Below are 274,749 nucleotides of genomic sequence, written 5' to 3' on the forward strand. Positions count from 1 at the left end.
GCATTTTTTTAGTTAATGAAGAAGGTAATGCGACAATAATGGGCAGAGGTAGTAGAGAGACCAAGCTTCACACATGATAGCTGACAAGCCTGGAGTCTCATCTGCCAATTGGGAGGCGGGCATCCACAAAAATACTAGCCAATGATGGTTACATCAGATGCTATTGTCACCCAACGGCTTCAAAGTACTAAAAAGATGCCTGCAGTCCTCTAGATAAGGCCTCTCCATTCACAATAGAAGCAGTAGATGCTGCCTTAGCCATCAAAGTCGGACCCAGCATGCGATAATAGACATCCTGCCTCACCACCATTAATGTCACAGGAAAAACACCGCAACTCTGGCTACAAGCAAAAGTTGTTGCCAATATCAAACCTGGTAAGCCAGAAAATTAATTTAAATACTAACAGCCAAAACATTACCAGGCAAAGCACGACCAGGAAAATCCCTTTCCCTTGCACTTCCTGCAAATTGGTCCATCTCGCCAATATAATTTGCACCTCCGACTATCACGGTTGGCTACATACAGTGTGAAAGAAGTTCAACATACATATAGCTTCCAGCCCCATTCACATTTTGCCGTACTCGCCCTTTTCTCCCTACGCCTCGCCCTTTTCTCCCTACCCCACACCCCCCCCTCTCTCTTCCCTGGCTCCTCCCCCCTCTCTTACCGATATAACCTCTTGTTACAGCTGCTCTTTTGCCCACTTCAGCAATTGTTTCCTGCTGTGGTTGTCCCATCTGATGACGGATGCTTGTATTGTGCCTGCAACCTCCTAATTTAATTTATTTTATACCTACATGACTTTACCGAAAGAACCAAAGAGTACTTTCCAGCTTCCATGCAGAAGGCTCGGGCCACTGAGTGAATCGCAGAGCCACCCTAATAAAAATTAAACTCCACCCACTCTTGTAAACATATGCAACTACTGGACTGTAGAGGCGATCACGTGTATTTAAGATTAACCAGAATACATTTGTTTGGTTTAAGCACGTGACTTGTAATGAACATTTACAAGAATAGCAATGTAAAACTTTTTTACATTATTAACTTGGGCTGAATGGAAAATCCATGAGTTGTTAATTTATGTCATATTAATACATCCGCAAATTTGATCAACCGCACGTGGATAATCGAGAGTGTACTGTATAGCCACAACAAGGGATGTGTGTTGTGACCCCCAGCAAAGGGCAGCTGGGGTGCACGCACGGGGAAAACTGGCGACGTGTTCGCACGTTGGCCGCCATTTTGAGGGCGCGCGAGAAATTGCAGGGATGCGCTTGGCAAAGGGTGCCGCCATTTTGAGCGCGCGGGAAAAACCTCGGTGGGGCAAATTTTTCATCAGTATATGCCTGCCATTGTTGAGTGGGTGATGCACGAGTTGTGGTCACATCGGCCTATGGCTGATGGCTGACCTGACAGCCCGGAGGCAAGACACTCCGTGGTATGTCTCGAATTAATGGGCCGTGTACTCATATGGCTCGGGGAGTCGTGGTTCAGTTGTGCGGTGGCAGACTGAACCTGGTGTGCCGGGGGCTCACGGGATTCAGGAGTAGAGGTTCCGTTACGTGGCAGCGAACGGGGTGGCCTGGTTAGCATCGAGCGGGGATTCTCTTTGCGGGTCCTCCAGTGGGAAGGGCCGCGGACTTTTTCCGCTCTGGGTTAGGGCGTTATTGAATCTATAAGAGAACATTGCTCCGTGGGGGGGGGGGGGGGGGGGGGGGGGGGTCGATGGGGTCTGGCATTGCCGGGGGGTGAACCTTCCCTGCCCTATAAAGCGTCAGACTATAAGATGCTGGTGTGTGTCCATCGCTGATGGGATAGTAAGGGAGGAGCATGGCTGAGTTGTTGCTCATTCCCGAAATTGCACTAGCCGAGTATATGGTCACTGGATGTTGCTGTGGTTGGACGACCATGGTGAGGGTGAAGACGGGTTAAAGGTTACCGCTCGGGAGCGTGGCTCTCTCCACGCGAGGGTGTGCGGCTGGGGGCTTTGTTGAGAGTGACAATGGGTACATGCTTTGTACGTGAGATGTCTGTGCTGGTCCTCAAGGGAGGAATGCTGGTGGGCAAGAGCAGCAATTTTTTTTTGTGTTGTTGTTGTTGTCACGTGTAAATAATATTGTTGTTAAAATGTAAATACTGGGGCATCCATCGCGTCTATTTTGGGTATTTATTGGGGTTTTTCTTAAGCGGGCCGGATTTACATCATCTCCACTACCCTGGGGCTGGGTGTCTGTCGTGTTCGACATGCGGATGTGCGTTTTGTTGTGTTGTGCCTCAGGGGGTTGGATTCTCCTTCTCGTCACAGATCTTCGGCGCCTGCCACACTGGGTGTTACCGGGTATCCTAACCGGATGTGGACTTGAAGGGGAAATTGAGCGCCCGTTCGTCACTCCTGCTCTACCAGTTGCTCTTTGACGTTGGACTTGAGCCGAGCGGATGGAACACGGACACGCTTTAAGACACCGCATTCCTGGGTTATGCGCGTCAGCTGTTCTTGTGTGTCGGTTGCCGTTGTTGTGCATTGTTCCATTCTTAATTCTTGTTGCTTGTTGCGCGGAGGACGGGCCGGTGTTCTGTTCCGGATCCTGATCCCTCCCCTTTCGTTACTTGTGTTGTTGTTGTTATAATCTCCGTTGTGTCTGGGGTGATTCCTGATTGTGATGCCTTCGCTCGCATTATTTTGTCCTGTTTGAGCTGAGGACGGCTGGATTTTTTCTTTAGGGGGGTTTGGTCATGTAATGCGAGTGTAAATGGGCAGGCCGGATGTGACGATCCGAGAGGGAGGAGTCAGGGTCACGTGGGAGAGGGAGGAGTCAGGGTCACGTGGGAGAGAGGTTATAGGAAGGAGACCGGAAGACATCTGGGGGAGTCGAGGGAGTGAAGAGGGAGACCACGTTGGGTGGCCGACGTGCCCTCAGCCGCGAGGCTGATAGGGCTCGCCAGACAGCGCCAGCCAGCGGGGTGCGGAGAGAGCGGAGTGCGTGGGGTGCACAGGGCGTACGAGGTTGCATGGGGCTAGCAGAGTGGCTAGCGGGACCGTGCGGGTTGCACGGGGCTAGCGGAGGGCTAGCAGAGGGTGCGAGGTTGCACAGGCAGCAGAGTAGCTGCAGGGCTAGCGGAGGGCTAGCAGAGGGTGCGAGGTTGCACAGGCAGCAGAGTAGCTGCAGGGCTAGCGGAGGGCTAGCAGAGGGTGCGAGGTTGCACAGGCAGCAGAGTAGCTGCAGGGCTAGTGGAGGGCTAGCAGAAGGTGCGAGGTTGCACAGGCAGCAGGGTAGCTGCAGAGTGCGCGGGGCGCAAGGAGAGACGACGCTGGGCCGAGGAGGAGGCCAGCGGGGTGAGGAGGAGAAGAACATCAATAAAGGACCAACGGAGACCAACATCGTGTGAAGGAGTCCTTTATTACACGTTAATGACAGCATTTTAAACTATCTTATGTACTGTTGACCATAGCCATACTCACAAACGATTCTTGCTCATAATCTAAGCTTTGTTGCAATGTTACTCTGAATCCTGAAATGTAAATATTAAATCAGTCATACTTTAACAAAAAACTTACGGATGCCATTTTGCTTTCAGTATGTTCACACCCGTTAACTTACTCTTTGGTTCTTTTGGTTAAGTCACGTAGGTATCAAATTAAATAAATCACGACGTTTCGGGCGCAACACAAGCGTCCATCATCACGTGGAAAAGCATGGTCTGCTGCTGAGGCAGACTGTTTTAAAAGGTTTGAAATTGGTGTAGCCCAAGGGTCATAAAGAAGTGGCCGGGGCTAGTGATGTTAATGTGAGAAATTAGCATGTAACTGTAAGATAGGAGAGCGGCCTCCTCGACGAGGGCACGGAAGTGGCTATGTTAATGTGAGGGATTAGCATGTAACTGTAGAAAAGGAGAAGAGTAGCCTCCTCGACGAGGGAGTGCAACCCAACAGGTGCAATCCAAAGGGTATGTGAGTATGAGAGTGCAATCCAAAGGACATGTGACCATAAGAGTGCAATCCAAAGGCATGAGAGTGCAATGCAAAAGACATGTGAGCACGAGAGATCGAAGAAAGAGGCATAGAGAGAGACAGAGTCGAAAGTAACAGCTGAGATAGGCAAGTAGGATGGAAACATCACAGTCAGTTAAGACTTTACCTGGTTAATTAAATCCTTCCAATGATTGCTCAGTTTGTATCTATCCTCTCGGTTGAAGTTGTGTCTGTGTTTATATATCTGGATTGCTTCATGAACAAGAATACCTCCGTTTTGGAAAAATCTATTTCGTGTGATCCAACAGCATTAAAACAATGATAGGCAACGGCAGAGGTATTGGTCATACCGTGTTTCAGATCTGCCTTGTGTTCACGGACGCGGTCCGAGACATGTCACTTCGTTTCCCCAATGTAACTGCTGCCACAACCACAACTTAGTTTGTAGACACCAGGGTATTGCATGTCAGGAATCACGTCTTCTTGGTTCTTTCAGTAAAGTCACGTAGAAAGGAAATAATAAAATAATAAAAATAAACATAAAGAACCAAGAAGATGAATCCCTGCAGTCACGAAAGCTTTAAATCGAAAGGAATCGCATCCTTTACAGATGAGATTAAATCACAAATTTTGTGTACTGTGTTGAAAGGAACATAGATCTTGTATTTGTTTAAGATTTTGGAAATCTTCTGGTAACCCCTGCAGTCACGAAAGCTTCAAATCAAGATTGACCCGTTAACTTGTCGCAAATAACTCCGATAATAACAGATTGCAACATTGTTGTTAGGGCCGCTGGCCCCCGGGTCCCCTCTCAACGAGGGGCCGGCCAGAGAGGGCCCGCCATCCCCGGACCCCTCACTTGCGTGAGAGCTGCCGCTGCGCAGGTCCTCACTGGCGGAAGAAGGGCTGCCGCTCGCCGGCTCTCCTCCCTGAGCCGCACCCCCGCGCACCAATCACACGCGCTAAACGGGGGATCAGGGGTCGGAGAGCAACTGACGTCACTCGCGCACGCGTTGCTGCCGGGGTGTGTAATAGAGATCGTTTAAAGGGCTGTAGATGGGCGGAGGTTCGCGAGGGGTGTTAGCCTGCATGCAGCACGGGGTCCGCAGCCGCAGGACGAAGCGTGTACCCACGGAGCACCGACCACACCACTACGTGCTTCCCACACACTCGTAGGAACCACACGAGGCTGTTATTGATCGCTAACGTTTTATTCCTGGCGTGTCCACTAGTCACAATTCCCTGAATCAGTCGGAATCGGCAAGGCAGGGCTAATTTATCTCCCGATGGTCTGACCCACGATTTACCCGGTCTGTTTAGCCTTACTCTCCCTAGACTCTTAAGTTAAATCCCAACTCCCTCTCTCTCTCTCGTACTTATGGTTCGGCTCGTACGGCGCTCTGGTGGGCCCCTCCTCTCTGCACACCTCGACTCGTTGCACGGACGTCCGAGTGGCTGAGCTTTAGAGCCGTCCTTCCCGATGGCTAACTTGAGGAGCAAGAGACCCTTTCTCCCTTTCTACGGCCTCTTTTATTGTTACTTACATCAAAGGTAACCTAGCGCCGACTCACTGGCCAATCGGCTCACTGGGATTTCCACACTGCGGTTCGTTGCTTTGCAGCTACGTAATTGCACTGGTTTGCTGCCGAGTGCCTGACCAATCAGAGGGGCGACCCCGCTTTCCCGCCGTTCGTGTCGCCACCCCCTATCTGCCTGCCGACCCGTGTGTGTGGTGTGTGTGTTAACCGCGGTGGCTGGGCAGCCCCGCCGTGACCATGTAGTTTCAACCCAAGTCACGGCACCGCGGTGCGTGTTAGCATCGGGGGAGATCATCGCCCAATTCCCTGGCTGTGAAGATTATCCCCATGAGAGGGCTTCTGGGTGAAAACCTGTCGACCAGGTGACCTCCCCTCAATGCTTTATGTGGGGAGAATGTGTGAGTGTGTGTTTTATGTGGGGGGTGGTAAAGGAGAAGCAGCGTCGGCCCCGTCGCTTGGTGGTGGTGGAGTCGTAGGTGAGGCGCCCGCAGAGCGACTTTGTGGCTGCGGTATCACATTGTCCCACTGATTTCTACATCGTAGCTATAGTTCCTGCACTTGGTGTACACTGTCGGTTACTCACGTACACTTAGGTGTACACAGCAGAATGCCATGCTTAGCTCTCAGCCCACGTGTCACTGCACATGCACCGGCCGCCATCGCTTCCTCTCTGACACTGACGGCTTCATGCCGCCAGCAAAGGGGCAGGGTTAAAGACTGTGTATGCATGCAGGCGGGGCAGAGCCTCAGCATTGCATTGCCTTTGCAAGTAAAATACTTGGTCCTAACCAGCCCATTTCACCTATGGACACAATGTATTGCACCCTGATGTGACTTTTTAAACGGAGTTAGGGGGTGGGGCTTATCTCAGACCTCTACTTAACACCCTGTGCCACATATACATATGCGCAATATCTCTTCCTATTAATTTAGACTCCCGTAAATTCGGTAGCTTTAAATATGACTTTAAGATTAGGGTGGAGTTCCTGATATTCAGCTGTATCTGCTAATTGCAAAACCTGAGTCGAGCTTTGACATTTTGGATGATCTGGAAACGGTTTGGATCAGATTGACCAGAAAACACAACATAATTTCCACATTTTTACCATGAAATATCATGTCCATAATACGTTTTTTTGTGGTTATAATATAACGTCATTTCCATTGGACGATGACACTTTTGAACATGAATATCTTTTTAAACTAGTGTAATGCGAGCGTAAGCGGGGTTTCGCTGCTCGGCTCTGGACCAATCATACGGCCTGGGGTATTGGGGGCGGGGCCCAGTATGGGGGTGTATGTGAAGATCCGCTGCTCACCTCCAGTCCAATCGGATGCGAGGAGAGCAGGGGCGGAACCTAAGGGCGGAGCCAGCGGGGCGCTATGCGGAGGTCGGGATCTGGAAGGTTCGGTGAAGGGCGTGGTGAGAGGGTGGAGACAGGATCACGTGGTTAAGGGAATATAGGTGGGATCTGGAAGGGGCTCTGGATCAGTTGGTGGTGTTACGGAGCAGGACCACGTTGGGTGGCCGAAGGGTACCTGCGCCATCAGCCACGTGGCTGGAGACACTTCGAGCACACCGTCAGCCAATGGTGTGCGGGAGCGGGGAGCGGTGCAACTGTCTGAAGGCGCACGCGGGGAGCAGCTGGTCCGTTGTCGGGACCAGCGGAGTGCGAGCATCAAACGAGAATAAAGAGAGAGAGAGACGGAGACCCAGCAGTGTGTCGGTGAAGTCCTTTATTACACTAGTATAAAAATCCAAATTCGCCCTTGAGAATCTTAAATCTGAAACGTATCCATACTTTACCATATAGATACATCCGGGTGTAATTTGAAAACTGTATGTTCCCGTGTCTCCTCCCCCATAGGCTGGGACAGGGTGTAGTTGTCTTTGCTGAAACACGACGTGTACAGAAACAGGACCTGTGGAGTGTGCGGAGTGTGGAACGGCGACCAGAGGGATGACTTCATGATGCCCGATCACTCCCAGGCTCCCGACAATGCCACCTTGGGCAACAGCTGGCAGGTGCCCGAATGGAGGCACAAAGAGAGGTGCCGTGTATACATTCACTCACACACTTACACGTGCTTCGAGTATACAGTATGGATACTGTACACGTGTTTTATAATCACGAAAATAACTATCCACACTTTAGTATTATATTGTTATCACAAACATAACTATAAATTGTTTACAGTTTAAGCACATAAATAAGTACAGTATCAATATTATATGAATAAACACAAATATAAGAGACAAGGGGTTGTTTGGGGGCGCCTGCGGCACCCCTCACAACCATTTATGGCCTTCGGCCAGGAAAGTAATGAAAAAAATTGCGCACGAACGACGCATTCACGCAATCAGCCGATGCTCCGTTTTGAAGTTTTAAAATGAAACATTTTTGAATTGGATTGTGTTTTGAATTAGATCATTTTATTTCTTCATGAAAAAGATTATATCATTTTACATCTGGAAGACTTAATTGAAAACGACATTTCTCTCGTCGTTAAGTAGATGGCCTAGCTGAGGGTTCGGCTCGATGCGGGCTTTCACCTGTTTGGGATTGCGGGATCAAGATGAGGCGACATAGAGCTGGCCGTGCGAGAAGACGGCCGTCTGCAGATCGATTCCAACGTAATCGAACGTCTGTCCCTGTGTCTACGTCGTTCATGCAGGGGGCGCGTAGGTTTGCAGCGCCCCTTGCATGAAAACGACAGTGAAGCGTTCATCACAGATGGATAAAGTTGCGCGCTTATATAAGAGTATGCTCACGGAACGACTTCTATTCAAAGACTGAACGAAAAAGATGACGCGTGGCGCGAACGTCGTGGAAGGTTTGGGATAAAATCGGACGAAAGAGGAAAGCGCGTGGACGAAATTTGAAATGTGGTTATAATTGAAAACGGCCGAAAAGAGCGACGCGACGAAAGTCAAGGTACCACTCTACTCACACGATGGTGGACCCAGCACACTGCAGCTACGGGGCCAGAATCTGCTCCCTGACCATTTATACTGCCGGACGTTCGATCGCGTGCACAGACTCGGTGATCAACAGGGGGGGGACCACGAGAAGGTACACAAATTTGGCAGCGAGAGGCTTTAGCGAGACGCATTACTGCCCAACCCCACCCCTCCCCATACTAATGAATAATCAAATCATCAATTATTAATCGCAATAACCATTATTCATTTACAACAAACAAATGTTTTATCATATTTAATTAATCCACGCTTAATCAGGTTAACATTACACATTTAACATTTTAACGTTCTTTTCACAATTGAAAATGTAATTATTTACGTTTTAATTTGTTTTGTCATTTTTAATCAGAGTAATCACCTCGCTTTGAATTACGTACCGGTGACAGAGTGATCAAATCACTTATTGTTGCACTTGCCAAAATAATAATCTCACGTCGCGTGAGCTTTGGAGAATAACAAGTTTTAAAGCAAATATACCCGATCTTTCACGGGAGTGGTTCATCACGGCTGTGTTACAGAACTGAGTGTAAACAACTCTGATATGTTGGGGTCATGGGTTAGTCCACCGTGTTACCAGGTTGTCGTAGTGCGCGTTTGGTTACTTTTCGTCCAGTCACCGTTGAAAGAGTGCGACTACAGCGACTACCCCACGGTTTACGTTGGTGGTGCATTCCTGAAAGGCGCGTGTGTGCGTGTTGAACTTATTTTGCACCGTACGTAGCTGAGCGCGCTAATTGGAGGTGCGGGGGAAGGACAAACTAAACACAACAACAAGCAGTTCTAAAGAAACGAAGCTATTCGCTACTAACAGACTCTTAAGGCTACACGGGGATATTTGCGTTTGTGCTAATAATAGTACTTGCCCCAACAGCCTTTTAAGGCTACAGGGGGAAGGGAGGGGCAGGAGGATTTTTGTAATTGGTTGCTTCGCCCGCGTTGATGCATGATGTACATTCTTTCGGCCGTGATGCGGTTGACGATTGTTGACTGATAAAATGTTTGCTTTTTAAGGCTATTGTTGGGCTCTGTCGCCTTCAAGCGACGGCACTGAGAGCTCACGAACGCGGATAAAAACGCATCCTGCTGACATTTTTTCCATCGTGATGCGCATTCTCGCCGTCGTTATCTCTCTCGAGAAACGGTGCCTTAACGCGGCGAGAGAGTTTGTGTACGTCTGAGAAGCTGATCGCTATACCGTCGAGAGCCTAGTGCTCTCAGAAGGGTCACCCAAGGCGGGAAGACTTCAGTGGAGACGTCAGACAAAACCCGTTTCGAAAGGTCCCCACATGACCTTTTCAAATAAATTGTGATCCAAGAAAGCAACGGGAAACTACTTGGATTATTTCTCCCTTGAAAACTTCAATGATGACAAGCAAAATCAACAAAGGCCCTGAGTATCGGCGTCCTTTAAATAGGACAGGGGTGCTAAGAATCTCCGAGCTTGTGTCAAAGAACCCTTTCAAAGTAGCAACTTGGAACGTTAGAAGTTTACTTCAAGCAGGAAAACTAGCCAATGTCATACAAGAAATGGATCTACTTAAAATCAACATAATCGGTCTAAGCGAAACTAAATGGCCTGGAACAAAAAAGTTTATATCAAGCGAACACCACATCTTCTGCTCCGGAGGAGAAGAAAACACCAAACAAACATACGGTGTCGCCTTTATAGTACACAAGAAATTTGCGAATAAAGTCAACAACTTTACACCAGTATCAGAACGAATAGCACTACTACAATTAGCAGGCAATAAAGTCAACGTGAACATTCTACAGGTTTATGCTCCAACAGCAGATAAACAAGATCATGAAATCGAATCGTTCTATGAGCAACTAACCAACACGCTGAAGCCGCTGAAGAAGCAAGACATCACTATAATCCTCGGTGACTTCAACGCCAAGGTTGGCCACGGTCGAATGCAGAACATTGTTGGAGAACACGGACTAGGAACAAGGAATGAACGAGGCGACAGACTGGTTCAATTCTGCCAAGAAGAACGTTTCAGTATTGCTAACACGTGGTTCCAATTACCACCTCGACGACTGTACACGTGGACCTCGCCGCAAGACACCGACAACAATATCGTCAGGAACCAAATAGATTATATCCTAATTAACATCAGGTTTAAGTCCAGTGTGATTACAGCAAAAACCTACCCTGGAGCCGATATATCGTCAGATCATAACCCAGTAACAGCTACAATAAGACTCAAATTGCGATCAATACAATGTACAAAGACGAGACGAGCAGACCTGGAGAAACTGAAGAACAGCGCCGATAAAAGACAAGTACAGCAACATCTCAACGATAGCATCCGCTCAATAACAACAGAAACAGCAGATGTTCAGGAGTACTGGCGCTCGTTCAAACAATGCATCACAGAAACAACAGAAGTCATGCTGGGACATCAGCCACCGAAAAAGAAACAACGATGGATGACACATTATATTCTCGATTTAATGAGCAAACGAAGAATGTACAAAAATAATGACTTGGAGAAGTACAAACAAATGCAACAGAAGATCAGAGAAGCAATCCGACAGGCAAAAGAACAGTGGATGGAAGAACAATGCGCCGAGATTGAAGAACTAATAAAAAAACATGACAATTTTACTCTGCACAAGAAGCTCAAAGAAGCTGGTAACATCTACAGACCAGCCCCAACAGCTATCTTGTATGCGGACAACAACCAACCAATCCTAAATAAACAAGAAAAAATGGACACCTGGACAAACTATATACACAAGCTCTATGGCGCCGCGAGAACACCTGCAGAAAAAGACCAACAGATGTCGAAAGACGCTCTACACATTTTAACATCAGAAGTAGGACATGCAATCAAAACAGCTAAGTCAGGCAAAGCGTGCGGGCCCGACACAATCCATGTAGAATTGCTCAAACTATTAGACAGCAACAACATACGACAACTGACTAATTGGTACAATCAAATATACAATTGCAATAAAATTCCATCCGACTGGCTACAATCCATCTTTGTGGCCATACCAAAGAAAGCAACAAGCCGGAAATGCGAGGACTACAGACTGATAAGCTTGATGAGTCACGTGCTGAAAGTCTTCCTGAAGGTGATCCAACAGCGCATACGCTCCACATGCGAAAATGCATTGAAGAACACACAGTTTGGCTTCTGCAAAGGACTCGGCACAAGAGAAGCAATCTTCTGTCTACAGATACTACTACAGCGATGCTACGAACATCAGAAAGAAGTGTACATCTGCCTCATAGATTACGAGAAAGCCTTTGACTCAGTCGATCACGACCGAGTAGCAGCTCTATTAAAACAACTGGGACTAGATAAAAACGACATCAACTTCATCATTGCTCTTTATTGGAAGCAAACAGCCCAACTCCGATATGACAACGAATTGACAGGTCCTACACCAATACAAAAAGGTGTACGACAGGGCTGCCCACTTTCACCCAGTCTTTTCAACATCTACTCGGAGCAGATTTTTGATCGAACACTAGCAGATAAAAACATTGGTATTAAAGTCAATGGACAATACATCAACAACATCAGGTATGCCGACGACACTGCACTGCTGGCCGATTCAGAACAAGACCTACAACAAATCTTGGACGAGGTTGCCACAGAGAGTCAAATATGGGGCTTACGAATTAATAAAAAGAAAACAAAGGTTATGAAGGTCAGTCGAACTACAAGCGAAATAACAATCAAGCTGGGCAGCGAAAAATTGGAACAAGTACACCGATTTAAATACCTTGGTGTAATCATTGACGATCAGTTGAACCATGAAGTCGAAATCAAGAGCAGAATTGAACAAGCAAGGCAAGCATTTATTAAATGGAAAACACTCCTTGCAGACCGCAACTTGAGTACATCACTGAAACTGCGCACACTGAAATGCTACATCTGGTCAATTTTGCTGTACGGAGTAGAGACGTGGACACTGACAACAACAGCAACAAAAAGGCTCGAAGCTTTTGAAATGTGGCTGTATCGAAGAATGCTGAAAATCCCATGGACAGCCAAAACCACCAATACACAAGTTCTGCAAGATATGGGCACTGACAGGCAACTGCTGAAGACCATCATTAGCAGGAAGTGTTACTACCTAGGCCACATTGCCCGAAACGACCACAAATACCAGCTATTAAAGCAAATCCTGGAAGGAAAAATCGAAGGGAAAAAACGACCAGGACGGCCAAAAACGACATGGCTCAGTAACATCAAAACATGGCTACAATTAACAACAGCACAAACTCTACACGCCGTGCTAGACCGGGACCAATATCATCGTGAAGTCGCACACGCCGTTAGGCAGCACTAAACAAGAAGATGCGCATTCTCGCCGTCGTTATCGCGTCTACATTTATCCGTCTGTTCCCATCCTCGAGTACAAATGAATTGACGGCTCATGCAGAAGTGACCGCAGTCGTTGTCCAAACATTCAGCTCAGCAGAAATTGGGCGTGTGTGGCTATTTTTTGTCATTTAGAACCCAGCGACTCCAATGTGACCATCCCAATCACAATCAGCAGTTCGACATGGTCACAGCTGTGGACTGGTTTCATACTTAATCGGACTCATCAGTACAGACCACCATCCCAATCACAAGCAGCAGTGAGACATGGACACAGCTGCAGACTGCTTTCATCGTTAATAGGACTCATCAGTACAGACCACCAACCCGATCACAGGCAGCAGTGGAGCTGTGCACTTTTAAATTGTCGACATTGACAAGACTAATTCGAGAATCCATTGAAATTGAGAGAAATATAAATAATTTTAACCGCTCTGACAGCTACAGGCTAAGTGCGGCCTGGAAGCGTATTATCAAGTAACTAGCCTTTTGCCCGTCCAAGGACGTGAGCGAGGATCAGGAGACCTTCCTAGGGAGGGTGGTTACCAAGGGTGTTCTCGCGAAGCAGGCAGCTGCTGACCGGCAACGTGTCGAGCAGCGTCGCCACAGAAGACTCCAACTGCAGAATAATCCCAGCTTGCAGGCCTCACCCACCATAACAAGGGAATTGTGCATGGTCACGTTACCATAAGACAACCTATTGTTTTATTTTAATCACGTGATTGTGAGATCCGACCGTTGATGTTTTCTAACTATTTGATATGCAGTTGACGAGAATGCATTCCCAACGAATATTGACATTTTTAGGTGTTAAATCTAGATTTGAAGTTTTCGTGACTGTAGGGATCCATACTCTTTGGTTCTTTCGGTAGTCACGTCGGTATAAAATGAAACAAAATAAATTAAATCACGACGTTTCAGGCGCAGCACAAGCATCCGTCATCAGGTGGGACAACCACAGCAAGAATCAATTGCTGAACTAATACCTCTGCCGTGGCTGACCATTGCTATAACGCTGTGGGCTCTCATAATATTGTTTTTTCCGAGACCAAGTTGCTCTGCAAACCTTCGGGCTACTATCAAAGGTTTGTTCATTAAGCCATCCAGATATATAAACATAGACATAACTTCAACCGAGAAGATGGATACAAATTGAGCAATCATTGGAAGGATGTTATTAAACAGGTAAAACCTTAAATGCTTTATGGTGTTGCCTTCATATCCGCATCTCCAGTTTCTCTTCAACCTCCCACTCCCAAAAAAAGTGTCCCAGAAATCAAATATTTAATTGCCTCGGTCATTTTGTATTATTTGGATACCCTGGGGTACCACCATAAGCACCATATCTTAGACTATTGCACGAGGTGAGTAGCCAACGGTATGTAGTGGTGGTGGTGGGGAGCGGTAGTGTAGCGATTAGCAGCTGCGCTACGAACCCGGTCACCAGAGTTCGATTCCCGCTTGCGACAACACCAGTGACAATTATCTAAACCGGTCCTGGGCCTCTTCTAGGTAGACTCGGCCTCAAATGAGTACCTGGTGTAGTGTAAACATTGCCACAAGGGAGACAAAAGCGGTCGGGCGTGGTGCTGCTCGCTAACAGCACTTTTCCCAACAGTCTGAGGCTATAGGGGGGGGATCTTTGGTGTTGGCATTGTGGGATTATTCTTGGCTCTTGTTGAAGAGGCAGGCACCACACTCGGGATGGAAAGCCAAGTCGTGAAAGACGGTTGAGAGTTAGTTTTGTCGGGTTCACAAAATTGAAATGTTTATCTCGTTGGCAAGTAAGAGACATTTTATCGACTTATTTTTTAACTATATTTTTTGTGGTGTTATCTGTATTCACGCCAGCACATTGTATGAGTTGGTTTCTTAACTTGTATGTTGTGGAAACAAATATATAAGCCAGCTTACTTATATTACCGTAATAACCAACATAACATAAAGTAGCTTTAAAATTGGCCTGTGTTTGCTTGATTGTTGTTCGGTGGGTTTCTGAGCACAACTTTGCATCCCAGAAAGATTCGGAATCTTTCTGGGATGCAAATCTCAGTCCTATTAACTATGTACATATCTATGTTTAACTTATTTGGCACTGTACATAGCTAACCTTGCTAATCGGAGGTGCAGGGGAAGAACAACAAACTAAACACAACAACGCAGTTCTAAAGAAATACGTTTTCAATTTAGTATAGTAGTGTAGTGTATAGTTGTGTATATAGTGCATTTTATAGTGTATATAGTAGTGTAGTGTATAGCAGTGTCGTGGGTAGTCGTGTGAAGTGAACCTTGTAACCTCGGCCACCTCTTATCACCCCGGCGCGACAGCATTTGTCTATACTGTTACAGAACTAAACACAACAAGCGGTTATGAATAAATTAGTTTATTAATGTAATATAATGGTGTAGTGTATAGTGTAGTATATAGTAGTGTATAGTATGCAGTGTGTAGTCTGTAGTGTATGTATGTTGACCTTTCGCACCGTACGTAGCCAACCGTGCAAATCGGAGGTGGGGGATAGACCATGATTGATGGATAACTAGTAGGACAACTAAAGAATTTCAGGTACTTGGACGTATTGACCATGGAACATGAACGATGTGTGGTGGAAATAAGATTATTGACTGTTAGCGGAAGGGCCGTTCAGCAAAGAGGAAAGAGTTGCTGACAAGTGCGATGAGCGAGTGGTAGGGAAGACGGGGGGAGTCAGGAAAAGGGAGTGGAGTGTGGCTTTGCATGGAGTGGAAACGTGGACACTGAGAAAGGGCGATGTGAGACGGTTAGAAGGGTTCAAGATCATGAGCGTTTTTTCTACGTGTGTGTGTGTTGAACTTCTTTGGCACCGTACATAGCCAACCGTGCTAATTGGAGGTGTGGGGGAAGAACATAAACACACAACCAGCAGTTAGAGAAACTAGTTTTCAATGTAATATTGTGGTGAAGTGTATAGTGTAGTATATAATGTAATGTAAAGTGTAGTGTAGTATACAGTAGTGTATAGTTTATAGTGTGTAGTCTGTAGTGTATGTGTTTTGGACTTTCACACCGTGCATAGCCAACCATGCTAATTGAAGGTGCAGGGGAAGGTGAGGGTTGCTAATTTTTAACAAGGGAGAGAGGAGTTCGGATCCATTTTCTCTCCCATGCAATTCTTTCACAATTTTTTAGGGCACCTTTGCGGATTTGGAAACACGCTTTAACGGCGACAGAAAACAAACTCGATATAGAATGCAATCAATCTTAAACATTTGAAATGTATGAACTATGCCTTGGTTAGTTTTGCACTATTGACACGATGCACAAGCACACGAACCAACTGTGGCGGATAATAATTTATTGATCACCAACTACAGTGTTCTGAGAATATGAATGATGCCAGGTAAAGTGTGAGGCCAACCACAAAGCCGCGAATTCGAGTCCACGCTTCTCCCCACTGTTGACGTACCAAAGTGTTCAAACACAGCGGCCTGGGTTCAAACGCAGCGGCCTGGGTTGAGACACAACAGCCTGGGTTCAAACACAGTGGCCTGGGTTCAAACAGCAGCCACCGATTGGCTCGATGGATATAATCTCCTGCGCCGTGAAGCTGAAGGTTGAGGGTTTGAATTCAGGACTCTCCACGTTTTATTTCCCGTTCATTCATGTCTAATTCATGCAGATGATCTCTATGCACTTTTGATAAGTTGAATTGGCAAAATGTAGTTGTCCGCACTATTAAATCACATGAAGAAAAAGTAATTCCAATGAGTAATATTTTAATATTCATAATGCAGAGTCACTATTATTAGACTTAGTAAAAGTATAACCCACTTAGATAGACATAAATCAGATATAGCTTTAATCATTGAATATGCACGAGTAATGAGTTTTGGATAAAAAGTGCAGTTTTTGGTATTTTCAAGAAACATTTTGGATCTTTTTTAAATGAAAGTTCCGATTGTGTACATTATTGTCTGCGTGTTAAACACAAATTAAGTCACCCAATATCCAGTGACATTTTCTGAGGGGGCGAGGTTGGGAAAAGCGACGTCACCATAATCACTAATGACGTCACTGTCTCTGTGGATCATTCCAAAAACATATTTTTCAAAATTACATTAAATTCACGATTCCACTTTTCGGATGGTTTTGTTTTCCGAATTAAAAAAAATGCGAACACACCCCAAGTACGCACGTATGATTAAGCGTCCCTCTATCAATTTAAGGATTTCGACATCCAAGACTCTCGTAGATGTTAAATAAAAAGCTACAACGCGTGATTACGTTCCCTTAAATGTTCAGCCACATACCAACTACATAAAAGTGTACTACATTGATAATAATTAGTGATCACACTCACATTTAACTTCGACAGATGATTACATTCATTATCTGCACACTTCAGCATCTCATTGATTCACTGTCCCTTTCATTGTTGGCCTCTGAAGGCTCTTGGAGTGTCTCTTCCAATACAAGTGTGGCTCACAGAGATATATAGAAGTACAAGATTAATGAAAAGTAAAAATAGGTTTTTACCCTATCAATAAAACAGTTGTGTTAGGATGTTCAAACACCAAATAGATACAGCTTTTGCAAGGCATCAAGTCTGCATTAACCACACATACTTGTGGCAAAACATGGGGAAAAACATGCTCTAATAACAATATACACAATGTCTTTGAAACTGATTGGCCTCACCACCAGTGTTAAACCAGAGAACGCCAAAAGGCAAATATCGATTTTTACAATAGAAAGTGGCGGTCGTGCGACAAACATTCCTGTCGATGACACAGTGGATGGGACGGTGCTGCTCCCCTACCGTATGGGACCTCAGGTGACTTTAAGGGGCTCTCAGAAGTATAAGTAGTTCCATTTCGATTTAAAGCTTTCGTGACTGCAGAGGTTAATCTTCTTGGTTCTTTCGGTAAAGTCACGTAGAAGGGAAATTTTGTTTTATTTTTATTATTTCATTACTTCCCTTCTACGTGACTTTACCGAAAGAACCAAGAAGAAGTAGTTCCATGTTATCCCGCTTTTATAAAAATGGGGAAAACATAAAAAAAAAATGTTTCTAGTTGATCTACGTTTAATTTCTCCAAAACACTGAACCCATCACGCTAAACGCATTGCCTTTGATGGGTTATTTCCTGCTTTAAGAATACACACTTAATGCGGATGGCTTCACGGTATGGAAGACGTGAAAAGCCAACGCGTCATCTCAAACATCGATACACGTACCGACATCTTGTTGTTTGGCGTTTTAATTCAACGGGGTCTGGGGTGAAACACGGTCACCTCAGCTGAAATAATGGGCCACTACCGCCGAGAAAAGTAGCGCGACAATAACGGCTGCGACGTCTGGCAAGCGCTTCCGGCCATTTCCTTTGGGCGCGCTCGTTCCTTGGGTTTCGTTGGTGGTGGCAGGCGTTGAGTGCGTTGCAATGCTGCCCGCTGCGCTGCTCGTGTTAGAAGGATTCTGCGTCTGAGCCGTTGTCGAGGCTTGCTTTGATGGAATAACGCTCTGCAATTGGGACGACGTTACCGCGCTCCTGGTGCTAGTAGTGGTGGTGGTTGTTGTTGTCGTTGGGGTAGATGTCAGTGTTGAAAGATTTGTGGATGTGGATGCTGCGGTATTGCTAGCACCATCGGGTATCACCGTCTTCGTAGTAGGAGTCATTGTGGATGTCGCATTGGTCTGTGTGGACGATGTTGTATTACTGGTACTATTTGGCATTGATGAATTCATAGGTGTGGTGGTTACATTTGATGGGATTGCATTGGTCTGTGTAGATGAAGTTGTATTACTGGTATTATTTGACATGGGTGAATTCATAGGTGTGGCGGTTGTCACATTTGATGGGATTGCAATAATATGTGTGGCTGATGTCATATCACTGGTACTATTTGACAATGGTGAATTCATAGGTGTGGCAATTGTTACATTTGATGGGATTGCATTGGTCAGTGTAGACGATGTCGTTTTACTGGTACTATTTGGCATTGGTGAATTCATAGGTGTGGCGGTTGTTACATTTGATGGGATTGCATTGGTCAGTGTGGACGATGTCGTATTACTGGTACTATTTGACATTGGTGAATTCATAGGTGTGGCGGTTGTAACATTTGATGGTATTGCATTGGTCTGTGTGGCTGATGTCATATTACTGGTACTATTTGACATTGGTGAATTCATAGGTGTGGCGGTTGTCACATTTGATGGGATTGCATCGGTCTGTGTGGGCGATGTCTTATTACTGGTACTATTTGGCATTGGTGAATTCATAGGTGTGGCGGTTGTTACATTTGATGGAATTGCATTGGTCAGTGTGGACGATGTCGTATTACTGGTGCTATTTGACATTGGTGAATTCATAGGTGTGGCGGTTGTAACATTTGATGGGATTGCATTGGTCTGTGTGGCTGATGTCATATTACTGGTACTATTTGACATTGGTGAATTCATAGGTGTGGCGGTTGTCACATTTGATGGGATTGCATCGGTCTGTGTGGGCGATGTCGTATTATTGGTACTCTCTGGCTTTGGAGGATTAATGTTCACGTTTGTGAAAATCCCCATAAGTGGAGCTGTGGTGCTGCTGTATGTGGAGATTGTTGTGTTGACCGACGAGCTGCTAATCACCTGGTTTGTTGTGGCTGTGGTTGAGCCTGGGGGATCACAGTTTTGGACGAGACAAATCTGTACATAGAAGTCTGCGCTCCCTGCCTGGGAAAAATTAAACACCAAATGTCCAAGCTGTGTGTCAGATGAGCCTACGTAGGATGTTACCCAGGCATTTTCCTTCGGAAGGACACGGACTCCGTGTGTGAAACTGATCACCGTTGCCTGGACATTTTTCTCTAACTGGGTGTCGTACTGCACGTAAACCCAGCCAGATTCGTTAGAATAGGTGGTCAGAAAAATATCCATGGTACTGCCCACCGAGCGTGTTCGTCTCACGTCTGTGACGTTCCCGATAGACGTGTCTGTGTAACTCAGGTCCTTGCTGTTGTACAATCTGTCGGGAAGGCCTCTGGAATCAAACTGGGAATCAACAAGAAAGTCCAGAAGGCCATCGTCCTCCATATCTGACAGAAACGAGAGAGGAAAACCTCATCATCAGCACCACGATCTTGTGGAAAACAATAGTAATGATTTACATAAATCTCATGTTGACGTATTGCTTAACATTCGTCAATAACACTGCCTTAATGGTAGTGTGCTGTATCCTATGGATTAAAAAGGTATGCACCCACAACTGTTCAGCAAAGTTGTAAAGAACAACGACAACAACATTCTTACCGGTAAATATGACGTGGGTAAATGTATGACAACTATAATATGGATTACGATAACTGCGTACCCAGCACAAAATAAAGAGCTCAAAATTGTACTGTCTTGTGAGTGGATGCATAACGCTGCTCTCGTCTCAAACTCTTACTTGTGCTGGCTAGGGATGAGTTTAGGAATAAAAAAAAATAGAATTTGGATATTTTCAAACCCTTTTGGGAATGTCATATAATCTCCATGATGTACTGATGCAACTTGTCCTCACGCTAAGGCACCGCCGTTTCTCAAACTTGTTTGGCTCGCGGATCACTAAACCGATGCTGAACGCTCCCGCGGGCCAGCCAGCCCAGAACCTCCACCCCTGGTGGCCAAAACGCATTCAACTTCTCTCTCTAAATACCACGAATACAAAATGATTGAAACTAATTAATATGATCTTCGCACCTGATTGGCTCACAATTCACGATATCACATTTACACCCCGTCTATTTACGACTGAAACAAGAGGATTTCTCTACAACTCTGCCGAAATCCGTTTGGTGGACGGAGGTGGCTAGGTAGTGACTGAGCGGCACACAGATTAGAAGACCACCATTGTAATTTGAGCCTCACGTGTATGTATGTACGTACATTGAACTTCGTTCACGCAGTATATAGCCAAGCGTGCTAATCGGAGGATGGGTGAGTGTGTGGGTGAGTGACTATGTGAGTCTATGTATGGACGTGCGTTGAACTTCGTTCGCGCCATACGTAACCAACCATGCGCCAATTGGAGGCGCACATACCACGTACCTGGGATGCGCACATTCCGGATCAACTTGTGGATCTTCAGCTCGTCCAGAACCGAGAGCCGTGGGTCTCCCAGCGGGTTCTTATTCTGGAAGGTGGCGCTGTAATTCTTGAACTCTCCCAAGAGGCTGCTGGTCATCCACCAGCGTGCCACCTTGGTCTCGAACGGCTGTAGGTCCCCGAATAGCACCTGCAGGGAGCTGGACATGGGCTCGGAGCCTAAGGTTGCACCGATGATCTGGAACTTGACCAGGAGGCCCTTCTTGTTGGAAACAATCTCCGGCTGTCCCGAGGTGATCTCCAGCTTCGTGGCCACACCATAGCCCTTGTTGCGGACCTGCCACGCCCAATGTGAATGGCACCGACGGTTCCACCGCATCGGTCATTGGGTCATCTGAATTCACAAATCTGCAAAGAGACAACGTGCAATACAAAAATGAAATGGTAAAATAGGAAAGGAGGTAAATATTGTCAGTCGTGATCCGTCCACCGCTGGGTTGGATTAAAGAGTCTCCAAGCCACCACCGACTCGATCCTGCGATGTAACAATCCACCGGCTCTCCATCCCCTAGCCCAGTGGTTCTCAACCGGGGGTACGCGATGGATTAATAAAGCAGAAGGGCATCGGTCGAACCCCAGCGTCGTGTCAGCTCGCAATTATGAACGCTTTCCAACCGAGGATGCACAGTGCGTTCACACCATCAGCTCTGCCAGTGTGTAACTCTCAACCATCTAGAGCAGTGGTTCTCAACTGGGGTATGTGGTGGACCTCTCGGGGTACGTGGCAATGTCCCAGGTTGTAACGTGATGAGGTTATTTATATATGCGTGAAATTACTTTATCTTTGGTAAATAATTATCTTGTATGAATCTGGCAATATAATTTAACTACAATAACATTTAAATCCGTACAGTAACCTAGAATTATGTAAAATACCTTTCAAACTCACCGATAGTAAACAATGCGGGTTTCCAAGAGTAACCGACGAGCATTAACAAATGACGTCACGCGTGCCGAGCGTCCGTTGAATATGTTTTTTATTTTGCTCGCAGTTACTAGCTGGTTAGCATACCTCACAAAATGGACAATTGGTTGAATCGTGGACTAACCCTTGTGGCTGAAGTATTTTTTCGCATGTCAAGAATTGTGAAATCTTTATAAAGTCATGCAGATGAAGAGGGCGCCTGGTGGTGTTGAGCCGGCACTGCTGAGATCCCGGTTTCAAATTCAGGTTTCAGTCACCTGAGTAACCTTTTCCCATTCCGACGATGTACGTGTATGCAGATGTAATACGAGAGTACACCGACGGTCGCCGATCGGTGGGATAGGCTCCGCCACTTCAGCCATTAGCCAATCAGGGGGATGGGATCATCTGGGCCAAAGTTCAAGGGCAGAGCTCAAGGGTGCTCGTGGGGAGCCATCTGGAGGGTTCGTAAGGGGGCGTGGCTAGAGGCAGCATCCTTGGGACGCTGGCGAGTACAGCGACAACTCGCCCCAGGCAGGGACGGTGAGCCACCATGAGTACGTCTATGAGGTGAGAAGCAGAGTAAGGGTCCACCCAGGGATTGAATAGGAATAGACTGGACACTGCTCGCTGAGAAGTTCGCTCTGGGGCCCGGGCCACGCAGGGTTTTCGGCGTTGTGCGTAATTCGAGCGTGTGTATGGGAGGCACGCAGGCAGTAATTCATTCACGGCCCCCGCGTCTGTGCCTGGTGCTTGCACTCGCGTGCGTGTGTAGTGCCATAAGAGGGGCCACTGCCAGCCCAAGAGGGGAGGGGCTGCTGGGGGCTCTGGGATCCTAGACAGATAAGCCCCGGCGCCAGGCGCTAGGATCCCAGGCAACCCAGACGCTTAAGCCCCTTGGCACCACCAACGGGGGGGGGGGGGGGGGGGGGGGGGCTGTGTGTGTTCTGTGGGATATCTGGGGGCATACACAGCCCCACCCCTCGTTGGGGACGAGGCATAAAAGGGCAGCTCCCTGGCCGATCGGAGCCAGTCGCAGCTCAAGCCCCAAAACCTGCCAGCCAGCCAGCTTAGGATCCTGGACCCCCTCGTCCCACTTGTCCTTGTAAGGGCCGGGACGCTGTGAGGGCCAGTGGTGGGACTCTGGGACTCCTGGCTCTACATCCTTGTAAGCGCGAGTTCCGAGGAAGCCAGAGTCCAGACCCACACCTTGGCTCGGTCGGGTCAATTAGCCTCCCCTAGGGTAATTGTAGCCAGAGGACCCCAGAGCGTAGCCAGAGTAGTGTATCTAGGCTGTGTACCTAGGCTGTAACAGGGTATCAGGACTGTTGGAGTGTTGTATTGTAATAAAGAAGTTACCTCTATAAGTGTCTCCGGAACCCATTACAAGTGTTTACACAGCGCGCTTTACGCAGTGTGTTCACGTAGCAACGGTAGCACCCAATGGTGGAACGCGCGAATATTATCGTCAACCCGGCCGTCGTTCTTGCCGGGCACGCGCGTGCCTGCACGGGCACGCGCGTGCCTGCACCTCGGCATTAGTGGTGGTGTTCATACGGCTATTTTTAGCGCGGGCCGTGGCGAGCAACCTGCACCACCTCGGCATTAGTGGTGGTGTTCATACGGATATTTTTTAGCGTGAGGCATGGTGAGCAGCGTCCACCTGCACGGGCACGTGCGTGCAAGTAGCCACCTCGGTATTAGTGGTGGTTTACGTGGGGAGTGTGTGGGGTAACCCGAGGCGGTGGGGAGCCAGCCACTAGCCATGCTTCACAGAGAGGACGCTGGCGTGGGGGAGGCCGATCACCCGATCGGGGGCAGCCCGGTGAGCAGGGACGGAAGAGGGGGGCGTCAGCCCCCACACTACTACTACGCCTCTCGATAAGTAACATTAATGCTGAGAACCGTTGGCGCGTTTTGAGATTTAGTGGTGAATGGGACACCCACCTGACCGATGACGGTCACCGATGATTGAAAAACACAAAAAAAGGTCACCTTGGATTAAGCGAAGCAACAGCATTTTTTTATAAAACATCCAACGGTCATGTAAATATCAATTTGACCGTCACATAACAGAAATAGACAGCATATGACAGATTGAGCTGGAAAGTGGTGGCCTCTGCTACCGAAACCAGAGGTAAATCAAATGGATTTCAGAGGTAGCTCTGTGATATCCGATTTCTTAAAGGGCTGTTCTCTAACACATGAAGGGTTGCAATTGTCCGGATAGTAACAATTGGAATATAATTGGGGTAAGAAAAAAATGTAAGCAAGATGGGCACCTCTCCAAGAAGTAATGTATGGTGAGTCTTGGATCAGGTGCAATGGTGATCGTCTCAGGGTACAGGGGGATCTCTACCAAGGATCCACCTGTAACAGATCACATGCATACACACAAACAAAGACAAAAATCCCCCGTGTAGCCTTAACAGACTGTTGGGGCAAGTGCTGTTCGTATCGAGTAACAGGTCTCAGAATGCCGGCACCGTGGCACACGAAGGGGTGGGTGGTCAGTTACATGCCCGGCTACCTTTGTCTCCCGAGTAGCGATGTTTACCACTACACACCACTTCATCAGGTACTCATTTGAGGCTGAGTCCAACTAGGGGAGGTCCAGGACCGGTTTAGATAATCGTCACTGGTGTTGGTGGCCATGAGCGGGAATCAAACTCCCGCAATGCACTAACAGCTACACTCCCGCTCCATACACACACACACGCATAGACACACACAGACACACAATCAGTGCAGCCAAGGTTATCGCAGTTAGGCTTAAATAAAGTTTTCTTTGGGTTAGAGCGCGTAAATATAAATGTGCCGTTAAACCCGCCACCACTCGACACAGCCAATTAGAAAGGGTTTGTCACGTCAATAAAACGTGCCAATTAGTTACTAGTTCAGCACTAACCAGTTGTGTGTTGGCAGAGTAAAACCCATAACTACAATATTTACAATTATCGTGTAGTATATAATTTACTGAATAGTATAATATACTAGTTCACTCACCGGTTGTGTGTTGGAGAGTTAAACCCACCAAAACCTTTACAATTATAGTGTAGTGTATAATGTAGTGTACAGTGTAGTATAATAGTTCAGCACTCACCAGTTGTGTTAGAGACTAAATCCCACAACTACAATGTGTACAATTCGGAGTAGCTGGTGACGTTTCGCCGGTGATTACAATAACAACCAGCCTCTTCAGGTGATTAGCAGGAATTGTGAAGAAAGTTTCCTGTTTCGCAAAGCGCCCTTACTACATGTTAAACTGCAATTTGGCCTTACGAAGGAAGCGTTTCATCTCCAGATAAAAACAATGTGGCCCAATTAGTGGGCAATCTTGCCTCAGAAAATGCTTGCTGCATCACCATCGCATGCAGCTTACGTTGAGCTGATGTTCCTATGCCCTCACCCAGAGCCCAACTTTGCAGCCCTTCTGCACAAACTTATTCAACCATTCCCTGCAGTTAATTTACCATCGGGTGCTCTTCATAACCAATTGAAACATCTACGGTGGTTGATACTTGATCTATTTTGTCTGCATCCAGTCGATCATCGATTATATCTGGCGAATTCGTGGGGGCAGGGAAGGGGGGCGCCGGATTTTCAAAAACGCCGGATAATCACTAAATCATCATTATTATCTAAAATAGCTTATTTTTGCACAATCTTGCATGGCATTATGTGCTTACGTGTTGTATATGTCTTTTTTAGTGTTTTAAATTTGCTACCTATGTAAAATTGGCATAAATAAACATACAAAGACAAAAATAAATATCCTACTGTAAAAAGTTACTATTTACTGGACTGTACTTACCACTCTAATCTCGAAGACTCTGCATCACGGGGTGATGTACGCAGTACCACTACGCTCTTGTTTCAACAACAAGATGGGTTTGACGATCACCGGACTGAGTCACAAGCCTTTGGAGCGTCTTTTTTCCCATTTCGCCAGATCTATCTGGGACCGCTGGATAATGTTGGAAGCAGCCTGATAATTGCGCAGTGCCGGATAATCAATGATCAACTGTTTTTCCTTTAATTTTCCAAATACATTTTTTGTAAAGCTTTGAATAATTGTGGAGAAAAGTGCTTGTAGATGTTTTAAATCTGGGACAGTAGAACCCCCTTTTAACGATGAAAACCAGTCATTAAGTGATTTGATTGTTAAGCAAGTAAAGAAAATACGCGATAAAGGCTTAATTTGTTCCGATAACATCTAACGTTACACGTACTTTATAATATTTAAAGAATGAATATCCATACATAAAGATATTAACAACATTAAAAACACAATATTAAAAGAAACATGGTTAATCAATGCATTTATTCATATTTACTGTAGCTACAACAGCCCGTAGTTAAGAGGGGAATGGTCGGTGAGTGAACATATTCGGCTCTATGGAGGCCTGTACTTAAGTGATTAGTCGTTAACAGGGGTGGTCGTTAAGATGGATTATATTCTAAGTTTCCTTTGTGGCTGCGACTGGGTAACATTTTAAGCAAGGTTTCTCTACCCCAGTCGTTCTTCACTACTTTTCAGAGTAGGGGGTTGTCACTCTTTGTGAATTGTGCTGTGGGGGGCGGGGCGAATGTCAGGGGCCCGCACCAATGGCCTCCGGGTGGCCTTGCAACAAATAATGAAGAAGAATGCAATGAAGATGAACACTGCTATAATAATTAATACAATAAATAAGAACACTGATACAATAAAGAAAGACACAATGAAGCACACAATGAAGCAGAGCACCGCTCTACCCTGGCGCAGGTACGTTACCCAGCATGTAGGAGAAGAGGCCAGACACGTCGTACTGGGTGTCGTGCGTGGGCGCGGCCTCGCTGTAGGCGACCATGAGCCACTCGGCACTCCCTGAAGACGTCGGCTCTAGCCGGCCGTCTCTACTCACGCCGCTCAGACCTCCTGACACAGCAGGGCTGCCTACAAGTGAGAGACAGACGGTGGTTACGTTGCGTCGCGCTTCCAAGGCTCTAAAGAGATAACTTCCAGTCTGGCGGGCGGCGCGTTCATTCCCACGTGCATCTACCCCAAATGCTAGTGCACGGTACAGGGAAAGCAGTGCGTGCGTTGGCACGTCAACGAATGATCGACAGGATCGGGCGAGCGGCTTCATGTTCGAATGTACAGAATTCAGATTCGAGGGACAATCGACGTGGCGTACCGATGGAGAAGAGGTGGTTGGACTCGGACTTGTTGTCGTGCCGCTTGATTGTGATCTTCACCTCGATGCTCTCGAGAGGGGAAGCCTCCTGGTTGTTGATTTCCAGCGTCGCCTTTACGGCCTCTCTGGTCAGGGTCAGCTTTTGATCGATTTTGATGCGCACCACGGCGCACACTGCCTTCTGCACACGACGATCAAAGACGCAGAAGGGGCATCGGTCGCCCCCAGTGTCACGTCAGATAGCAATTATGAACACTTTCCAACCGAGGATGCATAGTGCGTTCACACCATCAGCTCTGCCAGTCCAGTGTGTAGAATGGGGCTAGATAACTATCAATCATCTAGAGCAGAAATTCTTAACTGGGGGTACGTGGCGGACCTCTGAGGGTAAGGTGGCAATGTCCCAGGGGGTAAAGTGAGGAGGTTATTTATAAATATGTTAAATTATATCACACATGAAAGACATTGGTGAATAATCACGCATGAATCTGCCGAAATAAAATAACTACAATAACTTTGAAATTCGTACGGTAACCTAGAACGATATGAAAACCTTTCTAAACTCACCAATGATAAACAATGCGGGTTTCCAAGAGTAACCAGCGAGCATGAGCAAATTACGTCACGTGTGCAGAGCGTCCGTTGAATTTTGTTTTGATTTGCTTGCAGTTACTACTAGCTAATTATGACATAATCTCACAAAATGGGACAATTGGTTAAAATATCGAGGTATTACAAGGTTGAGAACCACTGGTATAGAGCCCTGAGGCCGGGGGTGGAAATTCCACGTTCCTATGGCAGGTGAAATTCTTTCCATAGGACAACCACCTGATGATTTACCAAAAAAAGTGTTATAGTTTTTTTTTTATCAACCCCGCAATGCTTGATGGGGCTGAGTCAACCCCCCCCTACCCCCACCAGATATTTTACTTGGAACCTTCTGACCGCTAGCCATCCGGGCTCTGGTTCCCACCCACCTGGTATGGAGTGGAAGGGGTGCACCTTCAGCTTTGTAATTGCATCTCGGGGTTAGCCGAGCGTGTTAACCCGTAACTCATTAACCTCATTCACCCAACAACGTTACCTTCTCCTCGGGCTTCTCCAAGGCATTGTAGGCGACTTGGAACATCTCCGCTAAGGATGAGTATCCAGCCTGCATGGCAAGAAAAAATTGAAGCTCAAATATCATTGCCGCACAACGACCCATGCAGCACCTCTCACATTAACTGTCCACGTAAATGATTGATCTAAGTTATACATATTTTCGTTTGGCCACATCGTGATCTGGCCAAATTTCCATCCTTATGACCCCCTGCACCACCCGATGCAGCCAAACAAAATAAAATTGCCACAAGTATGACGTGGGGTTCATGCAGACATAATGCGTTGCAAAAAGGTATCTATTTGTTATATGAAAATTTTAAAATACCTATTTTTTTTTTCACAAAGGGTATTCAAACCTTTTCTTGTTTTTAATCATTTTTGATAATGGCAAAAAAGGTATCCCATAGATATAAGGAATCAAGTCTGCATTAACCACACATACTTGTGGTGGACATGCCAAAAACCACACTGATAATATATGCATTCCGTTAGATAATTAATGGCCTACACCAGAAACAGCCTTCTTTAGGGCCTAGTCTCACCAGTGTCAGACCATAGAATGCCAAAAGGCAAAGAGTACAAAGACAATGCACGATCAGCGCATTTATAGCTCGGTGAGCAGCTATAAAAAATGGGACCTTTTGCCAGTAGTATGAAAAAAAATTGTTTTTACCCTTTCTGCCAATAAAACAGGTTATTATGATGTTTGTTTGCATGTTCATCACAAGTACTGTGTGTGGTTAATGCAAACTCGATGCCTGGCAAAAAGGTTCCTATTTGGTGTTTGAACATCTTCACACCTCCTGTTTTAATGCCAGAAAGGGTAAAACCTATTCTTATTCTGCATTAAAAGTAAATTGTCAAGTTTTTTCATGTGCCAACTACGATTATCCGTTCAGCTTAAGAGTAAGTAGAAAAACCTATTTTCACAATTAGAAAACGACGTTGCATTTGAGGCAACGGTCATGGTGCCTAGGAGATGTTAACTCCCTCGCCTGGTATGCAGGTCGTGGGTTCGATCCCGACCCCGACTACGCCTGCTGCATATCTGAAGTTTGCATGTTCTCCCCGTGGTCGCATGGATTTTTCTCCGGGTTCCCCGGCTTTCCCCCTCCACATTTAGAAACAAGCATTTAGAGTACTCTTTGGTTCTTTCGGTAAAGTCACGTAGGTATAAAATAAATTAAATGTAAACACGACGTTTCGGGCGCAACATAAGCGTCAGTCATCAGGTTGGACAACCACAGCAAGAAACAACTGCTGAAGTGGGAAAAAGGGCTGTCGTGACAGGCAAGAGAGGGGGGAGGAACAAGGGAGGAGAGATAGAGAGGGGGGGTGTGGGGTAGGTGAAGTGGAGCGCTGCTAGAGGGATTAGAAGACGAGCAAGGCCGTGACTATTAATGTCCACGTGATGATAAGCCACTTCGTTGGAAGATCAACTGTGATAACCAGGTTGCTTCTTAAAACGAGCGACATAGCAGCTTAGTTGGCCTTATCTGGTAAAATGCAAAATAGTTTTAAGAGTTTGGTATCGTGGCCTAGCAGTAGCACGTACGTTGCTTACTGCAGAATAAGGACTATTCTATTATTTGGGTCTTTCGATAAAGTCACGTAGATAGGTTCAAAGAAAATATCAAAATAACAAAACACTACGACGTTTCGACCGCTTGTGTTGCGGTCGAAACATCATAGTTTTTTGTTATTTTGTTTGAACCTATCTACGTGACTTTACCGAAAGACCCAAATAATATGAATTCCTACAGTCACGAAAGCTTCAAGTCAAGATTTAAGGCTACGTACGATGGGTGCGAAACAAGTTTAACATGCAGTATATACAACATATTACATGCAGAGCTTCACAGTTCGGATCCAGTGATGATTGCCGTGGGTGTAAATGGCCCCAACAACGCTACACACAGTGGATGTTAAAGATCCCCTGACATCACATGCAAGAGTAGGCCATTTGTGTGCCAGGGTCAGGGTAAACATTTGTCAAGTAAATAAAGAAAAACGTAACCACATTATCGAACTGTGATTATACACAACAATCATTGCTCCTTTACTGGCAGGCTAAAGCCCCATGTCACTCTTGTAAAAGGGACTATCCTAGTATCTTTTGGGTTCTCACCTGGTTAGACAAAATAAACTTGGTGCATCTTCAGGACAAGATCAAGAAGTCAGAATCATATCCAGGAAATTAGAATAACCATGTCTCCCTCGCCCAACTTCTTAACGTGACATCATGGGAACAACAGATCGGATGTACACTAGATATTAACAATGTCTAATTAATTAATTTTAATTATATTGTAATTTATATGGGCCAATTATCATTATACGCATTATACATTGATACTCACTCAATGTACTAATCTTAGGCAGGATAAGCGTTATGTCAAATGATACTTAAAATAAATACCAGAAATGTTAAAAAGTTTGAGAATTATTGAATACACAACCTAGTTCTTAATAATGCATCCAAGTAATTTTTATAACCACCTCTTCTGCCAGCTTGAGGTCCGTGACAACAGCCCGAGTGAGCTCGCTGTATCGTTGGTAGTCGATGATGTTGGAGTGGTTTGCCGAGTCTGTGATGCCAGCAGCCCACAGCGAGTGGGTGTCATTCCATCGCTGCAGGAACTGCTCCACCATGGCCTGGCTCACATTTCCTTACGGGATTTAAACAAGGACACAAAATCTCACATACACACTTACAAAACAAAGACAAATAGTCGCCGTATAGCCTTAACATACTGTTGGGGCAAGTGTTGTTAACGAGCACCTATGAAGGCCGGAACGGCATATGAGGGAGGGGGTAGGTGGCCAGAACCATGCCCGACCGCTTTTGTCTCCCCAGTGGCGATGATTACACACCACACCAGGTACTCATTTGAGGCTGAGTCGACCTTGGGGAGGCCCAGGACCGGTTCAAATAATTATCACTGGTGTTGGTAGCCGTGAGCGGGAATCGATCAGGTCGCCGGGTTCGTAGCACATCGTAGCACAGCGTAGCGCTAACCGTTACTCCAACGCTCCCCAAACACACGCATTATGAAAGCGTCGTTCATTTCGTGAATTAAATATTGAATGAAAATGTCAAGGTGTTTTATTTTATTTTAGCCAATGATTAATGGGTTAGACCGGAATCTAGCAAGCGTGATGGCGACGCGTGACTACGAGCCACCAACTACCAGAGCGGGACTATACCGAAATGAAGGAGTCCCGAATGAAGACGCAGACCACGATAACGCGGTTTTTGGTACCACGGTGGCTCGATGTTAAATACATCGCCTGGTATGCAGGAGGTCGTCGGTTCAATCCCGACCCTGATGCCTGCTCTATATTTGGAGTTTGCGTGTCTCTCTCCCTGTGGTCGCGTGGATTTTCTCCAGGCCCTCTTATGTTTCCCTCCACATTTAGAATCAACATCACGCGTTTAGGGTATTTGGCTGCTATACATTTCCACGATGATAAGCCACTTCGTTGAGTTATCATTTGTGATGGCCAGATCGCTTCTGAAAAAGAGCTGTATATATGCAGTGGGCCTTACACCTAGTTAAATAAAACATTTAATAGTTTGGTATTGTGGCCTAGCAACAAAGTGGCTCATCGTGTGGAAATTTGCTAGGTTCATAGGATGCAGCAACAGGACAAGCAGCATGCCACATGCTCATGTATGCTTTTATCGTGCTGTAACCATTTTTAGATGAGTGGCTAGATGTGTGCTTACTTTGTAAGGCGATGTTTGTTTGTACCGTATTTTGTGCTTGGTACAATTATTCCTATTAAATGTATTTATAGCTTAGTAGTGTAGTAGTGTCTAGTTTAGAGTATATTATATTATTTGGGTCTTTCGGTAATGTCACGTAGATATTTATTTGAATCTATCTACGTGACTTTACCGAAAGACCCAAAGAATATGAATTCCTGCAGTCACGAAAGCTTTAAGTCAAGATTTAGTGCATATTATTTTGAGTGTGTGTCGAACTTCTTTTGCACCGTACGTAGCTAACGAGGCGAATCGGAGTTGCGGGGGAAAGGACAAAATAAACACAACAAGCAGTTCTAATGAAATTCGTAATCCATATTAACGTTCCTGTCAATATACTAATGTCCTATTTACCCACATCAGAGTTGCACATTAAAGCACGTGACCTTACCCGGGGTAGGCATAGCTAGAATGTCTGAATATTCAATGTCCAGGATGAGAATTCCTCCGGGGCTGCCGTCATCAATCTTGGGCTTGAAGACGTAATTAAGCCACTTGGCGTCATGCACATTCAGCCTGTACGTAAGAAGACGATGGACCCTCGGTTTCACGAAATAAGAATTTGTAACACACACAAATTAAATTGCGTTCGTGTGTGTGTTAAACTTCTTTCAAACCGTGTTAATTGGAGGTGCTGGGGAAGGACAATAAACTAAACACAACAACAAGCAGTTATAAATAAATTCGTTTTCAATCTAGATGATTTAAAAGTGCACAGCTCCAGTGGCTTCCTAATATTGGAAGGAAAAGCGTCCCAGACCGCTGCAGAAGCAGCGCATCTGAAAGCATCGCGCGATGATGCGGTGACTGTTTTTGTTTGGTGGCGAACGAAAATCCGCTTCTGCTGCTGCGACGAAGACCGGAGTTCGCGTGATGGCTGATTCTCCTTAACGAAACAAGCGAGGTATCGTGGTTCATTTGCGAAACATCCTCGATGGGATGCTTTCCAATGCAATGTAACTGACGTTTGCATCAGCTATATATATCAGTTTTATATAAAACTGATATATTTGAAAATAAAAGTGATATATTTTGAAATATGTCAAACTGATATATTTTAATGCTTAGAGCTGTGGAATTTCACCAAATCAAATGCAGACTCGAATTAAATTCAGATTCAATTCATGCGTGGACTTAGGCCTTTTCGGACACGTTGCCCGGGTGGACGCATCGACAGACTCCGATCAAAACCATCACGTTAATATACATAGCAGGCGTTACCAAAAATGTTTCCAAAATTCTAAACAAATACAAGATCCAGGTCCGATTCGGTACAGTAAACAAAATCCGTGATCTGATCCCATCCGTAAAGGATGTCATCCCTGACTTACAGTACCCTGGTGTCTATAAACTGAGTTGCATTTGTGGTGATTGTTACATGGGGGAAACTAAATGACATGTATCTGACCGCATTCGCGAGCCATGTTAAACTTTAGCCGCCACTCCCCCGCTCCGCGCCCCCCCATCCGTGGTACAGGAGCAATAGTCGGAGCAGCTTTACCATCCTGGCTCCCGACTCCCACACCCCTACCCTGTGTCCGTCCACTCTGGCTCCTCCCCCCTCCTCTTACCCTATATAATAATCTCTCATCACAAATAGCTCTCTCTACAGTAATTTTACTGTGCTATTGACACCTGATGAAGGAATATTGTGTTACCTCCGAAACGTCGTGATTTAATTGAGTTGTTTTCATTTTTGTTTTATTTAATTTTTATTTGTTTTTTACCTACGTGACTTTACCGAAAGAACCAAAGAGTATAAATACTCTAAACGTGTGACGTTGATTCTAAATGTGGAGGGTAAAAACCAGAGGACTTGGTAAAAATCCACACGACCACAGAGAGAGACAGAGACGCAACTCCAAATATACAGCAGGCGTCAGGGTCGGGATCGAATTCACGACCTCCTGTATACCAGACGAGGTAGTTCACATCTCCTAGGCACTGTGGCACACCAAAAGCAGCTGGATTGGAAGAATATACTTAACAAAACACAAACCCATCTCCTGATGTGGAATGCAGATGATTAAATACACCAAAAAAGGCATTCACCATTCTTTATCGCCAAACACTTCGACGGCTAAATCCCACTGTCGTTCTATCGCCCTCAGTGAATCCGCCAGCTGGGCCAGGCTATCCTCTTCAGCAGACCCACGTGTCATCTTGGTGGAGCCCAGGCATTTATTTGGTGCGTCTCGAAGACACGACCTGCAAAAAAAACACAAACAAAACAAAGTAACGTGACGTTTAAGAAAAATTGATGACGCGTCGTAAGCATTCAGTCACTTTGTCGGTGCTTTTACAATCGGATTAAAGTTGAGTGTTTTAGGTTTGACATCTCTGGGACCATTTTTTCGTGTTTTGCCACAAGCATGACGTGTGGCTAATGCAGACTTGATGCATTGCAATAGGTGCGTATATTTGTTCTTTTAACATCTTAACACAATACTCCTGTATTATGGCAAGAAAGGTTAAAGCCTATTTTTATATATATATTTGTGATTATGTAGGCAGGCAGGTGATCATGGGTGCTTGTAATTTGTTTTCAGCCATTTGTCCATCCACTGCCGGATGAAGGCCTGCCCGCAACATATTACATGGATCACCTGGGCCTTGTTTAACCAGACTAACAAGTATAACCCGTAAAAACAAAGTTTTTCACTATAAATCCTTCATATGCGTGGCGGCTAGAGTCCTCTCGTCCTCTGGTTTGAGATGGGTCAGATGATTGCATTGCACCATTAAGCAATTGGTAATTAAATATAATATTTTTGTCCTTAAAAGTGTAAAATTTTGGAAAAAAAATTTCACGAACATTAATTGTCACGCACAACGAGTCTGTGTGGAAAATGTCAGCTCGATTGGATCACGGGAAGTGGGTTAAAAAACGACCGAAAGATTTGCACGGTCGTAAGCAAGCAAGAGAACTTAATATAAAGGATTTTAAAAAACGACGCATCGTGAGGGCCAGCAGCTTCGTCTGCCCTCCCAGTATGGAGGGAATTCTACGAACTTTATGTTCGTAGGTGTTGTGTGTATGTTTTGTTTTCAATTTGTTAACTATATGAAATTTTCATAATTAAACATGCAAATAGCCAAATCCTGTAAAAAGTGACTGTATTTATTGCACTGTACTTACCACTCCGGATAATCACCAATGATCATCATTTAAAACAGCAAATGTTTGCACATTATTGAATGAAGTTATGTTTTCAGGTGTTGCCTGCATGTTTGTTTAGTGTTTTAAATTGGTGTGGTTTCAAAGACAATGCATATATTATCAGAGTATGTTTTTTGTTTGCATTGTGGTTAATGCAGACATGATTCCTTATAAAAGGTTTCAGTTTGGTGTTTTAACATCTCAACACCTGTTTTGTTGCCAGAAAAAAGGGGAAAACCGATTCTCATGTTTAAAATTACTTTTACGATTTGAAATTTGCACAATAGTCAAAAATAAGTGTTATTGTAAAAAGTTACTGTATTTACTGTATCATCCTCACCACTCCAATCTCGAAACATCTGTATCATGGGGTGATGTACGTAGCACTACTACGATGCTCTTGTTTCAGCAGTATGATTGTGTCTGTTTGATGATTGCTACACTGATACGAATTTCTAATTACACACACTTCTTGTCGGATCACAATATGTATATTTTCAGTTTTTATTACCAAAGTTATTAGTCGTGAAAATGTATAAATACGTGCAGTATTTCCTTGTTTAAGTTGTATGTAGTGTATAATGCACCGTATATAATATTTGATATCGAAATCAAGCGTAACTACAATTTTTGTCATGCAAACGATGCCGATCGCCAGACTGGTAAACAGCCTTTGGAGCGGTTTTGCTGTATTGGCCTGGGAGCCACCCGATAATGTTGCAATCCGGATAATCGACGATCAACTGTAGTTTAAAAACAACAGTTTAGTTTAAATATTACAATTGATATATAAAACGGCAGATACACTTACCTGGCAACGTCGTAAAGAGTGCAGAGCACTTTGAGAATGGGAAAGAGATTGCACGCACATCCGATAATCACATCCACTGTGTCTTCAACTGTGATTGTGTCCTTCCGCGCTAGTGATACTACGTCGATCAGACATCCCCAGCCTGGCACTATTATGCTCAACAGTGACCTCTTTGCAACTGAGGAAGGAGGGATGGAGGAAAGGAAAAGAAGATTTTTAAAACTCCATTGGCAATACAGAAAAAAATGCAGTTAAAAACGTGAAGGAACCACCACTTACAAATATACCGCGGGTTCTACTGACCTGAGGACCTTTCCCTTAAACTGCCAGGTAAACAAAAGGCGCGAGGTAAACAAAAGGGGTCAGGTAAACAAAAGGCGTCAGGTAAAGACGCAGGGCTGCATTTGTCTCAGGGTCCTCCGCTTTTTCCTCTCCACGTTGGTTGAGCTGCTATCATTTGTGATAGTCAGGTCGCTTCTGAGAAAGAGCTGTATAGTAACTCAGCAGTGGGCCTTACCTGGGTACAATAAACAATTGTTTTACTTCGAAGAATTTTGCTTTCTTCACACCAACTGCTGGCAGAAGAGGGAGAGCTCCTAGCCCAGTGGTTATTCTCAATACAGTCATACCTCGGTATACGACCGCTTTGGAATGTCGAATTTGGTATACGTCGTGTTTTGACGAGAAAAAAAGTCTTGGGAATACGACATCTTGCTTGGGATACGAGGCGTTTGCTAGAACTTGTATGGGTCGGAATGAGTCACCGTGTCCCCGCGTATACCCCGTTCACGACTTCTCCCCTTCCTCACCACCATCCTCGTAGGCTATCAACTCCTCTCAGCAAGGTAAAGTGATGTTAAATTGTATTTTTATTTCAATTTACTTTTAATTTATGCATTTATTTTAATTTATTTATGCATTTTAGTAATAAGTCATTTTCAACATTATTCGGCAGTCCCAGTCCGATCCGACGAAACTGGCAAAACCGCTCCAAAGGCTGGAACTCGTTTGGCGATCGGCACCGTGTGCGTGACAAAAACAGAGTACCTGTGCTTAATTTCACTGTTAAATATTACATGCAGTACGTTATGCACTACATACAACTTGAACAATGAAAATACTGCACGTGCATTCATCACTCCATGACGCAGAGTCTTTTAGATTGGCGTAGTAAGTACCGTAGAGTAAATAGTCACGTTTTTAAGTAGCGTTTATTTTGATCTGTCCATTTCTATGTTCATGAATGTGCAAAAATAAGCAATTTTAAATGATGACGATGATTAGCGACTATCCGCCGTTCTTTTTTTTTATCCGGCACCCCCTCCCCTCCCGAAGCCACTGGATAATTGATGATCGACTGCAGTCCTGACTTTACGGTTGCCAAGGGCATGTGAAGGTAACCGATGGTGGATTCCCTGTTTCTCCCATTACCCAACCGCCCGTCAATCTCCAGGTGCATCGACTAAGTGTGGCGGTGGCCACCGCAAAGGAATAACAATTGCACTTAAGGCGTCGCTGAAAACCCCATCAGTTTACCCGGGTAATGTTGGGTGGAGTTCTGAGGAAGTTGCCGTTTGTTCCTGTTTTGATTGTCCGTTTTCAACTCTTTTGATGCACCGACCAGTTTCTTTGCGCACTGGTACAGGGCTTTCCCACAATTCCAGATGAATTCTAAGCATGGTATTTGGGTCGACACGTAGGCGTTCATTGACACGCTCGTGGAGCCTCCGACCGGGGGCCCTACAGTGGAAAAACGCAAACGCGCAGGTTTTAAGAGCACGCATATTTTTCGATTTAAAGCTTTCGTGACTGCAGGGATTCATCTTGTTAGTTCTTTCGGTAATGTCACGTAGAAAGGAAGTAATAAAATAATAAAACATTATACAATAATTCTATCGACGTTTCGGCCACAATGCAAGCAGCCGTCCTCAGGTGAAAACCAGGTCTGTCGAGGCGACGCTGTCACGACGCTGTCGCCTCGACAGACCTGGTTTTCACCTGAGGACGGCTGCTTGCGTTGTGGCCGAAACGTCGTGAGAATTATTTTAGTATGTTTTATTTTTATTATTTTATTATGTTTTATTTTTATTATTTTATTACTTCCCTTCTACGCGACTTTACCGAAAGAACCAAGAAGATGAGCACGCATATTTTTTAGTTGTCTCAAACCATTCGCGAAGAAAATCCAAAGATTAAACGTGCACATTAAACTCACGTCACTGACTGACAGAAGTGTCTCCAATTGCAGGGGGCACTAGGGAGCCCTTTTTTTTTGCTTTCGCAAAGCAAATATTATCCGTAATGAAGTCTTTGTTGTTGGGTTACATCGCGTTAAACGTAACTGTGTCATTAAACCAACCACCACTCCGATGCAGCCAATCAGTAATGTTGTGTCACGTGAACAGAACGTTCTAATTGGTTCCCACTTCAGCACTAACCGGACGTGTGTTGGAGAGCAAACCCGCGACAAACATTTACAATTTTGGTTCATGAAGTTTCGCCGGGGATTAAAACAACAGCACCTCCGATTAGTACAGTTGGCTATGCATATATTGTCCAATGGGTTTCTCCCGCTTGACAAATACATCTTAAATCCTGACAGTTAAAACTGTTACACATTCCGAATGATGATCTGTCTGTAATAACTGACCCAAAAAAATGTGCATATGTGTAGCGTTTGATCTGTTTTCCTGACTTTGAACACGCAAAAAAGCGTACAAAAAGCACTCGGCATTTGTGTGTGATGCAAAAAAATCATCGGTAGCTTCTGAAGAACTGTACTGTGCAGTTGTTTTTGCGGTTCTTCAGTGTAGGTCTTGTAAAAAAGCATTGGTTTTTGCGAGTGCCATTGTTTTTCAGGGCTTTACCGATTCGATTACGGGTGTGAAAGCGTTCAGTTATCATTCACCTTGCCCGCGTGATGACCTAAGCCCCGCGGAACTCTGAGAGACTTGTAAAAAGTGCACATTACCACAATTCACTCAATACGTCAATACTTCCAGGGACAAACGAAAGTTGAACGGCCGTTATCATGATCCCACGCTGAGGCATGTTTTTGTTCTTCTTTCCAACTTGTTTTATCCATTAGAATTGTAAAAAAAGAATAAACAAGCCATACGTAAATTTCGATTTAAAGCTGTCGTGACTGCAGGGATTCATCTTCTTGGTTCTTTCGGTAAAGTCACGTAGAAAGGGAAGTAATAAAATAATAAAAATAAAACATAATAAAATAATTCTCACGACGTTTCGGCCACAACGCAAGCAGCCGTCGAGGTGACAGACCTGGTTTCACCTGAGGACGGCTGCTTGCCTTGTGGCCGAAACGTCGTGAGAATTATTTTATTATGTTTTATTTTTATTATTTTATTACTTCCCTTTCTACGTGACTTTACCGAAAGAACCAAGAAGATGAAGCCATACGTACCTCCAAGACCATAAAAAACACCATAAGCCCCTCCTGAGACGCCTCCTGAGACACCTCCAGTCTCACTCGTCAGAGTGCATGTTGAGGCTTCTGCTATGAAGGCAACAAAAGCACTGCGCTCGCTGTGAACACGCAGAGACAGAGAGAGACAGAACACCGGTCAGATAAACCAGAGGTTATCAAACTCGTGGGTCGTGACCCCAATTCATACCTGTCAACCCCTTATCAGTGCATACATGTGGAATATTAGGAATCGACCACTCTTTTAATGATTTTCTTGTGCAGCAAGGGAGTAAAGTGTGGTTTTTTGAAAGTCCTTATGAACTGTGCAGTACATCGATGAACGTGTGTACACCAGCATGCGATAACGGAGTTTGGCCTCTAGGGGGCTGGCAGGGTTATTGATTAACCGCACTTGTACACCAGTCACATGGTTAATGGCGACTCGGTTGAAGAATTCTGTGTGTGACACACGTGCTGTTGCATCTTACAGATTAACCACAATACATCCGTTTGCCCTCGATTTGGAGAACCTGACCACGTCCTTAATTTCGAGTGTGCAACATACATCATCACAGACCAATTCAGACCTTATTGGTCACCACGTGCCCCTTATAAATCTCAACGTTTATTAACCTTAAAAATATATTTCCCTGCACAAAAATACTGAGTAAACCGTATGGGTTGACAGGTATTCCACTGGGTTGGCTTGCGAGAGGTACTGGATGTTGGGGTGGGGGGGGGTTACAACTAGAACACATCACGGCGAAACGTTAACGATGTTGTTATATTCCCATTTCACCGGAAAATAATGACCCGACGTTTCTTTGATCTGAAAGAACATAAACAAAGAAGAGATGAGACCTGCTACTATACTTACCATTCATTAGAAATACATCACAATGCCCGTGTTTAAAATGCTCTGGTGCCAGACAGCTGCCATGGGCTTCAACTGACTGTCACCTCACCCGTGTAGTAGTAGTTCTACTGGTGGTGGTGGTGTGTGTACACTGTAGTGCATCTCAACCCGTTTCACTCCATGGCTCGCCCCACACGCTCAATCTTTGCAGCTCACTGAACCAAAAAGCTCACTGTGGGCCCGTGTGGGTTGGTGTGTTGGGTGGGTGAGTGGCTATGCATTGTAGCTGGGAGGTAATTCACAATCCCCACGCTTATTACTTGTTTTAAAAATCGGGAACACGGAAATCAAAAGGTGTTGCCGAAATCCGCAACACTAATTTGTCCAAATGTGCGAGTATACATGCAGTCCAACTTACAAATATCCGCACTTACGAATGAGCTTCCATGAGATATTTTTGTTACTTTTTAACCATCCGACTTGCGAACTGCGGAACTATTTAGTTCGGCAAATGTACAATATGTATTCTTATTCGTGAGTTTAACAACGCCTTCCGTTTGATGAGCCATAAACACATTTTATAACACACACTGTATGTGCATTTAAATGCAGTTCATTATTGTGTTCCGACTTACGAGCATTTCAACGATTGAACGGGTTCGAGGAATGGAAACATGTTCGTAAGTTGGGGGACTGCCCAAATTCATGTCGACGTGTGTCTACGTGTGTGTGTGTCTATGTGTGTATGTCTACGTGTGAGGTATTGGGGGAGAGGAAATCCCTCAGCCTGGAAAACATCATGGGGCAAAGTGGGGATGACCCTGCTGAGGCTGCGGTGCCTAAAATAGTGATAAGTAGACACCCCCTGGGAGTGGTTGGCTGAGTGCCATCTGTTGAGGAAGTATAGAAGGTGATCCAGAGTCTGAGACCAGGAAAAGCAATGGGCAGAGATGATCTCCCGAGCGAAAGTCTGAGGGAGGGTGGCGTTTGTGCAGAGACTGCCCTACATGGCATCATAATAACAGTCTGGACCACTGGACGGGTTCTGCAGGATTGCAAAGATGCCCTGGTGGTCCGCCTCTATAAGAAAGGAGACCACACAGACTGTAACAACTACAGGGACATCTCCCTCCTAAGTGTGCCAGGAAAGGTCCTGGCAAGGATTATTCAACATCGCTTTGCCAGGAATGCTGAGAAGAGGCTTGCGGAGCCCGAATGTGGTTTCAGGAAAGGGTGGTCCTGCAGAGATGCCATATTTTCTGTCCGTCTGCTATAGCAGAGGTTTAGGAAATTGCAACATGACCTACATCTCTACTTTATTGACCTGGTCAAGGCTGATGACACCATCAATAGGCCTGGGCTCTGGGTTGTTTTTCACACTATCGGAGTCCCGGGGCTCTGGGAGGCACTGCTGCTGAACCTGGAGCGTGCCACGAAGGGGTTGGTCCTTACCATCAGCCCACCAAAACTAAGCACCTGCCTGGGTATTTTGTGCCGTCAAACACTGCACCCTCACAACTCCCAATTGATGATGTGGTAGTTGTGGAGGGAGTGGAAAGTTTTCAATACATGGGCAGTGTGGTCATGGCCAGTTTGACAGCAGAGGTCTCACTCCGAATCAGTCGAGCAGAATATTTTTTTCGTCAGCTGCGTAACGCTGCATGGAGGCTACCTGGTCTGTCCCTTCACACGAAGCTTCGGGTCTTCTCGGCCACGGCCATGCCCTCCCTTCTCTATGCTTACGAAACGTCGACCCACCTAATGAAACATCTTTGCTTGTTAAAACATTTGGGCTGGCCTGCGTACAATCATGCCTGGGGTTAACTAGGCTGGATTGTGTGAGGAGCTCACACATCCTTGAAAGATCTGGACAAAGTCCCATTGAGGAGCTCTTCCAGCAGGCAAGGCTGCGTTGGCTGGATTTTGTAGCCTGCATGCCCAGCCACCACATGCCTAAACAGCTTTTGTTCTGTCGGATAGAGGGGGCTGAATAGGCGCGGCAAGGGCTAGAGAAGGGATGGAGTGATGTGGTACAAGAGGATGTGGAGCTGAGTGGACTTGCCAATGACTGGTACCAGTGGTGTCAAGATCGGCCTCTGTGGAGGAGGCTCATGAAGGATGCTACTGGGCAGTTTGAGGCAGACACCCTCCAACAACAAGAGGGCAGAGGAGCGACGCTGACAACGACGAGCAGAGTGTCAGGTGGCTAAAACACAGAAAGTTGGCACAGTAGGGGGCACAGGTGGTGTATCAGCCAGTCATCTCAGTCAGTCGATCCGTGGCACCTGGGTCTGTCCCCTGACCTGCCAGCGGGCGTTCGACACTTCACGTGGCCTTAACGTGCACATAGCCTGGCACAAGCACCGTTGTGATGTCACCGTCATTTAGTGGCAAATGGCGGTTGTTGTTCTCGGGTCTACATGTTGACTACTTGTGCTTGTGTGCTCATCTGCGTGTATGTGTGTATACGTGTGCGTAGGTCGACGCAGCCTTAAATTAGTACCGGGTGTGGTGTGTAAACATCGCCAATGGGTAGATAAAGGCGGCCGGGCGTGGTATTGGCCACCCACCCCCTCGTGTGCCACAGTGCCGGCCTCCATAGGTGCTACTCGCTAACAACACTTGCCCAAACAGTCTGTTAAGGCTATACGGGGGATATTTTTCTTTGTGTGAGGGGGGGGGGGTCTCCGTGTATTGGCATACATTACCGAAGTTCACCACATTCGTAGTAGTAGATCATTTGAGCAGAGTAACACGTGATCATCGTTGCCCTTTTACTTCTGGTTGTGGTTGAAACGTTCACTGGAATGAGCACCGACGTCATGGCTTCTACATTCCCAATAGTGTCTATGATCTGCAACATAAAAATGTAACATGCATATAACGTGGTATGTCACATAAATGGAAAATGTATTAACCCTTTCATTCCACAACAGCCTCTTACTAAATCACCATGTATGTACTTGATCAGTAGTTATTCTCAACATTTGCGAGCTACTGCTGTACTCACCTTGTTGAATTTAGATACAATCCTTGCCAGGTGGGTAGGCAGCAAAGCCCAGACGGCTCGCGGTCAGAAAGTTCTAAGTAAATTTTATGATTGGGGTAGGGTGGGGGGTTTGACTCAGCCCCATCATGCATTGCGGGGTTGATAAAAAAGGTACAATTTTTGGGGAAATCATCAGGTGGTTGTGCTATAGATATAATTTAACCAGGGGCTTGTCAAGATTTACACAATCTTACAGTAACATGCACATTTAATCTCTAGCCCCTCCCACTGACCCTTGTTATTCACCAGTGACTATCACATACGATATAATTTCACGCATTTGTAGGGGACTGTATAGGGAAATTATAAAATGTACACGTTGAAATAATCAATAACCGGTGGCCGTAGGGTACTGCATTGGGAATTCATTAAATACACACGTTGAGTTGATTGGGAACAGGTGGCCATAACGGACTGTACATGTTGAGATAATTAAAGATACACGTGGCAAGTCAGGGTGCAGGACACTACCCAATTAAGGGTGGGGCCAAGAGGGTATATACACCGGAGCGAGGCCCCCAGTCGGGGCACTTGCCTGGGACAATAAACTACAAGGTGGAAGACATTTGGGGCTGACTGTTCGCGGAGCTGTATCAACATAGTTATTACGAAAATAAAGACTTCACCTTTCTATAATAGACGTCTCCAAGGAGCTTCTTTACACATTTGTAGAGGAGTATTGTGAGTAACCAATCAGGGGGTGAACAGAAGGAGGTGCGACCGGGTTGACAGTCAAGGATGACGTAACTTTATGGGTTGCGTAACGAGCACTTTCGGGAACAAAGGTGGGGCCGAGCTGAGGGGAGGAGCCACCCAAGGGGTTCTTAAGGGGGACCTGTGACGAAGGCGTGGTCGTCGTGGGGAGCCAGGGTAAGGATCTGCTGAAGAGGGTCTCTCTCTTTGTCACGGAGCGGTGTTGGCTGAACCTTTGCTCCGGGCAGACGAGTGGAAGAGTCAAGGGGATAGTCTAGGGTAGGGTCCCATAATATTCAGTAAAGGGTCGGCTGGAAGAGGGTCTCTCTCTCCTCGTCACAGAGCGGTGTTGACTGATCCTCCGCTCTTGGCAGACGAGGGAGAGAGCCCAAGGGGTAGCCGAGGGTAGGACCCAAATAATATTCAGTGTCCGGGGTAAAGGACCGAGATAGAGTGCACCTACACTGGTGTGAGTGTGACAGTGGTTTAATAAACGGCAACAGCCCCTATAGTATTCCTCGTCTCTGCGTGAGTCTATTGCACTAGACATTTATAAAACACCTCAACGTTATCCCCTGGGAAATTGCCACGTTACCCCTCCCAGGGGTCCGCCAAGTACCCCCGGTTAATAATTGCTGCTCTAGATGGTTGAGAGTTATCTAGCCCCATTCTACACACTGGCAGAGCTGATGGTGTGAATGCACTAAGCATCCACGGTTGGAAAGCGTTCATAAACATAGCTGATGTGATGCAGGGGGCGACTCATGCCCCTTCTGCGTCTTTGATCGTCGTGCGCAGAAGGGAGTGTGCGCTGTGGTGTGCATCAGAATCGATCAGAAGCTGACCCTGACCAGAGAGGCCGTGAAGGCGATGCTGGAATTCACCAACCAGGAGGTTTCTCGAGCGCATCGCCGTGAAGATCACCCTCAAGCGGCAAGACAATTCCAACCGCCCGTGTTGAGATTCACTAATGTAGTGTGTTGTGTATATTGACTTGTGTATGATATAATTTCACACATTCATAAAATCACCCCATCATGTACCCCCTGAGACATTGCCATGTTACCCCAAGGGGTCCGTGTACCCCCCAGTTGAGAACCACTGCTCTAGATCTTGTAAGGTCTCGAATGCTCACCAGGCATGAGCCTGGATAGGGATTGGATGAGTGACCACTCAGGCATAACAGGTGTTATAGGCTGAGGGGCTACAAGGTGGGCTACAGATTGCAGTTCCAGGAAATGCGTTGTTGTGCAGTACAGCGATACCACCCCAGTTTACGTCGGGGAAGTCGTTCCTGAAAGGTGTGACGATGATGGATATCAAAATGACGTAAATCGAAGCGATTTTTCTAAATCACCAAAATGCCGTATGTAAATAACATATTGTACTCTACAGCACGGTACATGTCTTTATAAGTAACACAAAGTAGTTTGTATGCCAGGGTAGTAGTAGTAGGTGGTGGTGTAGACGAATGCTGAGAGTAGGTAATGGATAACGAGAGAGGATGAAAGGATAAAGCTGTCGGCTACGTTAGTGTGGGGTTAAGGCGACGCTAATCAGGTAGCGGTGTTAATAATAATGTGATGACGGATATTGAAACAATGCAAATCGAAGCGACGTACAGGGATAGAAGGTGGTGGTGGAGGCGAAGTCTGAGAGTAGGCAACGGATAACGAGAGAGGACGGGCGACCATGCTGTCGGCGGCATGAGTGTGGGGTTGAGGTGACCGCTAATTGGGTAGCTGTGTCAATCCGTTCCCGTTTCTCTTTCGATTCCGTTCCGATCAAACGGAACCAAAAATAAAAAATAAAATAACTTTGTCGGTATCAAGGCTCCCACCTACAAGACCATGTGGCACATTTTGACACTGGCTATCGGTGAGTACAGTACAACATCTTGGGGTCATGTTAATCTGACAATATGCAGTACCTATTACCAGTTGGGTTAGTCACAGTTAATCAACATACAATAGAACCCCTCTTAACAACCACCCCTGTTAACGACTAATCACTTAACGATGGGCCTATGTAGAGCCCAATGCGTTCGCTTATTTACCATTCCCCTGTTAACGATGGGCTGTTGAAGGTACAATAAATATTATTTAATGCATTCATTATCCATGTTTCTTTTAATATTATGTGCTTATAATATTGTTAGTGTCTTTATGTATTAATACTTTTTTAACATGATAAAGTTTTTTTTAGGTGAAAAAATTGTAACTTTCGATGCTATCAGATCGAATTAAGCCTTTAACATGTATTACCTATACAGGTAGTGCCCAGGTTACGAAAGGGTTAGGTTCTCGAGAAATATCCGTAACACAAATTTTCCCTGTGTCTGAAACTGAACAATTTTCCCCCAAAATCAAGATGAAATCCCATAGCGAGAAATAGTTGTGCCTCCCCTACCGTTTTATCTCAGTACTGTATCGCGCTGTCGTCCATCGCTCCCTGCATTGTATTGCTGTACATACGCTCTGTACTTCCTATGATTCTTTCATTTCATCGAATATCTACCTTAACACTACCTGTATTAAAAAAATGGAACATATACTGTACTGTGTTTATGAATACCACGAAGCATAGAAAACAAACAATTACGGAATGCTACAAAGGGAAAATAATAATGCAACGATACAAACAATTCCATTAACTTTAAATCCTAGTGAACCTCGGGCTCGGTGAAAGAGGCGTTTTGGTGGTGAAGGCGGCGTTTATGCTCTAAATCAATCACTTTACGCTTGCACTCTTGCAAGCACTTGGTCACTTTACAGTCATTATTGCAATGCAATTAAGGGTAATTTTACACTGAAAGTTATAAAACAATGTGGTGGGTACAGTATATTTATGGTAACAATGCAACAGCGTGACTCAGTGCTATACAGGACACCATCGCCTTGGGGAATATGTGTCCCCACCTTATGCCTCGCTCCGCTGTATTCATCAGCAACCTCACCGCGTTGCCCTATTTGCGCTTATGTAACTAATGCAAAGATTTACGCGTACAGTATTGATTTTTTTTTACATTATTTATTTGGAGCATTTGCGTAAATTCGGATTTCCGTAAGTTGGGTATTCCGTAACCGAGGGATTACCTATACTCGCTTAACGACTAAATCACTTAATGGCCAGTTTCCTGGAACTAATTACTGTCATTAAGAGGGCTTCTACTGTACAATGAACAACGTTCATCTGAGAATAAGCAGTAATAAGCAGTAGTAGTCATCAACTTATGATAGATTATGTGAATATGACAATACACGGTAACCTATCGCCGGGTTGAGTTAGTCGTAAAAACTCTGCTGACCTTGGTAAAGACAAGGCTGGGGTGGTTGGGCAACATCAGCTGCACATTGTCCGCCCTGATGAGACCGTGGTTGGTGATGTTGAACACAATCTGTTCGATCACGCCCAGTAGCAGGTCGTCCAGCTTCACCTCGCGGGGTTCTATCGTCACGACGGGCTCCGGGACCTGTTGAAAGGTGGCAGCAGCAGCAACGGCGGCAGCGAACGAAACACAAATGGGGAGGGAAAAAATCACGTCAATGCAAAAATTCTGTTCATCCGTAATTCATTGTAATAAAGTGCAGTAGACTCTCGATTATCCGAGTGCGGTTTATCCTATTTACGGATTAACCGCGTGCACACTGAGATTTTGACATGAATTAATAACTCATTAATTTTCCCTTGAGCCCAAATTAATTATTCTAAAAAGTTACACATTATTCTTGGAAATGCTTATTCCAAGTCACGTGGTGCTTAAACTGAACAAACATATTGCTCCGGTTAATCCGAAATCCACGTGATCGCCTCTACAGGACAGGAGATATTGATTGGCGTGGCTTTGCTGCTGTCCACTTAGTGGGCTGAATCTTCTGCTGGGCGGGAGCAGGAAAGTGTTATGATCACGGAGCACGCGCATCGATGGGTCGATTGTTAGTAGTTGTTATAAATCTAAAGAGTAACCATCAAAATATTTTCCGAACTTAAACATTCGTGGCTTTTGGTAGAGATCAGCGGAAATTTCTTTATTTTTTGATTACCTGCGATTTTGAATTATCCACAGCTGCCCTCCCTACTGTTGTCCTATGAAGAAACACCTTATTTGAACAAAACACGGTTTAACATTTGGTTGAACCCAGCATCTAAAGCTACTTAACTATATTTGTAACCAGGTATGGCCCACTGAGTTGATATAGTACAGTCTGTTGTCAGGGAGGGACAACAAACAGAACGAATTTACACCCCAGATTGATCACGTTAAATTGTGGGCAGCCGAATTAGTATAATAGCATTATTGCACTATGTTCATATGCCTCCAACATCTATGCTGCCCACCTTCACGAATGTGCACCATGACCAACTCAATCAATGCTCGGGACTCGCGGTGACTAGGAGATGTTAACTCCCTTGCCTAGTATGGAGGAGGTTGTGGGTTCGATCCCGACCCTGATATCTGCTGTATATTTAGAGTTTGCGTGCCTCTCTCCCCGTGGTCACATGGGTTTTTCTGTGGATCCTACAGGTTTTTCCCTCCACATTTAGAATACACATACATTTAGATTATCTGGAAGCTGCTATACATTTCCACACGATGATAAGCCACTTTTTTGAGCTACTATCATTTGTGATAGCCAGGTTGCTTCTGAAAAAGAGCCACGTAGCAACTCAGTGGCGGGGTTTTGCACCTGGCGAAATAAAAGTTGAGTTTTACTTTGATTAGTGGACGCTTATGAAGCTGTGGACTGACATAAAGACCTGTAAGTATGCATGCGCACTGCATATACGAATGTGTGGCGAACATTCAGTAAGACAGATGCTACACTACCACTCCCCACGCACACCAAAAAAAAGCCACATACAATACAAAGACATACTGCCATTGTGTAAAATGGCAAGCGAAAATGAACTTATGATCCGGCGGTCAATCTCCGGCAATCTTCGCTCACGTGTGTTTCGAAATCTGCTTCCAGCGTGATGATGTACTCGTCTTTGAACGTCGTCATTTGCACACTCCACGTGTACACGACCGCTATCCGCTGAAGGAAAATGATGAGCTGAAATGAAAGCAAACCGAACACAACAAACATTGGAGTAGAACATTAACGGCAGCATATCTGGCGACGTTGATAATAATAACACTATGTAACACAATTTTTATTCCTGGGTATTAAGTGTTATTTCGTAATTGCTTATGCCTCAAAAGTATATAAAATAGCTATTATTCCCCACAAACTTTGCTTTTGTGACCAGGAGAGTGATATTTTGAAATGTACCTATTTTCAATGAGAAAACGGGCAAATGTGTCTTTTATGAATCAAAATTAACATATATTGATACTAAAGTAAGACAAATTACTAGAACAGATTTAGAAGCGAGTAGTTTTTTTGAGATTTACGATTATATTGCAAATCACTTTCACGAATCAGCCCCCTAATGTAGTCTCCCATTATGTTATCTTATACTGTGCTTGGTAGTGGCGTTCAAAGTCGAGTATATTCTGGTGGAAGCGCTCGTCTTGCTCCTCCGAGTACGCTCCCATGTTCTCCTTGAATTTATCAAGATGAGCATCAAGGATATGGAGTTTGAGGGACATCCTACAGCCCATTGTGCTGTAGTTCTTCATCAGAGTCTCAACCAGCTCCACATAGCGACAAAGCTATCCCAAGCCACTTTCTCCTTATTAGTGAGCTTCTTGGGGAATTCATTGCACTCCAGGATCTTCTTTGTCTGTGGTCCGATGAAGACACTGGCTTGACTTTTTCCTCAGACAACGTAGCGAAGAAGTCTTGAAGGTACTTTAAGGCTGCCGAATCCTTATCTACAGCTCTGACAAATTGTTTCATAAAGCTCAATTTGACGTGCAGTCATGATGAAAGTACCTTCCGGGGGTCCACCAGTGGCTCCCATTTGACGTTGTTCCTCCCACAGAGAACTCCGTTCGCCGAGGCTAGTCCCACCTGTGGTATTGCGCCTTGGTGTCCCTGCTGTCCCAATCAGGAATGCCACCATTTTGAAGTGTCCGATGACCTCCCAGCCGTACTCATCATACTTCAAGGCATCCAGCAAGGTCTTGATGCTGTCGTAATCCTCTTTGAGGTGCATTGAGTGAGCCAAGGGAAGAGACGGGTACTTGTGTAGTGACATCGCGAATGTCAATGTGTGGTGCCGGCCCCAGAGTGGCACGACGTGCAATGTACTCACATCGCGGACATCACATATGTAGCGACATCGTGAATGTCGCTGTGTAATGTTGACTCTAGCGAGGCACGGCATGCGATGCATTGTCATCGCAGACACCCCATAGGTGGGTGTACTACCAGCCCTAGAGGGGGCTCGGTGAGCGCTGGGATAGCGCAGTGGCACCACGCGTGGCGTGCAGTGCTGACTCCTACAGGAGGGAGTGTGAGAGTGTCAGCCATGGGATGAGGCTATCCGAGGCCATGGCACTCTGGTTGACACTGGAAGGCACGTGACCAGTAAGATCTAAACAAGAGCCTCAGGTAGGGGCTTGGGGTGGTCACGTGTCAGTGTGAGATCCTACGGGAAGGGTCGAGAAACGACAAGAGGTTTCTCGAAGGTGGTCGTGGCCAAGGGCGGGGCCAGCCACGACCAAGCAGGATATAAGCCGGGTCCGCACAGGGACTGGATTTCAGCGTTGCTGTCGTCATGTGAAGATCTACGATCTACGTTCTATGTCTGAGAAGAAGTTACCAACACGTGGATGAGGACCCAAGCTAGGGTCCTGTCCATTGTAGCTCCTCCCAGTAATTAGCGTAGTTAGCCTGGTGGTCCAGCACCATAGGTTATCTAGTAAAGGGGCAGTAACCCCTTTGTGTTTTATGTTGGTGTTAATAAATGTGTTGCCTCCAAGAAGTATGTCTGCGACTGAGGTAAATCCACTACACTTGTTACCATTATGGAGAAGCATGGCTTTGAGTTTCCTGGATGAGCTGTCAATGAAGAAGCGCCACTCATTCTGGTTACAGGTGATTCCGATTGCCTCGAACAGGCTGGTAACATTGTGACAGAAGCAGAGCCCATCTTGACTGGTGAAGAAGCTGCAACAAGGTTGGTGGCGCTTCCTCTGATCTGCGACTTGCACACTTTCATCCAACAAGTTCCACTGCTTGAGCCTATACGTCAAAAGCTCGGCATTGGACTTGGTGAGACCAAGATCTCTGATGAAGTCGTTGAGGTATTTTTGGTTGGGGTAGTATGGGTTTCTCTCCTCAGCTCCACTTCTGAAATTGTCATCTGGATCAACAACATCTTCCTCGCTCTCTGACTTCCTGGTCTCTTCTAAAGATGACTGCGCTCTCTCCGGATGAGCAGGAACAGGAAGCTCATGGCAGTGTGGCACTGGGGCAATGGATGAAGGAAGATCCGGATACGTGATAGCAGGCGCATTCTTGCCAGTCCCACGTTTGGAAGGGTCCACCATGCAGAAGTAACAGTTGCTTGAGTGGTCAGTGGGTTCAAGCCAAATTCTTGGGATAGCGAACTTCATGGATCTCTTTTCCCCTCTATACTATCCTACAAAAATACATGTATTTCACCCATGACTGATGTGTAAGAGATTCTCGTAACATTTTTCATATTTTTCAATAACATTGAAAATTGTAAAACATTTTAAAATGAAAATCTTTTACAATTACATTTTTTTAAACAAATTTTATAACATTAAATTCCGAGCAACAATTGTCCATCTTACCTTCCAGAGTTTTTTAGCATTGCTCACAGGTGAGGTGCCCTGGGTTTGTCTTTATCCCCCGACAGGCATGCCAAAATATGCCTTGTCGGCCTCACACATCTTAGCAGATGTTTCCACAGAGTGCTTTTTCGCTCCTGTCTTGATAAATTGGCCGCAGACATAGCAAAATGAGTCTGCCGGATGCATGCAGACTTTTGATGCCATCTCAAAAAAATGCAGATATGTATCCACTTAGGCAGCTGGAACTAAACTGAACTAGTGGGCTTAAGGCCCCTGTATGTATTACTACTATTTATATTACTGGAACGTTCTAGAATGTTCTAGAAGTTCCTCCAAGTTTACTCAGCACTGAATATATCTGGAATGTTCTGGAAAATTAGGTAAATATCCTAAATATCACTGTCCTGGTCGCAAAAGCAAAGTTTGTTGGGAATAATAGCCATTTGTACTTTTGAGGCAAAAGCAATTCGGAAATTACTAACTACCCAGGAACAAAAAAAATTGGTACCCAATGTAATTTAAATGTATAATTGCACATTCCATCCTAGGATCCCAATGTGCAATGCATGAAAAGCAGGAAACAAAAACAGAACCAGGGGGCAACCGACTAAACTGAAGAGGCAAGGCCACTTTAAAGAGATGGGTTTTCAAAGCAGACTTAAATATATCTACTGACTCCGATTGCCTGATTTAAAGCGGCAAGGCATTCCATAGCTTGGGTGCCACACTAACACAAGCACCAATCGCAAAAAAAGCGCAACTTAGACCTGGGAGAGCTGAGCATTTGGAGATCAGAAGATCTTGATGGAATATATAAATGTGTAGAGGAAACGTGTGAGCAACCATGAGAGGGCGTACAGAGGGAGGTGCGAACGAGTTGACAGTGGAGGATGACGTCATGTCACGGGTGCTGTAAGGGGGTACCTTCTGGAACAAAGGTGGGTCCGAGCTATGGGGAGGAGCCGCCAAGGAGTACTTAAGGGGGACCCCATGACAAAGGTGGGGTCATTGTGGGGAGCCAGGGCAAGGATCGGCTGCAAGAGGTCTCTCCCGCTCGTCACCAGGCGGTGTTGGCGAAACCCCCGTCCAGGTCAGACGTGTGGGAAAGCCATAGGGATAGAAGAAAGTAGGGCTCCAAGTATTCAGTTAGGATTGGCAGAGAGAGAGAGAGCCACGAGGGATATACGAGGGTAGGACAACATAGTGTTTGGGGTCCAGGGTAAGGACCAAGAAGAGAGAGCACCTACCCCTGGTGTGAGCTTGAGCGTCAAATGTAAGTGTTAATAAACGGCAACAGCCCTTATAGTGCTTTCTGTCTCCAAGTGGTTCTACTGTATAACAAATGTATTAGTTTAACACGTAGGCTTTCGCAACCAATATTATTCATATTGGTTTTTGGGTTAGATCACGTAAGTATAAACGTGTCGTAAACCGGCACCACCTGACACAGCCAACCAGTAAGGTTTGTCACGTAAACAAACAACACGTGCAATTTATTTACTACTCCAGCCCATCAGGCGATTTGCCCGATGATGCTGGATGTAATTACTAGCGAAACGTCGTACTCAATTGTAAAAGTTGTGGATTTACTCTGCAACACACCAGTGGGCTGAAGTAGTAACTAACTCGCACGTTTTGTTTACGTGACAAACCTTACTGGTTGGCTGTGTTGAGGGGTGGCGGGTTATGACTCATTTATACTTACGCGATCTCACCCAAAAACCTTTATTATGAATATATTTATTAGTTCCTGCAGGTAATGTGGGGCGAGTACTTTTAAAAAGCATTACGATCATTCATTGTGGGACATCGGCTTCATCCTCCTTCTACTGCCCCCAATGTTTTGGAACTCCCTTCCTCCAGACTATCTGTGCTGCCAACTCCCTGCACCTGTCCAAGTCCAGGATTGAAAACCTTTTTTTCTTCTCCTGCACCTATAACCGAAAGCTCCCCCCCCCCCTCTCTATCATAGGATACCTTTTTGCCAGTATAAAATTATGAAAAATAAGAATACGTTTATACCCTTTCCGGCAATAAAAAAAGGTGTTAAGATGTTCAAACACTAAATAGATACCTTTTGCGAAGAATCAAGTCTTCATTAATCACATGTGTAGTGGAGGCAACACATTTATTCGATATCAACACATAACACAAAGGGGTTACTGCCCCTTTACTAGATAACAAATGGTGGTGGACCACCAGGCTATCTACGTGTGTTACTGAGAGTAGCTGCAACGGATGGGACCCTAGCTGGAGTCCTCATCCACGTGTTGGTGACTTCTTCTCGGATGTAGAACGTAGATCTTCATATGACGGGAGCGACGCTGAACTCCGGTCCCTGTGTGGACCTCGCTTATATGCTCCCGGGTCGTGGCCGTCCTTGGCCACGCCCACCTACGAGAGAGTTCGAGCTCTCTCTCTCGACCCTTCCCATCGGGTCTTTACCCCTGACACGTGACCACCCCCTGCCCCCCCACCTGGAGCCCTGTGTGGATCTTACTGCCACGTGACTTCCAGGGTCAACCAGAATGCCGTGGCCTAGGGTAACCTTTCTCCTGGCTGATACTTTCCCACTCCCTCTAGTAGGAGTCAGCGCAGCACGCCATGCATGGTGCCTCTTGCGCTATTCCAGCGCTCACTGAGCCGCCTCTAGGGCCGGTATGACACCGACCTATGGGGTGTCCACGATGCCAGTGCATCGCACGCTGTGCCTCGCTAGAGCCGGCATTACTCAGCGACATGCACGATGTTGCTACATATGTGATGTCCGCGATGTGAGTAGATCGCACACAGTGCCCCTCTTGGGCTGGCACCACAGTGACATCCGTGATGTCACTACACATAGTCTAATAATATATGCATTGTCTCTGAAACGGATTGACCTACAGCCTTCTTTATGGCCTAGTCTCACCAGCATCAGATCAGAGAATGCCAAAAGGTGAACATTACAATGCACCTATGAGGACATTTATATCTCGGGGTGAGCAGCTATATCATCATGGCACCTTGTTGCCAGTATCAAATTATGAAAAATAATATAATAGTTTTTTTCCCTTTCTTGCAATAAAACAGGAGGTGTTAAGATGTTAAAACACCAAATAAATACCTTTTGCATGTGTAGTGAAATATAATCGGTGACGTAGCAGCATAGCGCTGGCTGCTGGCAGGGAAGGGGATCTACAACTTACAGCAGCCCTGAATGACAATAGGTCACGTGATAGAACAGAGAGGGATGTAGGGGAAAGGTTACAGAATGGGCACATCGAGAACCTGCTAGTAGGTTCCAGAAGGGGGCGTTGCCGAGGGCGGAGCCAGACCACACTGACAGTATCAGAGGGGACCCGGGTGGGGACCTCGGGGCTGTCATGTAGAGTGGGATCCCGTTATGCTGCTGGAGTCTTCACCATCGTCTCCATCTTCACCATCTCATCATCGCCAGTCAGGCAGTCTACCAGCTGTCCTGACTGGGAACCGTAGTTTCCAAGTGTTAATGGTTAAGGCCTTGTTAATAAACAGAGTACCTCCTACTCTTAGTGTCTCTGAGTCAGTCACTCCATTTGGCGTCAGAAGTGTTAAAGAAATGTAGTCATCATATCCAAGTCGGTCAAGAAAAATATTCTGCCTATTGTGTCCTCGGGAGATGAGGACAACGGGACGTGATCCCTCCGGCAGTCCTGAAATTGAGGATTCTGGAGATGAGTCCTGAAGCGGTGATCCCTGAGGAGCAGTAAGGGAGTGATGTCGACTCCTCGCTGCCGCTGGCCTGAGAGGGGTGGCGCGAGCTTACCGCACGTCTCGCGGGCTTGCTCTTTGTTGCAGCGGCACTGGTTATCCAGCTTGGGTCTGCAGCACCTGCTGACAATGCTGCAGCATGGGGGCAACGGACGGGCAGCTCGACCATCTCCGCCACGCGGGCGGCCGCCATTTTGCCTGCCGTGAGCGGGGTGCCAAAATCGACCGCCATTTTGTCAACTGGGCAGGAAACGCTTCCCGACAGCTTTCTAGCACTGTTTCGCCGCTGCTTGCGCCCTTCGCGGGATGGTCTGACGAGGAGGCGCTGCAGGCTTTGCCCACCACTTTGGACGACGACTCCTTGGTGGCATTTGAGGCCATCCCCGCAGCAGACCGAGCGACGCTGCCTCAAGCTTGTGCCCAAGATGGCTGCTATTTTTGACCCGCCATCCAAAGCGCATCGAAAATTCCTGCTGCGAAGACGGGGGGAGACCGAGACGCCCCTTTGCCTTTCGCAGCACGTTGTTGTCACAGGGCCACGCCGCATATCCACGGTTGGAGCAGACCACACTAGACTCTCTGGCGCTGGAGAGGTTGCAGTCGCTGGCCCAGGAGATGGGCGTCTCTCTGCCCGCTGCATCCACGCCCATGTCAACTTACAGCGGTGGCCCGCAGTGGCTGCCTGCGCAGGGTTCTCGGAGGTCGAGTACGAGCCGGAGCATAAATAACAATATTTGCAACTTATCAGAGGCGTAGTGACTACATTATTAACTCAGTGGGTGTGGCCATCGGTCAGGTGAGAGCCACCCGATAGTGTATGTGTAGTGACACCGACACATACTTGCTTCACTAAGAGCCTTTATTTTGGACACGCTATTCCTAGGCCCGGACTTTAGTACTTGATGTTCGAACTTCGTCTTTTCTTCAACCTCCCCCTCCCCTAATGCCATCCCCTTTTATATCCTCTGAGCCCCCCTTTCTGGAAGCTTCGCTCACCCCATTTCCCTCAGCCAATCCCCCTTCCCCCTTCTCTGATGACTGTGAACCGTCTCTCCTACAATCAACCCTCGTTTCCCTGACTTTTACGATGGCATTTCTCCTCCAATCCCTTTGGTTCTAGTATCCTAACCCAATCGTCTTTGAGGTCTTCTTGCACCAATCAGAGGCCTTTATTGACTTCCTGACTGTCTGTTTGCACATACGCTATGTCAGGTAAGTGGTCTGTTGCCTCGGTCATTACATATGTATGTTGAACTACTTTCACGCCGTACATAGCCAACTGTGCTAATCAGAGGATGGGTGAGTGTGCGTGACTATCTGAACGGGTGAGCGACTATGCGAGCGGGCGAGTGACTATGCGAGTCTATGCACAGCCGTGTTCACACGCACCACCGTTCTGTAGTGACAGTACCTGCGAATTGTGGTCGGAGAACACTGCGACCCCAGAGTAGGGGACGTGACGTGGAGCCTCCACATACACCTCGTAACGGTCCTCCGTCACGTTGGAGAAGGTTGCCGTCCCTGGGGTCAAAAAAACGTCCGTCGCAATCCGCCGAACGTGCTTCATTAAATGGGGCACGCAACTTTCCAACGTGGACTACTTCGCCATGACAACCGTGTGTCACATGCCCCAACTAGCCAATCATGGGATCAGTATAAATTATAGGACACTTAAAAGCCTCAACATCTCAAGGCCCCTGCTGCGGCTAGGCCAAGGAGCTGTGCACTTTTAAATAATTAAGATTCAAAACGAATTTCTTTAGAACTGCGTTGTGTTCCGTTGTTGTTCTACCCCTGCACCTCCGATGAGTGTAGTTGGCTATGTATGGCATGAAATAAGTTCAACATACATACGTACTACACTACACACTACATGATACATTACTATACACGACATGATACACTACAAGTAAAAATTATCCAGGCCAGCCGCTGGACTTCCATTTTATCAGGCGGCAAATACACTACCTGCTTGGCCTCGTCTCTGCGGATAAAATTAAAGACAGTTATGCGATCTTTAGGTTATAGTACATTCTACGCACCATGACACATTTAAACGTTAAACTGTAAAAACCATATTCTTAGGTTTTTTTCAGTAAAGTCACGTAGGTAAAAAATTAAAATTAATAAAAGTAAAATAAAATAAAAAATAATAAAAATCACGACGTTTCGGAGGCAACACAAGCTTCCGTCTTCAGGTGGAACCGTCACAGCACGCTTGCTGTATCAAGTAAATGATAAATTCCAAGAGATACTACCCCCCGTATACATGCTGGTTGAGGGGAGGATGAGCCAGCACAGGCCCCCTTTTTATTATTATGGTAAGATGCAGCTTGAAACTGCGGCTAATCTACATAACAAAGGACTGAGCCTTTGTTATGTAGACTGCCTGAGAGGGGGGGGGGGTGCCAGAGTTGTTAAAGTGCAACTGCTGCTAACGGGACCGAGCCTCTGCCATGTAGATGGTAAAAGCAAAAAAGCAGGTCAGGAAGAAACAGCCTCCTGCTATGTTGCTTGGTGGGTAAAACTTATAGCAGGAAATCAGCATGTGAAAAAAGAAGCTAAACATGCTAAAACAAAACTGGCTGTCCATCAGTAAACAGACAGCCAGTTTTGATTATACAACTACTCCGCTCCTGACACGGTCATCTGTGGCTTGACTACCCGAATCTGAAATTGTAGTTGTTGCCTCTGAAATCTTCATGAGCACGTACGTAAGAAAATACCCCTACCCCAATCACTAACCCTATCACCACCCAAATCACCACCCCTATCACCAGCCTAGAACAGAGACCGTAGTACAACGTGTAATGATGCTACGCCCAAATCTACAAATATGAAGGAGACAAAGCAATCTTGATACACCACTCCGCTACTGCTCCTGGAGCCGTAATCTGCGGCTTGACCACACCGAACGTGATACCGTAGTCGTTGCTCTACATCTACTGCATCAGCCGTCGTACAACAAGAAGAACAAGAAGAGCATTAAACCTGCACCCACCGTTGCCTTCCGCCGTGCTCATTGCGAGGCGCACGCCACGTGAAGGGTTGTTGAGCAGCACTACGGCGTTGGGGACGAGGGGGTGGCCCGCGACAAAGTAGGTGTACTCGTCTTCCACCATCACCTCCACAGACAGTAGCTGGCTGAAAAACACCACCACCACCGAGTTAAAAAAGGGCATCAAGAGGGAGTCTCACGGTCATGCAGAAGCCAGCACAAACCTGAAAGGGGCCCACTGCGTGACGCACGTTGCCCGTCCTTGTTAGACGGCCGTCCAAAAGCCGCAGTTGCTGCTTGCTGCAAAGATCCCCCATTTAGGCTTAGCAGGCTGTTGGGGCAAGTGCTGTTAGTGAGTAGCACCCATGAAGGCCAGCACGGCACACGAGGGGGTGGGTGGCCAGCACCTCCCCCAGGTACCTTTGTCTCACCAGTGCCGATGATTTTACATACAGCACCAAGTAATCATTTGAGGCCGAGTCGACATAGGGGAGGCCCAGAACTGGTTCAGATAATCGTCACTGGTGGTGGTCGCTGTTAGCAGGAATCAAACTCGGGTCGCTGGGTTTGTAGCACAGCCCGTTAACCACTGCACTCCTGTTCCTGAATACAACAACAACCACTATTTGCCACTAGGTGGCAGTGACATCACCACGGCGCCTGTGCCAGGCTATGTGCACTTTAAAGCCACGTGAAATGTATAAAGCCCACTGGCAGGAGGTTATGGGGACAGATCGAGGTGCCACGGGTTGACTGAGATGACTGGGCCAATGCACCACCTGTGTCCCCTGATACATGCACACACTCGTGCGTATATGTATAGAGTAGAACCCCTCCGATTAACAATGGTAATTGGTTCAAGGATACCGGTCGTTAAGTGATTTGGTCGTTAAGCGAGAATAGGAAATACACGTTAAAATGCTTAATTCGTTCCGATAGCATCGAAAGCTAACTTTTTCACCCCAAAAAGTACCTTATATTTAGAAGATTGATATTAATATATAAATATACATTACAAAACACATGTTAAAATAATTATAGTTAATCAATGCATTAGTTCATATTTCCTGTCCCGACAACAGCCCATTGTTAACAGGGGAATGGTCGGTAAGCTAACAAATTGGGCTCTACGTAGGCCCATAGTTAAGCGATTAGTCGTTAACAGTGGTGGTCGTTAAGAGGGGTTCTACTGTATTCTACTATACATTACACTGCTATACACACTATAAACTACTATACACTACAGTAGAGACTACCCTATACATTACACTACGCACTGGGCTCTATGGAGGCCCATCGTTAAGCTATCAGTCGTTAACAGGGGTGCTTGTTAAGAGGGGTTCTACCGTATATAGATAACGTACTCGGAAGAGACGACGATGGTGAATGGCACAGTCGTTGAGGTCTCAGTCGAAGCGACGTAAAAACTCCCGGCGATCTCCCCCAGCGGCTGGCTCTCCGGCACGGCGATGGAGAGCATGAGGGTGGCCCGCTCGCCATGAGCCAGGCTGAGTGGCGGGGCGCCGTCGTTCTGACGGGAGCCATTCCTGGCAAAGCTCACCAGGTAGAGGAGGTCTCCGCCGGGCAAGGTGATGCTCACTTGCTCGGCCGTGACCTTTCCCGTGTTTGTCACCGACAGCTGAGCAATGACACCAAAAATAAAATGGTATGAAAATGTAATTAAATAAAAATACATCTGAATGTCACACTATGCCTTTGTCACTATCATTTTTATCGCAATTTCAATACAGTGATTTCCCTGTTGGTAAATTGCTTCGATGATTTATAGATTTTTCAATTGTGCTCTTTGGCCGTATCGAAGCTCAAACGACCACAGCAGATTTTACACACATTTTTTTTTCTTAAAGACGGACTGCCTGCCTGAGCTCACGATGCAAAAAAAAATCGTTACCGGCTTAAGTTATAAAAAATAATAAAAATGTATAATGCACATCACATCCTAGGATCCCAATGCATAAAAAGCAGGTAACAAAAAACAGAACCAGGGCCAACTGACAAAAGTAAAGATTGAAGGCCACCTTAAAAAGATGGGTTTAAAAATCAGACTTAAATATATCCACCGGCTCTGATTGCCAGATTTCAAGTGGCAAAGCGTTCCATAGCTTGGGTGCCACGATAACAAAAGCCCAATCACCAAAAGAGCACAACCTAGACCTGGGAGTGCTGAGCAGATGGAGATCAGAATATCTTCAGGACCTTAATAGAATATATCTGGAGTTTGCATCCAGCGGGGATACAGGGCAATGCAAATTAGATGAGTGTACATGGCGCATCATGACTTTGGAATATTTTTGAGGGATGGCAACTGGCTTGGGGAGGCCTTTGCCCAGCGGTGGATTGACCATGGCCGATGATGCAATTCGTCATGCAACAGCATACAGGTATGAGTTGACCTTACCTCTGCTAAGGAAGGCTTCCCTCTGAGCACCCGCATGCTCAGTGACCCCGGTTGAACTTCAATGTTGGGCAGTGAGTATTTGTAGTCGAGGAAAACTGTTGCTGTAGTCTCAGTTCCCAGCTCTGTACGCGCTCTGTTACGCACACAAAACACAAAGTTCCCCACCTATTCCCTGAACAGACTGTTGGGGCAAGTGTTGTTAGTGAGCAGCACCTATGAAGACCGGAATGGCACACGAGGTGGGTGGGTGGTCAACACCACACCCGGCCGCCTTTGCTTCCCCAATGCCGATGTTTACACAATGCAACAGGTACCGATTTGAGGCTGAGATGACCTCAGAGAGGCCCAGGAACCGGTTCAGACAATTGGGCCGCCGGGTCCGTAGTACAGAATGCTAACCACTCCACTACCGCTTCCCACACACACACACGCACGCACACGGATGCACACATGCTTGCCCGCACACCAAAAAAACATAACACAAAGGCATACTGTTGTTGTGTAAAATGGCGAGCGACAATTAACTTGTGATCCGGCAGTCAATCTCCTATCGGCAGGGGTGCAACTATGGATGTGTGGGTGTGTGGCTGTGTGGGTGTATATGTGTAGTGACATCGTGGGATGCCACTGTGCAGTGCCGGCCCGAGAGAGGCACGGCGTGCGGTGTAACGACATCGCGGATACCAGAAGGGTGTGGGTGTAGTACCGGCCCTAGAGGGGCCCGGTGAGCGCTGATTGATAGTGCTAGATGGCACCACGCTTGGCGTATAGTGCCAACCCTACAGGACAGGGTGTGGGAGTGCCAGCCATAGGAATGAGGATACTAAAGGCCATGGCACTCTGGTTGACCCGAGAGGACACATGACCAGTTAAGTCTACAAAGGGGCCCCAAGTGGGGGCTAGGGGGGTCACATGGATGGTTGGGGTCCAGATCCTGCTCGAGGATTCTGGAAGGTGGTCGTGGCCAAGGGAGCAGCCAGCCATGCCGCAGAGAATATAAGCCAGATCCCGAGAGGGTCCAGGGTTGTTGTTGTTCATCCTGAAGAAATTTTCGTCTAAGTTCTACGTTCTCCGTTCAACGAGATACGTCAACCCCACCGTTGGAGAGTCAAGGGTGCGACCACACAAAAACAATTTCTTACTTTTATATAGATAGATAGACTAGCGGTAAGTACCCGGCATTGCCCGGGCGAAAAAGGCAGACACACACATGGACTTAGACACAGACATCGACCCACACACATAGAAACACATCGACTTACACGCACATATGGACTCACACACACAGACATCGACTTTAGACACACACAAATAGACTAACACACACAGATAGACTTACACACACATATCGATTCACACATACATACATAGACTCAACAACAAAAACAACCGCCATTCTCCATTAAGTGGCGGTGATGTAACCACAACGCTTGTGGCAGACTATGTGCACCCGGAGGCTACGTGAAGTGTCGAACGCCCGCTGGCAGGAGGTCACGGGGCAGAGCCAGATGCCACAGGTCGACTGAATGAGACGACTGGCTGATGCAGCACCTGTGCCCCCTACTATTCCAACTTGCTGTGCTTTAGCCACCCGGCGCTCCGCTCGTTGTTGTGAGCGTCGCGTGGAGTGTCCGATGGTACATAGACTCACGCACATTGACCTTCACAAACACTCATATGGACAAAGACACACATATCTTCTAAGACACACACGCTGGGACTTACACACACATGGACCCACACACACACACATCGACTTACAGACACATCGACTCACACACGCATACATAGACTAACACACACACATATGAACTTACACATACATATCGACGCACACACACATTGCTGTACACACAGACTCCCACACAAACATACATGTACTCACACACCTACATAGAGGCACACACACATGGACTCACGCACGTGGACCAAAACACACACACAGAAAAAAACGGACTTACACTGACTCACACACATACAGACACATCGACTTATACAAACACATCGCCGCAGACATGCACATCGACCCACACGCACACATGGACTTAGACGCAGGCATTATTATTGTGAAAAGTTAGTAACTGAATAAAAAAAAGAGTAGTTGTCTACACACGCACACCACGTACACACACATGGACTTACGAACACACACATCGACGGTATGCACTATCACTCCAGCAGTGCACACGGACAGTGGAGATACCTGCTTAAACTACAGCAGTACAAACCGACTGTGGTGGTTCGTGATATCACTACAGCAGTGGCTAGTGACTGTGGTGTAACTTGCTATTAATACAGCAGTGCATCATGTAGTGGTACCAGCTATCAATACAGCAGTGCATACTGACTGTGGTGGTAGCTGGTATGATTACAGCAGTGCATACAGTGGTGGTACCTGAAACTTAATTTGGAGCTTTCGTGACTGCAGGAATTATTCTTTGGTTCTTTTGGTAAAGTCATGTATAAAGATAAAATAATAAATGTAATTAAATACTAGCATACGACGTTTCGATTGCAACACAAGCAATCATCATCAGGTATAAATTAAATAGAAACACAAATCTAGTATACTTAGAAATGTAATGTAATACAACAGAGAGTCGGATAACATAAGTCAACACCGTATCTGTTTGATTACGTTCTTCCTGAGAGAGAGATAAAACACAGAACCAGAAACATATAGACAGAAATATAAGCAGACAGATATCACAGAGATACATAGAGAGCACAAACATAGGAACACAGAGAAACTACGCCTCTGTGTCCAGGCCTTAAATAGAGAGAGGGGGCGGGGGCAGAGAGAGAGGGAGGGGTTAGAGAAATTAGTATGTCAATGAGTAGCACGATGAGTGGTACGGTGCGCGAAAGCTTGAAAAAATTAGGGGGCAGGGAGAGAGACACACTAAATTAAATAACCTAGCAAAAATTTTGAAATGTAATGCAATGCAACACAGAGGGTCGGTCAACACACAACGCATAGCCTGGTTGATTACGTTATTCCAAAGATTGCAAAATTAGAAGTTAAGTGTGAAATTTGAAAAAACACAGACACGAAGGCCGATACACAGGCAGAGAGAGACAACGAAAAAACCCAGCGAGAGAGAGAGAGAGAAAACAAACTTAAAACTTCCCCGTAGAAGTGGTTCAAACTTAATTTGGAGCTTTCGTGACTGGAGGAATTATTCTTTGGTTCTTTCGGTAAAGTCACGTATAAAGATAAAATAATAAATTAAATTAAATACTAGCATACGACGTTTCGATTGCAACACAAGCAATCATCATCAGGTATACATTAAATAGAAACACAAATCTAGTATACTTAGAAATGTAATACAACAGAGAGTCGGATAACATAACAGTCAACACCCTATCTTTTTAACTACAGCAGTGCATAGTGACTGTGGTGGTCCCTGCTATGATTACAGCAGTGCAAAGTGTGGTGGTACTGTACCTGCTTTCCGTACAGCAGTGCATGCATACTGTGGTGTAAGCTGCTATGATTAGACCAGGGCAAGTGACAGTGGTGGTACTTGCTCGCACTACAGTAGTACATGCTGACTATATAGCAGTATATATGGAATGTATAGCACAAAGTAGTAAGCAGACATTGCCGTAGTTGAGGCCTTGTCCCGCGCAGAGCCCCCGGGCTCACCTAAATTTCCCAGCCCGCCGAGGTGTGACCTTGGCAGGCTGCGGGCTGGGCCGGTTCCCCCAGCAACTTGACAATAATGTGATGTAAGTGCTATAAAAATGATATGTAGGGGCTCTTTTGTAGTTTCAGGATGCATTGGGGTATCATTGGGGTGTGGTGGGGAGAAGAGAACATCGCACAGTGAAGAATAAACGTGTTTGGTGTGTTTAAGCTGCATGTGTAAGGCAAAAGAAAATTTGTGGCGATCGTGTGTGCGTTACTAGGGGCAACCCATGTGGGCAGTGCAAAGTGTAATGAGATACAGTGGAACCTCGGTATACGACCGCTTTGGAATACGTCAAATTTGGTATACGTCGTGTTTTTCGAGAAAAAATGTCTTGGGATACAACGTCTTGCTTGGGATACGACGTGCTTGCTAGAACTTGTATGGGTCAGGATGAGTCACCGCCTACAGTACCCGCGTATGCCCCCCGTTCGCGACTGAAACAAAGCGAGAGGGGTGGGGTGGCGTGGGGGAGAGCGGCGGGGGTCGTGGGAAGGAGGGGCGGGGGATGTTGAGGAGAGGGGCGGGGGGCGTCGGGGGCTGCCCCCATTGGAGGGTGGAGCCCCGGGTCGAGGCGCGCGCCACGTGCGGGGTTGAGGCACGCCACGTGACCAGCGCAGCTGGCAGCAGCGCTGGTCACGTGGCTTCTGTATGCATTTTAGTAATTAGTGTCTAAATTATTTCATGCAACCCCATTAATGTATAATATGCCATATAAAATATCATTTATTTTCCTCTGGAACGGATTATTTCCTTCCCCTTTATTTATTATGGGTAAAATTCGTTTGGTATACGTAATTCTCGGTATAAGTCCTACCTTCTGGAACGAATTAACGATGTATACCGAGGTTCCACAGTAAATGCTTATAAGACAAAAGAGTGGGACTTACGTCTTATCTAAAAGCATATAATAGAAAAGTGTGCGACTTACCTTGGGCAATGGCACGTGTGGATTGCTGGTGGTAACTTCGTGGGCGCTGTGTGCGAGTGCAGCTGGCTGCGTTGTAACCCAGCGCGCGACGAAGGAAATAATTAAATAATATGCAAACTAACTTTTAGGTTTAATAAATATAAAAAACACACTAAATAATCTAATTTAAAGGTGACGGACGTGAAAAGGGAATAGTCCTATTCCCACCACGGGACTTAGGGCGTGCAGGCTGGCAATTTTTTTTGTACGTCAAGGCCACCGTTTGAGAGGCAAATCTCTTATAAGAGCATGCGCGCGGAGACTTTTATAGATAAAAACAAAGACACTGTAGGGGGAAAGTGCTGTTAGCGAGCACTTATGAAGACCGGCACGGCACACGAGGGGGCGGGTGAGAGCACTACGCCCGGCCACCTTTGTCTCCCCAGTGGCGATGCTCACACACAACAGAAGTTACTCGTTTGAGGCTGAGTCGACCTAGGGGAAGCCCAGGAGCGGTTGAAAAAATCGTCAACGGTGGTGGCCGTGAGCGGGAATCTAACTTGGGATCGCCGGGTTTGTAGCGCAGCGGGCTAATCAGTACACTACAATGCGTGACGCTTCCACATGCGCGGGTCACATGACAGATTTGACGTCACAGCTCACTTGCCGTGCAAAAAATATATGCATTATTGAGCTCCCCCCACCCCCCCCCAAAAAAACCCACAAAGTGTATTTTAATAATTTTTGCATGGTGTACAGTCTGGAAAGTACCCACATGGCAAATTTCAAGTTTGTTGCATGTCGGGAAGTACGCTGAACATTTTGAACAGACACAATCACAAATTTGCCTTTTACATATATGGAGATATATTGATAATTAATCATCCAAAATAGGTTTTTGAGTTAGGTCGCGATCTAACCCAAAAACCTCTAATATGGATAATATTGGTTGTGAAAGCATACGAGTTACTCAGACTAAAAATAATAAATAGGTTAATAATAGTGGTGGCTGGGAGGCTCGGAGGTCAGTGCTGAGCTAGCACCACTCAGAACCTGGGTTCAAGCCCACGTCCGTAGGGCTACCCTCCAACGAAGATGGTTTTGCATCTCCTGTTAGTGTTCCAAATGGACACTTCACCCGTGAAGTAATGTCTGAGTGTAATTGTGATAACAGGGGACGATGTAATGTGTTAACGTCACTCAAGAATCTATAGAGGATGTTTTTGTGGGTTAGATCGCGTAAATATAAATGTGTGTCGTTAAATCCGCCACCACCCGACATGGCCAATTAGTAAGGTTTGTCGTGTAAACAAAACGTGCCAATTCGTTACGAGTGTAGTCTGGTGAAATACGTTGCGCAAACTGTTGGCCGAGAGCAACCGAGGAAAAACACGTGCGCGTGTGCAACATTAGGTTGCACGGGCAAACCGACACCTAATTTGGGAGAGAAGCTGGTGCAGACCAGGTCGGCCCGGGGTTGCACGCTGACACCGGAGGTGTTGTCAGGGAGACGTGCGATAAGGGGTGTTTGATGGCCTGACAGGCGCCAGCCTATCTGGCCATAAAGAGAAACAAGGAAGGAGCTGGACAATTGTGGGGGGGGGGGGAATATAAGGACGCGCGTGAGAGCGGAAGGGAGTTCCTGTTACTGTGTTCGAGCCTCTGGGTGAGAGCCGCTGTGTGCGAAGCCTTGAATGCGGAGCTGCTGAGAGTGAGAGCTGCTGTGTGCAGGTTAGTGAGGTGTAACGTAGATATGAGTGGGAATTGGTTAACAGAAGTGAACGTATAGACAGCGATAGGAGTGCCTACAACTGGTGCGAGAATAGGCTAATAAAGTGTAATCAGGTGACTTGTTACAACGTGTCAGTCTGAGTGATTTTACAAGACACTACACGAGTACAGCATACCAGTGTGTTGGAGAGTAAACCACTACAACATTTACAATTGGAGTACCGCGAGGTTTCACCAGTAATTACAACAACCAACATCATCAGGCGACAGCCATAGTTGTAGAGAAATCCTCCGCCTGCTTTGGTCTTAAGAACTTACCTTATAACAAAATATGCATTGAAAGCATGGGGAGCATCTATCCAAAGAGAGATGGGCACTGAGCTTCCTGGGCCCAGGGTCTCCAGAAAGTTCGAGCCATTTTGGAACGAGACGTTCGACTTCATATAAGAAAGGTGATCTGGTATCTGTGAAAGGGAAAATTATTGTTGAAACGAAGAATTAAAAAAATCGCATGCACACACGTGTATTCTGCACCACTTTCTAACATTTGCCCTCGAAATAATTCAATTAGCGATATAATAATGCCATTTCGTTATCTTTCAAGTCGCATTATTATGACTTAGGTGTATCCGTTGACCACTTTTTTTTTTATTACAGCAGTCCCTCGGTGAAGTGACATCATCGGGTTCACGGTTGTTCGGGTTAACGTTTCGCCTCCCATAGGGACCCCCATGGTTTCAAGTTAACATTATGAATTGTGATGTAACGGTATTGTGTTTATGTTTATGCATGCGGGTGCCAATTTCGGCCAATCGAGCGCTTGTAAGTGGGGCTGAGCCACGCCCTCGGCCAATCAGAGACGCCTATCTGTGAGCGTTGAGGTCTCGAATTCCTTTGTTTACATTCTTACGTTTTCTGTCTTGGCAGTGGAAAAAGCTCTCTCGTGCAGACTCGGTGATGTTTTACTTATTTTTCAACTTATAGGTGAATTAGATTCACAGTTATTTTGGTTAACAGTAATTATTGTGTAGCAAATTAAAACGTTAACTGACGGATATATTATTGCCACGTTTTGGGAAAACCTGCGGTCAATCAATTTGGCCAAAATTCCACTTGGCAAGTCCTAAACAGCAACGCAAACTTACGCTGCGCCACAGAAATTTACGTTTTTATTTTATTTTAGATCGGATACAGAAGGGGGTGTACAGTAGAACCCTTCTTAACGACCACCCCGATTAATGACTAATCGCTTAACGACGGACCTCCATAGAGCCCAATATGTAGTGTATAGCTTACTGTAATGTATAGTGTAGTCTATATTTGAGTGTGTAGTAGCATAGTGTAGTGTATAGCGGAGTCCAGTGTATAGTAGTGGAGTATCCTAATATATAAACACCCAGGTCTGTCATTCTGTCATTGTGTGACTAACGCGGCACGGATTGGTTGAAGTGTGTCACGTGACCGGGACCAAGCAGCCAACCAGAGGTGCGCTCCTCACAAACAAGTTCCCAAGTACAGCAAAGCCATTCGCGTTCTTTTTAAGTTTTTAAATCGAACTTCACTATTAGCCGTACATCCGATCGTGTCTCAAGACATTAAGTGAATAAGTAGTTGAAGGTGAATTCTTAAAAAAATTAATCTGACAAACAATGAAACTTATATTTTGTAGACGATGGACAGAGACGAAGATCCAGCAACAAAGAGATGATGGCTAAATCTAGAAAGACAGCAGAGATGGATTCACAGACAAAGCCAATAAACTCTCGACAGGATCTGAGAGTTTCTTGACGCCTGCGGCGCCCCCCAACAACCTATTGAGACATATAAGTAAAAATGACGTCATGAACAAGGGATTATAACCTTTAAATGAAGTAGGTCTGTGTCACCGCGCCCTTACAAATTACACACGAATTAATGCAATGAATATCACGTCGCAGTCTGCTTTTCGCTTGCAAGTTTTAGATTTACTGCAATACTCCCATCCTTGGACGAGCAAAAGGCTGGTAGTATATAGAGTAGTATAAAGTGGTGTGCAGTGTATAGTAGAACCCTTCTTAACGACCAATCGCTTCACGAAGGGGCCTCCATAGAGCACAATGTGTTCGCTTACCAATCATTCCCCTGTTAACGGCAGGCTGTTGTAGGTAGAGTAAATATTAATTCATGCATTGATTAACCGTGTTTTTTCTATATTATGTGTTTATAATGTTGTTAGTATCTTTATGCATCAATATCCAATGTTTAAATATTATAAAGTACGTTTAAGGATAACTTTTTTATGCTAGCGGAACGAATTAAGCCTTTAATGTGCATTTTCTATACCTCACTTAACGGCCAACGACCGGTTTTGTGGAACCAATTACCGTTGTTAAGGAGGAGTTTTACTGTACACCAAGTGCGAGAACGGCCCCTTTTGCAGTGATGGAAATCACTGAGCGCACACTAGACTCACCAACAGCGTTTTTTTTTCCAGAGTGAAAATGAAACGCTGCTCTCAAACCAGTGCCCTATCAGAGCAACTGAGATATTCGTGAGATGGGGTGGGGTGTTACTGTGGCCCACTTCTGAGTGAGATGCCTCATGTATACAGGTGGGCTGTACCAAAGAAAGTTATGGGCCGTTACTTGGCCCTGCCGGGGGGCCATTTGGTGGCCCACCACCTACTACGCTCGTAAGGAATCGTCATTGCAAGTGCCCGACGGTGGTGAAATGAAGATAGGTACCTCTAACATTGTTTTTATTGTTAACTATTGTTTTTATTGTTACCAGGTAAGGCCCGCTACTGAGCTGCTATGTGACCTGGCCATCACAATGTCGTGTGTAATTTTACAAGCAGTCAAATGCTCTAAACGCACATTTCTAAATGTGGAGGGAAAAAAGCGGAGGACCCGGATAAAAATCCACGTGACTCCGGGGAGAGAGATACGCAAACTCCGAATATATGGCACGTGTCAGGGTCGGGGTGAACCCACGACCTCCTGCACACCAGGCGATGGAGTTAACATCTCGCACTGATGGGGGGGCTCCAGATAGTTTTTTTGTTTAATGGATAAAGGCGCAGCCCTGCAATTGGCTGGCTCACCACGTACCGGCGAACCAGTTAATATTTCTTACCATGGTGTAATAAGCAGCACACCGAACGTGCAATGGAGAGGTTGCTGGTTCAATGGTGCCCAACTATGTCCACGCTGTAGTGCGAATTGGTACACCGGTTAGTCGATTGACAGGTGGTGGGTGGCGGGGTGAAATGTGGGTACTTCCACCTCTCCAAGACACAAGAATCAGAATCGTGATCTACAATGGACGAATTGGTGACCTCTGAAACTCTTTTTCAAAGATGTCCAGATCTGGCCAGCGTGGCTTGTTGTGTGTTAGTCTGGTGTCACTTCCCTCGCACCTCCGATTAGCATGGTTAGGCTTACGTACGGTGGTGCCAAAGAAGTTCAATGTACGTACATGAAAATCTTTTCAGATGGGTCCACATCTGGCCAGCATGGACGGAGCTGCCAAATACCGCTCTCTACAGGGATTTTCCCTAGAGGCCCCTGCGATAGATGACCCTTTGCACCAGGAGTGGAGTGAGCGAAGGCACTGCTTACCTCCAATGTGATGTTGGACAAGCGTAACGGATGCCAAGTTGACCAAACTGGTAGCGTCAGGCCGCAGTTCCCGGATCTCTCCCCGGGTCTCGCCACTCATGTAGATGCCGCTCGGCTGGAACATCATCCCCAGAACGTCCCAGGACTGCGGTACGGCACCGGTTCGTGCAGCGGGGTGTCTCGCAACCTGGGGGGCGGGGGGGGTGAAACGTTGCATTCCAAGTCGCAAGGAGGCAATTTCACAAGCTAAGAACGCGATCCTAAAATTAAATGAGGTTTTTTAATTGAGGTTGACCGGGTTCCAGGTGGTCACACGAGTGAATGGAAGTGTTGTTTATGCCAATTTTTTTTTTCGGTAATCATTACTTCTTTAACACGTACGCTTTCACGACCAATATAATCCACAACAGAAGTTTTTTGTTGGTAATTACTGGTAAAACGTCACGGTAATCAAACTGTAAATGTTGGAGTGGGTTTACTCTCCAACACACAACCGGTTAGTTAGTGCTGAATTAGCACTTTTGTTTACATGACAACCCTTACCGATTGGCCGTGTCAAGTGGTGGTGGGTTTAACGACACACACATTTATATTTACTCAATCTAACCCAAACCCCTCTATTATGGATCAGCCGTGGATCATCACAAATAAGCCAAAAACACATGCGGATTTTATAGCTCATTTCAAATGGAAAACCCCTGCAATGTGAATGCCTCCCCAGACCCTGTGTGGAGTTATTTGACTATACTTCACCACGCTGGTGAGGGCCGATGTTGATGCGGGAGATGTGGGAGAGGCAGGTGTGGGAGGGGGGTAAAAAGGCATAGAAGCACAGTACAACAATTGATTTTGTAACACTACTTTCTCCCAACTACTGTGGTGAGCAGGCATTTTCTGTCACTGCGCCATTGTTGTGGAATTCTTTACCGTGGGAAATTCGTTCATCTGATAATGTGGACACTTTTACGTCTTGTCTTAATAACACATCTTATTAAGTCAGTTTATTCTATTTAACTTCTCCTTCTCTCTTGACGTTATTCTTACAAGGTGCCTTGAGACATTAGTAAAAGGTGCCTTACAGATCAAACGTAAATTGTTATTATGACCGATTCATAAAGCCTGTTTTCGCTCGGCAAAAGTTTTCAATAAATAATATAATGAACCTGATTTGATTTTTTTACAATTTGTATCGACGACCAGAGACCAACTACTCCAAAAATTGGTATTTTTCCGCAAATTTTTTTTACAACTTGATTAAACAACTTATATTTAAAGACGTATCTATCGGAAAACACTGAATTTAAAGAAAATGAATCAACTTAACTCTATGAGGGAAAGCTCATCTATATTTTACCATTTTAGAATTATTCAGATTTGAACATCATAAAATGTAGATGTTTTCGTTCAAAAACAGCTTAGAATCCGAAATCTCAAAAACAATATAAAATGGAACAATGGTTCCCATTTTAATTGTATTTGCTCTTTAACGCCCTATCAAACGAAAAAAATGCAATGTAATTTTTTCAATGGTTTCTGAATGACATTAAAAAAACATGTTTACGGGGCACGTGAAATCTAGATTTGGGGGCTGTAAAATGAAAAATCTAGGATTTTCAGATTTTTTTGCTGTTGTTTGCATCCTAAAAGCTACCTATGTACTGTACCTGTGGCAGTGAGAGCGATAGGTTTGGGGGCAGGGTGTCTCCTGATTGGGGAGGGGTTCGGATTGACACGAGCATGATGGATTGGACTCATTTACACGCGCCGCGCTAACCCATTAAGAGAACAAAGGGACGTGACTTGAGACCACGCCGACCACAATGAAACTCCACCTTGTTCACGGCAAGAGAGTCGGTCGTGTCGGTGTGTCATTCCAGCGACCATTGTCTTGGAGCCAGGAGTGTTTATGACAACAACTTGCAGGCCTGTGAGCGCGATCGACTGGGGTTCTGCTCTTGACTGCTGGGCTGTTTGCCAGTGTCACTCCAGCAACCCTCGTCTCTGAGTCAGGAGTGGATCGTCACAGAGGACCACCTGCTGCTGCCGTCAAAGTGGCCCTCTGCAAATGCTGGGGACTGCGGGGCATTGGTAGCTGGGACACTTGCGGGGAAGAGGGGAGGTGACCACCAGAGGGCTTGTGAGGTTGTCCCTGGAACGTTTTTGTTTAATCTGTTCCAGAACTGGGGAACACTTCATTGGGACCCTGGATGGTTGCTCCACAGCTGTCTCCCGTCAGCGTTCGTGTTTGAGGAGATCCGTGAAAGCTGGCATTGTCGGGTTGTTGTCTGCTTGTATTGTTTGTTGTTGCTGTAATGAAGGTGATTTGGGCTGCTATAATGGCTGGTGATATTTCCACTCCCCTGGAGAAGTAGCAAACTTGTTGAATTCAAAATAAACACCATTATTTTGCTGTATACTGGCCGTGATCCTTGTTATACTCCACAAATGGTCAGCGAGGGCGTCACGTGAAACAGTGGTCCCACCACATACTAAAGCACAGCAGTGCGAGTACTGAGAGCACCGTTACAGTACCAAATTTCTGTATTTTACCCTGTCGAGAAGTACTCTAGAGGTTTTTGAGACACAGATTAAGGTCTTTATTTATATAGATTATTACTGGTTAGCGCCACTGTACTCTATCACATGGCCATCTGGAACGTTCCCTCCCGATATTAGGAAGACACTGGGAGCTATGCACTTTTGCAGAATCAAGATTGGCAAACTAATTTCTTTAGAACTGCTGCTTTTTGTTGTGTTTAGTTTGTGATCCTTCCCCCCGGTGCCTCAGGTTAGCGTGGTTGGCTTCGTATGGTGCGAAATAAGTTCAACATACTGTACATATAAAGTGATTTTCTGCTCAAATGAGAATTGAGGCGGTGTCAACTGTCTAGACTGCAGTGGTTCTCAACCAGGGGTATGTGGATCCCTGGGGATACGTGGCAATGTCCCAGGGGGTACGCGAGGTGATTTATAAATGTGTGAAATTATATATTATACACCAGAGTCATTGATTAATAATCATGTTGCATGAATCTGCCGACATAAAAACTACAATAACATTTAAATCCATACGGTAACCTAGAACGATATAAAAGACCTTTCTAAAAACTTACTGATCGTAACCAATGTTGGTTTCTAAGAGTAACTAGCAAGCGTGAGCAAATTGCAGTCGCGCGTGCAGCACGTCCGTTGAAATTTGTTTTAATCATGGTGGCTGGGCAGATGTATTTCTGGCTGCCCATTCGAGTACAATCCAAGGCCAAATCCCGCTCAGCTTCCTCAATCTGATGAGATCGGGGTGCATTCTGGGCGATTTGGTTATATCCATATCGTGGTTGACGGAAATTATTAGTGGAATTGATACATCATGCGAGTTATTTATTGCTGGGCAAGTGACAGTAAAAAAAAAAACTTACCGCTTGAAAATGTCCTTTTTCATACGAGGTCGGATAAAATATCACCGCAAAATGGGTGCGATTTTTGCTGAGCGTCACACTCTCAATAGGTCCTCGTGAAATCTTGATGGACAATGCTGTGGCAGAACATCACGGAATCTTAGTTGTGATAAAACGGCAAAATGCAATGCACCATGGTGGAGGCATGGGGGGATGCACCGTGTGTACAGGCGTCTCTCGATTGACGAAAGGGAATCTTATATTTCAAAGGAATTTATATAGCGCCTTATCTAAGGCACTTTGCACATAATTAACAACGGTACATATGGATGTGATGGTGGAGATGAGGTGAATGAAATAGATGAGGAAGCAATGGGGGCAAATCTGTGATGCTGCGTGAATTTGGTGAAAGGTGAAATTGATGGCGGTAAATGATTAGTGAATTGAATGAATTGGAGTTAATGAGTGAAAGCCGTATAAAAAAATATTAAGAGGGAAAAGTAACGGTGGTGGCGGTTGCGAGGAGGAGATTGAGGGGGTCATGGAGTGAGCTAGGGAAACAATAAGTGTGAGTTTATGAGTGGGGAGCATAAACCATGCCAGCCGTTTCTGCAAACAAAATTTCGTCACAAACGGATTTTACCATTCAATTGATCTGAAAGAAAAATCAGGGATCATCATCGCAATCCACTGCTGGATGAAGGCCGCCCAAAAGCTACGGCCTTTCTCTCGCAATCTCGCAATGTAACAATTTGCCTACAAAACTTGCAAGCCAATATCGTCACTTCCTTCGCTCAGTGGACATCATCGCTCCCTTTGTGAACGCCTTCTCGCGGCATCTCGCCGCCCAAGCACAACTTTATCAACCACCAACCCGGTGTGCCTGGATTCCAATTAACGACGTCAATTTCGCCAAGACGACAATATTGCGTTCAAGGTGTAATGCGGTTGTAAACGGCCCTTCTGAGGTGCCGTCAGGGGGGGAGGAGTTAGGTCACGTGGGGGGCAGAGGGGTTGAGTATAGAAGGAGGGGAACCGGAAGAGCAAGAGGAGTGACGGGGAACCAGGAACAGAGGAAGGCCACGAAGGGCGAAGCAGGGTGTGGCGAGATCGTCACGAACACGGGGGGAGCGAGGATCGGCACCGTTGGCCAGCGGTGACCGACCCGAAGCAGCGAGGAGGCTGCAGTCAGCAGCGGGGCTGCACAGAGAGAGTGGGCAGCGGGTCTGCATACAGTGACAGCCAGAGGGTCTGCACATAGGGGTAGCAGCGGGAGTCTGCATAGGGGTAGCAGCGAGTCTGCAGGGAGGAGGTTACAGTAGATGAAGCAGAGAGTCAGAGGGGAGAGGAAGCTATAATAGCAGTGAATAGCCGGGGGCTACAAATACAGGAGTTATAACAGAGTGCCGTGTGGGTAAAGACGTGAACCTGAATAAAGACACGAAGACAGAAAGAAGTGTTCGAGTCCTTTTATTACACTGGAGTCAGAAGTGAAACGGCATGGCGAAACATCTGAGGAAGAAGAATATCCCATCTCCGGCGTCGGCTTCATCATCGGACGACGACGATCTTCCTCCTGAGGTCGGCTTCACTTCGGCGGAGGGAGAGATCCGTGAGGGCCCGGGTGTGGAGGAGGTTGCCGCTGCGTCCGACCCATCTGCGTTGAAGGACGAAGATTTAAGATGGACCCGGATGGCGGAGTAACTGGCGACCCTAAAAACCGTCATCACGGAGTTGTGTGACCTTGTCACGCCAAGGGCGGCGTTGGAAGGTGATGGTGGTGATCGGCAGGAGCCCGGGTCGTCTTCGATGGCGCCGCCATCGGCCACGCGGCGTGAAGACGCCATCTTGGGCGTGGCGCACCACGGAAGGCGGGAAGCCGCCATTTTGGGGCCGCCACGAGGATCGTCCGCCATCTTGGCGACACCGCGTTGCGACGCCTTGCTGAACTTGCCGCCGGAAGAGTCGGTGACGGACGGAAGCAAGCCAAGGAGCCGCAGTCGTCACCTTACAACTGTTAAGGAGTTCTCCATCGGGGGCGATTGGAGTGCGTTCGCTTGTCGATTTTTGGCGGCGGTACGAACGGCAAGGTGGACGGACGCCGAGGCGCTGGAGGTGCTTCCGACTCTCCTTGACGATGAGTCTGTTCGTTTTTTTCGCTCTATAAAAGCTGCGAAGAAGAAAACATTGCGTGGAGTGTTCGACGAAATGGCAGACGCGTACGAGCCACCGGATGACGCCCATCGCCGCTTCGTGCAGCGGCAACGCGCACCGGAGGAGTCGCCTGTAGCGTACAGGGGCGCCGTGCTGGAACTCGCGATGGCCGCTTACCCGGAGACGGAGCCTGACCTGCTGGAACCTCTCATCTTGGGGAAGATGTTGGAGTTATCCCGGGATCTGGGCATTCCTATGCCGGCGTGCGGTCACGAGAAACTCACGTCCCGGACCGTGGCCAAGTGTTTGGACGCCCAGTTCAATCTCCGCCGCTGGAAACAAGTCACGGCGTGGACGGGCGGTCCTGTCGTCGATGGGGGGGCCGTAGGGTGGGACCCTACAAAGGCCGTGTACGTGCCGGATGCGACCGGCCCAAAGGAGCTGTCGGCCGCCTCCACTCCGTGGCCGGCTCGAAGCGGGCCGGGGCCGCGGGCTCCGCCGCCGGCGCGGCCACGTCGGGACGGGGGGCCTGCTGCGCGCCGACCCGACGTCGACTGTTTCCGCTGCGGCCGTCGGGGCCACTATGCCAGGGACTGCTGGGCCCGGGTTCCGGGGCCGCCCCAGCAGGAGGCCTCGATCGCGGACGCCCCAAAGAAAGACCCTCCGGCACAGGCAAGTCGGTGCGCACCAGACACCCGGTAAGGCCTGACACCTCACTCATCGCCGTTGTTGTGCGACGCGGATGTTCTAAAATATGGGGGGCCAGTATCTGCGCCTTGTCGCTCGATAACGCAGTGGCGTAAGTTGGCTCGGCGGGTTGTCGCGGCCGCTACAGGTTCGTCCACTGTACCGGGGTCGATCCAAGGGGTGGACGTGCGTATTTTGGTGGATTCCGGGGCGTCCGCGACCATTATTTCGGATGTCATATTCCATCTTTTGAACATCCCACCGGGGGCCGTGAGGCCGGCTTACGCTTCCTGCATCGCTGCGAACAGGGGTAGTATGGGCATCGTGGGACAGGTGGACGCTAATATTTCTATCGGGGGGGTCTCGGCCTCGGGCGTTGTGTTAATTTCGAGGTCCCTGGCGGTTCCTTGCTTGTTGGGCACGGATTTTTTGGCTAAGATGCCCATTCTAATTAGAATCAATGAAAATTGCATTGAACTACCAGGGGGCCGCAAATTGGCGTTTTTACAGTCCACCTGGGGGCGACCGGCTCCGGTTGCCCAGGTGCAGGCGTTATCGGAAGTTTCAGTTGATATTCCACCTGGCTCGCAGATGCTCATTCCCCTACGATACCGGAAGCCGGTTCCGGGTCGGCAGGGTGCTTGTGGAATTTTGCTGTCGCCGTCTGCCGCTGTTACGGGCGGATTGGCACTGGTGGGGGCGCAAACCATTGTCCATCCGGATCAACGCCCGTTTTTGCAGGTGTTAAATGCGAGTTCTGAAAGCGTGTGTGTGCCGGCTGGTACCGTTGTGGCACACGCCACTACGGCGTTTACGGCTCAGAGTGACATTCCGGACGGGGGGCTGGTGGGTGGTGTTTCACACGACGGAGGGGTGGACGATCGTTGGATCGCCGAACTATGTGCGGAAAATTCGGCCCTTTCCGCTGAGCAGCGTTGTGCGATTCATAAATTATTAGCGAGCTATTCCGATGTGTTTAGCTCGGACGATTTGGACTTGGGACGCACCTCGCTGCTCTCTCATCACATCGAAACGGGGGACGCGGCCCCTATCCGCTTGAACTCGCGTCGGATGAGTCCGGCTGAGCGTGAGCACGTTCGAGGGGCAGTGGAAGACATGTTGAAAGCGGATATTATATCTCCGTCTAATAGCCCGTGGGGCGCGCCTGTCGTGTTGGTTAAAAAGAAAGATGGTAAATTACGATTTTGTGTGGATTTTCAGAAGTTAAATAAAGTGTCGGTGGCAGATGCGTATCCCCTGCCGCGTATGGACGATTCTCTCGACGCCTTGTCAGGGGCTAAGTTTTTTTCAACGCTAGATCTTTCTTCGGGCTTCTGGCAGCTTCCCCTTGACGAGCCCTCGCGGGAAAAGACAGCGTTCCGTACGCCGCAGGGGTTGTTCCAATTTAACTGTCTGCCGATGGGGTTGAATGCAGCCCCTGCCACCTTTCAGAGATTGATGGAGTTGGTATTGACGGGGTTGCAGTGGGAGACATGTCTCATTTATTTAGATGATATTATTGTCTTCAGCCGCACATTTGATGAGCATTTATTGCGGTTGGAGGCCGTTTTTGCCAGAATGCGTTCTGCTAATTTGAAATTCAAGCCTAAGAAATGTCATCTACTGCAACGTTCCGTTCGATACTTGGGACATATTGTTAGTGCGGACGGGGTGGCCACGGATCCAGAGAAAACTGCGTGTGTCCGGGATTGGGCAACCCCCGCCACGGTGGGTGATGTGCGTCGGTTTTTGGGGTTCGCCTCATATTACCGGAGGTTTGTTCCGAATTTCGCTACTATCGCCAGGCCTTTGCATCTCCTTACTGGGAAGGGGCACAAATTTGTGTGGGGACCGCCGGAGGAGGCGGCGTTTCGGAGCCTGCGCGATCTACTGGCTACTGCGCCGACGTTGGATTATCCGGATTTTGAACATCCCTTCATTCTGGATACTGATGCGAGTGACACCGGGATTGGGGCGGTGTTGTCCCAGTCAAAAGGTGGTGTTGAGCGTGTGGTGGCGTACGAGAGTCGGGTTTTGTCTCCCGCGGAAACTCGTTACTGCGTCACTCGCAGGGAACTTTTGGCTATTGTGTATTTTCTCCGCCAATTTCGACCGTATCTGTACGGTCGGTCGTTTATTGTCCGAACGGACCATGCGGCCTTGCAGTACGCTCTTAAGATGGACCAGCCATCCGGACAATTGGCGAGATGGCTGGACACGTTGCAAGAATTCTCCTTCCAAATTCACCATCGGAAGGGTGTGCGTCACGCTAACGCGGACGCACTGTCCAGGTTGCCGCAACAATCCCCTTGTGCGTGTGCGTCGGGGACGCATAGGTGTGGACCGGCTCAGCCCCCCCCTCAGCCTGTCGCGCGGGCAGTGGATGTTCTCGAACCTCCGCTTACACCGGGACCGGTTGAAGGGGGACCGGCTGACGGGATTTTGCGTCTTCCAAGGTCTGTGTGGATTCGGGAGCAAATGTTGGACGATTCTTTGGTGTCGTTACGGAATCGAACGGAGAGGGCGGGTAAGGAAGTCGGTGCGGGTGGTAATTCGGAAACTGCTCTCCGAGATGGGTTACTGATGTGGAGGGAAGGGATACAGGAACACTGGCGTCTCGTTGTGCCCGCGTCATTGCGCTATGAGCTGATTAGATCTTTGCACTGTGACACACTTTTACACCTGGGGGTGCAGAAAACCCTATTGACGCTGCAACGAGACTATTATTGGCACGGCATGACGACGGATGTCGTCGGTCACGTTCGCGCGTGTCCCGATTGTGCCCGCCGTAAGCCGCCTAAACATCCATATGTTCCGCCGATACAATCGATTAAAGTATCTCGGGTTAATGAGCTGGTGGCGTTAGATATTTTGGGACCCTTTCCGCCATCAGCTAAAGGGAATAAGTATTTACTGGTGGGGGTGGAGTACCTCTCTCGCTGGCCGATGGCCTGGCCCTTGCCTGACCAGTCAGCGGCGTCTTTCACTGACGCCTTTCTATTTGGGTATGTAATGGACAAAGGGGCTCCGGAGAGGCTCCTTACGGATCAGGGACGTAACTTTTCGTCTAAATTGTTGGGGGAGGTGTGTGCGGCTCTTGGAACTAAAAAGATACGGACGTCCCCCTACCACCCGCAAACGGATGGTATGGTGGAACGGTTGAATCGGACTCTGTCCGCCATGCTGTGCCATACAGTCGGGGAAAACCAATCTGATTGGGATTTGCATATCCCTGGGGTGCTTTCGGCGTATCGCATGACGCCGCACGCGGCTACTGGATACTCGCCGTTTTTCCTTATGTACGGCCGTGAGAACGTGCCGCCGATTCATGACCAGTTGGGAACCGGTGCGAGGGGGCCTGTTAAGCCTCTTCCTGAGTATATTAAGGACAACGTTCGGCGTGTCGCTGAGGCGAGGGAAAATGCCCGCATGGCTACTGCCAAGGCTCAGGCCAGGAATGAGCGGTGTGCCCGACGTTCAAAGGGGGAGTGTCCCTGGAAAAAGGGGGACCTGGCCTGGCTTCATTGCCCACAGGTGCGGCCAGGTACATCTCCTAAATTACATCGACCTTGGCAGGGTCCGGTCCGCCTCATTGAGGTTCCCAACCCACAGTCGGCGCGTGTTCAGGTTGGTGCACGGCGTTGGTTCGTGCACACGTCCCGGTTGAAGCCATACATTGCCCCACGGCCGGATGCGTCATCTCCCGAAGTTGCCTTGCCGGGGTCTGTTGCTGCCGACTCGCCCTTGCCTGTGTCTGCTGACCTTGCGAGAGCGCCTGTCGTACCCTTCACAGACAAGCCGGCCGTGACACCGCAGGGAGGAGGACCTTCCGCTTGTGGGACGCCGACCGGAGCCGCAGAACCCACGGGACCTGCAGCTCTTCCTATCCCTCCGCGGACGCGAGTACGGGATGTTTCTGGACGCGAGCGGGACAGTGGCGGGCCTCCAATGGCGACGGAAGAACTTGCGCCCGTCGCCCCTAAAACCCTTCCACGTTCCCGCTCGGCGGGTGGGTCGCCGACTGTCCGGGACAGCCCGGCTACCCGTACTCGCTCGAAATCCCTCACGTTTCGTTAGATTGTGTTGTGTTGTGTTATTGTTATAATGTTCTTCAATGCTTCGTGTCTTTTTGCGTGTTGGCCCTTTACACCCGCATTGCTTTTCAGGTTGCAATTCAGCCGAGGTCGGCTGGATTTTCTTTAGGGGGGAGGGTGATGTAATGCGGTTGTAAACGGCCCTTCTGAGGTGCCGTCAGGGGGGGAGGAGTTAGGTCACGTGGGGGGCAGAGGGGTTGAGTATAGAAGGAGGGGAACCGGAAGAGCAAGAGGAGTGACGGGGAACCAGGAACAGAGGAAGGCCACGAAGGGCGAAGCAGGGTGTGGCGAGATCGTCACGAACACGGGGGGAGCGAGGATCGGCACCGTTGGCCAGCGGTGACCGACCCGAAGCAGCGAGGAGGCTGCAGTCAGCAGCGGGGCTGCACAGAGAGAGTGGGCAGCGGGTCTGCATACAGTGACAGCCAGAGGGTCTGCACATAGGGGTAGCAGCGGGAGTCTGCATAGGGGTAGCAGCGAGTCTGCAGGGAGGAGGTTACAGTAGATGAAGCAGAGAGTCAGAGGGGAGAGGAAGCTATAATAGCAGTGAATAGCCGGGGGCTACAAATACAGGAGTTATAACAGAGTGCCGTGTGGGTAAAGACGTGAACCTGAATAAAGACACGAAGACAGAAAGAAGTGTTCGAGTCCTTTTATTACAAAGGTAACACCACCGGTAGTGGTGCCACGAGAATTCGGTCGTCTTCCAAACCCCCTTGTGGCAAGAAGACGTTTGGCATTTAGCTCCGGAAAATATTGTCAAAGATTATTTGTCTTATTTTGCCTGCTATAAATGTCCAAATGGTGGGGCCACTTTGTTGAGCTATCATTTGTTGTAGCCAGGTCGCTTTTGAGAAATAAGTTAATTCCTCGGTGGGCTTTGCCTGGTAGGATGGGGATGGTTTAGTGTTGTATTTGTGTACCTTTCTTGTACTTTTCACTACTACCTTGTGTTTGTACTGTTTGTTATTGTAACGTTTTTACCCCGTGCTCCTACTGGCCATCTGTGAAACAGAGCTTTATAGCTCATCGGATTTCTCCAGTATAAATAAATATTCGGATTCTGATTCAAAGTAAAATATATATACACATGAAAAAATAATAGGTTCGTATATCCTTTTTAGGCAATAATTCAGGATTTGTAAACATGTTAAAAACACAAAATAAGATATATTTTTCAGGGCATCATCGGGGGTCGCGGCCCAGCCCGCAGCCTGGCAATGTCTCACCTCCTCCGGCTTGCCAATCTTGGCGAGGCTGCGGGCTCTGCACGGGACGAGGCGTCACCACGCCAATGTCAAGTACAATTTTATTGCATCCGAAGTTTATTGTTTACTATTATTAAACAAATAAGTTTGCAAATATTGCAATGATAATGTTTGTGTGCACATAACAACTCTGCTTCATTTTTTACTATTATGAAACTAATAAGTTGCCTAATATTACAAATATGTTCGTCTGCAGAAACTACACGTGTGTCCCTAAAGTCCATGTCAGTGTGTGTGTGAGTCCATGTGTTTGTGTGCGTGTAAGTCGATGGGTTTATATGTGTGGGTCCATGTCTGTGTGTAAGTCCATGTGTCTGTCTTTTTGAAGCGGACAACGCCCCCTGTGTGTGTATATATATACACACACACACACGGGGTGACGTCACCGCCACTTAGTGGCGAATGGCGGTTGTTGTATATATACGTACAAGCGTTTGTGTGTCAGTCCATTTGTGTGCGTATCAGTCGCTGTGTGTGTGTTAGTCCACATGTGTGTGTAAGTCCATAAGTGTGTTTCACTCGATGTGTGTGTCTAAGTGAATGCGTGTGTGTGAGTCGATGTGTGTGCATGGCTCCATCTGAGTGTGTACGCCAATGTGCGTTTGTGTGTCTGTGTGTCAGTTGATGTGTGTGTGTTAATCCATGTGTGTATCTAAAGTAGATGTCTGTGTGTCACAGTCCATATGTCCGTGTGTGTAGGGCATTGTGTGTGTCAGTCTATGTATGTGTGTAAGTCCATGTGTGTGTGTCTTAGTCGATATGTGTGTGTGTAAGTACATGTCAATGTGTGTGCGAGTCCACGTATGTCTGTGTGTGAGTCGATGTGAGTCGATGTGTGTGTGAGTCGCTGTATGTGTGTACGTCAATGTGTGTAACTCCATGTGTGTGTATCTAAAGTGCACGTCTATGCGTGTGTGAGTCCATATGTGTTAGTGCGTGCGAGTCGATATGTCTGTGTGTGTCAGACCATGGCCGTCTGTGTTAGTCGCTTTGTGTCCATTTCTTTGCGTGTCTGTAGGTCCATGTGTGCGTGTGAGTGAATGTATGTGCTTTATTGACCTGCTCAAGGCCTATGATACCATCAGTAGGCCTGGCCTTTGGGTTGTTATTCATGCTTTCAGAGTCCCTCAAACTTTGCTCACGATACTTAAGGACCTTCATGATGGCGAGCGGCCCCGCGTCAAACTACATGGCCGTCAGTCAGAGTCATTCCCTCTACGCCTTGGGGTGTGACCGGGATGTCCTCTGGCTCCACATTATTTAACATATCTTTTGACCACGTAGTTCATGAAGCCTTCAATGGCTGTACCCGAGGAATTACCATATGGTGCAGATACAATGGGAGGCTGATCGATGCCCGGGTGCGATCAAGGGATGCCTCCCTATTGCTCAACCATGTTATGTATGCCGATGCTCTGGTGATTGCTACTCACTGCTGCTGAACCTGGAGCTTGCCACTAAGAGGTGGGGCGTTACCATCAGCCCCACCAAAACTCAGCACCTGCCTGGGTATTTTGTACATCGAACAAACCACCCCCACAACTCACAATTGGTGATGCGGCAGTTGTGGAGAGATTGCCGAGATTCCCATACCTGGCCAGTGTGCTCATGACCGGCTCCGGTTTAACAGCAGAGGTCTCACTCCAAATCAGTCGAGCGCCATTATATTTTTATCGGCTGCGTTATGCTGTGTGGAAGCTACCTGGTCTCTCGCTCCGCATGAAGCTCCAGGTCTTCTCGGCCACGGTAATTCCCTCCATTCTCTACGCTTGTGAAGCGTGCACCCCCCTAATGGAACATCTTTGCCGGTGAGAAACATTTAGGCTGGCCTGCTAACGATCCATCCTGGGTTTAACCATATATGTGTGTGTGTGCGTCTAAGTCGATGTGTTTCTATGTGTGTGGGTCTATGTCTGTGTGTAAGTTAGTGTGTGTGTCTGCCTTTTTCGCCCGAGCAACGCCGGGTACTTATCGCGAGTATAAACTAAATGTGTCACGCTACTTACCTGCAGTTGCAGACGGGGTCCACAAGGGGAAATACCTCGGACCGGGATAGGGGCCGCGAGATTCCCCAGCTCCGAGGCAAGGGGGGGCTGCGGGGTGTGCTGGGATCTCCCAGGACCCCCTTGGAACCCTCTGGAAGGGAGGCGTGGCTGGGAACGCCTCCAGAGCTGTATAAAAGCCGGACCTCTGGATGGCTCGGGGCAGCCAGTTGAAGACTGAAGACCAGATAGCCAGGACCCTGGGACTCCCCTGACCCGTCGTCCTTGTAAGGGCTGGGTCTGAGTGGGCCAGTGGTGTGACCCTTGAACCCTCGGGGCCTGACGTCCTTGTAAGGGCCGGGACCGAGCGGCCCAGGGGTCGGGACCTGTACCTTGGCTTGGTCAGGTCAGAATAGCCTCCCCTAGGTCACCCTTAGCCAGAGGACCCAGAGACCGTAGCCCCAGTAGTAGGACACGTCAGTCCGGAGGCGGCACCTCCTTAGGTCGCGGGTAAAGGGGCCGTTACCCCTTCAGGTGTTAGGGTTCGCTACGTGCTGTAGCGTAGCCATTGTAAATAAAGATGTTGCCTCTAACCGTCTGTCTCCACTCTCGTGAAAACCCACACTACACAAATATCAGAACACTTATAGTTCGGGTTGAGCCAGTTATACATACAATATGTCCCGTAGATATACCTACATTATACGGTTGTATTTGTACTATTTATTATCTTTGTACTGTTTGACAAAATGGTAAAACCTATTCTTATTAAAACAAATTATTTTAAACTTTCGTGGCTGCAGGAATTCATATTCTTGGTTCTTTCGATAAAGTCACGTAGATATAAAATAAAAATAATAAAATAAAAATATAAGCAAAAAACCCACGACGTTTCGATCGCAACACAAGAGGTCTTCATCACCGCCTGATGAAGACCGCTTGTGTTGTGATCGAAATGTCATGGGTGTTTTTTGCTTTTATTTTTCATAGATTGTTTAATTTAATTTAAAAACATTTCTACGTGACTTTACCAAAAGAACCAATACTACACTTTTTTATTTTTTCACACTTTTACTACTGGCAAAAAGGTCCTATATTCAAGATTTTAAAAATGATGTCTCTAATATAATATTCTAAAATCTGCTTTCCTCTTTATGTCTGTCAATGTATTTTTATTATTAATCATATTTTTGATCCATGTCACAGCAGGTGTGTATAAACTGAACTAAAAACATTTTGTTTTATTTTACCAGTTAAAACAAACCGAGCTATTTAGCTATTTTTCAGAAATTTATAGCAGTCAAATACTCTTAACGCATATTTCTAAGTGTGGAGGGGAAAACTGGAGGACCCGGAGAAAAATCCACGTGACCACGGGGAGAACATGAAAACTCCAAATATACAACAGTGGGGAGTGGTGGTACAGCGGTTAGCGCGCTGCGCTATGAACCAGGAAACCCAAGTTTGATTCCTGCTCATGGCCACCAACACCAGTGACAGTGATTATCTGAACCAGTGCTGTGCCTCCCCTAGGTCGACTCAGCCTCAAGTGAATACCTGGAGCGATGTGCAGTTAAACATCGGCACTGGGGAGACTAAGGTGGTCGGGCGAGGTGGCTGGCCAACCACCCCCTCGTGGGCCACAATGCCGGCCTTCATAAGTGCTACTCGCAAACAGCACTTGCTCCTACAGTATTTTAAGGCTAGAGAGGGTGGGGGGGATCTTTGCATAAACAACAACGGAGGCAGCGGCAAAACGCAAGCTGACGGATGTTCACTCACTCCACGGCGATGGGAACCTGCGCTCCTCCTCCTGCGACGCCCTCCCGGTATGCCACAAACCCCGACAGCAGGACCCGCGTGGGGGCGGAGAAAACCGTGGGAGACACCGGGTACAGCTGGGCAGTGTATGACGGCTCCACGGTCAAGTGCCAACTGAATAACGGACAGAGAAATGTGTCAGTCTTAACGCTTTTGCTCTTTTCTCTCTTCTTGCTCCCTTCAAGAAGTCAGTCACATTCACTCACTTATTTTCCACTCCGCACTAAAAACTCACACTTATTGTTCCCTAGCTCACCCCATGACCCCCTCAATCTCCCCCTCATAACCGCCACTGTTAGTTTTCCCTCTTCACATTCTCATTATATGGCTATCACTCATGAACCTCATTTATTCAAACCATTAATCATTTACTGTCATCACTTTCACCGAATTCACACATTACAGATTTACCACCCATTGCTTCCTCTCATCTATTCATTCTCCTCATCTCCACCAGCACATCCTGTCTTATTGTTAATTCTGTGCAAAGTGCCTTGGAGAAAGGCACTATATAAATTATTTTAACATAAGAAACCAGCTGCAAAGTGTGGTTACGTTAACTTTGACTGTGATCTTGTATTTCAAGATCACAGTGAAAAGGCAGCACGATGAGCGAATTTGGAAAAACAAATTTTACGTGGCTCCTGGGCAATTTACCCTCATCAGAATCCAGCCACAATGGTGAAAGTGCTATTACCCCAAAACTTCAACTGACAAACACACCAGAGTCAAAACGCAAGAGAGTACAACTATGCAACGTTTTTCACACCATCAGTTCATGTGTGCACGAAATGAGGAACGCCAACTCATGCACCGTGACTTGTTGTGCATGCAAATGTGAGTTTGCATTTATCGGTTGTCCGTACAGTTAGAACCCCTCTTATTGACCACCCCTGTTAACGACTAATCGCTTAACGGCAGGCCTCCAAAGAGTCCAATGTGTAGTGTATAGAGGTGTAGTGTATAGTGGTGTACAGTAGAACGCCTCTTAACGACCACAACTAATCGCTGAACGACGGGCCTCCACAGAGCCCAATGTGTTCACTTACTGACCATTCCCCTGTTGACGACGGGCTTTTGTAGGTACAGTAAATATTAATGCATTGATGAGCCATATTTCTTTCAATATTATGTGTTTATAATGTTGTTAGTATCTTTATGTATTAATAGCCACTATTTAAATATGATAAAGTACGTTTTTTGGGTACAAAAGGGTAACTTTCTATGCTATTGAAATGAATGAAGCCTTTCGCGTTTATGTTGTATACTCACTTAACGACCAAAATCACTTCACGACCGGTTTGATGGAACCAATAACCGTCGTTAAGGGGGGGTTCTGCTGTACGTAAAAAAAAGATAAATCAAACCTCCACCTCCTTCCTTCCAACCCACCACACCCCCTTCTCCTCCTCCCCACCCGCCACCGCCGCTCTCCGTACCTTGCCGTGGACATGCCAACCGCGTTGAAGACTTTCACTTCCACTGCATACGGCTCTGCGCTCGCGATCACCGAGTTCCACAGCACAGCGGCGCCGTCAAGGGTCATGCCGCTCGGAGCGACGTTCAGTTGCCACATGACTGGGGCGGTGCCCTTGGAATGCAGAAAGGATTTCAGTTAGCCTCTCTGGAGCGTCTGGGATACGCCGCTTGTGAGGAAAGGGGCAGATTTTAAAGGAACATGGGGAATACATTCCTAAATATCACATTTAAATACTATGAAAGATAAGAATAGGTTTTACCCTTTCTGGAAATAAAAACAGGCGTTAAGATGTTCAAACACCAAATAGATGTTGCTGCTGCGAGGATGACTGGAGTTCGCATGAGGTCAGCGAGGTGCTGTGGTTCAGCAAGGAATTATAAATAAAGGATGCGTGCGCCCCATTACATCGGACCACACGTTTGCTGCCGGAATCTACCACGTGTCGAATATGTGAATGAAGACAATTTTAAAAGTAAATGTAAAAGGACGTGAAACTACTTTATTATGATCTCTTTTCCACCGAAGATGAAGGGTGGGTGTTGGTGGGCTTTAATGCTTGTGTAGTGACATCGCGGATGTCACTGTGTGGTGCCGGCCCTAGAGAGGCATGGCGTGCAATGTACTTGCATCGCGGAAATCACGTACGTAGCGACATCGTGGATGTCACTGGGTAATGCTGGCTCTAGCGAGGCACGGCATGCGATGTATTGCCATCACGGACACCCCGTACATGTGTAACGGGCGTATGTGACGCAGGATAAGTTGATGGATGCAACACGTATTTATTACAATTAAATTCAGTACAGCAGAGTAAAGACTCTAACACTTGAAGAGGTATCGGCCTCTTCACCCGGTCTATTAAAGGAAGTGTTCCCCAGCTAATGCTCCCCGTTAACTCCCTACTTCCTTCTACCCCAGACCTTCCCCAAATGTAGGCTAGCTAACCTGGCCGAGCTTCGGCGCAGGTTCCGACCCTCAGCCACACGAGTCTGGCCCTTACAAGGACATCAGACCTCGCTGCTCTGAGGTCCCCACTGGCTTGCCCTGCTCGGCTTCTTACAAGAACAGCGAGTCAGGGTAGTTCCAGGTCTAGCTAGCTGGCCTTCAGTCTTCACTGGCTCTTCATCTTGATCTGTACCCAACGACTGCCACGAGCTCTCTCGTTCTCCGCCTTATATACCAACATGCCCTCGAGGGACGGGGCTGTGTGGGATCCCAGCCTCTCCCCCACACAGCCCCCCAGGGTGGTAACCGTTTGCGGACGTGGATATAGACACCCCAGTGTAACTGCCCGTTTCTCCCCATTATGTAACACCTCTACACATTTGGGTATAGTACCAGCCCTAGAGGGGCTCGGTGAGCGCTGATTGAGAGCGCCGAGTGGCACCATGCTCAGCGTGCAGTGCTGTCCCCTATAGGAGGGGGTGTGAGGGTGCCGGCCATGAATGGGGTTAATGTAGGCCATGGCACTCTGGTTAACCCTCGAAGACACGTGATGGGAAAGATCTACACAGGGGCCCCAAGTGGGGGGCTAGGGGTGGTCACGTATTGGTCGAGATCCTGCTAAAGGATTCGAAAAGGTGGTCGTGGCCAAGGACGGGGCCAGCCACGACCAGTGAGGATATAAACCAGGTCCCCAGAGGGACTGGGGTTCAGCGTTGTTGTTGTTGTTATCCTGAAGATCTACGTTCTATGTCCGAGAATAGTCACCAACACGTGGACCTGGACCCCAGCCGGGGGGTCCTGTCCATTGTAGCTACTCCCAGTGTGATTAGTGTAGTTAGCCTGGTGGTCCACCACCATAGATTGTTATCTGGTAAAGTGGCAGTTACCCCTTCGTGTTGGTGTTAATAAATATGTTGCCTCCAAAGAGTACGTCTGCAACTCAGTTGAATCCATTATACTTCTAAAGATTATTGGTGTAAATTATTATTATCATTACATTCGTTTACCCATGAATAAGTCTCTGAGTCTCATGAATGTTTCTTTTCACGGGGGGTCCTGCCAAGTTCTTGGAGCAGGTTGCGACAACGATCACTGCGTGTTTTCTCACCGAGCGATTTGCGGTGCTTTTTTCACATTTGGGAAAAATTTGGACTCGAATGACACCTCGGGTTATTTTACGTCCCCCCCTCCACCGCTCTTGCTGCCGTGCATGACGCAGACGTTAATTTTTTAACCACAAACACACCAGTGGTTATCAACCAGGGCGGCTTGGCGAACTTCTCACAACATGAAACGCGCCCCAACGTGCCCCCAACGTGCTCCACAAACCCAAAGGTCCTGCAGCCGTCCTGCCCACCCCCCCCCCATTCTCTGCTCCCCCGTCACAAAGATGGAAACCTTCAGGAGTTGAAGAGATTCGCCGTAGCTCTGCCCTTCCACCGCGACGGCGTCGGCAACGACCTTCAGCGCCGGCGGCAGATACTCGAACTCACAGTCGTCGCCGTACCACGGCAGGCTGCAGATGCACCGCCCAAACGAGCATATGCCATGTGGAACATCAAGGTCTCTACCGCACGCGCTCGCAGGGCACTGCTGATAAAAGGTGAACAGCACCTGCGCAACGAGAAAGGAAACATGAGAGAGAGAAGATTTCTGTCCGTAAGAGGGTTTTTTTTTGGGTTAGATCGTGTACATAAAATGTGTTGTTAAACCCGCCATCAACACTTGACACAGGCAATCAGTAAGAGGTTGTCACAAACAAAACGTGCCAATTAGTACTAGTTCAGCATACCGGTATGTTGGACTAAGATTTGTCATTTGTCCATCACCCCCCACCAATTTTCAGAATCGGAATCATAATCTGAATTAACACTGGAGCAGGAGAAATCTGTTGAGCTATGAAGCTCTGTTTCACAATCGGGGGAGTGGGGGGGGGGGCACAGGACCAGACCGTTACGATACAAAAACACAATAAGAGTGAAAAGTAGAGGAAAGGTAAACAAATCACTTAAAATTTTCTACAAAAAAAACTAAACTTTTTTTTTATCTTACCAGGTAAGGTCCCACTGAGCTATGTAGCTTCTTTTTCAGAAGCGATCTAGTTATCACAAATGGTAGCTCAATAAAGTGGCTGATGTTAATATCACGTCGAAATCCAGAGCAGCAAAATTATATAAATGATGCGCGTTTGCAAATTTTAACCTGAGTGTGCCATCGGCTTCAGCTCACGGGATGTGGTTAACCCATCGGCTGTGGTGAAAATCCTCCATGTGAGAGAATGGCCTAGGTGAAGCAGTATTATTTTTGTTAACTATTGTTCTGCCTCATGGCAGGTATGGGGGTTTGGGTATACAGGAATTTCCTGATATGGAGTTGAGTATGGTCACGTGACCAGGAAGTTACGATTTTACATTCTCTAATCCATGAGGCAGTGTGTCAGCCATTACATAGAGTACAAAATGGAGGCACAAATAGCGTCTCAGTGAAGACAGGTGCATCTGTTCCTTGTGGGACTTTGAGAAGCATTGTCTGTAAGTTCGTTTATGTTTTTATAATACCGGAAATGCTGTTATAATGTTAGGATTGCCGTTATAATGCTGTGAATGTCTTTATAATGCTGTTACATTGTTATGATAAATGAGGCCTATTAAACAATGAAGCCTGCCACTTGCATTATTGTGAATATTACTTATAATTAAATAAGTCGAGTCAGACTTGTACCCATGTAACTTTAATGCAATCTTGAGAGTAAGGATGAAGAGGTATCTCATCCACAGTTCAGTGTTATGTGCAGCGCTGTACATTTAGGCTGCAGTATGGTGATTGCAAGAAGTGACCTAATTTAACACAGTAGCTTATTCTCTTGTATAGTTATTCAGTGCTAATGTATGTGCCTGGTCCATCCAGGACCTATTGTTGCGTTTCATGTTATCGAAGACAATGTTATGATGCTGCAGTGTTCATTGTATTGATATTACAAGTATTAACAGATGCTGTATTTTGTGCTGTGTTTTTACATCAGTTTTAACTCGTTCTATTCATTAAATACGTTTGGAGTCAGATGTTCACCCTGGCTCTGAAGGTTTATTGAGTGCGAGGTTAACTACTCGGATAGTGGTGCAACGCAGCGCACAGCGAGGCCGAGACAGTAAAAAGACATTCTTCTTGGAGCTCCCAACCAGCCAGCTCCGAGAAAAATCCATATGACCACGGGGAGACACTAACACGCAAAGTCCAAATATACAGCCAGTGTCAGGGCCGGTCGGGATCGAACATACAACCTCCTGCATGCCAAGTGAGGTAGTTAACATCTCCTAGCCACCGCGTACTTACAGTTGCACACAAAGACAAATATCCCCTGTATAGCCTGAACAGACTTTTGGGGCAAGTGCTATTAGCAAGCATTATGAAAGCTGGCAATGTGGCACACAAAGAGGATGGTGGCCTACACCACACACTATTGCACCAGGTACTCATTGGAGGCTAAGTCGACCTAGGGGAGGCTCAGATAATCATCACTGGTGTTGGTGGCCGTGAACAGGAATGGAACTCGGGTCGGTGGGTTCATACCACAGCGCGCTAACCACTACACCTCCACTCCCCACATAAGTTGCACACACACACAGACAGCTACTCACCGTGGAGGCGGTGAAGGAGCTCTGGCCACCGCGGCCTGGCGCCACATTGACGGACGCCGCCCCGGCTGTGTGCATGGGTGTCACACAGCGCACTTGCTCGCTAGAGAGCCACGTTCCCTCCACCACCTGGTCCCCGAAAGCGCAGCGGTAGCCCCCATCTGCGGACGCATTCAAGTTGCGGCCCTGCAACGAAAAAACACGGAAGCTATAAAACAATGAACCCTATGGGATCCCTCGTCTGGCTCTGTGAGCCACAGTGATTAACACCGAACCCCATGGGAGCCCTAATTTGGCTTTGTGAGCCTCAGTAATTAACACTGAACCCTATGGGATCCTTAGTCTGGCTCCGTGAGTCTCATTGATGAACTCTGAACCCTAGTGGATCCTTAGTCTTACTCAACATAAACTATAAAATATTTATTTTATTTTACTAGGTAAGGCTCACCGAGCTATGTAGTTCTGTTTCAGAAGCGACCTGGATATCATAAATGATATTCAGCTCAACGAAGTTGCTATTGCAGTGCTCGACTCGACACGACAGCTTCTTGGCTTTCCCCTTTCACTTTATTCCGCGTATACCGATCAACACTCCTCCATCTAACAAAGCTCAATGTTCCTCCAGCTAACACTGATCCACGTTTCTCCTCTGCGCTCGCCGCTCGCTCGCCGCGTTCCGCCGGCCTCACTCGTTCCCCATCACTCCTCCGTCGACTCTCCTCTCCACTCTCTCCGCCGTCCCACTCTGTCGTAACTATACCCACTTCTCTTCCCACACTCCAGCCGCTTTCTACTGGCTTCGTCTCACTCTACTCTAAACTGCTCCACTGCTACCCTACACTTCTCCACTGCTACCCTACACTTCTCCACTGCTACTCTACACTTATCCACTGCTACCCTACACTGCTATTAGCTCTGCTGCTTCGACTCCTCCATCCTCTGTCTCCTCCCAGGCGCGAACTCCCGTCTCCTCCAAAAACCCCTCTCTTTATCCCTGAGCCAATTAATCCCCAATTAATCTGGGGCATCCCCCGCGACGCCACTCGACAATGCGGCACCACTCTGCGACAACAATACCCTCTCGGCCAATCAGCACCCTGCGTCCTTAATTACTCCCTGCCACCTGCTACCATCCTCAGACAGCGCAAGCCCCACATCTCGACAACAACCAGCCAATCAGCGCCCCGTGTCCTTATTTGCTTCCACTGTACGCCGCGTGCACGCACACCGATCTCAGCGCGTGATGCGTACTTTCAGGCACTACACTATCATCGTGTAAAAATTCATAGCAGCCAAATACTCTAAACGCATGTTTCTAAATATGGAAGTAAAAACCGGAGGACCCGGAAAAAAAATCCACACAACCACGGGGAGAGAGAGAAGATAATTCCAAATATACAACAGGCGTCAGGGTCGGGATCGGGATCGAACCCACAACCTCCTGTATACCAGGCGAGGTAGTTAACATCTCCTAGCCACCGTGGCGCCCACATGGCTTGAGGTGCATTATTCATTGTCATCATCATCATCAGCCGTGGTCAATCCACTACTGGCAGAAAGCCTCCACACAGTGCAGGTCATGGGGGTTATTTGCCTAGACGTACATATGTGTTTACGTACTTTGAACTTGTTTCGCACCGCACGTAGCCAACCATACTCATTAGAGGTGTGGGGGAAGGGCAACAAACTAGAACACAAAAAGTAGTTCTAAAGAAATTAGTTTTATATTCAGTATAGTGGTGTAGTGTATAGTAGTGTAGTGTACTGTGTCATATATATGTATAACTGGCAAACCTCTCATCCCCTTATCAGTGCCTACCTTCTTACAGACCAATTCAGACCTTATTGGTCACCACGTGCCCTTATAAATCTCAACTTAAAATCCTACATAGTACTGCATTGAAACTGCTGTATGCCGTATGGACCCAGAAACTAATTTTCCTGTATAAGAATATGGGGTAAACCATATCGGTTAACAGCTATGAACTTGTTATGCACCACATGTAGCCAACCGTGCTGAATCGCTGGGTGCATGTGAAAAACCTCCGCAGTAGGTACAGACCTTGATGAGCACCAACGTGCCGCCAACGTCAGGCCCAGTGCTCGGAATCACGTCCAGCACCGTGGGTACAGGCAGGCAATCGCTTCCATACAGACCCTCGGCACAGCGGTCGCACAGATTGCCTGCCCACTTCAGCTCACTGCACACGCATCGTCCTAACACAGATGAAAGCAGCCTTTTATAATTGACACATCTTGGCGTAATTTCAATCTGTCCAACGAACGTCAATTGTTTTATATACTGTGGTACCTGGGTTTACAATATTTGGAATAATGATCGGGCACCCGTAGGGGTCCCATTGTTTCTATTAACGATAAGTTTATGATACCAGGTTGGGGCCGCCAATTTCGGCCAATCGAAGCGCTCCCTAAGTGGGACTTGGCAGACCTCAGCCAATCAGTGACCACCCCTTTTATGAGCGTTTGGAGAGCATCGAGTGTGCGGTCATGAATTCCAAAACATCGACTGCATCATAACCACTCCACTGCTGCTGCTGTCTGCGCTCGGTTAAAGGAGGAATGGACGATGATTCACTCTTGCTTCTGAACAGACAATTTAGTGGATGACAACATCTAAAATACCATATTTAATCTGCTACTATTAATCCATATGAAAGATAACCCCTTTTGAAATCCAATACCTCGTCGAATGTCTCACTCACCCGTGTTGAGGTCACAGTGCCCGTGAACGCAGAGAGGGCACTGCAGGCATGAGGGCCCCCAGAATCCATCCTGGCAAATGGAGCAGTCCGGTCCGGCAAAATATCGGTAACACAAGCACCTGCAAAAAAAAGTGTGGACTTGCTTGATAATAGAGCTCTCTCTCTAAATCAATGGTCACCGTCTTGATTTTGACTGAGTAAATAACGTGCACCACACTACTCTTGCTTGTAACTTTCATCAGCTAGCTGATGAAAGTTACAAGCAATAATTTCATCATCGCTTGCAGCTGGGGATGGCATCGTCTCTCCCTCCTCTTGATGCCTAGGGTAAATGGGCAAGGTTTAGGACTGTAGTTCATGCAGCTGCAATGGCTGCTTTGGGTACACGGTACAAACCTCCCCAGAGACCCTGGCTGATGGAGGAGGTGTTCCGGCTGGCTGAGAAAAAGCGACAGACCCACTCTCAGCCTTCACTCGGAGGTTCGGAGAGCTGTGTGGCGCTGCAAGGATAGGCGGTGGTCGCTAGTTGCGAAGGAAATGTCGTCTGCTTCAGTAGCCCGCGATCATAAATCAGTCTTTAACTCAGTCAAAAAGTAACTTGCAGGCACCACACCTATCACCATCATCAGGGGAAAGATAGGTGATCCGATTTCCCACCCCCAGGAACAGGTTTGCAGATTTAACTGGCTGAAGTTCCATCTGGTGAGGTACGGAAGTCTAAGACAAGGAAATAGCCGGGCAGAGATTATCATCCAAACAACATCAAGAAGGCACCCCACTACGGCCCATAGTGTCCACGATCAACTCTCATAACTACAGATACTCCGCTTCCCTTCACTGGCAAGACCACTTCAGCAGTACTTAACTCAACCCAATTGGTTTCTATGATTAAGAACATGGTACTGTCTCCTGACGATATTCTCGTCAGTTTTGATGTGGTCTCGCTGTTTACCAAAGTCCCAGTGCCTGACACCTTAACAACAATTGAAGACTTGGTCCAACATGGACTGAACTCGGATATACCTGCGTTGGTTAGGCATTGCCTCACCAACACTTACTTTACCTGGAATGGCACCTTCTACAAACAGAATGAGGGTACCCCTATGGGCTCCCCCTTGTCACCAGTGATAGCTAATGTTTTCATGGAGAAGTTTGAATCAGGACGCCATCCAGACGTCTACCCTGCGTCCTTCCCTGTGGAAGAGATATGTGGATGACACTTTCGTCATTTGGCCACATGGCCTCCCAGCATTGAACCATTTCCTGGACCACATTAAATTCCAGACACACATCCATCAGATTCACCATGGAAGTGGATAAAGATGGCAAACTACCATTCTTGGATGTTCTGTTTGAGAGGAGACCCGATGGCTCCTTGGGACATTCTGTTTATCAGGATGGACCACCCACACAAATTCCTACTTGAATCCTGATTCCCACCACCACCCGGCTCAAAATAATTATCTCATCAAAACACTATACAACAGAGCTCATTGCATCTCTGACCAACACCACCTGACCAGTGAATTGAAACATGTACATTTGGCCCTCAAGATGAGCGGATACTCTGACCGTACTATCCGTCAAGCTGTTTCTCCCACTATACAGAAACAACCACCTGAAACTCCGATCAAAACCATCACGTTGCCATACATAGCAGGCGTGACCTGAAAATATCTCCAAAATTCTAAACAAACATAAGATCCAGGTCCGATTCAGGTACAGTACATAAAATTCGTGATCTAATCCCATCTGTGAAAGATGTCATTCCTGACTTGTAATACCCTGGAGTCTATAAACTGAGTTGCATCTGTGGTGATTGTTACATTGGGGAAACGAAACGTCATGTCTCTGATCGGGTCCGCGAGGCACAAGTAAGATCTGAAACACGGCAAAACTGATTCTTCCGCTGTTGCTGATCATTGTTACAACGCTGTGGGCTCTCAAGATATTATCTTTTCCGAGACCAAGGTGCTCTGCAAACCTTCTGGCTACCATCAAAGGTTGGTGCATGAAGCCATCCAGATATACAAACATAGACATAACTTCAACCTGTGATGATGGGTACAAATTGAGCAATCATTGGAAAGATGTTATTAACCATGTAAAGAAGATTTAACTACACATATTTGTACCATCTTATTTGACAGATACTAGTCTATTTTGCCGAGTTGTTGACATCTCCAGCGTTTAACAGTGCTGCTATTTTTTGGTTTTGGAAGCCAACACCCGCCGTAATTCTTGCGGAGGTGCTTAACAGGTACCTTCCCCTTCTAGCCCCGCCCACCTCCCCCCCACCCTCGCAGTCCCTGACTGTCACATTTAGATAAGCTCCTCCCCCTCCCCTGAACCAGTATTTAAGATCTTGTCTCTTGGATTTCCCTTCACTTGATACAGTACATTTGGCTGTGACTGGTCCCACCTGAAGACGGAGACTTGTGTTGCCTCCGAAACGTCGTGATTTAATTTATTTTCAGTTATTATTATTATTTTATTATTATTGTTTTTTACCTACGTGACTTTACCGAAAAAAAACCGAAGGGTAGAGATTATCCCCCAAGCAAAATACTGAGGGAGGGTGGCATGTTTGTGCAGACAGCCCTATATGACATCATAATAACAGTCTGGATCACTGGACAGGTTCTGCAGGATTGGAAGGATGCCCTTGTGGTCCCCCTCTTTAAGAAGGGGAACCGCATAGACTTTAACAACGACAGGAGCATCTTCCTTCTCAGTGTGCTAGGAAAGGTCCTGGCAAGGATTATTCAACATTGCCTTGCCAGGCACGCTGATGAGAGGTTTACGGAGCCCCAATGTTGTATCAAGCAAGAGCAGTCGTGCACAGATGCCGTATTTTCCGTCCACCTGCTACAGCAGAGGTGTAGGGAATTTCAACAGGACCTACATCTCTGCTTTATTATACCATCAATAGGCCTCGGCTCTGGGTTGTTTTTCGTGCTTTGGGAATGATGTGGTAGGAGTGGATGTGGAGCTGAGTGGACTTGCCGATGACTGGGACCAGCGGTGTCAAGATCGGCCTCTCTGGAGGAGGCTCATGAAGGATGCTACTGAGCAGTTGGAGGCAGTCAACCCTCTAGTAACAATTGAGAGCAGAAGAGGGATGCTCACAACAATGAGCGGAGCACCGGGCGGCTAAAACACAGTAAGTTGGCACAGTAGGGGGCTCAGGTGGTGCATCGGCCACTCATCTCAGTCAGTCAACCCATAGCACCTGGGTCTGTCCCGTGACTTCCTGCCAGCGGGCGTTCGACACTTCACGTGGCCTTAAAGTACACTTGGCCTGGCAAGAGCACCATAGTGACATCACCACCACCTAGTGGCGAATGGCGGTTGTTGTATATATATGCACAGGCGTGTCTTGATGTATATATATAAACGCGTGTATATATATACACACACACAATGGAGCCGCACGACTCACGATTCAGGCGCATAGCAGACCCCGCGGCCACTGCAGTTGTTGAGGGTGCCGCATGAGACCTCGGTGCACGCTGCTCCCGTCCAGCCCTCATCACACAAGCACCAGTTGGGCCCGACGCAGCGGCCCCGTCGGTTGCACTGCTGCACATTGTCGCAGACAAACTTCTCGCACGCAGCCCCAGCGTGGCCAGGATAGCACCTGCCGAGAGGGGAGGGGAGGTAGGGGTGGTTGGTGGACGGGGGTGGGGTGGGGTGGTTCCTTCATTAATCAGACAAAAACTGATGAAGAACGTGTACATACATTTGTTCTTCTGATGACGAATGTGTACGTCGATCGGCTTTTCCTTCTAATTCCATTCCGATGTAATGTGCATACGTCATCAAAACGTAACCGAAAATAGAAACTAAAATCGGTAGCAAGACTCCCACCCACAAGGTGGTGCGGGAGGGGCATGTGGTACAGTTTTGGCGCCAGGTATCGTAAAGTGGCAGTGGTCGTGTAACTATGCTTCTTTGTTATTAGTACAGTACGTTCTTATAAATACAACTACCATGCCTCTCTACATAAAACTAACACTGAGAACCGCTCTTGTGTTGAATGGGACACCTACCCACCACCCTGCGACTCGCAGACGTCATCGGGCACCGGACAAGGGGTTAAAAATGGATGTAATTACACATGGCTACCTGCTTCACTCCCTCTACCGGTCTACCTCCTAAAAGCTCCCATGTCCCCCCTTTGCAAATCAGTAAGCGGGTACGTGCTATATCTGGCTCCGTGTCACGTGTTGCACTCACGCAGAGCTCCGATAATTTAAATCCGAGTTAATCCTCAGTTGTAACGAGAGCTTGTTTGCATGTAATATTATTAACTGCACAATAGATATATGACGCACTTAAGGCCATGTTAGCGGCCGTTGCTTTTTTTGTGATGAGTGATGGCATTTCGACGTCGCGCACACCAGCAGTCAATTCACAACATCTTGGTGATACATTTCTCTGGAGTGATAGCAATCCTTGTTAGATTGTTGCTGGAGGCCTTATAATTTGACGCACGTACAAAAAGAGGGGTGTCACCGCTACTCAACTCCCCCCCCCCATCCCGGGAGTTTTCTGTGCGTGAAGTGTGGGCACGAGAGCGTTCATGGCCAAAAACAAAAAGGAGGTTATAGAGGGGACGGCAGTGCATGGAGTGACTGATCGAACCACTCAACTCGATGCGAGCCACTGCCATGGTCTCGATAAGACTTATTGCCAAAAGTGGTGAGACACGGCGACGATGATTATGTGAGCTCGTCATGGCCATGAGGATTTGATACTCGAGATGTCATTTGGTTCTCCCCTATTTTTGCCGTGAATCTGGGGTGCGTGTGGGCCCTCTTAAGCTTTTTCTTAGTTTGCGTAATCTTCAGAATCAGAATATTTATTTAGACTGCAGGAGGATGAATCCAATGAGCCATGAAGCTCTATTTCACAGATGTCCAGTCAGGGCATGGGGACGGTGGTCAGAATGTTGCAACATCAAACAATGTTGAACACGATATAAGTGCAAATTACAGGAAAGGTAAGCAAATCACTAAACTATGTTTATTTTATCAGGTAAAGGCCGTTAAGCCTATTAGATTATTTTTCAGAAGTGACCTATCACAAATGATAGCTCAGCAAAGTGGCTTATCAAGTGGAAATGTATAGTAGCAGCCAATTAATAAAAATAATCTCAAAACATGTTTATAAATGTGGAGGGAAAAACCGGAGAACCTGGAGAAAAAAATCCACGCGACCATGGGGAGAGAGATACACAAACTCCAAATATAGAGTAGGCGTCAGGGTCGGGATCAAAACCACAACCTCCTGTATACAAGGGAGATACCATCTCTTAGCCTCCATGCCACCACCGCTATCCATTAAAATACTGTATGTGGATTTCTACGACTTCATAAATATTACCACCGGACCTCATGGTGGCTGCACAGAAGCAGTGTGGGCATGTTCATTATGAAGAGACAGCGGCGCCATTACCTGCATTGGTTGTTCCAGGTGCAGGCGCCACTACCACTGCAGTTGTTGACACCTTCACAGCTGAAGTTGAGGTCCTTCAAAAAAGGCTTCCACAGAACATACTCGGGGTTTTTGATCCGAGCCACCACATCCACCTCGCGTATTACTGACCAAGAGTTCTCTGTGGCATTCAATTGATGTCCCGGTTCGTTTAAAGACACCCACAGATCATAGTCCGCATTCTCTACGTTATTGAATATGTTACGTTCGACTCCAATCAATGCATTTTCCACCTGTAAAATAAATATCAATATAGAACAAGGCAAATTTTTGAATATTGATACGTAATATACTTACTTTTTCCCCTGACATACAGATCAGAGGCATTGACATCAATGAAGACGTAGATTCGAGAAGATACGCAGATTAAAGATACTCTGATTGACTGTTCATAGGACGGGTCTGCGAGGCACTTGCTGAGATATTTGGGTCCAACCTGTGACCTGTCTCTTGCCGCGGCGCAATGGTTAGCAGCACACTGGAACTTTGAATTCAGAGCGGTCACTGGGCGGCGTTTACATCTCCCAGACGCAGCAAATGAAACAATTGGCATGGTCTTTAATATTTTTTTTATCCACCTACCTCTGTCCACCCACAGCAGTATATTATAAATGGGTACACACCACAGTCGGTCAATTGGCAGGTTGCCTGAGGTGGGGATAAATTCGTGGGATACTGCCAACTTGCCCAAGATATCTAGCCAGTGTGGAAGAGGAGGCCGATATTACCCTCTAGATCACGGAGGTTCTCTAGATCATCGGTTCCCAACCTTTTTGAGCGCAGCGGACCCCCCTGACTGGACATCGGTGATAAAAAAGAGAGATTAATGGCTCATCGGATTTCTCCAGCAGTCTATATAAAGATTTTCGTTATTTTCAACCTCTAAATATTCCGCGGAACCACCACACGCTTCTGCTTCCAGTTGTTTGAAATTGTACATTCACCTTTGTGAGGATGTTATTATACATTTGTTTTATTTTCCACGGACTCCCTGTAGTAGTAGTAATACAGTAGAACCACTCTTAACGACGGTGATGGTAATTTGTTCCACGAAACCGGTTGTTAAGTGATTTGGTCGTTAAGCGAGTATATGAAATACACGTGAAAGTCTTAATTTAATCCAATAGCATGGAAGTTACCATTTTTCAACCAAAAAACTTCCTTTATAATATTGAAACAATCGGTATGTATGCATAGAGATACTAACAACATTATAAATACATGATATTAAAAGAAACATGCTTAATCAATGCATATTTACTGTACCGATGAAAATTACATCGCAGGATGTCACTGTGCAGTGCCGGCCCTAGAAAGGCACGGCGTGCGGTGTAACGACATTGTGGATACCAGAAGGGTGTGGGTGTAGTACCGGCCCTAGAGGGGCCCGGTGAGCGCTGATTGATAGTGCTAGATGGCACCACGCTTGGAGTGCAATGCCAACCCTACATGACAGGGATGTGGGAATGCCGGCCGTCGGAATGAGGTTACTAAAGGCCATGGTACTCTGGTTGACCCAAGAGGACACGTGGCCAGTTAAGTCTACAAAGAGGCCCCAAGTGGGGGCTCGGGGGGGGTCACTTGGTTGGGGTCCAGATTCTGCTCGAGGATTCTGGAAGTTGTGGCCAAGAGCGGAGCCAGCCATGTCAAAGATAATATAAGCTGGGACCCAAGAGGGACCAGGATTGTTGTTGTTCATCCTGAAGAAACCTTCGTGAACGTTCTCCGTTCAACGAGTCTCCAACACTTGGACCTGGACCCGAGCTGTTGGTCCTGATCCGTAGTAGCTAGTTACATTGTAATTAGTGTAGTTAGCCTGGTAGTCACCACCATAGGCTATAATTCTGTTAAGGGGAAATTACCCCGTGTGTTGGAGTGAAATAAATGTGTTGCCTTCAAGTCAACATCTGCGACTCAGTTTAACTCACTAAAACTGGTGTCGGAAGTGGCCAAACATTATTTTGTTAGTAAGATAGCTGAGTTAGGTTATGCTTATGCGATTTAGACTACATACCAAGACGTTGGACGATGAGGACGATGAAGGCATTATTCCTCAGACAGCCCCAGGGATAGCGACCCCAGAAAAAGGGAGTGAGGAGCCATTGGTGGAGCATCGCGACAACCATCTCAGCGACAGCTCACCGATATCAGGGAGAGAGCGCCGCACATTCCACACCTGCCTCGCTGAACTCCTCGAAGCCATGGAAGTGTTGATCACTGAGCTCGACCTACGGGGTCGAGCATCCCGTCGCCATTTCCCGCCAGCGGAAAAGCTCCGTGGTGCAGCCCGCACAGGCGGCCGCCATTTTGTTTGTGGAGCTGGACTGGAGAGCCCGCCAAATCTGAGACTGTGCCACGTCCTTCTGTTGAGATTCCATCCCTCAGGCGACGTTAACCTTTTGTTAAGTAATTTTTTGCCGCCAGAGGCGACTGGGTGGTCTTCAAGCACTGGTTCCAGATGAGAGCGTTGCACGCCGCGCTCGACGACGATGCTTTGGCGGTGTTTCTCACCATCCTGCCATCAGAGAGGGCCACGCTACAACAAGCCTTTGATCAAATGGTGGCAATCTACGAACCGCCATCAAACGTTTGCCATAAGTTCGCTGCGAGGAGGAGAGGGGAGGCCGAGACGCCCCTTGCCTTCCATAGTGCACTATTGACGCGAGGAAAGGCTGCCTTCCCAAAGATGGACCACGACGGAGTCGACTCGCTGGTCCTCGAGAGAGTGTTGACGTTGGCAAAGGACCTCAACATCATCCTGCCGGCCGTTGACGAAGACGACTTGTCTTCTCTCAAGATTGCAAGATGCATCCAGGCGCACCTGCTCTGCAATGACATAAGGGGTTGGCGGCATGTACCGCGCCTCGTGAGGCACGTGATACACCCGAAGATGTGGAGCCCGTCCAAACCTGCGCTTCGACCCAACGTGGAGGCTGGCGGGGGGACAGCATGGTGCGACGGGATAAACCTCGACGGCAAAATACCTCTCCTCGTCCTGGGAGCGGGCTCGTCGTGTGCTACATCTATGGCCTGCCGGGACACGTCTGGTCGGACTGCCGCATGCCGCGACGACACCTCCCTGGACCACCGCTGTCATCCACCCGACCATCCTCCACTCCACTATACCCCGAAGGTGAGCCGCGACACATCACACACTCGGCCCCTGAATCCACCTCACTCATCACGTTCGGTCGGTTTTCATTCCCGTCGTGTGTCGGTGCATGAGTGTTTAAAATTTGCTCGGGCTGACTGGCCGCTCTGACCGGGTCAGTGGTCGGAGTTGGCCCATAGTGGTTGCCACGACCGCAGGTTCATCCGCTGTTATCGGATTGATAGAGGGGGTTGAAATCAGAATGCTCGTCGACACTGGTGCATCCACGACAATCTTTTCCGAGCTGATTTTTTACATTCTGCCCCCTACATGTCATACCCTATGTCCCGTTGGGGTTCCATGCTTTGCAGCAAATGGCGGCTCATTGGGCATCATTGGAAAAATAACAGTGGAGGTGTGTATTGGAGATATCAAATTGACAGGACCAGTTCTTGTATCAACATCCCTTGCTGTTCCTTGCTTGCTCAGGACTGACTTCTTGGGGAAGATGCCCCTCAAATTTTTGATCAATGAAGGTTGCCTTGAGTTACCATCGGGCCGTCGAATGGCCTTTTTGCCTTCTCCGACTCGACTGTGTAGGCCAACGCTACTGTACAAGCGCTTGCGAGTAAGACCGTAAAGATTCCCCCCGGCGCGCAAATGTTGGTTCCTTAATGATTGTGCAAGCCACTAGACCAGGCGGCGACTGCGGGAGGAATTCTCCTAGGACCCTATTGTATACATGCCCCCTTTCAAAAATTTATATTAAGAGTAATTCTGCCTCTCACAAGCCACACAAGAAGGCCAGTGACGTGCGGTGAGGCGAGGCAGGGGAGGCACAGCCTCACCTGTTATACTCCAATTAAAATATCTGTTACGAAAAATTAAAAATAAATTGAAAATTAAGATTATTGCACTATATTTGAAGCTTTCGTGACTGCAGGAATCCATACTCTCTGGTTCTTTCGGTAAAGTCACGTATATAGAAAAAGTAATAAAAGAAAACACGACGTTTGGGTCGCAACACAAGCGTCCGTCTTCAGGTGAAAAAATAATCTACTGTTGTGGCTTCATATACTGTAGGCAGGGGAAGGTCGGGGAAGGGGGGGGGGAAGGAGTTTTGTTCAGTCGTGGTCCCGGAGAAAACGATGTCATGTGTGCACACATTGTAGGTACAGTAAATAATAATGAATGTGTAGGGGCGTGAATGGGCTATGTGTAGCGACGTAAACGGACTGTGTACATTTACCTGTAGGGGCAGACGCAGTCCAGCAGGAGCAGTCGCAATATCCCTAGCCCCGGAGGAGGAGCGGGCTGCAGTGTCTCCTGAGATCCCCCGGGACCCCTCTCGATAGGAGGGGGCTGCGGGGTGTTCTGGGATCCCCCGTGACCCCTCCCAACTGGTGGGGGCTGCGGGGTGTCCTAGGATCCCCCGGGACTCCGCCCCTCCATTGAGAGGTGTATAAAAGCTGGACCTCTCCACAGGTTCGGGGCCAGTTGAAGACAGAAGCAAGAAGACCAGCTAGATAGGACCCTGGGACCCCTAGCCTCGCTGCCCTTGTCATGGCCGGAACTCTGTGTGGCTCAGTGGTGAGACCCTTGGAACCCCTGGCCCGACGTCCTTGTAAGGGCCGGGTCCCCTAGGCACCCATAGCCGGAGGACCCAGAGTTGTGGTCCCGTATTATGTCACGTTAGCCCGGAGGCAGTGGTAATAGAAGGGCCGTTGCCCTGATTGTGCCGGGTTGTACTGCCAAGTATTGTGTTAATAAATAGTGTTGCCTCCAAGATCCGTCTCCGACGTCTCCAGAATCCACAACACTACAAATGCATTGATTAACCATGATTATTTGAACATGTGTATATAATGTTGTTAGTATCTTTATGCATTAATATCCGTTGTTTAATCTTGATTTGAAGCTTTCATGACTGCAGGAATCCATACTATTTGGTTCATTCGGTAAAAGTTACGTAGGTAGAAAAATAATAGATCACGACGTTTCGATCGCAACACAAGCAATCGACATCAGGCGGGACAACCACAGCAAGAAAAAACTGCTGAAGTGGGCGAGAGATCTGCCATGGCACGAGATTATATAACACTCGGCAGAAGGGGGGGAGAGAGAAGGGGGGGGGGAGAGGTGGGGCAGAAAGTGGACCCCGCAGCAGCACCCGGGCCACTGGAGTAAAGTGGACCACCACGGCAGCACTGGAGAGATCGGCTGCAGGGGGGAGAGAGAAGGGGGAGGGGAGGAAGCGGGGCAAAGAGTAGACCCCGCAGCAGCCCCGGGTCACTGGAGTAAAGTGGACCACCGCGGCAGCACTGGGGAGATCGGCTGCAGGGGGGGAGAGAGAAGAGGGGGGGAAGGAGGCGAGGCAAAAAGTGGACCCCGCGGCAGCACCCGGTCACTGGAGCAGAGATTGGAGAGAGATGCAAAGAGAGAGAAAGACACACAGAGAGTCGGAAATAACAGCTGACATAGGCAGGTAGGATGAAGACATCACAGTCAGTTAATACTTTACCTGGTTAATAACGTCCTTCCAATGATTGCTCAGTTTGTACCCATCTTCTCAGTTGAAGTTGCGTCTGTGTTTATATATCTGGATGGCTTCATCAACAAACCTCTGATAATAGCCGGTGGGTTTGCAGAGTACCTTTGTCTTGGAAAAGTCAATTTAGTGTGAGCCCACTGTGTTAAAACAATGATCAGCAACGGCAGAGGTATTGGTCCTACCATGTTTCAGATCTGCATTGTGTTCGCGAACGTGGTCCGAGACATGTCATTTCGTTTCTCCCAATGTAACTGCTGCCGCAGCAACAACTCAGTTTGTAGACACCCCGGTATTGCACATCAGGAATCACATCCTTTACAGATGGGATCAAATCACGGGTTTTGCGTACTGTGTTGAAACGAACCTGGATCTTGTGTTTGTTTAAGATTTTGGAAATATTTTGGTAACCCCTGCTATGTATGGCAAAGTGATGGTATTGGTTGGATCCTCAGATGGTTGTCTCCCCATGGCTGAGGAGACAGCTTTGCGAATAATACGGTCAGAATATCCGTTCATCCTGAGGGCTTGGTGTACGTGCTCCAGCTTACTGGCTAGGTGATGCTCGTCGGAGATGCAATGGGCCCTATGGTGTAGTGTTTTGATGAGGAATTCTTCCGGGCTGGATTGTAGTGAGAGTCAGGCTTAAGATAGGCATCCGTGTGGGTGACTTTCCTGTAGACAGAGTGTCCCAACGAGCCATCAGGTCTCTTCTCGATCAAAACATCCAGGAATGGTAGCTTGCCATCCTTTTCCACTTCCATGGTGAATTTGATAGACGGGTGTATGGAATTTATGTGGTTGAGAAATTGGTTCAGTGCTGGCAGGTCATGTGGCCAGATGACGAACGTGTTATCTACGTATCTCTTCCACAAGGAAGGACGTAGGGTGGATGTCTGGATGGCATCTGTCTCAAATTTCTCCATCAAACATTCGCTACCACTCGCGATAAGGGATAACACATTGGGGTACCCTCATTTTATTTGTAGAATGTACCATTCCAGGTGAAGTAAGTGTTGGTAAGGCAGTGTATTACCAAAGTTAGTACATCTGGATTCAGTCCCTGTTGGACCAAGTCTTCAATGATTGCAATGGTATCAGGTACAGATGCCTTGGTGAACAGGGAGACTACATCGAAACTGACAAGTAAATCATCTGGAGACAGTGAGATGTCCTTGATTAGAGAAACCAAGTGAGATGAGCTAAGTACAGCTGAGTTGGTCTTGCCCGTGAAAGGAAGTAGGTCTCAGACAGAAATTGGGCCAGTTTGTAGGTGGGTGAGTTAATGGTGGAGACGATAGGACGGAGCAGGGTACTTTCTTTGTGGATCTTTGGAAGGCCATAAAATCTGGGTGATCTAGCAGCCGAAGGTTTTAGAGAGCGATGCTTGTTCGAATCGATAAGAGAAGTTGAATTAGTGATGATATTGTTGTTTTTGTAGCTCGGCGGTTGGTGGGATCTCTGTTGATTTTGGTATAGCTGCCATCATTAAGAAGGTCCTGAATTTTGTTGTTGTAAGTGGTTTTATTCATGATGACAGTGGCATTGCCCTTGTCGGCTGAGAAGATGACTATGTCATCTCTGTTTTTTTTAATTTGGAGAGTTCAAAACGCTCGTCCTTGCTGATGTTGCTAACGGGTTTCTTAGCGTTTTTGAGGATAGCAACGATGTCAGATCTAGCAACGTCTGCTGGGATGTGTCCCAAGCCTTTGAGGGCTACGTCGACCTGGGCAATGATAACATCCACTGGGTGTGTTTAGGGGTGACTGTGAAATCCAACCCTTTAGCTAGTACTGATTTTAGGCTGTTAGAAATTGAGATGTTACTATGATTGATGACAATCTTGTTAACATCTAACTTTTTAGCGTGTGGCTCTGGCTTCTCTTTTGACAGGAGGTTGAATTTAGCAATCAAGTTAACTTTACATTTGGTTGACATCGAAGTAGATTTATCGAAACTGTCATGTTCTCTACATGGTCCCAATCAGATGTGGACGTTATATCTGTTAATTCTAAGTGTGATTGTAAGAGAATCATGTCTAAATTATCAAGTTCAAATCGGAGCAATCTTATTCTCTATGAGATTAGAGCTAGACTGGCCCTAAACAAGATCCGTTTAGAGTTAAGAGAAGTGACAGCAGCAGATGTGAGTGTAAAGGCGATCGGTATTACCTTGGTGTCGCGGCATCTCTACAGAAAGGTGAAAGACTCGATCAGGTGAGCCTTCTTGTCTCCCATTATGTTAAAAGATCTAATAGTTGTGTGGAAACCCTCCCCGTAGAGGCGGTGCAATCTTGATTTGAAGCTTTCGTGACTGCAGGAACCCATACTCTTTGGTTCTTTCGGTAAAGTCACGTAGATAGAAATATAGTAGATTATGACGTTTCGATCGCAACACAAGCAATCGTCAACAGGTGGGACAACCACAGCAAGAAAGAGATCTGCCATGGCACGAGATTATATATGCCTCGGCAGTAGGGGGAGAGAGAAGAGGGGGGAGGAGGCGGGGCAGAAAGTGGACCCCACAGCAGCACCCGGGTCACTGGAGTAAAGTGGACCACCGCGGTAGCACTGGAGAGATTGGCTGCAGGGGGGGAGGAGAGAAGGGTGGGAGGAAGCAGGGCAGAAAGTGGACCCCGCAGCAGCACCGGGCTACTGGGTTAAAGTGGACCACCGCGGCAGCACTGGAGAGATCGGCTGCAGGGGGGGAGAGAGAAGAGGGGGGGAGGAAGCGGGGCAGAAAGTGGACCCCGCAAAGTTATTTTTTGAGTGGAAAAATTGTAACTTTCGATGCTTTTGGAACAAATTAAGCCTTTAACGTGTATTTCCGATACTCCATTAACGACCAAATCACTTAACGACCGGTTTCGTGGAACCAATTACCGCCGTTATGAGGGGTTCACCGTATACGCTGTCATTTCACCCATATGTGTGTGAACTTCTTTCGCACCGTACGTGGCCAACCGACAAACTAAACACAACAATCAGCAGTTCTAAAGACGTGAGTTTGTCAATCTAGACAATAATTTAAAAGTGTATCGTCGCTCCCAGTGGCTTCCTAATATCGGAAGGGAAGAGCGTTTCAGATGGCCGCAGAAGCAGCAGCCGCATCTGAATGTGCCGTGCGATGATGCGGTGACCCTCCACATTTGAACCTTATGGCGGGATCCGGGGTTCCATAAGCCCCCGGCTCTCGCATAACCTGCGTTGAGACGTCATTTTATGTCTGTTGAAGGTGAACGATACGGTAATCTATTCATCTCGACGAGCTGTACACGATACGATAATCTAAGTTTAAAAGTTTTGTTTATGACTACAGCAATTTTGGCAACGACGGGTGCTTGGTAAAGAACGAGAGGATTTATTTCAAGTGCGTTTATGTGGGCGGTGGGACGATTTTGACTTTCGTTTATTCGGATCCCCGGGGTCCCACCATAAGGTTCATATAACCGAATGTTATTGTGACAACCGCAACGGTGACAGCTACACTTCTAAAGTGTTCAATGAGACCACTTCACCTTCAAGATAAACATGTTATCGAACAATAATAACTAACACATGAATCGTACCTTTACAACGGCTCCAGTGTGTGGACAAACGTTCTGTTGAAAATTGTTGTTGGTAACTCCCTGCCTTGACCCAACGGTACACAATCCATAGCTGCAAGTAATCGACACAATGGATGTCCCCGCGTTGTTTTGAAACTCATTTCCAGACAGGCTGAAGGCAATGTTCTCCGCCATATAACCGACTATTATGGTGATAAGCGATTTTGAAGAACTCAAATCCATAACGTTGGATGTGAATACATTGTCGACCAAATAGAGGTCAGGTTTTGAGTAATAGGAATTAAAATAGACCGCTTCTCTCCCTGTGTTCGACTCAAAGTTGCTGTTCGTGACTCTGACTGTTGCGCAGTTTTGAAAGTAGATTCCTCCAGCGCTGAAACAAAACGCAGCGATGTAGCTTCAATACGCGACAGTTATTTTTCCCCGCAAAACAGCACAATAAATTCAAGGTACATATACATTTCTCTAGTTGATGATTATTGTAATGTCCGATTTTATCGATGAACTTACAGTGCAAATAAACAATTAAACTGAAGTTTACTCAACATCCACCCACTTCACCCACTCACACACCCATCCACCGATTTACTCACCGACCCACCAACTTCCCCACACACGAACCTACCGATCCACTCACTCACACGCGTACCCACCCATCCACTCACCCACCCATCCACTCACTCACCACCCAACCACTACCCACTCAATCACCCACCTACCACCCACTCAGTCACCCACCCACACATTTACCCACCAATCAACTTCCCCACACATGCATCCACCAACCCACTGACCCCCTCACTCACCCACCCGCCATGCTCACGCTCTCTCATGCGCGGCTCGTGGTAACACATTTTTCTGTGGTGGTGGTGGTGGTGTTGATAACCACCACCTTCAGAATCTGTATTTTTACTGCAGGAGGAATCCGATGAGCTATAAAGCTCTATTCTAACAGATGTCCAGTTAGGGGCACAGCATCAGAACATTATCACAAATGAAATTTATAGCAGCAGCCAAATAATCGAATTAATCTGAAATATATATTTTAAAAAAATAAGATATACCCCCAATCTATCCCCTTACTTTTTGGCACCGATCTGTATCTCGTGCATGTTTCATCCAGTCCCCTGTTCCTGGGCATGGTCCTTTGTGCCGTACGTGGACCCCCTACGTCTAAACCCCCTTACCGTGCCCTCCGCGTGATCCCTCACATTCGTGTAACAGCCGCCAAAACCGGATTTTAGCAGGTGACAAGAGAGAAGCATTTTATCGGTACCGTGCACAAACTCACAATTGATTTAATTTACGTGCAGATACAGAAAAATGGGAATTTGCTTATGCTTCTACTGGTACTCGGGACTCTCGAAGTGGCTTATCATCATCATCGATCACATGGAAATTAATTAACAGCAGCCAAAAAATCGAAATAGTCTAAATGCGTGACATTGAATCTAAATGTGGAGGCAAACACGTTCGCTGTCCCTGTCCGAATGACAAGGCAGGGATGGGGGTGAGGATTGGTGGTGGTGGTGGTGGCATCAGTTCCCAGCATTGTGGAGCTCCCGGAGTAAGAGGGGAGAGAGTTTAGAAGTCTCGCTCGAGCCTGTACACCATCGGTGTTTCACGACCTATAAGGCTACTTGATTTGTGACTGAAAAAAAGTCCGTTGCATGATTGCATGCCCGCATGAATAGAATGTGCAGGTTGTAGGCTAGAGAGTGCATATGCGCGGCAGGAATATGAGATTACAGTTTGATTTATTTCCCCTAAATGGAATAACCAGCACGGCCAGTGGGGGAACTCTTTTAAATTCATAATGAAAAAAAATAAGAATAGGTTTTATACCTTTTCTGTCAATAAAACAGGAGTTGTGTTAAGATGTTCAAACACCAAAGAGATACCATCTCATTTCAAGGCATAATCGAGACTGCATTAACCCCACATACCTGTAGAAAAACGTGCAAACAAACGTGATGTGATAATATACGCACTGTCTTTGAAACCGATTGTCCTACACCAGGTTCAAAGACAATACATATGTAATTATCAGAGCATATTTGTTGGTATGTATGTTTTGCCACAAGTGTGTGTGTTTAATGCAGACTCGATGCCGGGAAAAAAAGTATCTTATTTGGTGTTTGAACATTTTGTAGGGGACTGTACATAAAAAGTGTGAGAAGGTATATATTGAGATAATTAGAGGCAGGTGGCCAGAAGGTACTGTACTCATTATTCAATTAAGAACACACGTGTTATAGTAGTGTGGGGGGGGGGCAATATCCAATAGGGGCGGGGCCGAGTGGGTATATAAGAGCAAGGCGCGCGGTTGGGGCACTTGCTCGGGAACTACCGTAATCGTCGACCAAGGTGGACGACATGGGGATGACTGATCTTGAAACAACTAGGTGGAAACTATCGGGGATGACTGACAGCAGTAGTAATTACAAGAGGAACGGTTGTTACGCTCAGAACTGTAAAATGTTGTATTAGAATTCAAAGGTTCTACTTACACAAAATGTACATCTCCAAAGAGCTTTGTTGCAATCTTAACACCTCCCATTGTATTGACAGAAAGGAAATAAAACCTATTATTACTTTGTTTCCATACTTTGATAGTATTGGTAAAAACTTTCCCATATATATAGCTGCTCAACTAGACCTATAAATGCTCTAATACTTGCATTGTCTTTGTACTGTTCACCTTTGGGTGATGGTTTTTGGTCTAACGCCGGTGGTGAGACAAAGCCATAAGAAGGCTGCTATCTCTGGTGTAGGGGTTTAAATGGATAAGAAACGTTACACAGAGCTACTAAATATTTGTGAAATAGAACACAGGTGCTGAGATAAATTAGAAAGAGAACAGGGTTAATTAAGAGCACAGGTGGCAGGACGCCTAAAATCCGGAGAAAAGGGTGGTGAAGGGGTAATTAATGAGGGTGCTGTGGCAAGAGAAAACAGGTGGTGAAGGGATATTGCTTATGCCTAAAAGTTTAGAAAATGGCTATTATTCCCCACAAACTTTGCTTTTGTGACTAGGACTTTATGTAAAGGAATGACACAAATGTACACGTTGTCTCATTGAAAATAAGTAAATTTCAAAATATCACTGTCTTAGTCACAAAAGCTTTGTGGGGAATAATAGCCATTTTCTGCACTTTTGAGGCATAAGCAATTAGGAAATAACTCTTAATACCCAGTAACAAAAAAAATTGTTACAAAATGTTATTAAAGCACATTCCTGCGGAGGGAGCTGGTAGGAACGTTGGGTTGCTCGGTCAACGGCGGCGTGGTGTATTCCGCAAATATGGCCGACTGAGGGTGGACACAAGCCGGCGTGAGTAGGTTAAACGTTGAGTTTTATAAGGGCACCACGGGGTGACCAGCCCCTCCCCACCCAGCCCCACCCCTCCCACCCCCACCCAGTCACACCCTAACCCCACCCAGCCCCACCCTCCCCACCCAGTCCCACCCTCCCCACCCCACCTAGCCCCTCCCTCCCCACCCAGCCCCTCCCTGCATGACGGACACAATAATCCCCTGTGGGCTGGTGTAACTAGGAGGTTCCTACCAGCATGAGTGGATTACTAACTTTGCTTTTGTGTCCTGGTCACAAAAGCCAAGTTAATGAGGGTGCTGTAGCAAGAGACACAGGTGATGAAGAGATAATTAGTGAGAGGGTGCTGTAGCAAGAGACAGAGGTGATGAAGATATAATTAATGAGGGGGTACTGTAGCAAGAGAACACATACACCTTCCTCTTCTTCTGCACCTCGTCGGAGCTCTTTTATACTGGACAAAAGATCCTCAAATATCATTAACTTCAATACACCAACTCCACAGAGTACTGGTGGAAACAAGATTGGAGCCTGACGTTCTGCAGCAAGGGACGGGGCCCTGTGTGGTTTTAAGTGGACAATCTGTGAAAAAGAGCTTAAAAGTTAATCAGATTTCTCCGGTGTAAATCAGGGGCGGTTTCTTCATTAGGGCGATTGGGTGACGCACCACCAATGTCATTCAACCACAGAGTCACGCTAGCCGTCACTGTGCCTCTGGGTATAGTCCAATCAGCGTCATGCTACGTTCTGTGGAGTACCGCCTCTTTTTGGGCGATTTCCCTCCAGCTGAGAATCGCCCCGAGTGGCCCCATAGACTTACATTCAAAGATGTTTTTTTTCGAACGGGGGCGCTGCAATGCATTCTCTATGGCTTCCGGGAGGGCTCGCCCTAACGTGCTTACGTCATCATACGTGCTTACGTCATCATACGTAAGCACGTTTCATCCAACAATATAATTTTTCGCCACCTAGTGGAATCTTTAATAAAATACACTTGAGTGGTTTGTTTTAATAGTGAGTATAGAAACAAACAAGATGTATTGTAAGAGTCACTTTATTTTTCATTAATATTAAAGAAGTGAAGTTGCCTTTACATGCTTAAGCTGTTAATTTATCCATTGCATGGGTGGACCTTATCCTTATCAATCATCCAGACATTTGCCCCCCCTGAGAGATTTTGCAGGAGCCGCCACTGGTGTAAATACAGATTCCGATTATTCTTCTGATTCCGGATCGCATGGTGCTGTAGCTGCTGCGTCTGCCGTAGCTGCCGTGTCTGCCGTAGCTCCTGTGTCTTCTGTAGCTGCTGTCTACCGTAGACGCTGTGTTCGCCGTAGCTACTTTGTTTGCTTTAACGTCTATGTATGCTGTAGCTGCTCTGTCTGATGTAGCGACTATGTCTGCTGTTGTTGAGTCTGCCGTAACTGCTGTGTCTGCTGCTGAAACCGATGCATCTGCTGTCACTACTTTCTTCCACCTAAATTTGTCTCCGGTATAAATAAATATTCCGATTATGCTGTCTCCTGCTGTAGTTGCCTTCTGCTATTCTTGCTATTGCTCTTGCTTTAGTAGCTGCTGTTATAGTGTTGTAACCGCTGTTGCTAGTTGCAGTAGCTGTATCTGTATCTGCTGTTATTGGTATTGAACACGTTATGATTGTTGGTACTGGGGGCATACGCGTATCGCTGTTGAGGCTAGTTTAACCAGCCACGTCACCAATGCCCACCCAACGTGAGCATCATGGCACCATGGTGGCTAGGATACGTTAACTACCTCGCCTCGTATACAGAAGGGTCATTAGTTCCATACCCACCCTTATGCCTGCTGTATATTTGGAGTTGGCATGTCTCTCTCTGTGGTCGTGTGGATTTTCTCCGGGTCCTCCGGTTTTTCCCCTCCACATTTAGAATCAACATCACGCGTTTAGAGAATGTGGCTGCTACTACAAGTTTCCCTGTGATGATGATGATAGCCACTTCGTCGAGCTATCGTTTGTCATAGGTCACTTCTGAAAAAATTTACCCGTAAAAACAAAGTTTTTCACTATAAATCCTTTATATGCGTGGCGGCTAGAGTCCTCTCGTCCTCTGGCTTGAGATGGCTGCCACCTATGGATCAGATGATTGTCTGCCACCATTAAGCAATTGGTAATTAAATACTTTAAAAAATTCCCTAAACAGTGTAAAATTTTGGGAAAAAATTTTCACTAAAATTAATTGTCACGCACAACGAGTCTGTGTGCAAAATATCAGCTCGATTGGATCACGGGAAGTGGGTTAAAAAACGACCGAAAGATTTGCACGGTCGTAAGCAAGCAAGCAAGCAAGTGAACTTAATATAAAGGATTTAAAAAGAGCTACAAAGCTCAGTAGTGGGCCTTACCTGGTAAAAAAAATCAATTGCTTGTAGTTTTAGTTTATGTGCCACCACAGAACCCAGGGCAAAGACACCCCGGAGCTATTCTTCAGCCGGTCAACTGACGGGTTGGGGGAATTCGAACTTGAATGCCAAAGTTCGTGTGTCGTGGAACCGTTGCATTGCATGTTCAGAGGGTAAAACTATATTTTTTGGGGGCGGATAACGGAAAGTAAAAATATATATAGTAGAACCCCTCTTAACGAGCCACCCTGTTAATGACCAATCGCTTAACAAGGGGGCTCCATAGAGCCCAATGTGTTCGCTTACCGACCATTCCACTGTTAACGATGGGCTGTTGTAGGTACGGTAAATTGATTAAGCATGTTTCTTTTAATAGTATGTGTTTATAATGTCGTTAGTATCTTTATGTATTAATATCCATTGTTTACATATGATAAAGTAGTTTTTAGGGTGAAAAAGGGTAACTTTCGATGCTATCAGTAACGAATTAACCCTTTAATGTGAATTTCCTATACTCACTTAACGACCATACCACTTAACGACCAGTTCCATGGATCTAATTATTGTCAGTATTGAGCAGATAGATTTCTTTAACAAATTGTGATATATAAAAAAATGCATTGACTTCATAAAATTAAAACCATGAAGGAAAATAGCACCAGTTTAACACATAGGCTCTCGCGGCCAATGTTATATATAATAAGATGTTATTTTGTGTTATTCCGCTATTTAAGACCAAAACAGGAGGATTTCTCCACAACCCTGGCCGTCGCCTGATGATACTGGTTGTTTACATGACAAAGTCTACTAATTGGCCCTGTCGGTTGGTGGCAGTTTTACCAACACATTTACATTTAAGTGTTCTAACCCAAAAAAACTCTTATAGAAAATAGTACCATTTACAAAGGTGTACCTGTTATTTCTGAATGTTGAATCAGACACGATCACATTCGGTGAGTTTAAGACCTTCAATCCGTACTCCGCACTGCTTTCGGATACAGTGACATTGCTCAGTGTCAACGCACCGTTTCCATCGATAACGTTCCCATGATTACCTGAAAACAAAAGCTGATGTTAAAATGTAAAAATATGCACCATTGCATGTGATGAGATGAATATATATACATATGGAGATCGGTCGTGTGGCAGTGGGTGCGCTGCACTATTAACCTGGCAACCCGAGGTTGATTCCCCGTTCACGGCCACCAACACCAGTGACGATTATCTGAACCGGTCGTGGGCCTCTCCTAGGTCGACTCAGTCTCAAATGAGTAGCCTGGTGCGGTGTGTAGTAAACATCGCCACTAGGAAGACAAAGGTGGCCGGGTATGGTGCTGACCACCCACCCCCTCGTAGGCCACAGTGCCGGTAGCCTTCACAGGTGCTGCTCGATTGCAGCAATTGCCCCCAACAGTCTGTTAAAGGCTATACGGAGGATCTGTATCTTAGTATCTTAGTATATGTGTAATAAAGGACTCCTTCACACGATGTTGGTCTCCGTTGGTCCTTTATTGATGTTCTTCTCCTCCTCAGCCCCGCTGGCCTCCTCCTCAGCCCAGCGTCATCTCTCCTTGCGCCCCGCGCACTCTGCAGCTACTCTGCTGCCTGTGCAACCTCGCACCCTCTGCTAGCCCTCCACTAGCCCTGCAGCTACTCTGCTGCCTGCTGCAACCTCGCACCCTCTGCTAGCCCTCCGCTAGCCCCGTGCAACCCGCACGGTCCCACTAGCCACTCTGCTAGCCCCGTGCAACCTCGCACGCCCTGTGCGCCCCGCGCACTCCGCTCTCTCCGCACCCCGCTGGCTGGCGCCGTCTGGCGAGCCCTATCAGCCTCGCAGCTGAGGGCACGGCGGCCACCCAACGTGGTCTCCCTCTTCACTCCCTCGACTGCCCCAGATGTGTTCCGGTCTCCTTCCTATAACCTCTCTCCCACGTGACCCTGACTCCTCTCTCTCCCACGTGACCCTGACTCCTCCCTCTCGGATCGTCACATCCGGCCTGCCCATTTACGCTCGCTTTACATATGCGCCTTATGGCGGGAGTCCGGGGTCCAATAAGCCCCCGGCTCTTGCATAAACTGCGCTGCGACATTATGTTATGTCTGTTGAAGGCGAACGATAAGCCAATCTATTTCTCTCGACGAGCTCTACGCAATGCGCTAATCAAAGTTTCGTTTATAACTATGGCAATTTTAGCAACGACAGGTGCTTGGTGAAGAACGAGAGGATTTATTTCTGGTGGGTCGCGGCATTTATGTGCGCAGTGGGACGGAGTAGCCAAAAATAAATTAATTAATTACGATTTTGACTTTCGTTTATTCGGGACCCTGGGGTCTCACAATAAGATCATTTCAAGTTCATTTATTAGGTATAACCCTGTGAGCCATGCGGCTCTTGAATCGGGTGCAACCGCAACAAACAAAAAACAAAAACATGAACAAAAATCATCTTAAAGTGAATATGTGACTGAGTGCAAACAGAAAATCCAAAAAAAGACAGCAAAATATTGCAGAAAAAGCAAGGTTCATATACAGCAACATATAATACAGTAACACATAATGTACCGTATACTTCTATTTTATTTTGCACAGGTATGGACCGGCTTCACAAAGTCAAATATATTACCTGAAAACGTTGATGTGGTGATGTCTATCTCAGAACGCTGTCCCCAGGAATTGATCTCCAAACCGTAGCTCTCTGTTCGAGACATGGAGCTCTCCGTGATGAAAATTCGGAGCTCGGGGCCAGTGAAGGTCATACCTTTTGCTGCACGGGAAACCACCACGTGTTCCAGTCTTACCGTTTGCGTCATTGGACATGAAACGGTCAGATACAGTCCAGTTGAAAGGGAATTGTCTATATAAAACACACATACATGAATTCAACATTAGTATATAACACTTCCACTGCATACATTTGTGGAGTGATTCATTCACAACCGAAAGTACTCACCCAATGTTATGGACACAGCATGCATCATGACATGGATATGCAGGAAGTGAAAAACAAGCCCCTATGATTGGTACTGAACTAGGCCTGAAAGGGGATTGGTTAGAGGCAGGGGAAATTTAAGGGATTGGAGGTCGAAATACAATATGGAAAGATCACGAAAACAGAGGGATTGACAGGGAGAGACGATAAGAATCCGTTCGGAAAGATGGGAAGGTGATTGGCTGGAGGGTAAGCGAAAGGTCAAGGAACCATCGGGAAAGGGGCTTGAGGGATATATTAATGTAGAAGCGAAAGAGTTTGGGACGCTTGGAGTGAAGGGAATCTTTGAACACCATCGAGTCTCGTGCTGGAAGAAAAACGACTCCTATTATTGAAGACTGCCGTATCGGGTGTCACTTTACATTTATATAAGCGCACTCCAACACTTGTTTGGTAACCGTGACGCCGACGCGCAATTCCTTCTCTCCTCTTAACATCAAATGAACCTTATGGTGGAACCGCCGGATCTCGAATAAACGGAAGTTAAAATCGTAATTAATTTCTTTTTGGCGACTCCATCCCACCGCACACATAAAAGTCGTGACCCACCAGAAATAAATCCTCTCGTTCTTCACCAAGCACCAGTCGTTGCCAAAATTGCTTAGTCATGAACAAAACTTTGGAACTTTGATTAGGGGCCGTCCATAAATGACGTCACGCGATTTTGGAAGATTTTTGACCCCCCCCCCCCCTCTTCGTCACACGACGTCACAAAAAGTCAGACCCCCCTCAAATATGACGTCACATAGCTCTGCCCCCCCCCCCCCCCAAAAAAAAAAAACTTGCTTCAAATCGTTTTCAACTATTGGCATCGTAGTGCGAATTTAATGTGGCACTGCACTCTGATGTTACAGGAGAAACATTTATTAAAAAGTCCGTTTCATTAAGGAGAACGTGTTGTTTATATTTATTTAAAGTTGCGCATTTTGATGTGACGTCACATTTCTCAAACCCCCACCCTTGTCACACATCGTCACTAATGTCTGCCCCCCTCCCCTAGGTGCGTGACGTCATTTATGGACGCCCCCTTATCGCATCGTGTAGAGCTCGTCGAGAGGAATAGATTGCCGTATCGTTCTCCTTCAAAAGACATAAAATGACGTCGCAACGCAGTTTATGCGAGAGCCGGGTGCTTATGGGACCCCGGGATCCTACCATAAGGTTCAAATAATGTCAAGAAGAGCCTTAACGCCCCCCCACCCCATGACCCTAATGGCACGTGGTATTTATTATTTGTACAATCTTAGTGTTAACCTGGGCGGCCTCTGAGATTGAACCGTGAACCTTTGCAACAAGCGGGCCCGACGCTCTACCACCTGAACCGATTTTTGCAGATGAACGGCCCCCCATTGCTTGACGTGACACATTTATGAATTAGCCGTGTCAGATGGCGGAGGGTTCAGCGACGCACATTATCATGTTTTTACATGAGCTAACCCGATATAAGATAATTATTATTAAACGTATTGGTTATGAGAGATCTACGAACAATATATAAAATAAAAATATATTATTCTGATAGGTATGCACTCACCCACGCGAACAAAACGGAGATCCACTTGAGAGCGGAAGATGGCCGATGCCGTTAGTGGCATTGAGGACCTGCAGGTGCTGGATCACAGAAACTTGACCTGGTGAAGGGACATCGGGTAACACGATTCGGAGCCCCGTAGATCACGAGCCAGCGAACTCCATGCACTGTGTGCGCATTTTGTGCAGCCCAACCTTTGTGACAACCCTTCCCTGAACGAGGACCAAACCGCACACTTCGTACGTCATTGGGGGGTTCATTTGCCCATGGCTTCGCTGTGCCGGTTGGTGAGGAGAGGGGTTTGCAGAAGGGACGGGGAGCACAGACGGCGGAGCACAGCTCGGCACGTCAACGAATTGTTCTACACTGCACTCTGCTGCCTGCCAATGTATACCTCCCACCCGCAACCGACAACACCCACTGTGTTGTGTGTGGTGGTCACCGATGTAATCTCACACTATCCAGACTCAATTTTGCTTAGCTTACGAGCACATTTTTTTACTTAAACACTTGATTTGCATTTACTTATTTTGTTTGTGACTTGCTTAGCACCTTTTCTCTACTTTGCACTCCTATCGGATATGTGAGTATTGTGTTTGTTGTTGTTGTAACGTTCTGACCCCGTGACGCTTTACTCGACATCTACGAAAAAGAGATTCATAGCTCATCGGATTCCTTTTGCAGTCTAAATACATATTCTGATTCTAAACCAACAATTTTGGGGGCATTCCCAGGCGAATAAACTACAGTAGCTGCGATTTCGCCAGATTAAGCAGAGAACAAATTTAGTGCAATGGGTTTTTTGGTAGTTTTCGGGGATCTCTGCTTGAGACAGTTGTGGCCACGGGTGGCTCAGAAGAAAGCGGAGCTGAGCTCGCAAGTAAATATCCTCTTGTTTCAACAACTTGTGTTTGACGATCGCCGGACTGATGCAGCCTTTAGACCGGTACTCCTGTGAATGCCGAGCTCCACGCACTGTTTTTATTACTGTTGTTGTTTGTCATGAAAAAAATGATATACGTGCAGTATTTTCATTCTTCAAGTTGTTGTATGCAGCGCATAATGTACTGTGTATAATATTTAATACTGAAATCAAGCATATCTACTTGTTTTGTCACACACACGGTACCTATCGCTGCCTTTGGAGCACTGCTGGATAATGCTGGAAGATGGATCTTCACGTGCTGGATAATCGATGATCTACTATATACAGTTTTGAAAATGTTACCAGGTAAAACCCATTGAGCTATGTAGCTTTTTCAGAGGCGACCAGGACACAAGTGATGATAGCTCATCACAGCTTATCATTACCATCGTCACGTCGAAATTTATAGCATCAACCAAATAATCGAAATGCGTGGCGTTGATTCTAAATAGTTGAGGAGGGCAAAACCAGAGGAACCCGGATATAATTTACACGTGAACTTCAAATATACAACAGGCGTCAGGGTCAGTGTCAGGATCGAAACCAACGGCCTGCAGATGAGGCGAGAGAGATAACATCTCACCACCTTACAGCGCCATATAATATCTTGCCACTGCTTTAGTATAGTACCACCTTTATATTTTCAAATTGGTGCACTAGTCTCAGAAAGTGTATATGGACGTATTATCGTATAACTGTCCATCATACCATCAAAGGAGGCTTGGCAAGAATCTTCTGGTATTTTCGTCAAGGCCAGTCCATTCCATCGTCCCGTTATTGATGAGAGAACAACGGGTTCCTCCGAAGAACCTCTGATGTGTAATAAACCTGTAAGTGTACATTTGTAACCAAACTTAATCACGATAATTGTCATCGATAATTATTTGACGATGCCTAATCGGCAGCAGTGGACAAGAACGAATGCAAAACTCAACACCTTAAACATGATAATCGGTTTTACCCTCTCTGGCAATAAAACAGGATGTGTTAAGATGTTTATGCGCCAAATAGAAACCTTTTGCAAGGAACCAAGTCTGCATTAACCACACGTACTTGCAAACAAACATGTTTTTATAATATAATATAGATTGTGTTGATTGGCCTACACCAAAGATAGCCGTTTTTAGGTTTTTTCGGTAAAGTCACGTAGGTAAAACATCAACATTTTGTTCTTGGCATTTCTCCTGTAACTGCCGGGCAGTAAATACCATGTCAATGTTTTACCTACGTGACTTTACCGAAAAAACCTAAGAATATGAATCCTTGCAGTCACGAAAGCTTCAAATCTAGAATAGCCGTTTTTATTGCCTTGTCTCAGAAAAGGTAAAACATATTCTTATTTCTCATTATTTGATACGGGCAAAAAAGATCCCATTATATAGCTGCTCACCCTGAGCTATACATGCTCTGATAACGGATCGCCGGGCATTCAAAATAGCTTAGCATTTTTGTATGTATATGTTATGTTTTTAAGAGCAGACAAGTTTTGAAATGTATTTTTGTCTGTCTGTCTCTCTGGCTGCACTTGTCTTGCAAAGCTTTTAACTGACAAACTGTTGGGTTTACGTTTCAACAAAGTACACAGATACAACACACCAAGTCACCGAACGAAAATTCACTATTTGTTTTTTCCCTCGCTCAAATAAAAACTAATAAAAACACACTTTATGACAATTTATTATTACGCTGATCTCGGCGCCAAAGCACGCATCTGCGCATGCGCGGAAACGCTGACTCGCGGTTGCCCCGAGCAACGCACACGAGCTTGCTGAGCGGGATGGCAGCGAGGTTCTCCTTCGCGTTAAAAAGGCAAAAAAATACAGAAGCGCAACACTGAGGTAAATCCTGAACAGTGTGATTTCCTCTTCTCTCTCCCCCCCACCTCAATGTGTGTAGTTATTATTGTAATGCTGGTATATCCCGTCATTCGGGTAATTAAGGGAGCAGGCCTGCTGCAGAGTACTAGAAGAAGACTTTTAAACAACTTTTATTGCCGCCAGCAGCAACAGCACTGGAGGCGATTTCGATTCGAAATACACAGTAACCAGCAAACAAATGAAATATAAACGCTACAAATCCACGCGCTGTGGCGCTAGCAAGAGAAAAGTCACGTGGCTGTGTTGGTCATCGCGCACGCCACGGTGACGAGCGAGCGCTTCAGAAGGTGAACATGAGGGTGCCGTGCACGCTGGTACAGAGGGCTTTTCTGGCTCCCCAGCGTTCGAAGAAGACGTGCACATCACCGACGTGTGTGGTATGCGTGCTCCAGCCGGAGCCGCGCCTTAAGCAGGCTTTTGAACACTGGAAGCACAGAGCAGTCATCAGTGTCACCTTCCAGCATCTTTTTTCTCGTTCTGTACACCGCCATCTTCGCCTGAGGGTGGGGGGAAGGCCCCGCTCAGGGGATAAAAGGGCAGCGTTTTACAGTAAAGAGGTCGTCATTGTGGACCAGATGACACCAGAAGGCGTACAACTCAAACAGTGCAATATCAGAGTACTGAGAGCTCGGGGTAAGCATTTACTCTATGAGATCTCTTTTACGAGTGGCAAAATATAGTAGTAGGTTTTTACCCTTTTAAACTGGTACAAAACTGACACCTTTATTCAAGGCATCATGTTTGCAATAACCACAACACAACTAGTCAAAAAAGCAAACACAGTGTTACATAGGGGTAGTTACGTTTACACCAATTATAGAGCCAGTCCTGTAAGGGAAGTGTCAAATAAAGACTGGCCTCAACTCACATAGTGTGTATGTCTTCATTGAAGCACTACATTATGATAGAGTTAGTAGATATTTCTGTAGTCAGTTAGATAGACTGGCCACGTGACCAGAATGCCCTGCACGAGACTTCAAAAACAAGTCTTCTTTGGTGAGCTGAAGAATGGCAAGCGAGCACAAGGTGGCCCCAAAAAGCGCTACAAGGACACCCTTAAAGCTTCCTTGAAGAGCTTTGGATTCGACCTGAAAAGCTGGGATCCCCTAGCACAGGACCGACCTGCCTGGAGAAGAAAAGTACAGGACGGTGCAGTCCTCTGTGAGAGTAGGAGAAGCTTCTGTGCTATCTTGAAGAGGCAGCAGCGCAAATCTACAAAGGAAGGACTTGTGGCTGCACCTCAGAACTCTACATCCTCCCTGACCTGTCCAGTGTGCCACAGAGAATTCCGGGCTCGGATTGGCCTGTTCAGCCATCTGCGCACTCATCAAAACCCAACAAAATGACAAACGTGCCATGGTCATCATCAACTATGATGGACGAACAAGAGAGAGAGAGAGAGAGTTAGTAGATACTGGAATAGAGTCAGGAGATACTACTGTAGAGTCAAGAGATACTACTGTAGAGTCGGTAGATACAACTATAGAGTCAGTAGATACTACTATAGAGTCAGTAGATACTACTATAGAGTCAGGAGATACAACTATAGTCAGTAGATACAACTGTATATTCTAGAGATACCACTGTAGTCAGTAGTTACTGTTGTAGAGTCGGTATACACTACTGTAGAGTAGGTAGATACTATAGTAGAATCTGTAGATACTACTATAGAGTTAGTAGATACTACTGTAGAGTCAATCCATACTACTACGGTCAGTAGATTTGACTACAGTCAGTAGATTCAACTACAGTCAGTAGATTCGACTACAGTCAGTAGATTTGACTACAGTCAGTAGATTCGACTACAGTCAGTAGATTTGACTACAGTCAGTAGATACTACTATACCAACATAAAGGGGTAACTGCCCCTTTACCAGAAAACAACCTATGGTGGTGGACTACCAGGCTAACTACACTAATTACACTGGGAGTAGCTACAACGGACAGGACCGCAGCTTGAGTCCAGGTCCACGTGTTGGTGACTCTTCTCGGACGTAGAACGTAGATTCTTCAGGATAACCACAGCACCCGGTCCCTCTCGGGGACCCGGCTTATATCCTCCGTGGTGTGGCTGACTCCGCCCTTAGCCACGACCACCTTCGGGAACCCTCGAGCAGGATCTCGGCCCTGACACATGACCACCCATAGCCCCCACCTGTGTAGACTTTACCGGGCATGTGTCCTTCGGGGTCAACCAGAGTGCCATGGCCCTTAGTAACCCCATTCTCATGGCCTGCACTCTCACACCCTATCCTATAGGGGTCGGCACTGCACACAGAGCGTGGTGCTATCTTGCACTGCCAGTCAGTGCTCACCGAGCCCCCCAAGGGCTGGTACTGCACCCACATGTACGTGGTGCCCGCAATGTAACTACATCACACACCGTGCCTCTCTCGGGCCGGCATAACACAACGACATCCGCGATGTCATGACATTACCCCCCCTCCCCTCCTTCGTAGGACTCTGCAATCCCAGCTGTTAACTCCCCCTTTAAAACGAACACAGTAACAAAGCAAATAAAGTGAGTAAAAAGTGAGTCAAAGTTGAGTAAAATCCCGATGTGTGCCTCAACAATAACAATCTATATATATATATATAAACGCCTAACTTTATCTGTGATGAACGCTGCACTTCCCGTCATTTTCATGCAGGGGGCGCATAGGTTTGAACGATGGAGGCGCACGGACAGACGTTCGATTACGTTGGAATCAATCTGCAGAACGAGGCGATTCGGTGTTGATTCCCAGAATTGACTTGGCCCCCACCGACATGACTTTGACATTTGTTTTGCAATGACGACAGACAATTTCCCATTATCCCCACATAGGTTATCACTATCAACATGTCGCAGGGACAGACGTTCGATTACGTTGGAAAGTGCACTACTTTATCTATCTTTCTATGATGAATAATATAATAATGAGATAAAACTTCTAAACGGAGCATCGGGTGCTTGCGGGAATGCGTCGTTCGTGTGCAAATTTTGTGACTTTCCTGGCCTGAAGGCCGCAAATGTTTTGTGAGGGGGCGCCATAGGCGCCCCCGAACAACTAATAAACAAATAAATACCCAAGCCCACCTATACAATAGACACACTATCTACAAATGTACAGTAACAAACTCGGAAAAGGGTGGAAGTACAGAACAACAACACGAGAGAGAAAAAAATGCAGTAAACGCGAATGCTCGGAATCCCCTCCATTACCAACCTTTCCCACCCTCACCGTGTAACGACACCCGCAAAGCTCAATAGAGGCTAGATTCAGCCAATAACCGATACGGCCTGCCGAGTGCGACAACCAACTGACTGGTGTGGGAGTGTGTATGTAAGTCAGGAAAACCGAAGAGTTGTTGATTGAGTCTTTGTGGCCGGGCCCCCAGGGGAGGTGGACTCGCTCTCCCTGGAGGTCCTGGGGGGAATATGCTATTGTCCCGTCGAACCCAGCTCCTCACAAAGAGCAGTCGACCGGGTGGACGAGTTCTCCTCTCCCGAATCCATTGGAGATGGTGCAGGTGGTGGCTCGGGGGACGTTATGCACGCGGCACCTTTGGGTGCAGTGGAGCGGAGGACGGTCGGGTGGATGACGGTGGTGGTCCGGGGGAGGCGTCGTCGCGGCACGCGGCAACCCAACAAGACATGCTCCAGCAGGCCGCAGCTGTAGCACATGATGAGCCTGCTCCCAGGACGAGGAGATGTCTTCCGCTGACGCTGTTCTTCCGCCCATCGCACCATGCCGTCCCCTCGCCTGTCTCTGCTCTGGGTCGATGCGTAGGCTGGGACTGGCTCTACGTCTTCAGGTGTATCCGGCCCTTCATGGGGCGTGGCACACGCCGCCAACCCCTTGTGCCGTTGCAAGAGCTGTTGAGCCTGGATGATGTTGAGGTCCTGAGCCAAAGCCAGCAATCTCTCGAGGTCCAGAGAGTCGACTCCATCGTGGTCCATCCTTGGATAGGTCGCCTTCACTAGTGCCAAAAGTGCACTACGGAAGGCAAGGGGTGTTTCGGCTTCCCCTCTCCTTCGCGTAGCAAACTTATGGCGCACATTTGATGGCAGCTCGTAAATTGCCGCCATTTGATCCAAGGCTCGAGTCAGTATGGCCCTCTCCAACGGCGGGATGGTGAGAAACGCCACTAGGGCGTCATCATCAAGGGCGACAGGCAGTGCTCTCAGTGCCTCCGTGTCTGTCACTTGAAGACTGGGTCGCTTCAAGACCACCCAGTCTCCTCCCGCGGCTGTAAATTCTTTCACGAAGGGCAGTCGTCGCAGGAGAAATGGAACGTCCACGGGTAATTTCGACGCAGCTTCGGATTTGGGGGGCTCCGCGCTCTGCTCTTCGGACAAGATGGCGGCCGCAAGCATGGGCTGTGCCACAGAGGTTCTCGCTTGGCAGGAAATGGCGGTGGAAACTTTGTTTCCACGTGGCTCCGCAGCACCTCCATCTACCCCTGGCTTCTCGCGGTGGAGCTCCACAATGATGGACGCTGCGGCTTGGAGGAGCTCTGCAAGGCGGGAGTGTGCTGTCTGGCGCTTCTTCCCCGACAGCAGTGAGCCGTCGCGCGCCGGGTCGGTGCGCTGCTCTGCTGACAGCACCTCGCCTCCCTCCTCCGGGGTCGCCATCCCCAGGGCTGTTTGAGGGATGAGGTCCTCATCTTCATCGTCCGATGTCCTGGTACGTAGCCTGTGTCGCGTAGTCATTACCTAAGACGTCTAACTTTACTAGAGAATATTTGCCCATCTTCTTGGTTCTTTTGGTAAAGTCACGTAGAAGGGAAGTAATAAAATAATAAAAATAAAACATAATAAAATAATTCTCACGACGTTTCGGCCACAACACAAGCAGCCTGTCCTCAGGTGAAGACCAGGTCTGTCGAGGCGACAGCATCCTAAAAGAAAACACCACCACGCTTGGAGCGTCTATTTAAGCTGGGTTGGAAGGGGGGGGAAATGCGCATTGGCAAAATAATCTGCATATCAAAAGGAATTTAGCATATTTATGGGAAATGCAGGAATGTGATTAGTGCTATTTGTGAAATGCTAATCCTGCATAATGCCCATGCATTATGCAGGATTAGCATTTAAATGTAGTTTATACTTTAGCTTTTTACGTTGTTGTTTAGTTACTGCAGCTACATACTATTAACATTCCTTCCCTTTATTAATGCTACCCCTATCCCCTCCCTATGTAGTTTATACTTTAGCTTTTTACATTGTTGTTTAGTTACTGCAGCATACATACTATTAACATTCCTTCCATTTATCAATGCTACCCCTATCCCCTCCCTTCGATGCTGCTAATCCATTTCACAAATAGCACTAATCACATTCCTGCATTTCCCATAAATATGCTAAATTCCTTTTGATATGCAGATTCTTTTGCCAATGCGCATTTTCCCCCCCTTCCAACCCAGCTTAAATAGACGCTCCAAGCGTGGTGGTGTTTTCTTTTAGACGCTGTCGCCTCGACAGACCTGGTCTTCACCTGAGGACGGCTGCTCGTGTTGTGGCCGAAACGTCGTGAGAATTATTTAATTATGTTTTATTTTTATTATTGTATTACTTCCCTTCTATGTGACTTTACCGAAAGAACCAAGAAGATGAATCCCTGCAGTCACGAAAGCTTTAAATCGAAAAATATTTGGCCACTTACATCACCAGTTGTAGTGAGTTCAACTGAGTCGCAGACATACTTTTGGAGGCGACACATTTATACATACCAACACAAAGGGGTAACTGCCCCTTTACCAGTTAATAACCTATGGTGGTGGACCACCAGGCTAACTACACTAATTACACTGGAAGTAGCTACAACGAACAGGACCCCAGCTTGGGTCCAAGTCCACGTGTTGGTGACTCTTCTTGGACGTAGAATATAGAACCTTCAGAATAACCACAGCACCCGGTCCCTCTCAGGGACCCAGCTTATATCCTCCGCCCTTAGCCACGACCACCTTCGAGAACCCTCAATCAGGATCTCGGCCCTGACACGTGACCACCCTAGCCCCCACCTGGGGGCCCTGTGTATACTTTACTCATCACGTGTCCTTTGGGGTCAACCAGAGTGCCATGGCCCTTAGTAACCCCATTCCCATGGCTGGCACTCTTACACCCTATCCGAATGAGCTCGGCACTGCACGCACAGCGTGGTGCCATCCAGCACTGCCAGTCAGTGCTCACCGAGCCCCTCTAGGGCCCGTACTATACCCACATATACATGGTGCCCACGATGTCACTACATCGCACGCCGTGCCTCTCTCGGGATGGCATTACACAGTGACATCCGCGATGTCACTACAGAGTCAATAGGTACTTCTGTAGAGCCAGATACTACTATGGAGTCAGTAGATACCAATCTTGAGTCACAAGATACTACTATAGAATCACTAGATGCTACTTTAGAGTCAGTAGGTACTACTATAGAGTTACTAGATACTACTGACTATTGTATGCAGGGTGTGTAAGTATATATGCCTACAAAATATAAATTGGCTGGGGGTTGTAATAAAAATGTTTGAGAGGGGCGGTCGACAATTTCTGGAAACTTTTTAGATCATCGACTTACCCCCCACTTTCTATTACTTTTCAATTCAGCATTTGGACAGACAAATGGAATGCCGGGCTTTCACAATAGCTGAGTATTTGTGTATGTATATGTCATGTTTTTAAAGAGAAGATAAGTTTTAAAATATATTTCCCCCCCGGACAAAGCCGGGTACTTCCTGCTAGTGGACAATACGAATTGGAGACTGCACTTTACACCATGTGGCCTTTGGAGAATTACATTTTGAAAATCCTGATGAACAGTTAAATCATTTGCATGTGAATAGATCACTATTAATATGTATTGAGGAAGAGAGAAACCCTTAAATAATGTAAAAACATATTACAACTCATATTAAAAGGTAATTGGTGTATATGGGCCTACTCTTCCAATTTTCAAATTACATAAATTATAACCCACCTTATATCAACAATCTTATTTCATGCATGTGTTGCGGCGTTACCTTCAATCACCAGGCCACGGTTTTCAGAAAATTGCAGCTCACAGCCAGGGGGAATTGTGAGCGTGTTGCCAGATCTAAAAAAAATATATATATATATGATTTATGGTAAGAGTAAATGCGCAGCCCCGCAATGTCTTCTTACTTATACACAGCTGGAAGAAGGGCCTCGATTATGTGTATATGTGTGTGTGCGCGTATGTTGAACTTCTTTCGCACCACCATACAGAGCTAACCATGCACTAATCGGAGGTGCGATGGAAGGACAACAAACTGAACGCAACAACAACAAGCAGTTCTAAAGAATGTAGTTTTCAAAAATATGGATTCGGACTGTGATTCCAATCATGAGGGTTATTTTAAACTAAAAACGAAACCATTGTTTTAACAGGTGTAAGGCCCACTGAGCTATGTAGCCCATTTTCAGAAGCGACCCGACTAGCTCAACGAAGTAGCTTATCATCACGGGGAAATGTATAGCACCAAACACCCTAAACGCGTGATGTTCATTTTAATTGTGGAGGAAAAACCCGCAGGACCCAGAGAAAAATCCACGCGGCCACGGGGAGAGACGCAAACCCCAAATATATAGTAGGCGTCAGGGTCGGGATAAAACCCACGACCTCCTGTATACCAGGCGAGGTAGTTAACATCTCCTAGCCACCATAGTGCCCATACATTACAATTATTGTGTGTGTGTGTTAAAGGATGGCAGCAAAGATGTGGAAGCATAGAAACACACTGCAGAAATTTATGTTTCTGCACTGCCCTCTGATTCCCCAATGTATTGCCCCACAGCCTGAAGACAAACTGCATTGCAGTCTGCTCTTCCAATATTGTCCAAGATCAAACCTACTTAACTTTATAAATCTGATAAGGTAAGGGACGTTTCGGGTAATTTTGGCATTCGCAATAAAAGTAGTAAAGTCATATATGTGTACAATAGAACCCTTCTTAACCACCACCCCTGTTATAATGTTGTTCGTATCATTATATATTAATATCCATTGTTTAAATATGATAAAGTACGTTTTTTTGGTGAAAATGTTAAAGTTTTGAGGCTATCGGAACGCATTATTCCTTTTATCGTGCATTTATTATTGTCAATTAACGACCAAATCACTTAACAACCGGTTTCGTGGAAACAATTACCGTCGTTAGGAGGGGTTCGACTGTGTATGTGGAGAGGAGTTCTGCGAGTAGCCAATGAGGGGCGAGCGTAGGGAAGTACGGGTTGGTTGAGAGGTTACATGGGGGCAGAGATAACGTAACGTTAAGGGGGTGATGCAAGTGACTTTCGTAAAGTACTTTCGGGAAAGTGGGTGGGGCCGAGCTGGAGGGAGGAACCTCGCAAGGGGGTTTTAAGGGGGACCCCGTGATTGGGGGCGGGGTCGCCCATGACCGGGGGCGGGGTCGTCTTTGGGGGCCAGGGTGAGGACCGGCTGGGGAAGAGGTCTCTCTCCTCGTAGCTTGGCGGTGTTGGCTGATCCCCCACCCTGGGCAGACGAGTGAGCAGAGACAGGGCTAGCCGGAGTAGAGCAGTGTATAGTTCGCTGGGTGTCCGTATGAAGGACCAAGAATAGTGTGTGCCTACAGTGGTGTGAGTGTAGGACGCAGTGTGTGTGTGAATAAACGGCAAGCAGCCCGAGTAGTTTTCTTCATCTGCGCGTGGTTGTTCTACACTATATATGTATTAAGGATGTGTTCCTGATTAATCCAAACATTTTCAAAATCTGGCCTGTGAAATTTCAGATCATCCGACTGATTGTCATCGTTTCAGATTGAAACCAAGGTGATGGACCAAAGAATTCGCATTTTTTTTACATCAGAAGCGTGATGAGATGACACGAGTTGATGAGAAGGATGGTCGCAGGGCGGTGATGAATTCTGGCGACGATGCGTGAAGTAAACAACGATGAAGGTGAAAGTGAGCGGTTTGTGATAATGAGCGAGTGTGAGGAATGGAGTATGGAAGTTGGAAAGCAGATGATGGTGTTAATGATGGGGGAGGGACGTGGAGTAGGAGTATGAATGAGTGTTTTTAAAGGAAGAACTGAAAAATGGTCAGTGAAGCCGATTGCTTGACACGTAGGGAGCGGCTTATTCCAATGTTAAAGGCGAGCAGAATCGGGAAAGACAGAATGGTGATTGGGCACAGTCAGGAGGAGAGGGAACAAATGGCGAAGAAACAGCCTGGATTGTTAATGTAGAGGGACGATACAGAGCAAAGAGGGCTGATGAGGGAAGCAAGATGGACATGTTAGGTGCCAGACCACGGAGAGATTTGTAAACTAGAGATTGGTAGGGAAGCCAGCGTAGCTGGACAAGTAGAGGCGATTATGTGTGGGGAGTGGTATGGATGGCATCACGTGTATTGCGTTACTACGATTTGGGGTGTTTCTCCCTGCCGATGCTGGTGTCACGTAACATCAAGTGACGTCGTTTTGTGAACATGAAAAGACACAGTAAATTATTGCATGATGCAAAAGTGTCCCAACATTTGAAGAGGAATTTTTTTGTCTTAATAGATCTTCCTTCATATTTTTCGAGAACAATCCAAGACAGATATTTTCTCCCATATTAAATGTCCAATTTATGCCATATATTTATATATTTTGCTTATTTAATTAAAAAAATAGGAAAAACCTTAAGGTTCTAGCACATATTTTACCTGACAAGGATGCTCCTGTTGACTTTAACACCATCACACGGCTCGAGTGTATAGTCCGCATCAAGGATGCCACCAAAAGGCAGGGAAGGGTCTGTCCAAAAATCTCCCGTGACGTTTGACAGCGCCGAGAGGCTTGAATCCACGTAAAAGGGACTGTAGGTAGTCACCTCAAGAGAGGAGTCCTGATGGAAGTCTAGAATCCGCCGTTGTACCATGTAGGGGTCTGAAGAGCCCCAGTAATTGTTCGACAGCTCCACAAGCTGCCCGGGTGTCCGTCGGTCTACGCTAACTTCGTACGTAGAGCCAGGATTTTGGAATACATTTTCCGACACAGTCATATTGAGGACGTAGCGCACAAGCAACGCCCGGGTGAACACGCCACCTGCGAGAACGTTCCATTGGATCCGATACGATCCGATTGACGTTTGAGGATTTAAATCGATGGCGGTCTCTCCAGAGCAATTGACGAGCGTGTTAGGCTGAAAATGTAAACGAGAACATATCTCTGTACTGAAGTAACGTCATTACGTGCGATGTTGACACGACGCGCTCAAACGTGTTTTCGCTGATTTGGGCACTGCTTTTCGTATAAGTTATCTCTAAGTGCAGAGAAGGGCTGTTGATGTCAGTGAAACGGTTTTGCTGCAGGCAGGTCGCAGAAACGCCACTAATAAGTAAAGCGGCCTTGATGGATTGAACTACCCGAGTAAACGTGTTATTCTTGATAGTCACAGAAGAACCTACATAATAAGGCCCTGTGATGAACACCATTTCATAATAGTATTGAGTGTTGTCAGCTTTTGTGAGGTCTGTAAAGCCAATCATGGAATTAATGAGCAAGAGTTTGGATATGGAGTTCGTCGAGATTTGATAGAGCGCATTGTGTTTGAAGAAGGAATTATTCAACGCGATGTTCACTTGTCTATTGGAGTTCAGGCCAACTCCGGCGTTATCGGACACGTTGCACGTTTCACATGAGAAGTCCAAATGCATCATGATGCCGCCCTGTTTATTTTTGCTTGCCGTAAGGCCCTCTGCTGTAACAACGGCGTCTGAACCAACATCTGGTATTTCTGTGACAATTCCATATTCGCCATTGGAGGAGAATGTGCCATTCACTATCCTTAAATTTGACATCGGCTGCATGAGCGTCAGGCCCGATTTCTCATTGTTTGTGGACGAGACAGACTCCAGAAGAATTGTAGAGTTGTTGATTTTCAGACCATGTCTGCTGTTTGTTATAATAAGGTGTTGAAGCACTGAAAAATACGGTTCTTTTCCTGCGAAATAAAGCACAGATGTATATGTATTTACATTTTAAGACAAATAATTACCATATTATCTGCTAAGGTTGCTCCAAAAAGTAATAACTACCCCAAACGTGTGTCTAGTTTGAATAAAGTTATACAAATCAAATATGGTCTCACACCCACATCTACCAGATTATGAGATTAAACCCCAAACCTTTGCTTTAAAACTACTTAGTTTTTTTCGGTAAAGTCGCGTAGGTAAAACATTCAAATAAATTAAATCACGACCTTTCGGGCACAACACAAGCCTCTTTCGTCAGGTGGGGGACAACTTAGCGAAAGCACACCGCTTAAGTGTGTCTCAGAGGTGGCTGTGACGAGTAATTATAGAGTCGCGGGGGGATGGGGGGAGGGGGCATGGTGAGTGTGGGGGTGGGGTGTGGGCTTGGAGGTAGCGTTGTGTACTCCGAGCAAGATTGAAGTTCAAACTGAGGCTTTGTAATGTAGATGGTGGAAGTAGATAAGCCACCTTTTGTTATGCTGCCGGGTAAATTAGTAACGTATAGAGTTCAAACTAAAATGTGCAGGCTAAAAACAACGTGTGGTAATGTGGGGTAACAGACTGGGAGTATGGATATTTTTATAACATTAAATCTAAACTAACTGTCTAGCAGTAAACTGCACGGCAGCTAAAGTTTAACTTGGTTAATTACATCATTCCACTAATTGCTCAATTTGAACCCATCATCTCGGTTGAAGTTATGTCTATGTTTGTATATCCATCCATCAAATTCACCATGGAAATGGAGAAGGATGGTAAGCTACCATTCCTGGATGCTTTGTTTGAGAGGAGACCCAATGCCTCTTTAGGACATTCTGTCTACAGGAAGGCCACCCACACATATTGCTACCTGAAACCTGATTCCCACCAATATCCGGCATAAAATAATTCCCTCATCAAAACACTATACCATAGGGCCCACTGCATCTCTGACCAACACCACCTGGCCAGTGAATTGGATCATGTACATTGTACCCTCAAGATGAACGGATACTCGGACCGTGCTATCCGCCAGGCTGTTTTTCCCACCGTGGAGAAGCAACCCGCGGAGTCTCCAATCAAGATCATTACGTTGCCACACATAGCAGGCGTGACAAAAACTATTTCCAAAATTCTTAACAACACACAAGATCCAGGTCCGATTCAGTACAGTACACAAGATCCGTGATCTGATCCCATCCATAAAGGATGTCATTCCTGACTTACAGTACCCTGGTGTCTACAAACTGAGTTGCACTTGTGGGGAAGTTAAACGTTAGCTGCCGTGCAGTTTACTTCTAGACAGCCAGTTTAGATTTAATTGTCATAAACATATCCATATTCCCAACCTGTTACCTCCAGCTTCACACACTACCATCACCATACGCTGTTTTTTTTGGTCTTCTTTAGCGTGGCTTGTGCATCCATTAAGCCATCTATATATACAAACATAGACATAACTTCAACCGAGATGATGGATTCAAATTGAGCAATTAGTGGAATGATGTAATTAACCAAGTTAAACTTTAGCTGCCGTGCAGTTTACTGCTAGACAGCTAGTTTAGATTTAATTTTATAAACATATCCATACTCCCAGTCTGTTACCCCACATTGCCACACGTTGTTTTTAGCCTGCACATTTTAGTTTGAACTCTATGCGTTACTAATTTACCTGGCAGCATAACAAAAGGTGGCTTATCTACTTCCACCATCTACATTACAAAGCCTCAGTTTTAACTCCAATCGTTACTCGGTGTACACAACGCTACCTCCAAGCCCACACCCCACCCCCACACTCACTATGCCCTCCCCCCATCCCCCCGCGACTATATAATTACTTGTCACAGCCACAGCTGAGACACACTTAAGCGGTGTGCTTTCGCTAAGTTGTCCCCCACCTGAAGAAGGGCGCTTGTGTTGTGCCCGAAACGTCGTGATTTTTAAATTTATTTAATTTTTTTACCTACGTGACTTTACCGAAAAAAACAGAGAGTATGAATCCTTGCAGTCACGAAAACTTCAAATCTAAAATATTTGCTTTAAAAGACAAAAAAGTGCATTTTATAATTCGGAGAGTACGGTAAGTTTGCTGGTAAACTATTTGAGTTCATGATACAATGCCGCTGATATTAGTAAATACACTTTGACTTTATTTACAATTGCAGAACTTGAATAGCAAAGGTTATTCCAGATCCACACGCAACGTAGACAAAGTGGTATACACTTGATTTTGAAGACAAATGCATAGACAAATTGATACAAATTTTTTCATTTTACCAGGTAAGGCCCACTGACCTATGTAGCTGTTTTCCAGAAACGACCTGGCCATCACAAATGACAGCTCAACGAAGTGGCTTATCACATAAAAATGTATAGCAGCCAAATACTCTAAACTCACATTTCTAAATTACAACAACCAGCCTGATTCCGGCGAAACGTCACAGTACTCGAATGGTAAATGTTGTGGGTTTACTCTCCAACACACCGATGTGCTGTACCAGTAATGAATTGGCACATTTTGTTTCCGTGGCAAACCTTTACTAATTGGCTGTGTCGAGTGGGGTGGCAGGTTTGCCACATTTATATTGATTAGATCTAATTAAAAAAAACACTCTATTGTGGATACCAGTGTAGGAAGTTCAAGAATATGAATGGTGGCACTACCGCATGAGTTTTGTCAATGGATTATCCATCTCAACACTTGATGCAGATAGAGCAATATTAATTATATTGGGGGGACGTTGCATTACATTTGTTTTCATTTCGATTAAAATGCCGAATCAAATATCTACAGCATGCAATGCATATGGTTGACCAGACATAATTAAAACACGCATCATTACCGATCTCTATGGGCGTTTTGCTGTTGATGATGAGACCTCTCCACAGTGTCGAGGCCACATTAGTCAAGGTGATGAAATGGGATTTGTTTCCGACCGCTAAGAGTTGACCTGTGGGGAACACACAAATATGTGTAGAAGCTTCACAGATAATCCTATGATGAAATACAGTATCTTTCTCCATTACCATGCCATCTCTCGCGTGCCTGGTTGGCTACGTGTAGTGCTAAAGAAGTTCAGCATACAGCGATGTTGCTCAAAGACGTCAGCAATCATGATTTCCCTTCCATTTAGCTCTGTCCATGATACTTATTCCAGAACGTTGCATTAAATTATCCCAATTAAATATGTTTATTAAAATAGCTTATGTAAACTTTACAAAAAGCTATGTAACTATTTTAGTGTTACCAAATGCCTACCACTGAGCTATGTAGCTATTTTTCAGAAGCAACCTGGCTATCATGAAAAATAGCCCAACGAAGTGGCTTATCATCATCACGTGGAAATTTACAGCAGCAGCCAAAAAAACTTCTGAAATGCATGTTGATTCAAAATTTGGAGGGAAAATATATACTTAATTCACTTTCTTTCTCAGCGTATTGCACCGATTTTGGCAGATCACTCATACATCGGGCAAAGACAGTGTCAGATGGTGAAAGTTTTTGGAAAGAGATTTAAAATGTTAAAGAAGCACTAAGACTGAATGGCCACAATAATGCTCAAATCAACAGCGCAATGAATGCCAAATCAAGATCGAACAACAATACTACTGAAAGTTATCAGATTATCAAAACATTAAAATACCATATCTTGGGAGTTACTGACAAATTAGCCCGTGTTTTGCAAATTCAAACCATTAAAGTGAGGTTTGGTACGGTACACAAAGTTAAAAAACTAGTGTCTTGTACTAAAGATGAATTACCAAAGTTATCAACAGAAGGTGTATATCGGATTAATTGCTTATGCGGTAAGTTTTATATCGGACAGACGGGACGTAACATTAGCGTAAGACTAAAATAACACCAAAGCAACTTTAAATTCTCACACACACAGCTGTCAGCAGTGGCAGAGCATGCTTGCCAACAAGGACATTCAATTGATTTTGATAACGTTGAAGTGTTAGCAGAACTAATTATTACTGGCCAAGATTAGTTAGAATCAATTGAAATTGAGAATAAATATTTTTAATCCTGTGATAGCTATAGACTCAGCGCAGCCTGGAAGCGTATTATTAATTAATACACAACACATATACTGCTTGGATCCTCCTGGTTACACCAGCCCACAGGGGATTATTGTGTCCGTCCGTCCGCCGTGCAGGGAGGGAGGGTTGGGTGGGGAGGGTCGGGAGGGGCTGGTCACCCCGTGGTTCCCTTATAAGACTCAACGTTTAACCTACTCACGCCGGCTTGTGCTCGCCCTCATAGTCGGGCATATTTACGGAATACACCACGCCGCCGTTGACCCTGGCCATTCACCGAGCAACCCAACGTTCCTACCAGCTCCCTCCGCAGGAATGTGTTTACAATTCCTTACAGGTGAGTCACATGCTAAGTGGCTGATTACTGATCTATTATATAATAGCATATCCCCACCTCCGCCTCTGATCTCGAATCCTGATGGGGTTCAACAATGATGACGTCCTCCTGCAATATTTAAGACCGGAAGCAGGTGGATGGCTTCTTTATTCTGCCAAATCGCCCAAAAATGCTCGATAAAATTTTCAGCGAAACGTCTTACTCAAATTGTAATTGTTATGGTTCCACTCTTCAACACACCGGTGGACTAAAGTAGTGAAATATTTGTCTTTTGCCAACGTGACACATTTTTTACTGATTGGCCGTGTCGGGTGGTGGAGTGTTGCGACACTTAGAAATAACGCGATCTAACCCAAAACCTTTATTATGAATAATACTGGTTGCGAAAGCCTACGTGTTAAACTCCTATGGTTTTACATTAACTCCTACAATCGCTGGCTCGCACAGTCACTGGCACAAGAGCCTCTCCAGAGGATGCGTTCTTGACTTACTTCTCCCATGCTGGCCAAACGACTTGAAATAGGTGGGATTATCTCCCCACACAGGCCCAGCGCACGTGACCTGCTCCATCAGTCCAACTGCGGTGTACTCTTTATAGTGCTGGGTGCACACAGGTGTGCCAGTAATGGGAATGAATTTAACCAGCAAACCCTGCGTCGCAAAGTCTGGTGTTGCCAGTCTTTACAGTTCACACCGTGGCAGCATCCCCCTATAGGCCATTATTAATTCGGTAATTATTCGTGCATAACAACACCAACAAACAAATATGTCACGTTATCCTTACTGCCCCTTTACCTTTAACTTCCATGAGCACCGATTCGTGAAATCTCAATTGAACTCCGGGCTCTAGGGTCAGCGTCGCCGACGCCTCCACAGTGATGTCTCTGATCACCTCGTACCCACCATCGACGTATGGAATGACCGTGTGGTTTTTAACCACGCCTCCCAGGACGCCAGCTTCAAGGAATACTGTATCCTCCGTTCGACTCAAGTCGCTGACGTTTCTTGATACTAGGAAGGGAAAGAACACCACCTCCGCACTGCTCTCGTCGTTGATCCGCGCAGCGACGCTTTGATCCGAAACTTGGCCCCACCAGTTCAGAGTTGCATCCACGTACCGCTGAGAATTCCCATTGCGTGCCGATATCTCAAATGTGGCCTCGGGGTTTTCGAAGTAGTTGTAGTGCAGAGTGGGACTCGCCCGTTGCACGATCAGCGATGTCGTCGCCGAATTGTTGGTGAGGTCGTTGTGATAAAATGTGTAGTTTGCCTCTTGATCTGCGGACATCTGTATCACGAAATCTCCGTGGTTATGCTCGAACGTGTTGCCATGAACGTGAATGTAGGAGTGTGCACCACTGTCGCTTATGCTCAAGGCGCTTTGGCGGAAGTCCCGAATGAGGTTGCCGCTAATTTCGAGGTTACTTCGAGTAATCGAAATGTACACGCCATAGAGCCCTCCGACAAACACCGAATCCACAATGCGACAATTGGAAATTGTATACCAGTTGTAGGAATTTAAGGAAAGTGCGTAACTGCTCGACTCCGCGGTGAAATAGCTTGATGAGATCTGTAAAGGTTGATACAAAGTAGGACAAACACATGGGTTATGCAGTGCTGTGTCCAGCAGACTTCTTAAATCTATTTGCTTCAGTTTGTACATCCAAGTTTTGGCCAACCATTCGATAAATGTCAAGTTTAAAATTGGGTAAGTCTCTAATACGAATGCAACTTTACACTGAAGTTTAATTCACAATGCACAAAATAATACAGTGATCATGGGTAATGTAACTGAAAAAGATAAGTGGACAATTTGTATTCTTCATATACAGTAGAATCCCCTCTTAACGAGTTATTTGGTTCCACAAAACTGGTCTAGAAGTGATTTGGTCGTTAAGCGAGTATAAGTTAAAGTCTTAATTTATTCCGATAGCATTGAAACACATATGGTACATTATACACTATATACAACTGCATTCATCACCCCATGATGCAGTCTTCCAGATTGGAGTGGTAAGTATGGTACAATAAATACAGTAACTTTCTACCGTATTTTGTATCTATTTGTGTGTTTATTTATGCAAATTCTACATAGTTAACACATTTTAAAACAAAACAAAACCACAATACCTACAAACAATGTCATGAAATAATGTGAAAAAACAAGGTATTCTAAATAATGATGATGTGATTATCCGGCGCTTTAGAAAATCTGGCGCTCCGCCCTCCCCCCCCCCGGAAGCCGCCGGATAATCCATAATCGACTGTAGTTATCTTTCCACGTGAAACATAAAATAAAAATAAAGTATTTTTACACAACCCTCTGGCTCCACTACTGTCTGGTAACAATTTCAGCAGCATTAATAACAAAAAATCACGAATAGTTCACAAAACGTTCCGCGAATTGAAGAGTAAATTACAAAATAAATTACCTCAATTGTGAAGTCTTGTGCATTATTTATGACAACGGCGCTCCTTCCAAAGTTTGTGAATGTCGACTTTGAAATATTCAATAGAAAATAATAATTCCACATATTCATGTTGATGGCATCGCTTAAAATCCCAGAAAACGTGCAGTTTTCAAATGTTAAATGCATGACTTGAGTACTTTGATGAGGACAAAAACGTTAAGCCGCTTCGGGAATCCTTCACCTTCACGTTTGTCATAGATATGCTCGTGCCCGAAACTTGGAACATCTCGAAATTGGTAATTTCCACCTGCTGGAGCGTCATTTCTGGAAAGACGAGGATGTGAAGAAACATAATTACGTAAATGCGTGGATCCTGCAGTGCTCTCTAACGTGCGCATGTCTTTGGCAACGCGGTAGACTCTCGATTATCCGCATGCGGTTTATCCAATTTGCGGATTAACCACACGCAACTGAGATTTTTTTGGAAATGAATAACTAATAAGCCCAAATTTATTAATTATTAAAACAGTTATACATTGTTATACTTGAGAATGTTGATGAAAAGTCACGTGCTTAAACCGAACAAATGTGTTGCTCTGGTTAATCCGAAATGCATGTGATTGCCTCGACAGTACAGTCGTTACATATCTTTGCAACAGTGAGTGAACTTTGATTGATTCCATTGTCGTGTGTAAATTTCCAGGCTATGTGAAGTGTCAAAGCATCACAACCACCACCACCAACACACACACAGAGACCAGACATCTTGGGGATTCAAATCCATGTTCCAGTCACACGTGACGATTATTTTTATTTTAACGAGGCTTGTTGAGACGAAAAAACTTCAGAACATTTCGAGTAGCTATAAATTATTCCAACCGGCAATTTGAAACATTGTTCTTAAGTGTGTAGTGAGTTTGATGGTTTCAACCCAATCACAGGGATTACTAAAAAAAAAACATCACATAGATGTTCTATGGTTCTTTCGGTAAAGTCACGTAGAGAAAAAATCTATAACACTAAAATAAAAATAAATGAAAATAAAGAGAAATGTGAGTGACTCGATCAAATGAGCTTTGTCTCAGAGTTTGTTAAAAATCTCATGGTTATTTGGAAACCCTCCCCGTAGATGCGGTTAAAATTTGACTTAACTTTCGTGAATGCAGGAATTCACATTCTATGGTTCTTTCAGACAAAAATCACGTATATAGAAAAAATATTAATAAAATACAAAAAATTAAGTGAAATGTGAGTGACTTGATCAGATGAGTTTTCTTGTCTCGGAGTTTGTTATTAATTCCTGCAGTCACGAAAGTTTTAAGTCAAAATTTAACCGCCTCTACGGGGAGGGTTTCCACATAAACATAAGCTTTCTTAACAAACTCCGAGACAAGAAAACTCATCTGATCTAGTCACTTACATTTCATTTTATTTTTATTATTTTATTGTTATTATTTTTTTCTATTTACGTGCCTTTACGAAATAACCATAGAATATAAATTATTGCAGTCACGGAAGGTTTTAGTCAAAATTTAAATCACCGTGATGGTTAATAATTACAGTTTGACGAAATCATGTTTCTCTACTTAATAATAAATTTATTATTGTTTGAAAGTCGCCTTCATGTTTTCCAGTTGTATATTATAGAGTAGTTATTTTTAGATTAATTACGGAGCAGCTAAGCCCTCACTGAAAGCGTTTCACATTTCAGCCTGCCTGAATCTGCCCGAACTGCGCTCCCTGGATAGGCCTGAGCTGCTGCACCATGGATCTGCCCGAGCTGCTGCTCCCTGGATCTGCCCGAGCTGATGCTCCCTGGATCTGCTTAAGCTGCAGCTCAGGCAGATCCAGGGAGTCTCATGTCCATTTAGCTGCAAAACATAGGTATCAGTGGTAAGAAGGAGCTTGCACTTAAGTTTATGCTTATGAACACCAGCTTGGTCGTGTAATGCGCTATAATTCCCTCGCACAATTGTGATGGGAAATTTGAATACATGAATGGATGACCCATTTGACAGTTTGGCTACATACCTTTTGGATGCCATTGGTTCCATGGGATTTACTCAGTTTAATCAGGGCCCAACCCATGATCGCCATAGTATTCGGCCAGGGTCTCAGTTGGGGCCATTAAAATGTAATCCGGACTATGGACTGATAACAGGGCGATTCATTCTGAGATAAAGAGTCTCCCCACCCCTCTCTGATGGCTGGTTTCGGCCTATAAGGCTAATGACCCCTTCTGTATTTCATAATGCCTTATTGGCCCATATTTCCTCTATGACAAAGGTGCCATCAATGAAAGGCTTGATGAGTACAATTTAGTGCTCCGATCTGCTGTTGATAAACTCTCCTTGACGCCATCTTCATGCTCAAGTTATCGCGACCACCCCCTGCTATTCCAGATACCTCAGGACCCTTAAAGTACAACTTAAGACAATGGATCGATGCTGGTGCAGATCTCAGCTCGATGATGATCAAACAACTCTGTCAATGGGCTTACACACGAGCTATTTTCATGGCAAAAAAGTACATCGCTATGAGGATTAACTTGCCAAGGAACCGCCCTGCTGAGCTGTTCAGGATGGTCAACAGGCTGATTCACCGAGACTGTACGTCCATAAAGGTTGTTCCTTCTGAAGAGCGCTGCAAAGTTTTTTGCTAATCAGATCGATCACATGAGAGAGGGTATCTACCCAGAAATTAGTCTTGATCTTAGCTTGGACCCCAGGGCTTCTTTCGTCTTTGATGCATTGTTTACCAGTTCTGCCTGTAGACCTTGTCCAGACCACTGTGGGGATGAAATGGGCCACTTGCAATTTAGATGCCTGTCCCTCTTGGCTTGCTAAGGAGGCCTTTGAGCCACTGATCCCGATGATGACCGAATTGGTCAACTATTCACTTTCAGAAGGAGTGCTCCCGGAACCCCTGTAAAGGGCTTTAGTTGGACCTTCTCTAAAAGAAAACAGGACTGGCTGCCAATATCCTGGTTAACTATTGCCCGATCTCCAATCTTCCCTTTTTATGGAATTATAGAAAGGGTGGCCTCCTCTCAGTTGTGGTCGTATTTTGGAGCCGAGTGCTTCTTTGACATCACTCAATCAAGCTTCAGGGCCCATCATGGAACTGAGTCCGCCTTGGTTTACATGGTAGACGATCTCCTCATGGCAATGGACATGGACTGTATTTCAGCCCTTGTTATATTGGACCTTTTAGCGGCCTTTGATACAATTGATCATGGAATTTTGTTGCGGTGCCTACAGGACCTGGCAGGAGTCATAGGCACTGACTTACAGTGGATTGGATCTTTCTACAGGGCAAACCCCAGCAGGTGGCCTGCTGAACCCTCCCTTCATGGTATTCCTCAGGGGTCAGTCTTATCTCCCCTTTTATTCAATGTCTATGTTAGGTCACTGGGAGCTATCCTCTGGAGGCACGGTTTACAGTGCCATCAGTATGCAGATGACACCCAGATATATATATATATATCCTTCTCAGGTGACCCAGATGCAGCTCTCGCCTGCTCAACAGACTGTCTGGCAGAGGTAGCTGCATGGATGCAGCAGAACTGGCTAAGGCTAAATCCTACCAAGACAGACCCAAACACCTCTATTATGTACAGAGCCAATGATTGTAGGGTCAGAGAGTTGGCCGAGGATGGGTCAGAGCTTGAGGCTCCATTAATTAATGGAGAACGCACTCTCCCTGTAACAGTGGTGCACAACCTAGTTGTACCGTTCAATTGTAGCTTAACCATGCTGTCCTCAGGTTGCTGCTGTGGCCAAAGCAGCGTTTTATCACCTTAGAGTGCCCCGAGGGTTGCGACTCCCCCCTTATCTGCTAATGATCTTGATACACTGGTTCACGCTTTTGTGTCAACATGTTTGTATTACAGAAATGCTTTGTAGACTAAGCTGCCTCGTGGACTAGTTTGGAAACTGCAGCTTGTGCAGAATGCGGCTGCCCGCATGATTCGATGTGTTAGTTATTTCGAGCATATAAAACCAATCCTCTGTGATGTGCATTGGTTATATCTCAGCTATCGCCTGCAATTTAAGTTAGCTGTAATTATTTAGAAAGATAAACATGGCCTTGGTCCTCAGTCCATGCAGTCCCGGCCCTGATAGCTCAGCCTAGATTTATAATTCTATGCTGGGTTGTAGATCTTGAAGTCTCTTCCACCGGATCTCAGATTGGCTTTGAGCACCGAACAGTTCTGAAAACTCTGCAAGTCTATTTTTTTCCTTTTAGCTTTTCCTTGAGTATGCCCCCTCATTTTTATATTTGTATGTATGTCTTGATTTTATAAGTAGGGCTACCTTCGTTTAATTCATGGTTTAAAGTACTGCGATGCCCTCTTTAAATGGGGTCGTTTTTACTAAAAAAAATGTTTTATGAATTGTGGCACATTAGGAATGGGCCACTCTTTTTAATTATTTCCTCGTGCAGCAATGGAGTAGTGTAGTTTTGTGAAGGACCTTATGTGCTGTGCAGTACATCAATGCACGTGTACACCAGCATGCGATACTAAGTCGGGCCTGTAGGTGGCTGGCAGGGTTATTGAGTAACCTGCCTTGAACACCAGTCACATAGTCAATAGCGACTCGGTTGAAAATTGCTGTGTATGACATACGTGCTGTTGCATTTTAGAGATTTTAACAATACATGTGTTTGCTATTGATTTGAAGCACCTGCCGACTGTCCTTCATTTCGAGTGGGCAACAGAATGAATAAACGGAAGGTTGCAACTGTTCCGCAAAAGTTGCAAATTGATTCTTCGTCGTATGACGTGACACTGCGAGCGCAGTCGCGATAACGTTTGAGGAAAACTGATCTGAAAATACGAATGGTCACCAATTCAAATGCCTAATGAAAAATAAATATATTGATTGAGTCTCTCTTAGATTAATACATTTTTTAAAATCTGTTTAGGAATTCGAGTTTATCATAACACACTTAAGAATTACGTGTAAAAATCTAATCAGTGTGTTAACATTTAATTAGGTATAAGTTATATTGTATGCAACATCAATATATGTTATCGTTTACGGGGATTTTGTTGTTTGTAAAGCACGAAATAATCACCTTCACAGTTATTGCATATGATTCCATGCCATGGAACTGAATCAGCAGACAACTTTGACAATTCCTCTTCATCTGGGCTTCCAATGATCAGCTTCCCTAAGAGAGAAGTCAACGTAGATTTGTCAGGATTGACTGATCCAGCACTCACTGATTCACTCCACACACTCACCGATTCACTCCACTCACTGATTCACTCCAGTCACTCACTGATTCACTCACTTACTCAACGATTCACTGTGCTTACTCAGTCACTTCTCTATTCCTCTTCGATCTCTATCACAGGAAGGTTTCTATTCTCATAACCTTCTCTCATTGATTCCTCCACATTTTTATTACATTTTACATATAATTGATATCTCATGAATTTTACAGAATAAAGTAGCCACATATCAATTAATTCATTACATATGACAAGATGAGAGCTTTATAAATTGCTAGGGCACACAAGCAGAGCCATCGCCATATGTGATTTCAAATTTAATGTAATTGTTTTTGTTCCAGCCAGGTCTCCTTGGTCCTCCAGGCGAGTGCCAATCTACTAAAATAATAATCAATAAACAATTTTATTTTACCAAGTGTAAGGCTCCACCAATGAACTGTGTAGTCGCTCTTTTTCAGAAGTAACCCTGACTATTACGATTGATAGCAGCTCAACGAAGTGGTTGATCTTCTTGGTTCTTTCGGTAAAGTCACGTAGAAGGGAAGTAATAAAATAATAAAAATAAAACATAATAAAATAATTCTCACGACGTTTCGGCCACAACGCAAGCAGCCGTCCTCAGGTGAAAACCAGGTCTGTCGAGGCGACAGCGTCTGAATGAAACAGCACACGAGCTTGGAGCATATATATAAGCTGGGCGCCTTGACAAAGGAATTTGCATATCAAGAGGAATTTAGCATATTTATGGGAAATGAAGGAATGTGATTAGTACTACATATGCATGTGCATTATGCAGGTTTAACAGCATCAAAGGGAGAGGATATGGGAAATGCAGGTATGTGAATAGTACTAATTCAGCATCAAAGGGAGGGGGTAGGGGTAGCATTAATAAAGGGAAGGAGTGTTAATAATATGTAGCTGCAGTAACTTAAACCAACACGTAAACAACTAAAGTATGAACTACATAGTATTATCAGTATACTTACTATACTCTACAATAAGCTGAGTTACTAACAGTAAGTAATACATTACAATTCTACGTCGTAAAAATTATATAATATGCTTCCATCTAAACTTTATTCTCTTACATCGCACGAGTCTACACCGTACTATATACTGCCATAGACAAACCCAACATTAAATTATATACTGTATTGCTATAAACCACTCTATACCTTATACATTTTAATATAACACTATGTATTATTCTACCCACCCTAATGTGTATCACACTGCTATATATTTACTATACAATTACGATACTATATATTACTTTGTACATTGTATTAAGCATATAAATGTTATACTATTTGTTATACACTGTACCATTAACCGTCGTGTCAATGGGTGAGTCGTGGGAGGAAACTTGCAGCGGAGCAAATAATCCATTCCCTGCTGTAACTTCTTCTAATGCTAAACGAATTCTGTCTAAAACTAGCTTAGCTCTTATCTCAGAGAAAATCTGACTTACGTGCACCGATCTAGATCAGTTAGACAAGACACTCTACAAATCACACTAATCTTTGAGTGCAACAATGTCCACATCGGATTGGGAACATGTAGATAAAATGACTGCCTCTTCAGCTGCCGCTATGTCGACCAAATGTAAGGACAACTTGATTTCCAAATTCAACCGCCTCTCAAACAAGAAACCGGACCCACACATTGAAAAGCTAGATGTTAACAAAGTCGTAATTAATCGCAGTAACAGTTCTATTTCTGAAGGTCTGAAATCCGTTTTAGCTAAAGGACTAAACTTTGCAGTCACACCTAGACACATACCAGTTAATGATATAATTGCTAGAGTAGATGTAGCTCTCAAGGGCCTGAGTCACATCGCTGCAGACGTAGCAAGATCTGAAATCTCTGCAACCCTCAAAAACGCTAAGATTCCAGCTAGCAACATCAGCAAAGATGAGCGTTTTGAATTAGCTCAATTAAAAAAGAAGGATGAAATTGTCATCCTCTCAGCCGACAAAGGCAATGCCACTGTCATCATGGACAAAACAGAATACAACTACAAAATCCAAGAACTACTCAACGATGGCAGCTATACAAAAATTAAAAGAGACCCCACCAACAGCCTCGTCTCTAAAACCAAGCAAATCATTTCTGATTCAACCGCATTAATTGATCAGACCAAACAGTTCTCGTTGAAACCTTCTGCAGCCAGGCCACCAAGATTATACGGCTTGCCAAAGATACATAAAGAAGATACACCTCTTCGTCCCATTGTCTTTACTATCAATCTCCCCCACCTATAAACTGGCTCGTTTTTTGTCTGAAATCCTTCGGCCTTTCACTGGAAAAACCACCTCTGCGGTACTAAACTCTACTGACCTGGTATCGACAATCAAGGGGATTGCCCTGTCCCCAGACGACCTGCTTGTCAGTTTTGATGTGGTTTCCTTATTCACCAAAGTTCCTGTACCTGACACCATCGCAATCATTGAAGACTTGGTTCATCAAGGACTGAATGCTGGGGTACCCCCCCTGGTGAGACACTGCTTAACCAATACATACTTCACCTGGAATGGAACTTTCTACAAGCAAACTGAGGGCACCCCAATGGCCTCCCCCCTATCTCCGGTTGTAGCCAACATCTTCATGGAGAAATTTGAGATTGACGCCATCCAGACTGCCACTCTACGCCCAACCTTATGGAAGAGGTACGTAGATGACACTTTTGTCATCTGGCCACATGGCCGGCCTGCTCTAGACCAATTTCTCGACCACATCAATTCCATACACCCAGCCATCAGATTCACCATGGAAGTCGAAAAAGATGGCAAGCTACCCTTTTTGGATGTCCTAATTAAAAGGAGACCTGATGGTTCAATGAGCCACTCTGTCTACAGGAAAGCCACCCATACGGATGCTTACCTAAAACCGGATTCCCACCACCATCCATCCCAGAAGAATTCCCTCATCAAGACTCTGTACCATAGAGCCCAATGCATTTCCGCCCAGGAACACATTGCCAGTGAACTCAAACACGTACGCCAAGCTCTTAAGGCTAATGGTTACTCCGACTACACAATCCGCAAGGCCATCACTCCAACCATCAAGAAGGATCCTGTTGAGGAGCCTTTCAAGACCATCACCTTACCCTACATTGCTGGGGTCACAAAAAAGATCTCCAAAATCCTGATTAAACACAAGATCCAGGTCCGATTCAACACAGTACATAAAATCCGTGATCTGGTCCCGTCTGTAAAAGATGTGGTTCCAGACATACAGTACCCTGGCGTCTACAAACTAAGTTGCCTCTGTGGTATCAGTTACATTGGAGAAACCAAACGACATGTCTCGGACCGCATCCGTGAACATAAAGCAGACCTGAAACACGGTAGGACAAACACCTCAGCCGCGGCAGATCACTGTTACAATTCAGTGGGCTCACATGACATTGACTTCTCCAAGACAGAGGTTCTCTGCAAGCCATCTGGCTATCATGAGAGATTCGTTCATGAGGCGATCCACATATACAAACACAGAGACAATTTCAACCGAGAAGATGGATTATGGCTTAGCAATCATTGGAAGGATGTAATAAACCATTTCGGATCTTAACTGATTGTGTTCACGTTTACAGTGACTTTCAGACCGCGTTCCACTCACTGGCATTGTATTCTCCGCAGGGAATGGATTCTTTTCTCCGCTGCAAGTTTCCTCCCACGACTCACCCATTGACACAACGGTCAATGGTACATTGTATAACAAATAGTATAACATTTATATGCTTAATACAATGTACAAAGTAATATATAGTATCGTAATTGTATAGTAAATATATAGCAGTGTGATACACATTAGGGTGGGTAGAATAATACATAGTGTTATATTAAAATGTATAAAGTATAGACTGGTTTTTAGCAATACAGTATATAATTTAATGTTGGGTTTGTCTATGGCAGTATATAGTACGGTGTAGACTCGTGTGATGTAAGAGAACAAAGTTTAAATGGAAGCATATTATATAATTTTTACGACGTAGAATTGTAATGTATTACTTACTGTTAGTAACTCAGCTTATTTTAGAGTATAGTAAGTATACTGATGATACTATGTAGTTTATACTTTAGTTGTTTACGTGTTGGTTTTAGTTACTGCAGCTACATATTATTAACACTCCTTCCCTTTATTAATGCTACCCCTACCCCCTCCCTTTGATGCTGAATTAGTACTATTCACATACCTGCATTTCCCATATCCTCTCCCTTTGATGCTGTTAATCCTGCATAATGCACATGCATATGTAGTACTACTCACATTCCTGCATTTCCCATAAATATGCTAAATTCCTCTTGATATGCAAATTCCTTTGTCAAGGCGCCCAGCTTATATATATGCTCCAAGCTCGTGTGCTGTTTCATTCAGATGCTGTCGCCTCGACAGACCTGGTTTTCACCTGAGGACGGCTGCTTGCGTTGTAGCCTAAACGTTGTGAGAATTATTGTATTATGTTTTATTTTTATTATTTTATTACTTCCCTTCTACGTGACTTTACCGAAAGAACCAAGAAGATGAATCTCTGCAGTCACGAAAACTTTAAATCGAAATTGAAGTGGTTGATATCATCATTGTCGTGTGGAAATGTATTGCAGCCAAATGCTCTAGAATGTGTGGTGATGTTGCTTATAAATGAAGAGGGAAAAAACGGAGGACTCGGAGAAAAATCCATGCAACCACCATGGAGAGAGACAGCAGCAGGTGTCAGAGTTAGGATCGAATCCACGACCTTCTGCATACCAGGCAAGGTAGTTAACATCTCCGAGCCACGGTGGCACCCCAATACCTGCACCTCTGATGGTTTAAATACCGGGATTTTTACGGCCCGGCAATTGCATCAGTAAGGTTGGGAACGCATACGTTTAAGTCCAGGGCAAAGCAGGGTGACAACCACGTCTCTACAATAAAGAATACATATAGATCAAAGGAAAAAGATACAACACACCTTCAATGCGCATGCCAGTTCTACCCATGAAGGTTAGTGAAGCTCCACTTGACAACGACAATACACTTGCAGGTTCCACCAATATGTTGCCAGTAATAAAGTAATTGCCCCTGGAAAAAAAGACACACTTGATTACGGTAAAAATCTACTTCAAAACTGCAAGTTCACTGTTACAAATGTAAATTTTTTTACGTATGCTACTGCATAACCTTGTCCTAATCAGACTGGAAAAATGTATACACGCTTAATGAAATATAATGGACCCTACTTGGAGATAATTACTTACAATTACCTGCTCACGCCACTGTTGGTGAAAAGGTCTGTATGAGATGGTACGGTGCAGAGTGCTCCTGTCGAAGGTATTTGGTCTACTCTTCCAGACTGGCCTGACGTCTGGGAATAGGTGGGTCTACCCACACCACACCCCACCACTCACAATTTGTAGATCAACTAACTTTAGCTATCGCCTCATGATGTTTTAATTAATTACCGTCGAAACGTAACGGTGCTCGAGTTGTAGTCGTGGGTTTACTCTCCAACACACAACCGGGGAGTGCTGAACTAGTAAACGTTGTAGTGGGTTGAACTAGTAACTAATTGGCACGTGTTTTTAAGTGACAACCCTTTACTAATTGGCTGCATCGGGTGGTATGTGGCGGGTTTAACGACACACATTTATATTTACGCGATATAACCCAAAAACCCCCTTATGGATGCCAGGTGGTGTTCAGCTTTTTCTCTCTTTTTTCTTTAGAAGACTCGTGTTTATCTTAACAAGGTTAACCAACCCCCTTTTGCAAAGCGATCCAAAGTAACTGCCGCGTACCTTGGCAGATTCAGCGAGCCGTTTCGTATTGCACCTCCCGTGAAGTTCCCGGTGAACACCGTCTCGCCGGGGCTTCCAATGTGGACAGAGAGGCCCGGGTCTTGGAACAACGGTAACATCTCCACCACGCCGAGGGCCAGGTCGTTGGAAAAGTCCAGGATCCTGGCTCTTGCCCGCAGCTCCTCGGGCACACCCCAGTAGTTGCGATGGGCATTAATCTTGGCTCCGATTTCGTAAAGTGCAGAGCACTTCATTTCATAGGGGCAACCGGGGTTGCTGAAGACGTTGAAGGTGACCGTGGATGCATAGGAGCTGACGGCAACTGCGGCGAGCGGTGCCACGTTGTCAGTCAAGGTGTTGTTGGCGAAGAACGTCAGGAGGTCTATCGCCACCGCGGATTCGCCTGGAACAACAGACGTGAAAGGCGAGGATGACTGTGCTTGTGCCCTGCTTGCCCGAGCACAGAACCGCTACGCTCACACGCGGGCAGCTGCAGAGAGCCTCTCTCTACAGCAGCGGTTCTCAACCGTTTAGTGGCTACTGTTAAGTATGCCCCTTTCGTTGAAAATTTTGTTTCAACCGAGTTTTTTCCCCCCACATTTTTAATCGTCACCACTCGTTCAGAGTATTTGGCTGCTGCTATAAATGTCCACGCGATCATGATGGTGATGATGAGCCGCCAATTCGTTGAGCTGTCATTTTTGATAGCCACGGTCGCTTCTGAAAAAGAGCTACACAGCTCAGTGAGCCTTAACACCTGGATAAATAAAATAGTTTAGGTGGCAATGCTGGGATGCTATGGTAGGTCTTTTTCCAACTGTATCCGAGGTTTCGGGAGCCCATTGAATAATTTGTTCCGTATTGTCTAGGTCATTGGTTCTTAACCTTTCTATGGCTACTACTGTAATATCCCCGTGATGAATTTAGTTTCAACTGAGTAACCCCCCCCCCCCCTTGCCTGACCTAATGCGGTTATGATAAATACATGTCATGAATAATGAACGTCAATATTTTCACCAATTGTCCATTGTGAGGTATCTTAACGAGGTGCTAGTAACTGCAAGCGCATGAAAACTAAACTCAACGGACGCTCTGCACGCGCAACATAATTTGTTCGTCATAATCAACGTTTTTGGGTTTAGATCGCGTTATTTATAAATGTGTCGTAACCCTCCACCACCCGACATGGCCAATCAGTAAAAATGTGTCACGTTGACAAAGACAAATAGTTCACTGCTTTAGCCCACCGGTGTGTTGAAGCCACAACATTTACAATTTGAGTACGACGTTTCGCTGGTAATTGCGATTTAAAGGTTTTTATTAACTTCTCAGCGGGTACAAGGAAAACCAAAGAGAGTACTGAAAACCACTCCTTCCCGGGCGCCCCGGTTGGCCCCTTCGAGTCTCCGTCACATACGCGGGCTCCACCCACATACAATGCAACAAAAAAAGCTCGCCGCCATAACGCACACCGCCCCGTTCCCCTTATTTACATTCATCACCACCATTCACCCATGCGCTGCTCCATCACATCGCCTTCCCCCGATCGAACACGTACATTCCTTGCCCACACGACTTAGCAGGCCGGCTAAAATGTGCATGGCCATCCTTCACTATCCCTTCCCTATACCCGCCGGTCCCCTCGCTACCCCACCCCGGGTAGGGGCCACTTCCACTTCACACCTGCGGCCTTGTATCCCAGCCTAACCCGGTCTACTTCCATCACCCTTTCTAGCAACCTCCTTGCCCAGTAGCACACCTCCAACGGTGATATAGGGGACCCATCCAACTATTTTCTGCGAGCTCCCCACAAGGCCTCCTTTGTCGCGCCTATTATGGCCCATGTTCGATCTCTGTCATCTCCCCGCACCTCCCTTAAGACTCCCCACATAATGTCCCGACTTATCACCTGCGACGGGTAAAACCAGGACAACAGCGGACTGCTCAGTCTCCACACCTCCTGTGCGAAGGGACACTTCACCATGACGTGCACCGCATCCTCATCTGTGTTGCAGCCCCTCGGGCATTTGGGCGAACGTGCCATTTGGCGAGAAAACATGAAGCCCCTCGTCTCCAATCTATCCCACACCGCCAACCAGGACAGATCTCTCTGTTCTTTTGTGAGCGCCGTTGATGAAGTGTTCCTCCACACTTGACGGTACATAGTCCTCTTCGCGCCCATCACCCCCTCGCAGGCCTCCCCTTCGTTTACTTTGGCCAATACCTCCTTGGAGTTCCACGGTCCCCCTCTCTGACTCAAATTGTACACTTTTATGTAGTCACCCACCGCCGCATTCAGCCATCCTTGTGGCCAGGCCAAGGGCGTGCCCGCCGGTAATTGGGTCATCCCAAGCCCCCTCAGGAGCCACATCAGGCGATACCTTAAATAACATGCGGCCTTCCCCCGGGGCTCTTCGGAAAAGAATAACCTCAAAGTGTTGCACACAAAAATTGAGGACAGCACACGTGCAATATTTGGGGCACCCTTCCCCCCGTTCTCGACGCGTTTACACATCACCACCCTCTTCACTCTATCCATCCCGCCTCCCCAAATGAATTTAAATAACAGCAATTCCAGGATTCTTGCCTCCCTCCTACCTGGCGGGTACACATATGCGAGGTAGTTGAGTGTTGGTAAAACCACCACCCTCACTACCAGAATCCTCCCTTCCATCGTGAGCCGTCTCCCGGCCCACTTGCCTAACTGTCCCTTTACCTTTTTTATCCTCCCGTCCCAGTTTCGTTCCGCCGACCTCTCTCGGCAAAAGGACACTCCCAAGACCTTGACTTCCTCCGTCTTTATCCCCAACTCAGGCGGCCGGCCCTCAAATAGTCTCGGGTCCCCGAAGGCCATCAATTCGCTCTTCCTCGCATTCACCTTCAAGCCGGAGGCCAGGCCGAAGCGGTTTGTCTCCTTCATGGCCCCCCACACTGATGCCACGTCCCTACATAGCACGACTACGTCATCCATATATAGCGCCACCTTCCCCTGTTCCTTATTCCCGGGGATGGTCACTCCCTTAATCTCCTCATTGTTTCTTATTGCCTGTGCAAGGGGTTCCATACACATTACAAATAGAACCGCGGACATCGGGCACCCCTGTCTCACCCCTGACTCTACTGGAATTGTCCCTGAGAGCTCCCCATTTATCAGTAGTCTGGTCTTGAGCCCTTAGTAAAGACGCCTCACCCAATCGACCAAGGGTCCCCTCACTCAAGATCCAGGCTAAGAAGCCCTAGGGGGCATCCCCTCTCTCCTTCTACCTCTATTGCCTCCCTTAATAAAATCAGGGAGTCCGAAATCCTTCTTCCTGGCACCGCACATGTCTGGTCGGGTTCGACTACTCCCTCCACCACCTTCCCCCAGGCGCGTCGCAGCTATTTTTGCCATAATCTTGTAGTCCGAGTTCAGGAGCGTAACTGGACGCCAGTTTCCCAACTCTCTCCAGTCCCCCTTCTTATACATCAGTATGATGAGCCCCTCACACATTTCTTCTGGCACCAGTCCACCCTCCAGCATTTCCCTATACATCTGCAGCATGTCCCCTTTCATTAAATCCCAGAATGTAATATAGAATTCTGCTGGAATTCCATCCAGTCCTGGCGTCCTATTCTTATTCTGCCTCCTCACTACCTCCTCCACTTCCTCCATCTGGATCCTCCCTCCCAGTACCTCTGGGTTCTTAACCTCATGTCTTAGCTCCCCTAGTAGTGCCTCCCTTATTCCCTTATCCGTTCCCTTCCTCCCATACAACTCCCCATAGTACTCCTCCGCTATCTCTATCATACCCTTTGTCGTTGCCTGCCTGCCTCTGACCGGACTCACCAATTCCCTAAGTGTGTTGTCTCCTGCCTTGCATTTCTTAAAGAAGAAACTCGTACATTTCTCTCCCTGTTCCGTTGCCCTGACTCTTGCCCTGTATGCCATTTGTTTGACTCTTTTCTCCAATACCGAGGATAACCTTCCCTTCAATCTCCGTATATCCTCACCCACCGGGAATCCCAGCTCAAGTAACCTGTGCTTCTCGATTCTAGCGTTCCACAGCTGCAGTTCCCTGTTTACACTCCTCCTTCTACTATGTGTCTGGAAGAGGGCCTTTATCCGGCCCTTCACCATGCTCCACCACTCCACCCTCGTGGCAAAGCATTCCTGCAGGGTCGTCCAGTCTTCGTACTTCCTTACAAAGTCTTCCACGACCCTTCTGTCTTCCAACAGGCTTACATTCATTTTCCAGGTTCCCTTCCCCATCTTCAGGCCACCTGGAATACCGAGCTTTGCCTTCACCAAATTGTGATCTGACAAGGGGAAGGGTTCCAGGTCAGCTCCATCCACCTTCACATTGGCAGACACAAAGATGAAATCTATTCGTGATTGCGTTCTACCGCCCTTATCCGACCATGTGTATCCCGGTCTCACCGGGTGTACCTTTCTGAAGGTATCAGTCATTTTAAAATCCTCTATCAGCTCCTTCAACTTCCTAGAGGAAGGGTCGAGCCTCCTCCTCCCAGCCACCGATAATAGGTCTGCCAGGCACAACGGGCAGTTAAAATCACCCCCCCATTATGACTTGCCTTCTCGTCACGAGCAGGGTCGCTACATTATTCCATAGGTCCACTCTTTCTGTGCACGTCGTGGGGGCGTACACTTTTATTAGTCTCAGGTTTGCCTCTCCATAAGACACGTCCACATAATGGAGGCGGCCCGGGATCACCTCTTGGGACCCGACTATCTGTATACCCCTCCTGCCTAGGAGGGTAACCACCCCCGTGCATCGATTTTCATTACTCCCGGACCAAAAGTAGTAGCCATCCCAGCTCTCCAACAGCACCTCCCGGCCCAGGGTGTATGGTAGGTGGCATTCCTGGAGGAAGACCACCTCCCACTTGGTAGCCTGTAGCAGTTGTATTATTGCTCCTCTTCTCCCCTTTCCCTTCAAGCGCCTCACATTTACGGACGCCACGGAAAGTTCCATGTTGGGATGTGTCTCAGTCCGAAGCGGCCTTCTCCGCTCGCCCTCCATAACCGTCTTCATTCGCCAGTTCCCGCAATTTCATTTTGCCCCTTGTTCTCAAGGGTTTCCCCCTGCGCCGGCTCTCCACCCTTTCCTCCATCCCCTCCCTCGAGGCCTCTGTGTCCAGCGAGGAGTCCGAGGATTCCGTGCTGCCTAAAGGGGCACCTCTTTTTGGGGCTCTCCGTATCCTCCTTTTCCTTCCGATTGGTCCCTCCCATGTCTCGCTACCGCCTTCCTCCTGCTGTCGTTCCCCTTTTCCTTCATCCTCCTCCACCGCCTCCGCCCAGTCTTCCACAGTCGTCTCGGAGATGCTGCCCATGCCGTCACTCCCCTCCCCCGCCAGCCCCTCTTCCTGCTCGCTCGATGTCGATTCTGCTCTTTTTGCATGCCTCTCCCCTTCTCCCCCTCCATCCGTCGCTGGTGGCTGCTGCTTAGCCACCTCCCCACGTCTTTCCGTCACCAGTTCCTTATCCGGGTCCAGTTTGGTCCTACCCCCTTCCTCATCCCTCGCTCCTCCTACCCTATACGCCCTAACCTTGTTGGCGTACGACTCCGGACAATTTTTGTACAGATGTTCTCGGCTACCGCAGAGGTTACATTGTGCCGGAACACTGCATTCTTCTACCTCGTGGTCCAGTACCTTGCATCTATAGCAGACTTTTGTCTTGCACACTGCAGCCAGGTGACCGCTGCCCCCACACCTCCTACACAGTTTAGGTTGTCCGGCATACACAACATATCCCCGGTTGCCTCCTATGTTCAGGGCACTCGGGATGTGTCTCAAGGTCCCTCCCACTGTTTTCAGCCGCACCCTCCATTGTCTTGCCCCTGTCCATATCCCCACTGAGTCCCTCACCTTTTTACAGCCCGACAGTACCGAGCAGTGCTGTCTTAGCCAGACCTCCACGTCGTGGTCATGTAGGGCTTCATTGTATAGGAAAATAGTCACCACCTTCGTGTCCAGCTCTGATAACAGTTGTAGCTTCATTGATATCAATGGCTTCTCCTCCGCCTTTTCCTCGAAGCGGGTCATAAATCTTTGTAGTAGGGGGCTTGAGTTGAAGCTTACATCAAACGCCCTCCCTCCTGGCAGAGTTATCAAACAGTACAAGTCTGTCGGCTCTACTTGTAGCAAGCCCATCATTATTGACCGTACAAAGGTCGCTCGGTCGATGGTCACTTCTTCTGCTACCTCGTCCTTCATCATTACTCTGACGCAATTATGTCGTTTGACATGAGGTGGTGTCAGACTCACCCCTGCCCCGCCTCGCCATTTCCCGTCTCGTTCCCGGGGCCTCCCAGCTCCCACCGGTCCAGCGTCCACTGTCGCGTTCTCCCTCCGGGCCTCCCCCTGCCCCAGGGTTGCTGGCGTCTCTCTGGCTTCGTTCCCCACCCTCCGCTCGGGGGCACCCGCATCTCTGCGTCCGGACGCCGTACCTTTTTCTCCTCGGCCTCCCTCACCCACTCCATCAGCTCCCGCCCTCCCATCCAGTTCCTCCATCCTCTCCTTCTGCCGTGCCTCCACCACGTTCCCCTCCATCCATCTCCATGCCTCCTCCATGCATCCCCCTGCTGCCAGCGGGTCGGTCTGGTTGCCCCAGTCCCCTCCGGCAGCGTAGGTGGTGTCGGTGGCCCTCTGCTTTCGCCGCGTCTTCTTCTTGTCTCCTGCAGTCACCGTCTGGCCGACTCTGTCGTCCCAGGCTCCCTCAGCAGTGCAGGTGGCATTCATTTCTCTTGACGCACTCCCTGCTTCCTTTTCATCTGCTGCGAGCATAAGCTGGGCGGCTCGGTCATCCCGGTCTCCTTCAGCAACTCGGGTGGCCCTCGTGGTCCTTGACTCTAGCCATTTCCCCTCTTCGTCTGTTGCGATTTCCGTCTCCATTCTCCAGCAGTCCCCACTTCTTGGCAGCGTGGTCATCCCTGGCCACACGGTCAGGGCCCTCGCAGGCCTCGGGGCTGGTGGCTAGGTCTCACTTGAGATCCGGACGGGCTGGAAGGATCACCTCGATGCTCCTGGTGTCTCCCCTGGCAAGCCAGGGCGGTTTCCCCCTCATCGGGCAATTCGCCAGAATGGTGAGGCTCTGCTGTGTCTCCCGCTCTTATATAGAGCAGCAGCAGGGTGACATCATCATTAACTCATTAACTCATCAGGTGCAAAGATTCAAGGGGGGAGTGATTGTAATTATATACTAGATTAGTAATCAGGCAGTTGTTACGATGCGAGTTGTAATCTACAACTCGCATGCGAGTTGTAATCTACAACTCGCATCGTAACAATAGCCTGATTACTAATCTAGTATATAATTACAATCACTCCCCCTTGAATCTTTGCACCTGATGAGTTAATGAGTTAATGATGACGTCACCCTGCTGCTGCTCTATATAAGAGCGGGAGACACAGCAGAGCTTCGCCATTCTGGCGAATTACCCGATGATGCTGGATGCAATTACCAGCGAAACGTCGTACTCAAATTGTAAATGTTGTGGCTTCAACACACCGGTGGGCTAAAGCAGTGAACTATTTGTCTTTGTCAACGTGACACATTTTTACTGATTGGCCGTGTCGGGTGGTGGAGGGTTACGACACATTTATAAATAACGCGATCTAAACCCAAAAACGTTGATTATGAATAACATTGGTCGCGAAAGCCTACGTGTTAAATAATTTGTTCGTGCTCGCTGGCTACTTTTGTAAACCCGCATTTTTTACGATCAGTAAGTTTAGAAACGTCTTTTGCATCGTTCTAGGTTACCACATGGATTGTAAATGTTATCGTATTTTATATTGGCAGATTCACACAACATGATTTTTCACCAATGACTTCCATGTGTAATATAATTTCACACATTTATAAATCACCTCATCACGTTACCTCCTGGGACATTGCCAGGTACCCCAGGGGTCCGCCTCAGAGCGCCAGTTGAGAACCACTAGTGTATTGTATAATGTAGGGTATAGTGGTCTAGTGTATAGTAGTGAAGTGTATAGTCTCGTGTATAGTAGTGTATTGTGTTGTATATAGTAGTGTAGTATATTGTATAGTAGTGTATTGATTCGTGTATTGTACAGTAGTGTATAGTCTAGTGCATCGTATGTAATGCCCATCAAGTACGATATAATTTTACACATTTATAAATCACCTGTTACAATTGTAGAGGATGTTTGGGACATCCTTACACACATACACCACATAACCACGGGTTAATGGTCAGCGGTCACAGTAGCACTGCCGTGCATGACACGCAATCCGACTATTAAGTGGAGAACACTCTGATCGGATTGGTACGAGAAGGATTATAAAATGCCAGGAAAACCCGAGAAGAGGATTGGCGGAAAAGGGGGGAGATGAGCTATTAAAGGGAATGGAGTTGGAGGGTTCGGGGTTGTTTTTTGATGACGAGTGGAAGTGTGATGTGAGTTGGTGTTGAAAATAAAGATCCCTCTTAACCAGCTCAAGTCTCCTCTTCATCTGGTGGTAGTGGTGGGATGTCTCGACTTAGTTGACGTAAACTCCCACGAAGGGAGACTCAAGCCAAAGACCCTCTCGGCGCCCAGGACAAGCGCTGCCCCGAAATGGACCCGCTGAGTCGGGACTCGTTTCCCGGCTCTTCGACAGGAACCGAAGCAGCCGCTCGACCGAGATGGGCGTCTTCATCCACCAACCCGGCGGAGCAGTTTCATCGCTGCCGTAATAGACTATCTTCCAGGGATCGGAGGATGGATCTACTACTGGACGCAGTGACATTGCTGCTTCACAAGCTGGGGCTCGAAGGGGGGCGACTGGGGGAAGCTGCGGTGGCCGCACCACCCCGGCAAGGAGGCGGAAGCTCTGGCCCACCCCAACAGCCAGCAGCGGGCGAACCTTCATTGACGCCGCTGACGGTGCGTTCAGCGTGGGAACAGGGAGCAAGTGCTGTCCCGTCTTCCACGATCCTGCCAACAGTGGAGCAGCCAAGTGAGCAGGGGGCAGCAGAGAGAAACGGGGCCAGGATCTGAGCCACGTACCCAACAGAGCGACCCGAAGAAAATGGATGGGGGTGGGGCCGCCAGTTGAGCCCGGTGGAGAAATTCGTCAAGAACAGGACAATGGCGTGCCTTTGTGCGCCAATTTGAGGCTGCGTGCCGGGCATAGAGATGGACGGAGGAGGGGGCGCTGGGGGCACTACCCACCACCCTGGATGACTCGGCGATGGCAGTGTTCTGCCGGATCCCACTCGTAGAGAGAGGATCCCTGCAAATGGTTTTCAAAAAGATGGCGGAAGTATTTGATCCTCCATCCTGGGCTCGTCAGAAGTTCAAAAACCTCAGCTCGATGAGGCGGCCCTGGACTTGCTGGTGGCGGTGCATCTACCCCGAGTGGCTGAGACACTGGAACCAACTGAGGCACACGCAGCTGGTAGAAGCTCATGAAGGAGAAGTGGTGGCAGCCCTGCAACGACCTACGAGAATGCCCTGGGGGGCCGAGCAACAACGCCGACATTGGGTACCTAGGGACGCGGGGGTGATGCTCTCGCATGGGGATGAGGTCATCTGCCATCGCTACAGTCATGAGGAGCACATCGCCCGTGGGTGCTGTAACAGGATGGTGGTGACAGGGACGACCAGTCAAGACCATAAGGTTTTCCCAGCGGCCACTCTCCTCAGGCGAGTGCGAACACCTCGGCCACCCGGCTGGACTCATTCATCTCATGCTCACCCATTCACGCATCTCATAGGATGGAGGGCATGTCGCTCGTTCCTGTAGCCGGTCTGGCCCTATGGTTGGACACGGTCACAAAGTGGCGTCGGTTAGCCAGGAGGGTAGTGGCAGCCACGGCCGGGACGTCAGTGCTGGTAGGCTCAGTAGCAGGGGTTAGCATTTGCATGCTGGTCGACACAGGTACGTTGGCCACCATCATATCCCTGTGCATATTCTACCTATTACCAGAGGAACAGTGTCATCTTAAGAGCCGGTTAAGGCTAGATACATAGCCGCAAATGGGGGAAGCATGGGAATCATTGGTCAAGTGGTAGTACCGGTCCGCATTGGGGAGCTGGAGATACGGGGACCAGTACTGGTCTCCAGTATATTGTCAGTGCCCTGTTTGCTGGGCAGGGATTTATTAGGTCGCATGCCTCTATGCATCCTGACGGAGGAAGGCTGTATGGAAACTGTCGGGTGGGACATTGTATTTTTTGCATCTGGACGAAGGGGGAAGGGAAATCCCACAGGTTCAGGCACTGGTGTGAACCACGGTCCCAATTCCGCTGGGTGCTCAGATCCTGGTGCCTTTGTGCTACCGGACACCACGTGTCACTTCCTGGACGAAACTGCCACTCGTAGTGTCCGCGGTGCCGTCAGTAGTGGGGCGCCATTGCTTTGGTTGAGGCTGACATGATTGTCCGTAATAATCAGCTGGCACCCCAAGGACGGTTTTTGTACATGTCAGCCCTATGATTTCGTGGCCTGAGGCACGAGGTGTGAATAGCACGCTGGTGGGTGAGCTGTCTGCCAGAGTAGAAGATGCATCCTGGGTAGATGAGATCCTAGAGCAGAACGCTGATCTGTCAGAGAAAGGAAGCAGGGGAGTTCAGGGAATTGCTGTACGATTTCACCGATGTGTTCAGCAAAGGTCCCTACGATGTAGGCTGTACTACATTAATGGAACACCACATCGATATGGGAGATGCGCTGCCCGTTCGATAGAATGCCTATAGGATGAGTCCTACAGAGAAGATGTATGTTCAACGGGCTATGCAGGAGATGTTGCAGGCAGACATTATATCACCATCAACGAGTCCGTGGGGGGCACCAGTCGTGTTGGTTGAGAAATCCAACGGCACCCTGCAGTTTTGCGTCAACTTCAGACGCCTGAACAAGGTCACCTTGGCTGAAGCTTACCCGCTCCCTAACATTGACGATTCGTTAGATGTGCTCGCGGGATTCCTGCCAAAAGGAGGGGGACAGTGGAGTGGGAACAGTGAAAGGGGGAGGAGCAGGCAAGGAGACATAAGATGGGGGCTGAGGGGTGCGGGGGAGAGAGCTGACGGAAAACAGATTGAGAAGGCTGGGGATGAGTGTGGACAGTACTACCGGAGGAGGCACCATAGGACCCGGTGGCTGACCCACTGGCTGGACTAAACACCAAACGGGGAGAACAGGTGGCAGGACGGGCACGCCGGCTGGGGCCGTCGAGAAATTCATGGCTGAGGGAGGCGATTGGGAGGTGCTTGTCTTCCAATTCGAGGCTGCCTTCCACGCTCTCGAATGGTCAGATGAAGAGGCACTATGAGCGCTGCCATCCGTTCTTGATGACGATGCCCTCGCTTTTTACACCACCCTTCCCGTGTGCAGCAAGACCACGCTACAGGTGACCTACGAGGCTTTGGGGGAGATCTACTTTCCAGCTGAGGGCGCCGTTAGATGGTTCCAGGACCGCCAGTGGAGGATTAGAGAGTCCCCTGTAGCTGACAGGGGTGTGCTGCTCTTGTTGACGAGGGCGTTCCCTCGCCTGGCCAACGAGGCGCTCGAGAACCTCGTGGTCCAGTATCTCATTGCCTATGCTTCCCGTGCCGGCGTTGAAATGTCGGTGGTGACGCCTGACAAACGTACCTCACTGTGGGCCGATGGGATCCTACAAGCCCATGAATAGGTCATGGGCTAGGCGCTACCAGTGGGCCAGGTGGCTGATATGGCCGGGGGGAGCAGATGGCCCGTTACTGCGGCGCTATCAGAGCCAGCGATGCAAATTGCTGGGCCTGCACCATCACCGCATGCTTTTTTACGTCGCAGCTCTGAACGGACCTCCAGCAGCTGAGCTGGAGCCATTGCTGTGGGAGGTCTATGCGGCGATCTGGAGGCTGATGAATTAGAGGGACCAGGGGTACAGCCAGCAACCACGCCGCTGGCAGCCACCTCTACAACACCGGGCCGAGCCGCCCCGACAACTGGCCCCATGGGTCTGCCACTGGGGATTTCGTCAGGGCCAGGGGTTGCATCGGGGCCGGGGGTTGAGTCATGGCGAGAGATCGCGTCGGGGCTGGGGTTCGCGTTGGGGCCAGGGGTCGCATCAGAGCCAGGGATCACGCCGGGGCCGGGGATCGCGTCCGGGGCTTGGCATCGCGTTGGGGCTGGGGATCGCGTTGGGGCCAGGGGTCGCATTGGAGCCGGGGATCGTGTCGCGACCGGAAGTGGTGTCGCGGTCGGACGTGATGCCACGGTGAGAAGTGACATCATGGGCGGAAGTGTCGTCACGACCAGAAGTGACATCGCGATCGGAAGTGACATCGCTGCGCGAGGTGATGTCACTATTTACCAGCAATGCCGGTGGGTTGCCAGGGGCAACAGCCCCGAGGCTGAGGCAGCACACGCAATCGCCGGTGCGCCGTGGAGATGTCTTGTGCCCTCCCTCACCCTCGCAATGCAGCAGAGAGAGATGGGAATGGAAGGGGCACATCACAAAGGGGGCCCACGCCCCCACAATCAACGAGGTTGTAGAGGGGGAGGGCTCATAGGAAGGCCCACATCCCAACCCCCACTCCCCAACTACAATGGGGGACCGCCGCACACCCCATGGGGAACCCATCCCACGTAACAAGGGCGCATTCACCCTGCTTCAACACACCCCAAGGGAAGGAACCACATCTTTGGCCATCCCCTGTCACCTCACAATACACCACAGAATAGTGAGACGTCGCCTGGTCAGTGGCCGGACTCAGCCACACAACGGAAGAAGCTGGCATGGCAGTTGGTAGCGGCCGCATTGGGAACCTCGGTTCTGGTCGGTGCAATTGCAGGAGTGCCGGCACGCATCCTGGTTGACACTGTGGCATTGGTCACGATCATCTCGAGCACCATGCACGAGATGCTGCAGATAAAAATTTGCATTTAGTCCCCATCAAGACGGCATTCGTCAGGGTAAATAGAGGGAGTATGGGCTTCCTGGGCCAGGTTGAACCCCCAATACAGATTGGGCAGCTTTCAGTAGCATGACCCATCTTTGCCTCTGCAATGCTGCCCGTGCCCTGCCTGTTGGGGACGGACTGAGGCAAATGCCAATAAAAAATCTATCTGGCCAACGGACGGGTAGAAGTCCAGGGATCACATCTCCATTTCCTGAAGGCGGAGGGGGCTGGCCGCGGGGTACCCTACGTGTAGGCTCTGGTCAGTGAGTGTATCTCCATTCTCCCAGCAGCCCAGATGCTGATACAGCTGCGATATCGGTCCTCCCTCATGACAGCCCGGCTGAACTCACCCATCCTGGTGTCTCCGGCACCAGCCGCCACGAATCGCCGCGCACTGGCAGGGGCCGAGACTATTGTCCAGGGGAACCAGCATCTGTTCATTCAAGTGCTGAACACCTCGAATAGAGCAGCAACGGTGCAGGTGGGAACGGTTCTAGCCCACGTTAGTCCCTTGCCAGTAGGAGTCCCTGGAATGGGGCCAGAGCTCGTGGGAAGCATCAGCCAGTCCGAGGACAGAGAAGACGAATCGTGGATGGACCAGTTGGCGGTGCCTGAGCCTGATTTGCCGCCCCATCAGAAGCACCAGCTGCACTCATTACTGTAGGAGTTCTCCGACGTGTTCAGCCGGGGACTGCTCGACCTAGGATGCACGCATCTGCTGCAGCACCACATCAACACGGGGGACGCTGCACCCCTGTGCCAAAACACATAAAATGAGCCCAATGGAAAAAGGGCACATTCAACAAGTGGTGCAGGAGATGCTGCGTCACGCTTGCTGATACATATCCCCTACCATGTATCAATGACTCACTTGATGCACTGGCAGGAGCTTAAAATTTCAGTACTCTGGATTTATCATCCAGTTTCTGGCAGGTCCCACTGGACGTGGACTCCCGGCCCAAAACAGTGTTCCGGACACCACAGGGCCTATTCCAATTCAACTGCCTGCCTATGGGCCGTTCCAGCATTAGTGGAGTTGGCCTTAGCAGGCCTCCAATGGGATATGTGCCTACTCTACCTGGACGATGTCATTGTTTTCAGCCAATCATTCGATGAACACATTGGCCAATTGCGTCAGGTATTCCTGCGGTTCTGGAATGCGAACTTGAAGCTCAATCCGTCAAAGTGCCACCTCATGCGGTCGTCGGTATACTACTTGGGCCATGTCGTCAGTGAATCTGGAGTGGGTACAGATTCAGAAAAGACGGCCTGCATGAGGGTCTGGGCCATTCCCAAAACGGTTCCAGAGGTATGCAGGTTTGTGGGCTTCGTGTCCTAATAATGCTGGTTCGTACCCAACTTTGCAAACATTGCGAAGCCCTTGCATTTGTTGACGGCTAGGAATCAGAGATTATATTGGGAACCCCTTGAGGAAGAGGCATTCCAGCAGCCGCGCTCGCGTCTGACGGACGCATCACCCTTGGCCTTTCCGGATTTTGGCCTCCCCTTTATCCTGGACACGGATACCAGCGATGTAGGCATCAGCAGTGTCTTGTTGCAAATCCAGCACAGTCGGGAGGTAGTTATTGCCTATGATAGTCACGTGCTGTCACCAGCAGTGCAGCAGTACAGCGTCACATATAAGGAGCTCTTGGTGGTCGTCCACTTCGTGCAACAATTTCAACCCTACCTGTATGGTCACAAATTTACGGTCCACACTGACCACGTAGCCTTGCAGCAGTATTCACTCCACATCGACCAGCCTCTGGGCCGGCTGGCCGAGTGCATAGAGTGCCTACAAGAGTACAGGTACCAGGTGGTGCATCGCAAAGGGGCAAGAAATGCCAACGCGCACAGATTGTCCCGGCTGGCGCCCCAGAGCCCTTGTGCATGCGCCACAGGCGTGGCACACTGTAAAGAAGGGATGTTGGAGGGAATGGTCATCACTCCCGTACACACAGCAGAGGGTGCACAGGGTGAGGTCCAGCTGACCGACAATGACCTGGGGCTAACCTTGGATGATTGGAGGCGTCTACAGCAAGAGGAGCCCCCCCCCCCGCGAGAGCTACATGCCTCAGCAAACGGAAGGGGGGAGGAGCATGTCATATGGGAGGACTTCCTCATGTGGTTGGATCTGGCAGGACGCCAGCGATGCCTGGTGGTTCCGGAGTCGCTGCATCAACAATTGATCATGGACGTACACTGCCACCAGCTGCCACACCTGGCTGGGTGGAAGACACTGTCCACATTATAGGGTCGGTACTTCTGGCCAGGCATGACCGCTGACGTGCTCTGATGGGTCGCAAACAGCGTAAAATGCGCGTGGCAAAGCCACCACCCCAGGTAATCCGGGCGCCCCTGCAGCCCATCACGGTGACCTGGGTCAACAAATTGGTCACGTTAAACATCCTGGGACCATTGCCGGTCACACCATGGGGAACTAAATACCTGTTGGTTGGATTCGAGTACTGCACGAGGTGGCCGATGGCGTGAGACCTCCCGGACCAAACAGCACAGAATATCGCTGATGCCTTTGTTGGGGGCTATGTTCTTGATAAGGGGGTGCACGCCAGAGCGGTTGCTCACGAATCAAGGCAGGAATTTCTCCTCACAGCTGCTAAAAGACGTCTACTCTATCCCAACATCTCCGTAGCATGGTGGAGTGGATTAACCGCATAATAGCGGCCACACTGTCCCAAGTGGTGAACAAGAACCACTCCGATTGGGACCTTCACATCCCGTCAGGCTTAGCGGCATACAGGGTGGCCCCACATTTAGCGACAGGGTTCTTGCCATATTTCCTGATATACGGATGAGACCCCATCCCATCTATTCAGGTGCTGCTGATGGACATTCCCATGAGGGCCGACGCATGGCCAAAGACACTAAAGGCCTCCCTCATTTATTTGAGGGAGGCCCGCCAAGCGGCCGACAGTCAAAGAAGCAATGTACAGATACGGGAGAGGACAGTGATAGCCAATCACTTTAAAGTCGGGGACCAGGCATGGCGATACTGTCCTCAGGTGCCGGTCGGCCTCTCACCAAAACTGCACCGACCCTGGAAAGGGCCGGTCAAGGTCATTAAAGGATTCCGACCTCAGGGCGTCCAGGTCCAACTGAGTAAGCGACAATGGTTTGTGGACCCCACCCACCTTAAGCCATACATCTCTCCACCACGATCGCCTCCATCATCCTCCGCTGAGGCAACGCCATCATCACCGCTATCACTGCCATCATCATCACCCTTACCCAGGTCAAGGTCGCTGGCCACTACTCGCTGACCTACGGGGGGTTCGGTGCCCGGTATTCCCTTATCACCTACAGCGCCCCATGTGAGGCCTGACGGAGAGGAAGCATGACCGGTGATCACGGGGGTTAGAGAGATGGCAGCACGGGACAGGTGTTGCAGGAGGTGTGTGACATGTTATGTGTCAAGAAGGTGCAGACTTCCCAATACCACCCGCAAAGGGATCGCATGGTTGAGCGCTTTAACAGCACGATCTCGGGAATGTTATGCCACTTGGTGACTACTCAGCAGATGGACTGGGTTTGCACATTCCCGGGGTTCTGACGACATATCTTTCAGTCCTGCACGCATCCACGAGGTATTCGCCATTCTTTTTTATGTATGGGCGAAAGCGTAACCCTCCGATAGAGGCTTAGCTGAACCCCATTCCATCACGAGCAGGCGATTGGCCGGCCTCGTTTCTCCACTTCCTGGAATATTTGCGCGAGGATTTAAAGGCGGCTTTAGCGGCTTCCGCTGCGGCGCCGGCGATGAACGAACGTCTGTGGGCTAAGGTAGCAACAGTAGTCCTGTTTGCAGTCAGTGATCTGGCCTGGCTGCAATGCCCACTGGTGCCAATACTCACCTCCGTGAAGCTGCATCGACCATGGCAGGACCCTGTCACTAAAGTGCAAGTGCTCCGACCCCAGTGTGTCCGCATTGAGTTGGGTAAACGTCGGTGGTATGTCCACCCCTCTAGACTGGACGTGCCACCCTCGCATGCACCCTCATGTTCCCCACCTTCATCGTCACTCCGGCTGGGTGATAATTAAGAGGTTGGCACACTGGCGGATGGCAGATCGTTTGATTGATGGACTGGCTCCTGCTCCTATAGGAAAACGAGTGACCGGCGCGCCTGCTCAGGCTCCTGCAACAGAAGCAGCCGGGGATGCGACTATAGCCCCGAACAGTGACCCATCCAAGGCTGGGGGTCCGTGCACCCACTCTCAGTCACGCCGTCTTGCCGCAGCATGAGTCCAAGACATTCCTGGGACTTGCTTGTGTTCGGTTGTGGCCATGGATCCTGGCCATTATCGGTGACAGAGGCGACTCACGACCTGACAGGGGGGGGGGACAGTCGCGAAAGTTGTTTTCCTTTCCCCCTGTGCGTTGCACTGCTGTGAATATTTTTTTCTCCTCGATTGTGGCCTGTTATCACTGCACACGGTTAGTTACACGTGCATTCGGGAACTACACCAGGTTGTGTTTTGTTCATCTAGGCAGGGAATTATCCGAGCCGATGATGGCTCCTTCTGAACAGAAGGCGGGGGGGAGGGGGTGTAATGTAGAGGATGTTCGGGATATCCTCCCATACAAACACTACGCTGTCGCCTCGACAGACCTGGTCTTCAGCTGAGGACGGCTGCCCGTGTTGTGGCCGAAACGTCGTGAGAATTTTTTTATTATGTTTTATTTTTATTATTTTATTACTTCCCTTCTACGTGACTTTACCGAAAGAACCAAGAAGATGAATCCCTGCAGTCACGAAAGTTTTAATTCGAAATTTAACCGCCTCTATGGGGAGGGATTCCACATAACTTTGAGATTCTTCAACAAGCTCCGTGATAAGAAGGCTCAGCTAATCGAGTCTCTCACCTTTCTGAAGAGATGCAGCGACTCTAATGTAATACTAAACGCATTTACACTAACATCTGCTGCTGTAACTTCCAACCCAGCTTAAATAGACGCCCCAAGCGTGGTGGTGTTTTCTTTTAGACGCTGTCGCCTCGACAGACCGGGTCTTCAGCTGAGGACGGCTGCTTGTGTTGTGGCCGAAACGTCGTGAGAATTATTTTATTATGTTTTATTTTTATTATTTTATTACTCCCCTTCTACGTTACTTTACCGAAAGAACCAAGAAGATAAACACTACACAACCACGGGTTAAGAATCAGGGGTCACAGGAGCACTGCCGTGCACGACATACAATCCGATGATTGAGTGGAGGACACTCTGATCGGATTGGTGCGAGAAGGATTATACAAGGGCTGGAAAACCCGAGAAGGGGATTGGCGGAAAAGTGGGGAGGCGGGCTATTAAAGGTGTAGGGGTTATTACGGGGGAGAAGGGCGGACATAAAACACATGGTGTCTGCACCCACACACGGGTGTCTATATCCACATCCGCATCCGTTAACCACTGGGGGGCAATGGAGGCTCTGTGATCCCCCATAACCCCGCCCCTCGGAGGGAATTCCTATAAAAGGCGGGGAGCCAGAGAGCTCGGGGCCAGTGTGGAAGAAGCTTACCAGTGAAGTCTGAAGACCGGCAGAATAGGCCCTGGGACTCTCCTGTCTCGCTGCCCTTGTCAGGGCCGAGCTGGGCAAGCCAGTGGCGCGGCCCCAAGAGCTTCCGGACCTCTGCTCTTGTAAGAGCAAGGCCGGGTTAGCTGGGTGCCGGGATCCGTGCTTTGCCAGGGCCGGATCAGACAGCCTCCCATAGCACTGTTAGTGGAGGACTTGGTACAGGACAGGGGGAATAGTGCTAGGGGTGTTTCCCCATCTAGTACGGGTGAAGGGGCCGTTACCCCTTCAAGTATTGTACCGCCCATGAGTTTAATAAAAGAGTGTACCTCGACTCCGTCGTCAGTCTCCCTGGAACTCACTACAAAGGGAACGGAGTTGGAGAGTTCGGGTTCGTTTTTGATGATGAGTGGAAGTGTGGTGTGAGTTGGCGTTGAAAATTAAGATCCTTCTTAACCAGCTCAAGTCTCCTCTTCACGATTATAAATCACATTCATTTAAACATATAGCCTCATATCAATCTATTGCTGGATGAGGGCCTCCCCATACTGCATCGTTTGTTTCACTATACTTCACCATACTGGTCAGTGCGGGTTTCTCAACTATAAACTATTGTCCTTTTACCATGTAAGGCCCACTGAGCTATATAGCTCTTGTTCAAAAGCAACTTGGAAAACACAAATAATAACTCAACGAATTGGCTTATCATCATAATGTGGAAACGTATAGCACCAGCCAAATACTCTAAACGTTTGATGTTGTTTGTAAATGTGGAGGGTAAAACAACAGGGAGAGAGACGCAAACTCCAAATATACAGCAGGCATCAGGGTCGGGATCGAACCCCCCGACCTCCTGCATACCAGGCAAGGTAGTTAACATTTCGCCACCACGAGATGAGCAAGAGCATCTGGCCCCGTTGCAGAACGCGAAAAAACACTAAGGATGTGGTGATTCGAGGTCACTTTGAGGTGGAGAGGTCCCCCCTCTTGACCTACCATCACCGCTTCTGCTTTAAGAGCTAAATTATTAATTATTTGTTAAAGTCCTGGGCACAGGGATGGTGTTCGTCTGTGTATAGTCAGATATTATCAGTGTGCCCAACGTTCAAATGAACTAAAGCATTACCCTCTGATGCCTACCCCATAGTCACGTGGGTGGTCTCTAATCCAAGCACTAGCCAGGGCTCAACACCTGCTTAGCTTCGTTAACTGACCAATATCGACCACAGCGTAATTACAGTCACGGGCACTGTGACGATACGAACAAGTGCAACAGTCACAATTTGGTGCTCGCTTCATTTGAATTCGATGAACACGATCGTGGCACGACAAGCAATGCACAAAAGGCGCTATATCGCTGACATAGTAAAAACTTACTTCTCTGGTTCGCATCGTTTCCCCGGAAAACGTTGTTGGTTATATTCGCAGGAAATGGTCCTCCGGCGAATTGTATTTGTCCCTTGTTCTCGATGAAAAGATTTCCGTCTATCGACATGTAGCTTGAAGATGTTATTAAACAAGCTTGGTCCCTTGTAATTGCATTGTTTTGAATGACGTTATTTACAAGTGACAGATGGTTGTCGTTGTATATGCTTAACCCGTAGAAGCTATTGTTTGTGAATAGGTTGTCTTCCAGCACAGCAATTACACTGCCTCTCAAGTATAAGCCAATGGCATTGCCAGAGATCAATGAATTCTTGACGAGGAAGGAAATGGTTCCGTATCCATGAACGTACATTCCATAATTTCTTTGCTGGCTGATCTGGCAATTGATCACATTCAAGCTTGAGGGTGAATTCACGAAGTAGAAGATCCCGATTGCATTTTGTTTGAAATTACACTCAGCCACTGACATCGAAGCCATGTTTGTTAAATAAACACCAGCATTGGCGTTGTCTATCACCGAAACAGAAAACAGGTGAAAATCCCCGTTTCTGGCAGATATTTTGATTCCATCATTGGAATTCGTCACTCTGGTGTTGTTAATTATGACGGTGTGATCAACATTACTCGGGTCTTCAAATTGTAGTCCGGTTACAGCTTTGTGGATCCTTACTTCATCAATATCCACATTTGAGCTTTGGGCAGTCACGCACACGGAGCAACTCACGAACTCCGCATGTCTGATTGTCGACTTTTTGTTGGGAGCGTCGGCTGGAGGATTCAAAGACGCAAACAAAAAATAAAAATGGTTAAGTTAAAAGGCTGTATAAAAAACCCAGGTCGACGTGTTTGCAAAATAATATAAATCGATAATGTTCTTACAAAGTGCTTAATTATGAAAATGCAGATAGCAACATCGCCCCCCCCCCCCTTTAGTAATATAATTAATTCATATTCGCAGCTGCTACACATCTTTAAGTGACTGCTTATTTTATACAGTATTCACTATCCATAATAGAGGTGTGTTTGGGTTAGATCGCATATTTTTCAATATGTCGTTCAACCCGCCACTACCCGACACAGCCAATTATTAAGGTGCAAATTCGTTACCAAATGGGACCTTTTTGGCCAGTACCAAAGTATGAAAAAATAATAATAGATTTCACCCTTTCTTGTAATAAAACAGGTGTTAGTATGTTAAAACACCAAATATAAACTTTTTGCACTTAATCATGTTTGCATTAACCTGTGGTGAACATGGCAAACAAACATGATCTGATAATATATGTGTAGTGGGTATTGTTAGCGTCATATGCCGTAACCACTACTGACCGGGTGTAGCACCAGCCGTGAGTCAACAGGTGGCAACAGCGAGTCCGAAATATACTAAGTAACGCCGTTAGGCCAGGAAACCCAAGAGGGTGGATTGGGAATCGGAGGTACACACCCCAGGCCCCCAGTGGGGGCTGGGGGATTTACGCAACAGTCCAGGTCCTAGAGAGTGGGCGTGGCCAGGGGTGGAGTGACCCTGGGAACCTGTATATAAGGCGGAACCCTGAACAGGATTGCTAGTCGTCATCAAGCCAAAGACCCGAAGAGCCAGCCTAGAATAGCACCCTGGGAACCCCCGGACCCGAAGTCCTTGTCAGGGCTGAGGACTGCTTGGGCCAGTGGTCGGACCCGAGGATCTTGGCGGGTTGGGTCAGGCTAGCTCCCTTAGTTTCCCCTGGCCGAGGGCTTTTGTAGTGGTATATAAGTGAGAGTCGGCCCAGTGGGTTAGGGTTACCCTGTGTGGACTTTGTTAATTGTTATCGTATTATTTACAAATAAAGGTGTTGCCTCAGTGAAGACTGAGTCTCCATCAGTACCCACTACATATGCATTGTCTTTGAATTGATTGATCTACACCAGAGACAGCCTTCTTGAGGGCCTATTCTTACCAGTGTCAGACCAGAGAACGCCAAAAGGTGAACAGTACAAAGACAATGCATTTTTCTGTCAAAAAGCGAGTTTATAGCAGCTACAAATCTGACTTTTATGGTCAGTATCAAAGTATAAAAAATAAGAATACTGTGTTGTCTTTGTACTGTTCGCCTTTTGGCGTTCTCTAGTCTGACACTGCTAAAACTAGGCCCTAAAGAAGGGTGTCTCTGGTGTAGACCAATCTGTTTCAAATACAATTCTCAGAGCATGTTTTGTTTGCATGTTTACGACAAATACGTGTGGATAATGAAGACATGATTCCTTGCAAAAGGTTTCTATTTGATGTTTGAACAAATAACAACATTTTGCACAACAACATTTACAATTCGAGTACTATTTGAACTATCTTGCAATGTATTAAGTGTGCATATACGACTTGGCTTTGCATTGCCAGTAAACAAAAATAAGTTATCCCTTATTGAAGAAGCTACCAGGAGGTTGGAGATGAAACGTCAGACAAGATGCGTGAGACCACACGGTAAAAAAAAATTGGAGAGCCATTAAATACGTGTTGGCTATTAAAATCAAGCATGTAGATAAATTTACTAACATGACCAATATGTCTTTGTCTTCGTATTGATTTAACAGGAATAGTCAATATTGATTTGAAGCTTTCGTGACTGCAGGAATCCATACTCTTTGGTTATTTCGGTAAAGTAACGTATATATACAATAAAATAACTGCTCTCTCGCTGGTTCAGCAGTACCACTGCCGGATTGTATTTGTTCCACCTGAGGACGACCGCTTGTGTTGCGATCGAAATTCCATGATTTATTGAATTTTATACCTACGTGACTTTACCGACGGAACCAAAGAGTATAGGAATAGTCACCTTTACATTTCAAGCCACACAACAAGATGCCACATGATTACATCATCTGCGTGGAAGGCACGCATCGAGGCAAATATTTTGCTCCAGGTTTCAGGTAGGCATTGGCCCATATGTGGCTACTTTTGCATCGGAATATCCATAGGGTTATTGTTTGCCCCGTTTCAGACATACATACATACAGAGATAATGCATTGACGTGTTTCAACGTTTGTTGTAAAACTTAATAACACACGACTGGCGTGCCCTTGTAGTGTTTTAAATGTAAAATTTGCTGCACATGCGCTTACAGAAGCACAAAACATATGGATCACAGTCAATTCACACATTTTTAGCAGTGCGTGAAAAGGGATTGAACATTACATATTTACAATTTTAAAATGTGGATTTTTAACAACTATTTCAGATTTTTTTAGGGGGATTTCTGCACGATTCACATGTTATTGGTATAATTGTGTTTAACACGTCGGCTTTCGCGACCAATATTATTCATAATAAAGGTTTTTGGGTTAGGTCGCGTAAGAATAGATGAGTCGTAACCCTCCACCACCCGACACAGCCAGCAAGGATTGTCACGTAAACAAAACGTGCCAATTAGTGAGTATCAATTAGTTACTACTTTTTGGCACGTTTTGTTTACATGACAAACCTTAAATGGCTGTGTCTTGTGGTGGAGGGTTACGACACATTTATACTTACGATATCTAACCCAAAAACACTTATTATAAATTATTATCGAACGTGTCTTGCGACAATCAAAGTGACATCACGCTGCCAGATCAATCCGAAACAAACTAAACACAAGAATAATCCATATTTTTATACGTAAGCCAGTTTAAAAAAAATAAAATCGCAAATGCATGGCTTCCTATGTACGAACATTCTTACTTTATTGCAATTGGATTGGAAATGACATCTTACCATTGATGACGATGCCATACCATTGCCCACTTGTTAATGGAATCCCAGATGGACCAAAGTTCACCAGAAGTCCAGGCTGCCCATTGACAAACAGTTCACCTGCCAAATAAACAATAACATAATAAAATAATCATTAATACATTCCTTAATTGTTTTTCCCTTCTGCACAATTTATCTTGATTGTGCTGTTGGTGTCACACCGCGAGAGAAAGAATCCACTCAGAACTCTTGCAGAACGGTTCAACCTTTCGTGTTGGAGAATGTCCAGTGAAGTGGACACCATGGAGCTACCCTTGAGTCATCTTAAAGGCACGTCTGGTCCACAAAGCGGGGGGCAAGACTTTCCCATCTGCCTTTCCATTGAGCGTGATACTCGATTCATTGCTCAGTTTCTGATTCGGCTATGTAATGATCTGGCCAAATATCGGTCGTAATACCTTCTACCATGCCTAAATAGGCCAAATAGTTGTCATGTGTACAATTTTTTTTACGTGCCAATTATTGTTCCAGATTGTTTACAAGTTTAAAGATTCGCCACACCAACATTGAGCATTTAGATACGACGTTGCACATGAAACCATGCACACGTATCTTATGCAAGTTAGTTATCTGCTATGAATGTCCATGTAATGATTAAACACTAAGTTGAGATATCGTTTGTGGCCAGTTTTTTTTCTCAAATAAGAAGCTAATAGCTCAGTGGGCTTTGCCTGGTAATTTTTATGTATTAGTTATTTGTTTACCTTTTATTATACCTTTCACTTCTATCGCGTGTGTCTATTGTTGTTGTAACTTTCTGACCCCGTGCCCCTACTGGACAACTGTGAAAAGGAGCTTCATAGCTCATCGTATTCTGAATAGCTCAGTGGGCTTTACCTGATAAATATAATAAAGTGTATCCATAAGAGAGTTTTTGGGTTAGATCACGTAAATATAAATGTGTGTCGTTAAACCCGCCACCACCACCCGACATGCCCAATAAGTAAGTGTTGTCACTAAACAAAACGTGACAATTAATTACAAGTTCAGAACTAACCGGTTGTGTGCTGGGGAGTAAACCCACAACATTTACAAATAAGAGTTTAGTTTTGTGTGGATGATTTGTTTACCTTTCCTATGCTTTTCCCTGCTATAGTGTTTTTGTATTGTTTGTTGTTGTAACTTTCTGAACCGCCCCTTTATAGCTCATCAGATTCCTTCTGCAGTATAAATACTGATCCTGATTTTGAGGTGAAGCTTTAGGAGGGTCAGAATAAAATCCAGGATGTGAAAGTAAAGTGTCACCTGAGCCGGCTTCTTCAATACATTACAGGAACAACCAATCAGATGCAAACTAGATATATTAACCATTACTAATGAATGCGTTACATTTTTCTTCCAGTTTAACTGGGCCAATCATGAAGGGAGTCTGCACGAGTTGTCCAAGACAAACATGAAACTAAAAACTTTATTTTTTATCAGATGTAAGGCCCACGGAGCTTACATAGCTCAACGAACCAAGAATATGGCTGATCAATCATCACGTGGAAGTGTATAGCAGCAGCCAAATACTAGAAATGCATAATGTTGATTCTAAATGTGGAGGGAACAACCAGAAGAGGGCCCAGAGAAAAATCCACACAACCACGGGAGAGAGAGACAGACATGCAAACTTCAAATATACAACAGGCATCGTGAGGGTCGGGATCGAACCCATGACCTCTCTTGCATAACAGGCGAGGAGGCTAACATCTCCTAGCCAGTGTCCCAGGTCCCCATTTGCTTTAATAATAAAAAAACATTTATATAGCGCTTTTTTATCAAGGATCTCAAAGCGCCATACAGCACACAAAAGCAGGAGCAGACACTCAGCATGAAAAATATATTATTATGAATATAAAAGCAAAAACAATTTCTAAATGAATTGAAAGTTTTAAGATGCATTTTCTAAAAATGTCCACAGACTCTAGAGAGATCCCTGATATATCGTGGAAGAGCATTCCATAGCCTGGGGGCTATAAGGAATAAAATCTCGATCACCCATAGACAGAAGCCTCGACCTGGAAATGCAGAGAGATCTGCATCTCCAGATCTTAGGGACCTTGAGGGGACATATGGGTGCAGCATGTCAATGATGCAGGCCTGGGGCAAGGTGATTCACTGCTTTGTAGGTTAACAATAGGATTTCAAACTGGATGCTAAGTGAAAACTGGAAGCCAGTGCAGGGAAGCCAACACGATGCGGAGAAGGTGGTCTGGTTAACATCCTAGCAGCCGCTTTCTGAACATGCTGCTTCGTCTCCCCCCTTGTCCCATCACTCCCGAAGCAACTTACAGCACTGTTAAAGTTGTAATGGATCAGTGTTCTCGCATTTCTTGAATTGAGCAAAATTATGAGATCCAAAGCAGAACAATTTTTGTATCATCTGAACTTTCGTACCTATTTGGGATATATGTGTAGTGCTCGACTCGACACGACAGCTTCTTGTCTTTCCTCTTTCACTTTATTTCGCGTATTTCGATCAACACTCCTCCATCCAACATCGCTCAACGTTCTTCCAGCTAACACCGATCCACGGTTCTCCTCCGCACTCTCCGCTCGCTCACCGCATTCCGCCGGCCTCACTTGCTCCCCATCACTCCTCCGTCGACTCTCCTCTCCACTCTCTCCGCCACAGTTCGGCTGCTCTTTATCAGCTCCGCCATCCCGCTCTTGTAACTACATCAGCTTCTCTTCCCACATTCCAGCCGCTTTCTTCTGGCTTCGACGTCTCACTGCTAACCTACACTTCTCCACTGCTACCCTACACTTCTCCACTGCTACCCTACACTGCTATTAGCTCTGCTGCTTCGACTCCTCCACCCTCTGTCTCCTCCCAGGCGCGAACTCCCGTCTCCTCCAAAAACCCTTATCTTTATCCCCGAGCCAATGAATCCCTAATTAATCTGGGGCATCCCCCGCGACGCCACTCACCCCCAGCCCCCGCTGTCACCTGGCATGTTTTTTTCCCGACAATGCGGCGCCACTCTGCGACAACAACACCCTCTCGGCCAATCAGCGCCCTGCGTCCTTAATTACTCCCTGCCACCTGCTATAATCTTCAGACAGCGCGGCCCCACATCTCAACAACAACGACCAGCCAATCAGCGCCCCGTGTCCTTATTTGCTCCCAATGTACGCAGCATGCGCGCACATCGACCTCAGCGCGTGATGTGTACTTTCAGGCACTACATCCAGTAATCGACTTACAAACACCCTTACTTACCAACGCCCGTACTTACAAACGCCCGTGCTTACCAACGCCCATATTTACCAATGCCCATAATTACAAAGGCTCGTCCTTTTGAACACCTGTACTTCTGAATGCCCGCACTTACGATCAGATTGCCTGCACTTACAAACGCCTGCACTCATGGACGCCCATACTTACAAACGCCCTACTTACCAAGGTCCGTACTTACAAACGCTCGTACTTTCCAACATCTGTACGCCCGTACTTACGAACCAGCTTCCATGAAATAAAATAACATTGACTTAAAAAGCGAACCCGCACTCGAAAATTGAACCGCGGAACTATTTTATTCAAAGTAGCAATACTGTGGGAGATGGTAACTAGTTTAACAATGGCTTCCCTTTTTGGTGAACTGTCACACATTTCACAATTACCGACCTATGGGCATTAAAACACAGTGGTGTATTATTGTATTGCTGACTTACGCACGGGTCTCAGGAACGAATGGTGTTCGTAAGCCGAGGACGATGTGGATACTTATAAAAATATGGAAACACATCCCCTTGTAGTTTCAGATATGCAGTTTACACACTTGTAAAATATTTCAAAACTCACCCTGTATCGTTAGCCGACTTGCTGGAAATGAGAAAACAACTTTTACTCCAGGCTGTATTGTCAACTTTGCAAACCTTAAACAGGACAAAAACATGAGACGTTTTGATTACGTTTAACTATAAGATATCCAAAATATCTTAAACTTCTTTACATTAGTTTTCATTTTATAGTAGTGTATAGTAGTGTAGTATATAGCAGAGGTGGGACAAAGTCATTGTTATGCAAGTCCAAGTCGAGTCTGAAGTCATCAAATTCATGACTCGAGTCTGACTCGAGTCCAAGTCACATGACTCGAGTCCACACCTCAGAGGTGGGACAAAGTCATTGTTATGCAAGTCCAAGTCGAGTCTGAAGTCATCAAATTCATGACTCGAGTCTGACTCGAGTCCAAGTCACATGACTCGAGTCCACACCTCTGGTATATAGTGTAGTATATAGTGTAGTGTATAGTAGCGTCGTGTATACTAGTGTAGTGTATAGTAATGTAGTGTATAGTTAGTTTAACAAGTAAGCTTTCGCGACTAATTTCATCCATAATAGATGTTTTTTTGGGTTAGATCGCGTAAATATATAAATGTGTCACAGCCAACTAGTAAGGGTTGTCACATAAACAAAACATGCCAATTCGTCACTAGTACAGTACACCGGTGTGTTGGAGAGCCAAGCCACAACATTTACAATCTGAGTATGACGTTTCGCCAGTAATTACAACTAGCTTAATCAGGTGACAGCTAGATTTGTGGAGAAATCCACCTGTTTCGTTCCTTATATAGAGACGTAGATGTGGTGACCACACTTCTGTGCTCTTGTGCAAAGTGGGGAGGGGGGATTAATGAGTCAACGTACATTATGCATGTGCATTATGCGTGCCATTTGATCTTGTCCTTCCTCTCCATTGTGTGTATTAAAATAGCCGTACCAACAGTAATCCCTATTTAAGTATGTTGGCCTGTATAGACATGAATTTCAAAAATGGGTAATGGGTTCAACTGAGTCTCAGACGTAGAATTGGAGGCACATTTATTCAGTTCCAACACACGGGGTAACTTTCTCCTTAACAGAATAACAACCTATGGTGGTGACCACCAGGCTAGCTACACTAGTTACAACATATCTGCTACTACGGACCGAGACCAACAGCTTCGGCCCGGGTTCACTTGTTGGAGACTTGTTGAATGGAGAACTTTAGCGAAGGTTTCTTCCAGGATGAACAACAACCCCGGTCCCTCTTGGGACCCGGCTTATATTCTCCGCGGCATGGCCGGCTCCGCCCTTGGCCACGTCCACCTTCTAGAATCCTTGGGAAGGATCTGGGTCCCAATCACGTGACCACCCCCAGCCGCACTTGGGGCCCCTTTGTATACTTAACTGGTCACGTGTCCTCCCGGGTAATCCAGAGTGCCATGGCCTCGATTAACTTTATCCTTCGGCCGACACTCACACACCCTATCCTGTAGGGTTGGCACTGCTCACAAAACGTGGTGCCATCTAGCGCTATCAATCAGTGCTCACCGGGCCCCTCTAGGGCCGGTACTACACCCACACCATTGTGGTATCTGCAATGTCGTTACACCACACGCCGTGCCTCTCTAGGGCCGGCACTGCACAGGGACATCCCGCGATGTCACTACAAATGTATTATTTGATGATTCACTTCCACACAGCACTAAGTCGGTAGCTATCCGAACGGTTAAACTTATTTTTACTTCTTTCAATTTCGATAGATTATTTAATTAGTCCTGACCAGTAGTAGCTAGTTTTTCACATAACTTCAACTTTATCAAAATCAATTGAGTGTCCTTGTTGGAACAGGTGTTCTCCTACTGCTGGAGTATTTAATATTTATCTGATGAATGATCAGCACGAGACTAAAAGAATGTTGGGAAAACAGGACGAATGATCTTGGGAACTACTTTCTGTATTTAGTTTGTTGTCCCCCCTGCACCTCCAATTAGCATGGTTGGCTACATACGTTGGAAAAGAAGTTCAACATATGTACACACTACGATACACTACACTTCTCTATAAACTACTATACATACCACTATACACTACACTATACATATGTAATACGAGAGTTCACCGCCGATCGCCGATCAATGGGATAGGCTCCGCCGCTTGGGCCATCACCTAATCAGAGGGACGAGCCAGAGATTAGGGGCGGAGCTTAAAGGCTCTGGGGAAGTAACCATCTAGAAGGATCGTGAGGGGGCGTGGCTGTAGGCAGGGCTTGGTGACATAGGCCAGGGGATATAAGGGGAAGCGGAAGAGAGCTCGAGAGCAGTGTGTGGAGTCAGAGAGTGGGACCATGTCGTGCGCCTCCGGAACGCCAGCGGCCACCTGGCGGGCCAGAGGCTTCCTCCCAGCGAGCCACCTGTCAGCGGTGCGCGGGAGCTGGAGAAGCTGTGAGAGAGCTGCCGCGAGCGAAAACCGAACCGCGCGGGAACGAGAGTGCAGCCGTGCAGCCGTGTCGGAGAGAGAGAACGGAGCTGTCCAGCTATGGAAGAGTAATAACCAAGTAAGAAGACACAAGTCCAGATCGTCGTTGCATTGGTTTATTTCAATTGGCGTCAGAAGTGACGCCTGAACTTGGACGAAGCGGTCACTGCAGTGATGTCCAAGCATCTCAAGAAAAAGAACCCACCTGCACCGTCCTCGGACGACGATGATGACCTGCTCAGCCAAGAGTTGGCGGACCCGGTTACCGCGACCGTGGCTGACTCGACCAAGGAACCGGGCAAGGACATCGCCGTGGAGGCGTCTTCTTCTCCGGCTGCGGAGGACGGTTGGCGGCGGCTTGCGGAGCAAATCGATTCTCTCCATACAGTTCGGCTGAACCTCGTCACGCTGGTCGCCTCGTCTACGATGCTGAGACCAGCGCGGGAAATGCCGCCGAGTGGGAATGTGTTGGGGTCCCGTCCTGGGGTCGGTGAAGAACTGGGCCGCCATCGCGCCCACGACGGGCACCACGTGGCGCGAAACCGCCATTTTGGGTGCGGCCGCAAGCACGCGACCCGATGCCGCCATTTTCTCCAAGACGCGTGGCACACGCCCGAGGGAGGCAGCATCGCCCAAGGATAGGGGCGCTTGGCAGAGCAATCGCCTACCCAACATTAAAGAATTCACCGCGGGCGGCGACTGGAATGCGTTTACGTGGTGGTTCGAATCCACTTTCCGTTCAGTGAAGTGGACGGAGGACGAGGCGCTGGAGGCCTTGCCCACATTGCTGGACGATATTTCATTGGCGGTGTTCCGGTTTATTCCCTCCGGGAAGAAGAAAACACTGCGGGATGCATTCGCTGAGATGGCGGAAATCTACGAACCACCGTCTGATGCGCAGAAGAAATTCATGCATCGGCGTCGGGGAGCCAACAAGTCTCCACTCGCGTATTGCGGTGCACTCGTGGCGCTCACAATGGCCGCTTACCCCGACTCTACGGCTGACCTGCTCAACCCTCTGATTCTGACTAAAATGCTGGGGTTGTCTAAGGAAATGGACATCTCACTACCGGTGTGCGGCCACGAACCGCTGACATCCCGATGGGCTACCAGGTGCCTCGACGCAAAGGTTAACTTGCAATCGGTGGAAACAGATGGCCGCCTGGACGGGAGACCCCGCCAAGGATGGGGAATCAGATGGCTGGGTGCCTTCTCGTGTCGTCCGTGTTCCGGATGACGATAGCGATGGAGATCTGGCCGCTGCTGCGCCCCGCTGGGTGCCGCGACGAGGTTCTATGGGGTGTCGGGGGATTGCCCCGACGCCACGTGGATACGCGGTGCCCTGCTTGTTGGGCAGCGACTTCCTTTGTAGGATGCCCGTTAAGATCCTTGTGGATCAGGGCTGTTTGGAACTGCGAGAGGGCCAGAAAATGTTTTTTTTGCCGTCACCGCCGAGTCGCCCGTTGCCGTGCCTTGCCGTGCAGGCTATAACAGACGTCACGGTGGAGGTCCCACCTGGCGCACAAATGCTCATACCCTTACGTTACCAGAAACCGTTGGCGGAAGTTGACATGTCAGTTGGAATTCTGCTGTCCCCGTCTAACTCTGTCGCCAAGAGTTTTTCTCTTGCCGCCGCGCAGACAATCATCCGCGCCGGCCAGGCCCTGTTCTTACAAGTACTGAATGGGGGCCCGGACTGGCGTGGTGGTGCCGGCCGGTGCGGTCTTGGCTCACGCCACCACCGCATTTACGGACTGCGAGGAGAGTGGTCCACACGTTTTGGTGGTGGGGGCACGCCATGATGCTAATTCCGACGATCGGTGGATCGCCGAACTGTGCGTGGAAAATTCGTCGTTATCCGGCCGGCAACGTGACGCTCTGCGAGCGCTGCTGTTGGATTACACCGATGTCTTTAGTAAGAGTGACCTTGACTTGGGTCACACGTCACTCTTATCCCAACACATAGATACCGGGGTATCTATGTGTTGGGATAAGATACGGATGAATTCGCACCGCATGAGTCCCGCTGAGAGGGACCATATGTGGGGGGCGGTGGACGAAATGCTCGCTGCCGACATAATTTCACCATCAAATAGCCTTTGGGGTGCCCCGGTTGTACTTGTTAAGAAGAAAGATGGCGGCCTCCGGTTTTGCGTGGATTTTCGTAGATTGCATAAGGTATCCGTGGCAGATGCGTACCCTCTGCCACGGATGGACGACTCCCTAGATGCCCTGTCGGGAGCGAAAAAAATTTCCACCCTAGATCTCTGCCCCTCGACGAGGCATCGAAGCCTAAGACGGCATTTTGTACGCCACAGGGCCTATTTTAATTTAATTGCCTTCCCATGGGGCTGAACGCTGCCCCCGCCACATTCCGGCAGGCTGATGGAGCTAGTGTTGGTGGGACTGCAATAGGGGCATGTGTCTCATATATTTGGATGATGTCATTGTGTTTAGTCGCACGTTCGAAGAACACCTCCAATGCTTGAGGGTTGTTTTTGATAGAATGCGGGCTGCTAATCTGAAATTCAAACCTAAGAAGTGTCATCTTCTGCAACAATCTGTGCGTTATTTGGGTCAAATTGTGAGCTCCGACGGCGTCGCCACGGATCCGGACAAAACCTCTTGTGTCCGTGATTGGCTGACCCCCACCTCCAGTGGGAGAGGTGCGTCAATTCGTCGGGTTCGCGTCCTACTACCGTCGCTTCGTTGCACATTTTGCTACCATCGCTAGGCCCCTGCACGTAAAATCAGAACTTCAGATGGGGACGAGTTGGCTTTTCGAACCCTCTGGGATCGTTTGGTGTCTGCGCCGACGCTTGATCATCCCGACTTTTCATTGCCCTTTATCTTGGACACGGATGTCAATGATATGGGCATCGGCGCCGTGCTGTCCCAACGTAAAAAAGGTGTAGGAGAGGGTCGTGGCATATGGGTAGCAGGGTTCTCTCCCCGGCAGAGACTCGTTACTGTGTTATGCGCAGGGAGCTCCTAGCAATCGTGCATTTTGTTTGCCAATATCGGCCTTATTTGTATGGGAGGAAGTTTCTTGTACGCACTGACCACGCTGCTCTGAAATACTCGTTTAAGATTGAACAACCATCTGGCCAGCTTTCGCGTTGGCTTGAAACGTTGCAGGAGTTCTCTTTTGAGATACATTATCGTTAAGGTACTCGCCACTGGCAATGCGGACGCGCGCTCTCCAGGTTGCCCAGGAGTTCCCCTTGTGCGTGCGCGTCCGGCACTAACCGGTGCACAGTTCTTCCTCTGGCCCCTCGGCCGGTCATGTCCGCGGGGGTGGACTCCGCGGAACAGTCCATGGAATGCGCGGAGCCATGGCCAGCCGACGGTGTGTTGAACCTGCCACGGTCGGTGTGGATACGCGAGCAGCTATTGGATGACTGATTGGTTTCGCTGCGGACTCGGGCTAACGGGCCCCTCAGGGCCCCGGACATGGACGGGTTTCCGCCAGGCTGCCTTTCGGGGGGGCCTATTAACGTGGAAGGATGACATGTTGGGCCATTGGCGCCTGGTTGTTCCCATTACGCTTCGACAATAACTGATTTGGACACTGCACGCCGACAAGTTGTTGCACCTCGGCGTGCAGAAAACACTCTTCACGATGCAAAGGGATTATTTTTTGCCTGGCATGATGGCTGATGTCGCCAGGGCCATCCAGACATGTTCCGAATATGCTCGGCGGAAACCTCCATGCACGAAATATATTCCACCCTTGCAATCGATTAGGGTTACGCGAATTAATGAGCTTGTAGCTCTTGATATCCTCGGGCCGTTTCCTCCTTCTGCCAGGGGTAACACATTTCTGCTGGTAGGGGTAGAGTATTTTTCGCGTTGGCCAATGGCTTGGGCCCTGCCCGATCAATCCGCGGCGTCCATAGTGGATGCGTTCTTGAACGGTTATGTGATGGACAAGGGAGCTCCAGAATGGCTGCTCACAGACCAAGGCCGAAATTTCTCATCAAAATTGTTGCGTGACGTGTGTGACGCTTTGGGCACTAAGAAGATACGCACGTTACCCATTCAGGGTGACGTGCATATCTTCTAATGGTGGAACGGTTTAACCGTACTTTGTCTGCCATGCTTTGTCACACGGTGCACGAAAAACAGGCCGATTGGGACCTTCATGTTCCTAGCGTACTGTCCGCCTACCGTATGGCCCCACACGCCTCTATGGGTTACCCACCGTTCTTCCTCATGTATGGTCGGGAAAACGTACCGCCGATTGATGTACAACTAGGAATGCCCGCTAAGGAACTTGCGCTAAGCTTGCCGGAACATGTCCGCGATTTGATTCGCCGGGTCACAGAAGCGCGGGAGGCAGCGAGAATTGCTATGGCGAGGACCCAAGCCCAGTAACGAGCGGTACGCTCGTCGATCACGACGTGAGATGCCATGGGTTGTAGGCGACCAGGCCTGGATCCACTTGCCCCCAGGTACCTCCCCCAAATTACACAGGCCATCGCAGGGGCCTGTTGAGTTGATCGAGGTACGGAGCCCTCAATGTGTACGTATTCAGTCGGGTTCGCGCCGCTGGTACGTCCACACTTCGCGGTTGAAACCCTTCCTTGCCCCGTGCATTGCTCCCTCATCCCCATTTACTACCCTGCCGGGGTCTGATGCATCCGATGGGCCACCTCGGTTGCTGGTTGATCCCCAGAAGGAGTCTCGGTTTGCCTTCCACAGACCCACAGACCCTGAACGCTCCGGCTGCTGCGGATGACCCTGCTCTGTCGGGATCTTCTCCTGCCAAGTCGGACGCTCCACGCCCCATTCTCCCGTCTCCTGTGACATCGGGACCGGTGGCACATCGCCCTGCGGCAGGGGATGGACCTGTGTCACGTACACGCTCGAAATCTGTTCCCTTTCACTAATAACTGTTATACCTTCTTGCATAACGTGTTCGTATGCATCTTATCAGTACTGTTGTTTTGTGATGAATGTGTTCTTACTGGCCTTGCCTTGTGCGCTTTAGGCGCCTTTTTATTGTTCTTGTTGTTGCATTGTCTTCATGCTCTACAGCTCTCGTATAATTGTCGCTTTGTTCTAGCCGGGACGGCTAGCCCTTTTACACCGGGGGTGGGGGGGGGGTGATGTAATACGAGAGTTCACCGCCGATCGCCGATCAATGGGATAGTCTCCGTCGCTTGGGCTATCACCCAATCAGAGGGATGAGCCGGAGTTAGGGGCGGAGCTTAAAGGCTCTGGGGAAGTAACCATCTAGAAGGATCGTGAGGGGGCGTGGCTGTAGGCGGGGCTTGGTGACGTAGACCAGGGGATATAAGGGGAAGCGGAAGAGAGCTCGAGAGCAGTGTGCAGAGTCAGAGAGCGGGACCATGTCGCGCGCCTCTGGAACGCCAGCGGCCACGTGGCGGGCCGGAGGCTTCCTCCCAGCGAGCCGCCTGTCAGCGGCGCGTGGGAGCGGGAGAGGCTGTGAGAGAGCTGGCGCGAGCGAACACCGTACCGCGTGGGAACGAGAGTGCAGCCATGCAGCCGTGTCGGAAAGAGAGAGAGAGCGGAGCTGTCCAGCTGTGGAAGAGTAATAAACAAATAAGAAGACACAAGTCCAGATCGTCGTTGCAGTGGTTTATTTCACATACAAACTCAAAAAATACAGGCATCACGGTCGGGATCGAACCCATGACCTCCTTCATGCCAGGTGAGGTATTCACAATTCGCCACCTTGGCATCAAATAGAGAGAACATACCACCCAACTCCGCTTGATGAGGTTAAGCCATTCCTCAAAGTAGCAGTAAAGACCAATTCGGCCGCAGGTAATAGGAGTTTTTACAGACCATACAGCTACTGCTGGTAATGGGAGTCACGCGGGTAAAAGAACTGCTCCTGTATGTTAAAATACGCAATTTGTTCGCCCATTTGATGAACGTTTAATAAAAAAAATAACGTTTCAGCAATCTTACTTGGAAACCGTGATGTCTCCATGGATGAGAAAAGGGTTGTTTGCCAAAGACCACACTTTATCCTGCAAAACAAATGCATTTGGATTTAAAAACCAAACGAGGAGGAGAATGGTAATTTTCAGTACGCGCGTGCTTGTGCAGCTCTTTAGTAAATCCAGGATGACGGCCTAAAACGAAAACAATGTTTAATTTTACCAGGTAAGGTCCCTTTACTCAGCTGTATAGCTCTTTTTCAGAAGCGACCTGGCTATCACAAATTATAGCTCAACCAAGTGGCTTATCACCACGTGGACATTTAAAGCAGCAGCTAAATACTCAAAATGCATGTTGATTCCAAATGTGGAGAGAACAACCAGAAGAGGACCCGGATAAAAATCCACACGACCACGGGGAGAGCGACACGCAAATTCCAAATCTACAGCAGGCATCAGGGTCGGGATCGAACCCACAACCTTCTGTATACCAAGCGAGGGAGTTAACATCTCGCCATCTCCCTATGCCATGTGGCTCGTAGGGGGTATATGACCATACTTCTATTTGACTGGTCCTAGCGGGTTTGGCAAAGACAAACCTCAAAAACGTGGGGGCATAGAAGCACAGTCTAACAATTGATATTGCTGCACTGCCACTTGCGGCCTACCACGTAGCCCCACAGTAGCCTGTAGAATTTATTACGTTTGTTAAATTTCTATGCTTGTACGTACGTTAAGTTTGTACATACGTTGTTATGTTTGTACGTACGTTGAACTTCTTTTGCACTGTATGTAGCCAACCACGACTTGTGGGAGTTTATTTTGGGGTGTTGCCCCATCCAAGTATTACCCATGCTTAATCCTGCTTGTGATCGGTTATTTTTGCGTAGACTTTCATGATCAATATTATCCAAAATAGAGGTTTTTGGCTTAGATCACGGAAATATAAATGCATCGTTAAACCCATCACCACCCGACATAGCCAATTAGTAAGGTTTGTCACGTAGACAAAACGTGCCGATTTGTTACTTCGTTCAACGATAGAAATATGATTACAGAAGATTTTTTCGTGATTTTCCCATATGTGGCGAGCGCTAAACGCAGCAAATTAACTTAGTAGAGACAGCGAGAGAGACCCCCCCCCTCCACGTGCTATCGAAACTAGTGCAAGAGGTCTCGAGATTATACCAGTGTGAAACAAAGATGCTATCTCTCGAAACTATTATATTATAAATAACACATTCCTTCGGAGTGGGCAGGTAGGAACTTGGTTGGACAGCGCATTCGTGCACAACAGACAGACAAATAATCCTTGGTGGGCATTGTGGAAGCTGTTGTTCCTACCTGTATAAGTGTAGTTTATCGTGTCGTGTATAGTGTAGTGTGTATGTTAAACGTTGAGTTTTATAAGGGCACCACGGGGTGACCAGCCCCACCCCACCCAGCCCCACCCTCCCCACCCAGCCCCGCCCTCCCCTCCCCACCCAGCCCCACCCCTCCCACCACCAACTGAATCACCTTAGGGCTGGGAATGTTGAAAGAAACACGAGGCAAAAAGATCTGCTTTTTTATTTTCAAGGGTTTAATTTTATGAATAAAGCCACCCTCCCCCAGTTCCATTTCGTGAATGAAACATCGCCCGTCTCTTTTTCGATTTAAAGCTTTCGTGACTGCAGGGATTCATCTTCTTGGTTCTTTCAGTAAAGTCACGTAGAAGGGAAGTAATAAAATAATAAAAATAAAACATAATAAAATAATTCTCACGACGTTTCGGCCACAACGCAAGCAGCCGTCCTCAGGTGAAACCAGGTCTGTCGAGGCGACAGCGTCTGAATGAAACAGCACACGTGCTTGGAGCATATATATAAGCTGGGTTGGAAGGGGGGGGGAAGGGGGCGCCTTGACAAAAGAATTTGCATATCAAGAGGAATCCAGCATACCCATGGGAAATGCAGGTATGTGATTAGTACTACTTGTGTCCGTGCATTATGCAGGATTAGCAGCATCCAAGGGAGGGGATATGGGAAATGCAGATATGTGATTAGTGCTACTTTGCCCGTGCATGATGCAGGATTAGCAGCATCACAGGGAGGGGATAAGGGTAGCAATAATAAAGGGAAGAAGTGTTAATAGTATGTAGCTGCAGTACTTAAAACCACCACGTAAACAACTAAAGTATAAACTACATAGTATCATCATTATACTAAATATACTCTACAATAAGCTCGTGTGATGTAAGAGAATAAACAGAATAAAGTTTAGATGGAAGCATATTATATTTTTATGACGTAGAATTGTAATGTATTACTTACTGTTAGTAACTCAGCTTATTGTAGAGTATATTTAGTATAATGATGATACTACGTAGTTTATACTTTAGTTGTTTACGTGGTGGTTTTAAGTACTGCAGCTACATACTATTAACACTTCTTCCCTTTATTAATGCTACCCTTATCCCCTCCCTGTGATGCTGCTAATCCTGCATCATGCACGGGCAAAGTAGCACTAATCACATATCTGCATTTCCCATATCCCCTCCCTTGGATGCTGCTAATCCTGCATAATGCACGGACACAAGTAGTACTAATCACATACCTGCATTTCCCATAGGTATGCTGGATTCCTCTTGATATGAAAATTATTTTGTCAAGGCGCCCCCCCCCCTTCCAACCCAGCTTATATATATGCTCCAAGCACGTGTGCTGTTTCATTCAGACGCTGTCGCCTCGACAGACCTGGGTTCATCCTGCGGACGACTGCTTGCGTTGTGGCCGAAACGTCGTGAGAATTATTTTATTATGTTTTATTTTTATTATTTTATTACTTCCCTTCTACTTGACTTTACTGAAAGAACCAAGAAGATGAATCACCCGTCTCCTCATTGGCCCGAGTCGCGGCGGTGCCCCCCCCCCCCCCACCAAGAACCTCCCCCCCTCTACCAACCCCAACCCACCGCTCCTATTGGTCGGCGCCCCTGAGCCAATGGGAGGGCTCTGGTGGGGCGGGGCCATGCACGACAGACAGACAGAAAAATAATCCCTGGTGGGCAGTGTGGAACTGTTGTTCCTACCTGTATTATAAGACTACAAAAGCACATCAACTGGTAGTTGTTGGCAAATCTATTGTGCCGGAAGAAAAAGCGATCAATTTCGTCCAGGATAGGTTGACGACACTGAGCATTTGCGGTGTGCTGTTGATAGATCTCCGTTGCTTGCGTGCTGTCAAGCACGTACAGCTGCGCCTACTGTGGTGCGCTTAATGAAAAATTGTCGCCAAACAATGGCAAAATCGTGTCGGTGGGGGCAAAGTCGATTCTAAGAATGAACACAGAATCGCCTCGTTCTGCAGATCAATTGAACGTCTGTCCGTGCGCCTCCGTCGTTCAAACTTACGCGCCCCCTGCATGAAAACGACGGGGAGTGCAGCGTTCATCACATATAAAACTAGACGTTTATATATACGATGTGAGAGAGAGATGCAGACCCAGAAAGGATCAAATCCAGTGCCAGAGATCTAAAAATAAAGGTGGTGTGAAATATAAATGTGTATCACCTTTGAGCTGGAAAGGGTGAAGCAAGGCTTGGAACAGTAAATTGTGTGAGGGCAGATATCATGAACAAATCTAGTTTAGTAATTTCAAGGTGATTAAGGACAGAAATGTTACTGTTAACACCCTAATTATTGTGGAAATGAATATGAAATATATTTATAATAGGAGCCTTCCCGTTTGCCACAGGAGAGCATTTACGGTAGTAAGTTCAACATAGCATAAATATTTTAACGTTGTCATAATAAGACATATAGCAGGCTTCAGTTGAGGGAAGTGCAGTTGAATCCTCGTTTAAGCCATCTGTCTTTGTCGTGAAGAAATGCATAACATTGCAAAAAAACAATGCAGTTAAAACGTTCACAACATTACAAAGTTGTTGTTGGAAACTGATAACCCGACCATTGCCGCGTCGTCAAATTTTATATTGTGGTAACTCATAACCACGGCAAGTGCCGGCTTTCATTAGGTGCTCACTAACACTTGCCCCAGTCTGTTAAGGCTATACGGGGGATCTTTGTCTTTGTTTTACTTACATTCACTATATTTTCAGTGACGTTGGTGTAGCTGCTCCAAGATTGCTTGTCGGACGAACAACCAAAAAACTCCACATTCATCGCTGAATAGTACTGCTCGGATTTCTTGGGGATCACAGAGATGAACCGGGCCTGATTATTTTGAGAAAGCAGGAATTAGATAACACATCATGAAGTCCTACTGCACATGGCTACTGCTTTATCGGCGTTCATAAAATTGTCCAGGTTGTCCAACAAAAAAATGGTTCGTGTCCAGTAATCCACGGTTGTGTGCGGGTTTCCCCTCGCACCCTGGTGGCCAAAGCGACGACTCGGGGCCCCTTTGACAACCACTTGATATATTTAAGATAAGAATAGGTTTATCCCCTTTTCTTCTGGCAACAAAACTTAAACCTTTTAACAAGGAATCATGTCAGCATCAACCACAATACTTGTGGTCAGAATGCAAACAAAAAACACTGGCCCCACCCTGACCCAGTGCCGCACCACCCCTGAGCTGCTGATGTTGCTACGACGCCCCTGATAATATAGCTACTACGTCACTGATAATGTAGCTACTGTGCCACTGATAATTATCGACTACGTCACTGCAAATGTAGCTACTATGCCACTGATAATGTAGCTACTGTGCCACTGATAACACTATGTAACACAATTTTTGTTCCTGGGTAGTAAGTGTTATTTCGTAATTGCTTATTCTTAAATAGTATAGAAAATGGCAATTATTCCCCACAAACTTTGCTTTTGTGACCAGAACAGTGATATTTTGAAATTTGACTATTTTCAATGAGAAAACGGGCGAATGTGTATTTTCGTTCACAAAGTCAGAAAAACATATTTATTTAAATTAACATATATTTATACTAAAGTAATAACAAAAATAACTACAAAAGATGAGTAGTTTTTCGAAATTTACAATTATACTGAAAATCACTTTCACGAATCAGCCCCCAAATGTAGTCTCCCATCATGTTCTCGTCATACTGTCCTTGGTAGCAGCGTTCAAAGTCCAGTATATCCTGGTGGAAACGCTCGCCTTGCTCCTCCAAATACGCTTTCATGTGTAATGCGGGCGTAAATGGGCGGGGCGGATATGACGATCCGAGAGGGAGGAGTCAGGGTGACGTGGGGGAGAAGTTATAGCGGGGAGACAGGAAGCTATCTGGGTCAGTCGGGGGAGTGAACACGTTGGGTGGTCGCCGTGCCTCAGCCTGGTGGCTGAGGGGCTCATGACGGCGCCAGCCAGCGGGGTGGAAGAGAGAGTGGAGGATTGAGGTAGGAAGTGGCGAGATAGCCACAGAGGCCACGAAGGGCTGAGGTAGGAAATGGCGAGATAGCCACAGAGGCCACGAAGGGCTGAGGTAGGAAATGGCGAGATAGCCATAGAGGCCACGAAGGGCTGACATTGGGAGGTGGCGAGATCGCCACGCACGGAGGAACAGGGAGCAGCGATGGAGCTGCTGGGGGAGCAGCCAGAGGGCTGTACCAAGAGCCTGCAGCGGAGCTGCAGGAGCGTGGAAGGCCACGGGAGCGAAGGCAGATGTGGGGCTGCCAGGGAGAGAGTCTCAGGAGGAGTGCCGTGTGGGAAGGAGAACGCGAACCCCAAATAAAGGACACGGAGTCAGAGAGAAGTGTCTGAGTCCTTTTATTACACTGGAGTCAGAAGTGAAACGGCATCTCAAAACAACTGAGAGAAAGAAGAAAAAAAAAATATTCCTGCTACATCATCCGACGACGACGACCTTCCTCAGACAGTGGACCTGCCTGCGATGGAAGAGGAGATCCGTTCTGGAACGAGTACGGGTCCGGGTGAGCAAGGTGTCGCCGCGTCGGTGGACCTGTCTGTGCCGGAGGATGCCAACTTACGATGGAGACAGATGGTGATGCAGATGGGGACCTTGAAAATCGTGCTGGCGCGACTGTGTGAGTTCACCACGCCGAGGACGACGTTGGGGAGGCCCGGTGGTGATCCGCAGGCCTCTGCCTTTCCTGCGCTGCCAGCGCCATTGCCACGTGGCACGAAGACGCCATCTTGGGCGTGGCAGGGGAGAAACGGCGGGAAGCCGCCATCTTGTCTTCACCGCGGCGGGAGGACGCCGCCATCTTCAACATCGCGGCGGAGAGGCAGCCTTGCGCTGCCATCTGGAGGTGCCGCGGGGTGAGCAGCCTGCTGTGAGCTGCTGTTTTTCGAGGGGGTGCTGCGAGGAGAAGACGCCGATGCTGCAGCTGCTGGGGCGGGAGCTTCCCGTCCTGGTTCGGGTGCGTGACAACGGAGCCGTCAAGTCGCCGAACGAGTTCTGCGAGGCGTCTCAAGTTGCCACCCTGCCGTCCTCTTCTTGCTGCAGCCCCGGGCGAGTCATAACGATACGCACCCGGCCTTAACACACACCTCACTCATCTTTCGAGGGCCGGGGGGGGCTATTTTGGTTTTCTCTTATGACTCGATTGTGCGGAGCGCGGTTCGGACTGTCTGTATGTGTGTGTAATAACGATGAACGCGCTATCTGCTTGTTGCTTGGTGTCAATATAAGTGTGTGCGTGTGTTGAGAATGGACGGAGAGTCTGCTGTATTTGCTGAGTGTCAAATTGTGTGTGTGCGCTGCTGCGTGGAGTTCTTATCTTGATGGTGAAGTTAATTATTAACTTGGGAGCGTCGGGTATCTTGCGCTGTATTATTTGTGGGTTACCTTGTGCGATGGGCTTAATTGGAAAAAAAAATATATCTTTTTTTTGGTGTATTGTGCTGCGAGGTGCTGTGTGCGATGCGATTGTTGCAAGAGAGAGAATAATTGTGTTGTTGCTGCAAAGTTACGACAGGATTAATGGTGTGTTGGTTGCCTGCAGATCTGCTTGCTATTGTGCTTAAATGTGCGCGTGTGATCGCGATATGCTGATTGCATGTGCTGTTATACCGTTCTGTATGGTTATGGGGTGCGATGCAGTGGTTGATTATTGGAATTGGGATTGTTATTATATTGTGCGTACCTGTTGGAAATTGGTAACAAATTCGAGGGGGACCCAAATAATTGGTTGTATGGTTGTTGTGCACACGAGATTGCGTGTATATTATAGAGGGGGACCCTAAAATTCGGTTGTATTGGTGTTGTGCACACGAGATTGCGTGTATATTATAGAGGGGGACCCTAAAATTCGGTTGTATTGGTGTTGTGCACACGAGATTTCGTGTATATTATGGGTAATTGCGCTTTTTGAGAGAGAGAGCGCGCTTTGAGGGTGCGTGATGACGCCGTTGTGGGTGTCTCAAAGGTTAATGCTAATGGGACCGTAAATTGGCGCCAAGTGGCGTCGCGTATTCGGTTGATCGCATGCAGCCACGAGTTGCTTGGCGAGTTGGGTTGTGTAACCAATGTGGTTGGTAAAATATTGGTTAAAAATTCCACGATATGACAGCTGTGCGCAGCAAGCTGGGGCTGTGCGTCTATCGTTGGTGGGGTTGTTATAACGTGACGGGGGATGCGTCTTGTGACCCCCAGTTAAGGGAAGCTGGGGTGCACGAATGGAGAAAACTGGCCACGTGTTCGCACGTTGGGCCGCCATTTTGCGCGCACGCGGGGTATGGCGACGATGCGCTTTGCGGAAAGGGCCGCCATTTTGAGTGCGCGTGAGTTATTGCGCGAACGCGCTGGGCGAAGGGGGCCGCCATTTTGAGCGCGCGGGAAAAACCGCGGTGGGGCAAATATTCCATCTGTTATGCCTGCCATTGTTGATTGGGTGATGCACGAGTTGTGGTCACATCGGCCTATGGCTGATGGCTGACCTGACAGCCCGGAGGCGAAACCTCCGTGGTATGTCTTAAACTAATGGGCCATGTGCTCATATGGCTCGGGGAGTCATGGTTCAGTTGTGCGGTGGCAGACTGAACCTGGTGTGCCGGGGGCTCACGGGATCTGGGTTAGGGTGTTATTGTCTCTATAAGAGAACACTGCCCCATGGGGGGGGGAGTCCATGGGGTCTGGCATTGCCGGGGGATGAACCTTCCCTGGGCTATAAAGCGTCAGACTATACGAGGCTGGTGTGTGTCCATCGCTGATGGGATAGTAAGGGAGGAGCATGGCCGAGTGCTGCTCATCCCCGAAATGGCACTAGCCGAGAGTATGGTAAATGGATGTTGCTGTGGGTTGACGACCACGGTGAGGGTTACGGCGAGTTAAACGTTACCGCTGGGGAGCGTGGCTCTCTCCACGCGAGGGTGTGCGATTAGGCGTTTTGTTGGTTTGTTGAGAGTGACTGTGGGTACATGCTGTGTACGTCTGAGGTCTGTGCTGGTCCTCAAGGGAGGACTGCTGGTGGGTAAGAGCAGAAATTTTTTTTTGTTGTTGTCACGTGTAAATAATATTGTTGTTAAAATGTAAATACTGGGGCATCGATCGCGGTTAATTTGGGTAATTATTGGGGTTTTTTTTTTAAGCGGGCCGGATTTACATCATCTCCACTACCCTGAGGCCGGGTGGCTGTCGTGTACGACATGCGGATGTGCGTTGTTGTGCTGTGCCTCAGGGGATTGGATTCTCCTTCTCGTCACAGATCTTCAGTGCCTGCCACACTGGGTGTTACCTGGTGTGCTAACTGGACGAGGACTTGAAGGAGCGATTGAGCGCCTGTTCGTCATTCCTGCTCTACCAGTTGCTCTTTGACGTTGGACTTGGGCCGAGCGGATGGAACTGCAACATGGACACGCACTAAAACATCACATTCCTGGGTTGTGCGCGTTGGCCGTTCTTGCGTGTCAGTTGCCGTTGTTGTGCATTGTGCCATTCTTATTCTTGTTGTTGTTGCGCGGAGGACAGGCCGGTGTTCTGTTCCAGTTCCTGATACCTCCCCTTTTGTTACTTGTGTTGTTGTTCTTATAATCTCCGTTGTGTCTGGGGGACTTCTGATTGTGATGCCTTCGCCCGCATTATTTTGTTCTGTTTCAGCCGAGGACGGCTGGGATTTTCTCTACGGGGGAGGGTAGTGTAATGCGGGCGTAAATGGGCGGGGCGGATATGACGATCCGAGAGGGAGGAGTCAGGGTGACGTGGGGGAGAAGTTATAGCGGGGAGACAGGAAGCTATCTGGGTCAGTCGGGGGAGTGAAGGGTGGTGAACACGTTGGGTGGTCGCCGTGCCTCAGCCTGGTGGCTGAGGGGCTCATGACGGCGCCAGCCAGCGGGGTGGAAGAGAGAGTGGAGGATTGAGGTAGGAAGTGGCGAGATAGCCACAGAGGCCACGAAGGGCTGAGGTAGGAAATGGCGAGATAGCCACAGAGGTCACGAAGGGCTGAGGTAGGAAATGGCGAGATAGCCATAGAGGCCACGAAGGGCTGACATTGGGAGGTGGCGAGATCGCCACGCACGGAGGAACAGGGAGCAGCGATGGAGCTGCTGGGGGAGCAGCCAGAGGGCTGTACCAAGAGCCTGCAGCGGAGCTGCAGGAGCGTGGAAGGCCACGGGAGCGAAGGCAGATGTGGGGCTGCCAGGGAGAGAGTCTCAGGAGGAGTGCCGTGTGGGAAGGAGAACGCGAACCCCAAATAAAGGACACGGAGTCAGAGAGAAGTGTCTGAGTCCTTTTATTACACATGTTTTCCCTGAATTGATCAAAATGAGCATCAAGGATATGGACTTTTAGGGACATCCTACAGCCCTTTGTGCCGTAGTTCTTCACCAGTCTCAACCAGCTCCAGAGTTTTCGACCTTGTGATTGCCCAGGAAGCCACGAACCACTGCGACAATTAATTGCACTCCAGGATCTTCTTTATTTGTGGTCCGACGAAGACACCGGCTTTGACGTTTGCTTCAGACAGCTTAGGCAAGAAGTCTTGAAGGTACTTGAAGGCTGCCGACTCCTTATCTACAGCTCTGACAAATTGCTTCATAAGGCCCAAGTTGATGTGCAGTTGTGGCATCAGCACCTTCTGGAGGTCCACCAGTGGCTCCCACTTGATGTTGTTCCTCCCCACAGAGAACTCGGTCCGCTGTGGCCAGTCCCGTCTGTGGTAGTGCGCCTTGGTGTCTGAAATCTTTTGTAGTCATTTTTGTGTTCCTTTAGTATAAAACACGTGTTAATGTCGATTAATGTTTTTTTTCTGACTGAACGAAAATATACAAATTTGCCTATTCTCATTTAAAATATGTAAATTTCAAAATATCACTGTCTTGGTCACAAAAGCAACGTTTGTGGGGAATAAGCCATTATCTGTGCTTTTGAGGCATAAGCAAGTAGGAAATAACACTTACTACCCAGGAACAAAAAAATATATAAAAATGGGTTACACAGTAGTTACTACACCACTGATAATGCAGCTACTATGCCACTAATTATGTCGTCGCTATGCCACTGATAATGTAGCGATTGCGCCAATAATAATAGTCAATATGCCACTGATAATGTGGCTACCACGCCACTGATAATGTAGTTACTATGCCACTGATAATTTCGCTACTACATCACTAACAATGTGGCTACTACGCCACTTATAATGCAGTTACTACGCCACTATAATGTAGTTACTACGCCACTCGGCCTCCCAACTCGTCTGGGTTGCCCATCACTGGTCCAGTCACCCGACCTTGGCCTATGACGTTTGAGTCTCTGCTTAGCCACTTCTTCCAGCTCCTATCTCCCCACTCCTCCCCAATGCATTTATTAGGCAACACCCACTCTGTGTGAGTGACATTATGGGGATATTTCACGTCTTGCCTTTTAAGCAGACGATTTGTGTTCATGATTAATCCACCAGTGGCATTAACCTGGGTTGATGTTGGGGCTTGCAATGCGAACCTCTGCAACAAGTGGCAAAGCACGCTACCATTTGGCGACAGTTCGACATCACAATTCAATCTTTCAACATCCAGTCTTCTCATTAACCAATATTTGACAAAATAGCTCAGCAAATTTGATAGATTATGGATGAAAGATTAAGATAAATACTCACCGTAATCTTTGGCAAGAATGTTACAAAGGTGATACTTTCAGCATCAGTGTTCCCCTGTAATGTATAGTTATCGGCCGCGCTATCAATGTAACTATCCCAAATGGTATTGTCCATGCTGTATGCCACCTGGGAACACAACAAGAACAAATCCTGTAAGCACATTGATCAAGCAAACACTCTCCGGCGTGCAATCGCCCTCGGAAAGTTTTTCATTCGCGATAATAACAGCAGCGCTCAAAATCCTCGAGCGTTAACATCCCTATGCTGTGAAGAGACAATGGAGCTCGGGATAGTGGGCACGGCTGTGGTGGCTAGGAGATGCTAACTATCTCGTCTGGTATGCAGGTCGTGGGTCCGATCCCAACCCTGGCGATATCTGCTGTATATTTGGAGTTTGCGTGTCTCTCTAGTGGTCGTGTGGGTTTTTCTCCGGGTTCTACGTTTTTTTCCCTCCACCTTCAGAAACAACCGTTTTGAGCACTTCACTGCTATAAATTTTCACGTGATGAAAAGCCACTTCGTTGAGATATCATGTGTTGCCATGTCACTTCTGAAAAGGCTACATAGCTCAGTGGGCCTTATCTGGTAAAATAAAATAAAAGTTTGGTTCTAATTTAGTTTGTACAGTTGGTAATACAACCAAACTAATGTTTTCTTTAAGTTACCGCTTTTAGGTATCACAGAGTGTGTATGCTAATTTATTTTACCGTGAATTGCAGCGTTTGTGATCGGCTTGCCGACAAAGGGCATGTGCCAAACAAATATGCACGGGACGTCCGTACCTTTTGTGCAGCGTTCATTTCATTGGGTACTTGCGAGTTCAATGCCAGGAGGTGACCTTGGTGTGCAACTGTGAACCGTGCTTAGCCGAGAGTAACCGAGGAATGTCTGTACGTGATATTTGGAGCATCACTAAGAGCCATTGCGAGCTGTGATGGCCATTCATCCGTGAGCAGACGTGGATCAGAGAGGCCAACTGTGGCCATTGTAGAGTGGTTGTAGTCGTCATTCAGGCTTACCAAGCATCACTACTTGTTATGACAAACGAGGTATGAGTGGTATTATACTGGTGTCTGCTACGCATCCCTGATTTCTCATCCGTGACTTCAGTCCATCAACGAACCATTGTCTCACTTTGAATTAAGTCTGACATCAAGAACCATGCCATGAAACATAATATAGTTATAAAATTACCAACATTCAAAGCAACTTTGGGTGTCTTATGTTACTCAATTCTAAATGTTTCCTGCTGGTAAGATCTGTGATCTTCTGGAACTGGGAGGAGGTCTTTAATATGAATTTAAAAAACACTAATATATATCGCCCTTTGATGTGTGAAGTTGCTTAATGAATCTTACATTTTCTTGATGATGATGAATTATAAAGACCTCTCCACTCGACAGCATTTGGTTATACACTTTATTTGGCTAAATTCCAGCACTCCGCTTTGCAGGGTGCGGTGTGGACCAGTTGTTTTTGAAGGTATCTCAGAGACAATCTCGCAATATATCAACTTACATGGGCCATTCTATAACGCGTGGGGGTGGGGGGGAGTTGCGCACTGCCTTGTGAAAATTCGAAAATGTGTTCCCCTCGACGACGTGACACCAACCAACGAAAACACGTTCAGTCAGAATAGAAGGAGAGACAAAAGGAGCCAAAAAAAGGCTTCCAACCTCCAGTGCAGACGTCCAATAGTAGCCATTTCCAGCCATCGCCATCTTGGAAATCTGAACGGGCCTTGTGAAGTCAACAGTGATGTGGGTTCCAACCGTGTAAATATAGAAGACCCAAGAGCCTGAACAAGTGTTGTACAAAATAAACAACGTTAATTAGACAACTTTAACGCATGCTATTATTAACATCATTAACATTATGCGAAAAATAATGTGATTTTTTTTACCTATTATGGGAATAAAACAGGTGTTAAGTTGTTAAAAAAAACCCACCAATTAGATACATTTTGCAAGGAATCAAGTATGTATTAACCACACGTACGTGTGGTGAACATGCAAACAAACATGATCTGATAATATTTGCATTGTCTTTAAAACGGATTGGCCTACACCAGAGACAGCAGCCTTCTTCATGACCTTGTCTCAAAAAGGGTAAAACTTTTTTTTTCATACTTTGATACTGGCAAAAAGGTCCCATGATCAAGCTGCTCACCCCGAGCGATAAATGCTCTTATACGCGCATTTCCTTTGCACTGTTTGTCCTTGTTGCCTTCTCTGTTCTGACACTGGTGGTGAGACTAGGCCATAAAAAAGGCTGCTGCCTCTGGTGTCGGCCAAACAGTTCCAAAGACAATGGGTATATTATCAGAGCATGTTTGTTTGTATGTGCTGTAACTACTTCTCAAGCATATCCACGCATTCTTCAATGCTTTCCAAAATGTATTTTTTCCCCTAGAGTACTTAATTACCAGAATTGAAAGCCAACGCGTACCTGACAGGGCAAAATAAGTTTTCATATTGGCAAATAGTTTGTTCTAAGTTTTGGTTTGTGATTCCAGGTTTTGGAAAAACGATTTAAACAAATTGGTCAGTTGTAGATGTAGGGGTGTTACGGAGGGGCTGTATACAATGGGATCAGATGGGAAAGAAACACAGTGGGCGTGGCTATGTCGGTGCACGGGCAGGTGTTCCCAGCGACGTCCGCATCGGGCAGCCTGGGGGGCTGACTCCTGACTCGGAGCTGGGATCCCCCGGGGCCCCACCCCTCAGCGGGGGTTTTGGTATAAAAGGGGATGAGCCGGAGGGCTCAGGGAGAGATGTTGAAGCTAACCAGTAAAGATCGAAGATCGTCATAGATAGAGCCCTGGACTCCCCTGGATCGCCGCCTTGTCAGGGCCGGACAGGATCGAGCCAGCGGCGTGGTCCCGAGAGCCAGAGCCGGTGCTCTTGTAAGAGCTGGTCTGGGACTCCGGGTACCGTGAGCCCGACTTACCAGTGTCGGGCTAGCTAGCCTTCCCTAGCCCGTTAGTGGAGGACCCAGGGGTAGGCTAGGCGTAGCTAGAAGTGTATCCCCAGTTAGACGGGTGAGGGGGCCGATACCCCCTCCAGTGTTGTATGTCAGTGCTGTACTGTACTGACACGGAATAAATACGTGTGCCTCCAACCCCGGTATCAAAGTCTCCTGAAACACTATTACATATACATACATATCATTATTGGGTGCCAAAGTGGCGAGGAAATGTTAACTCCCTCAACTGGTATGCGGGAGGTCGGGGGGTTCTATCCAGACCTTGATGCCTGTTGTATATTTGGAGTTTGCATGTCTCTCTCTCATCATAATCACAGTGGCTAGGAGATGTCAACTACCTCGCCTGGTATGCAGGAATTCAGGGGTTCCGATCCCGACCCTGACGCCTGCTGTATACTTGAACTTTGCATGTCTCTCTACCCGTGGTCGTGTGGACTTTTTTCAGGCTGATGTAAATTTCCACAAGATAAGCAATTGGTTGAGCTGTCATTTGTGATAGCCAGGTCGCTTCAAAAAAGAGCGCCATAGCTTAGTTGGGCTTTATCTGGTTAGATAAAAAATAGTTTAGTTTATAGATTATATAGGGTAAGATTAAGGCTTTCATATGGTTCATTGTTAAACAGTGAAGCTTACAAAGGCAGACCAAATCTACTACAGTGGAACGTCGGTATACGTCGTTAATTCGTTCCAGAAGGTACGACTTATACCGATAATGACGTATACCAAACGAATTTTTCCCATAAGAAATAAAGGGAAAGGAAATAATCCATTCCAGAGGAAAATAAATTATATTTTACGGCATATTATACATTAATTGGATTGTATAAAATAATTTAGACACTAATTACTAAAATGCATACAGAAGTCACGTGACCGCGCTGCTGCCAGCTGCGCTGGTGACGTGGTGTGCCTCAACCCCGCACGTCGTGGCGCCTCGACCCGGGGCTCCACCCTCCATGGGTGCGGGGCTCCACCCTCCATGGGGGTGGGGCTCCACCCTCCATGGGGGCAGCTCCCCACGCCACCCCGCCCCTCTCCCCCACGCCACGCCACCCCGCCCCTCTCGCTTTGTTTCAGTCGTGAGCGGGGCACACGCGGGGTACTGTTACGTGGTGACTCATCCCAACCCATACAAGTTCTAGCAAACGCGTCGTATCCCAAGAAAGACGTCGTATCCAAAGAAATTTTTTCTCTCGAAAAAACACGACGTATACCAAATTCGACGTATTCCAAAGCGGTCGTATACAGAGGTTCCATTGAATAGGGTTTGTGTAAATTAATTAAGCTTTCAATCTAGCTCTGTGAACCTCAGTGTTAACCACTGGGACTAACAGAGCCATACGAAGGCTACCATAGGATTTAGTGTTCATCACTAAGGGTCACGGAGCCATATTAAGGTCCCCATAGAGTTCAGCATTAGTCACTAAGGCTCACAGAGCCAGACTAAGGCTCCCATAGGGTTCAGCGTTAATCACCGATGGCTCACAGAACCGAAAGTAAGCTTCCAACCATCGTTGCAATACATGGTAATTACCACAAGCGGGCATGCTGCAGAAATCCCAGGTAGTGTCCGTGCCATTGGTGTAGCACCAAGGCCTCTCCCTCATGCCGCCAGGGTTGCGGCAGTAATTGCCATCCAGTCCACCATCTGGGTAGTTGAGCGGAGTCTCGGGGTGAGCGTGCGGGCTCTGCAAGCTCCACGGCTGACAGCGCACCTGAGACTGGGTGACCGAGACGTTGCCACGGTAGGCTTGCCCACGTCCGAAGTAGCAGTCTGCGCAGGTGTCACAAATTAGAAGGAAAGAAAAAATTTACGTGCATAAACAGGGATTATATGAGACTTCGACAACGTATGTTTGTCCTCAGAAGTGTTTAAATCAACTGCCTGGAAGATGGCGACTAGCTGTGAGGTCAAATCTTCATCCATAAGAGCTTTTTTAGGATTAGATCACGTCAATATAAATGTGTCGTGAAACCCGTCACTACCGCGACACAACCAATCAGTAAGGGGTTTGTCACGTAAATAAAACATGACCAATTAGTTACTAGCTCAGCACTAACCAGTTGTGTGTTGGAGAGTAAACCCACAACAATATTTACGATTCGAGTACTGTGACGTTTCACTGGTAGTTACAACAACCAGAATTATCAGGCGACAGCCAGAGATGGGGAGAAATCCTCCTCCTGTTTCAGTCATCAATAGACGAGGGATAAATGTGCTGTTTTCACTTATGAGCTAATCAGGTGCGAAGACCAGAGGCAATTTTTCGTTGACAATTCTGTCAAAAAAACTTCCCCAAAAACCTTATTATTAATAATATTGGTTGCAACAACCTACGTGTTAAATTGACATTATACCAGTAGTTCATTATTTGTAAAAAAAAAAGAAGATAACTTTCAGTGCTCTGACTACAGGTGCAACCGATCCTCTAGGAGGAAAAAAACTAAATGCACTTATTGGACGCATTTCACAACGTCTCAAGGCGTCAGGCGTATACAACCGCACCTGACCGGAGACCCAGACTGCGTGTCTCTCCTGTGTTCGCAGATATTTGCTCTGGACGAACAGCTCCAGTGCTCAGACCCAGGGCAATGTCGCATCCTGTGTTCAAGAAGACACGACTATTTTTTAATAGCACAAATAACAACCGCAACAAATCATCTTAACTTCCAGCCAGAAGAAATCATGACGATGTTCTGAAAATGATGTTGGCATCACATATCAACTCTTTATTTCGTGCTCATTATACTTCATATTATTGTAAGCATATTGATATACAATGACTATGGATTAGGTGTACCCTGTACTCCAGTTGCAGTGCCTGATGCTGATCATCGATGCTCCAAACCTGCCTAATTGCTGATAATACCGAGTAATAAATTAAGCCCTGGACACACGATTAACTAGACATTAGCAAGAGTACGTACCACTTTGAAACTGCACTTCACTTAGCAGTAACCATTTCCCTGCTGGGTACATGACACAGTGCAGAAGTGAGCCCCTGTATCCTGACAGATCAGCAGTGAAGATCACCAAACCGGCTACCGTTCTCTCCCACCAGGTTGTCTCCACGTCCAAGACCTGTGAAAAACAAATATATGACCATCTTTTATTCAAGTGCAAAATTACATCGTTCTTTAGGCAGGTTTTAGCGTCTGTAACTTAGGCTAGTGCGCGCCACTCCATTCGTTGGTCTCTCATTCTTTCTGTTCGCATCTCCGTCCTTTATATTTCACCTCCCCGTGTAGCCGGCAACGGCTGCTTTGGGACAAGCACTCTTCGCGGGCACCTGTTCTTCAGTCTGACAAGGCACACAAAGGGGGATTTCATGGACAGCATCACGCTAAGGCTCTGTGCACAAAGATGACCCACAGAGTCACTGAGGGACCACTGCTACTGTGCTCTCTAGCGTCGTAATAGATATAACGACCGTGAATCTTGACTTAAAGCTTTCGTGACTGCAGGAATTTATATTCTTTGGGTCTTTCTGTAAAGTCACGTAGATAGGTTCAAAGAAAATAACAAAAAACTACAATATTTCAATCGCAACACAAGCTAACCCCTTTTTCCTGACGACGACCGCTTGTGTTGCGATCGAAACGTCGTAATTTTTTGTTATTTTCTTTGAACCTATCTACGTGACTTTACCGAAAGACCCACAGAATAAGGACTATGATATGTACCTATGAATCCCCGACCAGTTTCACTTTTTGACCTCGTTTAACAAAGCAATTAATACATTGTTTGAACGAATGAAAAGAAGTGAACCCATGCTTTTTTTTTATTGTGTAGCAATACCATTTTATAAGAGTCGGTTTTAAGTTTACATTGTAAATAATAAGCGGATAATATTGGTTTTAGGATTTTAGTTTTGGTTACACTCTCTCACAGGAGCAGAATGTCAATTATATGGGAAGATCTTTACACGCTTTACAATAGCCCCAGGTTACAGAGGGAGCCAACCTTATTTGGAGAATATTTAAAACAATGTTCTTCATTAGCAAGGCCATTGTAGGGCCACCTGGCGGTCCCTGACGTGCGGCCCCCGACAATACACAATTAGTGAGAACACCCCCATCATCAGTATCTGTATTTATACTGCAGGAGGAATCCGATGAGCTATAATGCTCTTTTTCACAGATGCTTATTAGAGGCATTATGTTATGTTTTTAGGTGTTGTGTATATGTTTTTTAGTGTTTTAAATTAGTTTACACTGTGAAATTGGCATAAATAAATATCCAAATAGGCAAACATAAGTATATCCTTTCAAAAAGTATTTACTGTGCCGTACTTACCACTTCAATCTCAAAGACTCTGCATGGGGTGATGTATGCACGTGCAGTCTTTTCATTGTTTAAGTTGTATGCAGTGTATCATGTACTGATATGCAATATTGCACACTGGGACCCGCTGAATAATGTTTGAAGCAGAATATAATCGCGTGCCAGGATAATCGATTATCAACTGTATTGAGTTTTGGACACAATTCTAAAATTAAATGGCTCTTCTTGTGGCTTTGATTGTGGACCCACTGACTACTTAAAGCGCAGGCACGCGTTGTCCATACCTTGACAGCGTCACTGATGTTGCCACCCACACTGCATTCGACCCGCTCGAACAATCTGACGCCAGTTCGTTTCATCGTTGTTGGAGGAAAACATCACTTTCCCGAGCAAAGTCTCTCCTGTTGAAACAAAAACAGCAAGGGAAAAATCATCGGGTTAATCACGGGCACAGTCACGCTTTTGTCACCATCCTTTGCCTTTTATCAAATAACCTGTGGTGATAAAAAAAAAATGTACCGAGTACGGGCACATTGACTACTTTCCTAGCTCTATCTCCTCGATGAATGGTCTCCATAGACACATTCCTACGTATGTATGTATTTTGAACTTCTTTCGCACCACCGTACATAGCCAACCGTGCTAATCGGAGGTGCGGGGGAAGGACACATTCGTATTTTGGTATGTAAACAGTGTGGATTAATAATAAATGATATGGACATCAAATTGTGCACGCAAGAGTATCTTAAAATACATGTGTAGGGACAAATTGACTTAAAACTTACGTGGCTGCAGGAATTCATAGTCTATGGTTCTTTCGGTAAAGTCACGTAGATAGAAAAAATAATAACAATAATAACGATAGTAATAGGTTTTTACCCTTTCAACTGGTACAAAACTGACACCTTTATACAAGGCATCATGTTTGCAATAACCACAACACAAGTAGTCAAAATGCAATAAAAAAGAAACAACTCTGATAATGTTAATGATATGCACTGTCCTTGAAGTTGATTGGTCCACACCCGAGACAGCTTTTCTTAGAGCCTAGTCTCCATTGGTGTTGGACCAGGTGACGCCAAAAGGCGTACAACTCATAAAGCAGCGCACTATCAGAGTATTGAGAGCTCGGGGTAAGCATTTACACTATGAGACCTCCTTTACCAGTGGCAAAATATAGTAGTAATATAGTAATAGGGGGTCAAATACTTATTTCCCTCATTAAAATGCAAATCAATTTATAACATTTTTGACATGCGTTTTTCTGGATTTTTTTGTTGTTATTCTGTCTCTCACTGTTCAAATAAACCTACCATTAAAATTATAGACTGATCATTTATTTGTCAGTGGACAAACGTACAAAATCAGCAGGGGATCAAATACTTTTTTCCCCTCACTGTATGTACATTTCCACATGATAAGCCACGTCGTTGAGCTATCATTTGTGTTAGCCAGGTCACTTGTGAAAAATACCTATATAGTTCAGTGGGCCTTAACCTCCTAAAATAATAAATAGCTTAGTATGCTAAAGCACAATTGTTAAGAGTTATGAATGGCTCTCAACATACTGGTGTGCTGACGCTAATAAAAAAATATATATTTTTTGTTCGTGTGACAACGTATGATTGTAGATCTTACGATCCCATGACATGGTAATTTCCGTCACGTGCCAACCATTACACAACACATTACCTTCAAACTGGAATGTAATGGACACTGCCTGGGAGCCGTTCCAGCCAACCCATTCTAGCCCTGCATTCTCCTGCCAGTCGCTGTGCCCGACGACTCCATCCAGTAGTTGTCCACGACCCCCCGACAGCATCCCTCCGCCGTCGCTCTCCCCGCCGGAGTAGCCATCGTCACGGAGCTGGATGCCTCCGAGCGCCTGCCCTTGTGGCACAGAGTAGCTGAGCGGCGCAGATAGCACGCCATCTGTCAGAACAGACGTAGACAACAACAGCAACAAATTAACCTCATGGCGGGACCCTGGGGTCCGAAATAAAGTCAAAATCGTAATTAATTAATTGTTTCTGACTCCGTCCCACCGCGCACATAAACGACACGACCCACCTGGTGCGGATCATTATGTTGTCATGTCGTCCAAGCGCAGCGAGGACAAATGCGCAGAAGAAACAAAACTTTGAAACTTTGATTAGCGCATCGTGTAGAGCTCGTCGAGAGGAATAGATTGCCAGTATCGTTTCGCCTTCAGACAAAATGACGTCGCAACGCAGGTTATGCGAGAGCCGGGGGCTTATGGGACCCCGAGGTCCAAATACACAACTGATACAATTCTTACTGAATTTTAAGAACTATCGCATTCTCGGGATAGTAATAAAATTCTCCAGTAATTAAAGATGCACCTGAAACATTGGTATGCACACCCGTTATGAGTTGCTGTGGAAATCTATCGGTTAAAGCAACACACATTTGCACAACTCCTGTTCTGTCACCACGAAAAAACTATATTTATTTGAGTATTTTAGCCTCTTGGCTTTTCTGTCTAATATTATCAAGAAGTGCTTGTTTGAGTAAGAAAATGCGTGGTCTCAGTGAGAATATCCAAAGGGTTTTTTTTTGGCTGAAACAGGAAGCTATTTTAAACAGAACTGAAATCTGTCACCTAAAAAAAAATGCAAAACGGAACCATTCTATGACTTAAAGCTTTCGTGACTGCAAAAATGCATATTCTTTGGGTTTATTGGTAAAGTCACGTAGAGAGGTTCAAAGAAAATAACAAACAAAATTTAAAAAATTACGACGTTTCGACCACAACACAAGCGACGATGACGATCGCTTGTGCTGTGATCGAAACGTAGTTTTTTGTTATTTTCTTTTAACCTATTTACGTGTTTTTACTGAAAGACCCAAAGAACATGGAACCATTCCTTTGCGGTATGGAGCGTAAATCCCCTTGACTATAAAGGCTGCCTGAGCGATCCGTTGTGCAAACCTGTTTACACATGACTAGTATTTAATTTAATTTATTATTTTTCTTTATACGTGACTTTACCGAAAGAACCAAAGATTAACTCAAATATGTATTTACGCAACCAGTTACGAACAGTTGTGCGACCAGTCGTTTTATGGTAAAAAGCAGACTTCTACTCTCAAGCGATTTGCACGCCGATATGGAGCGATGTATTTGCGGACGTGCACACGGGATAATATTGATAGCGAAAGCCTACGTGTTAAACGTAAATATCATAATTTCAGCTACCGATGCACACACTATTCACTCTCTCGAAGAGAAAGGACGACTCAGATGCGCGACTTACCGTTTCATTTCTCACTCCTATCGTGTTCGTGAGTATTGTGTTTGTTGTTGCAACTTGCCGACCCCCGTGCCCCCTAACTGGACATCTGTAAAAAAAGAGCTTTATAGTTCATCAGATTCCTCCTCCAGTGTAAATATTCTGATTCTGATGTGGTGAGCTAGCACCTAACAATTGCCTGACCTCTGAGGTCCTCTATATATATGTTCAAGTTTTATCAGCCAATTAATTAGTATTTATATGTGGGAGGAAACTAGAGCACCTGGAGAAAACCCACGCATGCGAGGGGGAAACATTCCCATAGAGGGAACCACGTGGTCCACAAATGATTTGTACTGCCTACTCCTGGCAATCCAAGGTGTGGCAACCTCGAGATGCACGTGAAGAGAGTTTCAAAATATTTGTGCGATCCGCCAACCCGTGCCTCCATAGTGTTGGTTCACAGGCGTCCATATATGTATGCATGTGTGTGTTGAACTTCTTTCTTACCATACACAGCAAACAGTGACAATCGGAGGTGCACCACCACGGTCTGGCTAAATCCTAACGTGGAGCCAACCAGAAAATGTGCAGGGCTATGCTTTAGAGAGCGTGTTCAAACACGTTTGCCATATCCAATTACTACATAACTGTTGCAGACCTATATGCTCATATTTGTGTAGGACTTGAAATATGGCGCGCCACGCATTCTGTTGTGCTGTTGCTATGCAAGTGAGCAGTGTACATTGGGGTGTATCTGAGGACAGGGGTTGTTGTTGTTGGGGCGTGAGGGAGACGCCGTTAAGTGGCGCAACAGGTGTTAGGGGTAACCGGGGACACAGGCCGGTGATTGGTTAGGAGGGTGAGTAGTTAATGACTGGTGCTGCTCAGACGGGAATAACAAGGTCACGTGAGGCTGGGGGCCTGGGGGCGAGTAGTAAAGCGGGGGGGGGGGGGGGGGGTGAGATAATTGATTGGTGTGGGGATAAAAGGCACAGCGTAACAAAGAGACGGGAGTCTTGGTTGGAGCTGGAGTGATGGTGCCCGGGGAAGAGAGGAGCAGGAGTGAGTAGGGAGATATGATAGGGGTAACAGTGATAGAGAAGAACAGAGAGTACGGTAACAGTGATAGATAAGAACAGAGAGTACGGTAACAGTGATAGAGAGGACAGAGAGTACGGTAGCAGTAGATAGAGAGAACACGGTGAGCGGTAGCAGTGGTAGCCATGCATCTGAGGGGTGCAGCGGAGTATACGGACCTTGGGAGAGAAGGGAGAGCGGAGCGGAATCGCGGAGCGGAGCGAGCAAACGGAGAGACAGGGAGTGTCGTTAATGACGGACGGTGGAACGGAGCGAACGGGGAGACAAGGAGCAGTGGCGATGAGGAGGTGAACTCTAAAGTGTGAATAAACGTAACGGAAAGACAACCGGAGTACGAGTCCTACATTGTACAAAACAGTTGCAGGCAATTAAGTTGAACGCGTACGAGAGCCATCGTCTAACAAAGTTGCTGAGAATGGGGCCAAAACGTTAAATGGCCAGCAACATATAACATCAAAGTTATAATGTCTCTGTGTAGCGAGTCTGTGAATCTGTGTGAGTCTGAGTTTCAGTGTGGCGAGTCTATGTGTCTGTGTAATGTATTTATTTGTCTTGCATATCTGGCGCTCTAACTGTATGACAGTCACATGTTATGTACTCATTAACAGACACTGGTAGGAGGTACTATGTTTCTTATTCCGGCATTCACAGCCTTAGGGGAGAACTACATACCAATTCGGACAGCCAACATGCCAGACCCACACCTTGAAGAGGGAGAAGATCACGACGACGACACGACGAGTTCCATTCCAGATCGCAGCAGCCCCGACTGTGTCGGAGCTCGCCTTTTATGCTACCCAGCGTGGCCAGGCTCTGCCCTCGGCCCCGCAACCCTCTGGACCCCCCGAAGGCTCCGTGCTTTGCCCACAGGTCCAACTGGGAGAACGGGCTGCTACCCATAATTCCATTGTCTACCATTCTCCCAGCGGCACGCGCTACAGTGACTCATTCAATGTCACTACGCTTGTAAAAGCATTCGCTAAGTAGAAATGCTTGAAGTTTGCCGTAACTTTGAAAAAAGGATGGATTGTATTCTTATGGAAGGAAATAATTCATTAATAAGAGAATAAATAATGTTGTAGACAAAACAGATCCTTTTTAACACAACCAATATTATCCATGATAGAGTTTTTTTGTTCGATCTTGTCAATATAAATGTGTCCTTAAACTCGCCTCCACCTGACAAAGCAAATTTGTAAGATTTGTCTTGTAAACAATTCGTGCCAATTAGTTACGAGTTCAGCAAGCCGATGATGACATTTTGCCAGTAATTACAACCAGATCCTTGCAGAATGCCAGAGTTCATTGTTCCAGTATCAGATTTGCTAACATCGACTCCCCATATATCTATCAGTTAGAAATCTAGAAATTAAATCATGCAGATTAGAATAGAATGCAAAATCATGATAGCTTGGAAATTTGTACGATGAATTGCTTTCAAAATGTAATAACTATAATCATGGACTGTTAAAGACTTTCAACGTTCGAACATCAAACATGAGTTAAATAAGCTCACAGGTCACCTTTAGATCATGCATGATGCGACCTATGCAGATGGTCACTAAGAATTTACGAATCCCGGTAATGGTAGAGCATTACGTTTATAACACTGTCTATTCCAACACTTTCCATTGTTATGTTTACTAAATAAACATATAACGAGACGGGATCAACTCTTTTGTGAAAATTGTCAGGTCCTGAGGTCATTTCCAAATTGATGGTAAAGGGTGGGTACTATATATGAGGGCTTGATGAGCCTGCAAATAACGTGCTAAAACTGCATTGAATGTAACTGGGATAACGTGCCTTGGAAATATTTCGTTTGCATAGTACCCGACTGCTCTTAAACTTGTCCTGAATACCTCCAAAACCAAGGTGCTATGCTTCTCACCAGGACTAAAGCAGGAAGTTATTTTTCCCCAATTACATTCCTTAAATAATTATCAAATAGAGCAAGTCAAGATCTCTAAGTATCTTGGGGTCATTCTTGATTCAATACTGAAATTTGAAGATCACATTGATTATATTGGTAAAAAGACAAAAATAAAAATAGATTTTCTGTATCGACAAAAGCACTGCTTCCCCCCTATGTTCTGTTTGGAATTGATAAAAGCTACCATACTGCCTCTACTTGATTACTGTGACATCGTGTATAAATCAGCCCCAAGTACTGTACTAAAGAAGCTTGACTCAATGTATCACTCGGCCTTAAGATTTGCATTGAAATGCCCATATAGGACTCACCACTGTGATCTCTACATTGGGTCAAACTTAACATCTCTCAATGTTCGACGGCTTGTGCATCAGATCTAATTTATTCATGATGTACTTACAAAAAAATCCGCAGATTACCTGCTGGATCTCCTCTCTGTTTCAAAGAACAAATTTGACCTAAGGTTTTCGCTCATTTACCAGCTTCACATTCCCTATTGCCGTACAAATACTGGAGGAAGGGCCTTTGCTATTGATGCCCCCAGGGTCTGGCATGCTATTGCCAATAAACGGCAACTTGAATCACTACCTATGAGATCTTCACTCAAAACTGCTCTAGAGGAGTTGTACACCCCTAGCTGCCACTGCAATTTATTGGCCTAAAATACAATGTTTCGCTCCGGATGATCGCTGCAAAGTATGCAAAGCATGATCTGTGTTTTGATTTAATGTGCTGATCTTAAAGGTGCATTGAAAAATGTTGATACTCCAACTGATGCTCCTACTGTTGTGGAGTGACTCATGCAGCCAGCTATGGCTGCAGAGTTTGGTAGTACATGTTGTTTACGTCGTTTATTGTGAAAATTCGGTCACAGTTCCTATGACCACTGTTTAATTGCTTTTATGGCTTTATTTTGGTAATTTTCGAAAAGTTATTTGGTTTGGCCATGTTTGTTTGTTGTAGTACAGAGTTAGACTGATGGCCTTAATCTAAGTTGTCTTGTGGTTATTGTTGTTTGACTTGCATCCCACTGGGATATTTGCACAGGTTTGGTGTACGGTGATTTTTCTGCAATATGTTGCTGTCTTTTCTTGGATTTTCTGATTGCACATAGTCACTTTAAGATGTTTTCTTGTTCATGTTTTTTTGTTTGTTGCGGTTGCACCCGATTCAAGAGCCGAATGGCTCACAGGGCTATACCTAATAAATGAACTTTGAACGTAATGTACTGTGACTCTCAGTTGTTAAAACAAATCACTAGCATTTTATATTTGGCTGTGCAACAAATTGCTTAGGCGTGGGCACGCCTCTAAATTGCTGTGCCATTCCAATTGCCTCTGCCACACTCTGTAATTTGTGTTTAAGAATGGCAAGCTACCTGAGGCTCAAAATCAAGTTTGGTCATAAAAACATTAATTGTTTTTATACATTAATTGTTTTTATATGTAAGTTATAGAAAAAATTACGGGGTTTTTTTGCATCCATGGCTTGAGTGTGAATGTTAAGATATAGCTACTGTATGTAGAAATTCCTGCCAATTTGTCAGCACCAAATGCAAAAATTGACCTATGGCATTTTGAATATTTGCATTTATGTGTTTGAGCAGTAATCGAGAAGTAATCGAGTTATGCCATTTGTATTACATTTATGTGTCTGTGTTTAAGCATGGATCAAGCGACTATACTTTAAATGCATATGTAGTGAGTCCAACTGAGTCTCAGATGTTCTTCTTTAGAGGCAACACATTTATTTCACAATACGTATAAACAAAGGGGTAGCTGCCCCTTTACCAGACACAGCCTAGGGTGGTGACCACCCGGCTATTTTCACTATCATACAGGAGTTAGGGCGACAATGGACTGGACCCGGACTCGGGTCCCGGGCCACGTGTTGGTGCCTCTTCAGATGTAGAACGTGGATCTTGCAGCTTGCAGAAGGTAGCGAACCTAGGTCCCTCCCAGGGACCCACCTTATATCCTCCCGGGTCGGGGCTGGCTCCGCCCTTGGCCCCGCCCACCTTCGAGAGCGTTCCAGCTTTCTCTCGATCCCTCTCAAGAGCTCTCCCAGGACACGTGATCACTCCCTAGCCCCCCCCCCCCCCCCACATGGGGGCCTCCCTATGGACACTCCAGATCACGTGCCTACGGGGTCAACCAGAGTGCCACGGCCCGGGGCAACCCTGTCCTTGGGCTAACTCTCCTGCTCCGCTATGCGTGGTGCCATTGCTATCCCAGCGCTCACCAAGCCCTGCTAGGGCTGGTACTACACCCACCTACGGGGTGTACGCGATGAGGGTACATCGCACGCCGTGCTCTGCTCGAGCCGGCATCACTCTGTAACACACAATGCTATCCGCGATGTAAGTACGTCGCACGCCATGGCCCTCTAGGGCCCGCACCATACAGTGACATCCCCAATGTCACTACACATATATTCTTCGTGTGAGAGCAGAATCCTCAAGTAAAATAATGTTTAAATGCATGCATATACAGGCCACCATACTTTAATAGGGATTACCGTTGGTACGGCTATTTTAATACATAATGGACAGTAAGGACAAGATCAAATGGCTCACATAATGCGCATGCATAATGTACATTGACTCATTAATCGCCGCCCCCCACCCACCCACTATGCGCAGGAGTGCAGAAGTTTGTCACCACCTCTGCGCCTCTATATAAGGAACGAAACAGGTGGACTTCTCCACAAATCTGGCTGTCACCTGATGAAGCTAGTTGTAATACAGGTAGGAACAGTTCCACACTGCCCACCAGGGATTATTCGTCTGTCTGTCGTGCATAGCCACGCCCTCGATTTGTATTTGATAGAGCGCTTCGGGCGGGCTCAGCACCACGTGACGCGCTGCCCCACGCAGCTTGCGCCCCGTGACACGGATCGCACGAATGCGCTGTCCAACCAAGTTCCTACCTGCCCACTCCGAAGGAACGTGTTTACTGGCAAAACGTCGTACTCAGATTGTAAATGTTGTGGCTTGGCTGTCCAACCCACCGGTGTGCTGTACTAGTGACGAATTGGCATGTTCTGTTTACGTGACAATCCTTACTAGTTGGCTGTGTCGGGTGGTGCGCGGGTTTTAACGACACATTTATATATTTACGCAATCTAACCCAAAAACGCCTACGTGTTAAACTGTCATATTTTGAATACGTGTCAATGTGTTTGAGCAGCAATCGATCTATGACATTTTGAATAACTTGTGTTTAGGTGTTCGAGCAGTAATCGAGCATGGTTCATAGCTATGACATTTCTAATACATGTGTCTATGTTCCAACAGTAACCGAGCAGTGGCTGATCTTTGGATCGTTAAAAATCAGTTGATTCCCGTTTAATCCAGCTTTTGGATAGTAAAACATTTGGTCGATTCCCTTTCCAGTATTCCTTATATTCTGTTGCACATTCATGATATCCTGTTACAGTGCACCATAGTTTCTAGTGTAGAGTAATTGTTTATAATTATCCGTCTAGCTTTTATTCTCCCAGCACTTGGCATGAGTAACGTGGTGCAGGAAGAGTAATCGAGACGGGGAGTCTTTGTGTTGTTGTGGAATTGAGAGATAAAGGTTGTACACACAGACACGAGACATGGAATTAGTTAAGCAAGGAGGGGCGATCATTTTGGACCCAGGTAATGCAACCCTATATTTTCCACAAGGGATATTATTTGTCGAAAGCGGAATTGTCCAGGAACGGAACCCCCGCGTTCGGCTATGTGAGGTATGCCTGTACGGTACAATTTTTCATTTTATATTCAGGTTTAAAATAATGCAAACACAAACGTATATCGAGGTACGCCAGTATTGCATTACTATGCTCCCCATATATTTGCTCCCCATCTCTGCCAGCGCACACTGACGAGCATGAAGTATGGTCAAAATAATCCCCACCATGCACAGTGTGGGAATCGTCCGCACCCAGCAATGGATTGACAAAGGGCTGGACAAGCACATGAATATACACGTCTGTTAATCATACAATTGTAAAGATTGTAGATACATATTTAAACTGTGAATTGACAATACGTACATTTCTGTCTACTATATTTTATTGGAAGCAAAGAACCAACTAAAATATCAGAAAAACACAGTTTAATTTCGTTTTACTAAGGGTGACATTTTAACAATCTTACAACATGAATAAACATGTGGTGCCAAAAGCAAAACAAGCATAGTTGTATTGATCAAATGCGTTGGAAAACCGTTTACAAAATATGAAACAGTAAGAGTAAGATAACATGAAAGTACCAAAATACACATTGGAATATAAGTCAGATAAGGTGGGTTTATTCTTTCACCACCGATTTGCGCGGTTTGCTTGCGTACGGTGCGAAAGAAGTCCAACACGCGTACGTGCAAGGTGACAGGCTTTTGTCTAATTATTCGCGGAGATATTACAAGGTGTATTTTGAAATATTATTTCTCACTCCGTGTGAATCGTAGTAAGTAACACACATTCTTACCTTGACAATAGACAGCAAAAAATAAGAAGAGGTTCACTGCTGCTCTAAAATGGGCCATACTACACATTCTGTGCCGACAAGAATGTCAGCTGAGCTATATGTATATGGGTACCAGTTAAGGGAGTGGTTTGTGTACACCAATGACGTCAATGTCACCAGCAGTCATAACTTCCACAACTTGACTAGCTATTCCTACTTCCTGCTTCATAAATGAAATCATCATCGTGAATCATAGTTAGTTTTTTTATGGGTTAGATCATGAAAACTGTCACCTCCGCCGTACAATCTGTTGACCAACGCAAAAGAATAAAGCTACTCTGCCTCACGACTGCAGATTATCATGGTGAATTTTATTTCCCCCGTCGCATTTGATAGCTCCCACAGCCGGGCATGGCTGTTACGAATGTTTTGTACCGCATCGGGAAGTTACTAAATCGTTTTGCACTCCCTTTGTCCAAGCTTTGTTGGGTCAAAGGGTCACCCTGCTTCCATATTCGTGGCGCACACGAAATCTGGTATAAACTTCTTCGGTATTTCAAATGTGCACCCCTTACCGTTTGGGGTTTTTTTCCCCTCTTAAAGTGGCCACTTCGTGTTTCACAATGAATTTCCCCTTCGGGTCCCGGGTAATGTCGACAACAGCTGAGATTAAGTTACACAAGGGGCCACCCACTCGCCTACACAGGTATTGTAGTCAAGATTCTAGATTTGAAGCTTTCGTGACTGCAAGGATTCATACTCTTGGGTTTTTTCGGTAAAGTCACGTAGGTAAAAAATAAAATTAAAATTAATAAAAGTCATTTTATTTTTTACCTACGTGACTTTAACCGAAAAAAACCTAAGAGTATTGTAGTGAAGCGTCAGTCGGGGATGAATATAATGAAATGAAGGGTTACGAGGAAGCCCCCCAGCCCCGGTGCTGGGCTACTCATCTCAAATTTAGTTAAGGGGCGCCACGGTGGTGTGATGTTATCTGATGTTATCTTCCTCGCCTGGTATGCAGGAGGTAGGGGGTTCCATCCCGACCCTGACGCCTGCTGTATATTTGAGGTTTCCATGTTCTCCCCGTAGTCCCGTGGATTTTTTCTCTGCTGTGTTTTCTGTCCGCGGTGGCTGTGTAGCCTCGTCGTGATCGTGTACTTCCACGTTAATTCACGGCGCCGCAGTGTAACTCAACCTGGGCAAAGCCTCAGTCAATTCCCTGGCCTCACGGAAAACCGTGGAAAATGTGAGCCATCACGCTTTTTGACTAACACCATGGGCGCCCCCCACGGGCTGGTGAAGGGAGAGACAATGTCTTGCGCCAACATCTCGTCCACCGTCTGACAAATGCAATCTTTCTCATGCGGGCTCATCTTGTGGGAGTTAAATCGAATCAGGGGTGTGTCCCCTGTATCAATGTGATGCTGTAATAAGGTTGTCCGGCCTATATCGTATTTTCGATCACTGAAAATATCCTTAAATTAAAAGTCAGTGAAGTCGCTCCCGCTGCTCGGGTGTCAAATCCCGATTTTCCTCACACAACCGCCGCAGCCACTCGGGCTCAGCATCGCACACCGGCTGAGCCTGTGTCAACTCCCCTGACATGTACGCCCTATGTTCCGTACCCACTGCCGCCGACGCGTCTGCCAATAAGATGCCTTCCTGAATAACAATCGGCGTGTGCCCCACATTGACTACTTGAATAAAGGGGTTGCTATTCGCTGACAACACGATTAGTGACCCCACCAAAGAGGGTGTCCGCGACCAGTGGCGGCTCCTGCAAAATCTCTCAGGGGGGGCAAATGTCTGGATGATTGATAAGGATAAGGTCCACCCATGCAATGGATAAATTAACAGCTTAAGCATGTAAAGGCAACTTCACTTCTTTAATATTAATGAAAAATAAAGTGACTTACAATACATCTTGTTTGTTTCTATACTCACTATTATTACAATCCACTCAGTTTATTTTATTAAAGATTCCACTAGGTGGCAACAAATAATATTGTTGACTGAAACGTGCTTACGTATGATGATGTAAGCATGTTAGTGCGAGCCCTCCCGGAAGCCATAGAGAATGCATTGGAGCGCCCGCCGTTCGAAAAAAAACATCTTTGAATGTAAGTCTATGGGAACATTCTGGGCGATTGTCAGCCAGAGTGAAATCACCCAAAAAAAACGGTACTCCACAGAACATGACATGACGCTGATTGGACTATATCCAGAGGCACAGTAACAGCTGGCGTAACTCTGTGGTTGAATGACATTGGTGGTGCATCGCCCAATCGCCCTAATGAAGAAACCGCCCCTGTCCGCGACACTGCATTCGAGGGGGTCAACAAGACTCCTTCTGCCGGGTTCACCAAGGGTAAGTGTTTACGCAGCCGTTATGGCACAATAATTTGTGTGGCTGGTGGAACGTGTACTGTGCGGCTAACCATAGGCTGCACAACAGCATTCATCGTGGTACACTTCATAGCCGTTGTCAAGAACTTTAGACGCTGCCCTAAAGGCATCTTAATACAACCATTATCCAGCCAGATGTTGAGGGGCATCCTGCGCAAGAAATCCGTGCCCAACAAGCATGGTACGGCCAAAGTCGTGTAAATCAACACAGGGCCATCCATGAGCACGTCCCCTATTTGTATTGTAGCAATCATGCGACCCACAATCCCAAAACTACCACCATTTGTCACAATACATGGCCTGTCCACCTGCTCCAGCGGCCGGTTTGAGGCCGGTAATGAACGAAAAGTCGGCAACGAAATGAGGGTAGCAGAAGCACCCGTGTCAATGACAACACGAATCTCTACCCCTTGAATAAACGCCATAATGTCCAACGAACCCGGTGCGGCACCGAACGCCCGATACGCCAACTCACACCATTTACCCTCATTATAAAACCCGTCGGGATGAGAGGTTACAGAACAACCTGACGCGGATGAGTGATGGGAATGAAATGGCCCTGTGCAAGATGCGTCGCGAATCGCCTGTGGTCCTCAGGATGAGGAGAAGTCAACGCCGTAGGTCGCAGGAGCTACCGGTGGACCGCCAGCGCGCAGCTGTCAATTTCTGGTGATGTGGTCTGTCCGCCCGCAGTTGTAGCATCCACGTGGGGCGTAACCCCTCTACGGTCCGCGGCGTGGTGGCCACGCACCCGGCGAACGACCTCCCCACATGTCAGCACATCGTGAGCTTAAAAATCCGGTCACCTATCCTGTGCTGCTGTCACTGGCCAGCAAATCTTTGTCCACCGTTGTGCACGCTATCGCAGCTGGCTCTTCGCTGAGGTCCAGATGAGCTTGAATGTTCTTTGAAACTTGGAGGGACGAGAGGTCGTTGTCGTCAGCGACAGATAAGACGACCCCCAAGTCTTTTGCCACCTTCAGTAGCCATTCCAGGACGAGCGAGTTGAGAGCTGCCCGATCCATGGGAGGATAGGCCGCCCGCCCGAGGGCCAACAGAGCGCTGCGGAATGCTTGGGGTGACTCTGTGTCACCCCGCTTTCTGAGTTGAAACTTCCTCCGGATGGTCGATGGAGGTTCGTAAATAGCCGCCATCGCAGCACAGGCACCAGTGAATATCAATCGATCGGCCTCGGGGATGGAGTAGATGGCGGCCAATGAGTCATCATCGAGGGCTATCGGCAGGGCCCGCAACGCCTCATGCTCCGACAAGTCGACGGAGCGATATGCTGCTTTGAAGCGGAGATGAAACGCCGTCCAATCACCCTCGGTCGCGGAGAACGCACGGACCTGCGGCAGTCGGCACGACGGAGCTGAGCACACCGTCGGTGGAGTAGATTCAGAACCCCACACAACCGCTGCGACTGCGAGCAGTATCAAAATATAAGAATAAGGTTTTCCCCTTTTTCTGGCAACAAAACTGAAATCTTTTTATGAGGAATCATGTCTGCATTAACCAAAATACTTGTAGTCAAAATGCAAACAAAAAACACACTGATAATATATGCATTGTCCTTGAAAAACCCTATTATTGTATTTTGGTACTGGCAAAGGAGGTCTAATGATGTAGATGCTTACCCCGAGCCCTCATTACTTTGATTGTGCATTGTCTTTGAGCTGTACGCCTTTTGGCGTCCTCTGGTCTAGCACAAATTGAGACAAGGCTCAAAAGAAAGCTGTCTCTGGTGTGGACCAATCAGTTTCAAGGAACATGCATATATTATCAGTGTTTCTTTTGCATTTTGACCACAAGTATTGTTGTTAATGCAGACATGATTCCTCGTAAAAGGTTTCACTTTTGTTGCCAATAAAAAGGGAGAAAACCCTTTTATTATATTTTGGTACTGGCAAAGGAGGTCTAATGATGTAGACGATATATCTTACACACTGTTCACACAAGGGATAACTATTTAAGGGTCAGAGCAGCCAACATGCTGTCTGACCCATGACGCTGGAGACGGAGATAAAGATGAAGACAAAGAACCTTGGATTCCATTCCACCTGTAGACAGCCCTGATTCAGCTTTAGGGCTTCCCTTTTATGCCCCTTAGCGTGGCCTGGCTCCGCCCTGGCCACGTCCCCTTCTGGAAACTTCCAGGAGGTTCTGGGCCGCCTTCCACGTGCCACCTTCCCGGCTCCGTCCTTAACCACGTCCCCTTTCTTGAACCCTCCAGAAGGTCCTAGGTCATGCTCCCCGTGTCCCCTCGGTCACCATTGGCATCATCACGCAACCTCGGGTCATTTTCGCAGCAGCAGCGACTTTTGGATAGCCATCGAATAAAGATGGTCACTGCATAGCGCATTTTCAGATGCTATATACACTACACTTTACACTACACGATACACTGAGCTATACACTACACACCATTATCAACTTTAGGATAGCCATCAAACAAGGACGGTCACCACATCGCGCACTTTAAGAACACTCTTCCTTCCAATATTAGAGAGCCACTGGGGCTATGCACTTTTAAATAATCGAGATTGACAAGCTCATTCTTTCGAAATGCTGTTTGTGTTTAGTTTGTTGTCCTTTCCCCGCACCTCCAATTTGCACGGTCGGCCATGTACGGTTCGACGGAAGTTAAACATACATAAACACAGAATGCTCTTGATCTTGTCAGATCTCAAAAGCGATATACAAAAATTAAGCCATGTGTGTCGAAGGTGAGTGGCGGGGATATTTGACCATATTGCACCACTCTGGTCACTGTTGGTTGTTGAAGCCGAGACACATAAAAGTAAAATACAACAGTGGATGTTGTTGCACTTTAATGTTCTCGGCTGGTCATAGTGTAATAAAAGGACTCGAACACTTCTTTCTGTCTTCGTGTCTTTATTCAGGTTCACGTCTTTACCCACACGGCACTCTGTTATAACTCCTGTATTTGTAGCCCCCGGCTATTCACTGCTATTATAGCTTCCTCACCCCTCTGACTCTCTGCTTCATCTACTGTAACCTCCTCCCTGCAGACTCGCTGCTACCCCTATGTGCAGACCCTCTGGCTGTCACTATATGCAGACCCGCTGCCCACCCTCTCTGTGCAGCCCCGCTGCTGACTGCAGCCTCCTCGCTGCTTCGGGTCGGTCACCGCTGGCCAACGGTGCCGATCCTCGCTCCCCCCGTGTTCGTGGCGATCTCGCCACACCCCGCTTCGCCCTTCGTGGCCTTCCTCTGTTCCTGGTTCCCCGTCACTCCCCTTGCTCTTCCGGTTCCCCTCCTTCTATACTCAACCCCTCTGCCCCCCACGTGACCTAACTCCCCCCCCTGACGGCACCTCGGAAGGGCCGTTTACAACCGCATTACATCACCCTCCCCCCTAAAGAAAATCCAGCCGACCTCGGCTGAATTGCAACCTGAAAAGCAATGCGGGTGTAAAGGGCCAACACGCAAAAAGACACGAAGCATTGAAGACATTATAACAATAACACAACGCAACACAATCTAACGAAACGTGAGGGATTTCGAGCGAGTACGGGTAGCCGGGCCGTCCCGGACGGTCGGCGGCCCACCCGCCGAGCGGGAACGTGGAAGGGTTTTAGGGGCGACGGGCGCAAGTTCTTCCGTCGCCATTGGAGGCCCGCCACTGTCCCGCTCGCGTCCAGAAACATCCCGTACTCGCGTCCGCGGAGGGATAGGAAGAGCTGCAGGTCCCGTGGGTTCTGCGGCTCCGGTCGGCGTCCCACAAGCGGAAGGTCCTCCTCCCTGCGCTGTCACGGCCGGCTTGTCTGTGAAGGGTACGACAGGCGCTCTCGCAAGGTCAGCAGACACAGGCAAGGGCGAGTCGGCAGCAACAGACCCCGGCAAGGCAACTTGGGGAGATGACGCATCCGGCCGTGGGGCAATGTATGGCTTCAACCGGGACGTGTGCACGAACCAACGCCGTGCACCAACCTGAACACGCGCCGACTGTGGGTTGGGAACCTCAATGAGGCGGACCGGACCCTGCCAAGGTCGATGTAATTTAGGAGATGTACCTGGCCGCACCTGTGGGCAATGAAGCCAGGCCAGGTCCCCCTTTTTCCAGGGACACTCCCCCTTTGAACGTCGGGCACACCGCTCATTCCTGGCCTGAGCCTTGGCAGTAGCCATGCGGGCATTTTCCCTCGCCTCAGCGACACGCCGAACGTTGTCCTTAATATACTCAGGAAGAGGCTTAACAGGCCCCCTCGCACCGGTTCCCAACTGGTCATGAATCGGCGGCACGTTCTCACGGCCGTACATAAGGAAAAACGGCGAGTATCCAGTAGCCGCGTGCGGCGTCATGCGATACGCCGAAAGCACCCCAGGGATATGCAAATCCCAATCAGATTGGTTTTCCCCGACTGTATGGCACAGCATGGCGGACAGAGTCCGATTCAACCGTTCCACCATACCATCCGTTTGCGGGTGGTAGGGGGACGTCCGTATCTTTTTAGTTCCAAGAGCCGCACACACCTCCCCCAACAATTTAGACGAAAAGTTACGTCCCTGATCCGTAAGGAGCCTCTCCGGAGCCCCTTTGTCCATTACATACCCAAATAGAAAGGCGTCCGTGATAGACGCCGCTGACTGGTCAGGCAAGGGCCAGGCCATCGGCCAGCGAGAGAGGTACTCCACCCCCACCAGTAAATACTTATTCCCTTTAGCTGATGGCGGAAAGGGTCCCAAAATATCTAACGCCACCAACTCATTAACCCGAGAAACTTTAATCGATTGTATCGGCGGAACATATGGATGTTTAGGCGGCTTACGGCGGGCACACTCGGGACACGCGCGAACGTGACCGACGACATCCGTCGTCATGCCGTGCCAATAATAGTCTCGTTGCAGCGTCAATAGGGTTTTCTGCACCCCCAGGTGTAAAAGTGTGTCACAGTGCAAAGATCTAATCAACTCATAGCGCAATGACGCAGGCACAACGAGACGCCAGTGTTCCTGTATCCCTTCCCTCCACATCAGTAACCCATCTCGGAGAGCAGTTTCCGAATTACCACCCGCACCGACTTCCTTACCCGCCTTCTCCGTTCGTTTCCGTAACGACACCAAAGAATCGTCCAACATTTGCTCCCGAATCCACACAGACCTTGGAAGACGCAAAATCCCGTCAGCCGGTCCCCCTTCAACCGGTCCCGGTGTAAGCGGAGGTTCGAGAACATCCACTGCCCGCGCGACAGGCTGAGGGGGGGGCTGAGCCGGTCCACACCTATGCGTCCCCGACGCACACGCACAAGGGGATTGTTGCGGCAACCTGGACAGTGCGTCCGCGTTAGCGTGACGCACACCCTTCCGATGGTGAATTTGGAAGGAGAATTCTTGCAACGTGTCCAGCCATCTCGCCAATTGTCCGGATGGCTGGTCCATCTTAAGAGCGTACTGCAAGGCCGCATGGTCCGTTCGGACAATAAACGACCGACCGTACAGATACGGTCGAAATTGGCGGAGAAAATACACAATAGCCAAAAGTTCCCTGCGAGTGACGCAGTAACGAGTTTCCGCGGGAGACAAAACCCGACTCCCGTACGCCACCACACGCTCAACACCACCTTTTGACTGGGACAACACCGCCCCAATCCCGGTGTCACTCGCATCAGTATCCAGAATGAAGGGATGTTCAAAATCCGGATAATCCAACGTCGGCGCAGTAGCCAGTAGGTCGCGCAGGCTCCGAAACGCCGCCTCCTCCGGCGGTCCCCACACAAATTTGTGCCCCTTCCCAGTAAGGAGATGCAAAGGCCTGGCGATAGTAGCGAAATTCGGAACAAACCTCCGGTAATATGAGGCGAACCCCAAAAACCGACGCACATCACCCACCGTGGCGGGGGTTGCCCAATCCCGGACACACGCAGTTTTCTCTGGATCCGTGGCCACCCCGTCCGCACTAACAATATGTCCCAAGTATCGAACGGAACGTTGCAGTAGATGACATTTCTTAGGCTTGAATTTCAAATTAGCAGAACGCATTCTGGCAAAAACGGCCTCCAACCGCAATAAATGCTCATCAAATGTGCGGCTGAAGACAATAATATCATCTAAATAAATGAGACATGTCTCCCACTGCAACCCCGTCAATACCAACTCCATCAATCTCTGAAAGGTGGCAGGGGCTGCATTCAACCCCATCGGCAGACAGTTAAATTGGAACAACCCCTGCGGCGTACGGAACGCTGTCTTTTCCCGCGAGGGCTCGTCAAGGGGAAGCTGCCAGAAGCCCGAAGAGAGATCTAGCGTTGAAAAAAACTTAGCCCCTGACAAGGCGTCGAGAGAATCGTCCATACGCGGCAGGGGATACGCATCTGCCACCGACACTTTATTTAACTTCCGAAAATCCACACAAAATCGTAATTTACCATCTTTCTTTTTAACCAACACGACAGGCGCACCCCACGGGCTATTAGACGGAGATATAATATCCGCTTTCAACATGTCTTCCACTGCCCCTCGAACGTGCTCACGCTCAGCCGGACTCATCCGACGCGAGTTCAAGCGGATAGGGGCCGCGTCCCCCGTTTCGATGTGATGAGAGAGCAGCGAGGTGCGTCCCAAGTCCAATTCGTCCGAGCTAAACACATCGGAATAGCTCGCTAATAATTTATGAATCGCACAACGCTGCTCAGCGGAAAGGGCCGAATTTTCCGCACATAATTCGGCGATCCAACGATCGTCCACCCCTCCGTCGTGTGAAACACCACCCACCAGCCCCCCGTCCGGAATGTCACTCTGAGCCGTAAACGCCGTAGTGGCGTGTGCCACAACGGTACCAGCCGGCACACACACGCTTTCAGAAGTCGCATTTAACACCTGCAAAAACGGGCGCTGATCCGGACGGACAATGGTTTGCGCCCCCACCAGTGCCAATCCGCCCGTAACAGCGGCGGACGGCGACAGCAAAATTCCACAAGCACTCTGCCGACCCGGAACCGGCTTCCGGTATCGTAGGGGAATGAGCATCTGCGAGCCAGGTGGAATATCAACTGAAACTTCCGATAACGCTTGCACCTGGGCAACCGGAGCCGGTCGCCCCCAGGTGGACTGTAAAAACGCCAATTTGCGGCCCCCTGGCAGTTCAATGCAATTTTCATTGATTCTAATTAAAATGGGCATCTTAGCCAAAAAATCCGTGCCCAACAAGCAAGGAACCGCCAGGGACCTCGAAATTAACACAACGCCCGAGGCCGAGACCCCCCCGATAGAAATATTAGCGTCCACCTGTCCCACGATGCCCATACTACCCCCGTTCGCAGCGATGCAGGAAGCGTAAGCCGGCCTCACGGCCCCCGGTGGGATGTTCAAAAGATGGAATATGACATCCGAAATAATGGTCGCGGACGCCCCGGAATCCACCAAAATACGCACGTCCACCCCTTGGATCGACCCCGGTACAGTGGACGAACCTGTAGCGGCCGCGACAACCCGCCGAGCCAACTTACGCCACTGCGTTATCGAGCGACAAGGCGCAGATACTGGCCTCCCATATTTGAGAACATCCGCGTCGCACAACAACGGCGATGAGTGAGGTGTCAGGCCTTGCCGGGTGTCTGGTGCGCACCGACTTGCCTGTGCCGGAGGGTCTTTCTTTGGGACGTCCGCGATCGAGGCCTCCTGCTGGGGCGGCCCCGGAACCCGGGCCCAGCAGTCCCTGGCATAGTGGCCCCGACGGCCGCAGCGGAAACAGTCGACGTCGGGTCGGCGCGCAGCAGGCACCCCGTCCCGACGTGGCCGCGCCGGCGGCGGAGCCCGCGGCCCCGGCTCGCTTCGAGCCGGCCACGGAGTGGAGGCGGCCGACAGCTCCTTTGGGCCGGTCGCATCCGGCACGTACACGGCCTTTGTAGGGTCCCACCCTACGGCCCCCCCATCGACGACAGGACCGCCCGTCCACGCCGTGACTTGTTTCCAGCGGCGGAGATTGAACTGGGCGTCCAAACTCTTAGCCGCGGTCCGGGACGTGAGTTTCTCGTGACCGCAAGCCGGCATAGGAATGCCCAGATCCCGGGATAACTCCAACATCTTCCCCAAGATGAGAGGTTCCAGCAGGTCAGGCTCCGTCTCCGGGTAAGCGGCCATCGCGAGTTCCAGCACGGCGCCCCTGTACGCTACAGGCGACTCCTCCGGTGCGCGTTGCCGCTGCACGAAGCGGCGATGGGCGTCATCCGGTGGCTCGTACGCGTCCGCCATTTCGTCGAACACTCCATGCAATGTTTTCTTCTTCGCAGCTTTTATAGAGCGAAAAAAACGAACAGACTCATCGTCAAGGAGAGTCGGAAGCACCTCCAGCGCCTCGGCGTCCGTCCACCTTGCCGTTCGTACCGCCGCCAAAAATCGACAAGCGAACGCACTCCAATCGCCCCCGATGGAGAACTCCTTAACAGTTGTAAGGTGACGACTGCGGCTCCTTGGCCTGCTTCCGTCCGTCACCGACTCTTCCGGCGGCAAGTTCAGCAAGGCGTCGCAACGCGGTGTCGCCAAGATGGCGGACGATCTTCGTGGCGGCCCCAAGATGGCGGCTTCCCGCCTTCCGTGGTGCGCCACGCCCAAGATGGCGTCTTCACGCCGCGTGGTCGATGGCGGCGCCATCGAAGACGACCCGGGCTCCTGCCGATCACCACCATCACCTTCCAACGCCGCCCTTGGCGTGACAAGGTCACACAACTCCGTGATGACGGTTTTTAGGGTCGCCAGTTGCTCCGCCATCCGGGTCCATCTTAAATCTTCGTCCTTCAACGCAGATGGGTCGGGCGCAGCGGCAACCTCCTCCACACCCGGGCCCTCACGGATCTCTCCCTCCGCCGAAGTGAAGCCGACCTCAGGAGGAAGATCGTCGTCGTCCGATGATGAAGCCGACGCCGGAGATGGGATATTCTTCTTCCTCAGTTGTTTCGCCATGCCGTTTCACTTCTGACTCCAGTGTAATAAAAGGACTCGAACACTTCTTTCTGTCTTCGTGTCTTTATTCAGGTTCACGTCTTTACCCACACGGCACTCTGTTATAACTCCTGTATTTGTAGCCCCCGGCTATTCACTGCTATTATAGCTTCCTCACCCCTCTGACTCTCTGCTTCATCTACTGTAACCTCCTCCCTGCAGACTCGCTGCTACCCCTATGTGCAGACCCTCTGGCTGTCACTATATGCAGACCCGCTGCCCACCCTCTCTGTGCAGCCCCGCTGCTGACTGCAGCCTCCTCGCTGCTTCGGGTCGGTCACCGCTGGCCAACGGTGCCGATCCTCGCTCCCCCCGTGTTCGTGGCGATCTCGCCACACCCCGCTTCGCCCTTCGTGGCCTTCCTCTGTTCCTGGTTCCCCGTCACTCCCCTTGCTCTTCCGGTTCCCCTCCTTCTATACTCAACCCCTCTGCCCCCCACGTGACCTAACTCCTCCCCCCCTGACGGCACCTCAGAAGGGCCGTTTACAACCGCATTACAATAGCATAGTCCCACAGTCCATAACGCATTCTATTCCGCCTATGGTCACCCATGTACGAGCACTAGCCAGGCTCAAACCTTAGCTTCTGCGATCTGACACACTTTAAATGAGATTTGTTCAGAGGATTCATTATTAATTCATCCTCCGACCACCTCCGATTGTAGCACGTGTTGGCTACGACCGATGTAACATCTGGAACGCCGCGCTCAAGTGTTCTAGGACGATTGTCAGGGGCCATGGCACAAGTATTTTTAAGGGACCCCCCCTCCCCCCGTCTTACCCCGTGTTCGTCACCCGGGATCTCAGCCACTTTGGCCCTTGGACCTCAGTGCAGGTGCACTGCTGCCGGCTACATCACTCACTGTCAGATTAAATGAAACGTCCCCCCTCCCCCCTCAATAGGAGTGGGCGACCATTTCGCCTCGAACTCCCCGCTCCCTGCCCTTGAAGCAAAATATCAGACGAGGCCATTTTTCTCCCCCAGCAAGTTGGCTGTCATGCTGCATTTACATTGTCCGTTTCGTAACGACTGAAGAGGCATACAAAACAGATCAGGGACGTGGGTCCCCTTAATTTTTCTGCAACTTCGAATGCCACCGATTGCGTGGTGTTTTGGCACTTTTCTTAATAAGAAATATAGAGCATTCTCTGGCAGCCCTTTCGTTTAGAAGACAGCGATTCCTGTTACTTCGTTATTAACTTTGTAACTTTATTGTGCCATGGATGTTTTGAGAAACACTTGTTATCTTGTATTTGTTTTTACACAGCACGATAGTCACTCGTGTCATTGTGAAGAATGTAACACAATACATAAGCAGGCAATATTCTTCCCTCTCATATCTGTGTCCCCACATGAATATAAAACTATATTTGCCACACGGCCTTTTAGAGTGTTTTTTTACTCACCACAACGACGCGAATGTGATGTTATCTTAGGTATTTTTCCATAATCGCTCACTCACACAACTGGTATTGAATTTGCTCGAACAGCAGCAAATATGTACACCTTTTTTATTTTACTAGGTAAGGCTCACTGTGCTATGCAGCTCTTTTTCAGAAGCGACCTGGCTATCACAAATGATAGCTCAACGAAGTGGCTTCTCATGTAGCAATGTATACCAGCCAATACTCTGATCACATGATTCTAAATGTGGAGAGAAAACCCAGAGTAATGGGAAAAAATCAATTCGACCACAGGGAGAGACAAGCAAATTCTAAATAAACAGTAGGGGCCAGGATCGAACCCACGACCTCCTACATACCAGATGAGGGAGTTTAACACGTAGGCTTTCGCGACCAATATTATCCATGAGAAAAAAAAATTTGGTTAGATTGTGTCAATATAAATGTGTCATTAACTCACCACTACCCGGCACAGCCAATTAGTACGGTTTGACACGTAAACTAAATGTACCAATTAGTTATTAGTTCAGTACACCGGTGTGTTAAAGAGTAAACCCACAACACTTGTAATTTTGAGTCTGACGTTTCGCTGTTGATTACAACCAGCTTTATCAGGCGATTTGCCAGAATTGTCAAAAAGTATTCCTGTTTCGGTCTTAAAAGTTTCGGCCTTAAGAGTAAGACCAAAATAGGAAGACACAATTCTGGCAAACCGCCTGATGCATTTGGTTGTAATCACCAGCACAACTTCGTCAACTCAAATGGTAAATATCGTGGATTTACTCTCCAACACACAACCGGTGTGCTGAAGTAGCAACTAATTGGCACTTTGTTGTTTACATTACAAACCTTACTAATTGGCTGTGTCGGGTGGTGGTAGGTTAACGATACATTTATATTCAAGCGAGGGAATTAACATCTCGCGACTGTGGAGGGCTGTTTGACCAAGGAATTACTAAACATGTGTCTATGTTATTGAGAACATGCTCCCACCCCCCTTGGCACCTGTCGAAGATATCGTGCTCAGATTGGGCCAGAATTCGCAACTATTAAGTTGCGGTAAGCCAACATTGCCTGGAGATGGCTGTTGATGATGGTGCTGGTGGTTGAAGTCGGACCTGGACAGTTAAAGTCACCTATGAGAGCGCATCGATCACGATGGGAAGGAGAAAGTAATCATCAGAATCAGAATCTTTATTCAGACAGGAGGAATTCGATGAGTTAAGAAGCTCTTTTTATGAAATGTCAAAAGGTGAACAGCACAAAGACACCCCGAGCTCTCAGTGTCCTGATAGTGCATTGCAACAGCCTTCCTCCCTCAGGGTGTTCGTGTATTAGTTTAGCCCTGCTCCTATTGAGCCTGGTTCCCCGGGGTTTGAATCCCACTCACGATCAACACAGTGGCGGTTATCTGAACTGTTCCTGGTTTCACCCCCCCCCCCCCAGGTAGACTCAGCCTTAATATGAATACCTGGTGTGGCATGTAAGATAGCCACTGGAAAGACAAAGGCGGTCGGACACGGCTCTGGTTATGCCCTTTGAATACATATTATTTTGGTCGTGGAGAATTGGCATCGTATTATGTATATTGTCTTGAGTGATCCTTAGCTTAAATACATCAATATAAAACTTCAAATTTGCGTTATCAAATGTATTTGCTTAACCCAGATCTCATGGCACTTGTGAACGGCTAAGTAGATGTTAATAAAACATGAAACTAGTCTCTCATTGATAATAATGTTTTCCCCTTTCTGGCAATAAAATAGGTGTTAAGATGTTAAAACACCAAACTGAAACCTTTGCAAGGAATCATGTCTGCATTTACCACATATACTTGTGGTGAACATGCAAACCAAAAAACATGATCTGACAGTATGTACTGTCAGAGCATCTTTTTTTTTCTTTAGAGCCTAGTCTGTATTGTCAGAGCATGTTTTTTTTTGCATGTTCACCACGAGCATATGTGGTTAATGCAGACATGATTCCTTGCAAAGGTTTGGCGTTTTAACATCTTAACACCTGTTTTATTTTCAGATAGAGGATAACTCTATTATCACACTTTAATACTGACAAAGGAGGTCTCATGATGTAGTCTGTCATTAATGTGTCCCCCTCTCTACTTCATGAGTTACTGTAGGTTAATTCCTGGCAAGAAAAATATACTGTGGCTTCACAAGACAATCCTCAGCTCTAGTGATTCTCATCATGCCCATCTCATCAAAGTATCTTGTATTCTGTTTTCCTGCTTCCCATCCTGCTGCTGTTTGGCTTTGTCATTTGTTTTTTACATATTTCATCATGCAGGGAACGCATCTGTGTCTACCAGGAACTGTGACGTTCAAAATAGACAATATTTAAAAAATCTAAATTTGGAACAGGCTTATATACAATAGAATTGCACAAGTACTGACATTCCTGCCAATTTTTCAACAACCGAATGCGAGTTTGGGCAAGGTAGAAAAAAAATAACAACAGTCCTAGACCACACCAAGACAACAACACGCAGTAGCAGTCCCTCAATAACACTGCACATAACACTGAACTATTGAGACACGGGTAAGGATCCCATTTACAAACCACATTTGCAAATGTGGTTGTATCCGGAACCAATATTCTCTTGGTCAAAGTGTTTATGCTGCTATCAAGAGGAGGTATATTGAGGGTGAGTGAAAGCAACTGGTGAGTTTTGGTTTAGAGAGGCACCGTGATTGGGTCTCTTCAATGGCCGTTTTAAAGGTTTTATTGGTAAGAGCAGCGTTATGAACAATGATTAACACATAGTAATAGGCTTTCGCGACCAATATTAACCATTAAGGTTTGTTCTAGATTTGAAGCTTTCGTGACTGCAATGATTCATATTCTTAGGTTTTTTTCGGTAAAGTCAAGTAGGTAAAAAACATTATTTTATTTTACTTTTTAATGTTTTTTACCTACGTGACTTTACCGAAAAAACCTAAGAATATTAAGGTTTGTTTGGGGGGTAAAATGCCGTGAATATAAATGTGTGATTGAGGGTAAACCCCAATTTAAATGGTGTTGTGGGTTTGCTTTCCAACACAACCGGTTAGTGCTGAACTAGTAGCGAATTAGCACGTTTTGTTTACGTGACAAACCTTCTAATTGGCTGTCGGGTGGTAGTGACGGGTTTAATGACACACACTTATCTTTACGCGATCTAACCAAGCATCCCCCCCCCCTCTCAATGATGGTTATGGACAATCACCGGTTTGCCATCACAGTGGTCTGTTGTGCAGCGCGGAGGACTTTGCAACATTTAGGTCACAATGAGAAATATAAGAATAAGCTTTACCCTTTCTGGCAATTAAAACAGGAGATGTTAAAATATGCATATGTAGTGTTCGCGATTCAGAGTCAAGAGTTTATAGGAGGCACCTTCTTTGTTAATAACTTCCACGGTCTCGTCCACACACTCTCAACAGTAGCTCAGCCTAGCCTGTACACAACACTATCCGTCTAACACTGATGGCGCTGACTGAGATAGCCAACTACTTTCCTTCATAGCGCAATATCTAGCCGAGACGTTTAGCGACGACGGCGACGAGACGACAGCAACAACGAGACAAGTCCACTCCCAAAACCGGCAGCCTCGAGCTCCCACTCTCGGCTCCTTTTATGCTACCAGCGCGGCATGGCTCTGCCCTGACCGCGCCTCCCTTCTCGAACCCGCTAGCAGGTTCCAGGCGCCTCCAGATGGGGTCCTCCTAGTTCCTCCACTCTTCCAACACACCGTGCACACCCTCGGCAGCGTGTGTACTATCTGTTCCCCACAGTTGCTGCTGTTGTCCACCAGCCGGCGCTATTACACTACACATGTTTTTATAACGCGGATGCAAATTGGATATATCATGCGATCGAGAAAATGGAAGTACATCGCAGCGTGAGTAGGAACAAAAGGTTGTACGTACGGCTGCCTCGGCGTAGTATCGCACAAGGCATTGAGATTCTGCTGGATGCTTCTAGACATTACCCACCACGTGCCTCGGTCTTTGTTCGGCCTGCGTTACGCACCTCATGCTTTATCGCAGATTGTGCTTTATCCCCTATATTATGTTATTTATTAACCTGATTCTTGTCATAACGCAGTGTTTTTCAGAAACGCAACTATAACCGCGTTACAGGAGAACAGAAACTGCTCTATTACCCTTTTGGCATGAACCGGTCGTCCCAAACCCCCCAAAAATGTCACTAGACGAGTTAGACTCAAGTTTATACAAATCCTTCTGCCGCTTTGTTATGTTGTATATGTACGTATGTGTGTGTGCAGTGACGATTATCTGAACCGGTCCTGGCCCTCACCTCGGTCGATTTAGCCTCAAATGAGTACGTGGTGTGGTGTGTAAACATCGTGTACCGTGCCGACCGTCATATGTGCTATTCGCTAACAACACTTGCCCCTATAGTATGTTAAGGTTATACAGGGGATTTTTTTTCTTGTGTATGGTGTGTGGGGAGCGGTAGTGTAGCGGTTAGCTCGCTGTCCTACGGACCCAGCGACCAGAGTTCGATTCCCACTCACGGCCAACACCAGAGCCTCATCTAGGTCGACTCAGCCATAAATGAGTTCCTGGTGTGGTATGTAAAATCATCGTCATTGGTGAGACAAAGGCGGTTGCGATCCTCATAGGTGCTCGCTGACAGCACTTGCCCCAGCAAGTTGTTAAAGGCTACACGGTGGATCTTTATCTTTGTGTATGGAGGGGAGTGGTGTCGCAGCGTTTAGCGCTTTGCGCCTCGCATCGTACATAGCCGATCATGCTAATCGGAGGTTCGAGGGGGGGGGGGAGGACAACAAACCGAACAAACAAAAGAAGTTCTTAAGACATTGTGTTATTGTTATAGCTCGTGGCTCTCGCAAAGGCGTTACGTTTCACAGACGAGTGTAGTCTTCAGTTCGGGCGCCGTTGCTACAGCCAGTGGATTTACCCACTGCCCATCATTCCCTTCCTCTACCCTCCCCTCGCCGCTCCACTCCTTCCCGTCCCACCACTGTCGCCATTTCCTGACCCTGCGTGCCCTCTGTTACGGTCACTCATTGATCAAAACTTGCACACTGCCCCTTGCCATTCTTATCACTCGATTTTTGTGCAGAGTGCTTTAAACAAATGCTTAAAACTTAGGCTTCAGGCACCTTGCAGAGTTTAAATGCGGTGCGAAGTACGTTGAACTTATTTCGCACCGGACGTGACCAACTGTGCTCACGTAAAATAATAAATTATGATTAGTAATTGTGAGCCCTTTTTTGGCAAATTCTGAACTTTTGGCAAATTTGGAGGTTGAAACCAAGCACTCCTATTTTTTTGATGAACGTCACAGGAACCTGAACGTGAACCGTGAGGCAGCAAGCGTCACCATTCAACCATTTGTATCCGAAAAAGACATGATGGACCTTATTGAGCCAATGCCTGCATCTATTACATTCATGTAGAGGCAGAAACTACATTTTCAGATGTTGACATTTTTTGGTATTATATTTTATTAGTCTCGAGTCCATGTTCCTTTCATCATTTTCGAGTTTAAACTCGAGTAAACTCACACTGCCGGAACAACAGAGCTGAACCAGACCAGGTCCGATAATATCTCAGAAGAAAAAAAAATAACTCAACACCCGCATCATTGCTCACATTTTATCACGCAAATCTCAAAGTTAACAAATGGCACTTGTAAATATATATATATATTTTTTAACAGTTCTAGTTGTGTGCATGAATATGTTTTTTTAGAGAATTAATCTGAGTTTTTTGGAAAGGGAGCTGGGAGAAAATCCATTCCATCAACATTGTTACCGTCCACTATCCAGGTCCACTGGAGGGAAGAATGGTGATTGACATTCGTGGCTGAGTCGCCATATGAACACCATAACCACATTTTAGATAACAGGGCTTTCGATAATTTTTTACACCCAAAAACAGCAGAATGTGGAATGCATTGTGTGCATGCACATTGTATGGGCATCGAACATGCGCGTTATGCATGCACATTATGTATGTTGATTAAAATATGAATAACCCAACCGGTAATATATAGCTTTGTAACAAATATGAATACATTACCCCCCCCCCCCCTCCTCTGGTCTTCGTACCTGATTGACTCACAAGTGAAGACGAGGAGGATGTCTCCCTAACTCTGGCTGTTGCCTGATGATGTTGGCTATTAGAATTACCGATGAAACGTCACAGTGCTGGGATTGTAAATGTAGTAGTGGGTTTACTCTCCAGCACACGACGGGTTAGTGCTCAAGTAGTAACTAATCGACACGCTGTGTCGGATGGTGGTGGCGGATTTAACGACACATTTATATTTACGCGATCTAACCCAAAAATACATTTTTTTGGGTTAGATGGGCCAATGAGAATGGGCCAATGAGCATCACACGGCAAAATCAAGCTAATTCCGCACGTCACATCGCAACATCTTTCTACTAGTACTACACAGTTTGTCGCACAACCCATTAAAAAAAAGATGTAATAAACAATTGCCGGCGCGTTTACAAATGCCTGGGATTTTTTCTCGGCCCAGTCCGTCACAGGAGACAAACAACCCTTCGCTACTCGCCGTTGCACAATACCCTTCCCTCGCTAGCCACATTGATCATACTTCTGCCACCACTGTGACCAGACCCACGAGCCGGATTCTTCCTCCAGTACAGTATGAATAAATATTATGATTCTCAAGTTCAAGTTTCAAGTTTCATTTATTTGGTATAACCCTGTGAGCCATACGGCTCTTAAGTCGGGTGCAACCGCAACAAACACAATATGAACAGCACATCTTCCAAAAAAAACGCATTACAACGCTGTGTGTAAAAATCCCAGTGTGATGCAAGTAAATCACTATGAAAAAAGCTACGAAAACAATATAACAACAGTAATCATCGGAACTGTGATTCAAATTTAATACTAAACGATATACATGACATGTACGACCAAACTTGCAGCCATAGCTTGCCAGCATAACACTCCCAGTGTATGATGTGTGAGTCAGCGTATGATGAGTGAGTCAGTGTATGATGTGTGAGTGAGTCAGTGGTAGTGTGAGTGAGTGTATGATGTGTGAGTCAGCGTATGATGAGTGAGTCAGTGTATGACGTGTGAGTGAGTCAGTGGTAGTGTGAGTGTATGATGTGTGAGTGAGTGTATGATGTGTGAGTGAGTGTATGTTGTGTGAGTCAGCGTATGATGAGTGAGTCAGTTGTAGTGTGAGTGAGTGTATGATGAGTGAATTAGTGTATTATGAGTGAATGGGTCAGTGGTTGTGTGAGTCAGTGTATGATGAGTGAGTCAGTGTATGATGTGTGAGTGAGTCAGTGTAAGATGAGTGAGTATATAACGGCCTCCTCTCGCCATCACGGCCTCCTTCCTGCCATCAAGGCCTCCTCCCCTCGGCTCCGTCGGCTCCCTCGGACAGGGTCAGTGAAGTGTTCCGCCTCGATTGTCAAGCAGCAAATTCCACAAATTGGCGAGCACATTTTTCAAATTCCCTATTGCCCAAATTCCCTATTGGCAAAATTCCCTAATGAGTGATGGGTCCTGGGCAAAACAAAAAAAAACTAAATTTTTTTTTTAACTACACTAACTTTTTTTTCCAGGTATAAGGTCCCACTGAGCTATGTAGTTCTTTTTCAGAAGCAATCTAGCTGTCACAAATGATAGCTCATCGAAATGGCGTATCATGATGTGGACATTCATAGCAGCCAAATAATTTAAGCGCATGATGTTGTTCTAAATGTATACGAAAAATCCGGAGGACCCAGAGAAAAATCCGGAGACCCAGAGAAAAATCCATGCGACCACCACGGGGAGAGAGAGAGACACGTATGTAAACTCCAAATATACAGCAGCATGTGTCAGGGTCGGGGGTCAAACCCACGAACGTCCTGTATACCAGGCGAGGTAATTAACATCTACAAGCCACCGCGGCGCCCCAGACTGAATACGACCGCCCTGTGATAGGACACCAATGTTGATATGTTTACCCTCTCTCCCCACCTACCTTTAGCTCTCTCTTGTTGGCAGGCCCCATCCCGGGCACTTGAAACCATACTAAAAAAATATTTGAATAGGTGGTTTGCTTCACATTTACGAAGTTCATTGTCGCCTAGATGACGCTATTTAGTTGTGTTTAAGGCAACATTGAACGCGCGTGTAGCCATTGTAGGCTCGCCGGTAATGAATCACATGTGTAGCATCAGTGCGCCAATTGGCGCCTGTAAGGACTAATTGCGGGTGACAAAACAGCACACAAGAGGGGGAAGAACTAGGCCAAGGGTCAAAGAGGAGGTCTATCAGGAAGCTCTCAGAACCCGCGAGAGACTTCGCGAAGAGGGACGTGGCAGGGGCGGGGCATGGCCGCACTAGGGGAATATAAGGGAGAGTGGAACGGGGTTCTGGGCACGCGAGGAAATCGGGGTCCTCGCCATTGTCGTCACCGTCATCATCATCGATGCTGCTGTCTCATCGCTGTCGTTGTCGTCGCTATGTAGCTGTCTCACTATATAGTTAACATCGTCATAGTCGCTATATAGTCTGCCAGCTGTATAGTCAGACATCGCCATTGTGGCTGTTATAGTCAGCCGGATATATCGTCAGTCGGAGATACGATTTAGTGACCGTGTCATTAAAAGTCGTAACTGTATGTCGACGAGTAATAAATGAGAAGCCCTCTCCAGTATGTCTGAAGTTGATACATTACACATGTGTAGTGGATTCAACTGAGTCGCAGATATACTCTTTGGAGGCAAAACATTTATTGATATCAACACAAAGGCATAACTGGCCCCTTCACCAGGTAACAACCTATGGTGGTGGACCACCAGGCTAACTACACTAATCACACTGGGAGTAGCTACAATGGAAAGGACCCCGGCTTGGGTTCAGGCTCACGTGTTGGTGACTATTCTCGGACGTCGAATGTAGAACGCAGATCTTATATCTTCAGGATAACAACAGCAACGCTGAACCCCGGTCCCTCTGGGGACTCGGTTTATATCCTCACTGGTCGTGGCTGGCCCCGCCCTTGACCACGACCACCTTCTCTAGCAGGCTCTCGCCCAACACGTGACCACCCCAAGCCCACATCTGGGGGCCCCTGTGTAGATCTTACCCGTCACGTGCATTCCAGGGTCAACCAGATTGCCATGGCCTACATTAACCCTATTCATAACCTGCACCTTCACACCCTCTCCTATAGTGGACAGCACTGCACGCCGAGCGTGGTGCCACTCAGCACTCTCTGTCAGCGCTCACCAAGCCCCTCTAGGGCTGGTACTACACCCACATGTACGGGGTGTCCACGATGTCAATACATCGCCCGCCGTGCCTCTCTAGGGCCGGTACCACATAGTGACATCCGCGATGTCACTACACATGTATAATTGTGCACTCATTACAGACAATTAGTAAAGTTTGTCACTTAAAAAACGTGCCAATTAGTTTCTACTTCAGCACTAACCGGTTGTGTGTTGGTGAGTAAACCCACTACAACATTTATAATTCTAGTACCGTGAGGTTTCGCCGGTAATTAATGTATTCATATAAGTTATGGTGGCTATCCATTAACGGTTTGGTCATTCATAGTGTGTTAAACATATGTTATGGTGCAAATTACAACACAGAGGCAGGTCTTGTAGGGGCTGACGCCATAGTTTATTATGGGCTTATGCCTAAGAGTTAATACGGCTTACGCTTAACACGGGGTGGGACTAGTATATATCTCCCCAGGGTTAAGGGGACTGGGAAACCTACCACCCCGGCTATCCGGGGTGAAGCAGCCACCCTTAGTCTCGTGTTAAGTTACCCTACCCTGGGTCCCAACTTCCACCCTCTCACGTTCCTGGCTCTCACGACAACCCCGCCGCACGTAACGGGTCCCTGCTTAAGTACCCCAGGGGAACATGACGTCACCGCCCCTGTGCACGACGTCACTTCCCGTGATGTCATCGTAACGGAAGGTCCACCTGACGTCACTTCCTGTGACGTCACTGCACCAGAACGTGAGCATGATGTAACATCACCAACTCATCTTCTTGGTTCTTTCGGTAAAGTCGCGTAGAAGGGAAGTAATAAAATAATAAAAATAAAACATAATAAAATAATTCTCACGACATTTCGGCCACAACGCTCTTCTTCCCACCTTCAAGCTTGGTGGTGTTTCATTCTTCACCTGAGGACGGCTGCTTGCGTTGTGGCCGAAACGTCGTGAGAATTATTTTATTGTTTTATTTTTATTATTTTATTACTTCCCTTCTACGTGACTTTACCGACAGAACCAAGCAGATGAATCCCTGCAGTCACGAAAGCTTTAAATCAAAATTTAATCACCAACTCCTCCTCTACACATATATAATGTGCATGCTGTCACATGGCGCAAATAAGTGCCAAGGGAACTGCAATGGAGGGTGGTATCCACCTGTAATAGATAAAGCGGGTCATTTAAAATTAGAAACCTGCAGCAAACAAGGTGTCAATCACCATTAATGTGGCTGGTTTCCTATGAATAGGGACCCCACTGCCGCCCACCCCCCACCCCCAGAGGATAGCGGAGGGTGAATAGAGGAAGACCCCAGCCATTTTTGCTCTCAAGCTGCAGCCAGCAGGGAATCGGAACAGTCCCAGAAACAGCCAAGCTCCCAGCTGTAAGTAGCAGCTCGGCAGGACTGGGGTTAGATTGGGGATATTCAACGAAATATATTTTTCTTAATGCCCAGGGTCTAATTAACAGTCCCTGCGTGATTTTTTTTAAAGTGGACACCCGGTGGGGAGCACGGACGTGCAGACGAGTGCAGGAAAGCTGCTTATGACACCGCCCTATTGTGGAAAGGGGCCAGCAGGCGCCAGCTCACTTTCTCTTGAACGACGGTGGCAGGGCGGTGGTGGCCCACGATGTGCGGGGTCGAGCTTCACCTTGAAGTCTGGTTTCTTATGAAATAAAGATCAAAAGTTGGTGGTAAACGCCATCTAAGGCTAAACGTGTTAAGGGGTGTGAGTGTTCGGGGATGCGTAGGCTCAGGTGTGAGTGTCGGGATGAAGGGGTCATCCTGTGGCCTATTGTGAGCACAGTGTTGTCCCAGATATATGTTACAGTGTGAAAGCTGACAGGGGAAGCTTATCTACATATTTAAGAGAAACCAACCCTCTTGAATCCCCTCCAATTTTCGCATCGATTGCTCTCTCACTCGACACGAAGCACACTTGACACGAGCATGATGTTGGGGCCGCTGGCCCCCGCGGTCCCTCCTTGCTGCTTGCCGACGGCAGGGGTTCCGTCGTTTGCCGACCCCTCGCTGGTCTGCGACCAGCTGCTGCCGTTGCTGGGCTCATCGCCCGATGGCTCCCTTCCCTGGTCCGCCCCTCCGCAAGCTCGCGTGAGAGGCATAGCTCGTCGTCCGCTCTTGTTCACCTGTAAATGCTGCGTTGTCTCTCCGCCAAGCACACGCTCTGAACGGGGTCAGGGGTCGGAGGGCGAACGACGCTGTCTTCACACCGCGTGAGTCCCTGCGGTGATAGACGGAGCGGGTACCTGCGGACACACCGACTCCCCCCCCATGCTACGAGCGCACACACGATTAGGTGCCCACGGCGTTCCGCTGATCCCGTCCTCAATGCGTACCTCGATGCATCGCACGGACGTCCGAGTCGCTGGGCTGGAGAGCGTCTCGTGGCCTGACTCCGGAGCAAGAGAGATTTCACCTCGCTACATCCTCTTTTTATCCTATCTCCCCGTCCCAGGGCCCCGCATCCCCAGCCCTCTTCGCTCTTGCGGCCCTTATGCGCGGCGCGCATTCTAAATTAGTCCCATTCTCATGCTCCTCCATAACAATGCTTATGTGCGGCGCTTATTCTAATTATGCTCCTCCATAACAATGCTTATGCGCGGCACTTATTCAAATTATGCTCCTCCATAACAATGCTTATGCGCGGCGCTTATTCTAATTATGCTCCTCCATAACAATGCTTATGCGTGGCACGTATTCAAATTAGTCCTATTCTCATGCCCCTCCATAATAATGGGTGGTCGGTTTGACCGCGCCGGTGCACGACGCCTTTGTCATGCCAATTAGTCGTCTCGCTCCTCCTCTGCCTGCCTCGTCGATACGTGTGTGTGTGGGGTGCGTTTCAACCGCGGTGGCCGAGTGGCCCCTCGCCGCGACCTTAATGCCGGTCACAGCGCCGCGGTGCAAATTAGCATCGGGGGAGGTCGTCCAATTCCCTGGCCGCAGGAAACCGTGAAGATTATCCCGGTAAGGGCTTCTCGGGTGAAAACCGGTCAGCCAGGTGACCTCCCCTCGGAGCTCTATGGGGGGGAAATGCGTGCGGGTGTATTTATGTGAGGTGAGGTGAGGGGGAAGCGGGGTTGGCTCCGTCGTTGGGTGTTGGCGAGGTCATAGATGGGGCGCCCGCCGAGCCGCTTCGTGGCGGCGGCATCACAGTGACTTGGCTGACCAAAAATTATAAGTGGCTGCGATAAAGGTGAGACTGGAGTAGACAAGAACCAAAAGTGCTATACATGCATAACGCGCATGTGAGATGCACATACAGTTTTCATGTACACCATGCATGCCACATTGTCGGTTGAGTACAAAATATAGATAGATAGATAGATCGTTTATTGTCATTGTCACCAGTACAACGAAATTTAAAATGCTCACCAGTCAGGGCATCATTCATAAATTTAAATTAAATAAAACAAGAAAATAAAAATTAAATTAAATGAAAGATAATCAATTTATACTATATATAAAAACAGCCCAAGTATACCCACATACCCACATAAGGTTACATTTTGTCATTGCACATCTCTATTTCACAATCAATTGTAAACACTATTACTTAATAATTAATTAGCATTATTGAGTGTGGTGATCGCTGTAGGATAAAAGCTCTGTTTGAATCTGTTTGTCCTTGTTTTGACTGATCTGAATCGTCTGCCTGATGGCAACAGCTCAAACAGTGAGTGTCCAGGGTGAGAAGAGTCCTTTATAATGTTCTGTGCTTTTTTGATGCAACGTGAACTGTGTAGTTCTTCCAGTGTGGGGAGATGGCAGCCGGCGATCTTTTGGGCTGTGTTGATGACCCTCTGGAGCGCTTTCCTCTGAGCCACTGTACAGCTGGTGTACCATACACAGATGCAGTATGTAAGAATGCTCTCGATGGAGGCTCGGTAGAAGGACACCAGCAGTTTCTGTGTGATGTTATTATTCCTGAGAATTCTCAGGAAGTAAAGTCTCTGCTGGGCCTTTTTCAGAAGCTCAGTGCTGTTGGCGCTCCAGGTCAGGCCCTCCCCAATGTGGACTCCCAGGAAGCAGAAGTCTGCCACCCTCTCCACACAGTCCCCGCTGATGATTAGTGGTGGTGGAGTGTCCGTTTTCTTTCTCCTGTAGTCTATTATGAGCTCCTTGGTCTTTGTGGTGTTAAGGAGCAGGTTGTTGCCCCTGCAGTATGCTGTCAGCCGCTCAGCCTCGTCCCTGTAGGCAGACTCATCCCCCCCAGAGATGAGCCCCACCACTGTGGTGTCATCAGCAAACTTCACAATGGTGTTGCTATGGTGGACGGCGGCACAGTCATGTGTGTAGAGGGAGTAGAGCAGGGGGCTCAGTACACAGCCCCGGGGGGGAGCCGGTACTGAGGCTCAGGGCTGTGGATGTATGACGGCCCACTCTGACCCTCTGTCTGCGGCCCGAGAGGAAACTATATATCCACATGCAGGTGGAATGTGGAATCCCCAGGTCGCCCAGTTTTTCCACCAGTTTGTGTGGGAGGATGGTGTTGAACGCAGAACTGTAATCCACGAAGAGCATCCGCACATAGCTCCCCTGCTGCTCCAGGTGTGACAGTGCAGCATGTAGTGCTGTGGCCACGGCGTCCTCCGTGGATCGGTTCGCTCTGTAGGCAAACTGGTGGGGGTCAAGGTTTCGGGGCAAGCTTCCTATGATGTGACTCCGGACCAGTTTTTCAAAGCACTTCATCACCACTGGCGTGAGTGCTACCGGCCGGTAGTCGTTGTAGCTGGAAATGTGGGTTTTTTTGGGCAGCGGGACTATGGTGGAGGACTTTAGGCAGGTTGGTACAGTGGACTGTTCCAGAGACAGGTTGAAAATCCTTGTGAAGACTCCAGCCAGCTCGTCAGCACAGTCCCTCAGCACACGTCCCGGGACGCCATCAGGTCCCGCAGCCTTCCTCGGGTTGACGGCCCGCAGCGTGCGCCTCACCTCATGCTCCTCCACTGTGAGGTTTAAGCTGCTGTGGACCGTGAGGTTTGGTGATGCTGTCCCTTGTGGTGTCACCTCAAAGCGGGCAAAGAAGAGGTTCAACTCCTCTGCCAGAGCGTTGTCACCATCAGCAGCTCCGCGGTTGGCCCTGTAGTTGGTGAGGTGCTGGACTCCCTGCCACACCTGCCTGCTGTCGTGACTGTCCAGGCGTTCCTCAATCCTCCTCCTGTAGTCTGCTTTGGCCTTGCGGATGCCTCTCTTCAGGTTAAATAGCTGTTATGTAAAATGTGACAATTGTGTCGCGACTTTGCCACAAAGGTCAATCGCCCTTGGTGAGTTGTTTTTTTGAATTTCTTCTGAGATATTATCGGACCTGGTCTGATTTAGCTCCGTTGTTCCAGCAGTGTACGTTTACTCTAGCAGGCCACATCCTGTCGGTTTTGGGTACAAAATATAAATACCTGTTATCTAAAATGTGACAATGTTTGTGTCGCTACTTTGCCACGATGGTCAATCACCCTTGGTGAGTTGTTTTTTTAATTCCTTCTGAGATATTATCGGACCTGGTCTGATTTAGCTCCGTTGTTCCAGCAGTTGAAGTTTACTCTAGTTTAAACTAGAAAACGATAAAAGGAGCATGGACTCGAGATTAATAAAATATAATACCAAAAAATGTCAACATCTCAATGTAGTTTCTACCTCTACATGAATGTAATAGATGCAGGCATTGGCTCGATCAAGTCCATGTTTTTATCGGATACTAGTGGTAAATACCCGGCGTTGCCCGGGGGAAAAAGACAGACACACACATCGACCTACACACACAGACATTGACCCACACACACAAAGACATCGACTTAGACACACACACATATGGACTCACATACACAGACATGGACTTTAGATACACACACATGGAGTTACACACACATATCGACTCACACACATACATTGACTTGCACACACACATATGGACTAACACACACACACATTTCGACTAAGACACACACACACATGGACTTACACACACACACATCGACTCACAACAACAACAACCGCCATTCGCCACTAAGTGGCGGTGACGTCACCACAACGCTTGTACCAGGCCATGTGCACCTTGAGGCCACGTGATGTGTCGAACGCCCGCTGGCAGAAGGTCACGGGGCAGACCCAGGTGCCACGGGTCGACTGACTGAGATGACTGAGATGACTGGCTGATGCACCACCTGTGCCCCCTACTGTGCCAACTTGCTGTGCTTTAGCTACCCAGCGCTCCGCTCGTTGTTGTGAGCGTCGCTCCTCCGCCCTCTGTTGTTGTTGGAGGGTGACTGCCTCCAACTGCCCAGGAGTGTCCTTCACGAGCCTCCTCCACAGAGGCCGATCTTGACACCGCTGGTACCAGTCATCGGCAAGTCCGCTCAGCTCCACGTCCTCATGTACCACATCACTCCATCTCTTCTCTAGCCCGTGCCACGCCCGTTTAGCCTCCTCGATCCGGCTGAACAAAAGCTGTTTAGGCATGCGGTGGCTGGGCATGCGGGCTACATGACCCAGCCAACGCAGCCTTGCCTGCCGGAGGAGCTCACCGATGGGACTTTGCCCAGATCGACTCATACACACAAATACATCGACTCTCAAACACAGACACATCGACACACACACACATCGACTCACACACACAGACACATGGACGTACACACACACACACACACATCGCCGAAGACACACACATTGACGCACACGCACAAATGGACTTAGACACATGCATTATCATTGTGAAAATAAGTAACTGTATTTTAAAATAGTAGTTGTCTACACATGCACACCATGCACACACATTGACTAACACACACACACACATTTACTTACGCACACATATATCGACGGTCAGCACTGCTATCACTACAGCATTGCATCCCGACTGTGGTGGTACATGCTTTCACTACAGCAGTGCACACTGACCTGTGGTACCTGCTTTAACTACAGCAGTGCAAACCGAATGTGGTGATTCCTGGTATCACTACAGCAGTGCCTACTGACTGGTGTAACCTGCTATCACTACAGGAGTGCATACTGACTGTGGTTGTACCTGGTATCACTACAGCAGTGCATATATACTGTGGTGGTACCTGCTATGATAACAGCAGTGCATACTGTTTAATCAGGGTAGTTTACCTAATTTAATTTTTAAATTAGAATTGTTTTGTGTTTAGTGTTGTTGTCCTTCCTCCACAACTCCAATTAGTATAGTTGGTTACGTACGATGAGAAAGAAGTTCACACATACATCCAAATATAAGTTAAATATGAATGTCTGAAACAAAAGGTATAATAAGTATAACCCGTAAAAACAAAGTTTTTCACTATAAATCCTTTATATGCGTGGCGGCTAGAGTCCTCTCGTCCTCTGGCTTGAGATGGCTGCCACCTATGGGTCAGATGATTCTCTGCCAGTATTAAGCAATTGGTAATTAAATATTTAATTTGTTTTCCCTAAACAGTGTAAAATTTTGGAAAAAAATTTTCACGAACATTAATTGTCTCGCACAACGAGTCTGTGTGCAAAATGTCAGCTCGATTGGATCACGGGAAGTGGGTTAAAAAACGACCGAAAGATTTGCACGGTCGTAAGCAAGCAAGCACGCAAGCACGCAAGCAAGCAAGCAAGCGAACTTAATATAGAGGATTTAAAAATTGTCATTATTGTGAGGATCAACTGTCCATTTGCCTCACGGCCACCGGGAATCCACCTGGAGGACCGTCAGAGACCACTGGTGGACCGGGGTCTGCACTCTAGGAACACTGCGCTAGAGTAGCGGTTCACAAACCACACTCTAGGAACCACTGCGGTAATTGTGACCAACCGATGCGATGTGACCACCACTCCTGGCAAGAAAAGCGTGGATGTGGCATCATGTTAGTTTCATCTCATTGGTTCAGGATCCCTTATATAGCCCTGACTTTCAGGGTTATATTTTTTTGTTAAATACGACAATTGGGAGAGTGAGTCCCTAGTACCAGTAGAGGGATTAACAAATACCCATTTTTCTGTCTTTGTACACAAATGATAGGTCAACGAAGTGGCTTATCATCATGTGGAAATTTATAGCAGCCAAATACTCTAAACGCGTATTTATAAATGTGGAGGGAAAAACCGGAGGACTTGGAGAAAAAGACACACGACTACGGAGAGAGAGAGAGAGATGCAAACTCCAAATATACAGGTGTTGGGATCGAACCCACGATCTCCTGTATACCAGGCAAAGGTAGTTAACATCTCTTAGCCAATGAATGTGGCAGATTGGGTGTAGAATGGAGAGCTTTCTGGTTATGAGTCAGGGCACAACTGTAGCTTCTCGATGTCAGATTTTCAGCAGAACATATTTGAGAGTTGACATATATACTTGCTCGAACCCTTGAAGTGTTAGAATCCTCATTGTGTTCTCACAGCTGTGCGCAAACTGTCACCACTCCACACAATGAAATAAATGTTTTAACCGTCCGAAATCTGTCCACCCTAGCATGCTCGTCATCTTATCTTATCGGAATTTATATAGCGCCTTATGCAAGGCGCTTTACACAGAATTAACAATGGTACAACACGGATGCGATGGTGGAGATGTGAATGAAATGGATGAGAGGAAGCAATGTGGACAAATCTGTGATTCGCGGATTCGGTGAAAGCGAAATTGATGGCAGTAAATGATGAATGGTTTTAATGAATGAGGGTTAATGAGTGAAAGCCGTATAATGAGAATATGCAGAAAGAAAAGTAATGGTGGCGTTTATGAGGGGGAGATTGAGGGGGTCGTGGGGTAAGCCAAGGTAAATAAGTGAGTTTTGAGTGTGGAGCGGAAACGAAGTGGAGTGAAGGTGACCTTAATGTGCAAGAGGGAGTTTGTCCAGCGAAGGAGGGGCGATAAAGGAGTGAGTGAAAGCATGGATTGAGTGCAAGGAGACAGAGCGTAAAATGCCTCAAGTTACCTGCCGAAATCCGTTTGGTGGACGGAGGTGGCGAGGTCGTGACTGAGCGGCACACAGATTGGTAGACCACGGTTGTAATTTGAGTCTCACGTGTATATATGTACACTAGCTGTACTACCCGGCTTCGCCCGGGACTTGTATCCACCACGGCCGGCCGCCTTTGTCTCCCCAGTGGCGATGTTAATACGCCACAGCAGTTACTCGTTTGAGGCAGAGTCGACCTAGGGGAGGTTCAAATAATGGTCACCGGTGGTGGCCGTGAGCGGGAATCGAACTGGGTTCGCCGGGTTGGTAGCGCAGCGTAGCGTTAAGCACTACACCCACCGATCCTCACACACCACACACGCACAGACACACACACAGACACACACACAGACACACGCAGACACACGCAGACACACACAGACAGACACACACACACACAGACACACAGACAGCACGCTAAGCACTACACTACCGCTCCCCACACACCACACACGCACACACACAGACACACACACAGACACACACACAGACACAGGCAGCACGCTAAACACTACACTACCGTTCCCCCTACACAACACACGCGCGCGCGTCCATAGGTACACATACACGCGCTTGCTGCAGACACACACGACTTTCAGGGTGCGTACGGCAGTAAACGACTGAAATAATAAAGCGGCAATGCTGCGCAAGGAACGCCTTAGACCTGCAACACATTTGTGTAATGCGAGCGTAAACACACAAACACATACACAATACACACACACATACATGCAGACACACAGACATACACATAAACACATACACACATAGACATGACCCGGCTTTGCCCGGGACTTGGATCCACGATGCCCGGCCGCCTTTGTCTCCCCAGTGACGATGTTCACACACGACAGGAGTTACGCGTTTGAGGCTGAGTCGACCTAGGGGAGGCCCAGGTCCGTTTCAAATAATCGTCAGCGGTGGTGGGCGTGAGTTGGAATCGAACTGGGGGCGCTCAACCAGCTTAATGACTATTTGTACAAAGAACATATAAAGAATCGATTATAATAAGCAGGCAACAGTCCACATTATAGACTGCCAGTACACGCACTCAGCTTCATAAGCAGGCTAGAGTGTACATGATAGAGTGGCAGTACGCTCACCGAGCTTAATAAACAGGCTACAGTCTACATGATAGACTGCCAGTACGCTGACCCAGCTTAATGACTATTTGTACAGTGAACATTTAAGTAATCGATTGTTGGCGCGTTGGGTTTAAAAGTAATATTAATTGCACACATTGTGGTGGGGGTGGAGTGAAGAGTACGAAAAACTTTGATGAATTTACCTCAGAGTGGCGTGGTGGGTGTCGAGGCCTAGTAGTGTGCAGAGCCTGCGGCCTCGCCAAAATTGGGCACCCGGCAGAGGCAGGGTACGGGTGGCGTTCCTTCCCCCCCCCTCAGCGCTCCAACAATACTGTGTAATGGCTATTATTTAATTAATTACGGAGCCTATGAAAGTGGCGAAGGCGTGGCTAGCCATTGGCAGGGGCAACCGCCGTCCAATGAAAGTGCAGCCCTTGGCGAAGGCGTCGCTAGCCGTTGCCAGGTCCAATGAAAGCGGCGAAGGCGTCGCTAGCCGTTGGCAGGGGCAACCGGCGTCCAATGAAAGTGCGTATGGTCCGGCGACACACAGACACACAGACAGACAGATAGACAGACAGATTCGCGATTTTATATATATAGATACGTTGAACTCCGTTCGCACCGTACGTAGCCAACCACGCTAATCGTAGGATGGAATGAGTGTGTGGGCGAGTGACTGTGTATGTGAGTGGGTTGAGTGACTATGTGAGTCTATGTATGGACGTGCGTTGAACTTCATTCGCGCCGTACGTCACCAACGATGCGCCAATTGGAGGCGCACATCCCACGTAACTGGGATGTGCACGTTCCGGATCAGCTTATGGATCTGAAGGAATATAAGTCCTTAGAGGAGACAGTTTTGTGAGGATGACTTTGTCCCGTTGCTTTGATAATTTGAGGAATCTGCCCGTGCTGCTTCAGTGACTGTGCGGTTTCTGGCTTGTCGAAATGCATGCTGATCAGGATTTTCCTCAGCCCGTGCTGGTGCAGTGACTGTGCGGTTTCTGGCTTGTCTAAATGCACTCAAAGCAGGATTTTCTTCAGCCTGTGCTGCAGCATTGGATGTGCATTCTCTGTCTCGTCTCCATGCTCACTGTTCAGGATTTACTACAGCTTGGGCTGCTGCATTTTTTCCGCTAAGGAGAACCTCCCGTCACCACTCAGCAAGCTTGTTTGTGTAACCGGCCTGGCCTATCCCTCTCCTCCCATGATCTTGATTTCAAGTGTTCTTCAGAGGAGCATTCGTGTATCTGTAATTATGACCAGATGCACACCAATAAACCCAATTTCCCACCACCTCACTGCTCAACCCCTGTACAGTGTCCACCCAAATCGCAATAATGATAACACCTGCTTATCATATATAATACACGTTCAACGTCTAACATCTGAAAGATGTAACATTGAACATAACTATCTTAACTATAAATATCTAAATAATTTTCTAAATACAGTGATCCCTCGTTTATCGCGGTTAATGGGGACCGGAACCCCTCGCGATAGGTGAAAATCCACGAAGTAGGATTGGCCCCCTAGGAATTTCCGTATATGTGTGTGTGGGTACCAGAATGTTTAAAATATGTATATTTATATTTTATATATATTACTTAAATCTATTTAATTATAAAACCTTAATATTATACATTCACTCTCTCTCTCTCATACGATACGTATTATGGTGTTCTACACTCACCAATGACAGTAGTATCTTGAGACTTGACTCCAGTAATGACGACGACGACGATGACAACGATGATGCGCAGCCAATCAGCTCACGGGATACATCCACTCGTGCTCTCATTCGTCGATCTCGCACCGGGAACCAATCACGTGCCTTGTCTGAGTGCCCATGGGTATGTACAAAGCCTCAGAGAGTTTCTCTCTTTCTCTGGCATCCTGGGAAACCGTTTCTCTCGCGCATCACGATGAAACAACGCTGCTTTCCGCAATACGGCTTCCGATATGGTGGTATTTTTGAATTTGTATTTTTCGATTAATATTTTTGAAAAATCCGCGATGCACTGAGGCCGCGAAACTTGAACCGCGAAGTGGTGAGGGATTACTGTACTGTATTCTAGTCAGCCACTGTGATAATACGGCACAGAAAAAATACAATATTTTATCATTATATTAATATCACATTCATTTGGCAAATCAATTTAATTACCATGAATATATAAAGAATGTATTTTATATCTGAATCAAAACTATCTCCAAAAAAATAACAAGCGTGCTTGCTCCATCAGTTCAATGTTACATTAAAAGCTGCAGGACGGTTATTGTGTAAGGGTTTATTATCCCAACAATGTAATAAATAAAACACTACATTAAAACAACTATAACAACATTTACTCCTATGTTTTTACCACTATAACAATGAAATCACCTTCTCAGTACTATATATAACATTCTGAACTTATCAAACTAAACAAGTTATTACCACTTGCGTTAACAATTAATGAAGTACAATCACGAGGGTTTTGCTGGAATGTTGTTTTTCAACTTTGCCGAGCAAAAACGGCAAAATAAATTGAATATTAAAAATAAATAAACTTATCATACCTGTAATTATGACCAGATGCACACCAATCAAGCCCAATTCACATCACCGCACTGCTCAACCACTGGACTGACGGGATAGACTGCAAATGTTCTAGAACCATTGCCAAAACTATTTATGTCTTAATTGATAAAATTCGTGTTTAAATATCAAACTCTTAACTCTCAATATATTTACTATCATTAAACAATCATCAAATAATGAGCATTTCTTAATCCCTGTCACTTAATATTAAAATAGCAATAATACTAATTGAAAGGAGTGGTCTCCGACACGGTAAGAAGCTAAGTTGTTAATTTAATAAAAGCTCGGTTCCAGCCACATTTCTCCGTCTCTCTCCTTGCGGCTTCCACTCTCTGCATAGCTACGCTGCCCCGTGCCACGTGGCACTCACCCGCTCTCCAGCGCACCGCTGGCTGCCGGTGCGCTAAAGAGCGGCTGGGTGGCTGGAGGACGAGCCGCCACGTGGTTGATGGAGATGGCGGTGCAGCAGCGGTGGGGCTCCTCTTCAGTCTTCAGCACCGACCCCTTCGCATTGCTTCGTGTCCCGCTTATATCCCACTACCCGGGTCTAAGCCCCGCCTCTGGCCACGCCCTTTCTGGAACCTTCCCGAACGTTCCCAAAGCCTCCCTGGTGGAACTGCCTCTCAACTTTCACCCAGATATAAACCCCACTATGGATAAGTATGGCTGTAGAATGAAATACATGCCCCATGAATCCAGGCGATGGCGCTCTCATCACATGATTTATTAAACAGTAATATTTATCTATGTTTTAATGGAGCTGTAAATCTTTGTGTTGCCTGTAGTGTCCACCCAAATCGCAATAATGATGACACATGCTTATTATATACAATACACGTTCAACATCTAACATCTGTAAGATTTAACATTGAACAAAACTATCTTACCTATAAATATCTATATAATTTTCTCAATACTGTATTCTAGTCAGCCACTGTGATAATACGGCACAGAAAAAATACAATATTTTATCATTATATTAATATCACATTCATTTGGCAAATCTATTTAATTACCATAAATATATAAAGAATGTATTTTTATATCTGAATCAAAACAATATCTACTAAAAAAAAAACAAATAAATTGTGCTTGCTCCATCTGTTCAATGTTAAATTAAAAGCTGCAGGACGGTTATTGTGTAAGGGTTTATTATCTCAACAATATAACTAAATAAAATACTAAACGAAATCAACTATAACAAAATGTACTCCTATGTTTTTACCACTATAACAATCAAATCACCTTCTCAGTACTATATATAAAAACTAAACAAGTTATTACCAATTGCGTTAATAATTAATGAAGTACAATCACGAGGGTCTTGCCAGAATGTTGTTTTTCAACATTTCCGAGCAAAAACGGCAAAATAAATTAAACATTGAAAAGAAGTAAACTTATAATACCTGTAAGTATGACCAGATGCACACCAATCAAGCCCAATTCACATCAACACACTGCTCAACCACTGGACTGACGGGATAGAGTGAAAATATTCTAGAACCATGTCCGAAACTATTTACGTCTTAATTGATCAAAATTGTGTTAAATATCAAACTCTTAACTCTGAATATATTTACTATCATCAAACAATCATCAAACGATTAACATTGCTTAATCCCTGTCGGCTCATATCAAAATAGCAGTAATACACATTTTTTAACAGTAATATTTATCTATGTTTTAATGGAGCTGTAAATCTTTGTGTTGTTTGTAGTGTCCACCCGAATTCTCAATAATGATAACACCTGCTAGTCATATACAATACACATTCAATATATAACATGATATAATTACACAATTGACAAAGTTAAAATCAGTAAATGTTAAAGTGAGAATAATTGATATATATATTATCACAATTGAAAACACGTACCCCTAGACAATGAGAGAGACAATAATAAGAAATGATGATAACTTTATGCATAATCGCATCATCATCAGGTGATTGCCCCTCGTGGCATCGCAGTCCCTACAAGCCACCACCAGGCGATCCTATCCTACGCTAGCCGTCACGCTGAATGCAAGCCAAGTCCGTGTTGTCGAAGATCGGCGTCGACCGTGCGTGTCCACGTCAGGCCGTGGTCTGCCCCGGGGGAGGGGGGGGGGGCCTCCAGTCCCGCGGTGAGCCGTCTACGATTGCGCGCAGGGCTCTGGTGTGATGTGTTGATGCGTCTGCCCAGGCAACGTGTCGAAGAGCCCAAGTCCGTGTCTCGCACTGCAGGGAATCCCGTGCGAAGGCGAATTTCGGCATTGGTGACGTATTCACTGAGGTGTATGCGGAGTATCTGTCGCAGGCACAACTCGTCGAAGGCATCCAGCTTCATGCTCAGGGACGCCGTCATTGACCGTGTATCCGAGCCGTAAAGTAGTACGGGGAGGATGTATGCATATGTAATGCTGAACTTTACACGGACAACTTCTTCCTTTTCTGTCGTCACTTTATTTGATCCAACTCAGCACATTTCACCATCATTCTCCATCGCGTTCTCCGCTCGCTCGCCGCGCTCTGCCGGCCTCGCTCGCTCCATTCCTCTCTCTCTCCCGACTCCCCTCTCTGCTTTTCCGTCCCACTCAGCCGTCGCTCTCTCTCGGCTTCTCCGTCTCACTCCGGCAGTCCCTCTCTCTCCGATGGTCTATCTCGTTCCCGTTCCACTGCTAACCTATCCGTCCTCTCATCAAATCCTCTTTCCTTGCTCCACCGCGACCCTATTCTACCTCTTGTACCTTCCTCGTCTCCACTACTATCCTATACTTCGTATTCTGCTCCACTGCTACTCTGTACTTCTTATTCTACTCCACTGCTACCCTATACTTCTTGTATCTTCTTCTGCTCCGACCGCCTCCGTCCAGCTCCCAGCACAACTCCCTGTCTCTCTCTGAACCTCCCGTATTTATCCCCGTTCCTATTAATTTCCAATTAATTCACTGGGATCCCCCCAACGCCCCGCGCCCCCGGCCCCCGCTGCCACCTGTCCCCATTCCCAGATTTAAAGGCGCCACCCTGTCCCTGACAACAACAACCGGCCAATTACTGTCCTGCATCCATAATTGCCTAACGGGCCATCTCCGTCTCTCCCGTTGTCCCCCAGCAACACCAGCATGTCCCGATACGACCCCACTGTTCCCAGCCCACACGTGTTTACAATTAGCCCCCTTGGCGTGCGTTAAACCACTACACATACAATAGACGAATCTTTGTTGCTGTTATAATAATGGAGCGCCAGATATGTCGGAGCTGTTTCATGTACTAGCGTGCAATTGAGATTCGCCTTTTAATATCCACCTCGCTGCTTCTAGTGTGTTGCATTGTGCAGCCGAGATAGGTGAAGGATTTTACCAATGCAACATTGTTGCCTGTTATTTACACTGCAGGTGCAACTAACAGGCAACTCAGTTTATTTCCAGGCCAAATACGGGCAGGGGGGGGGGCTTCAGGGCTAGGAGTGAAACTTAAAGTATTTCAGCTAGCAAGGCAACATCATCTGCATAGTCCAGGTTAGTGAATGCCTCGTTGCCTAAGGTTACTCCCATCAGGTCTTTGTAAACCATGCTCTGCAGTATCCAGTCCAATGGGGCAAGGAACAGAATGGTGCAGCCTTGCCTTACGCCGCTTTGGATGTGGAACCACTCGGGCAACTCCCCGTCTACACGAATGCACCTGATTGCGTCTGTGCAGAGCTCCTTCATCAGGGTCACAATCTACTGCGCTAATCCAATGCTTGTGAGGAGCAGCCAAAGAGCATTGCGGTCGACAGAGTCGAAAGCAACCTTGAGATCTGCGTAGGCTACCCAGAACGGACGCCAAAACTCTCTCATTGCTTGTATGAGAGAGTTCAATGTATTGATATGGTCTATCGTGTTTGTTCTTGCACTCGTGTCTACTCCCCTTACTTTTATGGAATAGCATGATGAAGCCATGCTCGCAGCAGAGGGAGCTGTTGCTGAGCGTCGGGACAAACAGGAATACCTTGCACTTTCGTCTGGTTATGGACCAGAGCATGGACGAATGTCAAAAAATGGACGAATGTCAAAGCAGATACTTTATTTAGCTTGCAAATTTATTTTGGCCGCCGAAAAACGTACATGCAAATAACTGCAGTAAATATAAAAACGTGCATGCAAATAGCTACAGTAACTAAATAACACATGCGTTCGAAACCTGAAAAAAACGGAAATATAAGAAAAATAACCATAAGAATAAACAAAACTAAATAAACAAAACGAAATAAATAAACAAAATGATATCTTGAAATATTTTTTGCATAAGTGGACGATGAATATATTGGTAATTTAGGGGGAATCCCTAGCTTAATAAAATAACACGTGTACAAATAACTAACTATGAACACTGTAGTATTATACTGTTATCATAAAAATAACTATAAATTATTTACAGCATAATCACAGAAATAAGTACAGTATCAATAATATAGGAATAAACACAAATATAAGAGTATGCTCACTGAACGACTTCTATTCAAAGACTGAACGAAAAAGATGGCGCGTGTCGCAAACGTTGTGGAAGGTTTGGGATGAAATCGGACGAAAGAGGAAAGCGCGTGGACGAAATTTGAAATGTGGTTATAATTGAAAACGGCCGAAAGAGCAACGCGAGAAAAGTCAAGGTATCGCTCTACTCACATGCCGGTGGACCCAGCACACCGCAGCTACGTGGCCAGCATCTGCTCCCTGACCATTTATACTGCCGAACGTTCGGTCGCATGCACAGACTCGGTAATCAACAGGGGGGGCCACGAGAAGGTGACTTGACACAAATTTGTCAGCGAGAGGCTATAGCGAGACACATCACTGCCCACCCCAACCCCTCCCCCATACTAATGAATCATCAAATCATTAATTATTAATCGCAATAACCATTATTCATTTACAACAAACAAATGTTTTATCATATTTAATTACAATCCACGCTTAATCACGTTAACATTACACATTTAACATTTTAACGTTCTTTTCACAATTGAAAATTGTATTATTTCCTTTTTGTTTTGTTTTGTCATTTTAATCAGAGTAATCACTTCGCTTTGAATTACGTACCGGAGACAGAGTGATCAAATCACTTATTACTCTTTGTTTTTTTTGGTAAAACATAAATAAATAAAATAAAATAGAATGAAAACAACTAAAATTAACTTAAATTAAATCACGACGTTTCGGGCGCAACACAAGCGTCCTTCTTCAGGTGGGGCCAGCGAAGCGTAAGCATAACAGCTTAAGTGTGTCTAAGAGGTGGCTGTGACGAGGAATTATATAGTCACGGGAGATGGAGGGGAGGGGGCATGGTGAGGGGGGGAGGGGGGGACGGCGACAATTTCCTCGGAGGCAACTGATGAAGCTTTTGTGATGCAGGGAGCGGAAGTAGATAGGAATGCTAAGATTAAGCAGTCTTTGTTATGCTGTGCAAGCTAAAACAGCGTGTGGTGATGGTAGTGAGTGAAACTAGGGGGTAACATACTGGGAAAATGGATATGGACATGAAAATAAATATAAACCGGCTGTCTAGCAGTAAACTGCACGGTAGCTAAAGTTTGACTTGGTTAATAACATCTTTCCAATGATTGCTCAATTTGAATCCATGCTCTCGGTTAAAATTACGTCTATGTTTGTATATCTGTGTAATAAAAGACTCCGTCAGACACTGCTGGTCTCCGTTGGTCTTTTATTCAAGTTCTTTCTCCGCACCCCGCTGGTCTCCTCCGTGGACCAGCGGCGTCTCGCGCGCCCCGCACGCGCTCCCTCGTCAGCTCCTCCACTCTTCCTCACACCCCGCTGGTCCTGATCAGGGACCAGCGTCTCCTCTCGCGTGCCACACATGCTCCTCCGTTAGCTCCTCCACTCCCGCACTCCGCACACCGCTGGCCGACGGCGTGCTGAGGTCCTTCGGCCACGTGGCCGATGGCGTGGATCTCCTCTCACCACCCAACGTGGCTCAGCCTCTTAACTTCCCCAACTGCCCCGATCTCTTCCGGGCTCCCACTTATATCCATTCCCCCCACGTGACCCTGACTCCTCCCCTTCCGGATTGTCAGATCCGGCCTTCCCATACTACCCTGCTGGCTCCGCCCCCATTCACCTCGCTTCCCATTGGAGCCGAGGTGAACGGCGGCCCCTCCCACACGCCCCCCAATACCCCGGTCCGTGTGATTGGGCCAAAGCCCAGCAGCGACCCCATTTACGCTCGCATTACATCTGTATGGCTTCGTGGACAAATCTCTGGTGGTATCCAGGAGGCCTGCAGAGTACCTTGGTATCGGAGAACACAATGTCATGAGAACCAGCAGAATTATAACAGTGAAGAATTCGTCCTGCCATATTTCTAATCCGATTTGTCCTCGCGAATGCGATCAGCAATGTGTCGTTTCGTTTCCCCGATATAACAATCGCCGCAGGTGCAACTCAATTTGTAAACACTAGGGTATTGTAAGTCAGGAATGACATCCTTTATGGATGGGATCAGATCACGGATCTTGTGTACTGTACCGAATCGAACCTGGATCTTGTGTTTGTTTAGAATTTTGGAAATATGTTTGGTCACACCTGCTATGATTGGCAACGTAATGATTTTGATCGGGGTCTCAAGGGGTTGTTTCTTCACGGTGGGAGACACAGCCTGGTGGAGTACCCGTTTAGAGTACCCATTCATCTTGAGGGCCAGATGTACATGTTCCAATTCACTGGCTAGGTGGTGTTGGTCTGAGATGCAGTGGGCTCTGTGGTATAGGGTTTTGATGAGGGAATTATTTTGTGCTAGATGGTGGTGGGAATCAGGCTTCAGGTAGGAATCTGTGTGGGTGGCCTTACTGTAGACAGAATTCCCCAAAGAGTCATTGGGCCTCCTCTCAAACAGAACATCCAGGAATGGTAGCCTGCCATCCTTCTCCAATTCCATGGTGAATTTGATGGATGGGTGTATGGAGTTGATGTGGTCTAGCAATTGGTCCAATGCTGGGAGGCCATGTGGCAAAATGACGAAAGTATCATCCACGTATCTCTTCCAAAGAGAAGGACGCAGAGTGGATGTCTGGATGGCGTCTGTTTCAAATTTCTTCATGAAAACATTGGCTATCACTGGTGACAAGGGGGAACCCATAGGGGTGCCCTCATTTTGTTTGTAGAAGGTGCCATTCCAGGTGAAATACGTGTTGGTGAGGCAGTGCATAACCAGCGCAGGGACATCAGGGTTCAATCCATGTTGGACTAAGTCTTCAATTATTGTTATGATGTCAGGCACTGGAATCTTGGTGAACAGAGAGACCACATCAAAGCTGACGAGGACATCATCAGGAGACAGTGCAATGTCCTTGACTAGAGAGACCAAGTGAGTTGAGTTAAGTACTGCTGAGGTGGTCTTACCAGTGAAGGGAAGCCCATAAAATCTGGGAGGTCTCGCAGCCGAGGGTTTCAGGGATAGCCGTTTGATTGGTTCGATTAGGGAAGTCGAACTAGTGATGATCTTGTTGGTTTTTGTAGTTAGGTGTGGGGGTCGCTAGCCCCCGAGATCCCTCCCTCGATAATGCTAACGGCCGGCTAACATCATCAATCGCCCCCCCGCTGCTAGGTTCCTCACCCGTGGTGTGGGAGCCGTCGCCCGAGGATTCCCCTCCACCGCGGGTCCGCGTAGCAGGCATGGTTAATTACGTACGCGCACACCCACACACAGTTCTGCGCGGCACTCACTCAACACTGACCACTCGCGTTAGGATCGCGCACCTGTATTATACACGTCGTGAACGTGCGCGCACACACATACAGCTCCACACGCGATACCCACTCTTGCGCCGCTCTGCGCCGCGTTGGCCGCTCACGTTATAATCGCGCACCTGGGGTACGCCGATTACGCACGCCGAGAGCTTACGCATACACCGTACCACACGCGTTCACACTTATAACACGAGATCACACGAGGCCACGATCAGCTATTAATGATTTATTATCCGCTACCTGGAACTAGATGTTAAATCAGTGAGTCGACGAGGCTGGCCTACGCTGATACCTCTATACCTATTCCCGATTTATCTGCTATGATTCTAATTCACCTTCTTACTCACTGTTAAGTGTCCACGGCGGTCCGCTGATCCTTGTGCTAACCGCGTGCCTCGGTGCGTCGCACGGACGTCCGGGTCGCTGGCTGGAACTGCGTCTGGTCGCCTGGCGCTGGAGGAAGAGAGCGATTTCCCCTTTGCGCTCCCCATTTATCCTGATTCCTGGCCCCGGGCCCCTACCCCCTTCCCACGCACCGTGCGCCTTCGCTATGCTAATTAATCCTTTGTCCGCGCGGGCCCCCATCATCGAGGTTCCTGCGGCGGTATTTTGGCCGCCGAAAAACGTACATGCAAATAACTGCAGTAAATATAAAAACGTGCATGCAAATAGCTACAGTAACTAAATAACACATGCGTTCGAAACCTGAAAAAAACGGAAATATAAGAAAAATAACCATAAGAATAAACAAAACTAAATAAACAAAACGAAATAAATAAACAAAATGATATCTTGAAATATTTTTTGCATAAGTGGACGATGAATATATTGGTAATTTAGGGGGAATCCCTAGCTTAATAAAATAACACGTGTACAAATAACTAACTATGAACACTGTAGTATTATACTGTTATCATAAAAATAACTATAAATTATTTACAGCATAATCACAGAAATAAGTACAGTATCAATAATATAGGAATAAACACAAATATAAGAGTATGCTCACTGAACGACTTCTATTCAAAGACTGAACGAAAAAGATGGCGCGTGTCGCAAACGTTGTGGAAGGTTTGGGATGAAATCGGACGAAAGAGGAAAGCGCGTGGACGAAATTTGAAATGTGGTTATAATTGAAAACGGCCGAAAGAGCAACGCGAGAAAAGTCAAGGTATCGCTCTACTCACATGCCGGTGGACCCAGCACACCGCAGCTACGTGGCCAGCATCTGCTCCCTGACCATTTATACTGCCGAACGTTCGGTCGCATGCACAGACTCGGTAATCAACAGGGGGGGCCACGAGAAGGTGACTTGACACAAATTTGTCAGCGAGAGGCTATAGCGAGACACATCACTGCCCACCCCAACCCCTCCCCCATACTAATGAATCATCAAATCATTAATTATTAATCGCAATAACCATTATTCATTTACAACAAACAAATGTTTTATCATATTTAATTACAATCCACGCTTAATCACGTTAACATTACACATTTAACATTTTAACGTTCTTTTCACAATTGAAAATTGTATTATTTCCTTTTTGTTTTGTTTTGTCATTTTAATCAGAGTAATCACTTCGCTTTGAATTACGTACCGGAGACAGAGTGATCAAATCACTTATTACTCTTTGTTTTTTTTGGTAAAACATAAAATAAATAAAATAAAATAGAATGAAAACAACTAAAATTAACTTAAATTAAATCACGACGTTTCGGGCGCAACACAAGCGTCCTTCTTCAGGTGGGGCCAGCGAAGCGTAAGCATAACAGCTTAAGTGTGTCTAAGAGGTGGCTGTGACGAGGAATTATATAGTCACGGGAGATGGAGGGGAGGGGGCATGGTGAGGGGGGGAGGGGGGGACGGCGACAATTTCCTCGGAGGCAACTGATGAAGCTTTTGTGATGCAGGGAGCGGAAGTAGATAGGAATGCTAAGATTAAGCAGTCTTTGTTATGCTGTGCAAGCTAAAACAGCGTGTGGTGATGGTAGTGAGTGAAACTAGGGGGTAACATACTGGGAAAATGGATATGGACATGAAAATAAATATAAACCGGCTGTCTAGCAGTAAACTGCACGGTAGCTAAAGTTTGACTTGGTTAATAACATCTTTCCAATGATTGCTCAATTTGAATCCATGCTCTCGGTTAAAATTACGTCTATGTTTGTATATCTGTGTAATAAAAGACTCCGTCAGACACTGCTGGTCTCCGTTGGTCTTTTATTCAAGTTCTTTCTCCGCACCCCGCTGGTCTCCTCCGTGGACCAGCGGCGTCTCGCGCGCCCCGCACGCGCTCCCTCGTCAGCTCCTCCACTCTTCCTCACACCCCGCTGGTCCTGATCAGGGACCAGCGTCTCCTCTCGCGTGCCACACATGCTCCTCCGTTAGCTCCTCCACTCCCGCACTCCGCACACCGCTGGCCGACGGCGTGCTGAGGTCCTTCGGCCACGTGGCCGATGGCGTGGATCTCCTCTCACCACCCAACGTGGCTCAGCCTCTTAACTTCCCCAACTGCCCCGATCTCTTCCGGGCTCCCACTTATATCCATTCCCCCCACGTGACCCTGACTCCTCCCCTTCCGGATTGTCAGATCCGGCCTTCCCATACTACCCTGCTGGCTCCGCCCCCATTCACCTCGCTTCCCATTGGAGCCGAGGTGAACGGCGGCCCCTCCCACACGCCCCCCAATACCCCGGTCCGTGTGATTGGGCCAAAGCCCAGCAGCGACCCCATTTACGCTCGCATTACATCTGTATGGCTTCGTGGACAAATCTCTGGTGGTATCCAGGAGGCCTGCAGAGTACCTTGGTATCGGAGAACACAATGTCATGAGAACCAGCAGAATTATAACAGTGAAGAATTCGTCCTGCCATATTTCTAATCCGATTTGTCCTCGCGAATGCGATCAGCAATGTGTCGTTTCGTTTCCCCGATATAACAATCGCCGCAGGTGCAACTCAATTTGTAAACACTAGGGTATTGTAAGTCAGGAATGACATCCTTTATGGATGGGATCAGATCACGGATCTTGTGTACTGTACCGAATCGAACCTGGATCTTGTGTTTGTTTAGAATTTTGGAAATATGTTTGGTCACACCTGCTATGATTGGCAACGTAATGATTTTGATCGGGGTCTCAAGGGGTTGTTTCTTCACGGTGGGAGACACAGCCTGGTGGAGTACCCGTTTAGAGTACCCATTCATCTTGAGGGCCAGATGTACATGTTCCAATTCACTGGCTAGGTGGTGTTGGTCTGAGATGCAGTGGGCTCTGTGGTATAGGGTTTTGATGAGGGAATTATTTTGTGCTAGATGGTGGTGGGAATCAGGCTTCAGGTAGGAATCTGTGTGGGTGGCCTTACTGTAGACAGAATTCCCCAAAGAGTCATTGGGCCTCCTCTCAAACAGAACATCCAGGAATGGTAGCCTGCCATCCTTCTCCAATTCCATGGTGAATTTGATGGATGGGTGTATGGAGTTGATGTGGTCTAGCAATTGGTCCAATGCTGGGAGGCCATGTGGCAAAATGACGAAAGTATCATCCACGTATCTCTTCCAAAGAGAAGGACGCAGAGTGGATGTCTGGATGGCGTCTGTTTCAAATTTCTTCATGAAAACATTGGCTATCACTGGTGACAAGGGGGAACCCATAGGGGTGCCCTCATTTTGTTTGTAGAAGGTGCCATTCCAGGTGAAATACGTGTTGGTGAGGCAGTGCATAACCAGCGCAGGGACATCAGGGTTCAATCCATGTTGGACTAAGTCTTCAATTATTGTTATGATGTCAGGCACTGGAATCTTGGTGAACAGAGAGACCACATCAAAGCTGACGAGGACATCATCAGGAGACAGTGCAATGTCCTTGACTAGAGAGACCAAGTGAGTTGAGTTAAGTACTGCTGAGGTGGTCTTACCAGTGAAGGGAAGCCCATAAAATCTGGGAGGTCTCGCAGCCGAGGGTTTCAGGGATAGCCGTTTGATTGGTTCGATTAGGGAAGTCGAACTAGTGATGATCTTGTTGGTTTTTGTAGTTAGGTGTGGGGGTCGCTAGCCCCCGAGATCCCTCCCTCGATAATGCTAACGGCCGGCTAACATCATCAATCGCCCCCCCGCTGCTAGGTTCCTCACCCGTGGTGTGGGAGCCGTCGCCCGAGGATTCCCCTCCACCGCGGGTCCGCGTAGCAGGCATGGTTAATTACGTACGCGCACACCCACACACAGTTCTGCGCGGCACTCACTCAACACTGACCACTCGCGTTAGGATCGCGCACCTGTATTATACACGTCGTGAACGTGCGCGCACACACATACAGCTCCACACGCGATACCCACTCTTGCGCCGCTCTGCGCCGCGTTGGCCGCTCACGTTATAATCGCGCACCTGGGGTACGCCGATTACGCACGCCGAGAGCTTACGCATACACCGTACCACACGCGTTCACACTTATAACACGAGATCACACGAGGCCACGATCAGCTATTAATGATTTATTATCCGCTACCTGGAACTAGATGTTAAATCAGTGAGTCGACGAGGCTGGCCTACGCTGATACCTCTATACCTATTCCCGATTTATCTGCTATGATTCTAATTCACCTTCTTACTCACTGTTAAGTGTCCACGGCGGTCCGCTGATCCTTGTGCTAACCGCGTGCCTCGGTGCGTCGCACGGACGTCCGGGTCGCTGGCTGGAACTGCGTCTGGTCGCCTGGCGCTGGAGGAAGAGAGCGATTTCCCCTTTGCGCTCCCCATTTATCCTGATTCCTGGCCCCGGGCCCCTACCCCCTTCCCACGCACCGTGCGCCTTCGCTATGCTAATTAATCCTTTGTCCGCGCGGGCCCCCATCATCGAGGTTCCTGCGGCGGTGTCCATCACAAAGGCGTGCCGTGGGAATTTGTGCACGGCTGCCCGCGTGACCCCGCTCTCCAGGTTATTTATACTAATAGCCTTATCCTTTAACTCCCCTAACAATGGTGCCTGCGTACCCGAGCGTAATTATGCCGTCCCTCCGCTGCCTGTGCGGGGGTGCCTGATTATGCAGTTCAGATGCGCTGCGTGTTTTCTAATGATGCTCCTCCATCACAATGCTTATTCCCTCTGCCTGCTCCCATCGATACTGGCGTGTGTGGGGGGAAATGCGCCTCAACCGCGGTGGCCGAATGCCCCACGCCGCGACCACACCATATTAAGGCTGGCCGCAGCGCCGCGGTGCCACGTAGCACGGGGGAGGTCATCCAATTCCCTGATCGCCGGAAACCGTGAGAGTTAATCCCGATAAGGGTTTCTCGGATAAAAACCGGTCGATCAGGTGACCTTCCCTTCCAGCTCTATGGGGGGGGGGGGGGGGGAAATGCGTGCGGGTGTGTTCATGTGAGGTGTGGTGAGGGGGACGCGGGGTCGGCTCCGTCGCTTGGTGGTGGCGAGGTCGTAGGTGGGGCGCCTGCTGAACGGCTTCGTGGCGGCGGCATGACATAGGCTATTAGTCGGATCTCTATTGATTTTGGAGTAGCTACCATCATTAAGTAGGTCCTGGATTTTGTTGTTGTATGAGTTTGTGTCCATGATGACAGTGGCATTGCCCTCGTTGGCCGCGAGGATGACTATGTCATCCCTGATAATTGGTTCTTTACCCTTCTATCTGGCAACAAAACTGACACCTTTTTACAAGGAGTCATGTTTGCATAGACCGCAATACCTGCAGTCATAATACAAACTAAAGAACATAACTCTGATAATGTGCACTGTCCTTTAAGTTGATTGGTCCACACCCGAGACAGCTTTCCTTCGAGCCTAGTCTCATATGGGTTGGACCAGATGACGCCAAAAGGCGCACAACTCAAGGACAATGCACCATCAGAGTATGAGAGCTCGGGGCAAGCATCTACGCCTTTTGGCGTCATCTGGTCCAACCCATATGAGACTAGGCTCGAAGGAAAGCTGTCTCGGGTGTGGACCAATCAACTTAAAGGACAGTGCACATTATCAGAGTTATGTTCTTTAGTTTGTATTATGACTGCAGGTATTGCGGTCTATGCAAACATGACTCCTTGTAAAAAGGTGTCAGTTTTGTTGCCAGATAGAAGGGTAAAGAACCAATTATCATATTTTTACTGGCAAATGAGGTCCCCATAGTATGTCATCCCTCTTTCTCAAATTTGCGAGTTCAGAGCGCTCGTCCTTGCTGATGTTGCCGACGGGTTTCTTAGCATTCTTGAGGATAGTGGCTATTTCAGCTCTCTAAACGTTCATTTGGATGTGTCCTACGCCTTTGAGGAATACATTGCTTAGTGTTGCACTTGCCAAAATAATAATACCACGTCGCGTGGGCTTTGGAGAATAATGAGTTTTAAAGTAAATAAACCCGATTTTTCACGGGAGTGGTTCATCACGGCTGTGTCACAGAGCTGAGTGTGAACCACTCTGATATGTTGGGGTCATGGGTTAGCCCATGAGTGCGACTACAGCGACCACCCCCCGGTTTAGGTTGGTGGCGCATTCCTGAAAGGCGCGTGTTAAACTTATTTGGCACCGTACGTAGCTGACCGTGCTAATCGGAGGTGCGGGGGAAGGACAACAAACTAAACACAACAACAAGCAGTTCTAAAGAAATGACGCTATTCGCCACTAACAGCCTCTGAAGGCTACACGGGGATCTTTGCGTTTGTTCTGAAAATAGCATTTCCCCAACAGCTTGTTAAGGCTACATGGGGGATCTTTGTATTTGGTTGCTTCGCCCGTGTTGATGCATGCTGTACATTCTTTCGGCCGTGATGTGGTTGCCGATTGTTGACTGATTAAATGTTTGCTTTTTATGGCTATTGTTGGGTTCGTTATCGCCTTCAGGCGATGGCACTGAGAGCTCACGAACGCGGATAAAAACGCATACTGCTCACATTGTTTCCGTCGTGATGCACATTCTCGCTGTCGTTATCGGGTCTACATTTACCTGTCTGTACCCAGCCTCGAGTACAAATGAATGTGACGGCTCATGCAGAAGTGACCACAGTCGTTGTCCAAACATTCAGCTCAGCAGAAATTGGGCGTGTGTGGCTATTTTTGTCATTTGGAACCCAGCGACTCCAATGTGACCATCCCAATCACAATCAGCAGTTAGACATGGTCACAACTTTAGACTGGTTTAATCATTAATAGGACTCATCAGTACAGACCACCAACCCGATCACAGGCAGCAGTGAGACATGAGCACAGCTGTCAACTGGTTTCATACTTAATAGGACTCATCAGTACAGACAACCAACCCGATCACAGGCAGCAGTGGAGCTGTGCACTTTTAAATAATCTATATTGACAAGACTAATTCGAGAATCCATTGATATTGAGAGAAATATAAATCATTTTAACTGTATTCTTAGGGTATTTTCGGTAAAGTCACGTAGATAAAAACATTAAAAAGTAAAATAAAATAAAAATAAAAATCACGACGTTTCGGAGGCAACACAAGCTTCCGTCTTCAGGTGGTACCGTCACAGCCACGACAGCTGTATCAAGTAAATGAGAGATTGCAGGAGTTACCACTGCGTTTATATAATGGTTGGATAAGGTGGTGGTGCAAGGGCCGCATACTTATTATTAATATGGTAAGGTGAGGCTTGAGACTAAGAATAGACTGCATAACAAAGGCTGAGCCTTTGTTATGGAGAGGTGCGGTTTGTGACTCAACCTGTAACAAGAGGACCACCACTAAACATGGTAAAACAGTAATGGTTGTCTGTCAAATAAGATTGGCAAATAAGTGTAGTTAAATTTTTTTGCATGGTTAATCACATCTTTCCAATGATTACTCAGTTTGTAACCGTCATCACGGTTGAAATTATGTCTGTGTTTGTATATTGGTATGGCTTCGTGTACAAACCTTTGATGGTAGCCAGGAGGTTTGCAGAGAACCTTGGTCTCGGAAAATACAATTTCATGAGAGCCCACCGAGTTGTAGCAATGATCGGCAACGGCCGAAGAATCAGTTCTGCCGTGTTTCAGATCTGACTTGTGCTCGCGGACACGATCAGAAACATGACGTTTCGTTTCTCCAATGTAGCAATCACCACAAATGCAACTCAATTTGTAGACTCCAGGATACTGTAAGTCAGGAACGACATCCTTCACAGATGGAATCAAATCACGGATTTTATGCACTGTACTGAATCGGACTTGGATCTTATGCTTGTTTAGAATTTTGGAGATCTTTTTGGTCACGCCTGCTATGTATGGCAACGTGATAGTTTTGGTCGGAGTTTTAACTGCTCTGACAGCTACAGGCTATGTGATTCTGGACATACAGTACCCTGGCGTCTACAAACTGAGTTGCCTCTTTGGTAGTAGTCACATTGGAGAAACCAAACGACATGTCTCGGACCGCATCCGTGAGCACAAAATAGACCTAAATCACGGTAGGACCAACACCTCGGCCGTGGCAGATCACTGTTATAATTCAGTGGGCTCACACGACATTGACTTCTCCAAGACAGAGGTTCTCTGCAAGCCATCTGGCTACCATGAGAGATTCGTTCATGAGGCTATCCACATATATCAACACAGAGACAATTCCAACTGAGAAGATTGATTCTGGCTTAGCAATCCTTGGAAGGATTTGATCAACAATTTCAGGTCTTAATTGATTGTGTTCACGCTTACGGTGACTTTCAGACCGCATTCCATTCTCTTCTTTCCCCCGTCCTCTTTTCCGAACATAGATGGACTCGTCCATGTGAACAACTGCCAAATCGCTGTCCGTGGTGTTGACGTTAAAAAAGAAAAAAAACGCCACTTTTTTCAAATTTTCTTTGCTGTGGATTTCACACCTGATGCTGATGATTGCTTGTGTTGCAGTCGAAACGTCGTGAGAATTTTATTGTTGTATCTTTTTATTATTTTATTATTTCCCTTCCACGTGACTTTCCCGAAAGAACCAAGATTACACTATACTAGTAACTAATTGGCGTTTTGTTTATGTGACAAATCCCTTACTAATGGGCTGTGTCAGGTGGTGGAGAGCAGAGGTGGGACAAAGTCATTGTTATGCAAGTCCAAGTCGAGTCTGAAGTCATCAAATTCATGACTCGAGTCTGACTCGAGTCCAAGTCACATGACTCGAGTCCACACCTCAGAGGTGGGACAAAGTCATTGTTATGCAAGTCCAAGTCGAGTCTGAAGTCATCAAATTCATGACTCGAGTCTGACTCGAGTCCAACTCACATGACTCGAGTCCACACCTCTGGTGGAGAGTTACGACACATTTATACTTATGCAAAGGTATTATTGGGCAAAGATGCGCCATCTCCATGCAGTTAGCTGGTAGTACCGGCCACATGCCAATAGGCGGCAGAAGAGGGGCAGAGCCCGAGTGTTAAGGGACTATGGCCCACAGGGCCTAACGGTAACTCCTATGGAACGGCATGCAGACCCCAGACCCCAGGAGGAGGCTGGGGGATGACATCACCCCCAGGTCCCGCTGGATGATTTGAGAAGGAAGGTGTGGCCGGGGCGGAGCGAGCCACGTCTCTGTATAAAAGCCGGACCTCTGAACGGTCCCGGCAGTCGTCGTTAACCCAAAGATCGAAGAAGCCTCCTGAAGAGAAGAGCCCAATGGGCAGAGCCGTACTCCTGGGTAGGGTCGGCTCGCGCTAACCAGTGAAGATGGAAGAGAAGAGCCCAAGGGGCAGAGCCGTACCCCTGGCTAGGGTTGGCTCAAGCTTATACCAGTGAAGACCCAATATTCACTCAAGAAGGGTGTATATTCGCCAGTGAGAGGTGTATTAGTCCGGATGGGCTACCTCCTTAGTGTATCGGGTGTAAGGGGCCGTTACCCCTTTGTGTTAAGAAGTTATTGTTAAATAAATAACGTGTTGCCTCAGAGAACTCACCTCTAGTTATTTACCCACTACGCTTACGCAATCTAACCCAAAAACCACTATTATTGCTATCCTGTTGTATATATGCCATTTATCAAAAAATATGTTAAGAGGTATATTGCATATTTTTTTTATGTAATAGTTCTCTTTTTAAAATACTTTATATTAAGTTCACTTGCTTGCTTGCTTGCGCGCTTACGACCGTGCAAATCTTTCGGTCGTTTTTTAACCCACTTCCCGTGATCCAATAGAGCTGACATTTTGAACACAGAATCGTTGTGCGTGACAATTTATTTTCGTGAAAAAAAATTCCCAAATTTTCCACTTTTTAGGAAAAAAATTTTTTCATATTTAATTTAAAATACCAATGTGATAAAAATGAAACTCTTACTCAAGAAAAACAGAAATGAATAATAAAATAAAACCGATGCCACGCATATAAAGGATTTATAGTGAAAAACTTTGTTTTTACGGGTTAATTTTTTTACATGTATCAGGATTTAGCGCGTTCTCAAATAGAAATGCAGTGAAGGCGGCATGTGAACTTCTCCCTTGAAACAACAAAGGCCAAAGAAGCGCCCCCTGCTGCTTCAGCAGTGTCCCTCAGAAAAAGGAGACGGCATCTGGAGGTTAATTACTCACAAGCCTTGGCCTGGAAAAGTTGTAGAGTTTGGATTGACCACCACCTCAAATAAATATTTTGAAACATAATGGTATTAAACGTTAACTTGATCATATAATGTACTGGTATATGATGATGCAGCTCAGGTCAAAAGGTTTAACATGACTATTTTGATTAACTATTACGCCATACGGTCTGGGATAAGTAGGTAAAACATAATGATATTCCAGGGGTATAAGGAGAGCATACCCGACCCCCTTTGTCTTCCCAGTGGCTGTCATTCCATGCTCCAGCAGAAACTCATTTTAAGGATGAGTCGACCTAAAGAATGAGAAAGGCCGTTTCACAATAAACAAGGCTACCGACACACACCATACCTAGGGGCAATACAGAACATCTGCGTCCACACAAGCCTTGAAATGACCTCTGGAGGAAGGGGGAAAGTATGGGCGAGATGACAACCACTGGCATCAGGATGTCCAGGCAGCCAGATCAAAAGGTCCACTAAAACTGACCGGACGAATGCAAGGGGTGTGATAGTGGGAGTAGCTTTGGGCTTTTGGTGTCTTTGGGAAGAAATCTCGACGTATACGAAAATCATACAAGTCAGTCTTGCAACGGCAAACTCCAGGACTGGTACCCGTAAACAGCCAAGTGTCGAGTTTTGCAAAGGCAAACTCCAGGACTGGCACCCATAACTAGCCAAGTGTCGAGTTTTGCAAAGGCAAACTCCGGGACTGGCACCCGTAACCAGCCGAGTGTCGAGTTTGCAGAGGCAAACTCCAGGACTGGCACCCGTAACCAGCCGAGTGTCGAGTTTGCAGAGGCAAACTCCAGGACTGGCACCCGTAACCAGCCAAGAGTCGAGTTTTGCAGAGGCAAACTACGGGACTGACACCCATAACTAGCCAAGTGTCGAGTTTTGCAGAGGCAAAGGCTCCGTGCCGCTAAGTGTTGAGTTCTACGCTGACAGACTCTGAGTGTGGCTGAAAGTTTTTATTCTATGTATTTCCTGATGTTTTGAGTCACTTTCAGAGTCAAGGACTTCGAGAATTTGTACTGCACTTAAGCTAAGAGTTCTGAGAAGCCAAGAGGTGTGCGAATGCATTTTCATATAATAGTGTGATCAGCTAAGACGTGTGAGAAGTTGTGAAGATTTGAGATATACAGCAATATCGAGTGTGCATGAAATGTCGAAGCTATTGGCTGGAAAGGTTCTGTTGTCCAAGTGACTGATAGAGTTTTGATGAGTTTTGGAGAGTGAGCGAGGATCAGGAGACCTTCCTAGGGAGGGTGGTCACCAAGGGTGTTCTCGCGAAGCAGGTACAGTGAAAAAAAAAAGTATTTGATCCCCTGCTGATTTTGTACGTTTGCCCCTCACTGACAACGAAATTATCAGTCTATAATGTTAATGGTAGGTTCATTTGAACAGTGAGAGACAGAATAACAACAACAATATCCAGAAAAATGCATGTCAAAAATGTTATAAATTGATTTGCATTTTAATGAGGGAAATAAGTATTTGACCCCCATGGAGGTGGAAACATTATGCTTTGGGGGTGTTTTTCTGCTAAGGGGACAGGACAACTTCACCGCATCAAAGGGACGATGGACGGGGCCATGTACCGTCAAATCTTGGGTGAGAACCTCCTTCCCTAAGCCAGGGCATTGAAAATGGGTCGTGGATGGGTATTCCAGCATGACAATGACCCAAAAGACACGGCCAAGGCAACAAAGGAGTGGCTAAAGAAGAAGCACATTAAGGTCCTGGAGTGGCCTAGCCAGTCTCCAGACCTTAATCCCATAGAAAATCTGTGGAGGGAGCTGAATGTTCGAGTTGCCAAACGTCAGCCTCGAAACCTTAATGACTTGGAGAAGATCTGCAAAGAGGACTGGGACAAAATCCCTCCTGAGATGTGTGCAAACCTGGTGGCCAACTACAAGAAACGTCTGACCTCTGTGATTGCCAAACAAGGGTTTTGCCACCAAGTACTAAGTCATGTTTTGCAGAGGGGTCAAATACTTATTTTCCTCATTAAAATGCAAATCAATTTATAACATTTTTGACATGCGTTTTTCTGGATTTTGTTGTTGTTATTCTGTCTCTCACTGTTCAAATAAGCCTACCATTAAAATTATAGACTGATCATTTCTTTGTCAGTGAGCAAACGTACAAAATCAGCAGGGGATCAAATATTTTTTTCCCTCACTGTAGCTGCTGACCGGCAACGTGTCGAGCAGCGTCGCCACAGAACACTCCAACTGCAGAATAATCTCAGCTTGCATGCCTCACACACCATAACAAGGGAATTGTGTATGGTCACGTTACCATAAGACAGCCTATTGTTTCATTTTAATCACGTGATTGTGAGATCCGACCGTTCATGTTTTCTAAATATTTGATACGCAGTTGACGAAAATGCATTCTCTACGAATATTGACATTTTGAGGCGTTAAATCTAGATTTGAAGTTTTCGTGACTGCAGGGATCCATACTCTTTGGTTCTTTCGGTAAAATCACGTAGGCATAAAATAAAACAATAAATTAAATCACGACGTTTCGGGCGCAACACAAGCGTCCGTCATCAGGTGGGACAACCACAGCAAGAATCAATTGCTGAACTAATGCCTCCGCCGTGGCTGACCATTGCTATAACGCTGTGGGCTCTCATGATATTGTTTTTTCCGAGACCAAGGTTCTCTTTAAACCTTCGGGCTACTATCAAAGGTTTGTTCATGAAGCCATCCAGATATATAAACACAGACATAACTTCAACCGAGAATATGGAAACAAATTGAGCACTCATTGGAAGGATGATATTAAACAGGTAAAACCTTAAATACTTTATGGTGTTGCCTTCATATCCGCATCTCCAGTTTATCTTCAACTTCCCACTCCCAGCCCACCCCCCCGACATTTTGTCGTTGCTCACCCTTTAATCCCTTCTAGCTGCTCTTCACTCGGCAGCGCTCCACTCCCCCTACCCCACACCCCCCCTCTATGTCTCTGGCTCCCCCCCCCCCTCTCTTGCCTATATGGCCTCTTGTTACAGCAGCCCTTTGCCCACTTCAGAAATAGTTTTTTGCTGTGTTTGTTCCACCTGATGACGGACGCTTGTGTTGCGTCCGAAATGTCGTGATTTAATTTATTTAGTTTTATTTTATACCTACGTGACTTTACCGAAAGAACCAAACAGTATTTTGAGGTGTTGCCTATTGTTCTGGTTTAATCACGTGATCGTGAAATTTGACCATTGATGCTTTTATGATCATCCAATATGGATTGATGAGTAGGTATATTTGCATGGGCACTGTTATTGGAATTGTGATGATAAGAGTTGTTGGATATTAGTTGAGATTAAAGTTGCTTCGACTAGAAACGGGTTTCTGAGTGCTTCTTTCCTAAATTCGTGCATCATTGTCGTAATGACGAACTGTATCCTGCGGTGACATCTGAATCCCGAGACCTGACATAATTACACACATAATTAATTATTAAAGCGATAATCATGAATGTTGAGGCGAGAACCATTTATATTACACGATTGGTGATACATACCCCTAGACAACGAGATAACACACACTCATAATCACACGCACAAACACTCACGCACACATTAATAATTATTTGTTTTGCACACACATTTTTACTTACACTTAACACGCACATTTTTGTTAATTACACTTAAGTAAATATATTAGCATATTTAATTTAAAAAAATTCACGTTCTTATTTCATTATTTTAGCAATAATAATGTTTTTAATCACAATATATACAATACACTATACACTGCAAGCACTGGACGATACACTACACTATACACTACACCCTATACAATACACTATACACGATACTACACATTAAACTATACATTACAAACAACACTACTACACACTACTCTGCTATACACTATAATACACTACACTACTATACGTTACACTATACACTAAATTATAGGCTGGCTATCGAACAAAGACGGTCACTGCATCGCGCGGCGCTTTCAGATGCGCTGCATCTCCGGCCGTCTGGAATGCTCTTCCGATATTAGGAAGCCACTGGTAGCTATAATGCACTTTTAAATCATCTACATTGACAAATTAACTTCGTTATAACGCTTCTTGGTTCTTTCGAGACCTGACATAATTACACACATAGAAAGAACCAAGAAGATGAATCCCTGCAGTCACGAAAGCTTTAAATCGAAATTCGTTATAACTGTTGCTTGTTGTAGTGTTTAGCTTGTTGTCCTTCCCCACCACACCTCCGATTAGCATGGTTGGCTACGTATGGTGCGAAGGAAGTTCAACATACATAAACAACACTGGTAGACACTACACTGCTACACTACACACTACACTAATATACACTGCTACACACTACTATACACTACACCACGATACTAGATTGAAAACTAAATTCTCTAAAACTACTTTTTGTGTTTAGTTTGTTTTCCTTCTCCCGCACATCCGATTAGCACGGTTGGCTCAGTATGGTGCGAAAGAAGTTCAGACAAAGATGAAGACAAAGATTCCCTGTATAGCCTTAATAGACTGTTGGGGCAAGTGCTGTTAGCGAGCACCTGTAAATGCCGGTACGGCACACGAGGATGTGGGTGGCCAACACCACGCCCGGCCGTCTTTGTCTCCCGAGTGGCGATGTTTACACATCGCACCAGGTACTCATTTGAGGCTGAGTCGACTTACAGGAGGCCCAGGACCGGTTCAGATAATTATCGTCACTGGGTATTAGCCGTGAACGGCGAATCGAACTCGGGACCCCGGGTTCTTAGCGCAGCGCGCTAACCTCTACACCACTGCTCCCCACGGTGCGAGAGAAGTTCAGAATACACACATACACACACATGTCCTCAAAGCAGAGTAATCACGACACTTTGAACTGCGTACTGGAGGCAGAGTAATCAAATCCCTTATTGATGAACTTGCCAAAATAGTAATCCGACGTCGCATGGGCTTTGGAGAACAACGAGTTTTAAAGCAAATAAACCCGATCGTTCACAGAAGTGGTTCATCACGGCTGTGTCACAGAGCCACTCTGATATGTTGGGGTCATGGGCCGTCTATAAATGACGTCACGCGATATTGGACTATTTTTGACCCCCCCCCCCTCGTCACACGGCGTCACAAAAAGTCAGACCCCCCCCTGAAGTATGACGTCACAAAGCTCTGCCCCCCCCCCAAAAAAAAAATATATGTACTGGAAAGAATTCGTTTCGCATTAGAAGAAGTTACAGCAGCAGAGGTCAGTGTAAATGCGATTGGTATTACCCCAGAGTCGCGGCATCTCTTCAGAAAGGTGAGAGACTCGATCAGCTGAGCCTTCTTATCCCGGAGTTTGTTGAAGGATCTCAAAGTTGAGTGGAAACCCTCCCCGTAGAGGCGGTTCAATTTTGATTGAAATCTTTCGTGACTGCAGGGATTCATATTTTTGGTTCTTTCGGTAAAGTCACGTAGAAGGGAAAAATAATAAAAACCACCTCTGCAGTACTAAACTCTACTCACCTGGTATCGACAATCAAGGGTATTTCCCTGTCCCCAGACGACCTGCTTGTCAGTTTTGATGTAGTTTCCTTATTCACCAAAGTTCTTGTACCTGACACCATCGCAATCATTGAAGACTTGGTTCATCAAGGACTGAACATTGAGGTACCCCCCTTGGTGAGACACTGCTTCACCAATACATACTTCAC

General features: G+C 47.0%; 2 protein-coding genes across 6 annotated transcripts; both read right to left on the reverse strand.

Moving 5' to 3' along the window:
- Nucleotides 1–19,751: 19,751 nt before the first annotated feature.
- Nucleotides 19,752–70,845, reverse strand: LOC133359835 (uncharacterized). Its single transcript, XM_061578381.1, has 21 exons — nucleotides 70,704–70,845; nucleotides 67,423–67,568; nucleotides 60,769–60,901; nucleotides 59,714–59,988; nucleotides 58,353–58,495; nucleotides 56,763–56,872; nucleotides 48,855–48,962; nucleotides 47,213–47,377; nucleotides 42,872–43,017; nucleotides 39,305–39,426; nucleotides 37,417–37,620; nucleotides 35,881–36,058; nucleotides 33,962–34,117; nucleotides 32,301–32,425; nucleotides 30,640–30,809; nucleotides 28,121–28,189; nucleotides 27,037–27,217; nucleotides 26,634–26,795; nucleotides 24,142–24,229; nucleotides 20,899–21,303; nucleotides 19,752–19,904 (listed from the first exon to the last, which is right to left on the reverse strand). Exons 2-20 carry the CDS (start codon nucleotides 67,545–67,547, stop codon nucleotides 20,979–20,981), a joined length of 2,985 nt encoding a protein of 994 aa, XP_061434365.1. The 5' UTR covers nucleotides 67,548–67,568; nucleotides 70,704–70,845; the 3' UTR covers nucleotides 19,752–19,904; nucleotides 20,899–20,978.
- LOC133359837 (uncharacterized) lies at nucleotides 70,759–216,281 on the reverse strand. Of its 5 annotated transcripts, XM_061578387.1 has the most exons (36): nucleotides 216,173–216,281; nucleotides 207,100–207,339; nucleotides 205,692–205,808; nucleotides 204,051–204,204; nucleotides 203,629–203,724; nucleotides 202,657–202,896; nucleotides 199,814–199,935; nucleotides 198,138–198,263; nucleotides 191,205–191,336; nucleotides 187,150–187,211; nucleotides 178,771–178,844; nucleotides 174,945–175,043; nucleotides 171,205–171,981; nucleotides 151,403–151,805; nucleotides 150,577–150,686; nucleotides 145,460–145,555; nucleotides 140,399–140,701; nucleotides 138,762–139,536; nucleotides 136,432–136,539; nucleotides 132,299–133,578; nucleotides 129,631–129,704; nucleotides 121,460–121,579; nucleotides 119,830–119,926; nucleotides 117,930–118,160; nucleotides 116,220–116,361; nucleotides 109,594–109,966; nucleotides 100,348–100,619; nucleotides 98,330–98,527; nucleotides 94,888–95,006; nucleotides 94,227–94,381; nucleotides 92,168–92,350; nucleotides 89,928–90,143; nucleotides 87,544–87,695; nucleotides 86,066–86,218; nucleotides 74,120–74,235; nucleotides 70,759–70,890 (listed from the first exon to the last, which is right to left on the reverse strand). In XM_061578387.1, the coding sequence occupies exons 23-35, from the start codon at nucleotides 119,888–119,890 to the stop codon at nucleotides 74,202–74,204; spliced, it is 2,289 nt and encodes a 762-aa protein (XP_061434371.1). In that variant the 5' UTR covers nucleotides 119,891–119,926; nucleotides 121,460–121,579; nucleotides 129,631–129,704; nucleotides 132,299–133,578; nucleotides 136,432–136,539; nucleotides 138,762–139,536; nucleotides 140,399–140,701; nucleotides 145,460–145,555; nucleotides 150,577–150,686; nucleotides 151,403–151,805; nucleotides 171,205–171,981; nucleotides 174,945–175,043; nucleotides 178,771–178,844; nucleotides 187,150–187,211; nucleotides 191,205–191,336; nucleotides 198,138–198,263; nucleotides 199,814–199,935; nucleotides 202,657–202,896; nucleotides 203,629–203,724; nucleotides 204,051–204,204; nucleotides 205,692–205,808; nucleotides 207,100–207,339; nucleotides 216,173–216,281; the 3' UTR covers nucleotides 70,759–70,890; nucleotides 74,120–74,201. The 5 variants fall into 5 exon arrangements, with proteins under 5 accessions (XP_061434371.1, XP_061434367.1, XP_061434370.1 ...); XM_061578383.1 differs by lacking the exons at nucleotides 70,759–70,890; nucleotides 74,120–74,235; nucleotides 86,066–86,218; ... (5 more) ...; nucleotides 98,330–98,527; nucleotides 100,348–100,619 and having other exon boundaries at nucleotides 109,620–109,966; XM_061578386.1 differs by lacking the exons at nucleotides 70,759–70,890; nucleotides 74,120–74,235; nucleotides 86,066–86,218; ... (6 more) ...; nucleotides 100,348–100,619; nucleotides 145,460–145,555 and having other exon boundaries at nucleotides 109,620–109,966.
- Between the last annotated feature and the right edge of the window lie 58,468 nt (nucleotides 216,282–274,749).

This window comes from Lethenteron reissneri, chromosome 66 (genome assembly GCF_015708825.2).
Source record: "Lethenteron reissneri isolate LAM-NWPU_2019-01 chromosome 66, ASM1570882v1, whole genome shotgun sequence".
Lineage (NCBI taxonomy): Eukaryota > Metazoa > Chordata > Hyperoartia > Petromyzontiformes > Petromyzontidae > Lethenteron > Lethenteron reissneri.

Bases quoted from the DNA above. Each gene is read 5' to 3' on its own strand.
- LOC133359835 (XM_061578381.1), bottom strand. From the start codon at position 67,547: ATGAAGTCGAACGTCTCGTTCCAAAATGGCTCGAACTTTCTGGAGACC. The intron at 58,496-59,713 runs GTACGTTATCTA...GGTGTTTTTCAG, and splicing joins ACCATCGTCGTCTCTTCCGA to CCAGCTACTGTCTGTGGAGG. The intron at 56,873-58,352 runs GTGGGTGCAGGT...TTTTGACCCCAG, and splicing joins GAGCACGGCGGAAGGCAACG to GGACGGCAACCTTCTCCAAC.
- LOC133359837 (XM_061578384.1), bottom strand. From the start codon at position 205,766: ATGAAACGAACTGGCGTCAGATTGTTCGAGCGGGTCGAATGCAGTGTG. The intron at 202,897-203,628 runs GTGCGGTTGTAT...ACACCTGCGCAG, and splicing joins CAGTCTGGGTCTCCGGTCAG to ACTGCTACTTCGGACGTGGG. The intron at 199,936-202,656 runs GTAATTACCATG...ACACTTGTTCAG, and splicing joins CTGCAGCATGCCCGCTTGTG to GCTCTTGGGTCTTCTATATT.